The 288358-nt window shown below is 39.5% G+C and overlaps 9 protein-coding genes across 18 annotated transcripts in view; 4 read left to right on the forward strand and 5 right to left on the reverse strand.

Annotated features, from left to right (window-relative positions):
• rb1cc1 (RB1-inducible coiled-coil 1) overlaps window positions 1–14490 on the reverse strand; it is a 20581-nt gene extending 6091 nt beyond the window's left edge. The window contains exons 1-16 of one of the 6 annotated variants that reach the window (XM_058392404.1): window positions 14076–14490; window positions 10764–10821; window positions 10442–10573; window positions 9936–10062; window positions 9325–9495; window positions 8953–9155; window positions 8481–8874; window positions 8063–8233; window positions 7733–7917; window positions 7434–7620; window positions 4946–5027; window positions 4765–4829; window positions 4564–4667; window positions 3288–3414; window positions 1319–3192; window positions 913–1069 (exon numbers count right to left, since the gene is read on the reverse strand). In XM_058392404.1, the coding sequence (XP_058248387.1) occupies window positions 913–1069; window positions 1319–3192; window positions 3288–3414; window positions 4564–4667; window positions 4765–4829; window positions 4946–5027; window positions 7434–7620; window positions 7733–7917; window positions 8063–8233; window positions 8481–8874; window positions 8953–9155; window positions 9325–9495; window positions 9936–10062; window positions 10442–10512 (3918 nt within the window). In that variant the 5' untranslated portion in view covers window positions 10513–10573; window positions 10764–10821; window positions 14076–14490. Of the gene's footprint in view, window positions 1–912; window positions 1070–1318; window positions 3193–3287; window positions 3415–4563; window positions 4668–4764; window positions 4830–4945; window positions 5028–7433; window positions 7621–7732; window positions 7918–8062; window positions 8234–8480; window positions 8875–8952; window positions 9156–9324; window positions 9496–9935; window positions 10063–10441; window positions 10574–10763; window positions 10822–11609; window positions 11913–11963; window positions 12067–14075 lie in introns of those variants that run through there. The other 5 variants (XM_058392432.1, XM_058392385.1, XM_058392421.1 and 2 more) reach the window with 5 other exon arrangements.
• A 10543-nt stretch (window positions 14491–25033) lies between these two features.
• Window positions 25034–161046, forward strand: agap3 (ArfGAP with GTPase domain, ankyrin repeat and PH domain 3). 4 transcript variants are annotated; one of them, XM_058392460.1, is made up of 18 exons: window positions 25034–25873; window positions 86446–86504; window positions 89399–89486; window positions 93076–93161; window positions 95104–95245; window positions 95437–95571; window positions 98296–98423; window positions 99521–99679; window positions 106032–106115; window positions 113496–113600; window positions 115911–116082; window positions 127274–127438; window positions 136222–136383; window positions 142601–142755; window positions 143241–143331; window positions 143493–143715; window positions 155784–156039; window positions 158104–161046. In XM_058392460.1, exons 1-18 carry the CDS (start codon window positions 25504–25506, stop codon window positions 158341–158343), a joined length of 2820 nt encoding a protein of 939 aa, XP_058248443.1. In that variant the 5' UTR covers window positions 25034–25503; the 3' UTR covers window positions 158344–161046. The 4 variants fall into 4 exon arrangements, with proteins under 4 accessions (XP_058248443.1, XP_058248449.1, XP_058248436.1 ...); XM_058392466.1 differs by lacking the exon at window positions 25034–25873 and adding an exon at window positions 73466–73809; XM_058392445.1 differs by lacking the exon at window positions 25034–25873 and adding an exon at window positions 76644–78125.
• A 7023-nt stretch (window positions 161047–168069) lies between these two features.
• gbx1 (gastrulation brain homeobox 1) lies at window positions 168070–171015 on the reverse strand. The gene is made up of 2 exons (XM_058392479.1): window positions 170315–171015; window positions 168070–169752 (listed from the first exon to the last, which is right to left on the reverse strand). The coding sequence occupies exons 1-2, from the start codon at window positions 170757–170759 to the stop codon at window positions 169214–169216; spliced, it is 984 nt and encodes a 327-aa protein (XP_058248462.1). The 5' UTR covers window positions 170760–171015; the 3' UTR covers window positions 168070–169213.
• A 3194-nt stretch (window positions 171016–174209) lies between these two features.
• On the reverse strand, window positions 174210–182169 carry asb10 (ankyrin repeat and SOCS box containing 10). 2 transcript variants are annotated; one of them, XM_058380056.1, is made up of 5 exons: window positions 181619–182169; window positions 179460–179727; window positions 178273–178777; window positions 175857–175970; window positions 174210–175453 (listed from the first exon to the last, which is right to left on the reverse strand). In XM_058380056.1, exons 1-5 carry the CDS (start codon window positions 182166–182168, stop codon window positions 175268–175270), a joined length of 1623 nt encoding a protein of 540 aa, XP_058236039.1. In that variant the 5' UTR covers window position 182169; the 3' UTR covers window positions 174210–175267. The 2 variants fall into 2 exon arrangements, with proteins under 2 accessions (XP_058236039.1, XP_058236117.1); XM_058380134.1 differs by lacking the exon at window positions 181619–182169 and adding an exon at window positions 180344–180940.
• Window positions 182170–190992: 8823 nt separating this feature from the next.
• zgc:92591 (uncharacterized protein LOC436997 homolog) lies at window positions 190993–193087 on the reverse strand. Its single transcript, XM_058395738.1, has 2 exons — window positions 192874–193087; window positions 190993–191269 (listed from the first exon to the last, which is right to left on the reverse strand). Exons 1-2 carry the CDS (start codon window positions 192988–192990, stop codon window positions 191033–191035), a joined length of 354 nt encoding a protein of 117 aa, XP_058251721.1. The 5' UTR covers window positions 192991–193087; the 3' UTR covers window positions 190993–191032.
• Window positions 193088–215674: 22587 nt separating this feature from the next.
• On the forward strand, window positions 215675–243282 carry LOC131359901 (acid-sensing ion channel 1C-like). Its single transcript, XM_058400053.1, has 2 exons — window positions 215675–216966; window positions 242738–243282. Exons 1-2 carry the CDS (start codon window positions 216403–216405, stop codon window positions 242855–242857), a joined length of 684 nt encoding a protein of 227 aa, XP_058256036.1. The 5' UTR covers window positions 215675–216402; the 3' UTR covers window positions 242858–243282.
• Window positions 243283–247007: 3725 nt separating this feature from the next.
• On the forward strand, window positions 247008–283227 carry LOC131359890 (acid-sensing ion channel 1C-like). Its single transcript, XM_058400051.1, has 11 exons — window positions 247008–247614; window positions 264336–264486; window positions 266165–266292; window positions 269276–269426; window positions 269560–269616; window positions 269771–269924; window positions 270917–271008; window positions 271123–271202; window positions 273873–273944; window positions 275413–275465; window positions 280312–283227. Exons 1-11 carry the CDS (start codon window positions 247090–247092, stop codon window positions 280388–280390), a joined length of 1542 nt encoding a protein of 513 aa, XP_058256034.1. The 5' UTR covers window positions 247008–247089; the 3' UTR covers window positions 280391–283227.
• Window positions 261084–264325, forward strand: LOC131359912 (acid-sensing ion channel 1C-like). Its single transcript, XM_058400059.1, has one exon. It carries the CDS (start codon window positions 261878–261880, stop codon window positions 262559–262561), a length of 684 nt encoding a protein of 227 aa, XP_058256042.1. The 5' UTR covers window positions 261084–261877; the 3' UTR covers window positions 262562–264325.
• Window positions 283228–284420: 1193 nt separating the features above from the next.
• Window positions 284421–288358, reverse strand: part of atg9b (autophagy related 9B) — an 11043-nt gene continuing 7105 nt past the window's right edge. The window contains exons 12-15 of the mRNA XM_058392015.1: window positions 288182–288284; window positions 287481–287565; window positions 286706–286845; window positions 284421–286268 (exon numbers count right to left, since the gene is read on the reverse strand). Of these exons, the coding sequence (XP_058247998.1) occupies window positions 286718–286845; window positions 287481–287565; window positions 288182–288284 (316 nt within the window). The 3' untranslated portion in view covers window positions 284421–286268; window positions 286706–286717. The remainder of the gene's footprint in view (window positions 286269–286705; window positions 286846–287480; window positions 287566–288181; window positions 288285–288358) is intronic.

A 288358-nucleotide genomic window follows, 5' to 3' on the forward strand; every position in this document is an offset into this window, starting at 1 on the left:
GGTACAAGATGCCCGTGTTTGGAAAGTGTGTTTCCTGTCGCATTTGGAGTGAAACACACGGCTGAATCAGGTGTGTTAGACCGACTTCTAGCCAGATGTGGACCGTGTGCAATCGATTATTTAATTGGTCTGGAGTCAAACGGAGGCAGAAAGATTGATTTTTCCATTTAAACCAGTAGGCAAACATTTAAGATGGAAGAAGTGTAAATAAAATAAAATAGATTCGTGGAGGCAGTGCTAACATTTTGAAATATTTTAATAGAAGAGACGTTACTCGAATTACAAAGAATAATTAAAGAACTTATCCACTAGCGGGTTGTCAGGCTTACAGGGAAAAACAACAACAACAACAACAACAACAACAACAACAACAACGAAGCAGACAGTAAATGAGTCAGAAAAAAATTCAGGCATTGTGTAAGTCAGTGAAAGTTTTTCTTTTGTTTTAAAGGTGGAATTTTACAAAGGTCTTACTTGTATGAAAACCCATTAACCCATGGCCTCAGCACAAGTGTATAAAAACAGCGGTAATAGTTTGTATTTGGATGGACCTCCTGTCGGTCATTTTATACTCACTCTACATGCTGTCGTAGATCCTGGGGGTGTAGCTTAGTGAACCGGCCGGTTTAAAGGCCTTGGCTCATGGAGTTAAAAAAAATTTTTAAATGTCAAATCCACCTACTGGACCATCAGTGACCTTTAATGAAATGGTACCATGTTCATGGTGGAGATGTGCATGACATCTAACTTGTTCAGTGGACAATCCACGACATTAAACGCACATTCCATCTACTGTATAGTTCCATAAAGCAATAAGTGATTGGGAAAGTCTCTTGTGGACGTACGAGATCTACAGTTAGTGAGCTATGAGTGTATAGATGTATAAAGAAAACGGTCTCCAGTGTCTCCTACCTGCTGCTCAGCAATCAGCGAGGTCTTCAGGTTCTGCAGTTCCTCGTTCTTCTTCTTCTCCAGCAGCTCCAGCTTGCCCAGGAGAGACGCTTTTTCTTCGTCCAACCTCTGCTGCAATGAGATGTCCCCGACTTCGCTTTCTCCAGCCTCAGCTCCTCTGCAACATCACAGTCAGGGTTAGTGGTTTATACATCAGTGTAACGGTAAAGAAACTACGAAACAATATAACACAGGAAAACATCAACAAACTTAAATACTGAACAACAAATAAACTAAAAATAGTTAAAAATTCAATTTCAATAAAAAGGAGGCTGACTGCCTTAAAATCAAATCCACTTTATTCCAAGAAATTCGCTTCTTAAATAATTCTAGTCATGATCAATGAAGAATGTTTTAGCTCACTTACTTGTCAGTGGATTGTCTTTCCTCAAGTTGAGTTTCAAGTAGTTTAATTTTCCCTAATAGCCTTGCTTCCAGCTCCTCCTTCTGCAGTAAGGCGCCCTTCTCCTCCTCCACGGCTCTCAGTGTCTCCTGACGCTCCTGCTCCAGCTGCCCTGACAGGAGGCTGTTCACGGCCTGCAGGTCGCTGATGGCGGTTTGCAAGTCGCGCTCTTTATCCCCGAAAGCCCTCTGCTCCTCCTCTCGTTCCTTGTGTAAGGTTTTGAGCTGGTCCTCCAGCTGGTGCTGGATCTCCTGCAGGCGTTCCTCGCAGTCCTTCTCAGCGTCCTGAGACTTCTGTTTGAGTGCTGAGAACTCCTGACGCAGCAGCGTGCTCTCCTCATCGTGCCGCTCCACCAGCTCGGAGATGCAGTGGTCCTTCTCCAGACGCATCAGAGCACGCAGCTCGGCCAGGCCTTGCTCGTGCTCCTCATTCTTCTTCTGTAGCTGCTTCGTCAGCACCTCGACTTGCTCCTGGAGAGCCTTTGTCCGTGACTTCATCTCAGCCTTTAGTGACTCCTCCTGCTGGTTCTTGGCTTCCTCGTATTGCAAGCGCAGATCATCCATTTCAGTCTCTTTAAGTGCCATTTCCACTTCGAGTTTGCACCGGGCGTCGGCCAGCTCGCTGATGCGTGCCTCGTAGTCCTTAAAGCGGCACTCGTGCTCCTTGCGCTCAGTCAAGTGTGCTTCTGCGAGTTCCTTCAGTCTGGCTTGGTTCTCGAGGTTTAGGGCGTCTAGAGCACTCTGACTGTCGCGTTTAAGGATCTCCATTTGAGCTTGGTGCTCCGTTTTCAAATGAGCTTCCAAGTCTTGCAGACGGTTCTTCTCTGCGCGCTCCATTTCTCTGCGTATCTTCTGCTCGATCTCGACTTGCAGGCATTCCAGTTGGTTGGCAAGAGCGTCTCTGGAATGCAGGGTGTCTTGGAGTGCCTTGCTGTGCTCAGAAAGGTTCCTCTCCAACTCCTGGATGGCCTGCTGGTGGCTGCTGCGTACCTCCTGCAGCAAGCGCTCCCTCTCGCCTTCCATCTGAGCCAGCTCTTTCTCTTTCCTCTCCACAAGCCCTTCGAGCTCGAGCATGGCCCTCTGGACATCCCGGACGATCTTGTGGTTCCCTTCCAGCTCGTCACTGAGCCGGAGGATGTGCTTTTCGTGATCGTCTTTCAGCTTTCGGAGTTCGTTCTCGTGTGCCTCTCTGAGTTCCTCTTCCTGACAGCGTCTAACGTTGTTGATTATGCTGTGGATTTCCACACTCATCTTCTTCAAGGCAAAGGCAAAGTCCCGCTGCTCTTTCATAACAAGTCCCTGGAAATGACAGAGGTCATCCTTAACTTTCCTCATGTTGCTTTGCGACTCCTCGGCAGCTGAACGGTACTTGTCTATGGTCAGCTTGAGGGTCATGATTTTGGAGTTCTCTCTCTCAAGCATGGTCGTGTCCTGGATCCTTTTGCTGTCTATAGCATTGATGACCGAGGAGTAAAGGGACTCGACCATCATCTCGGGACTCGTCGGGTCACTGATGGGATTGGGTGATGTTACGTTCCCTTCGATGACAAACTCATTGACCGCTGACATGAAGTCCGACTCCGGGCTCTCGGCTAAAGAGTCCAGGTCCAGAGAACCCTGCTGGAGCACGGGATCCATGTTGGGATGTCCGATGGTTTCAAAGTCAAACGTATGGGCATCTATACTGTCAGGGGACAGATCTTCTAACGGAGCTGGAAGGGAGAGAGGATGAGTGGGTGGAGACTGTATGCTGAGGGCGAGCAGGGTTTTAGAGGAGGTGGGAATGGTCTCTGTTCTGCTTTCCAAACTGGGTCTCTGTGCACTCTGGCTCCCAGAAACCTTCAAGGACAAAGCAAAAATTGTCATAAGAGGATACATTAAACTAAAAAACTATATTAAACTAAATTAACCTTAAATAAAAAGCTCTGCTGTACCTTCAGTTCACTCAGTAAGTCTGTGATGGTTTGAGACATCTCATCTACACTGCGAGCTGCTTGTACCAGCTGATGAAGAGCTTCTGTGTGGTGGTTTAACGGCTCAAAATCACATAGTGATGGAACCCTGAAAGATAACAGACAGTGTGACTATGGAAAATATATAAAAATTAACGAGGCAAAGATTGTATTGGTGTTTTAGCCCAGGATATTTATCCTATGAAAACCAGAAACCAAGGCTCAGGAACTAAAGATCAGATACTAAACACCAGGAACTAAAGACTAGGAAACAAAGACCAGGAACCAAAGACTAGGAACCAAAGACCAGGAACCAAAGACCAGGAGCCAAAGCCCAAGAACTAAAGACCAGGAACCAAGGCCCAGGAACCAAAGACCAGGAACTACAGCTGTAACTAACGATTATTTCCATAATCGAATAATCTGGCGATTATTGTTTCGATCAATCGATCATCATTCATTTGTCATTCGCTGACCATGATTTTCATTATCAATTTGATCGGTTCGTTGTTTCAGCCCTACCAGGAATGAAGGCTCAGGAACTAAAGACCAGGAACCAAAGACCAGGAACCAAGGCCCAGAAATCAAAGACTAGGAACCAAAGACCAGGAACCAAGGCCCAGAAATCAAAGACTAGGAACCAAAGACCAGGAACCAAGGCCCAGAAATCAAAGACTAGGAACCAAAGACCAGGCATTTAATCCTTAAAGAGGAATAGTCTTCAGCTCAGAGTTTACACATTGCTAACATGATAAGCTGCATTTATTTTATCATCCTTACTTTAACAGAGAATAAAATTAATGGCTGTTGAGACTCTTTATACCTGCTATAACATACGTAACAACAGGACCTAACTTGTTTTGTGGACATTCATTAAATATAGCTATAAATGGAACATATTGTACTGTATGTTGTCCTTAAATACATTAAAAAAAGTAATAAATTGCTGTCATGTAAGAAGATTATAAATATATAACATATGTACTAAAAGCACTATAAATACAAGTGCCACAAAGATAAGAGTAGAATTAAATGTACCAAGATTTCACTGGTACTTTAACCCAGGGAGTGTTTAGCACAGGAAATTAATCCTGGGAAGCCCGCAGGAACTAAAGCCCATAAACTTCAGAACATTGTGTTGTTCTTTAACCCGGTTTTGCTCAGGACCACACTGTACCTCTAACAGCACGTCCTCATCGGTTTTATTCCTCACCAAGCAATCACTTCTCTCACTCCTGCTCATGTGCTTGGATGTTACCTGAGAAAAGGCTGCACTTCAGCAGGACAGCAGCTCTTCAGATACTGCAGGTCGTTCAGGGAAATGTCCGGAAGCTCAAAGTCAAACTTGCGAGGCTTTCTTGTCTGTATGGGGGGGAAAAATGAGCAAGTGAAAGAGTGATCTGAGAAAAAAAGGAAAGAAAGAATTCTAAGCTATACTATGACATGTTCAAACACTTACACAAAATGACGAAGGAGGCCACGAGTCGAGTCCACGGAACAATCGATTTCTGAGGAACGACTTTCCTACAAGGCAAAAAAGATCTACTTCACACTGGCTCCTGGACCTCCGTGCTTTTTATCCATGTTTACATGAAGCTCAGCAGATTTGTGGAGAACACAAACAGTAAGCTCGTACTTACTGAACAGCTTGCCAAAAGTCTCCCTTTTGGCTTTCTCTGCCTCGTAGAGGTTTTTCCCATCTTTCACCAGCGCACTGGCCCACTGGGGGAAACACAAAGCACAGAAAGCATTGCTGCTCAGTGCGAGTGCTACATGTTAGGAATACAGAAGGAATAAACAGATATGGAGGATATGTAGTAAATTCTGTGTGGGTGTGGGCTAGATTGAGCTGGACTACTGTATTAACACTTAATATTGTGTGTTGTTATAGAAGAGAAATAAAATTAGAAGAAGCCTTTATCACCACACGTGTATTACAACTAGAGCTGGGCGACTAATCGTTATTATCGATTAATTCGAATTTATGGTTTATGTTGAAAAACCAAAAATCGATTTTCTGATTTCACTTTGGTTTGGCAGAGTGAGCTTCTGTAGTTCTGCGACGCAAAGAGCTTGTTTCTAAGAGAGGCGCGGTTTCTTCATACGCGCTGAAAGACGGGGAGGAGCCGAAAGTCTGCCGCCGTTTTCATATGAAATTTAAAGGGGACTGAAGCGATCACGAATTTGTGTAGAGTTTATGCAGAATCGCAGAATTCTTAGGGTGGCTGAATAGAAATGTTAAAAATGGCCTAGCGACGGAAACGGCGGCAGACTTCGGCTCCTCCCTGTCTTTCAGCATGGTCTTCAATCCGACTGAAGAAACCGCGGCGTCGCAGAGCGAGGATCAGAGGACAAGTGTGCGTGTGTGTGTGTGTGTGTGTGTGTGTGTGCGTGTGAGATCAGGAAGACTCGTATTTGGCTTGTTCAGTACTCAAATGTTATAAAACACATCTATGCAATACAGTGGAATGCTGCTATACGTTTACCATCCTACCCTGTTAGTCAAACTTTTATTTTATTTATATTTTTTACTATTATCCCCGCATTGGGGGTGGAGTCCCCCTTAAATGAAAATCCTAGGCTCACCCCTGATTGTGCCCGTATACACAGATGTAAAATGCTGTCTGGCACCTGTTTGTTTTTATTTAGCGTGTTAGTTGAATGTTGAACTGATTTACAAAATTGTTTTTCTTCAGGGATTCTTTTCCAGGTGACAATTATTTATTTTATAAAAAGTGATTTAAGTTAAGTCTGCAGTTTGCACTTTACAAATCCCTCATATTTTGTTATATTACTTTATTTTACTAGAATAATTAGAACTTTATTAGTAAGTTTGCATTTTATAAATCCCCAAAAAGGGTTTTTATGTTGTTGTATTGATTATTTGTTTTTCTAAAATAACAAAAAAAAAAAACTTGTTAGCGAAAGTAATTTTGCACTTTTAGTCCAAATTAGCAGTTCATATGTTTGGTTATATTGTTTTTGCTCAGATTTAAAAAAAATGTATTCTATAGTCTCTAGTGTGTTATTAATTTTTTTTTTTTAAAGAAAAATAATCGTTTTAAAATTGAAAATCGAATTTTGTTTTAAAAAAAATCGGAGATTCAATTTTTTGGCCATATCGCCCAGCTCTAATTACACCATAAGGGAATATCTTACTTTGCATTTCCCAGCTGACGAAGCTGGGGTGAAAGCTCAGGGGCAGCTATGATACAGCAGCCCTGGAGCTCAGAGGGTTAAGGAGCTTGCTCAAGAGCCCAACAGTGGATCTTGGCGGTGCTGGGGCTTGAACCCTGATCTTCAGATCAACAACCCTTAACCTCTTGAGCCACCACTGCCCCGTGCTGCTGGGCTGTTGTGATAACGTTAACTCCTTCTTCTAACACCACAGGTATTCACTAATAATAAATATTGCAGTTTTTATCTGTTTACAGTTACATTTAACGGGTGGGAAAAATAAGCTAGCTCTTGCTCTCAATTTCACTTTGCTTTACACAGACCAATGGGCCTGTTAGGATGACTCAGTTGGTTAAGAGCGTGGTGCTAATAATGCCAAGGTCGCGGGTTTGATCCCACTACGGGCCATTCAATGTTTCCTGCAATGGTTATCTACACTGAATGGGCAAGTGGTTAAGGCTCTGGGTTGTTGATCTGAAGATCAGGGTTCAAGCCCCAGCACCGCCAAGCTCCACTGTTGGGCACCTGAGCAAGACCCTTAACCCTCCCTGCTCCAGGGGTGCTGTATCATAACTGCCCCTGGCTCTGACCCCAACTTCCTCAGCTGGGATATGCAAAGAAAAGAATTCCACTGTGCTGTACTAAAAGGCTTCAGACATTCCTTTAAAGTTAATAAGACTAAAGAGCAACACAGTGCCTGGAGACTCCTTACATAATCCCTCCATATCAGCGATTATATACGTTTTATTAAATAACAGCAGTTTTGTTTTAATTTTCATTTTCTATAAATAAGATGCTGCTATAAAAACGATACTGTATTAGAACTTGTGCCAGGGTTTACTGTTACACACATACTGGCCAATCAGAATCATGAATCCATGCGCACTGCCCTACAGTAAAACACAGAGTTAGGAATTAAAGAATAAGTCAGTGGATTATGGATCACCTCACCTCTCTGTAGTGTTTAACGAACATTTTCCGACGCACCACCTCCACCACGGCCAGGCAGTACATCTGCGGGACGGTACTGAGGGCCTCCACCACACGCACTCTCTCCAGCAGCTCAGTCAGGAGGCGCAGCAGTGCTTGTAGCTTCTCGCCGTTCTGATCCGCATGCAGCATCACGTAGCAGCACCATCTATAAGCAAGGCATGACATGTATTCTGACACCACGTCTACCTGAAACGCATTCCTACTACAGTCGCTGCTCGTTAAGCAAAAACGTCGAGCGGTATGGCGAACGTCCTTACTTGAGACGGACTTGCAGGTTGTTGGCCAGTTCCTGTTTGGCAGTCGTACACTTCTGCTTAATGTCCAACAGCTTCCTGTGGTTGGTCAGCATGATCATCAGCTGATTGGCGTGACTCAGACACAGGTCAGGCAGCACTGAGTTATCCTTCAGGTTTTCAGCCCTCATCTGATTGGCTAAAAATCCCTGTGAAAAAGAAAATCATGGCTAATGTAAAAAAAAAAAAACAAACAAACAAAAAAAACCCAGAAAAGTTGTTTGCTCTAAGAAAAAGAATGAGCCGTAATGAGATAATGAAGATGTGCCAAACAAAAAAATAAAAACAGCGTACCTGAGCGAGCTCCTTCTGTTCGTTCACTAGCTTTTTGCAGCTGGCAATCATTTGGTCGAGTGCATACAATCTGTCTTCCAGCCCCTTTATGGCCTTCATGTTTTGATTATCCAGTTTGGTAATAGTGTCCCGGCACTCGAGGAGGAACGGCTGAATAATCCGCGGATCGAGCTACAAAAATAAGAGCACATGCTGGCGTGAGACAACAACAAATGCGAATCATTACAAACGTTATACAAGTAACTTTAGCAGAATAAACGTCGGGTATGACGGTTGATCAGAATCCACGAAATATCCAAAAATGCTGCATATTAGGACATTTTTTATGCTTCATCTTTGACGAACTCACAAATCTGATTGGTTTGGAGGATGAAATCTTAAAAACATGGTGTAAGGAGACGTTTCTCCTTGCGCTTACTCTGTTGATGGAGTCGAAGCACTTCCTCACTACAGCCTCAACATCATTGGGACGGTCCTGTACATTGATCCAGTCCAGCAGCGTGACGTTAAACGATGGAACGTCCGTTTTTTCCGTCTCCTCCTGCTCCTTTTCTTCCTCCAGCGCCTCCTGCAGGCCACTGGCGCTGCTGCTTCCCGCTCTGCCCGGAGATGCGGATTCCCCTGAAGCGGGAGATTTCTGGTCCTGCTGGGCCTCCGCAAGGCCCGAGATGGCCGACTGGGAGGACGCTCCTTCTTCGCCGTCGGGTTTGGGATGTGGGGAGCAGGATTTCTCCAGGCTTTCTCGGTAGCTGTGGCGGGTCAGACACTCCAGCAGAGGGATTTTCGCCATGACCGATACGGCCGTACCGAGCCTGGAGGTGTACAAGCGTTGAAATAAGGTTACAGGTGCGAGGTTTAAAAAGAAAACATTTTACACTGTAGCTACTCACTTTGTCAGCTTCAGTTTGATGTCTTCGAAATCCTGTTGGTAATTAGTGTAGGCGATGTCGAACTTCGAGAGCAGCTTCTGATAGGATGTGGTGCAGTCGTCCAGATTGGCCATGATGGCCGCCCAGCCCTGGTGCTGAAGGTGTTCATCATGGACCAGGCGTTCACAGAAGGAGCACAGCTTCTTGGCGACTTCAAACATTTCCTTGGGGGAAGAAAAAAAATGTTAAAAATGAGCACAACATGAGCAGAAATGAGTGACCAGAATAAATAGATCTTCTTCTGCCCTACAAAATGCTGATAACTCTTCAGTCAGAAAGATTAGCAGGCGTATAAGCCTTGTTATTAAAGTGTGTAAAGCGTGAGGAGAGTACCACGGCGAGCTGCGTCCGCGAGGCCACGGTGTGAAACACGGCCGGCATCATGAGCGACTCCTCCACCTTCATCTCCATCTCATTCTCCACGGTGAAGGTGGTCTTGGGGATCGTCGGCGCACGGTCACACAAGATCATCTCTTTGTTGAACAAGAAGATGGGGTTCGTATCCTTAGATGTGAAAAGAACAAAAAATAAAGAGATAGAACAGGGTTACTTTTAAATGAACTACTCCACAAAACAAACTGCTGCTGTTCAAAACTCAGTGGGTGGGGCATTCACTTTCTCCCCTGTCAATCACAGCAAAATTAGGCATCTGTGAGCTTGTGTACGTGAAAGAGGACAGACAGAGCTTTCATCAGTTGGATTTTTTTTTGGGAAAAAAAAAAAAGATAACTAAAGTAATTCCTAATTGTTTAAGAATGCACTCAACTCGGCTTGTCATAAGAAGGAAAAAGTTATCCAAGTCGTTGTATTGGAACGAAATGATTAGTTTTACCACAAAACGTCCACCTCCCTGGTTTCAAACAGCAGATAAACCCTAAACTAGAAATAAACTACGTGTTTTTGAGGTTTAGATGCCTTATATCTCACACACACACACAACTCACCGTGCCTGCACTGTAGCTACACACTCTCCTCTCGGCCACCATACACTCGCCTCCATTAACCACCAGCACCTGATGCTGAGCAGCGATCTTGTACTTAGCCTGGATTGCATGTTTAAGGTCCAGAACACTACAAGAGAGAGAGAAACATATAGTCCTTACATTATATTGCCAAAAGTATTGGGACACCCTCCAAATCATTGAGTTCAGGTGTTGTTTTTCAGGGGCTGGGCTCGGACCCTTAGTTCCAGTGAAAGGAACTCTTAATGCTTCAGCTTCATACCAAGACAATTTGGACAATTTCATGCTCCCAACTTTGTGGGAACAGTTTGGGGATGACCGCTTCCTGTTCCAACATGACTGTTGGTGCACAAAGCAAGGTCCATAAAGACGTTAGGTAATAATTAGTCACAAATTAGTCTCCATACCACCAGACGTGGTTACGTCATTCGGTATCCACATTACTCATGATATCTATAAACTCTTCCTCGCTTCCAGAGCCGACTTACGTTTGCACCGCTAGCTCGGTGTCGAAGGTCAACATGCTCCCGTTATTGACCTGGAACACGTACAACTTCATATTGAATTCTCCACTCAGCTTCCCCGTGGCCTGGCTGCTTCATCTAGTCTGTGATGCTCACCTGAGGAGGAGAGAGGAAAAGCCTGGGATTGAAATCTTGAAATGACATGCATTTGAGCTCGTTACGAGATGATGAACCAGACCTGTGAGCCAGGAAATTCTGAGATCTTCACTTAATATACGTCTAATCATAAACCGCTTTTATTTACCAAAACTTGCCAAGAACAAAAAAAAAACATTCCTTAACATACCAGTCAGAGATCAAAGCTGTAGGTTTATGTTTTCAGTCTTCAGGATGGCTAAAACACCCTATCACAACACATACATACAATCTAATTATTTTAACAATTATGGAATTAAAAATATAAAATCTATTCTATATGAAAGCGAGGATGTATTTCCAAAGAAAAAATAAAACAGTTTAGTTCTATCCTGTGATCTAATGTACAGAAATACTTCCAGATGTGTACTTTTTACACACACACAATTTCACTAACTGCCTGTCTCTAGAAATCACAAACACAGCAGTCTATCCGCAAAATCAGAAGACGGAGATCAGATCTAGCGGGCGTGTCGCTCTGTGTGGGTCACATGACGACGACACGTCTACAATCTGGGCTTGACAGAAATCAGCCCCAGCATCTAATCTTCGCCTGTTCATTTTTTCCCCCACGCACAAAAATAATCTCATTAAGATGTGGATTATTGTTAAATTGACATATTACACTCTTTACATTTAAGCCGTCGCATCTCAAAACACACCCAGATGATTTTTTTTAAAATTCACGTTTATAATTATGTCTTAAAGTATTAAATTTTACCCTGCATCACTTTCGCAACCTTCGGGGTGTTTTAAAGGCACTTTTAATTTTTTTTATTATTTATTTTTAAGTCAGATCCAGGCGAGGTTGGTCAATGAAGGCATGTTACACTATGACGCCCCCCACGTGACGTAATGAGGAGTGAACCTGAGGTAACAAAAACACAAAAACTACCTTGACATTTCATCTGCAGTTTAATACAGGAGAGAGAGAGAGAGAGAGAGAGAGAGAGAGAGAGAGAGAGAGAGAGAGTAGTGTGTGTGTGTGTTTACTAACCGAGCGCCTACCATGGAGTATTTCAGGCTGAGTCATGTTGTTTCCTCACCATTAAACTGAACCATTAAGGAACAACTGTTTACTTCACGAAATAAACACTTCATGGTGTTAAAGGACGCAGTTTGGGTTAAAATACCAACCTAAAACTGTGTATTTAAACAAACAAACAAAAAAAGTCATCAATAACAGCAAAGTAATCAGCTGAACCTCTACGCTAGCTAGCACGCGCTCTCCTAACTGAACGCTTTCCCTTTCAACGCGGACAATGTTTATATAATATACTGTATCTATAAAGGAATAATGTAAAGAAAATTGAGCCAGAATACGTTTTTAGAGAGGCAAGCTTCTGCTTACATCGTTACGCTTGGTTTTGTAAAGTGTAGAACCTTAAAATGTCCTTTAATCTCCGCGTTACGAGATAATGCCGTTAGCCAAGTTAGCCGTGCTAATATCTGCATCTGTCAGATGGGGTTCGGAGTCGATTCAGAACACGAGTCGATTCCGATTATATGATTCCAGGAATCAAGTATAGAGTCGATTCTCCGATTCTGAGCGGATAAATAAATAAAATGAGAGTCGATTCCGTGTCGATTATTTTTTACTTATCATGTTCATCCATAATGCAATGTAAATATTTTCAATGTCCAATATTACTTATATACCGAGTATAAGAATAATTTAATTGACTAACTGTTTCCTCGAAAGACTAATACAAAAAATACCCTTAATCTACACTCAGTCCATTAAGAAACAGAATCGATTCCAAGTCGGTTGATTGTTCAGCTCAAGTTCATTCACGCTAAAGTGGGATTAGTTCCAAGTTAATATTGCTAATATTATTTACTTTGGGGTTCGGAGTCGATTCCGAACATGAGTCGATTCCAATTATATGATTCCTGGAATCAAGAATAGAGTCGATTCTCCGATTCTGAACGCATAAATAAATAAATAAAGCTAGAGATTCGATTCCGTGTCATTATTTTTACTTTTCATGTTCATCCATAATGCAATGTAAATATATTCAAAGTCTTATATTACTTATATACCGAGTATAATGATAATTTATTTGACCAAGTGTTTCCAAGAAAAACTAATAAAAATACTATTAATCTACAATAAGTCCACTGAAAAATAGAGTCGATTCCGTGTCGGTTGATTGTTCAGCTCAAGTTCATTCACAATTAAGTGTGATTAGTTAAGAGTTCCATGTTAATATTGCAAAAATATATTTACTTTACCAACTGTCTGCTTAATAAACAAGACAACATATACACTTCATCTATAATTAGTCCACTGAAGACCAGAAAGTCGATTCTGTGTCATTTAATTGTTCTCATGTTTGTGTACAATGTAAAGTGTAATTAGTTCTGTATATTTATAACTGGTGTAAGAATAACACACTGCCAATTGTTTTCTCAAAAAAAACCCCACCATTAAGCTAGACACTCCCTGTCCACTTTATTAGGAACACCTTTACATTTATGTAGATATTTAATCAGCCAATCATGCATCAATAATCTGCATAAAAATCATGCAGATACAGGTCAAGAGCCCATACCTTTGTGTGTACCAACAACCATGCCACAGTTAAAATCAGACGTTTTGATGTTGGATGTGATGAATCTCTTCACCTGTACCGTGATGGACTGATGCATAAATGAGCAGGTGTACAGGTGTTTCTATTAAAATGGTGTGTATGTAGTTCGCTAACGAATAGAGTTTTGATTCTATACTATTTTTTATTTAAGTTCATGTTAACTATTACTGCGTTGCTCCGTTTATATTTCAAGACAAAAATAATTTCTCTATTTCACAAGACACTAACATCCAAAAGGGAAGAAAAATGTATGAATAATATTGTTAAAATCAGTTAAATTCGCCACATTCTTTATGATGGACATTGAGAAAGATTCCCCGTTTAAAGGGTGTTTTTTAAGTGCCCTTTGTGATGCAACAGAAACTAAAATAAATCCTTTAACCTGGAAACTGTTTCTGTAAACTTAGAAAAATAAATTTTTAAAAGTCAGACTGGCTCTTTATTATTGTTATTATTATTATTATTATTATTTACAGTCACGTGTCTTCCTTTCCTGGACTCTAAACTCCAAACAATATTATGTGTATTATGTACATTATGTGGAATCGACTCGGAGTCGGATTCGGAGTCGACTCGGACAGCAGTAGGTACCACTGACCCTATCGACGTAAAACGCACCAAAATTTCAGTCTGAAATCATGATCTATACATTTTACATTCTAGAAATGACCGGGTAACCCTCGTGTTTTTCCCCCTACGACCAATCCTAACTTGCTAGCAAGGATAAACGTAAATAAAACCAGCAACAAAACGAGCTCTTGCCTACAATGTCATAAGGTCCAGCCGACATACCTTAATGCTAATAAGCCCAGACAGTACGCTAATGTGCAGATTTTAGAGTTAAATCCATTAAAGTCCCTGTTAAATACCTGTTAATTGTCGATGTCCATCCTTCGCGTTGAGACGAGCAGCAGCAAAAAAGCTCGCGTGCTCCGAGGCTAACACTCCCTGGCTAATGCTAGCTGCACATAGAGAATGTTATGCTAGCTGGATTAGCTGCCGGGCTAACAGGCTATCGATAATACCCGAGCAGTGAATACACACGGGCTTTGCTCTTCATGAAGGCAGAAAGCCGTGCCACTTCAAATCTGACGCGTACTCCTTAAAAACCTATCTCATAAAACATTACTCTAAACACTACTAACAATAACAATGCTTCTTATCCTCCCAAATGTCAATTCTGTGTGTCTCATTAGCGTTATTCTCAGCCCCAAGCTAACTGAACAGGCTAACACCCTTCCACAGTGTTAGTGCTGCTCTCTGTTTTGTTGTTGTCGTCGTCGTCGTCGACCTTGACGTCATTGTGTACCGCAGTGCATTCTGGGATGGAGCACACACTCGGCGGCCAATTCAACAGCACTTTGCAATTAAAGCACATCACACTTTTTTATCCAATTAGAGCTACACCTAATGTCCAGGAGACAAGTTACGTCTTATCACTCACGTTATAGCAGCTATAAAAAAATCTCTGTCTGTCTGTCTGTCTCTTTCTCTCTCTCTCTCTTTCTGTCTGTCTGTCTCTCTCTCTCTCTCTCTCTCTCTCTCTCTCTCTTTCTGTCTGTCTGTCTGTCTGTCTCTCTCTCTCTCTCTCTCTCTCTCTCTCTCTGTCTGTCTGTCTCTCTCCCCCTCTCTCTTTCTCTCTCTCTCTCAAAGATAACACAAAAACACAGCATGTCAGCCTGTTACCTTGAAATTGTGACACAAATGTGCTGGGAGACATGTTGTAGTGCCTTATAGTGTGTCCTCACGGTGAGGAAAATGTAATGAAGTTGACCTTCAAATGTAAAAATGTGATGAAATGCCAGCTTGAGTGGCATAAAACACCCTATAAAGTGACCTTACAGGTGAGAAAACGTGACAAGATGGTTCTATGGATAATGTGTGGTGCAATGCCCTGTAGACTCATTCTGCATGAAAGAAAACACTCCAGGTGGATATAATGTAATTTAAGTAGCGTATTGGCTGCCATTCAAATAGAAAAAGTGATGCCATGCCCCCTAGGGTGCCACTATGTTCCATATTAGGTGCCCCTTTGTGTGAGTCAGGCCCCCATCCAGTGGAGAATACATGATGCAGCAAACTTCTGAATTCTCCTACATGCAAAGAAAATGAGATGACACGCCCTCTAGGGTGCACTTGCAGTATTGAATATGTGATGCGGTGCCCTATAGGTTTCTTCTGCATGCAAGGAAACCTGTGCACTCTAGGTTGCCTTTACAGTCTTGGTAACATACACTAGTGGGAAATAGAAAAACGTGAAGAAATGCCCAGTAGGGTGCCTGTATACATGAGAATACAGGGTGCAGTGCCCCAAAGGGTTAAAAATGAGCTCTTTTTGACACCTTATTTTTATTTTTTCTTAAACATAAAACACCAATACCCCCCTACTGCCATCTATTTTTCCCCTATTGTTTTACAATGGCATCACAGTTCATTTTAATGACTCATTAATAATTTTACAGACTTTAATTATATATCATTGTCCTTGCCAGACTAGGTGACTCTGGAGTGACCTTGCTTTTGAATTCTGGATTCCTCACTTTGTGAATTTCTCAACTGACCCCTAAGATGTCAGTATAGGTGACGTCGAGCGTCAAGAGCGTCCTTCACCGTGTATTATTCCGAACTAGATGATGGCCATCTGATCCTGAGACCAACTGTTCATCTCCCACTGAGGAACGGGGATGGGCAGGGGGGAGTCTTTAATCTAAACAGAGGCTGGACGTCATCGCTCGACCTATAGACCGACTGGACACCTGGACCCCTACTGTGTCTGAGGAGCGTCTTTATTTAGAGGCGAGAAAATCTCCTTCTTGCACGTGCAAGAGACACAGCGCAGTTCGGATGTCATAGCAACTGACTAAATCATATTTTACAGAGGGATGCACTTTTTCAGTTTCCTGAAGAGAAGGAACGACTGTTTAGAGCTAGATTTGGCTGAAGCGGATTTAATGAATAGTAGCCACGCCCACTAATTAGCATATTTGTTTGTGTCTGCCATGTATTTAAAGCAATGCTTGCTACTCTGAAGGAATTCCTCATGCATTATGGGAAGTTTACTGTAACTCGGTGTGTGGTGGCAGTTTTCTGAGCTGAATGATGCTGACACTGTGCTCGGACTGCTGCTTATGGAACCAGTGGTCAGCCTTGTTGCTATGAACCAATCCCCATTTCAGAATAATTACTATTATTAAAATACCACTTTGTGGGTTACACCCATGCAGCCAAAAGAATGTTTATAAATATTTAAATCACCTCCACCCCTCTCACCGGGCACACCCCTCCCCATTGCAGTCCTCATACATAGCTTAAAATTTCATTCAAAAAGCTGATTGGCTGTTATTGTATCTGCCTTAAAGGAATGCAGCAAAACTGCCCTTGTGACCCGTCTGCTCAGTGAGTTCTCCAAAAAGCACTTTATCATAATCTTAGACATAGCTCATCGACATTCCGGCCTCGAATACGAACCGGTCTATTCCTCCAGGAGGGAAATTAATTTTGCGAACGCACCAACTGACAGTTTAACTACCCCACCATGTTGTTCTGCATGTGCATTTACATAAAAAAACGATGTGACTGGACTGCAGAAAACTCTAGCTGTAGACCCAATGACACTGGAGTCTGATTACATTTACATTTATTCACCTGAGTAGCTCAGGGTTAGGACTTTTTGCTTAACCCCAACAGCGAGGGTTCCGATTTTAACTGCTAATGAGATGTTCGGGGTGGGGGGGGGACTTGGCAAAAATAATCAATGACACAGTGGTGTAACAAAGCTGTGACTGACAGCTTGTTTTTATTTCCTGTAGCGTCATCAGTCTTCTGACAATACTCAAGACCACATATGTTGTGGAACATATGCAAAACAAGTTCCTTCATCATGCCTTATGTTAAAGCAGCTGTAAACATCTGTTTTGAACCTGACACAGTAAAAAAATTTAGCCAAGTTTGCCATGTTGTTACTGAGGAGCCGCAATATGTAAAAGTCTTACTTGTGTTGAAAACATAGTTTTACAAAGCACTGACACTGGAGACTCCTGCCTTCGAATGAGCAGCTTAGACATGAGAGATGTGGCAACCTTACCTTACCTTACACGCTCATAAAGGTGTGAAGTGTTAATAATCTATATCAGTACATCATCATGGTAAGATGAATTTAAGAAATCAATCAAGAGCAAGAAGATGCTCAGTTTCTCATGCTGTAATAAAAAGAATTTCTCTGGTAAATGAATAAGTCTCAGTAAATTCAAACAATATACATTTTCATTAATTATCCTTTACAGATCTTATTAACTAAAATGACTCTGAGAAGTCATTAAAACAAAACTGAACCGATATCCGTCTTCTCTCACCACAGCGTTCAATTGTAATTCATATAAAATTGTGTGATTGTGTGATTCTCTCTCTATATATAAGAGAAGCTGCTGAAAGAATAAAAAAAAAACGTTCTTCATATTAGAAGACTTTTTAATAAATACTGATCCTGAGGTGATTTTCTGTTGTGGAGCAGATCCCCTAAAGGGCGATGCAATATTCATGGCAGATTTGTGTGAGCATGGAATCTTCTTTCTCGCTGTGTGATTGTGGTTTTACCAAGAACTACGATGTACAGCTTCAAGTACTTTTTTTCTCTCATTTACTAAAGCACCAGTGTCAATCCTTGAAGTGATTTCTTTTGGGAACTTCTAAAAAAAGAGGATAAAATAGTAGCATATGGCTGCTGACTTCAGTCTTCTCTCTAAAGCCATATGAGCAAAATATGTACATGAGCTGTCATGGATACCAAACAACACATTTGCATAATAAATGATGTCAAATAAGAAGAAATATTCCCTTGAAAGAAGCCTTTCTTTGTCATACATAACAGCAGAATTCTTTCTTTGCATATACCATCTATGGAAGTTGGGGTCAGAGCACAGGGTCAGTCATGATACAGTGACCCTGGAGCAGTGAGAATTAAGGGCCCAACAATGGCAGGTTGACAGTACCGGGGCTTAAATCCCAAGACTCTGAGCAACAACCCAGAGCCTTAACCACTTGAGCCACCACTGCCCTGAATGTGGTAGTGATTGCTGTTTAATAGATCACTCTGAAATAACTGAAGTCCACCATCTTGACCAACCAGTCAGTTCCAATAGTGCTGGCGCTCTGACCATGGAATCTTATCCTAACTTTAATGCATTGTACTCTATTGGTATCATGTTCATGTCCTGCTGTGATGATCACCGACTATATTTCTAGCATCTTCCTTTCTTCACAGCTTCCGCACTTGCCGTAGACTTTAAACACTACTTATCTCACAAACATTTCCTCATGCCAAATGCCATGCGATTATGTAGATTTGGTCCTTTGTTTCGTTTCAGTATCCGTTGCTGGCCGGAGGACGGGTTGCTTTCTTTTTTTTGGGGGGATCTCGGTTCCTGTTCCTTTTTCATCCCGGCTCAAAGAGTTTATTCTTGCCCTAATTACACCATGTCTACTGTAAACACAATGGAGCTGAATTTATTTGCATACTGTTAGAGTTTCTATTTCACCTCTCCTAATCGCCAGGGAGAAAACCTGGGCAATGTATACCAAGAGGAACTCACCTTAGGACTCCCATGTAAGATGCTCAGAGATGACCTCGGATGACAATTTTAACTTTGTCAGAGTAGGAGCTGAGTGTCCAGCCCCTATAGAGTCCATGCTGATGAAGACTACCTCCTCATGAGCCAGTATCTATTGAGACAAGGGAATCCCCCTGTGTCCTTCCTCCGTGGCAGATGAACAGTTGGTCTGATGATCAGATGGCCACTGTCCAGTCCAAATAACTCCATAGGGCGCAAAACAAGAAATGCTCTGCAGGCTTATCGTCACTGAAGGCCGCAAGGTCAACTGAATGATTCATGAAGTTGATGTGATAAGACCTTTGGCACAAATTCCAGATTAAACCACAAGGTGACTCCGGAGATATCTGGCCACTAACACATGCAGGACAAACTTATCTCTAGGGCATGTAACTCTTCAACTCCTTCAGCCGAAGTGATCACTGCAGTCAGCTTGATGTACACATCACTTTTAGCATAGGAAACCGGTAAGACCCTCTCAACTAGGAAACAAGTTGACTAGAACTCCTTGTTTGAACTGTGGGTTCTACATATTCTATCACATCTCTTTCTTTTACTTCTTTTACCAAAAAGACCACTTACCAGGATCCACTAATCTTGTATAATCACCATCCAGTGATCACTGTTTTTGGCTATTAAGTGTTCCATAACAAGCCACAACCTTTTTGTGCTGATAGGGGTTCCCCCGATGCCTGAGGTGTTTCAGGGGTCTGAAAGGGTGTGACATCCCCTGCTCAATGTTTGTGCAAGACAATTATGTCCCTCATGGAAACTAAAACCAGGTTGCAGTGACCAACAGGTGCCAAACATATGGCTATTTTGGCCAAGATCGCTTCTTGATTATGAAACCTAAGTCCTGCTGTCCAGGGATATTTGGCAACAAGCATCGAGAATGATCTTAACATACAAGGCATAGCAGATTTGCACATATAATGTAGAGCTTGTGTTAACCACACTTGAAGACGAGCATAAACCTAGTTAGCGGAGAGTTGCCCCATGTCATGGCCTAGGTGAGTTGTCAATGAGTTCCCTTTCAAAGGGATTAACTTTTGCTGAATTAAAGGACTTCCCCAATGCCACATGCAATACAGAACACAATCATCAACCATCTAGTTGAGAGCCAAGCCTTCTTCATAATTTTGCAACTCTAGTATCTATTAAAAATGTGTCTTGCTTAACAATTTTTTGTCATTTAGAATGGTAAACTCTTCAAGTGTAACTCAATATCCTCATGCATAAGACCTTGAACTGAATTTCTATCTGGTTATTATTGAGTTTCTCGTGTTAACACCAGGAACTACAACATCCAGAACACAATGTGGACTACAACAATGGCCGCCACCAACTACAACACCCAGTAACCACCCAAGTTCATGGTCACGGGTCACTATCGGCTTTCCTAGTTCATGTTGTTCAACACCATTGCTTGTTTCTTGACCATATTTCTGTCTAATGATTTCGATTTTCCTGCAAGCTTTGGAAAACAAAGCCAGTGTATCTGCATGCTACTTACTTACATGCTGTGACTTGATATGCCAATATCCTAACAGACACAGAACTGTCAAATATAAGCCTTTAATTCCACTGTCTCAAGATAAAAATTCTGTCCAGACTACCAGTGTAACATTTTAGCATTTTATCACCATTTTTTTCATTTGTGTTTTTGCAGCTGTCTGTTGTGTTGGGCAATAAATCATGAATAGACACACACACACACAGAATGAACAGAGAGATACACTATGAGCAGCTGGTGAACTAGCTACACTGTGCCAATAGGAAAACCCTGCCGATTGTATATTTCCCCCTCACGCCTGAGGAGCTGTCCATCCTATACCAAGTGCCAAAGGGACCATCTGTTAGGATAAAAAGGGCCATGAAAATAAAGGCTGAGATACACACACACATACACACACTACCGTGTGCACACTCATAAACCACAGACCACAGATAGTTTCTAAAATAATTTACAAATGACATGATGTTTGCGAAGGCACAGTGGTAAGGACACTTGCCTTACACATCCCCTCCAGTGATGGGGGTTCAATTGCTGCCCTTGCTCTGGAGTTTGCATGTTTTCCTCAAGCTTTGGGGGTTTCTTCCAAGTACTCCACTAGTCCAAAAGCATGCGTAGTAGTCGATTTGTGCCTTGTCAAAAGTGTCCCCCTCCTTGTGCCCCTGGGGTAGGCTCCAGGTTCCCCTTGTCCTCGTGTCAAATAAGCAGTACAGAAATTGAATGGAATCATGGATGGAAAACCTTGAGTATTCACCCTAATGCTTTTGAAAACCCTGAGTTAATTTATGTGGCCAAAAGAATGTGGACACCTGACCTTCACACCTATATGTGGTTCTTCCCCAAACTGGCACAAAGTTGGAAGCAGAGAATTTCTTTCTATGCTGTAGAATTACAATTTCCCTTCACTGGATCTAAGAGGCCCAAACCTGTTCAAAAAACAATGTTGGCCAAGGCTAGAATGGAAGAACCCCAGTGACCTGCACTGAGCCCTGACCTCAACCGCACTGATGACCTCAACCCTACTTTTGGGATAAATTGGAATGCTGAATGTGTGTCAGGCTTTCATACCCAACATCAGAGCCTGACCTTGTGGTTAAATGAACATATATCCCCACAGTCATGCTCCAAGATCTAGTGGAAAGCCTTGGTCACACGTCCACAAACCTTTGGCAATACAGTGACACGCTGGTGTAACCACTTTGCATCCTGTCTCTCTCTCTCTCCAAACAAACACACCTAAACAAACAGCATCATGACAACCAAGGATCTCTGAAAACAAGTGCAGGACAAAGCTCTGGAAAACACATCACTGTTCATCACCCTGAGAACACCATCCCCACAGTGAAGCATGGTGGTGGTAGCATCATGTTGTGTGGATACTGTTCATCCAGAGGAACTTGGAAATTGGAACCAAATCCAGGATCATCTCAGAAGAAATCTGCCAGGCTGCCAGATACCCGAGATTGTGGCAGAGCTTTGTTCAAACTAAATCAGAAGTATAGTACCAAATCTACTCCAAAGAGATTCTTGGCCCAGTCCAAGTGAGAATCTGTAGCAAGACTTGCTGTTTACCAATGACCTCCATCCCATTCCGACCAAGCTGGTGCAATTTTACCAGGAATAATGGGCAAAAATATTAGGATCCAGATGTGCAAACCTGATATAGACATACCCCAGAGGACTGGCAGCTAAAATTGCAGCCATATGTGGTGTTGATCTGGGAGGGCAAATACTTATGCTACTCACAAATGTCTGCTGTTTTTGTTCTATCTTTGGGGAACAGAGAAAATATTTTGCATCTTCAAATGTTAGACAGATCCATTTCCATAAATCCATAAACTCATTTCAGTTCCAGGCTAAAACACTGCAATGTCTAAGGGGGTGAATATATATATATATATATATATATATATATATATATATATATATATATATATATATATATATATATATATATATGTGTAGAGAGAGAGAGAGAGAGAGAATACATGCCTTATTGATAGATAGATAGATAGATAGATAGATAGATAGATAGATAGATAGATAGATAGATGGGTACATGGATAGCTCACACCTTATAGATTAGATAGATTGAGAGAGAGAGAGAGAGAGAGAGAAAGAAAGAGAGAATCCATGCTTTATAGATAGATAGATAGATAGATAGATAGATAGATAGATAGATAGATAGATAGATAGATAGATAGATAGATAGATGGATGGATGGATGAATAGAGAGCCCACGCCTTCTGTATTCTTCTACATAACTAATCTGGAAAACAACACATTGCGCCTCTGAGGGCAGATTCATGATTAACAAGCAGCTCACGTTCTCAGAGGATCCAGACTCCGACTGTTCTGTTCTCCGATCCTTCAGCACGAACATGCAGGAGCTTCACCAGCAGAGGGAAACCAAATACTTCACAGGAGCCGCTGAGTGATTCCCTGTCCTGCCGCAGGTGGCGCTGTTTCCCGCTTTATGTGACCTGCTGGGGCTTAGATGCAGAACGAGGATGAAACTGATATGGTAATGGTGTGTGTGTGTGTGTGTGTGTGTGTGTGTGTGTGTGTGGTGTACTGCTTTGGTTGTACTAAATGAAGGTACATTTGAATTTTTTTCAAAAAGAGTTTAATGATGATCTCACACTGTACACTAAAAAAGACGAGCTGTAGTGTCACTGCTTGTGTGTAACACAGCAGGTGTGTGTCGTGAGGTCAGAATGGAGACGTTCAGATGTCTTTGATGAGTTATCATCTTATCACCACGTTTTTTTTTACATTATTAATTTTCACAGGTTTTTTTGTTATTTTTTTACACACGTTTATTTTCACGTGATGTTTCCATTAATTGTTGATTTTTTTTCCATGCAATTTTCACAAATTATTTAATTAAATTCTTTAAATAAATTACATTTATTTTGATTTGATTTACACAAATTGTTTCTTTTTATTTTTTTTATTTTTTAACACAATTTATTTTTTACACCACCTTTTTCCCACCATTTGTGAGGTCATTTGTTTGGATTATTTTATGAGGGTTTTTTGAAATTTATTTTTAGGATGCTTAAAATGACACAGTCTTGTAAAAGTTTCTTAACACTTCATATATATTTATATATATTATAGTGCTGCATCAGCAGCAGCAGTAAGTTAGAGAAGCTGAAAAGGTGAAATTGTACAGTGTGAAAGTAGGCCAGCTCGTTTTTTCCCCCTTTTTTGTCTTATCTCTTAATGAATAAAGTTTAATGAGTTTTTATCCTCACTCTGTAAAAGAGGGCAGATGAAAAGACTGCTTAAGGCACTAGCACAGTTAAAGATGTATAAAGAAATCAGGCAAATAATAATGCAAGCGTTTTTGTAACAGATGATTCAGTGGATTTTTGTCTAAATCATCGGAACGGATCCTCGAACCTTCGGCCGTCCGTGAGCAAACCCTGTGACTGTGCTAGCAAGTCCATAAGCTAGCATGCCTACACACAATTCGAAGGAAGTTAAATTAAGTGTGCTACAACCCTCCTCCTGTCATTCTTCAAGTGGCCACTTCAAGTGTTTAACACAGATTTATCCCTCTCTCAGTTTCAGGAAGTTGTAATCACTGCTTCCTTCCTGCGCACGGGTCAGTGATAAAGTACATAGAGCTGTTAGAGAAAGCGTCCAATTTAGATTGTGATCGAATAAACATGTCACATAAAAAGGGAAAAAAAACACCTATTTGTCTCAAACAGGGAGATGGAGTTGAACCAGTTCCGAAAGACAAGTTCTAAAGGCTACGGATAAAGAATTAGCGCTAGAAATAAATAATATATAACTAGCTGGCAGACTAGCAAAGCATGCTAAGTAGTTACTAGTTACAAATCCTCGCAGGAGGCACCGAAGATCTCTGACACTTCCTTATACACGTAATCATGAAACTAAATGGGAATGAACTGTAGTGAGCGGGGAACTGAAGAAAAGTCGGACCTCGTGCGCCGCCGGATTGGTCCGTGGAATCTGTTTAGATTTAGCTCATTTGTATAAAGCTTTCTTTAGCTTACCCATCTGTGGGAGCTCTAAAGTTCTGAGATATGCTTATGTAATGTACTATGATCTATAGGAGATGGGTATATCAGAGGTTTTTTGTTCATTTTTTTCCCCATCATCTTCAGGACCGTGTTGTTTATAGCTGCTATAACGTATGTTAGAACTGTCTCTGAGGACGATCCACAGCCTTATATGTAACTATAAACAGACATAAAGTATGACATGTTGCTTGTTGATAAACTAATCACTGCAAACGATGACAAATCGATGTGATTAGTGAGGGTTTTATTCCTAATGTAATTATTTTCTATGGTTTGAAATGACATCCTTTAATGCAGAGAAGTGGAAACTGTATAAAGTTGACAACAAAGGCTGGCTCTCAATATGCTGACTAAAGGTTGCTCATTCCTCTGTGTGTGTGTGTGTGTGTGTGTGTTTGGCCTTTGCATGTCAAAAAAATACAACACACGATTGCATAATATGGCCGAGAATCAAACTGATGAGCTTCATCCCTTCACCACAAGGACGTCCAATCGCGTTACACCCTCCCCCATCCATCCTTCCCTCCCACCTTCCCTCCTTCCATCTCTCCATCCGTCCATCCATCCTCGCGCGCAGCAATTACGCGCTCTGTGACGTCACCGCGCGCGGAGGTGGGCACGCTGGGCGGAGCTACTCGGACCCAAAGAAGAAAAAAAAGAGAGAGAACGAGAGGGAGAGAGAAAGAGAGAGAGAGAGAAAGGCTTTATTGGGCTTTATGACTTCTTCAGTGCACAAACGCCGCAGTCCATGGACCCGCGCGCGCTCCGCTGAAACGGACTCATTGTGCGGCTTAAGAAGAGAAACAAAATAATTCATTTTGGTAACACAATTTTTTTAAAGGGAGCGCGGGTAGCGTGACAAAAGGCGTGTCCGGTCGATAAGGCGTCCCAATACTAAAGAAGGACAATACGCGGTAGAATAGAAGGGAAAAAAACGAGCCCCGTGGCCAGGGGAACAATGCTCGCGCATCAAGTTTTGGTAATATGAAGCGCGGATCGTTGCAGGCGGAGACTGAGCGTTGATGCATCAAAACATCGCACCGTAACGCCGATCCAGCCACAAATCCTACCCCCGTTATTTCTCACACCAACCGAGCACGTTAACTTAGTCCTCCTCGCGATGAATTACCAGTCGAGCGTCCCGGTCTCGGGCATCTCGCCGCCGTCACAGCCGGCCATGCCCGCTCCGGGTGCGGTCCCAGCTCCGGTCCCGGTACCCGTACCGCAACCCATGGCGTCTCAGTTCGGTTCCGGATCATCAGGCAGCTCCGGGCCGGGTCAGTTCGGCTCGGGGACGGCGTCGGGGCCCGCGGCTCAGTCCGGGGCTTCGAGCTCGCAGTTCGTTCTGTCCAATTCTGCGGCGATCCGAGCCGAGATCCACCGCTTCGAGTCCGTGCACCCGAACATCTACGCCATCTACGACCTGATCGAGCGCATCGACGACCTGGCGCTGCAGAACCAGATCCGCGAGCACGTCATCTCCATCGAAGGTAAGCCGGTTATCAAGAGAGAGATCCACATCACCGCATCACCTAATGCTGTAGCAGCGCGTGCTAACGGCGCCCTGTTCCCTTCATTTCTTTCTTCCATTTATTTATTTATTTATTTATTTATTTATTTATTTATGCATTGATTGATTTTTTTTAAATTCATGTAGCAAAACACCACCTGAGGTACTAAAAACACTCGGGAGTGTCTCAGATCATCTGATCACCAAAATATTTATCTCAGAGCCTCCCTTTTCAAAACATTTTTAATAATTTAGTCTGTTTTTTTTCAATCTATGATGCACTTCAGAATCGCGATATTTACTCCATGGATGAAAATATCGTTTCTGATCGTCAGAAGAAAAAAAAAGGTAAACAATGCGGTATTTTCCAGCTGCTACCAAAAAACCCAACCATGAAGAAATCCGAGGTGTTCCTGTTCAGCATCAGACACAATCTTGTGGTGTAAACGACAATCCCACACCTTCCCTATGTCATACCAGGCTCGTGCATATGAGCTGTTGATACTCATCACTGACTCAATTCCTACATCCTCCCAGGATTCCTGCATTCACACCACGTACAATTCTTTTCTATATATGTTTTCAGTAAGTTTTAGTCCTCAGTTACTGTTTAATATGCAAAAATAGAAGAGTAATAGTCATAATGTGTATACAACATTTTGCTAAATGTGTCCAGAGACATCACTAAGAAAAATTAAACCTTGGAAGGAAGTACCAGAGAGTGTATATAGCTAATTTTCCAGGGAAGCGAGCACAAATCCTAGCAAAACAAACTTATTTGTTACAATTTAGAAGGTATACTTGTTACTATTGGTACAGAACACTGGATAGGCCACACCCACATTGTTGTTGCTGAACAGTTGCGATCCCTTCACATCGACTAGAAACAAGCTACAAGTGACTCTAGCAGCTAGTGTTTGGCTGCACTGAAAATTCTTAGTAGCTGTATAAAACTAAAGTTCAGACTGGGTTGATCGATTGACTAGAAAGGCTAGTTAACTCTGTTAGCTACATAATTGAGTGGAAGCAATTGTACATATGTTAGAATTAAAGTTGCGATTGAAGAACTGAGGACCTCAAGTGCCATAAGATTGATCCGAGGAATCGTTTAAGCCAAATGTTTGGATTTGTCACATTACATTGAAATGGAAAATCATTTGATGCTAGTACCCATGACACTAACTAGCACCAATATTTGGAGGGGTGATGACGAGCAAGGAGACTCTGTAGAATTTCAGAGTTTGGTTGCCTGCAGTGTACGACATACTTTATAGACAAAAGGGACAGTGTAGTGGCTTGCGTTCATTCTCACGTACTGTACATTACAGGGGGCATGGCTTGGTGGTTAGCATGCTTGGGAGGCAGGGGTTCGATTTCCATCTTTGTCTAGCAATACGTGGAGTTTGAATGTGCTTCGGTGGTCTCCTCTGTGTACTCCAGGTTCATCCCCCAGTCTAAAGACTTGCTCCATAGGCTAATTGTGGTCTGTGAATTGCCCCTAGTGTGTGAGTGTGTGATTGTACCCTGTGATGAACTGGCACCCTATCCAGTTAGTGCCCCTGCCTTGTACCCTGAGTCTCCTGGACTGGCTCCAGGTTCTCTGCCACCTTAAGCAGGATAAGTGGTACAGGAAACGGATGGATGTACATTGAGGCCTTTTACCAGAGCCTGTGCTTGTTTATTGATTAGCGATCTAGGCTGCGTTAGGGAGATTTATGACAGTTGGGTTTGATATTGGCAAGGCAGAGTGAAGCGAATGCCCCGGTTGATGGTTCTTCCTGCGCTCGTCCATCAAGTGCACTCAGAGATACTTTGTAAAGTGGTGAGTTTCTTCAGAGAACAGAACAGAACAGTTGAGATGCAAGTATTTTTCTATCAGTCTTCTGAAGATGATTGTTTTCCAATAACAGCAAATTCCCGCCTGCCTGAAGTGTTAAAGAACGACAAGTACTTTAGTTTTAATCCATTTTTAGATACAATGCATGTTGAAAGTCTGTGAAACATACATTGCAGCAGCTGTAACCAGATGTTCCCTGACCAGCTTGTTTCCTTTCTTGAATCTTAAGGCTCATGCTAACGAGAATCTCCGTAAATAAACCCTCACCATGAATGAGGCGCATCTTCCATATGAGTTGTGTCGTTACTATAGGACAACGTATTGGAAGGAAATGAAGGAAATCAACACCCTCCAACCAATCAGAATTGAGAATCCTCAACAAGAAAGAATATCTCTTTGTATCTCAAGCCAAGATTTCCAAGTGAACTTCTGGTGCACTTGAAGCTCGTTATTATTCCAGAATGAAGGCTCTAATGTTTGTAGAAGGCTTATTATCTTGTAGAATTGTTTAGACCACGCATGACCTTTGTGTGATTTTGGTTCATGATACAACATGCAAGTCTGTAACAGCTCTTCAAGAGCCATTGTATCAAACCCAGCTGCCGTTTAACCCTTAACGAACACTGTAGACTGGCAGCCTTGGTGTCACACTCGCAGGGTAAATAAAAGAATCATTAACGATGAAGTGGAGAGGGTTAATGCTGGAGATACTGTTGCAAATGTTTTATTCTTTAAGACATTATCCCACAGCAGTGTAATGAAGATTACAACAAGTTTTTTGTTTATTTATGAAACAATGACTGCATTTTGTTTATCTGTTTATAGTTATGTGTCATGGTGAGAAGTTTTTCCCAAGGTATCTCCACTTGGCTTTGAGTTGTTGATCAGAAGGTCAGGTTATGCCCCAGCACTGTTGGGCCTCTTAACCCTCCCTACTCCAGGGGCATTGCATTATGGCTGACCCTGTGCCCTGACCCCATCCTCCAAAGCTGGGATATGTGAAGAAAGAATTTCACTGTGCTGTAATGTACATGTGACAAAAATAAAGGCTGCATCTGCTTCTACGTCAGTTGAAAGGAAACGTCACTATTTCATCAATTTCTTGTGTAACATCACAGCTGCTATTGTAGAAAACATATCAACACCTTAATTGACCAATCAGAATCCAGAATTCAACAATACTGTGGATCCATACGAAGGTTTCGCTGAGTCACAAATGAATACACACTCTGCATTTACACTACACACTACGTACTCTAGAAACTAGCGTATGATGTTAGTATGGTCATATCGTCTCTAATGGAACGCTAATATTTTTTTAAACTAAACGGAAGTACTAGCCATTTCCCGGTGGATGGCGAATGACTGATGCATCAGATTGCAGATAAGAAATACATAACACAACATGGGCTTATTTAAAGGACTTTAATAAAACGTCTTGTCCACTGGACAGCTTGTTATTGGCCATCTTGAAAATTAACCCACACCCCTTTTCAGCTAAACAAAGCTGTGAGTGTTGAGTGCATGAAGGTGCTTCATCTGGGTTCTTCATCTTGGAACACACTAGTCACTATTTATCTACAAAATGTAATAGAATAGTACACAAGTACGCGATTTAGGACGCAGCTACAGTATATCCTGATGGTTGAACATAAGGGTCGTTTAGATGCTTTCAACCTATAAGGCTTTGCTTTTTTGTTGTATTTATTTATTTATTAGCCTTGATTGCTGGTATCCTTGTGGGTTCTGTAATAGTGCTGCCCTTTTAAACACTGTTTTTGACCTTCAGGCCACATGACCTGGTAATAATGACTCCTCGGTTGGCTGACTGACTCAGCGAAAGATTTCAAGATAATGATTTATGATAATATTATTGCATTTTATCTGGAAAGAAACATCGTCAGAGGCTGAAAGGATAGCAAAATGTCCAAAAATGCTATCTGATTGAAGGAGGGTGGAACGACTTGATAATTCGTTCGACAATGACTTCGTACTCCATTCTGACTGGTCAGAAGGATTCATTCTCATTTTCAAATTGTTTTTCCAAATAGGTTTTAACGAACGATGCTGTTCTCGTTTCTATAGCAACCGCTGAATTTTCGTAAGCATTTCGGAAATGTTTATGGAAGGAGTCTCCAGTGTCTGCGCTTGAACATTCAGCTTGAAGTTATCCGCACTGAAGGATTCATGGATTCTTGGCAGCGTGACACATTGCCATGGTAACATCACGACCGTTTATACAACTGTTTAAACGAGTCTTTATAGATGCTGTAACTTGTTTCACGGGCGTTTCGTCAACCTCACACGTAGCTGGCAACACTTCAGGACATGCTGATATCGGAAAACGACAATGATGACTTTCCTTATGTAGCATCACAACATGGCGTTACTGTCACCTGTAGACCTCAGAGTGTCACTTAAGCACCAGATCAGACCGATAATTTACTACGATAGGACAGGAGACTTGATTAGTAGCATGATAACGAATGTTCAGTAACCTTGCGCAAAATTCTGTGAAATGAAATAGAAATTTTTTTTACATTTCTGTTAACACAGCCACTCCCCCAAGCCAACTCCCGAGTTGCCCACCCAAAAAAAAAAAAAACAACCCAGAAGTTGACTTCATGACTCATCCATTCATCCACACGTGCTGTTTTTAGCCACACAACAATGTCCATGTCGTTCCAGAAATTTCTAACTGGAGTCGGTTTTCTGACTGCAGCCTCACGTTCATTAGCATGTGAACTCTCGTAGTCCTGAATTGAAATAAAACAAGAAGTTCGAAGGTTGCGTTTCGCGTCAATCATCGACGACCGTCTCTGAAAGCAACAAAAACAAACTCTACTTTTTACATTTTTTTCTCCCCGTCTCATCTTTTTATCCCCCCTAGAAACGAAGACAAAGCAGGACACGATGGCTTGAGCTCTTTTGCATGCGCAGCGTTTCGTCGTTAACGTCTCGGAGCTCTTCACATGTTCGGCTTCTCTAATCGTTTTCTCGTTCCCAGATGTGGTGTTTTTTTCATTCCTCCTGCATAAACAAAGAATATGGCTTTAAAAAAAAATGACGCTCTTGCTGCATTCTTCCTCTCCCGTGGCTCTGAACTGCCATTTAATGCGTCAGGGTGGGAAAAAAAAATGTCCGAAGAGAGAATCTATGCAGCGCTCTTCACTGCAGCAAACCTTGTAGAGCTGTTACAGGGTGAGACAGTGATTGTGTGTGTGTGTGTGTGTGTGTGCACACCCACCCACCTGTACGCCTGGACTGCAGACTTTTGCCGCGGTTCTGCATTAAAAGCACTGCCTGCCTGTTGCTTAGGAACCAGAGGCTCATAGTTTTGCTGAGGATGAGAAGAGAAGAGGAATTTAAAAAAATAAAAAAGAAGGATTAGAGAGCAACTCTGATCTGATTGTACGGCTCGGTCGCACGTACTCTGAATGCTCCAACGTTCAGCCAGTGATTATTTTGCCTCCACCTCGTTTACCCTCTCCGACTTGAACCTAGCAGTCTAAACAATGGTCCAGACGAAGACAAAATGAACTCATTTTGCCCGAGAAATTATTTACTCGTGTGTATCGGGAGAACGGAGTGAGGGCTTAACGTCGATGTACGTATAAGCTGTAGATCAGATTAGCAACCAGCGAATAATTTCGTCTCCTGGAGTTTGCATAAATCCATTTGTTTTGTCGCTTAATGAGAAACTTGTCAGGATTTTACATAATGAATGTTTGTTCCATGGCTTGGTGTGCTCATTCCAAAAAAAAAAAAAAAAACGCCAAATTTAACCAATTAAACGATTGCATCAGCAACATTTTGCGCATTTTGTCTACGAGCTCTGCATTTTAACATCCTGGAACTCGAAAAGATGCAGTCTCGGTCTCCCTAGACAGAATAAAAACAACCTGATGGACATATGAATCAGTTTGAGCAACTAATCTCCTGGAAGCCCCACCCACTACTCCGTGTCTCGCATTATTACTGTCGCAGCCAGTGATCTGGTCTCGACGTGATTAAATGTGTATATCGCTGAGATCGGGTAAATTAGCATGAGTATTATGGGATGGTTTGAATGTGGCCAGGTTTTGGTCAACGATAAAGGGATGGCCTAAAATAATGCAGTGAAATGGTTTGGATATGTGCGTCACAGTTAATCGAAGAACATGATCTCGTATTATGTCGTACAAATGACCCGCCCACATTTCCTTTTTAGGACTCGGACAAAACCGAACAGGAAATTTTAGGACTTGGACAGAACCGTTGCCATTGCTGTTTTGTCCAGGTCCTAAAAAGGAAATTGGGGTGGGTCATTTGTTGCAAGACAAGGTTGCAGCTTTGCTTCATGCTAGTTGAGCTAGGTGTAGAATGTAGCTCTTTTGGCATCTCCTCTACCACCTTTTGATAAAACAATTGATTGCTGCCCAATCCTAACCACAAGCTATTGAAAAGGTGGAGGATATTATAATGATGATGATGATGATGCATTGATTCCATCATCCTGATTGGTCAGGATTCTTCATCATGAAATTTCTTGTTTCTCTGACTGGGGGATGATACCATATACAGCCATGATTTTTTTGTGAGGTAGAAGAAACCCATAGGAACCCGGGTTGAGGATTAATCCCCACAACCTTGGGCTGTGCCTCCGTTCTGCTCGGCTAACCCACTGATGGATTTTGCTCGGGTGTGTATTCAGTGGAGAACTGAGGAGATAAATCGCTGTGGTAAAAGAATTTCAGAGCCGTCGTATCCATCCTAGGATAATTGGGCTAATATGATAAAGTGGGGGCTTTTATTCTTGTAACATGATTCCCTGACTTGCGGTAGTAACAAAACGTATGCAGAGGCCTGCTGTGCAAAAAAAAACACCCCCCAACAACCAAGAATATTGAATTGCCTGACGGAGTCCGCTTGTCATCTGAATTAGCCCTCTTTTTTTTTGGATATTTGACAGCACGTGCCTCTGCCATAAAGGCCCTTTGTCGAGATGTGTTTGTATCCCTCGTCTTCCTGTCAATCACTGCTTCAAAACGCCATTCACAGTTATGCTAATGAGTACAGCTTTGGGAGCTGATCTTTGACCCAAACCTAGTGTCCGGAAAGGGAGGTAAGATTGTGGCGCCAAACGTGAGGCAGTTCTTGCCGTCGCTTGGTGCCACAGCGATGAGATTCTGATGTTATTCCCTGGACAAGGAAGAGAAAGTAGGCCATTGTAATGGCAAAACAAAGGCTCTCTCTCTAAATTTGCCTGACAGGCCCTTTTTTATTTTCTTCTTAAACCTCGTCTTTAGAGAGCACGCGTGTCCTTTCGGCTTTGCTGCTGGGATTGAAGGCTACTGAAGGAAACTAGCACTTTGAAGGTGATATTTGTCTAGCGATTAGCAGCGATGGTTCGACAAATATTACAGTAATGAGAGCTTTTGTGTTGTGATCCAGCAGTTAGAGCTGCTTCCTTTCTAAAAGATAAATAACATTCTGTCCCTTAGTATCATTTATCAAGATTGATACGTCTGTGGAACACGGTATTGATGACTTGAGAGAAAGAAAGATATGTACCTCGCCACTGTTTTGGCCCTCTGTGAGCTTTGCCTTTTATGGAGTTTTGTGGGTGTGGCTAAATCTAACTGTGCTGTGATGGTGCTTGGTAATTTGTGATGGATGTATCAGTGCCGGATTTTGAATGGAGAGGATTCTTTGCTCGGTTCGATCGATGAAAACATTTACGAAGACATTTACTCGTGCTGACCTCTGCCTGATTTCTAAAAATGACATTTTTAATGATGCTGTTAGGTAGAACTTTAGACCTGACATCGAAGACGTTCCAAACACATTGCAGATTTCATGGAAATAAAAAGCATGAGGTTTCATATCAGTACAAACGTATACAGTGATGCCCAGAAAATACACACCTGCTGTAGCAATGGGGTGGAGGCATCTGGAACGTCATGCTGGAAATTTGGCGAAGATAGCCAGATGACGCAAAGTCTCTGGAGCTCAGGGAAGAAGTGCCGGATAGGCATCTGGAGCAGTGTGCTGGAGCTCTTCGTCAGGATCGGCAGGGCTGCTGAGCAACAGATGGCCAATGACATGAGAAGAGGCTTTAGAGAGCTTGGAGCCAAACATGCCTGGAGTCCTGGATCTCCTTGGCACAGAGACTCACTGACATTCTCGCATTTCAGCTCTCTCTCTCTCTTTCTTGCTGTATACAAAGCAGACGTATGGATATTTGGGGACACCAAAATGGAGTAAGATGTTTTTTGTCCAGAGTGACTGTACAGGAACCTAAAAGTTATTGATGCTGGGATTTGACTTCATGACCTTATGAACAATAGTCCAAGAGCTTGACCTCTGAGCACTTACCACTCCAGTATGATTGATGTCTGGAGAACTGGTTAAAAATTGAGGCCTTGCTTCTTGCAGGAAGCCCACAGGACTTGCTGATGGTCTTGTCTTGGAGGAATGTAGCTCAGGATATATGTGTGGGGGGGCTGGATTTAGTGTTAATCCACCAACTAATTGGAGCTCTAGCTATTTAGGGAAACCAAAATGATGATCTCTATTCTGATTAAGGAACAGGGGCATGTCATATATTTTTTTTTAATGTAAGGACGTCCAAGGATATTGAATACACAGCACATGTAAAGAGAAGGCACCTATTTCCTTTAGGGTTTGACTGGACATCTTGCCCTTAAACACTGCTTGTTCTTTCTTTCTTTTTAAACCCGTAATGGCTTTTATAAATAGAGATTAGAGCTCGTCTCCTACGGCATGCGGAGAGGACTGAAATAAGTTTTGTGTACGATTCGTCTAAATGAGCTGCTGACTCATCTGACTCCGAGTGTGCTCTTCTCCTTTTTTTTTAACCAAATATCTCTTCATGGATTTATATTTGTTTTGAACACGTTATCGTTTCCATAGCAACGGGCTAATTAGGGAGGATTTGTGTACGATTTACATAATCTTAGATTAGTCATAATGATACTGATGTATTTTGAAAGATTTGGTAAAATTGACATTTTCTATAAGAAGGGAGGAGTGGAAGGAGTCTCCAGTGTTGGTGTGATTGTTGTGATTGATTCTAGCTGCTGCAGTCACAATAAAAACTCCTGGAGGTTAATGTGAAAGCTCATATGACTAGAAATGGATAAAAAGCACATTGCTGTATTTAATTTAGAGATGTATCTAATCATATAAACACACTGCTGCGGTTTAAGACGAAAAAAACGTGTGGTTCAGCTTCACCCTGCCTTTGTTTACGGTCCCATAACATCGCCTACATGCACTAATCACCAGGAGAGATTACGTCTCTTCATCTGAGAAGCTGTAGTAGTTGAAGACTTATTCCTCTTTGAGCAGGCTGGTGGGCGTCACAACGGCGTATAGTGTTGATTCGGCTCGTTCCAGCATTTCAGCGAATGGCTGTAGGTGTCTGCCCTTGAAGTGCACTTCACCACACAATAGCCCACATCATATTATGACACGGGTGATAACATGATGGAGCGTAACAGCACACAAGATCTCAGTAGGCACCGGATTGTTGTGGTTGCTTTGGAGGAACTTTGAGTCTTGATCTGTGAGGATGAGGTTCTCTTCTGAGCCTGGTTCCTCTCCAGGTTTCTTCCTTGTATCATCTGAGAGTTTTTCCTCGCCAACGTCACCTCAGGCTAGCTCATCAGGGATAAAATAGTAATTTTAAACTTTGAGACCAAAGCGCTATACAAATAAACTGAATTGATTCCCATCACAGCTTTCTCAAGAGGCACCAGAACTTATGCTTCAGCCATAGTATGTATGAGTTTTAACCCTGTAGTGCCTTGTTACTACAGAGATTACTTTCACTTGGGCGGGACTTTCAATGTTTACTATGGCGTCACTTCAACCCCTGATGTTTACCTCACAATGTTTGTTTGAATTGTGATGTTTCTCACTTCTAATGACTAAAACGAAAGACTAAAAAGAAACCGGTTTCTACTGTACATCATGTGCTGAATGGAAAAATCTGGAGTCTAATACGGAACTCCTGAGTGGACGCTTGAGTGGAGCAGGTCAAGCCACGGTTGACGTCCGTCCCTAGCACACGTGCTCAAGATGTAAATCTGAAGAATCCGATCACAGATCAGCGGAAAAAAAGAATGGCTTTTTTCCCGGCGTTGCCCCCGTGACTGAAACGTGATCACGCTGTTTACATCACCACTTCCTGTGTTTCCCAAATGCTTAGCGGAGCAGCATGACCCCATGGCTTAAAGCCACCCCCTCTTCCTTTCCCGCTTTTTTTTTCCCTCTTCCTCTTCATCTGTTCCACACACAGAGAGGACCATGTGGTCTTACTTTGGCTCTGAAAGGCCCAAGTGAGAGAGGAACAGCAGGAACAGCAGGAACAGCAGAGCCACGTGGGGTTTCCATTCACCGGGGTTTTATGTGATTTCTTGTATGACACAGTTGATTTCAAGGACGGCAGAAAAAAATATCTCAAAAAAAAAAGAAAGCATGGATTAAAGGAAAATGTAGATTTTTTTTTTGTGGTGTAGATTGTTCCATGTGATGGTCAGTGTGTTTGGCTGGTTTGTATTAGTCCTTGATGGAAACGTAGCACATTCAGCTGAAATGATTATGGAGTTGAAATCTGCTAACACCCTGGAATTCAGGGTTTGCTAATATTGTGTTTTTGATCCAAAATAAATCCATCAATTTAGACAAATAAGACTAGCCACTAGGCATAAGTAATGGCACCATCTAAAAGGTGGATGAGTTAAAGGCTGGTGGATTTAGGCGCTTTTCTTCACTTTTCCATGTTTCATCATTTAATTATTTTTGGCGCTCTGTGAGGTTTGCCATTTAAGGCATTTCCTGGGCATTACCTAATGTAAATCAGCCTTGCTTAAAATGCTATGGCTGATGACATGCAAGAGTACGAAGAAAAGTAAATTAGCAAACTATTTGTGAACCTGACAGGAGTTTTTCCTCTGTATCCAGAACGAACTGCTCCAAAACCTTTGTTTCTAGCAAAGATATAATAAATACGAAAGATTTTTGTTTGTAACTGAAAAGAATCAACAAGAAAAGGCTTTTGCATAAGCCTATTACACAAGGATCAAGCGAAAGAAGGTCATGTTGTTCGGATGCTGCGTCTCATCCCTCGCATGCAGCTTTCTTTTTTTTGTGGCTTAATATGCAAGACGACACGTTACATAAAAAGACTCGCTGGCAAAAATCTCTCGTGTTCGATTGACCTCGTCACGTGGACATGCATTTTCACGACCCCTCGTTAGTGTTTTAGTCCTGGACAGCGCCACTGCATGTGGAAGGGAAAAGCTGTGGACGACATTCACATTTGTAACGAATGCACACATTTTTCTTTCCCTCTCGAGTTTAAGAGAGCAGTTACTATGGCGACGTTGGAAGAGGAAGGTCATCTGGATGCCGCAGATGAAGTGGGCTGCGTTTTTAAATGACAACACAGAGATCTGCCGTCATCTGTCTCTCTTCCGCCATGTCATTTTGCAGTTTAATCAGTTGAGGCTCGTGTTTTGGCCGATCAAATGAAAAGAATCCATGAGAGATGCTACGTAGATCACTTATGATGGGCACAAGATAAAACTGAGATAATGAGATAAGAGACTGAGGCCACAAGATAATTTGTGGTGGGCACAGATGCATACGTAGAGGCCATGAGTTATTATACTGAGGCTATGAGTTTATATATATATGGAGAAAAGTGAATGAACCGAAGCCACAAAATAATATCTCATGGACACGAGATAATATACGGAGGCCATGAGATAATCTATAGAAGCTGTAAGATAACAGTTTTACATATTAATTTATCAAGTGCACAAGATAATATATAAAAGACATGAGATAACATACATGAAGGACATGAGATTTTAGATTTTTGAGGCAAATTAATATATTAAGACCACAAGATAATTGAGGCCAGGAGATATGATGAGGTCAAAACTTATTTAATATACTAAATAAATCAAATTTTGAGCCTCCAAATTACTCTACTGAATCCACAAGATAATTCCTAAAGTCAAGATAATGCATCAAAACCACACGATTACATATAAGGCCAGAAGATATTATAACAATGCCGTGAGATAACGCGAGGATACAAGATAATAGATTTTCAGCCACAAAATGATGATGAAAACGAGATATTTCTCAGTAAAAAAAATTCATGAGCATGAAATGATGTGAGAGAATTTGTTGACGTTTGTTATTATATATTGAATGAGATATATCAATGATGTAAACTTAGAAATGCATATATATATGATATATGAGCTATGTCAAGGCCACAAGATAATACATGTAATATTATGAGATAATATTTTGATGTGACAAAGCAACATACGATAATGTTACGACTATGAGATGCAGGAGACGAGTCCATGTATCAAAACAACTTATCAACAATATCTCAACATTCCTCAAGTCGCACCATTTTATCATCTAATATCTTTATTAATTCTGTTATTGTGGATGCTGTTACCATAGAAACGGTAAACTATCACTAGTGGGAACTAGTTAGACTTCAGTTATGGTGAACATTGCTGAGTCGGTTGGGATCAGCTAAGGTTTTTCCGTCCACTTATTCGTATTCAGTTTGCATCAGTTCCTTTACAAAAAGAATGATTGTGTTTTTCAGTTAGTCCGACTTTCTCTGCGTCAGCTGCTGACATCCGGATTTCGAACGCAGCGTATTCTCACACAGAATAGAGCAGGACGTGGAAGGATGATACGCTCCGTCACTCTGATGCGGACGGAGATGCCGCTTGTGTCAGCTCTTTTACCCTTATTTATTTTAAACTGTTTGGGATGAGTGCGGAGGCGGAGCGTGGCCCGACTCTACGCCGGGTTTCGGAGAAAAGCCGCTCTGGCATTGTGTGTGGAGCTGGCAGAGAAAGTGCTACGTTCAGCAGTGGGGCTCCGGTTTCGAGACATTCACATGCTTTCCTGCTCGAAAGAACCGAGCGTGAATCAGGGAGCAAGAGTCAGAGCACGGGAATCTTACGCCTTTCTTTGAAGAAAAAAAACATTCATTCAAGAGGTCAAGGACACGAGATAATAGATTTTCGGCCACAAAATGATGATGAAAACGAGATAATATATCTTAATTAAATTTTTGTGAGCATGAGATAATGTGAGATAATTTGTTCGTCGTTTGTTATATTTATATAATATATCAAATGAGATTATCTAGAGAAACTTAGAAATGCATATATATTGAGGTCATGAGATGATGTACTTGGATCATGAGATAAAATGAGATAAAAAAGCACAAGATAGTATTTTTAGGCTTTTGCATGGGCGGCGAGAGTAGGAAATAAATAATGTACATAACACGTGTGTGTTTTGAGCTTTGTTTTGTTTTGTTTTACAGTTACACTGTATTGCCAGAAATTTTGGGACACCCCTCCAAATCATTGAATTCAGGTGTTCAAGTCACTTCCATGGCCACAGGTCTATAAAATCAAGCACCTAGGCATGCAGACTGCTTCTACAAACATTTGTAAAAGAGCAGGTTGCTCTCAGGAGTTCAGTGAATTCAAGCGTGGTACCATGATAGGTTTCCGTCTGTGCAATAAGTCCATTCGTGAAATTTCCTCACTACTAAATATTCCATGCTGAACTGTTAGTGGAATTATAACAAAGTGGAAGCAATTGGGAACAACAGCAACTCAGAGACGAAGTGGTAGTCCACGTAAAATCACAGACCTGGGTCAGTGCATGCTGAGGTGCGCAGAAGTCGCCAACTTTCTGCAGAGTCAATAGCTACTTCCAAACTTCGTGTGGATTTCATATTAGATGGCTAGATTATATGGGAAGGCTTTCCACAAGGTTTAGGAGTGATATAGCTGAGTATAAGAATGGGATGGCGTTAAAGTTCATGTGCGTGTAAAGGCAGACGTCCCAAAACATTTGGCAATATAGTGTACATGTAAGTACACAAGCAACCTTTGTTACCCATGTTCTAGCAGCTTTAGAGACTCCTCACAGTTTCTATTTTTCTCTTGAATTTAACCGAGCAAACAATAAAAAACATTAAAACAAATGTCCGCAAAGTGCATAGAAGTACTAGAGGTACAGCTTTAACTCTGACTTGACTTCAGAGACTAAATAAATAACGTCCTCACAGAAACCTTCACCTACTCTGCGGTGTTTGTGTTTTTTTTTTTGTTTATAAAATCCCTTCACGCATCACGTCCATCACGCAAGTCACCGAGTAACTCGCGTCTTTAATATCCACCGCCTTTCAGCCAGAAATGCTGTCGGAGCAAAACGTAAGAGAGAGAATCTTCTGAAACGCCGTCCGACCAATCAGAACGCGGCTCACGACAGCGCTGTGGCGTAGCACAGGAGCAGCTCAGCGTGAAAGGAAGAGGAGGAGATGGAGAACATGCTCTAAAGGAGGATATAAATAGCGAGAAGCTGGGTTTTTTTTTCAGATTTCAGAAGTTCTTGAGATTGAGGGTGTTTTAATGTCAGTACGTTGGATTGAAAACGTCTCAATTCCTTGTGCCACACGGCTATAAACATCGAAGGCTTTTAATGGTGCGCTTATCCATCCACTATCTGTAGTTCGTCTGATAATGGAATGAAACCTAGCATCCACTTTGATGACTGTTAACGGAGCTCCGACGAGGTCAATTGATTCGGGGAATTGATTCGGGGAAGAGCGGCGTTACTCTTTTCCACTTTTTCCCCCGGATTCCAACTTGAGAAAGATCTTTCGTTGAGATGTGGAAATCAGCCTGCAAACTGTGTGCAAGCGAGAGTGTGTAGGTGGAGTGGGTGGGCGGCAGAGAGAGAGAGAGAGAGAGAGAGAGAGATGGAGGGAGGATCAGGAGTGTGCTACATTGGCGTAGTCTTCCACTTCGCCCCCTGAGAGTTGATGAGGGGGAGCTGAGAGTAATATAGGAAGAAAAGGAACCTGAGAAAGTCTTCAGGTTGAGTTCTTCGCTTCACTGAGTGTTTGATTCACACCGAACACCTGCGACCTGCTCATTAGATACCATACAAACACCAGATGTTTAAACGACGGCAAAATCATAATCAAGCCCTCTTTTTTTGTTGTTGTTTTTTACCCGACTTCCAGCAGAGGAAGAGGCAAAATATCTTAAGCAGATATTGGCATCACTCATGCTGTTCATGTTTCCGTGTGTGTGTGTGTGTGTGTGTGTGTGGGGAGCTTCATTGAGAGATGCAGCATAACCGTGGGTGGGAAGTGGAGTGTTGTGTAACCGAAAGAATGAGGTAACGAAGGCAAAAAAAAAAGGTGCAATATGTCAGCTCTTCAAATCCAAATCCTAAAGCTCTCTCGACTCTGTGCCGCCGAATTGGTCAGAAGGTGTGTGATATTATTGTGAGGGCTCGTTCTAATACGTTACCGTTTCCATAGTAGCGGCTCATTCATTCAAAGGCCCTCGTGCGCCGGACGCTCGCAGCATCCATGCCTAGAAATTATATGCAGTGTTGTCTGAGATGTAGGATTTTTTTTGCTTGCTTGGAGACTCCGGCGTCACACGGATCAGTTTTTTCTTTTGACCAGCTTTGGAGAAAACAAACAGACGGTAATGAGGGAAGGACGTTTATCGCTCCTATAATATCTTGTCTCACAGACCTTCCACAACATTAACGGATAAAAAGTACAAGATATCATTCTTAATAATAGTGTAATTCTTAAAAATAGTGTAATATTTGTGTAAGATTAATAAACGTTTCAGGTCATGCAGTTAGAGGAAAATTCTAGAATACTTCAAGTACTACACTGAGGTAACACTAGCGCCAGGATGCAAACCTTGCTAAGATACACTATGTTGGCAAAACTTTTGGGACACTCCTCCAAATCATTGAGTTCAGGGGTTGGTCTCGACCCCTCAGTTCCAGTGAAAGGAACTCTTAATGCTTCAGCTTCATACCAAGACATTTTGGACAATTTCATGCTCCCAACTTTATGGGAACAGTTTGGGGATGACCCCTTCCTGTTCCAACATGACTGCACAACAGTGACCAAAGTAAGGTCCATAAAGACATGGATGAGTGAGTTTGGTGTGGAGGAACTTCAGAGTCCTGACCTCAACCCCATAGAACCCCTTTAGGATGAATTAGAGCGGAGACTGTGAGCCGGACCTTCTCGTCCAACATCAGTGCCTGACCTCACAAATGCACTTCTAGAGGAATGGTCAATAATTCCCATAAACACACTCCTAAACCTTGTGGAAAGCCTTCCCAGAAGCTGCAAAGGGCGGGACAACTCCATATTACATTCATGTGCATGTAAAGGTAGACGTCCCAAAACCTTTGGCAATATAGTGTACATGAAGTATACATGAAGGACACAGTGACAGTGTTTTATCTGGTTAAGTCGCTGGTCATAATTGACGAAAACCAAGGATCCCTCATGGAATTCCTTAACATTCCTGTTCCTCATGGAAGGGAAATATCGTGTGTATATATAGAGATATTTTCTTCCTTTAGCTTTAGGGCACCTTTTCAGCTAAGCCCAAAACACCATTGACATGCCGCAATTTATTCATTTCCTGACCTGTAAAATGACTTTACCCAGTAATCACATGGCTAACTGATCGCTAGTCACTGTCATCCAGCTAACTTTCTTGTAAATGCTGTGAACTATCTATGTGGCAAACAGAGGTCTAATATTTACCTCAGCATTGAATCAGAATCATCTGTAGAAGCTAACTGAGCTAGCCACAAAAAACAGCAACAGCTAATTTACCCAAACTCCATTAGCAGTAAGTAATCTTTGGGGGGGTAAGAGTTTCAGGAAGCTTGTGGTGAGCAGTGGCTGTTCCGGCTAAGTGCTGGTCAGTCGGTAGCTTAATTGTTAAGTGGAAATGACTCAACGTTCAAGGAAAGAAATTAAAGCTTTACTTCAGAATGATTCTGAGTTTTAGCGTCTGAGGAACTGACTGAGACTTAGCGGCTAATCTGTGTCTCTGTATGTGTCTCAGCTTTTGGAGCTGTTTTGTAAATATTTGGAGTTTTGAAAAGATTTGTAACTCTCTCTCTCTCTCTCTCTCCCCCATGTGGCGTCTGCTTCCTCTGAAATTCTTCCCCGGATTCAAACCCATCCTAGGTGAGTGTTCCTGTTCTCGTATGTTTACTGTATTTGGGTCGAGTTCTTTTCCAGCGTGTAGCGTAGCTGAGACGGATTTCTCCGAATCTGTACGTGTATTCGGGTTGAAACATGTAGGCGTGGCCTAAAGCCAAAAACGTTCTTAAAGTTCCTCAACCTCAGCTACATCGCTCCTGTTTATAACTAGTCATGCCTGGGACATTTATTTTCGTCTGTCCATTTCTCCATCTATATTAACGTACATGGTTTTTGTTTGTTAGATGACCTTTGAACCTTTCTGGAAAAAAACCAAAACAAACAAAAGAACAAAAATGTATATTTGTATCCCTTCCCTTTCCCCTTCCCTTTCCTTTCCTTTTCCCCTTCCCTTTCCCTTTCCCTTTTCTTTCCTTCCCTTCCCCTCCTTTCCCTTTCCGTCTTGATCTGGGTGAAATTTGACCTGTGAATTTGAGTCTCAGTCTTGCGAGCCAATAGAAGGGCAGTGGGCGGGACTGTGGTGTCTTTGTTCTGTAGAGTAAATGTAGGAGGTGCTAAATATTAAGTAGCGCTCACACCTTGGTGTTTTCTTATTGTTGTTTGGCTGAAAAAAAAAATACACAAAAAAACAAGTTATCCATCTGGTGCGCCATTATTTTTCTGTGGTAAAATACTCTCTCTCTCTCTCTCTCTCTCTCTCTCTCTGTGTGTGTGTGTGTGTGTGTGTTAGCGATGTTAGCACCTCTCAAGCTAGGTTTTTGATGGAGAGAATACAGATTGAAATGTTGAATTTGGTGAAGGATCCTCTACAGAAAGTCCCAGATTTCCGAGCTGATCAATGAGCCACTTTATTGTTACTCTTCTGTTAATGAGAACAGGTTCCCTCTGAAACCTGGAGACGTCTGTGATCTTCTTCTGTAATTGTTCGTCTCTTTCTGGCTTTCTGCAGCAGCAGGGTGAGATAAGCGAGCTGGGTGTCTGTGTCCGGTGTGGAATAGGCACAGAGGATTTGTGTAGTAGAGCGTTAGAGATTAAAGAGGTGACTGAGGCACGATGCTACACTGGGCTGATTCACTGCTGATCACCCACTGCAGCTCTCCTTCCCCAGATGTTACTGTCTCTCTGTGTGTCTCTCTCTCTCTCTCTCTGTTACTCTATTTCTCTTATTCTCTATTTCTCTTATTCTCTATTTCATTCCCCCCCTCTCTGTTACTCTATTTCGCTCTCTCTCTCTCTCTCTCTCTCTCTCTCTCTTACTCTATTTCTCTTATTCTCTATTTCGCTTTCTCCCTCTCTCTCTCTCTCTCTCTCTCTCTCTCTCTCTCTCTCTCTCTCTCTCTTACTCTATTTCTCTTATTCTCTATTTCACCCCCCCCCGCTGTTACTCTATTTCGCTTTCTCTCTCTCTCTCTCTCTCTCTCTCTCTCTCTCTCTGTTACTCTATTTCTCTTATTCTCTATTTCATTCCCCCCCCTCTCTGTTACTCTATTTCGCTTTCTCTCTCTCTCTCTCTCTCTCTCTCTGTTACTCTATTTCTCTTATTCTCTATTTCACCCCCCTCTCTGTTACTCTATTTCTCTTATTCTCTATTTCACCCCCCTCTCTGTTACTCTATTTCTCTTATTCTCTATTTCACCCCCCTCTCTGTTACTCTATTTCTCTTATTCTCTATTTCGCTTTCTCTCTCTCTCTCTCTGTTACTCTATTTCTCTTATTCTCTATTTCGCTTTCTCCCTCTCTCTCTCTCTCTTACTCTATTTCTCTTTTTCTCTATTTCACCCCCTCTCTGTTACTCTATTTCTCTTATTCTCTATTTCACCCCCCTCTCTGTTACTCTATTTCTCTTATTCTCTATTTCACTTTCTCCCTCTCTCTCTCTCTCTCTCTCTCTTACTCTATTTCTCTTTTTCTCTATTTCACCCCCTCTCTCTTACTCTATTTCTCTTATTCTCTGTTTCACCCCCCTCTCTGTTACTCTATTTCTCTTATTCTCTATTTCGCTTTCTCCCTCTCTCTCTCTCTCTCTCTCTCTCTCTCTTACTCTATTTCTCTTTTTCTCTATTTCACCCCCTCTCTGTTACTCTATTTCTCTTATTCTCTTTTGCTTTCTCTCTCTCTCTCTCTTACTCTATTTCTCTTATTCTCTATTTCACCCCCCTCTCTGTTACTCTATTTCTCTTATTCTCTATATCACTTTCTCTCTCTCTCTCTCTCTCTCTCTCTCTCTCTCTTACTCTATTTCTCTTATTCTCTATTTCACTTTCTCTCTCTCTCTCTCTCTCTCTCTTACTCTATTTCTCTTATTCTCTATTTCACTTTCTCTCTCTCTCTCTTACTCTATTTCTCTTATTCTCTATTTCACTTTCTCTCTCTCTCTCTCTCTCTCTTACTCTATTTCTCTTATTCTCTATTTCACCCCCCTCTCTGTTACTCTATTTCTCTTATTCTCTATTTCACTTTCTCTCTCTCTCTCTCTCTCTCTCTCTCTCTCTTACTCTATTTCTCTTATTCTCTATTTCACCCCCCTCTCTGTTACTCTATTTCTCTTATTCTCTATTTCACTTTCTCTCTCTCTCTTGCTGTCTCTCTCCTTTCCTTGGGCTGTGTGAGGAGAAATGTCATTAGTTGTGTGTGTGTGTGTGAGAGAGAGACTTGAAGCTGATTAATTTACCGTTCATACACACACACACACACACACACACATACAACTGTGAACATGCGCGCACACACACACACACACACACACACACTGCTATTTAGAACTTACATACACACACTAAACAGACATGAGTGCTGCTGTGCAGATCACTTGTGCGTCTTAGGTTTGTGCGCATATGTTCGTGTGTGTGCCAATGTGTGTGTGCATGTTCACAGTTTTGTCTGTGTGTCTGTGTGTGTGCATGTTCACAGTTTTGTCTGTGTGTGTGCATGTTCACAGTTTTGTCTGTGTCCATTTTCATAGTGTGTGTTTGTGTGCTTGCAGATGAAGACTTTGAAGTGTGTGTGCGTGTGTTAGTGTCCTACCTTCCCTTTGGCTCTTTGTAATGGTGCCAGTTGAAGAGTTTCAAGAAGGTGTGTGTGTGTGTTACCTATCTTGGTTTGAGTAATAGTACAAGATGAAAAATGATGTGTGTGTGTAGTATCTGTCTTGTCCTTTGTAATGGCACCAGATAAGGAGTTTCTTGTGTGTGTGTGTGTGTGTGTGTGTGTGTGTGTGTGTGTGGTATCTACCCTGTTGTTTGTAATTGTACCAGATGAAGATATGCCTGTGTGTGTGTGAGAGAGAGAGAGAGAGAGAGATACCTGGTCCTTTGTAATGGTACCAGATGAAGAAACGTGTGTATGTGAAATGTGTGTGTGTGTCACAGTCTTTGATCTTGGAGTAGAATCCCTGGTCTTTTCATCCTCGGTTCAGCGTGTGACTCCTCGCCTGCTCGTCCATCCTGCTCCTTCAAAGGGCCGATTTTGTCACTAAACCATTATCAGCAACTGGAGCTCCGGCTCCTGGAGGAGGAGTTTCTCCTTTCATCTGTTTTTTTTTTCCTATTATCTAGATTAGGCTAGCTGACGGTCGGCCATTTTGAATTGACGAGCTGCGCCTTTGAGTAGTGGAGTTCCTCAAGGCTGGATCTTAGGTCCACTTTGATTCTCTCTCTCTCTCTCTCTCTCTCTCTCTCTCTCTCTTCAAGAAGTTATTTAGGAAGGTCAATGACTTTTGGAGAACTTTAGTGCTTGGGGTTGCATCTTAAGAGCAAGTTTTCTGCGGTTTCATCACTGCGCCCTCCTACCCTGCTTTAACAGTATGAGATTAGTGATATTATTATGGCTTCATTAGTTCTGCTGTAATGATGCCGTGAACACCGCGGCGCGTTATTGACGCACAATCGAAGCCGACTATCGAGCGCTGCTGTTTCCTCGACTGGGAATCCGTTCACACCGGGATCTCTTTTTGTAAGAAATGAATGTGTCCATAGGGAAGGTTACGGCTTCACGCTGCTTTGTAAAGATAACGGAAAAAAGCTAAGGATTGTGAATATACCGTGACGCCGGTTCTGAAAAATCAGTCATCGAAAAATAACGTATATTCACAACCCTTAACTTTTTCATGTTGATTTGTTCGACTGAAATATCATTGAATCTATTAGGTTGTGATGTCTGACGTGAATCAGTGATTTATCCAGTTTTTTCCATTGATGCCAGTGGTGTAGTTTAAGGTAAGGGGGAGATGAGGAAGGTGGGGGTGCCAATACTTTACACATAGCGATAGATGGTGATAAAAGTTTGCCTTTACATCTAAGTGACGTATATGATAACTTTCCCTTTTTTTTTCTTTATCTGGGTGAAATTTGACCTGTGAATTCGTCAAGATCAGATTTGTGAGCCAATGGAAAACGAGTGGGCGGGGCTATGGTGTTTTTGTTCTGTAAAGTTATTAGTTAATGTGTAACACACTTGCTATTGTGCGGTTATAGGAAAGAAATCAGTGACTATCACTGAAGGAAATTCTTTAGTAAAGAATGGCATATTTATTGTTATCCCTTTATCTCTACATTTCTTGTTTCTCACGCAGCGAGAAACCGTCGTTTCTTCAGCAACCGCTTTTGCTTTTAATATATTTTTTTTAAACCCTCTTTTTTTTCCTGTGATGGAAGAATGACACTTTTTTGATTAAACATTTGGACGATTTCTTTTCTTTTCAAGATGACAGCATGTGACGATGATGATGGTCCCTGTGTAAGCTGTTACTGTAGAAACCATGAATAGAAACCTTCTGTTCTTGCTGTGGTGGATACAAATCGAATGTATACCTTGATGGTTAATATATCTATATAAATATCTGACATGACTGGAACCTGTAGGCTGCAGTGTAATTTAATTTGCTGCCTGTCACGGAGCGAACTGGCTTCGGGAACACAAGCAGGTCTCGGGTTCGGCCGTGACGTGGGTCGCCCCAGGCCGCCGCTTCCTTCCACAGATTTTGGACCGGTTTTAGCCGGATCTCTTCCTCTCATCCAAATCCCTGTCTTCGTTCCCGGCCTGCCATCTGTAGAGGATGCCTGTGCGCCTGTAAAGAGACGCCCAGACCAGGAGCCAAGCCAAGAGCGAGGGGATACACCTGTAGGTCCGAGGCCGCTTTGGCTTGGTCAGAATTACGAGAATTACGAGTCTGTGTGTACGTTGAGACGATTGTCAACTTTAATACTTCTACATCAGAGTAGTATAGCTATGGATGGATGGATGGATGGATAGAAGGATGAATGGATGGATAAAAGGATGAATGGATGGATAAAAGGATGGATAGATGGATGGATGTATGTCTGACTTTCTGACCAATCAGAAGCGAGTATTCTGTGAATAAACCTCCTTCAATAGACGCACTGTTTACTTCCACGCCTCTGATCTGATATAATGTGATTTTGGATACAGCTGCTTTATTTTCACTGAGTAGAAAGTGCACATGAGAGAGACAAACACACACACACACAGCACAAGGGCCTCGTCCACTAAGAAAAGCCCATTTTAGATGCTGATGTGTCGCTGATGGATTTTTTCCTCCCTGTGTAATGCACAGCTGTACTCTTTTGGCATGACTGTGTGTGTGTGTGTGTGTGTGTGTGTGTGTGTAGAGAGACAGCACTGACGGCGTTCTCCATCCATCTAGAACACAGTAGTTTTCCAGCAGATACAATCCTCACGCTTGGATCCAGATCCGTTTTCCGTTTCTTTTCATTGGAGTTGAATTTTTTTAAACAGCTTTCGTGTCTTAATGCCGTCGTGTGGCCTGAAAAGCCTCCAGCACCCACACTGGACTGGAGGTGGATGTGCTACGGGAGGTTTTGACAAGCTGATGAACACACACACACACACACACACACACACACATACTCTTATAAAACCATGTTTTTTTTTTCATAAGTTCTTTGCCTCAAGAATTGTGAGTAAATATTAAAAAAAAAAGTCATGGGCCTCCTCTCTCTCTCTCTCTCTCTTTCTCTCTCTCTCTTTCCCCCTCCCATCAATCACAGCCACACTTAACCGATCATCAACCAATCATGTGTGAGCTCTAGTATGTGGAAGAGGGCAGATATCTCACTCTTTCAAGTGGCCTGTGAAGCTACTTGAGTGTTTGTCTCATAGGACATAATAACTCATATAAGAGTTCAGATATTTTTTCCTTTAATTTGTCACATATCTGTGTTAGAATTATTTAAAGCTCTGAAAAAGTCGCTCACTTCTCCACCTCCATTCTAACCTTTCTTTCAAACCTTTCATACATGAGATTTTTGGGATTTTCACGAGACGTAACATTTCAAGAGTCGACTATAACAGGCATTATAATATAACCCCCCCCCCAATCTTCCGCCCCCCTTGTTATAGTGTGCGTATTTTCGTCTCCTTCTTTCCGCATATTCTCTTCTTTCCTCTCCGTGTGGGCGGGGCGTCAACCATATCTTCTCTTGGACCAGCAGAAAGACGGCAAGGGACACGAGAAGGAGCGCTCAGGATTAGAATTCAAGATGTACAAAAATAATCACTGCTCTTTTTTTTTTTTTTTTTTGGGATGTTCAGATTGTGGCTAGTGGGAGCTACATTGTGTGTGTGTGTGTGTGTGTGTGTGTGGAGTGGTATGTGCTGCACACTTAATTTTTTTTTTTTTTTTTTTTTTTATGTAACCATGGCATGTTTCCCAGTAGAGGCTCGTGACCAGAGATTTCGGTGCTGTAGGATGACATTAATAAGTCGAGAGGGCAGCACACTCGAGGCCAGACAGCCGACAATCAGTCCTTCTGCGTTTTTTTTTGGCCACACCTTGTTCAGAAGGTGTGTTTCCTGTCACGCTAACAATTTACTCTGGTTGCCAGTTTTCGGTGAAATTCCCCAAACATCCACACCTGAAAAGTCACCTGTAAAAAATAAATAAATAAATGAATGAATGAATGAATGAATAAATATGATCGTTAGAAAAGTAATTTTTATTTTTTGTAGTAGAACACCAGACACAGCATCTGTGTTCAAACTAGGGGTAAAAATCAGGACTCTGGCATCTTGGTGGCATGTTTACTGTGGTCCAAATCTGTGATAAAACTCAAATGAACACAGTGAGACTCAATATATATTATATTATGGTCCTGATGCAGTTCATACATTTGACCACTAGGGGCTGTAAGTCTATGGAACTGAACAGCATTTAGAAAGAGGAGTACATTAATGAAACATCAGCTCACATCTGTCCAAAAAAACAAACGTTTTCTTTCAATAGTTGAAAGATTTTGGCGGAATTTAGATATGTATAGAGTGAAAGTTTCGTCTGTAGCTCCAATGCTCTGTATACAGCTATACAGTGTGAACTATACATTTATGAATATTTTTTTTTCCTTTTTATGAATAAATATTTAGATGAATATGAAAAGAAAGGACGGCCGCGGATGTTTCAATCTCGTCACGTTCCCAGGTTAGCTTGGCAGTACGGGCGTTATTTATTTATTTATTTTTTTATCCAGTGGTGTGGAGAATCAAGTGAAAACACGTCCCCTTTCTTTCCTTCTGAAACAAACAAACGAAAAAAAAGGAATAAAATTAAATGGTATAAATAAATAAATAAATAAATAAACAGCAATGTAATTTAAAAAAAAAACATTCAGACATGCAAGAGCACTGTGGGTTGCCAAGGCAACAGGCAGCCTGCTGCAGAGAGAGAGGAAGAAAAAGAGGGAGGTAGTGGGCAGGATGTACGTACACACACACACACACACACACACACACAGATAAAGAAAACTCCAAATAAAATCCAGAAATGTTATCTCTTTCCTTGATATGTTGCATTATAACATGAAGCTTAACACATTTTATTTGTTCATTTATTTATTTATTTATTTACTGATGCTCCATTGGATGGTGCAGAGAAAAATGTTCTTTTGTGATGAAGCTGGTTATTGCACTTCCAGCTAATATGGTGCCGTGCATAAGTTGACACCTCCACCCCTACTGACTAGTTTATTAGGAACACCTTTGTTTATTTTCGTCTGTTTATTGATGTCATGAAATCATGCAGGTGGAGAGCTTCAGCTGGTGTTGATGTCAAATGGCAGAACGAGGATCTCATGGATGTTGGTTTGAACTTGAGTTTCGTAAACCGCTGACATATTGTCAAAAAATAGAGAGCTCTATGTGATGAGAGAAGGTGAGAGGAGATGGGTCAGGCTTGTCTGAGTAGACAAACCCAAGCATCTCCAAACACATGCTACCTTGAAACCTTGAGGCGGATGTGCAGCAACAGCAGAAGACCAGGAGATCAGGTTCCACTCTTGGACCTGAGGCTCACCCACATCAGGCAGATGAAGATCTCAGCTGTCAGGTTGTTCTCAGAGGAACACAGCATCATGAAGGCCGAAGAGTTATCAAAACAAATCCAGGATAAAATTCTAGGATAGTATTTGTAGTACCTTGTGTGTGTGTGTGTGTGTGTGTGTGTGTGTGTAGGTGAGTGGGTGGTACAGGAGCACTCGGTGGATGCTGAGCTTCGGGCTTGTTTTATTTTTCTGAGTGCTTTTCAGCGAGCTTTCAACACTCAGCGGAAAAAAAAAAACCAAACAAACCCCAAAATAAAACACTGTTCCAATATTTTTGGGGTTTTCGCCTCGCTCAAATTTGTCAACACTTTCCAAGCTCTTGCTCCAGTGTGTGTGCACATGTTAAGAATCTTCCAGATCAACCCGCCTCCTTTCTGTTAAACCCCGCCCCCTCTGCCACAGTATCAGTCCCAGATTCTTGAACATCTTGTTTTGTGGAAGGAGTCTCCGTTTTCAGCAAATCTTGCAACAAAGATGGAGTTACGACCGTCGTTTATAGCCACGTCCGTTACACCGACGTGTCATCGATGATTGATTTGACGTCACGGATCGAAGTGTTTTCTTCCTTTACCGAGGATAATATTAGAATCGCTTCTATTATCTATTATATCTCTGTCTCATGCTTCAGTATGGAGGTTTACCTTTTTTTTTTTAGTTATATAACAGCATCATGTCACTCGGTGTTAGAAACCACGCAAACAACTCCGACCTGCCAGAACGTCCTGTCACGGTATGAGATTTGTGTGGAATGATGTGGACGTGCGGTTCGGACAGAGCTGCTAGCTACGTCGAAGTGTCCGTTACTTCTTCGCTACATTAGCGTCAGCGCATTGCTAAAGGCTAAAAGAAATGAATTTTTCAGCTGAAACGTTCCATTAAAGCTAAATTCTCTCTCTCTCGCTCATGGTGTCAGTGACACTGATGCTGTGCCACCGAAAAAACCCTCTCTAATTGTACCACGGCTGCTCCTCTCACTCCTCTGCTTCTGCTGTCACCCTCGATGAAATCTCCAGCTCGGCAGTCTGTACACTGTCAAAATGGTGGACGTCTCTTTCCTCGTACGCATCTTTTACCGCCCGCTTCCAAGATCACGACCCGCGACCACGTCGTTATTAACGGTGTCCATAATATTTCCTTTTTTTTTTTTTTTTTAAATAAGCTCTGAACGTACTTCTGTTTTGTTTTTGTTTTAATAAATACGAATGCGTTGCTATAGTAACAGCTAATCCGAAGAGGTTTCCGTGAGGGATGCTGCATTAGGACTGGGCGATAAGTCGATATATTAATGATACTGTGAGAAATTTCGTCGTGATAGACTTTTCTGAGGTTCGTTTTAGCTTTAAGCAGAAAACAAACAAGCAAATGAACGGTTGTTTATCACGCCAGTGTAACACGATACATATTATAACGTGTATTGTTAGATTTATATACCGTCTACGGAAGGAGCCTCCAGTTTCAGCTGTTAAAACATCGATAGTTGTCCAGTTTCTCGGTCACAAGCTACGTGTGTTTTGTCTCGGAGTAAAAAAAGCAGTGACGTATTTATAGCTGCTGTGATATAAGAGATAAGTCGTGTCACGGGTGTTGTGAAACATTACACGTGACTATAAACGGATAAAAAGGACGTTTTTATGGGACGTCTTTCTGGAAGCGATGCTGAAGATGCTGCAGGGACACAACACTGGACATTACTTCCTTTCAGAAAAGAGGCCCATGGTCTCTACTTGACTCTGCCTTGATTTGAGGCGGAGAGGCTGATCATGATCATCATCATGACCGAACTTTTGCTCATGACTGTGAATGTGGTTATTGATAGAAGATAGTAAAAGGCTTCATCAGAGCAATGTGTAGGGGTCCAAACACCAAAGTGGTGGCGGAAAGTTCATGAATACTAACTAGGTCCAGGGAATATATATTTTAAAAGTTAGTGTCCTCTTTCTACAAAAATGTGTGGGGACTAATGTTCTTGAAAAAGGGGGTGGGGTCTAAAATGTGAGTACAAACCAGTAATTCTGAGTCTGATCCATATTTTGTGAAAGTAAATAAACTGCTGCTTGTTAATATGTACCGTTTGTTACTCAGTGTAAGATTGAAGCATTTTAGGATGCTAAATGTAATCACGGTTATTCAGCGCTACACATCAAGCGGTGTCTGGAAATCACAGCAATCACCAGATGGATATATAAGGCTGTGTATGATTACTGGGTAGTTCAATAAACATCGGAAATTCTGTATACATGGAGTGGCTCGGGTAAAAAAAAAAAAAAAAAAAAAAAAAAAAAAGAGGAAAAACAAAATAAAAATGGTAGCTTTTTTAAAGCATATTAGATGTTGTTGCTCAGGTAGGAAATATTTTATGCAAAAAAAACCCAAAACAGTATTATATATTTAAAACCAAAACAGTATTATATATTATAGTATAAAATGTATGCAAAGAAAAAATTCTTTGTTTGTAGTTGTTCAGGCACAAAATGTTTAAAAACAAAAAAAACCCAAACACATTCTGCTTCAACTACCTTGCAAAAAATATGTATAAAAAATATTTTGTACAAAAAACCCCCCAAATTTTCATTTCATTTCATGAGTTTTTTTTATTGTAGTTGCTCAAATAAAATACAAAAAGGTTGTAGATTCTCAAGTCTGAAATTTTTTTTTTTTAATTTCCTGGGTGCATTTTTGATGGTATTTACTCAGGTATAAAAATATTTTTAAAGATTCTAGCTACTTTCGGATTTGTTTGTAGTTGATCAGGCACAAAATGTTTCCAAACGAAAACGTTTTGCTTGTAGCTTGATTTAAAAACAAATAAACAAAAAGCTAGATGTTGTATTAATCTTGGTACTTAAGCACAAAATATTTTAAAAATATGTACATGAAGCACATAACGTCAAACAAACGTTTGCTAGGTTGAAAGCTGGAGTTACTGTTTGTTTGATTGTTGCCAGACAGAGGCAGTTAAAAGGAAACTAAAACATGGGATCTGAAAGTTCCCTCTTCTTTCTACATCTTCCTCGTAACTTCTTAAGAAGACGACGTGAACGTTCGAAAGCTTAGACTTCACAGCCAGCAAACAGCTTTTTAATGTCCGCTGTATATTTCCATATTTCTGCCCCCGAGCTTCCTGAACGAATCCACGGACATACACGAGCTGCATCTCGGAGCGAGATTTATTTATTTATTTATTTTTTTGAGCAAATGACGCGTTCAGTCATTATCGAAGTGTCCAAGAGGGGAAACGACAAACACTCACAGGTTTTCCGTGGTTTTTAGCTTTGAATTCCGACACGAGATGGTGGCGTACGGAATTCCCTCAAGTGCCTGTATTTACACGTTGAAGCGTTTTGCTGAAGCATGGAACCACTTTCCGGCGATGAATAGCCCTTCAGCTTTCGAGGGCCTGCTTTGCCTCTGATAAATGATATTTTTGGGACGGAAACATAACGATCTGTGCGTGCGAGTGTGTTTATATATTTATATTTATATAAAAAGATTCTGCAGCACTGCTGACACCTCCTGGGGGTCATTCAGACTTACAGCCTCTTCTTCTTTCTCTTCTTTTTATTTATTTATTTATTTATTTATTAATAGACCATCTTACCCTGGACTTTGCGTCTCGGGAGTACGGAGAAAGAAACGAACGCTTCATAAAATCGATACTGAATTGTATTCATGGCAGAACAATTTGCTCTATTTTTGTTTGTGAGCAAAAGTGCTAGCGTTTTTTAAAATTTTTTTATTAAAAAAGGAAGAACATATAATTTTCTCTCACATTGTACTTCACATGAACCGACCCCCTCCAAAGACGATCTAGAAACCAAACATGAATGTTAAAGGTATCTCTGGTGAAACTGGGGACTCCTTAACCCTATTAACATTTTCGCTTTTTTTTAATCTGGTTATTTGGACAAGAATGAAACTGTGTGTGTTGGAATTGTTTGTTACCTCAAACTTTCTGACCAATCAGATTGAAGAACTGTGATAAAGGTAAAATTATTTATTTTATTTTTCCTTGATAAACCCAACCCCAGTCATTATCCTGCTTTGATTTTATGAAGCGAAACACGAAATTTCTAGAAAGTTCTGTGATGAACCGCTTCAATCTGAGAGATAAAGATTAAACAGGAATGTCCCTGTCGACCCCCGAATCCATCCGTCACGAGCGTGTTTCCTTAAACAGACGGAGATGGAGAGAGATCCCCATGCGGCGTGTTTGTACGTGTGTGCAGAAATAGATGCGATGTGTTCTGGCTCGCGTAGCAACTGTTGTGCTGTACGTGGGCAGAGCTTATGTTGGGATTTAGCCCTGCGTTTATTGTGGTGAGGAAAAGCTGGAGCGCAGGGCTAAACTTGGATTAGCTCTTCGCTTACCTTCCCCCAGCCACACCGGCTTTCTTTATTTCGTGTCGCCGTGTTATTGTTTCCTCCTCCCTCGTGTCAGTTTCTTTTTCTCTCGCTCGACAGAGGTGTAACTCGGAACGGCGACGCTTTACGCTTGTCCTACCGCCTCATTCCTAGCGCTAATCTTTTCCTTTCAGGCTCGTCAACGAATTACGAAAAGCAAAAGCTCGTTTTCTGAGAACGTGTGTAAACAAAGTGTTTGTTATTTATTTCTTTTTTTCTCAGGTTTGACCTGACTTTGCCCAGGCTGTCATTGCATCGGGGACTCCTGGTGTGTCACGGTTTATATTTAGCAGGTTCACTGTAGCGGTTGATAATGAGGGTTTGAGTGAGGGTGAGATGAGGGGAAGTAGGTAGTCCCGTAGCCTGCTGATGGAATTAATAAGGTCTGACTTCACCTGTATCTATATTTAGTCCAGGAAAGCATGTGTGTGTGTGTGTGAGAGAGATTGTGGGAGGTGTTGTAGTCGAACACTCACTGTAGCGACACTGCAAGTATCGCTGAAAACGCCACACCTTTCAGTGGTGCTTAAAAAATTAGCAATCTGAGGGGAAAATAAAACGTCGCGACATTAGATTCTGAGCTTGGAAATAAATAAATTGTGCAAATTATGAACAATTTAATTCGTGCAGGTTTGTGAACAAAGCTGCGAAATTCCCCCTTATTAACACACTCGCTCAAATACATTATCGTTTCCATAGTAACAACTTTTTTCTCCAGTTTCAGAATGTAAATTTTATGCCCTGTCTTCAGGACACGCCCCTCATTAGTTTTCTTGTTTATACTCAGTCCAGGGACATTCAAAGCAAAAGTTTAAAGTGAGAGCTGTTGCTAGGCAACTAGGAAGTTTGGACACAAAATACTAACTAGCTAGCTAATGTTGTCTTAGGGCTAAGTACAATTAGTTTGGACTGGTAAGTTACGTGGAATTTTTCTTTCCTGTAAATCCCATAAATCTGGCCCTATTGCAATAAATCTTTTCCTCCTTCAAGCACAAAGTCATTTGAAACTTTAGGGGATGTTTAGTCAGCTCGAGGCTAGCTCTGGGCTGTTTGTGCTAATCCATATTCTCGGTGTCTTACCGCTTTCCACTTGGGATTCTGTAAGAGTTATCACCAAGCCTTCTGCTACACCGAGCACAACCGGTCGGGAATTGGAACGAGGCGAGATGAGGAACATAATTACCACAGCTGAGCGTCATCCAATTTGTGAGGCGCTTCCAGTCCCTGTCCCAGCACGGCCCGCGGTGCTCATATCCCCAACACCTGCGCTGTCCCCAAACAAACTGCTGTTTAACGTATTAGAACTCAAAGTCCTGAAGCAACACAACACTTTTACTGGTGAGAACGAACCCTCTGATCATCTGCTGTGGAAATCTGCAAGCTGAATCGTCGTATGATGTCCGTTTCCTCGTGGTGATGTTACTATTCCATCCAGGAGAGAATCCTGATATTTTTACTCCTGTTTGGCAGAACTGCTTATTACATCACAGAATTCTCAATTCTGATTGGCCGACTTTGGGCTACAATTCAAATCAGGTTTGCATTAACCAGCTAGTTCTAATACGTCATTGCTTCTGCGTCACTAGTATGGTGGGCTATCCAAGATCTCTGTAAGTCTGTATGGAATGAGTCTCCAGTGTCAGAGTTGAAGCTGTAACTATGCAAGTCATTCCAGTTTCTCTGTAACACTGACATCTGACATTTGTTTCTCGAAGCAACTTCAAGAGGCTGTTTAAATATAAGACATTATTGTATGGAAGCAGCATCGTCATCTTACTTTACACGTCTTGACTTTACAGATTCATTCACCTGACACCAAGCAGTCACCTCGCATAAACACAAAGACGCTAATCATCTTTACACGTGAAAATATCTCTACAGCTCGCCAAACAAAATCTTAGCCAAATACTCCTCGCTGATGCAACAGCGCTGTTAAAATTCTCGAATCTGATTGGTCGGAAGGTATTGAGTAATTTTCTACAACGGCAGCCCACAGGTTTGTTGTTGCTGTAGTAAGAATGTAAACATAAAACCTAAAATATGTATAATATTTGGTATTTCTGAGAAGGCATTAGACATTTGTTTAAGATAAAAATAAAGAGTAAGATTTTTGCTTCATGCTTTTATCGAGCAAGTAAACACTATGCTACATAGCCTGAAATCTTGCCTTCTGTTGCTGCATAAATTTGGGATGAAATTTGGAATATAATTTGGCATAAATTTGGGACGCTTGCTTTTTCTCCCCTTCATAGTCTGTACTACAGCATAAAATTATCTAGTGATATTTTGTGTGAATTGATAATCAGTTGAATTTTAAGATTTTTTTTTTTTTTTACAGTGCTCCAAGCTTCAGGCTAAAAATCAAATAGAAACAGATTTAAATTAGAAGCAAGGCCTTGACCCTGCCAATTCAAAATAACACACAAGATCACGTCTTGATTAATTGGCACCAATAATTGCATTCGCTCTGAGAGGAGTAACAAAAATGCAATTAACAACACTTTATTTTGGTGGAGGTTAACTGGATATACTTCACCTTAATAGATCATTTCTACTCATGCTACTCTGGATTAAAAGTTTATCCGTGTCCTTATCACTTTAATTAACCACTTCTCTTTTGATTAAAAGGGAAATTAAGACCATCTTTAGAGAAAACATCCTTATATCAACAATTACACAGGGTTTGTAAATGGATCGACGCCTTCCGACCAGCCGGATTCCAGAGTTCGAGAGCTGCCGCCGAATCTTTTGGGTCTCTGACACCATGCGCCGTCCTCGGCAGTTTGCTTAGCAGCTTAATAACACGCTGCGGTATTGAACTGAGCGGTGGTTAGCTCTGCGGGGTAACAACAGCAAAAGAGGAAGAGCAGAGCTTCCATTTGCTAAATATTCGGCACTTCCCAGGCAGCGTGGAGATAATGGCAGGTCACGGAGCTAAGCTCGTGTCACAGAGCAGACGCTTTTCTCTCCTGGCCCTGTGATTAACAGCAATTAAGAAGCTCAGGGTTAGTGAGCAGAGACCAATTTAGCTTCTCCAACCCTGTATAGTGGTGGCAAAAAGGGACACCGTGAACTAGACCTTTATGTAAAAGTGCAACAAGACCTGGCTTATTGAGTAAAAAAATCGAGTGTTCATTGTAATACACAAATGTCTATTGTTCCTACAAGTCCCAAGTGTTTGTGTATGACATCCTTAATAAATAAAATAACACAATGAGTCCTTACTGTTAACACATTATAGCAAATAATGTCCCTTCTACAGTCATATACAGTCATTTGGAGCTCCTGAGAAACTCAACATCTGTGTTCATTATAGATTCAACACCAACTCCTCCATGCTGGAGCCTTCAAATGCTCAATGAAAGGAGGTACAGCATATATAGAATGTGTTATCCTAACAGGGTTTGCATCTTCTAAATGTCTAGAATGAACTGGCACTAAAAATATGCTGACTTTTATTTCCTCAGGAGCTCTTGGTTGCACAATTCTACATGACTATAACCAGTTGTAGAAAGGACATTGTCCCCTAAATGAGGATGAGGATCCCTTCTGAGCCTGGTTCCTCTTCCTCATATCATCTCAGGGAGTTTTTCCTTGCCACCGTCACCTCAGGCTTCTCATTAGGGAGAAATATTAATTTAATTTTAAAATTTGGAATTTTTATTCTTTGTTTTATTCCAACTTTGATTTTTAGGGGTCCAAGCACAAACCCTTGCTGTTTTTCTTTCTTTCTTTTTTACTGCCTGTGCAGGCACCACTATCAAGTCAAGATGTAACCCTTGGGTGATGCATTCACAGCATTGTGCCCTTGTCCAGAGCAACTTACATTTATCTCATTTATACAAGTGAGAATTCGAGGGTGAAGAGCCTTGTACAAGGGCCCTGGAGTAGCAACTTGGCAGTGGGGGGATTTGAACTTCCCACCTTTCGAACATGCCCCTTCCATGTCAGGTCATACCCTAGTGGGTAGTTTTTCTTTTGCCCGTGTCTTTTGACATGTAAGTCGTACCATGAAATATTGGTTTCTGCCCAACAACACAGACAACAACAAAAAGCCCTTTTTAAGTGTAGATGCGTAGGTTTTGAGCTCATTTGCATAATATGCGAAGCTCATTTTTGTGAGGGTGCTTGGACCCCACAGATCTCTGGAGATATATAGATAGTTTGTGTGTGTGTGTGAGAGAGAGAGAGAGAGAGAGAGAGAGAGAGACAGGTGCATTCAAGCATGTCTTATTTGCTCTCTCCATCACTCTCATTCATTCACCCTCATTCCTCTGGCTACTTTTCCTTGCTTTTCTTTTTCTTCTTGCTTTGGTTATTTCTTCATGCCTCTTACTATCTCTCTCTTTCTTTCGATCTCCTGCTGTTTTTCAATAGCTCTCCCCATCTATTTTTCATTAGCTCTCTCTGTCTCGGCTTTCCCTCTGTTATATCTCTCGATCGATGGCTATTATTCTTTTTCTGTCACCGTAGATTCCTCTTGATCATGTTCTGTCTGTCCTTCTATCTATTTCTTTTTTCCTGTTTTCTTTGGTAGTCTCTTTATTTCTCAGCATTTCTTCCCATCTCTTTCTCTCTCTCTTTCTCCCTCTTTGGCTTTTTGGACGCTGCTCGGCAGCTGTGGAACGTCCCCCTCATTGCCATGCCTGCTTGAGAAGAGCGAAATAAAGCATGAGAATGCAAATCGACATCACGAACCAACGACAAATGCCTGTACGCCAACTGCCCAGAAGACCAGCCCGTTATTAAACCACCACCTGGCTTCCCCGACTACATTAGCCACTCAATTAGAGAGACACACAAATGGAAGGGGAAGAGCTTGTTTCATTTTGCTATTCGTGCACAGCCGTCATGTTCCCTGTAGCCTCTCTGTAGGAGGTACACTCGCGCACACACACACACAGTCATTCTTATGCAAAGAGAGCACTCCAGTGGCATAATTTCTGCTCAGAATATTATTCCATCTTCGCATCCTGCTGCTCTTAAAGTCCCAGCCATCATCACAAGTTGTGCAATTTCTGGATTCGATACACTTCCACGGAGCCAAGAGGGAGCATTTTGTTCACAGCGTTCGCGACGACTGATAAGTTTGGCTGCGATTCCGAAAGATATGGCAACCTCTGGCCCGAGCCGCGCTGTCATTTTGACGTGACTTACAGTGCTGCGAGTAACAGTGTTGAGGATGCTGAAAATGACTCAGATTTACCGAAGAATTAGTCATTTTCAGTGCAGCGCTAGTCAGACTTCAGGTCTTGGAGCTATCAGTCATTCAAATAGCTGCTTCGAACTCCACATTTTTGTGTGTGAGTCACGGCATGCGAGGCGATACACCTGTCTCACACCTGCTAGATATAGACAACAACAGCACTTTGGGATACATCACAAGGTACGAACCTTGTGTCTGCGATCGGCTTTGTAGGAACATTAACTTTTTTTCAGGGGGCGGATTGTTTGTACCGATAGCTGAAACCTTCAGATGACCCTCAAATTTTTGGTAAGGAACAACTTCTCATTTTCAGCACTACCACCACGTTTGAGCAAGGCCCTTAACCCTCAATTGCATTTGTATAAAATGAAATAGGACCTAAGTCTGCCAAATTCCATAAATGTAGAACAGTAGTCCAGACTCTAGTTCTCCTGAAGCATCTCCTCAGGAAGGGAATGGCCTGCAGGAAGCTCCCACACAACAGAGAAAAGAGTCCATTGCTGGAATGGCTGAGCTCCTCACTGTCCTCAGGAGCTCAGTGCAGATGGTACGACCAGCTGATTGCAGCTATAATCATTGTAATTTTTCCATCACATGTTGTGATGCTGGCTGTAAGGATGTTGTGATGCTGGCTGTAAGGATGCACCTAATAGGGTAGGTTAAAGTCCTTTAAGCGTCTGAGATAGTAGAGAAGCTGCTGGTCCTTCTTCACCACGGGATTGATGTGACAGGACCATGAAAGGAACACCTAGACACCGGAAACTGTCCACTCTTTCCTGTTGAGAGGATTTACTTGTAAATCCGTCGGAGCACATGCTCTCCCTACTTCAGTATTACAGGCTGTTTTGTGCATCTCTAAATAATCCCAGAAATGTTCAGGCAGTTCTAGGTTTTAATGCTAGAAAATGTGGAAAAGTTCAAATACGGTACTTGAAAAAGTGAAAAGTACTTTACAATATCCGTCATACGTGTATTAGAAGGAGGGGGGACCTAATAAATGAAAACATATGCTATCGTGATAGATCAACAAGCAATTGTGTACTCAAATAAATGTGAATGTTTCATAACATGACTTACCATTATATTTAGCTAGGTTGAGGTTTTGTTTTTAACATTTTTGGAAGGAGTCTCCAGTTTCAGTCTGAGATACAATCTGTTACTTTCTGTTTTCCGCCATGGAGAAGTCTTCAACAGAGGATTTTGTTTTATGGATATGGATGTTGTTCTTTAACTTTAACCCAAGTGTTAACAAGAGCTTGTTTTGGGGACACAGTGTATAGTTTGTGCATGTGGTTTTTTTTTTGGTGGCTCTCAGGGTTCTAAAACCTAAAGAAATGATAGGTTTACTAGCAACCTCCAACCCATCAGGACAAAGGAGGCGTGGTCATATCCCAGTCAGTCATCTTCGCAACATTTATGTCCATGTTGTAAAAAGAACTGAGCTGAATATAACCTTTAAGTCTTACCTGTTCTCTGCTGCATTCCCTTCTTTGGTTCTCCTTCCCCTTTTTTAAATCCTGTCAAAACTGACAAATCTTTTTGTTGAGGCCCCAGCTTCCCAGGCCAAGGAGATGTTCTCAGATACGGGCTATGTTGCTTTGATCAGTTTCTGCATAGGGGGAAAAGTGTGTGTGTGTGTGTGTGTGTGTGTGTGTGGAGCACGGCTGCATGCGAAACTGACACACGCTACAGTGAACATGAATTGGCATCGCTGCTCCCAGCGAGAGCCGAGCGCACCGGGGCTGTGCGGGATGACACATCAAAAGCGAGGTGTGATGTTGAGCCATCGGCGGCATCAAGTGTGTAACGGCTCTGACATCACAGCAGCCCCGGGGGCCTGTTTTCCCGCCCAGTGAATCCGAGCTGTCTGAATCTGCAGAACTATATAAACATAACATAAGATGGTTAAATCAGAAGCCTTTACATCTGAGGCGGGATTAGTGGATGTAGTGCGACATGTCTTTGTCGTGTTTGGGTGGCTATGTTATGTTATGAAAAAATCTGGCTATGTTATGAAAAACGCCAACGATTTTAACAAGGTTATATGTTCATTAGAATTTGTTCATAAATCATGCAATTTGAAAATTCTACTTTTATTTGATGATGTTCCAGGTTGATTCATGCCAATATTTGCTATCAGTTTTCCCGTTAAAAATCTTTGTACAGTAGATTCGCTACATGCCTTCACTGTAATGGTGAAAAAGATACATAATTCACTGATCTAGGTTCACCATATAGGAAAATATGTATATTTGTATGTTTCTATAAGAAATAAACCACATGGTGTGTGCTGTTGTATGAAATTGAATAAACACGATGGGGTCCTGCTTTATTCCTCTTACACTACAGCATTTATAGCAATTTATTATTATTATTATTATTATTATTATTATCATTATTTTTACCTAAGCTAGTTTCAGGACCTTGTATGACGGATGCTCCAGATGAACTTGTTGATATGGTGATGTTTTCTGTGAGTATAATAAAGAAGAGTAAGATTTATCACAAGAACAGGACAAAACTAGCACCGTGTCTATGGAAGGAGTCTCCAGTGTAAGCGTCTTTCAGGACATAATCAGACACACGTCATGAATCGGACCAGATTTTGACGTCAGCAAAGCGTGTAGCGCCGACTTGATCGAAAGCCGATGGAAATCCTGATCAGAGCCGGCGCCTGAAACGTTTGTGAAACATGTTCTAAGATCTGTTTCGTTTATTTATACGCTTATGAAAACAGTTGCTCATTTTTATCTCCCACTACAGGCAATGCTCCTATGGGGATTTTCTGTTCTTCTAATGAAAGCATGTTACTCCTCTCTCTCTCTCTCTCTCTCTCTCTCTCTCTCTCCCTCTCTCTCTCCCTCCCTCTCTCTCTCTCTCTGTTTTCCTAATAAATCTCTTTCTATACATTTCCATATATAATTCAATACGTTTGTGAGACATTTTTTAATCTCCTTTTTAATCTGCTCTTCGAGATCTTCTCCCATATGATTTTTATATCGAGAAGAAAGAAATGCTAAAAATCTTTTTTCCGATAGCGTGTGGTAAGGATTTTATTGATATTTTCACGTTGAGTTTCAGACACCGAAATAGAATTAGCACCGACTGTCTAACCAGATACGAGCTCTTCCTGTATACGGGGCTATAAATAGCATCCAGAGATCTTATTACTGTCCTATAAAATGTTGCTGTAAGACGTGCAGGATTTCCAGCCAGAACCGAATACCGTGTTTCTGAAGTTTTGGATCGGTTGTCGGCACAGATGACGCGAAAGTTGCGGAGAGGAGAAGGAGTTGTTCCAAAGCTTTCGGATCTCGCTGCACACTTAGAAATCCATATTGTCGTGGAAATGTACGTGATGTGTGTGGGGTGCTATCATGGAAGGCAGATCCTGATGCATCACGAAATACAAATCAAACTGTCAGTATAAATAAAATTAACCCCATACCAGCTTTGTCGGTTTTTTAATTATTACTTTTTCATTAAGTGCACTGCAATATGTCATGACAGTGTATTGAGATATTGATATAATATTGATATACTGGTGCATTATAAATTTAGTCCAACGGGCACTAACAGAGATAAAGGAATATGGCATCAAATCCTTCATTAAACACATAAAACATTGTGTTTTTGTTTGCCGAGCTTCTTCGTTTTCATCAGGCGGGTTGCTAATACTGATTTAGATTGGGGTATAGTGCTAGGATTAGGTGACTCAGTGCTTAATTTAGTCGACTGGTTGTGGTGATCGTTAGTATAAGAGGAGGAAAAAAAAAGAGAATCGTGTAAAAATGAATAATCTGGCAAGATTTTGTGCGTGTGCAGTAGTAGGTAAGAGTATATCCAGCTCCAGATGTTTTTTCCCCCCACATGATTCCCTTGAGATTCAGAGCGTTCAAACCCCTCAAGGTTTTTTTTTGTTGGTGTGTTAAAGAGTGTACGGTATGTTCTGCTTCCGTGAGTGAGATTTCAATGTACAACCGTGTGTTTGTGAGTGTGTTTGTGTGTGTGTGTGCGCGCCAACTGATCGGGCCTAATTGCTGCCCTAAATAGGATAAATGTCTCTGGGAGGCAGCGTGGGGGTTGCGCTGATAATTTACAGCTCGGTGACGCTCACGGTGAAAAGCGGCTCGGCCCATTGGGTCCCCGCACCGGTTCTTTGTACTCAACATGTCAAGTGCCTACAGTAAAACTCTCGCCTCATCATGAAAATGCGAGGTGGGAGGAAAGGAGGGGTGGGGGGAGGCGGAAAACAAAAGACAGAAATTACAGAGAAGGCCACGTGAGAACCGAGCCCTATTTATGGGGTGCTACCAAGAAGACGGAAGAGAACATGAAGAGCCAGTAGGATATGCTAGTTAAGACCAGCTAGCATAACCTTTCTGATACTAGGTTAGCCATACACCACTTCCGTACTGAAATTCTTAGCTAAATCAATACACATGGTGCAATTTTGTGCAAAAACTGTTTTTGTTAAATTACAAAATTCCTACATTTACAGTATTTAGTGTATGAAAGTAAAAAAAAGTTTTGAGGAAAGAAAGCCTCAAAACTCTTTAGTAAGGATTGTGCTTAGCAAAGGTAAATTTGTCAGGATTCAGCCAAGGATTTTGGAGATTAAAAGGCCACCTAATTTGTTACCTTTATTTCCCTTCAGTAATCATAATTCTTCAGCAAAAAGAGTCTAATTTACCTTCATTGATCAAAATCTTCAAGAGTTTGAAGTAACAAGTAGTTCAGCAGGTTTTTGGTGAGAAGTACCACATTTACCTCAAATATCCAAAATGTTTGGCAGAAATCGACAGGTTTAGCTTCAGCAACCAAAATCTGCTTAAACGAAGATACTTTTGGTTCTTTTTCAACAAAGATTTTAATCCTTAAAAGTAAGAGTCAATTTTTTGACTACTGTAGGAAAATGAATGATTTTTGACAAAGAATTTGGTAAACCTGTCTCTTTTGGGTTTTTGGTTAGGATTTTGGTTACTTGAGGCAAAATGCCAAGGATTTTAGTTACTAAAGGTAAATTGGTCACCTTTAGCCAATGTCATTGGTTATTGAAAGTAATTAATCACTACGTTGAAAAGATTGTGAGTAGTATAAATAAATTAGCTGTCTTCACCAAGAGCTTTGGCTACAAAATTGGTTTTCCCCAAAATTTTCCCCAAGTATTTTGATCACTGAAAGTAAATTTTACCAAAAAACTGAAGATAATTCAGCTGGCTCTTAAAGCAAGGGTTCAGGTCAAGGATTTTGATTACTGCAGGTTAAGTAGTTGCCTTTCCCCAAAGGATTTTGGTTTCTGAAAGTAAATTATTCACCAAGCATCTGGCTTTTTTTTTGCCAAGGATTTTGGTTATTGGAGAGTTGTTGCTTTTTTGCCAAGGATTCTGGTTGCAGAAGGCAAGTCAGTCGGCTACTGAAGGTAAATTATTTGCTCTACATCCAGGATTTGGGTTATTAAATTTCCTAAAGGAAAATGATTCAGGGGGAAAACCTGTGAGAGCGTTGCATCATGAATCCATCCGGGACTCGGAGAGGGATTAGTCGAGATTCTGAGGCTTTTGAAATTGAGAGTACAGGTGCGACCAGGCACAAGCTCGTCATGTACCTGTCTTTTTACGGACATGTGCCATATTGTAGAAGCTTGCGATGGGTGTCTTATCTCTCTGCCTCTTTGTGGAGGTTTTTTTGGAGCACTGGGCCCACGGATTGCGGAGGAATGGATCTGTGAACCCACGCTCACATGCTTGAGCTCTTCTCTCTCTCGCCTCCCCCATCCTCTGGCTGAGCTCCCAGCCCCACTCCCTCTCCCTTTCCATCTCTCTCTCTCTCTCTCTCTCTCTCTCTCTCTCTCTCTTGTTCTCTACACTTATTCGTTTTGAACGTGGTAAGCAACCATCCTCCAGAGCTTTTTTTTTTTGTATTTTGACCCTGTATGGAATAAACCTCTTCTCCTGCCCCAGCAGTGGGCATCTCGTGGCCTTACGATCCTGAGTCATGGAATTTCGCTTCTTTACTTCCGTTCCATTGCTGTCAACTTGACACACGCATGCAAAGGACGTGTTTAAGATTTACTACGAATCACACGTTATGAAAGAAGGAGAGAGAGAGAAGCGTCTGGAATTTTTTTTCCTTCTCGCCCTCTCCTCCTCTAACAGCCTCCCACAGACATCCTCAAACCTATCATTTTCTCCGCAGTACAAGAGTTGTGCTGCTGAATTTCAAAGAGCCTCCTACGCCCGACACCACTACAGCAAGCATAATTACCAACGACTCGAAGCCCCATCCTTCTGCACTTTGTGCATGGTGTGGTTCGCCTCGCACACGTACACAGCATCATAATTCCGACGTCCAAGGTATCGAGCGTTCGAGCCCCAGACGTCCCCAGGAAACTGAGTGAATGAGTGTGTTGCAGTAATTGACTGCCTGACTGCTTCAGAGGCAAAAATCAATCACCACATGACATGTTTGTGTTGACGGTGCCACCGTGTCAGCTTTTCAGTTATGTTTCTCAACAAAATATGTGATCTGGATTTATTATTGCCAAAAACGAAGCTCCTGCATTATACTGACATTGAGAGTTGTTTTTTTTTAATATGATAGTGAGATGGTTTCATATTTCACGGATGTCCTCGCAATTCCTGCACACTCACTCTCCGGTCCCTTGGAAACAAGTCGGCCATTTTGATGCATGTTGTCATGGTGATCGCGGCAGTGAGGAATGCTTGCAGCATTAAGAAAAAGGTTCACCTAAGTCTGAAGGTATATGTCTGTGTGTTTGTGCTTTATCCTTAATTGACTGATAGTCATGAGCAGGTATTAATTTTCTGTGATTTTAAGTGTTTAAAATCATATTCGTATGATGAGTGTGTGAAAGTACTTCAAATATGTGGAGCTATGAAGAACTGCCATTGTGAATGGGACAGCCTCTAATGTACACCATATAGTCAAAAGTATGTGGACACCTCACCACACAGACTCCCACCCAACCCCACTGAACACCTTTGGGGTGAACCTTAAAACCGACTGCACCTTCTCAACCAACATCAGGGTCTAGTCTCCCTAATGCTCTTGTGGCTGAGTGAACACAAACCCCACAGCCAAAATCTAGCCTTCCCAGCAGAGAAGAGAAGGGAAAAGCAAATTATAACTATGTATTATAACAGCAAAGGAATAAATATCAATGGGATGTTCAACAAACCACTCCCATCTATATTTTTTATAAACATCTCAGCTGTTTACTTTTTTTTAAATAGTCCACACAGGTGGGAAAATGATAAATCCGTTAGCAAGGAAATAAGCAAGGGAAAGCTCCAGTATGCTGCCCACTCTGATGTCCTGGTTGCCTGGAAACATAATTAGTTGGCAGAAAATGTAGCTAACACATTTTAACCCCAACAAGCTAGTTAAATAATTGAGGGTATACATACAGACCAACAACAGTAACGTATCTTAACATCATAAGACAGTTATTCACATCTTTTTAGCGTATCATGCTTGACAGAGCGGCAGAGTTTGTATAAAGCTGGCTTTGGGTTGTGGTTTTCACTTCATTCCTCTTAGATTCTTTGAGTCTCAATCATTTTTTTGCTCAATTAGCAGAGCACTGTTCTGTATTTAGTTTATAATTGTTTCCACATATAGTGGAAGCTCGGTATAGCAATTTAATTTATTCTTGAGGCGAATATTTTTATTGTGAAACTGCTTACAAAGTAACCTAAGCCAAGCATTCCATGTCAAGGTTCCTCACAGGAAGTTGTGCCACCAATCTTGGGGTTAAAAATAGAACAGACCAACCATGCCACCAATCTGTCAACAAAAAAACGCCCAAAAAATCACCTCGCTTTTGAACGCATGCCAAATGGCAATGTTGGTATGGTGGGTTGACTCTTTCCAAACAGCTTACGCTGACTGAAAAAGAAATTGGTAAACTCGCTTCGCTTGGCTTTCCACTAACGCCAACAAGTTTTGAACGGCTCCCGGATGTATGTGCAACTTAGCCAGCGTTTGGTTTGTTCATATGCCGAAAATGCTACATATTCCAATGCAAATTTCTTGCAAAATTTCAATTCTTAAGGCGAAAGTTCGTTAGGGTATGCCGAGGTTCCATTGTATAGGTTTTTTGCTGATATATTAAAAATAAAAGCAGGTTGAAAATAGTTATAGTTCTGAGCCTATGACCAGGTTGTGTCCTGAGATGAAGTGTGTATTTTAGCAGGCACTAGGGAATTCAGGAACAAGTGGTCAGCAGTAGTAGTGTGTTGCAGTACCAGGAAGCATTGAAACTTGTAAATTCATTAGGTAGCCCACCAGGTAAGTGAAAGCTCTATCGTACATCTCGCATGTTATACGCAGAAGCTCGTTTATAACAGAGGTGAAAAGATGAGCTAATTAAGTGCATTAATACAGATTGTGAAATTAAATATGCTAGTGCTTGAATCTGAGTGGGTAGATGTAGCAAAAGGCCAAAACTGTTGCCTGTGAGCTCTGGTGCTCTACCATCGAATGCCAATACGTTATCCAAATCTGACTAGCATCATTTTTATTATTTTGCTTAGTTTCATCTCTCCATGATTCTGGGACGATATGTTCATCCAGTTTAGCTGATCATCTTCCGTAGTAAAAATAGTACCTAATATTCTAGCAGTGTTTCGCCTTTATATTACTGAGAGAGCACTTTATTAGGAACACCTGTACACCTGTTCATTCATGCAATTATCTAGACCATCATTCATGTGGTAGCAGTGCAGTGCCTAAAAATCCGGCCAGCAGCTTCAGGTAACGTTCACATCAACCATCAGAATAGGGGAAAAATGTGAAATTGACCGTGACATGATTGCCAGATGGTCTGGTTTTAGTATTTCTTATAAATGCTGATCTCCTGGGATTTTCACACACAACAGTCTCTAGAGTTTACGCAGAATGGTGCAATAAAGAAAAAACCTGCAGTGAGCAGCAGTTCTGCTGACAGAAACACACTGTTGATGAGAGAGTTCAATAGAGAATAGCCAGAGCCGGTTGGAGCTGACAGAAAGGCTACAATAACTCAGATAACCATTCTGAAGAATTGTGATGTGCAGAAAAGTGTGTCTGAAAGCAGAAAATGTTGGAACTTTAGGTTACAAAAGCAGAAGACCACGTCGGAAAGAAAGCTGAGACTGTAGTACGCACAGGTTCACCACAAGTGGACAGGTGAAGACTGGAAAAACTTAGCCTGGTTCGATGAATCATCATTTCTACAACCCATGGATCCAACCTGCTATGTGTCCAGGCTGGTGGAGGTGGTGTAATGGTGTGGTGAGAGTTTTCTTGGCACACTTTGAGCTTGTTAATACCAATCATCACTTGAATGCCACAGGCTGTTTGAGTATTGTTGCTGATCTTGTGCATCCCTTCATGGCCGCAATTTTCCACCTTCTAATGGCTGTGTCCAGCATGATAACACACCACATGACAATGCAAAAATCATCTCAAACATCTCTGGTTTCATGAACAGGACAAGGAGTTCAGTGTTCCTCAGTGGCCTTCCTAATCACCTGATCTGAATCCATAGAACACATTTGGGATGTCATAGAGATACATGGGAGATTCTGAGCATGCAGGAATCGTGCAGCAAGCATGCAGTGACGCAATAATGTCGACATGGGGCCAGAATCGCAAAGGAAGGTTTCCAACACATCGTGGAATCACTGCCATGAAGAATCAAGTCTGTTTTGACAGCAAGGGGAGGCCCTTCCCAGTATTTGTATAGTGTTCCTAATAATGTGCTCAGTGAGTGTACGTGAACCAAATGGAGTGTGTTCTGTTTAAACAAACATTTACTTCTTTCCAAAGGTCGCTATGGAGTTTCTCTTGTTATTGGATGAGTGAAAAAAAAAAAAAAAAAAGACTGGTGATTACTGTATCCTGCTACGAATGCTGAATTGTCCACAATAACACACAATAAGTGTCGGACATTGATGCAGCGTATAACCGATTATTGACATAAGTAACAATCAAGGCAGAGAATGAATGACGGGTTAAAGACTGCGATTGTGACGCGATCCAGATTGACTCATGAGAGGAAGTGTTTGAGTGTGTCTGTCTGTGCCCTTGCTGACTCATGTTCCCAAAGCACAAACTGTGTCACTTTAGTCACTTTGACACACAGTCATCAGTTGGTTCAACCAGTCGTCTGACAGTAGTGGTCCTAATTCTGGCCTGGCGTATTCCAGGCCTAAATGTGGAACCCATATGGCACACACCGACACATAACTGGGGAAAGGACATGACCGGAGAATGGTTCCAGTACATGCTTAATAATAGGAGTGTCCATGTCATACGTCATGATGATGCACAAACGGGTGACGTATATCACTTCATGTGTTGCTCAGAAACGAATCTGAGCTCGGGACTCTCCGTGTCCTAGTCGAGTGTGTGGGAAGTAGGATGGTCGAGTTGAACAACTCGAAATTGAAATAAAATGCAATGTACTGCTGTCCCATTTTAGGTGCCTCATGGCCAGTATTCCCCGGACAGGCTCCAGAAATACATCATGGAAATATACGTGACCTCCGACAAGGATATAGCTCGTTTCTGGATTTTACTAGTGGTACGCAAACATGATGGTACTTTAAGGTTATTTTTGCTATTGATGCCACATGAGGTTCAATTGATCCATTGCAAGGCTGTAAAAATGGCAGCTATCAAAACACCAGTCAGATCGGAGAATTCATTAGCCCTGTGGTGCAATTAATAAAAATAGATCCCCTTTAAATAGAAGCGATGTTATAAACACCGCATGTTATGCCGTGTTCTCTGTTTGATCCTTGATGGACGTCCAGACGCATAACACGGTGTGAACCTGTCTGAAAGCCTTCCACAGGAAGTGAATTAAATGAGACTTGTGAATGAATTAATGCTAATAGTGAGTTAATTACTGTTCTCAGTCTGTGCTTATTTAATGATGGTTTATTTGCACTTCCTTCTCTCTCTCTCTCACATATTACATTTCCATGTCATGGTGACATTTGGATATTTTTTACTTATTATGATTGCAGTTATTCCCTATAAATTGTATTTTTTGCACATGTCCGAGGACATTTAAATGATAACTCTGCTAAATCCTCTGCTCAGTGATAGAGGGGGATGATGTTAAACGATTGTACGTAATAATTTAATAATGCATTGAGAAACTGAACATTTGTAGAAATATAAATGGTTTGAATTACATTACAGGGCTGAATGCTCCACACTGCAGATGAATAAATAGGTTTTTTTGGCTGTAATGAAATAGCTGTGCGTGTGTGAGTATAATGAAATGAAAAGTGAAAATAAAAGAAATTCTAAATTGGTAAAACGGGCAAATAATTAAAGCAATGACACAGAAGAAATAATAATATAAAATTTCCTTTGCTCAGTGAAAGTTGTTGGAGAGAAGTTACGTACCAATGCAGGAAGCTACCGAAGCTATGACGTGCTTCTACAAAATCTACATTATTTATTCATTAGCCAAAACACTTTTACCCAAAGCACCGTATACAAAAGCAATCCCTGGAGCTTGTTTGAAAATTCGACCCCTTGTGAGATTTTGATGGTCAGCCCCTGACAGCAAGGATTTCTCTGAGTCATGTCGCTGCCCCCTGGTGGTATTGCACATGTGGCACCCTGTGTGTTCAAAATGCGTCCAAAAGCCGGGGAGCGTTCATCACTTAGAGGATTATGACTTTGTAATCCGTTATCACATCTCGTCTTTCATGTCCTAATGAAATATTACTGCATGCAGCAGCCTCTTCATAAAAGAGAAGAATGAGTGACATTGCCACTGACCTCCATCCGTCTCTTTTTAAAGGAGAAGCTTGAAGGAAAAGCGGCTTTAAATATCTGACCTTAATGAGTTTCTCTACGAAACGATTTTAATTAGATTTGCTGGGCCAATTGCACCGCCGGTTCCTGAAACACAAACACGGTCCCTGAGGAGAGCTGAGGAAGAATGTTGGGGGGTAAAAAAAAAAAAGCCTTTCTGTCAGCCTCTGTAATTAAAACAGGTGGAAAAAAGGGAGTGTTTGTGCGATTTATTTCTCCGGAGGCTAGAACGCGACGACGTTGTTTTGCGTCCGTATGGTGACGGCCGGCCCAGGCGACACCGGTGTTTTAATGAAAAGGCAATGAGGCGGCGGAATCATAATCGTTCTTATTCCCAGCCATTTCAACAAGACAGTAGTAATTAACTCAGTCGCGTTTGGAAGGTTATGCTAAAAGCGATTACGTTTGCAGTGCTGAATGCATTTTAAAACACAGAATGTAATAATAAATGTATATAATCCTAATATGAGTCTGATGAGCGTGAGAGATTAACCTGGAAATTAAGTAAAAATGATTAAACCTTTTATCTTTTGCTATTTATTAGCATTATATCTTTCTTCCTTATTGTTGCTCTGTGTTCCCATAAAAGATCTCCTGTTTTGCAAATTGCCCATATGCTGGTCTGCGCAAAACAATTGTAATAATTTCATGTGTCGTGCGTCAGCAGCATTGCAAGCATGCTTAGACACGTAGAACCAGTTTCTCACTGGTTTCTGCTTGAGTAATCTGCAAATCTGTAAACTGAAGTTTTTTTTCGCTGAAAGTGTGAGACGCTGTTTTCTTTTTTTCTGGCTTGGAGCTGGTAATATGTACAGAGAGATCCTAGAAAGAGGAAACCATTCCTGAGTAGGGAGTCGACTATGAGGAAATAGCTTCATAGAGTTGGCACCTGAGTCATTGTTGTTCCCACTCTTACGCCTGTACTGATAGATGTGCTTGTCTTCATCTCGAAGTCTCTTGGTCTCTGGGGAAATGGGCCACCTGTGGATTTGCTCAGCTGGAAGCTTGGCGTAGGTCCACAAGCTGTTAGGATGCGCTTAGTAGGACTGATGGAGTGTTCGCTCGCACCTGCAGGAGTATAGCGAGGTCATGATGCATTGTTTCGGTGGCCGACGGCAACCCAAGGACACATCATACAGCGAAGAACATCGTCTGATTTCCAATGAAGTCCCATCGTCCAATCTTGGATTCATAGACGCAGGTAATCATCATTTAATGGGCTTGATGCAGTATTATTTAGTGGGTTCAAAAGGGAACTCTTGCTCCTCTTGGTGACACCAGATACTGGGATAATATGGAATTGTACAAGAAACCATACAAGTGCATTGTTTAGCACGAGCAGATTATGAATAAGAGTCTTGGAAAAAGCAAGGGAATCTTTCCAGGTAACAAGTAGGTTGTATTTTTCAAATTACTGAGTATCTCAGCCACTTTGTTGAATATGAAAGGAGTAACATTCTGTGGGGGTGTGTATGTTGACTGTATGTTAAAAACAACAGAACATCCAAGAACACTGGATCTAGAGGCTTGATCTTGACCATAGCTTCGGTCTCGTCCTGAAAGACTAGAATGTGAGCCTTGTGGTTGGAGCCTTTTGGTTGTTTTTGACTTTGTCTCTGACACTGGAGACTTCTCCTTAAAATGCAAAATAAAAACACCTTTTTACAGAAAACCTCAACAATTACTAGGAATGTAAACCTCAGGCTTCCACACAATATAAGTTTTCAATCCTTGGGCAATACTTCAGTGTTTGAGGATAACATTGAATCAACTACAATGAAATTTGATATGATTCGATTTATTAGCATCGATATGGGGTCCAGAATCTTGGGTAGTTGATTTGTGAATGATAACAAATGTGAATACTTTTTTACTCATCGGTTACCTGTGTATTTACTATAAAAATCTATTTATGTTTGATTTAAGATCAACGCCTTTTACATTGATACATCAGTCCAAGTTGTCGAATCACTACACCCCTAACAGCACAATTTGTACCCGTTTATATGGTGTGCCTGCAATACAAGCCTCATACCAGTGCATTCATATAAAATGACGATCTGACCAGAGTTGTTGTTGTAGACGATTAATCATGACCACATGTAGAATCAAAAATTACACCGTTTATTCCGGTGTAGTAAACGCTGCAGAGATCATTTGCATATTTATTCACGTTCAGCAGCCGCTTAAGCTTCGGTTTTTGTGTACATTAAGGCCAACCTGTGCGGACATGTTTGACAAGCACCCCAAGGTAATGGTGTAATGTTAAAGATCTGAAAAACAGCAAGCATTAATGTTGACTGTATGGGCAAGTAGGCCAAAGTCTAATGTTCATGCCTGAACATTAAGGTCCATATAATTCTGGTATGATATTAAGGTAATGTACAGATTGAGATAATTGAGAAGTGAGATAATAAAGGGAAGGTAATGAGCTGAAGGTATGTATTGTGTTCGCCCACTAGTCTCCATATAGGACATAAAGGTAATGAGGAGAATTTGTTGACGATTAAGGTCTGTTTGATGACTAGAGTAGTGTGAAGAGATTTTCTTTTTTACTTTGTTAGAGATTTGTTCCCAGTTCCCAGCTTCACGCTTGTCAGATGGTGGACATTCTGTCATACTGGAGTAAGATGGATTACGCCACAGATTGTGGGGATCTTTGAGCCAGTCTCCACTTCGCTTTTCTTCTGCCAGCTTGTGATGACTTCTGGTTGGCACCATAAAGCATTAGTTTTTGAATGTACTATGTGTCTCAATATCTTTGACTGCACAGTGTCATCATTTGTCTTGCTTGTTTTTGGCTTTTCATTCCAAACAGTTTAAGGTTTGGAAATGGATAGGAACAGTACTCTTGTAAACCACTTGAGGGTGCTGTCCTCAACTGCATTGGAAATTAAGTTGATTCTGGTATATGGAGAAAAGATCGTGGTTTCTGTATGATTGGTTGGATTTGTATAACAAGGTGTTCTGCTGTGAACCCTAGAAATTGGTACATCTGATGTTTAAGGTCTGTAAAATGTAACTGTCTTAGAAGTCTTGTCTAATACAACAGATATTATAGTACATTATTAGTATAAGGACTTTCACCTGCTTACACACAAAGTTGTTCTTCTCACTTTCATTCCCATGCATCAGCATGTGATTCAGTGTGTCAGTGATCCTTCTCTTTCTTGATCCCAAAACAAAGTCGCTCATCCGGCCCACCTGGATTGCACACAGGTGGTCTTGTCATGACAAATCCTTAAAATGACAAATCACCTACATAAGATTGTCCAACCGTTTCGTTTACCTAATGCTATCCTGGGAAAAGAAGTCACTGTTTTATCCCCCCCCCCCTTTAAGGTGGATGAGACATGTAATTGCAAGGGTGGAAAGGAGGTGGAGTTAACCATGGGTCTTAGAAACACTAAGCACTTATCAACGTTACTTTAGTGCATATTCATATATTTCATTCTACACTGTTCGGAAAGGTTTACTATTTGAAACTATATGAGGTAGACCCTATGAATGTTTTCTTCTTTAGATTTGTCATGTGGTAATCAAGAAGCTTCTCGGAGTTCAGCATTGTCTTCTTGCCATGAGCTGGAAAATGAAGGAATGTGCTTTTGCTCCCAGTGCCAGCATTCCTAATAGAAGAAGATGCAGCTTTTTACAATTTACTAATAAACTTTCCACTATAGCAAGTTCCTCATCTGAGACATATTTATACCCCCCCCCCTTCCAATAACTCTTTTTTAAGGGTCTGTAATGAAAACAGAGGGTTTGCTCAACGTATTTACATCGGTAGCTTTTAGTGGGTTGTTGGAGGTGTTAATTTCATGCTGAAGCTTGTTTGAGTGCCCCCCCCATGCCCTTTTTCTCATGTGTCAGATGTGAGGGATTATGGCTCTGTTTGGAATGTGGCCTAGAGGTGAAAGTCTCCGAGCAGCCACGGACAGATTTGTGTTAGAGCAAGAGAAAAAGATATTGCGAGACTGAACTTGTGGAGGTGTGCAATGTTAGTCCCCAAGCAGTCAGCTACAGAGTTGATTTCATGAAAAATCAGAGGTTTCAATCAGGAACAACTATTTACACAGTCTTGGCCTTTTTTGAATGGGACTTTTGGAGGCGGAGAGGAAGGTGGAGAAGTACGATAGGCCAAGCCCAGAGAGGCAAAGCTAGAAGACAGAAAGCAGGAGAAGCAGAAGAGGGAGGAACATAGACACAGCCTGCGGCACAGGAGGAGGACAGCCGAGTTGGGACTCAGTGAGTGGTGTCACCTGAGCGGCACGGGTGGGCTGGGAAAAAGGAGGAGGAGGTTGGAAGAGCCAGGAATGAGGACAGACCGGTTTCCTGCACTTCTGCAGGACTGTGCAAAGCATAGGTTCTCTATATCAGATTTTGATTCAGCTTCAATCAAGAGACCACCATGGATTAAGGACTTCAACACTGCACCTAGCGTGGGTTGCATACCTGAAAAGGAGTACTGTAATGGAGAGGCTGCAGCAGAATGCCCTGTGGTGGTCCTGCGAAGGTCTGCCCTTGGGGTGCGACACGTTGGCAGCAGCAGGAAGACGGTGAGCATGTATGGCTCCCTGGATGAACCTCAGAAACAACAAATTACGACAGTGGGTCATGAACGCAGGTCACAGAGACCTCACAGTGTCTGCATGCTGGCTGCCTCTCAGTCGAGCAGTGTGCTTGTAACTAATTCCTCTTCAGCTAAAACGGGAAACCGTGACCAGCTTCAACAGCGTAGATGTAGGAGAGCAATTGATGGCCTCAAGCAAGACATGCCTCCTTCTTTTCGGTTACCGCTGTACCCTCAACAGGAGGTCCTACCGCGCCGTCCTCTACAGACAACTGGAAGACCTCGGCCTGTTAGCATGACCGTTTTAGAGCTTAAGGATGCTAGTAGATCACAAGATGAACTGGCTAACCGCACTTCCAGCGATGCTGCAAGCCTTCCTCGGTCTGGTTTTCGATGGAGGCTCTTTGGCCGACAGGCCCAGGATAAAGAGGTGACGGCCATACCAGCACCTTCAGACAACAAACCAGATAGGCCAAAGAAAAGGTTTAGCTCTCTGCGAAGGAGCTTAAGCCTTAGGCTCAAGCGGAATTGTAATCAACCAGAGAACAATGCTGTACGAGAAAGAACGTGGACGGCAAGTGCGAGAGAAGAGGTGATGCGGTCCAACCAGCCATTCTCTTATCTCACTGGCAGGACATTATCTCCTGCTTATGAAGCAGACAATAAGGACCAGAGAGGCAAGCGGTTGATCGAGTTCCAAACCAGAGGGAAAGTCTCGGTTGTCGAGGTCCCCTTAGCCCCACCTAAACTCACCAAGCCCCTCAAACCGACATCTTCAGAGCCGAATTTTTGGCAGCTTATCACTAGTCGCTTCAAGAGGAAAGGCAACAAATCTGAAGCCTGTGCTGAAAGCCAACTACCTGGCAGTGATCCCCCAGCCTGGAATAAAAACCCACAGCCAGTTACCATAGAGACACTAAAGGGCATTGATTTCAGCAAAGGTCAAGGTAAGTTGTGTGTGTGTGTGAAAGCTCTGCAGCCATCCAACCCACTCAGTTCCCATCCTTGAAGAGCAGAAACCTTTCTAATACTGAATGAACCTGAAATATTCAGGAGAAATTAAAGTAAGAGATATTGTTTGGCTTGAGGGGTTAGATGTATTATTCACTACTGTAAGTAGACAAGATTTGCCTAAGCGGGTTTGCATTAAGATTTTCCTAAACTGAAATTATGTAAAAATGTAATGAGGATAAAAAATGCATATCTTCATCGCTGATTAAGGAATATCTCATAGTGAATGGATTGACATCAGGATTAGCTGATAAATGGATAGATAAAGGAAGAATGAATAAGTAATAAGAAAAGTGTTTAAGTCTTAAACTTCAATCAGTTTCTTCTTTTCTAAGTTTACTTGGCATTAGTACAGAAATTCTCAAAGCCCTAGTGATGGTCCATCACAATATTTTTATCCACAGTGAGCTGTTAGCTGAACTAAAATATAAAAATCTGGGAAAGTTATGGAAATATTAGAGTGTAGAAGGTTTCGTTATGCCTTTTACATTGCAGAGATGAGATAAGTATCATTTTTAAGCTTTGTTAGCTTTGAGACAATGTTTACACATTATGTATGCACTTGTTTCTATTTTACCTTCATAACCAAGCAGAGATTTGCTATTTATGAGCATGAATGTGAAATTTTAACAGTTTGGATATTATTTATAAATTATTATTTGGATAAAAGCAGGGCTGCATTCCAGGCTAAATTACGTGTTTTTTTTTTTCATCTTTGTGAAAACAGCTAGATTTTCATCCTATGTAGAAGGTGTGTGGTGTGTTCTAGGCAGCAGGCCGTGAAACGTGTGTGTTATCAACATGAGTCACGTTGCTGTGAATACATTCCAAAATACACACGCAGTGGCAGACAAAAACATATTCTGTCTCCTAAAAATACACTACGTTTATATCGACTCTATGTCTCACCTGGAAAAGGCATGTTGAATCAGTGAAGCTATGCTAAGATAAGAGTGTAAACATTACTGAGATCCTTGAGTCTTGTTTAACCGGTTGTGCTTCAAACACCTCAGAAATGACCGTCTTTTTGCAACATTATAATTCCTTTAGCTTGAATCCCATTCGGTCCTAGCACTTATTATACAACACTGTCAAGCCACAATGCCTGCTTTGTGATTTTATTTTGCCTGTCATCACTATAGAGACAGTCCTGACTCTTGAGATTTTGCCCCGGCTTGAGAATGTACCAAGCAGGCAATCATCGCTAAGCTAAGGTGTGTTCACTTTGAAGGCTGAGCCCCATGCGCTTGTCCTGACCTGCCTGCTGATTGACAAGAAGCCTGTTAATGGATTTGGAGAAGTCTCTGGCGAAGTGCAGAGGTCTCAAGTTCTTGTCTGGGGGAAAAAAAAAAAAAAAGAGTTGTTGGGAGGAGTCTACCAAAGACTGAGAGTTTGAACGTCTTCATAATACCTAGTTGTTTCATTCTCGAATTCTGATTGGTTGCAAGGTGCTGAATCATTTTCTTTAAAAACAGCTCTGACAGTAGTTTAATTCACGCATACGCTAATATAATAATATGCTGCTGTTTCTAGAGTACCCAGGGACTTCTTATGGCAGATGCTACGTTAAAAAAAGTTTTCTCTAAGGTGACATTTAGTCTTTATGGAAGACATCTCTGGTGTCAATGCTTTGTAACAGAGTTTTCCAATTAAAGGTGGATAAAAAGTTGTTACTTCAGGTTGGAAACAATAACACCAATCCTCACACCACAAAGTCGTTGATTATTTTCCTGTAGCAACACAGGAATTTCATTCCTTACTTATTCAACAAAGTGGCTGAGGAACGCAGTAGTTTGGAGTGTACGACCTACTTGTTTGCTAGAAAGATGCATGGTTATGTAATAATTTCTTGCAAGACTTCAAGGTTCATCTTTTAAGATAACAGTACAAGGGTTTTGCAGTATTTCATAACTCGTCGACACTAAATGCTGCACTTCCATTACTTGCTTGAAAGTCTTTAATAATGTATGTCTGCTTTATGGCCATTAAATCTTTCACTGATATACTCGAGACCAGAGGTGGGTGGTAATAAAGTACAAAATTAAAGTAGAAAAAAATGTTGCTTGAGTCTTACTACAGTCAAAAAGTCACTGTTTCCTGCTCACTGAATTCTAAAGCTGACTGATTACATCTATAACCTACACGTTTATGGGTTTCATTTAGATTTTTTTTTTTTCATTAGATAGTTTTATGCAGTTGACAATGGGCCAATTTTCTAACAAATCTAGGAAAAATAAAAGAAGATCAGAGCAGCAGATTAAACATTGATTTGTGCTGTTCTACATATCACCCCATGATTATCTGTTTGTAGGCAGATCTTAGATAGAAGAAGATAAGGGCCTGGAGAGGCTCCAGAGTAAAGTAACCTTGAAATGTAGAAGTATTGCTGATGATTCAGCCATTCTCCATTTCTAACCATGTACTGCACAAAAGCCTTTGATTCTTGATTTTAAAATAAAACTGTTAATCACTACAAATATGTCCTACTGAATTCAATTAGCATTGTGACTGCTAGCTAATACCATACAAGTTAATTGGTGGTGTTGAAGATATTACTATGCTACTTGGGGATTCCAAGGGACATACACTATATTGCCAAAAGTTTTGGGACATCAACCTTAACATGCACATGAATGTAATATGGAGTTGCCCCACCCTTTGCAGCTATAACAGCTTTAACTCTTCTGGGAAGGCTTCCCACAAGGTTTAGGAGCGTGTTTATGGAACTTTTTGACCATTCCTCTAGAAGCGCATTTGTCAGGTCAGGCAGTAAAAGCCTGGCTTGCAGTCTCTCCGCTCTAATTTAACCCAGAGGTGTTCTATGGGGTTAAGGTTAGGACTCTGTGCAGGCCAGTAAAGTTCCTCCACACCAAACTCAGTCATCCATGTCTTTATGGACCTTGCTTTGTGCACTGGTGCACAGCAATGTTGGAACTGGAAGGGGGGTCATCCCCAAACTGTTTCAATAAAGTTGGGACCATGAAATTGTCCAAAATGTCTTGGTATGCTGAGGCATTAAGAGTTCCTTTCACTGGAACTAAAGGGCCAAGCCCAACCCCTGATTTCAATGATTTGGAGGGAGTGTCCCAAAACTTTTGGCAATATAGTGTAGCTACCATAAAGTAGCTTTAATTAACTTAGTTTGCGCACATCCTTCAGTTTTGTTGTGTCCACGAAACGATACATGCTTTAAGGACATCTCTTTAGTTTTGAGCCACTTGAGCCACCTTTGGTTCATACTTGTTCAGCCAACAGAAGCTTAAATCCTCTGATTCATTTTTCACAAACCTTAGCGCCCACACTCAAAGCACTTTGAATGATTGACATCCAAATTGTATCATAAGACTGGGTGAGATTGAAGGTGGCGTTCTCTGCGGTTTGTCATGCTCATGACTTTGGTCTTACTTTGGTTATTTTTCTCAGTGGTTGATATTCTTTCAGTTGACCCCTGAACATGAGGCTATTGTTCCATGTTTCCAGTCATCTCAAGATATCAAGTGGTAGGCACCACCCAAAGTAAGAACATTATCGTAGGTGCTCTGCCTTTCCCTTGACAGATGAGGCATGCTTTGTTTACCATTGCTGGTTAGCACGTCACATTCTGGTGAAAAAAAAACAGGAGAAGGCAAGCCTCTTGTTCTTGAGAATAAAAGAACGATGGCACTCTGACAAAGTGCAGTGATTATATATAGTTGCCTTGACCTACGGTTGACTGTGGCATCATGAATAATACTAGCTGAGTCACTTCTACAGAGCTTCTCGGTTTAAAAGAGAGAATATTGGGTGACAGTCGACACATAACCTGAGGCAAGAACACGGGTGACATCTTGGAGATCACACTATTGGAGCAACAACTTCAAGGCTAATACTGTCTCCGCTTTGCAAATGTCTAATACAAAGCATTTTATTTCTTGATTTGATTTAATCCTTTAATAATAAAGCAAGCTTATGTCAAAATGGAGTAACTGAAGTTTGGGGGAAAGACCACATCTGAAGCTTCACCACCTTCTCTTTTCCATTAGTGACGAAGTTTCTGAACCCACCACCACCTCCACACCATATTGAACCAGTCCAACTCTAGTCTTCAGTGGTGGACATCGATATCTAGCACAAAGCTGAAGCTAGTAAGGGGCATGATAAGCAAATGGTGGGTGTGACTGTCTAGTGCAAAGGAGAAGGTAGTGCTGGGCGTGGTTAACCAGAGCAATGCAGAAACCACCTAGAATTCTACTCATCTTCATATTGTTGAGCTGAGTGTGTGTGTCTGCACTTGCAAACCTTTACCATGGGGATTTCCAACGAAAAAAACTCTTTGAACATGTTTTCATTTTGGTATGCTCGATATCTTGTTTTGAACAAGCCCTTAGATCTCATGTGATTATTCTGGTCCGCCCATCTATATATCTTCTACCAGTGTTGCCAGCTTTGGCAAGCTGGAAACGAAAAATTAAGTCAAGACTGGAACGTAGAATTTACCAATGTAAATTCCATCTTTCTTTGCTCATGATCTCATATTCCCTATTTCTGAAGTTCTCTGAAGTTCTTTGTGATTTATTCAAGACTAGAAATCTTGATAACAGTTGAACCAATATATCATTACCTCTCCTCGAATCAGGGTGAAGGCTGGTTGAGCCTAAGTGTGTGTGTGTGTGTGTGTATTTGATAAGTGCTTGTAGAATCATGACATGGCTCTGATTCAGCATGGACTCATTGTTAAATCCGCAGTGATGTAACCACTGAACAAAAGATACCAAGGTGGAGCTAAACTCATGGTGGTGATAGACGCCAGTGACGTTTTATCCACGTTAACACGCTGCTTGTTTTCCTCATTGAGTTCCCATTAAGCACTTTGCTTCAGATTCAGCTTGGGATTAAATATTAACCATGTGTGCTAAAGGTAGACTGGAATTTCTTGGTCTTGCACCAAAGACAAGCTTTTCCTGCATATTTATGTCTAGATGAAGGAAGAATGTCTGGAGATAAAAGAAAATGAAAGGCTGTATCGAGATGAGGCTGGTTAGGGTCAATCTCCTAAAGTTCTGGTTTATTGTATAGTTATTCATCTAAATGCACATTATTTAGTAACCTCTATGAATCTTCAGGTCATCTAGTACAAGAATCTGGATGGTTGAAGATTTTTTTTTTCCTCTTTTTTTCCCCAATTTGTCCGAGTCTAAGCCCACTGTAGGGTCAGATTCCTGTTCTTGGTTGACAGAACTGGAACCTGATGTGGTCTTCTACTGTGATGGTTTGTCTCCTCATCACGGTTGTCCAGCCAACTTAAACCAGTCTGTTTATTCTCCTCTGACTTATCAAGAAGGGGTTTTCTTTTTTATACACCATTCTGTATAAATTGTAGAGATAGTTATTCATGAAAATCCCCATAGATAAGAGGTTTCTGAAAATCTCAACATCTATACCAAGGACATCAGCTGAAGTTTTCAGCCTGTATTTGCACGTTTCTTTTTCTATATATAGCTCTCTTTCCTGCCATGTGATTGGCTGATTGGTTAAGTGAATGAATTACACAGTGGTGCAGGTGTCCTGGCTATATACACTATATGTCTGCCGTTAAATGCACATAAATGTTATATGGAGTTGGCTCGCCTTTGCAGTTATAACAGCTTCAACTCTTCTGGTAAGGCTTTCCACAAGGTTTGGGAGTGTGTTTTTTGAGCATTTCTCTGAGAAGCGCATTTGTGAGGTCAGGCACTGATGTTGGACGAGAAGGTCTGGCTTGCAGTCTCCACTCTAATTCATCCCAAAGGTGTTCTATGGGGTTGAGGTGCAGTTCCTTCACACCAAACTGTCTTTATGGACCTTGCTTTGTGCACTGGTGTGCAGTCATGTTGGAACACCAAGGGGTCATCCCCAAACTGTTCCCACAAAGTTCAGAGCATGAAATTGCCCAAAATGTCTTGGTATGAAGCTGAAGCATCAAAAGTTCCTTTCACTGGAACTAAGGGGCCGAGTCCAACCCCTGCTTTGGAGGGGTGTCCCAAAACTTTTGGCAATCTAGTGTATTTTGACGACATTTTCAAGAGTCTTTTTTTTTTTAATGGTTGTGTGATGCGTGTTGAGTCATCTTCACTTGGTGCTTACCTCAGATAACCTGGAGCTCAGTGTTTTCCCTTAAATGCGTTTGGAATGTGCTAATCACCTAGCTCATGATATGACAGCCCCGGGTTGCTTACGGTTACGATTTAATAAAGTTTTGGAGAAAAATTTACCAATGGTATGTTTCATAGCAGAACAAAGTTTAGAACTAAAATGAAAGAAAAAAAAAAAAGATTCAGTACATCCATTCAGGCTGTAATTATTATTAAAACCTTTTTTTTTTTTTTAAAGGTGTCAGGATAACCTGTGGTGTCTTAGACAAGTGGTGTTATTGTGATGATGCTTAGCCTCGCTTCTAAGAACTGTAATTGAGACAGTGTTTAGCACTTACGTGAGGTTAACAATGCTAGCTAAGAGGCTATCAACCTCTTAGGCTGTACTTTTGTGAAGCATTATGTGGTGAAAATAAAGAGGGCAGATTAAATATGAATCACTGTTTTTGTTGTCCTCTTTTGTGAGTTGAAGCAATATAAAGTAGAAAGTCTTTTGCTGCCAGTATTTCTAGAATGGATGCAATGTGAGGCTAGCATGAGCAGCGCTAACATGACAAAAACAATATCTTCTCATTTGATTTATTAGCTTTGACCTAATCATGGGTTGGTGCAATATTTTTGGATTGGGTTACACTAAATTTCCACATCACCCACATCTACTTATGTGTTTTTTTTTTTTTTTTAAACAGTGTATTTATCCATTTAGCATGAAGCACCTCTCTTCAGCAGCATGGGTAGGCTGCAATCAGAGCGACAGTCGTGGCTGATTCAGCCTCTTGTCACATCACTAGAGGAGCCATAATGGAAATAACATTACAGAGAAGATTAGGAAAAACAAACCGGTGGCAATTACCACGAGTGCTATGAAGCGCTGTGTGTAGGCTGCTGTTGTAGAAAAGCTCCTGTATATATGTGTGTGTGTGTGTGTGTGTGTGTGTGTATGTGTGTGTGTGTGGGCCATGTGGCTTTCCCACCTGCTCCATGGAGACACACTGTCTGAACCCTCTACCGGAACAGTGATGTTTTCTCTAAACATTTTATCTCTTTCTCTTTTTTTTTGAGGGATCAGTTTACAGAAGCATTTGCACATAGTTTAGAGTAGCTGTGATGCTGCATAGAGACTATAGGAAAGTCAGGGTGAGGGCTGGACATGTTTGGACTCATCGCTCTACTGCTTTTCGTTTTTATTTCTTAAAATTTCTGTCCTTAAACCTTGTGTTCTGCCTCTTAACCTATTGCAGATGTCTCAGACGAGGAGAGTTGTGAGAGGAATTTACGATAAAAACACTGGCTAGCTATTTTGTTACTTACTTTTTAACAACTTTGCTGTTGGATAGGATCGAGTCTCTCATCTATATTCTGTGTCATGCTCCGTTTTCTGTCTCCCAAGTGTGATCGTTGAATGCGCCATAATTGAAAAGAATCTTTGAAGGAAACCTAGTGGGAAAGCTCAGTTTGATTTGTGTTTAATCGTCCAATCGTCTCATCTTCTCATACAGCTGAAGATGTTCATAAGGGATATGAGCTCCTTAAAAACACTGAGTGCATTTTTTATTTATTTTTTTTAGGTAGAAAAAGACAGATGCAAAACATTTTTGTCTAAAACGCAGTGTGATGAAGAACAAATACCTTCTTACGTTTTTTAAAAAATGATTTACTAATAATTTATTAATAACTCAACAATAATGGAAACAATACTATGGCATCAATGGAAAAAAAAAATATATATATATATATATAAATAAGTATTTTGTTCATGACACTGTTTAAAACAAACACCTATTTATTTATTTAATATTTATTTATTGAGTTTATTTAATATTTTTTATTTATTTATGTATAGCTGCTGTAGAATTTATTTGATTTTTTAATTTTTTTAAATATTTATTTGTTTTGTTTGTATCAAATTTTTTTTCCATATGTAGCAGTGTGATACTGTGCTGCAAAAAAAAAAAAAAATACTGTGCTGTTAGATGATATGTACTTTTGCTTTTCATTGTTATCGTCGTTATTATATTATTTATCTTGTAAATGTATTCATTTGTCTTCATGCAGCATTTGACACACGCTAGTCGAAGTATTAAAGATTTGTAAAGTTTGTATATTGAGAAATAACTCTGATTTCTTTTTTTTTTGTTTTCCACAGACTCCTTTGTGAACAGTCAGGAGTGGACATTGAGTAGATCAGTTCCAGAGCTGAAAGTGGTGAGTTTATGCACAAGTGCGATTTTAAGTACGATGATTTAAGTGTTTTAAACAGATCATAAATTCATCAATGAGACACATCTGGTTGCTGTTGGGGGAAAAAAAATCGATTCTGAAATCTGAAGTAATGAATGTTAAAAGTCAAGCTCTGGAGAATCTTTCCGTTCCTTTGAGGGTGTGATGAGTTGATTCTCCGTAGGTTAGTATTAGGATGTGGGATGAACAAGAGGATTTGTAGATGAAATTACTTTCAGCTTCGACGCTGACGCTCGTAGCGCACGGCTGGTGCTGAGGCGCAGCAGGGCAGATGTGCCGCTGACGCTGAGTGGCACTTTCAGGTTTCACAGTTGACAGTCTCTGAAAGCCATTCGTCTGCGTCAGTCATTAGAGCGCTTCAAGATTTTCTCTCGCACGTGAAATTGTCAGGGTTCAAATTTAGCAGGTTGTGAAAAAAAATTTGAATCAGAACGCCGTAGGGTGTTAATGTTTCTCTTCAGCAGAAGGTGCCAATATTTATGGTTTAGTAGAAGAACCATTGACTTCTTAAGCAATGCATGTGATACATGAAGCATCTCTCCTGAGACAAAACGACAGATTTTTGGCGTTGTTAACCAAAACGGCCAAAACTTGAACAAAGAAATGCTAATTCACTGAAGGGGAAAGGAGCCAATAGGAATGAAGGCGGGGCTGTGGGCTGGAGGGAGGCGGTGCTTATTATTCAGTAGATCCTGACTATTTGTTCCTTGCTGTTTTATTGCTAGAAATAAAAAAAAAAAAAAGGTTACTTTCTAGAATTTACTTCAAGGCATCAATCATATCCTATATACCCGTCTCCTTTCTCAGAGCAGCCTTGCACTAAGATGAAATGCTCTTAAAAAAAAAAGAAGCCATGCTGAGAAAACATTTAAATCAATCAGCTCTGAAGCAATCTTCTTTAGCATTCGACGCCTTGAGGTTCGGCTCACCCAATCAGGAGGGCGTTTGTGCTGCGATCGCTGTGAAGGATCGCAGCTCCTTAAGCCTCGTTAAGACCTGAGCGGCGTTCTCATCCTCATAATTAAGCTCGAACTCGGATTAATCACCCACTTGCGGCCCGGAGAGAAGATGGGATGTGTTCTCTTTGTTCTTTCAAGACGTCCTCCGCTTTATTCTTAAAAGGATCCCGAGGCGGATCGTGTTTAGGCTTTTTACAAGCAGCCATGTATAGAGATACACACTCAGTCCTAAGATTGAGCTCCCACTCTGACTTGATGTCAGTTTTTCCAAGAACCATACCTCGTGAAAACGATGAATAAAAGCACCAGTAAATGAGCAGATTTTTAGCATGTTAGCAAAACCGGTCACTCCATGTTTGTGTGTCTATACATGAACACAGTTCCATACAAGGTAACAAAGAATTCTCTTCATCTCCTCATTAAGAAAAAATTGCCGGTTGTCGAATTTCAAGCTTTCTGAGAAGACAAATCATGTCCTGTTCACACAGAGAGACTGTTCAAAAGAACGTACCCAAAGCTCCATCCGGTGACAAGTTCACCTGAAGTTCAGCCTTCATGAGGATTAGTACTGTCTTCATTAGGCACTGCAGAATAATAAGGAACTGTGGAGCTCTCTCTATACGACAAGCATCTTACTTTTCCTTCAGCTAGCCAGCTCATTTTTTACACCTGTCTTAGCGACACTGATTTATCGTGTTTGGAGATTAATGTCATGAGTGACTTTAGCGCCTTATCACGCTAGAGATGTACTCTCCTTTCTGCAATGACAAGCCACGGAGCTTTAAAGGGACGTTAATGAGTGTGTATATACATATTCTTTTCCTCAGCCACATAGTAAATTTGTTTATCTTTTTTTTTTTTTTTTTTTTATCATTTTCTGTATGTAAAAATTAATAAATTCATCTTTTAAAAAAGAGATTTGGACAGAATTATTATTCAAAATGAATCAAGATTAGGTTTTGTCTGGCCATGTTATTTCGGTATAACTGAGAAAAGTTTGGTGTACTGCATAAAGACAGAATAATTTACCTCAGTAGTTGGTCAGTACATACAGTGTGTAGCGCTAATGTTGCTCCAGAGGAAGCCCAGGTCACTTTTTTTTGCCATCTGTGGTCCTCTTTCAGAGCTAAAAACAACAAATTCACAATTCTATAACAGGTGTGAAATATCATAGCTATATATTCTAATTTAAAGTCTAATCACTTTACACAAGCAGGCTCTAGCATGTAAGCTAGCTGACAGGGTTAGCATTTTAGCTAGGCTGCTGCTTTTTTTCCACTCACATTTCTCACTCAGCTGCTTCAAAACATGACGGACAAAACACTAAAATAGACATATTTTCTTTTTATTCTCATTTATGTCAATGTTTATCTTTCATTATCAGCTCTCATGAGTCTTTAAGCTATAATCTCTCTCCACTGTCTGCTACTTAACATCGTTAGCATACAGCTCTGTGAAGGTGGTTTACAAACCAAAAAACAATGCCTTACCTGGATAGTCTTAAGTGTCCACTTGACATGGTCATTAAAACTGTTCACTAATTCACTTCTCCAACGATAAATGAATCCGTTATACATTTTTACATCAAGGTTTTTCCTCCACTGTCTTTTTCTTTCTGAGGAGATTAAGCTGAGGAGGGAGTGAAGAGGCACTGGGGTGTGTTTGTAAAGAAAATAAACACAAACAAGCACTGGGAGACATTATACAGAGATTTTTTTTTTTTAAACAGTTTCTCAGAGGCTGAGGGTTTAACCGTCATTATTTATGCCGTTCTATATATTTTCCAATGTTCTTACTGAAAATTGTTCTTTGTTTTCAATGAGCTGTTATTGTTCCATTTGAATGCACTGCTCTTCTTTTCCCCCCTTGAGTCATGACATATTGTGTATTGTGTCGCAGGGCATTGTGGGTAACCTGTCCAGCGGGAAGTCGGCCCTGGTGCACCGGTACCTGACAGGAACATATGTCCAGGAGGAGTCTCCGGAGGGTGAGTGGACATGACTGGAGCAGTGAACTGCTGTATGTGATTTGTTTTTGGGGTCAGTGCAACCCGCTGTGCGACCCTGCTGCTTTGTGTGTGTGTGTTTGTGTGTGTTTGTGTGTGAGTGATTATTATGGGCTGTTTTTTTTTTCCCTGAGAGAACGCTGACTGTGGAAAAGAGGTGTAGTTAAATCTCCCATGGGGTTTGAGATGACGTCCACACAGTGATTCATTTTAGACATTTTCTTGCCTCGACCTGAAACGTCTTCCTGATTCCATCACCGGAAAATAGTTTAACTGACAGAATTAAACTTATCTCATGAACGTAGCTGTGATGGGTTTTTTTGTTTGTTTTACCAAATAAAACACTGGTGAATTGCTTTGATTTAAGAGGAATAAAACATGACAGCAATGCTGCTTCATTACATCACTTGGAGCGTTGACTGGAGTCATTGCTATAGAACTATAGAACTATAAACTTACTATAGAAACTAATGTATTAACACAAGTGTTCAAGGTGGTGCACTTCTAGAAAATCAGTCAATCCCTCCTGAACCATCAGAACTGAAAGGTTGATGAAGGAGCCACTGTAAGGAACGTGAAACTTTTTCACAGACATTTTTCTGACATAACATGTAGCCCAAAAACATTAAAAGAGTGTCATTAAAAAAGTACGAATCATTTACATCAATCATTTGTTTTACAAAATAAAATGTAAACAAAATGTCACGTATACGCCACCTCATTCTTTGAGAGCTCTGAGACTAGAGACTCATTCCATAAATGTAGAAAAAAGCTATCATTCATTTGTCTTTATTAAATAACAATTTTTCAATTAATTTGTTGAGTATTAAATTTATATAGTTTAAATCGTTTAACTGTGACTGGTTGCTACAGAAACAAAAACGTATTAAGGTGATTTTTCCCAGATGATGTGTCATAGGTGATGGTATTTAAAATGAATTAGTACTTTCTGACCAATCAGAATTGAGAGAAACTAAATAAGAAAAAGAAAATGTGTACGTGAAAACTTCACGGATATAGCTGTAAGCTGTAAAAATGTGAAGAGGTTTTTTACTGAATAAAAAATTGGTAAATATCTACGAAATAAGAGGAATAAAACATCACTTCATTATACCATCTCATATTAGATTTATTTATTCATTCATTTATTTATTTAATTATTTGTATTTTATTTTATTTTTTATATACACACACACACACACATATATATATATATATATATATATATATATATATATATATATATATATATATATATATATATATATATAATATGTATAAAATGTTTATTCATTTCTTTTATTTATTTATTTATTTTTCAATAAAAGCACACCCCCAACCTTACATTCTTTATTACATACTTGTTTCACTTAAGGCAATGCCTCTAAAGATTTTTATTTTTTTTATTTTTTGATTGTGTGTGTGTGTGTGTGTGTGTGTGTGTGTGCGCGCGTGTGTGTGTGCGCGTGTGTACGTACACCCAGATGATTTATGATTCAGGACTGACTCATGGAAATGTTTAGCGGTGCTTCATGTATTTTCAGTTTTGGGTCGCTTCAGGATGTAACAGCTTATAATATTAATAATCACATAAAGATTTTTTTCTTCCTCAAATTCGAGGACTCAGAACTCCTCCATCTTCCTGACGACTTCTATTGCATGAAACGGGTCGAATCGACCGAGCGGCTGTAGCGTAGCGTGTTGCTGTCGTTCTGACGTTCCTGTGGATTTGCTGCTGCGGTGTTACGATTTGCCGGCTGCGGTGTTGCTATAGCAACAGAGGGTCAGGAGAGGAGATTGTGGGCTGCTGTTTTGCTGTGTCAAGGTCTGAACTGCGTTTTTTATGAGTGAAAGGTGGATTTTTTTTAAGCAAACAAAAAAGTCTAGCTTGATCCGTTTTATTAATTATCATATCGCTTACATTTACATGTAGAATTTGTAGAACCTCTACTTTTTTCTTTTTTTTTTTAATAAGGCAGGGCTGAGTGAATGAGAACAGACTTGCCTTTTTTCTGACATGTCAGGATTCGCCCTCTCAGCTACATGATAATTATGTGCCGGTGTTATTAAGACTCTCTGTGCATTGCGACCGCAATTACAAGACAAAAGAGAAGTGTTTTTGGAAATCATCGTTCATCAGATCGTTTCGATGATGATTTCCGCCGTGATGCTTTTCTGTTTAGCGCAGTTGTAAAAGAGTCATTAAAACACATTGATGGTTGATGAAACCTGCAGCTTAGCTTGTGTGAGAATTTCAGTGCGTTTCAATGACTCACTAAACAGAATAGCATCTCGACGTGTTGAACTCTGAGGTGATTTCACGTAAATAAACATCGTCTTGACCCTATATTTCGCCGCAACTTCTAGAAATTCCATTTTTCCATCAGATTGTATTTGTTCTATTTGGATCTGAGCTCGGACACGAGGGAAAGAACCTGATTACAGAAACACGAATGTAATTTAAAAGCTCGCTGTTCTCTCGCAGCGCTTCCTGATGGAGGCTCTCACCCCAATTTTCATTTTCATGTCCATGTAGAATAGCAGTAATCTGCTTATTTGGCTTTTCTTTCCCTTCCATGCCTTCAGGTGCGGTGGAAAAATAGCAAATTGTTAACCGGAATAAAGGGATGAAGGCTGATGAAAGCGCTCCTGAATAAATGATCACGTCGAGTTTGCCATCTGCTTGCCTTCTTGTGGAAAAAATTGCCGAGCAACAGTTGATGAAATTATTTCATTCTATACCATAAGCGTGTTTTTTGTGGCTCTAGTCTTTCAGTACACCATGTGATACAATTACAAATGTAGCCCCGCCCATCATAACCCTGCCTGTCATAACCCTGCTCATCGTAACCCCACCCAATCGTTCTATCACAAATGGTTGCCTGGTCAGGTTGCTCAGGACAAACAAATGAAGTAGAAGTAGAACTCAACATGAAGTAGATTTGACAAAACATTCTTTCACAAAATAAATGTTTATTCGATATGTAGCTACACACAATAAACCATCATGCATTCCTAATCCCACCCCCTGCTGCTGTAATACACACATTAACCAGCTATTTTTATTTGTTTACTATTATTTTCGATTATTTGTTATTTTTCTTTGTCACTATAGTTTATTTTTTGTTACTATAGAAACAATACTAGTAACCTGAGGTGGTGTTATAAGAAAACTTATGAAAACCTTCTGACCAATCAGAATCAAGAGAAAGTAAAGAAAGGAGGCTTTACCGCCACAAAACCATCATCAACCATTCTTGCTAGCTCAATAGTTGCCTGCTAGTCATCTAAAGTATCGAGAGAAGATAAAGATGCTAGCTACATCGGATGTGAAGATGGAGTGCCGCAGTTTATGGCAATAATTGTTTTTGTTTGTTTCTTAGCTATCATTTTGTAGCATTGTCAATTAGATACCCAGACTTTTCCTTCTTGCCGTTCTGCATGGTTTCACGAACTCAACACTTACCTTGCTAGCTTTCTCATCAAGCTTTTATATGTTTTTGGTTTTGTTTTATTGTATGACATGACCAAAACACTCCTGACTGGACAAATTGCTAACTCTTTGTCACAGGAGGAAGGTTTAAAAAGGAGATCGTGGTGGACGGACAGAGTTATCTGCTGCTAATCCGAGACGAAGGAGGACCCCCTGAGCTTCAGGTATGATTACGATACAACCACGTTATAATTCTCGTACTTAATCTTTATAATGAATATTTGATATTCATTGGCGTTTGCTGCATTACCCACATTGCCGTTCAGCTACCTTTTAGAGTTGTCCTTTAAACATCAGTGTTTCTCTCGGTGAAATGTCTCAGCAGCTGGTAAATTTTGTGTAAAAAAAAAAAAAAAAAGGACCCATTTATGAGCCCCTTGATGGAGCGTTCATTATAAGGAACGCCATTATCAGCCTTCTAATGCAGTCGGTCGCTAATTGCTTTCGGCACTAAATGCACACGAATGATTGAAAGATGTGCAGTGAAAGTGTAGAGAATTAAAATGACCTCTGGGAGATTACGGGGAAGTGCGCTTACCCGGGCCTCATTTGGATTCGGCAGCAGCTCTGAGAACGAGGCGAGAGAGTTGCCCTCCAAAAGGAATGATGGATATGTTATGCGCTCACCCCTGCCGTCTTTTGGGGCATGTATCGGTCTGGTCCCTGTTTTCCTGTTTCAAAATGATACACAGCCTGCGACGGCTCGTCTTAATTACACGCGCTGGAGGCTCGCAGCGGAACAGCGGGAGAGGAGACGCTGATGGAAACTCTTCCTGGGAGCGAGCTTCCTGCTGGAATAGTGGGAGTGCTTCAGCTTCTGTTACCTCCATTAGCTGTTGCTCAAATAGGATAGCATTATGGTAATGAATAATTAGCTGTTCTTCTGGCATGCTCGAGTTATGGTAATAAATGTACAGTGATACCTGTCCTTTCTTTGGCTTATAATCGATTAACTGCTGTTCTAGGTAGTAAGGAACAATTAGCTGTTTTTCCATTGTGTTAATGAGTGAATAATTGTTCTTCATTTACATTAATGACCCTTTAGCTGTTCTTTCATGATACCAATGAATAATGAGCTGTTCTTCCATTACAGTAATGACTGGTTAGCTGTTCTTTCATTACAGTAATGAATGATGAGCTCTGCTATTATTTTAAATTAACGTTTAGCTGTTCTTCCTTTCTGGTAATGAACGATGAGCTGTTCTTCCATTACAGTAATGAATGATGAGCTGTTCCTACATTAGAGTAATGAATGATGAGCTGTTCTTCCATTATAGTAATGAACGATGAGCTGTTTCTCCATTACAGTAATGAATGATGAGCTGTTCCTCCATTATAGTGATGAACAGTTAGCTGTTCCTCCATTACAGTAATGAATGATGAGCTGTTCCTCCTTTAGAGTAATGAATGATGATCTCTTTTTCCATTATAGTAATGAACGATGAGCTGTTCCTCCATTAGAGTAATGAATGATGAGCTGTTCCTCCATTACAGTAATGAGTGATGAGCCGTGCTATTACTGCAATGAACATTTAGCTGTTCTTTCTTTATGTTAATAAATGATAAACTGCTCCTCCATTACAATAATGAATGATAAGCTGTTCTTCTATTACAATAATGAATAATTGGTTTTTCCACCATTATGAGCTGTTCTTTCATTGTAGTAATGAACTGCCCGTCTTTTATTATAATGGAAAATTAGCTGTAATTCTTTTATGATAAAGAAAAATTAGCTGTTCCTTCTTCATAGCAATGAACGATGAGCTGTTTTTTTCTTTTTCTTTTTTTAGAGTAGTGAATGTTTAAATGGCGCAAGCTTTACTGTAATTAATGATTAGCAAATAAATGATTCACTGCTTTTCTACTATACGAGGATTATAATAATCAACAGTTAGCTGTTTTTAATATGCACACATTATGATAACCAATGTTCTTCCATTATGATGATTCATGATGATCTGTTCTTCCATTATATTAATGAACAAATATATGTTCTTTGATTATCCTAATGAATAATTAGCTGTTCTTTCATCATGGTCACGAATGTTTGTAGATAATGTAGAATGTAGATAAATCTTGCGTTTGCTCGCTCTTGCGTGTGCTCAGTTTGCCGCCTGGGTGGATGCCGTGGTGTTCGTCTTCAGCTTGGAGGATGAGATCAGTTTTCAGACGGTCTATAACTACTTCCTGCGCCTGTCCAGCTACAGGAACACGGCTGAGGTTCCCATGGTGCTGGTGGGAACGCAGGGTGAGTCACGACCCACCTGTTCACCGTTGTTCATTATTAAACACCTCTCTCATACAAATTTAAACACCTCCAGCTCTCTATTGTCCTCTGTACAAAAATCCCACCACTAGTAATGATCTCGCAGTGAAAACCTGATTACCAAAAAGCACACTGAATATGATCTCACATTCTCTTCTCTCCCCTCTGTCAAGATGCCATCAGTGCCACCAACCCGCGAGTAATCGACGACGCCCGAGCTCGGAAGCTCTCCAACGACTTGAAACGTTCCACCTACTACGAGACCTGCTCCACCTATGGCCTCAATGTGGAGAGAGTCTTCCAGGATGGTGAGACACCCAAATATAAAAGTGTTGAGAGCAGTGAAGCTCAGATCCTTCACTGAAGAAATCCTTGTAATGTGTTAAGAACAGTGATTTCCATAAGTATTCACCCCCCTCAACCTCTTTGACCAACATGGAACTTCACTATCATGAATCTACACAGATTATCGCAGTGGTTTGGACAAATCAATAGGTTGCACAGTTATGTGAAGCATGGTGTTGGAAGTTCTAACAAGCTAGAGCACTAAGAAGATGAGGATTTAACTCTGTGCAGACAGCTATGGATTTCTTTTCACTGGTGCAGCCTCTCCACCGCCTCTCACCATCGCTAGCTTTTTCACTGCAACTTCAAAATAGCACTTAGGAGCAAAAACACCAGCTATAAATCATAAATAATAATAGTCTTCACATAGGAATTATAGTCTGTCCACCAGAGTAAGAACACTAATCCTGGTTCCTTTCTAGTTTTTTTTTTTTTTTTGCTAATATGATTTAATGGCTAGGAAGTTGCTGATCCCAGATAAGCGCTCTTATTCCAGAGATGATGATAATAATACCTACGCGCCCAGGTTTATATTAACAACGCCGATCGACGCTTTGTTCTAATTGCTTAAATTTACAGGAGTGCTATTCAATCTCACCGAGCCTCTGTGTTATTTTTATTTATTTATTTTTTTAATGGCTGAGACGGCGATGGCTCGCGTTTCTTCCCTGTGCTTAATCGAGTCCTTAGGCTGCGCTTGAAATAATTAAAAGAAGGTATTTGATGTACACTCCAGTGCATTCAGACCGACGGCAGACTCTAATCGCTTACTTATTTCTCCGTTTCCTGCTCTTCGTACTCGCTCGTTTTCGGCAATCTTCTGCTGTGCCATAACAGTAGAACGCTTACTCTGCAACCTATCCCTTCATTCTCAGTGCTATTACTGCACCATTCCCAATTTGAAAAACGATGTCATTTAATCGGCATGATAAATGAGCTTCCAGTAAAGAACACAATATTTAATACTAACGTAAAAAAAGACGAGAAATCTGTCCATGTCTCTGCAAATCAAGGACATTTCTTACAGTTATAATAAATAATTGTTCATAAAGCATATACTGCGTGTTATGATGGAAGAGCAGCGTCTCCTGGAGGTCCATGGGGCTTTGTGTCGATCTGCCGCAGTGTACGGGTGGGATATGATGATGTGTAGGGTTAGTGCACCCTCTAGTGGCAGGATGCATCATTGGCTCAGTAAAGATCCTACGTTCATTTCCTTTTAAAATGAACGCTACTGATGTTTTTGATATGAGCTCGGGATTCAGTGCAACCCTGACCAGGATAAGGTGCTTACTAAAGAGGAAGGAAGTAATAAACAGAAGGAAAGAAAGAATAAATGAATAATAAAAAAAAAAAACATGCCAAAAAGACATCAAGACATAAGACGCATCTATTCAATAGTTGCTAATTAGCATTTCCAGGATTTACCTCAGTAAAGTGATAACATAACTGGGTTCACTTTATTTTCTCCCTCTTTTTTATTCCAGCATTTCTTTCATAATTCTGTTAGCCAGGCTTCAAAAATATATATATAGAACTGGAAACTATTAAATTATTGCTCACGGCTACCAGCTAACATGAGGTAACATGACAGAATTTACACCAGCTACATTCCTAAACGTTCCTAATCTCCACTGCTAATTGCCATGTGCTAACCTGACAGAAAATCTGTGAGGATTTTAAGCTTTACTAAAATATTCCCAGTACTAGTCAGATCGCTATCATGCGCTAACCTAACAGAGACCCTGTGTGGATCTATTATATTTATTTCTATATACTCTATCACAAGCTTTGTCACAAATAACAACCTGTAACATGATGTGGAGACTCATTAAACAGCACGTTTGCTTAAATGTCGGAGGTAGAGAACTCCTAGCTTTGCTTTACGTTAGCATTCTCTTCCCTTGGGGCTAAACACACACACACGCACACAGTGCTGTGTTCAGGGGGAGGGAGAGCGCCATTTATCTAACAGGCTAATCTGATAGAATATCTGAAAGGATTTAAATTAAATATTCATAATCTTCACTAGTAAATTGATGGCTAGCAAGAATACGCTAACCTGAAAGAATATATGAGAGGATTTCAAGTCACATTCATAAATATGGATCATGGTTACTGGTCAGCTAGCTAACATGAGCTAACCTGACAGAATGTGTTGTAAAATTCAGTGCTATTATCTCACTATCTTATATTTGTTAACCTGACAGCTTATCTGAAAGGATTTAATTTAAATAAATATTCATAATCTTCAAATGTTGCCAGCTAGCTAGTATGTGCTAACCTGACATATGTCATATTTGTAAATATTCTTGATGTTTATAGTTAACACTAGCCAGCTAATTAAAATCTGCTAATTTGTGTCTGATAATGTTTAACATGTTATATTTCTAAATAACAAAGAGTATCTGAGAGAATCTTCACTAGTACCTCTATCCAGCTAACTAGCATTCGTTAACCTGACAGAATATCTGAGAGGATTATTTATTAATGACCACATCTTTCACTTCTGACACTAAAGTACTTCCTTTTTACTTCATTTACCTCACGTGTACCATAACAAACACCAGTAAATAAGCAAAGGAACAGATTTGTCCTGAACTTTCCACTTTCAGTGAGCTCTAGCCAGTGTGTAAGGTGCATTAGCTGCACTGTGATGACGTGTTCATGCGTGTATGTGTCCGCAGTCGCTCAGAAGGTGGTGGCACTGAGGAAGAAGCAGCAGTTGGCCATCGGGCCGTGCAAATCTCTGCCAAACTCGCCTAGCCACACGTCCGTCCCCGCCGCCGCCATTCCCTCCGTACACCTCAACCAGGTAAGCCCGTCCTCCACCCGAGCAGGGATCCGGGAAAAACATTTCACGGCAGAAATGCTTATAGATCGGCTTGAAGCGTTCCATCCGGTGTCATATTGTGGTGGGAATGTGAAGCATGGGGGTTACTGTGTGTGGAATCTATAGAAGGTTCCGGAGAGACTGTGGTGATAGTGTGTAGAATAACATGCACTTTAATCTAGTTACAAGGTGAAATCCATCTTGCAGTCAACTCTTATCTTATCAGTCAACTCTTAAAAATTATCGCCACCTATTTATAGTAATGTGTGTAAAAAAAACAAAAAACAACAACAAAAAAACCCTTTGTGTTCCGTTCCAAAAGTATTGGCACCCTCAATAAAAACAAATGGTTATACATGGGAAGGATGCATCTTTTTTTATTGATTTTAATCTTCCACACTGTTGTTGCTTTTTGCTCCATATTTTGTGACGAAGGGAAGAATACAGTAGATCAGAAAGAATTCACACAGAAGCTAATGAATATTAAAGACAGAAGCGGTTTTTATGTGAAGGAAATTTTTTCAAGGAAAATGTTAACACGTGGCTGTGGAAGGATTTCTCAAGATAATAACCCCAGCATAGATCTAAATCAAGCTAAAATAGTTTGCAGAAATATGGCTCAAGTTAAGAATTGGATTGAATTGAATGTTTCTTCAACTTTATTTTCTTTAAAACGTTATAGTTACAGGCTCAGAGCTCTTATTCTCTCCATAGAACAAAATAATCAGCAATCATTTTTTTAAACCGTTTTAATCTCTCCTTTCTCCTTGTGTCTCTCAATCTCTCTCATTCTCATTCGTTCACCTTGTTTCCCCTGTTTCTCTTCCTTCTCTCTATTTGTGTCTCTCTACCTCATGTTTCTTGGTGTCTTCATTCCTGCTGTCTTTCCATCTCACGTTATCTGTCTCTCCTTTTCTGTCTGTTTTTTTCTTCCATCTATCCATCTCTTCTTCTTCTCTCTCTTTCTCCCATCTCTGTCTCTCTTATTCTTTCTTTTTTCCTCTCTGTCTATTTCTCTTTCTGCCTCTCTCTCTCTTTCTGCCTCTCTCTCTCTCTCTCTTTCTCTCTGTCTCTATCAGGCTGCTAACGGAGGGGGTGCACCGTTCAGTGACTACTCCTCCTCAGTGCCCTCCACCCCCAGCATGGGGCAGCGGGAGATGCGCATCGAGACCATCGCTGCCTCAAACACGCCCACGCCCATCCGCAAGCAGTCCAAACGCCGCTCCAACATCTTCACAGTAAGTATGAGGCAGCTGATGCAGAGCACCACACACTCGCATTACTGAGAGAGGGAGGTAGAGAGAGATAGAAAGAGAGAAAGAAAGATAGCGAGAGCTAGCCTCTTAACTGCAGGCCTCCAAACAGCTCCATCGCTCCACATCAATCCAGTCGCTGTTCGCTCTTATGTTCTGTTTCAGGTCAAAGTGTGGCGTGAAACAAGTCTCTGGAACTGTATCTTTAATTTTAAATTTAATTAAAAGAAATAGATTTAAGTTAATTTTACTTCAGTATTTTCTTGTAGAGAACAATGATTATAGATTATTGATACACATTTATTTTATTTGATCTTATTTTCTCCAGAAGTGATTACTGTGATCTTTCTGACAGTATATGCCAAGAAAATGCAGAACAGGGTAAAGATTTTAATTAAATGCAGTTTAATCTGGATCATTTACAGTGTAAACGCAATTTTACCTAATTTTTAAAATCCTTTTCGACTCCTTTGACAGATTGACTCCATGTTTGGCAAATTGAACGTAATCCTCTATCCCTTCTTCGCATTCTCTTCTCCTTCGACTGATGTTTGCAAAGCAAATTTTCCCCTTTATGTGAATCTACTGTGAAGCTTATTCCTCTGAATAATAGTAAAGAACCGAGATAAAGATAAATGATGTCGATTTGAGCGAAGCTACACGTTTGTTCCGTCAAATCCTGAAACACAACATAAGGGTTGATAAAGCAGCGATGCCGGTGGAGCTGTTTTGGAGATCTGCATTTCGAGGTACTTTTTTTATGCGAACACCAGAGGGAGCTGCTGAGCTCAGTCTTACCAAAGCCCTCCTCGAAGCACATGCGAGAGCAAGCTTTCCAAAGCAAAAATATAAATCCCTTACCAAGCAGCAACAAATCATAGCGACTGGACTTGTCTCATCTCGAAGACGTTCCTGAATTTGTGTAATTCCCAACGTTTACAGGTCAGTCCAACTTAACTTAAATGGAAGAAAAACGAGAGGCTGAGTGAGGAAGGGAGTGTTTATAGCTGCTACAACGTAAGTAACAATTTAGTGGATCGTAGACATAAACGGCTAAAACGTACGATGTGTCGCTTTTTAATAAATACATAATTGAAATTGTCGTGGAATAAAACACTTTCATGGTGGGAACGGTAACAGACGTCCACCCTGCCACTGATCATTTTCCGTTAACAACCCACAAACAAGTTCTGGCCCAAACTGGAACCATTGGAGCTTTTAGAACCACCGTACTACGTCATCATGACATGTCTTTGAACGAAATGTCTGGATGTGAGATTAGCTGTTTGCTGAAGCAGGTTTTTTAAGATAAAGAGCAAAATTAGGACAAAATTTAAAAATATGTGTAAAGATATGTGACGAAACGTTGTGAGAACATTATAAACACAATGTGTTTGTCAACACATCAGTTTGAGGTACTAAGAACAGGAGATGAAAACTAGCAAAAGCTAAATAGTATTTCTGCTTCTTTGCGCTTTTTGTGCATGTATGATTTTAAACAAAAAATATTCAACGTTTATGCAAAATGAGAAATACAAAGCACAATGTTGGTTTTGATTGCACAAACCAGACTGTTTTGACTTTTTTCCCCCTTCCCCCTTCCCTTTCGTTTGTCTGTATATTGTGTCGCAGTAGCGACCAACCCTACCCAACCCTGAGTACCATTAGGTCTCGTTGCCGCCAATGTTGAGAAGCTACAAAACCATACAGCTTGAATACACTAGTACTGGGCTGGTGGTCCAATGGAAAAGCTTTTTTTTATGCAAAAAAAGTACTTTGTGGAATGGAAATAAAAGGCCCAAAGACGATGTCCCAAGTCCAGTTGCTCTGAATTACGACTGCTAGAAATCTTCAGCCGTTTGAATAATTACGGAAAGGCTAGAACTGATGATATGACATGAGGAAAAAGGGCGAATTGTTTTGCTTCACAGCCGCTTTGTTTTCCTTTTCTTTCTCGATACTCTGGAGCCCTTTTTATCTTTCGACGTTAAACTGTTAATGTTTTATACAAAAGGGAAAAGTTTCCTAGACACATTGCATGTTGCAAAGTTTTCTCTTTAAGAAAGCGTCTTTCACTTTGCCCCGCCCCTCCCCCTCCTGCCACAGCGTCAAATCAACCAATCAACGCCAAGCCCCTCCCCCCACCCTTTTCTTCTCACTTTTAACAGACGTTCGCCTAGCGGGCTTTCTGCTGGAGGAAAAGACAGGGACACACTTTTGCTAGCACCCTGTTCATCCCCCAGTCTAACCAATCAAGACCAGCCCCAGTCCATTCAGGCCCAACCCCTCTCCCACCTGTCCTCCAATCAGAAGGCCCCTGGAGGATGATTGGCGGCTCTCGTGCTAGCTCCCCTGTCCTGTTTTCTCCCTCCCTCCCTTGATAGGTAGTGTCAAACCCTGTGCCCGCGGAGCCGAAGCACGCCACCTACCCCGTCTGGGTGCCCGAGTGGCCGAGCGAACGCAAGTTCCAACTCATGACCTTCTGAGGAGCAGCGACATGGAGGGAGGGAGGGAAAAAGGGAGGTAGGGAGCAGAAAGGAACGGAAAAAAAAAACAGGGGGGATGCACGGTCTCCGACTTCCGGCGACAAAAGATTCCAGCGCACCTGGAGGAGAGAAGCTCGTACCACGCAAGAATCACCTCCGCATCGCTGCTGATTCAGTGGTGGTCACCAATTGGGAGTTTCCGCCTACAGGGATGAGCCACCATCCTGTCAAACTACCTATCCATCTATCTATCTATCCGTCCATCCATCCATCCTTTTTTTTTTGGTACTTTTATTGATTTTATGTTACAAATTTAATTACAATTCTTTCACAGCTGCACTTAAAAGAGTGGCCTTATTAAGATCTCATACACTTTTTTTTTCGTATTTACGACTAAAATAAAAGACGAGATGTCGAAATCTATGCTCTTTTCTTTTAGAAAGAAAAATCTTTGAGGCTCCAGATAGGTCCTGTTTCACACTCCAGGGGAAAAAAAAAAGTTCAGGGTGCACATGCCCTCGACATGTGCCCTCATTTTTACCTTTATTATATCGAATATCCATTTGAATTGGCAAATACGCTGGAAGGAACGGTACATAATTATTACTGCAGAAATGTACTGTAATTAGTTCAGATTGTACTGTAATTTATTTACGATGCGTAACTAATTGCTGCATTTAATCTAATTCTTTTTATTGGTCCATAATTAATTATGGTATGTCACGTGACACGTAAATGATGTTATATATAGATAATTACAGTGAATAAGGACGTAAATAATATGTACTATAACGTGGCAGCATCGAGGGTGTACAAGACATGCGTGTGTGTGCGTGTGCTTTTCAGAACTCAAAAGTATCAATCCCGCTGCCACGACCACATAATTAATGATGGTATTTAAAGAATTGATCTGCTGAGCCAATTAATTTATGGTCCATAATTAATTACAGTACTTAAAAAATGTGCGGTACATCATTCAGTGATGAGTTTACAGTATTCGTCTTCATTAACGATTTAAGATAAACCAAATTTTATTTTTATCCACGAATCAGACCTAAAAGCTGAGGGACGGTTTTGAATTCGATTATTTTACCCCCCCCCCCATTAAGAGCATCCTATATGTTCCATCCCTCCATCACCTTGTGTGCGAGTGGGTGCAATGTGAGTTTTGTGCCACTAGATGTCAGCAAAGGACACCAATAGTCACTCAGTGCTTCCATAGTACTTAAGGAACCGCCACCAATACGTTCCTCATCGGTACGACGTCATTTCTGTGTGAAAGTACAGAGGTGGAAAGGGGAAAGGGGTTCTCATCCTTTTTTATTTTAAATATAATTATTTCTCATCTGTCATTTCACTCCTTGAGCCAGTTCTCTCTTCTCATCAGTTCATTATTATTCATCTTTTGATCCTTCACATTTTCCCCCCTTTCAGGCCTTAAAAAAACAAAGAAAACAAACAAACAAAAATGCAGGAGAGTTCTAGAAGAACGGGATGTGATCTGTCCCGTGATTATTTGCAGTCTCTTTCCCATTCTCCCTCAATGAAAAGGGCTCCTTTTGCAGAACCCTATGAAGGGCCCTTGTGTGTCGGTGTAACGACTACATTTTCTTCAGCACCACACATACACACACACACACACACACACACACAGACACACACACACACACACACACAGACACACACAAGCATGCTGCTTTACCCTTGGTGTCCTTCTCCCTGTCTCCTGCTCCCAATGCACTGTGGGTAATGCATCATGGCTTTCTTGGACATGTCCCATGCCAGCCACTCGTAAAGACTCTTACACTTTAAACGTACGAACTTCATTCAATCGCATCGAACTGATTCGGCTTGAGGCCCCTCCCCTTTCCGCGTATCCGACCGCTTTCTCATTTCTTCTCGGACGCTTTTTAACCCCCAACAAGGACTGAACTCATGACATCACGATGCCTTTTTTTGCCGCAAGCAAGGACTCTAAAAAAGAAAAAAAAAAAAAAGACGTGCCAAGATACTATCTGTTTGTTTTGCGTTTTCTCTTCTTCTTTTTTCTTTCTTTTTTTTTCCCTGCTTTCTCTATTCTTTTCCTTTTGGATCGGTTTCACCTTGTCTCGTTTGCAAAGTAGATGACGTGGGGTAATGCAATATAATTGAGAACGGACAGGGGGAATTTTTTCACACTCCTCTTTCGAATGCTGGTGACAAAGTCGTCTGGAAAATGAGCGCAAACATAATGGGATTTTTTTTTAAACTATCTATCTATCTATCTATATATATATATATATATATATATATATATATATATATATAGTAGGCATGAAGTTGTGCGTCCGAACTCAAATCCAGCCAAAATGTAATGCCAACTGTGATCAATGAGGCATTGCAACATTTTTTATTCTTTTGTTTTGTTTCGTTTTCCTTTTTCCTACAGACTTTGTTCACATGCTCTTAAGCTGGAGTGTGAAAAAAAAAATCTTATGAAGGCCTTCATAAAGCAGCATAGGGATTAAAAATTGAGAAATAAAATGGTGTGGATTGCACTGATTTGTATGAATGTAGTGTCTAATCTAGTATTTTTTTTTTCTTTATTTATTTTGTTCTTTTTTTTTTATTTATTAACTGTTTGCTCAGAAAGCTGTGGAAGGATAAACTGTTACAGTCATTTCTATGACCATGATAATAACAGATGAAAAAAAAAAAGACTGCCGTATATCTTGTATGGAAAATTTATTTACCAATGGTATTCAATAGAAAGTATATTCTATAGATATATGAGTATATCTATTAAAGGAAAAAAACAAAACAAAAAAAAAAACAGCGCCTCTGTCGTCCTCGTCGGAACTGCACCGTGTGGTTCGGCCTGCCGATTCTTTCCAAGTGAACCTGTGACTTGATTTGTATGGTGTCTGTACATAAATATATATATAAATATATATATAAAACCAAAAAAAAGCGAAATAAAATTTTAAAAATTAACATGATTGTGTTGCGTGTGCTTGGACTCTTGTTTCTCTTTTGAAATTTCCAGTCTCCATTTTGCGAATGAGCGTCTTTCATCTCGTTTGTCTGGTGTGTGTGAAGACTCATAATGTGTGTACACTATTATAAGTTTTCTCTTTTTTTTTTTTTTTCTTTTTTTTCTGGGGAGGTTGTGTATTCATGGAATGTTTTGGTATAAACTTAAATTAACCAGCTTTGTAACATTTCCCCCCTTTTCCAGGGATGTCTCCAGGATCTGGAACTGAAAATATTTAATTTTTTTCCTAATCTTGATGCTCAAATTTTTTATTTTTTTTTAAAAAGAAGTGCTTTTTTTGTTGTCCTAACCCTAACCTTGTTACTTCATTGATTGTTTTTGAAAGTTTCCAGCAGAGTTTCAGGGCTGTTTGCAGGAAGACACCTTTAAAGATGATGTGGAGTAAATTTTTATTGTGAATTGAATTTATTTATGATTGTGTTTCTCTGGTTTGTTATATGAACATGGTGATTTATCTAATAGGTGCCAAAACTTTTGAAAAGTAACGTTTTATATGTTTGTGTGTATATAATTGTTGTGTGTGTGTCCTGTCTGTGTGTAGTTTGTGTATTTCTATACTGCACGCTCAGTGTGCTGCTGTCTGTTGCGCTGTTTGGCTTGTGCGCTCTTTTTATTTATTTATTTATTTATTTATTTATTTATTTATTTATTTTTAAAAAAAAATTCTTTTCTTTCTTTTGCAATATTTTTTGCCCCCTCTTTCATCCACACACCCCACCACACACCCCATCACACACATTACACCTGCCACTTTCACGTCCACGTCTTGTGGTGGGTTTTTGTGTCGCGCTGATCGACTCGTTTTGTTTCTTTGCAGTCACGGAAAGCCAGTGAGCAGGCAAAGAGCGCTGAGTGTAAAACAGACAGCATAGGCAGTGGGAGGGCCATTCCCATCAAACAGGTGAGTGCACTTTACCTCACGCACATCGTACCGCATGCTGGTGAGTAACGCACTCAACACACACAACATCGAAATGTATTTATTTATTTGTCTATTTGTTCAAACGATCTGCAGGGTCCAAGCACCCAGGTCACAAATATCAGGTATCAGGTATTCAAGATCAGTATCAAATTCTATAAAATGATACTTCAGTGTCTGTGATGTAGAAAGGAGTTTTAATTTAATGGCCTTTCTCTTCATGACCACTGGAGGGTAGTGCAGTGTCAGATTACAAGGAGCCAGGAGTTCCTCTGTGGCCGAAGGATGATAGAGCAATGTCACTTTACATGGAGTCACAAATTCCTCTGTGGCCACTGGATGGTAGTACGGTGTCAGACTATAAGGAGAGAAGAGTTCTTCCTTGGATAATGGATGGTAGTGTTGTCAGTTGACAAGGAGTCATGTGTTCCTCAATAGCCATTGTATGGTAGTACAGGATCAGATTATAAGGAGTCATGAGTTCCTCCATAGCCACTGGATGGTAGTACAGTGTCAGATTGTAAGGAGTCATGAGTTCCTCAGTAGCCACTGGATGGTAGTACAGTGTCAGATTGTAAGGAGTCATGAGTTCCTCAGTAGCCACTGGATGGTAGTACAGTGTCAGATTGTAAGGAGTCATGAGTTCCTCAGTAGCCACTGGATGGTAGTACAGTGTCAGATTGTAAGGAGTCATGAGTTCCTCAGTAGCCACTGGATGGTAGTACAGTGTCAGATTGTAAGGAGTCATGAGTTCCTCAGTAGCCACTGGATGGTAGTACAGTGTCAGATTGTAAGGAGTCATGAGTTCCTCAGTAGCCACTGGATGGTCGTATGGGGACAGATTGCAAGGAGAGAGGAGTTCCTCAGTGGATAATGAATGGTAATACAGTGTCAGATAACCAGGAGTAATGAGTTCCTCTATAGCCACTGGATGGTAGTACGATGTCAGATTACAAAGAGTCAGGAGTACTTCTGTGGCCAAAGGAGGGTAGTGCAGTGTCATTTTACATAGAGTCACAAGTACCTTGGTGGCCATTGGATGGTAGTATCTGGTCACATTGCAGGGAAAGAGGAGTTCCTTATTGGATAAGGGATGGTAGTCTAGTGTCAGATGATGAGGAGCCATTGGATGGTAGTACAAGTCAGATGTAGCAAGGAGTTCTTGGCTGGTTCCTTGATGAATGGTAGTGCAGTGTCACTTTACCTGGAGTCACAAGTTTCTCTGTGGCCACTGGATGGTAGTGCAGGGTCAGACTGCAAAGAGAAAAGAGATCCTCGGTGGTTAATGGATGGTAGGGTAGTGTCAGATGATGAAGAGTTATGAGTTTATCTCTGTAGCCATTGGATGGTAGTACAGGGGTCAGATTGTGAGGAGTTTCTTGGTGTCCATTGGATGGTAGTATAGAGTCAGATGATGTGGAGTCACAGGTTTCTTCTTGTCCATTGGATGATAGTACAGTGTCCGATTGCAAGGAGAGAGGAGTTCCTTGGTGGGTAATGGATGGTAGAGTAGTGTCAGATCATTTGGAGTCACAGGTTTCTTGGTGTCCACTTGGTGGTAGTACAGTGTCAGTTTGCAAGGAGTCATGAGTTCCTCTATAGCCATTGGATAGTAGTATGGGGTCAGATTACAAAGATTCAGGGGTTCCTTGCTGGCCACTGAATGGTAGTAAGGGTCAGATTACAAGGATTGAGGAGTTCATTGATGTCCAATGGGTGGTAGTATGGGAACCAATCACATGGAGTTGCAAGTTTCTTGGTGTCCACTGGATGGTAGTGCAGTGTCACATTGCAGGAGTCCAGATTTCCTTGCTTGACACTGGATGGTACACAGATTACAAGGAGTCAGGAGTTCCTCAATAGCCACTGGATGGTAGTACAGGCTAATATTAAAATAATTTAGGAGTTCTTTGTTGGCCACTGGATGGTAGAACACTGTCATATTTCAAGGATTCAGGAGTTCCTCAGTAGCCACTGGATACTAGTATGGGCCAGATTGCAATGAGTCAGGACTTCCTCACTGGTCACTGGAGGGTAGTGTGGGCTCAGATTGAAAGAAGTCTGGAGTTTCTTACTGGCCACTGAATGGTTGTACAGTGCCTGATTACAAGGGGTCAGGGGTTCCTCTATACAGAACAAAGTAGTCAGGAGTTCCCTGGATGGTAGTACAGTGTCTCAGTACAAGAACTTAGGAGTTCCTCAGTGGCCACTGGATAGTAGTGCTTTCTCAGGTTACAAGAAGTAACAAGTTAATTGGTAATTATGAGGAGTCTTGGTGGCCACTGGATGGTGGTACAGTGTCAGATTCAGAGGTTCCTGATACTGCTGCACAGCTGTTTCAAGGCGAGTGCTGAGCTTGTCAACAGGGAACGAGGTAAACATGTGGCACTGAAACACCTGGCAGGTGCAGCACATCCTGATTGCGACTTTAAAGGGGCTCAGAGTTAAAAAAAAACAAAAAAAACAACAAACATTCACATATCTGAAAAAAATCACACAGATCACACACAACATGGACTTTTATTTACCTCTGGCTACACAACCGGGAAAAAGCTGCAGCTGTACTTCTAGATTTACCATTCAAACCAAGTCAAATCTTTTACTGTCTGTACATGGACAGTAAACCAAAGATGACAGATAAATATTTATTGCCTTTACCTGTGAGTGTATAGCTGCTTTAAAAAAAAGTTGTTACCATTAGCGCTAGCATTTGCAAAGTATCTCCCATGTAATTTGTTGGAATTGCCAATAAAGTGGTTATATCTTCCTCAGACCATTAATTCACCATCGGGATATTAATTTTGATGGGTTTTTGTTTTGTTTTTTTCAACGATAATTTTCAGAATCACACTTGAGTTACTTGTGGTGTTGTCATGGCAACAAAATTCCATTGCCACCAAGCTCGTGACATCACCATGTATTGATTTTAGACCAGCATCGACTGATGGATCTGCCCCAGATTTGGTCTTTTGTGGTGGATAATGGTTTGAGAACCAGAACCATATCAGTGGAAAATTGATATCTATCTATCTATCTATCTATCTATCTATCTATCTATCTATCTATCTATCTATCTATCTATCTATCTATCTATCTATCTATCTATCTATCTATCTATCTATCTATCTATAACTTTCTGTCATTCCTAACCCCACACATACTTGCCCTTGCATGAGTACTATAATTATCTGTTTCCTTTCTAGGGCCTCATTTCTTTTGACCTGAGCATAATTAGCCAAAGTCGCCCTATTGTCCCAGGTTTCTGTTCTGATTTGAAAGCAGTACAAATGTAGACACACAATACAAACAGCATTAAAGGAAACCTTCTCTGTCTTTTGTCATGATGAGTTCCTTTTACCACCCTGAAGCTGATTATTTTCCAATAAAAGCACTCCCTAAAGTGTTTTTATTCCATTTATCCCTCAGCAGCTTGCTAATACTTTCAGATTTCTTTAAATGAAGTATTTTTTTTTTTATCCATTAGCTAGTTCCTGTTATCACTTATGCTGTACTATATATCAGTTTTGTCCAAAAAAACACAACTTGTAACCTGCTCTGTCCTGAAGATGACTGACAACTGATAATTGATCAATGTGACAAAGATCTTCACCATATCAGCGAACACGTTTTCTTTGTTAAATAACAACGCTTTCTTGAAAGGGTCATTATTAGTCTTGGATTTCGTGGCACGTATGCAATTAACGTTGCTGCAAACGTTTGGTTGCTATAGAAACCATAACCTAATTGTGGAAGCAAACCTAATACTGGAAGGAATTTTTTTTTTTTTTAAGGGAAATGTTTTGTAGTGCAGTAGTAGTAGGTATTAGTTGCAATCATCACATGACATTAATCATCAGTACACTGATGTAAAAACATTACACCACTGAAACAGTTGACAAGGAGGTCAGAAGTTCTTCCCAGCACTTACCCCAGGCCTTTTCCCTGCCACTGTATATCAATTACACTCATCCTTTCAAGATAATCCCTCTTAAGAAGTGTCATTGTACGCGGCGGGACTGCATTGAGCCGCCGGAGAAAGAGAGATGAGAGAGAGAAAAAGAGAAGGTGGTCATGGTGGGACACCTTTCAATGGGCCTGATTGCTCGGCCAGTCAAATGCACAATCGGGAAGATCAAAGTGCCAATGGGACTATAATTGCCTCCCACTGGGCAAATTACACACTTTGGGCTAAATCTCAACCACCCCACCTCCCCCTCCCCCGAACTCACCACACACACCCATCTGTAAAAATGGTAAATAAGGCCAACAAAGCTCAGGGGCGACACGGAAAAGCTGTCAACACTGAGCTTTTGTGCTTATCACCAGTAAGAGCCCAGCTCTCCTCCCCTCTCCTTCCCTCTCTCCTCCTCTCTCCTTCCCTCTCTCCTCCTCTCTCTTTTCCTCTCTCTCTCTCTCTCTCTCTCTCTCTGTGTGTCTCCTGGCAGGATGCAGACACTTTTTATTTGGGCCATAAGAGAAGAAAAGTGCACTGTCTGGATTGTTTACTATGTGTACAAGGAACAATACAGGCCTAGAGCAAAGCTTAAACAAATATGGAAATATTTGCAGGTTTACTTAAATTTATTTATTTATTTATTTATTTATTTTGCTTAAAAGCTAATTAACATGGACATTTCATATGACAAAAAATATTTTTTAAAAATGACCAATAAAAGCTGATACATAATCTGCATTTTGTCAGGCAAAAAGTAAGTTTGTTTAATTCCTTGAGGATTTGTTGTTTTGTTTTTTAAAGTGTTGTTTAGGTTTGTGTGTATTTTTTTTGTTTGTTTAATTTTTTTAAAAATTATTTTCATTTTTTGTTTGGGTTTGTTTTGGGAAGATTTTATATATATTTTTTTATGTATTGCTTTTATTTTATTTCTCTGGACTGTAATATCAACTATCTTTATCAAATAATGTTTGTTTGATGGACATATCTGTCAAGAACTGACCTGCCCGACTTTTCCACAACAAAAACACAACAGACAGAATCTACACACGGTCATTAACGTCATTAACATTCATCTGATTGAGAAGCTTTATCCGAAATACAGCAGCAGTGTAGAAATAGTTTTATAAAATATAAAGCATTTTATCACTTTATCTTCTAACATGATTTTCAGAACAGATGTTACTTTTCACAAATCCGTAAACGATTTCTGATTAAAGAATTCGAGAGAAAAACACGTTTGGTTAGTTTGGTAATATTTTTTTCCTGAATAATTCTGTATTTTTTATTTTGGATAATATACCAGAACTTTTAGGGATTTTTTTTTTTTAAAAAAGGGACACATTTTTAACGCTTCATAGTAAAAGGGGCGGGGCTAAAACTGTGGCATAACAAGTGACGTGCTATACTGTGGTTGTCCAAAATAACTTGTGATATTTGAATACATTTCTATGACACACAATATCTCATTATCACATGACATATCATGTATTTATATAGTAAGCTTGGTACCAGCTCAGGTGAGGGATTAAAGCACCTTATCTTTAGAGAAGGAAGTAAACATGTGGCACTGAAACATCTGGCAGGTGCAACACGCCCTGATGACACTGACACTGTTCTCTCTGACGTCGAGAATATTCATAATCTATTCAATCAGATAAACGTATTTTTTAACAAAAATAAATTTGATTGAAAAGGGATGGGGGAGGGGGATAACCTGCAAGAACATACTATAGTCATATAGTCGTATTGCCAAGCATGAAATAAAATTCCTTTAATTCAGTCTACATATTATTTCCCTTATCGTTTACATCATTTTACTTCACTACTCTCAGAAAAAAAAAAAAACAATTATTAAATGTTAATCCCTTCCCAATGTTAGCAGACTTGTAGTTTAAATGCTCTGGAGAGAAAGCCGATGTAGCCGTGATGGCTATATTATACGGATTGTGTGTTATTTAGCATTAAATGTGTCGGGAGGTCAGGAGAAGAATGGAGAGATCAGTGTGTGATGTGAGGATTAGGTGTGATTGTGTGATAAACACCCTAATGCCCAGTTGACCCCGGGTCGACTCCTAATGAGCAGTTCCTGTGAGTCGACCCCCTTCCTGGTCTGTTAAAACAGCTAAGCTGCACACACACACACTCACACACAGAGTCACTTGAAGTGTTAAACAGCACATGAAATCTGCCCTAATCCCCCTGATTAGCCCTTAGACCCCCCTCACGCTCGCGTTTGGCCCCCTCAGGCTCGCGGCCTTGCTTTGTTTGTCCTGGTGAGCCGAGAAGGAGATAAGGGAACAATCCAGTGGCTTTGAAGAAGCTCGGATCACACAGGCTAATCCCGAGCTCGCAAAAAGGTCTGCCCGAGTTCAGCGCCACCACCGCAGGCTCATGCATACAGAGGCAGAGTCGACACAAATAGGATTTAGGATTTAGCCTTCCATTTGGATTGAGCTCGGGGGATTGATATGTGCATAAGTAAGAGAAGCAGGCGAGGTGGAGGGCATGGTGCAGCTACCAATAATAAAAATAATGATAATAATAATACTAAAAAAGAAATCATAAAAATAGTTTAAAGCACAAAAATTAAAGAAATCATAATTGGATTATGAAGAAAAAATAATAATAATTCATTAAAATAAGTTTGAAAAGAAGCAAAACAAAAAAAGGTTTGGAAAAAACTCTCAAATAATGAAATTAAATTTTAAAAAATATACAGATGAAATTATTTAAGAGAATTTTGGGAGAAAAAAAATAAAACAAGAAATTATGAAATTAGAGTGTAAAAAGGTATGATTAAAATCGAGTATGTAGAACAATAAGGCAGATATATATCAGTGCAATAAGGCAAAAATAAATAAGTAAATAACTAAAGTGCAGTTTGAAATAAAGTGATTTAAAGAAAATAAATGATAAAAAAAAAACACACAATGTCCTTGCTTGCTTTAGAAAATCATATAGTGTCAAGTGTCATGTTCTTAAACAAATAAACTTCCTGAAGTGTTCAAATAACCATCTTTTTATCCTTAAACTTAACAGAAATATTATTATTAATAATTAATTTCCTCAGCAACAATGCTGAATCTCATGTATATATTTTTTTCTTTTAAAGACAAATATATTAACTATTACGGAATGTGTACGTTGTCAATTTTTGTGGAAATTATTTGTGGAAGATTTGTGAACACCACCAGCAAACAAAATCTTGGGGGTGCCAATAATTAATAATTCTGAATCCACTCTTTATACACTCAAGTTCACACTTATCATTTGTTGTATGTAGGATTTATCAGATATATCAATGTTTTTTTCCTCAAAAATGTTCACAAAAACACAACAAACCCTTTGTGTGTTTTTTGTACCGCGTTAAAAGTTTTCTTTTCTGCTCGTTTCTTTGCATCTCGCAGGGCATTCTGCTCAAGAGGAGCGGCAAGTCGCTAAATAAAGAGTGGAAAAAGAAGTACGTCACGTTGTGCGACAACGGCGTCCTCACCTATCATCCCAGCTTACACGTGAGTGACAAGCACTTCCTGTCTAGGCCTTTACGTATTACTTTGGACATAAAACCAATTGTAAATGGCCAAAACAAAACATCTGCTTATTACATGTTTTTATTTTCGTGAGTACAAACTTTTTTTTCTAAAATTTGATCCTATTTAGTTTTACTGAATTGTGGGAAATCTCGTTGTAAATGCAAGCTAAGCTGCATAATTTAATCAACAACAAAAAAGTAAAGCTAACTTTTTTCCCCCTAAATTAATAATAATAATAATAATAATATAGTACATATGCTATGCTTAAACAAAGGTAACTTCAGTATTCTAGCTTTATCAGGAAATCCTGAGGTGTTTTATACTGTTTTATTCTGTTTTATTATCTAATTTTATTACCCTTTTTGAATTGTTTATGAACGTCATGTTGGTTCAGCACTTTAGTTCTGGTTATCGCTTGTTAGATTTCTTACATCACTGACCTCTGATGAAGTTTTTATGACCAAAACATTATCAATGAACCCCAAAAGTGTAAAGATTTGTAAAACATACTAGAACTGGAGACTCCTTCCATAAACTATAGTCTCTTTGCAGAGACTTTTTTCTCCCCAGAGTAAAACCAGGAAGTTCAAATGTTGCGTCAGTTTTTACATTTTACATTCATGTATTCAGACTCTCTTTATTTTGCATGCTAAACTGGTACGTTTTGAAGTTTCTGGGATGTTACAACGGACTAAATGTAGTTCACACCGTCAATGTTTGCCAGGTTTCTGGTATGTGAAGCTCCCAGGATTGGAAGTTTCCTTTCTATCAGGGGATAGAAAATACTGACTAGAACCAAAACTTTATTGCATTTGACAGTGTAGTAATCATAATAATAATAATAATAATAATATATTTACAAATTGATAATACAAAATTTTTTTTTAAAAATAACATTTTTAAAAAATTATCATATGTAGAATATAACAGACCATACTTTGATACATAAAAGCAGATCTACAATAAAAAAAAATGTATATAATGTAATGTTAAAAATATGAAATTATAAGGAAACAAATTTCCTGTAAACAATTAATACTTCTATTTTAATGCTAAAAATTAGTATAATAAATTACAAAATTGATCAGCACTCGATGCTGCACAAATATTTATTTATTTATTTTTATTTTTTTCTTAACCATAAAACTAGACTAGAGTGCAGTAGAAATTTTAGTGCTTGTAAGAGACAGGACTGGAAAAGATGTTTGGGTGGAAGTGTGGTAAAACGAACACACAGGGTTCAGTGTTAAAATCTCATTACTAACGAATCGACTGCTACGTCTGAGTCATGAAATCATCATTTTCGGTTTTAGAGCAAAAAATAAATAAATATGGAAAAAAAAAATCGGCGGAGAAGTACTGTACGCGACAGGCGGCTTTCGGCTCGAGCATCGTTACTTCGTGTGGAAGCTATTAGCATCTGGACACCTGTGGCTCGTTCTTCCACGCAAGTTCTATGAGTTACTCACACCATTTAACTGCAGTGTGAGTGCAGAGACAGAGACACAGAGAGAGAGAGAGAGAGAGAGAGAGAAACTGTTTAATTTTGCATTGCAGCCAACAGAGTCGTCCCACAATCCCCTTCTGTTAATTCTGTCTGCTACATCAATTAAATTGTTTGCAGAAACTAATTGAATATGGCTTAATCACACATCTTAATAGCTTTCTGCGCCTCGAACTGGCTGTTAATTCCTGCAATAAAGTGAAATGAGAGCGCTCACTGGGTAATTAGCAGCGAGGCTTTTGAAGAAATTAGTGCTTTATGGTGCGCAGTAAAAACGCAACCGAGTTGGCGGGAGGCTTTTCAGGGGCCGGCATCTTTGCACGTTTTGTTTTGCAGTTGTTGTTGTCGTGGGTTTTTTTTTTTCTCTCTCTCTCTTCCATCCTTCCTTTTTTCTGCTGATCAGGGTGATTTTCACCTTGGCTTACCCCATTTGAGTTGGTACAAACACCCCATCCAAATGAAATGGCCAGATTTAAATGGGAATGAGCCTATTTGCGATCATTAGCGCTAATTCTGCTAATCTGCCGAAGCAGAGATGCAGGTGAAGTTAATTGTGTGATGGGCTTTGGTTTTGTGTGTTTTTTTTTTTTGTTGTTGTTGTGTTTTGTTTTTGGCGGAAGTGGGATATTTAAAAAGCAATCGCGACTGCTACTTGCGTGTGACCTTAACTGCTCAATTTCTGTGTAAATTGCTGGCAAAGTTTTGCAACTCCCTAACCCAATTTGTAAGCTCTTCAAACAGATTGCTTTGTTTTTTTTTGTTTGTTTGTTTTTTTTTATTATAAGGATTACATGCAGAACGTTCACGGGAAAGAGATCGATTTGCTCCGGACGACGGTCAAAGTCCCGGGGAAAAGGCCGCCTCGAGCGGTGGCTACGGTAGCGCCGACTGCTAGTCCCAAAAGCAACGGATTAACCAAGGACAGGAGCACGCTGCAGCTGGGCATCGGAGCCACAGGTGAGTCTATACAGATATCAAAGAAACTATTTCTCTCTGTCTAGACTTCTGAACAGAGAGGAAAAGAAAAAATCTTGTGTTTTTCCATTCCATGCCCAATTTCCCAAGGCACGATGAAGTTAATATCATTTTAAGCTCTAATAAACCTCTAATGACCTTTGTACTGGGAGAAACTTTCCAGAACTTTCCAGAACGATTAAGCCGTTGCTAATAAGTTAATTAAAGAAGTTCCTAATGTATTAATTTAAGTCAAAGGAGTGCTTTAAAGTGTTACTTGAACTCGGAAAGCTAATTGCGTATATCACATGTCCATTGTTATTATTCCAACGACCTGAAATATGTTCCAACGTTATCCATGAAAAATATCTACCAGATCCTTCAAACCGCTAGATAACTGGATAATTTAGCTGGCTGGTGTCTAGATTAATCAGTCACATCTAGTCAAAGCAGAGGTGCCTATATTTACGACACGTTTTGAGCACTTTTCCGAAAACAACGTGCCTTTTTATTTTCAGCTAAAACAGACACAAACCGGAAAAAACAGGTTCGTTCACCGAAGGGGAGAGGATGCGGAGGATTACATTTGACCTGTGATTTGATTTATAGTCCTCAGTCTTGTGAGCCAATAGAAATCAAGGTGGCGGGACTTTCATCTTTATGTTGGGGGGGTGTATTCTTTTTTCCAGCCATGACTCCAGGTCATGTTTTAGGTAAATGAATTCAAAAAGACTAATCTGAGGCATTTGATTGGTTGAGATTGTGAAGCTTCTGGAAGGAGTCTCCAGTTCCACCACCTTTACCTCATCACACCATTTTAATTATTTTTTTTTTTTTCATTGAATAATATACCACAAAATGTTTTATTTTTTTTAATACACTTTTTTAAATCCTGCTTGAATTCATCCTGATTCTTATGTCGTGTGGAAATCAAACCTAGCAGTTCAAACCTTTTCTAAAAATCCGCGCCCTCTTCGTTTCATTAGCCGAGCGGAAATAAAGACGTTAGCTACGTATTCCCTGGTGGTGTTCCCCCCCGAGACGAGGCGAGGGAAAGGTGTAATTGGATTTAGGGGGTTTTACATTAAGAGTAATTAATAAAAATTAGACGGTCTGATCTGTTGGGGGATCTGGAATTTCATCAGTCTGGATGGAGGCCAGAAAAATTCAGATCTGTGATTTAATTAGTCTGAAGACAGCAGGGTGAAAGAGAGACATTTTTAGACGACAGGGTAAAAGAAAGGCGCAGGATTTTACGGTAGAATATTCTAGATATTCTAATATCACAGATAATTGAGCTTTTTATCCTGCAGGAGAAATTTTTATTATTAACATTTAGAGCCTTAAAGTGGCTTCCTGGTCACTATGTAGGTTCACTGCATTGAGTTTAATGGAGCTGATTAAATTAAATTTGACCCGAGGAGCAAATACTGTTGAACACACACACACACACACACACACACACACACACACTTATTCGTAATTTTTTTTTCCTGCGTTCATACATGTACATACTCATACGGAGCCCCAGACACCCCTCGACTCTGTTACCTTCCTGTTGCTTTGTATACTTGTGATAAAAGTGCAAACAATCAAAACATCAGCTTTTGAAGCGTATCGGTGGACACAGATTTCTACACTTAGAGGTAAAGGTCTATTCTAGAGTCCGGGATTTGACATCCCAAAAGCAGCTAGAAACTTTGTTTAAACCTGACGAAGTGAGCGGGAGAAGTTTCTGTGGTATAACAGGAATAAAGATTTCATAGTTCATATGCTGGAGCTTTTTTCCCTCACTTCTTTTTTTTGCCCCCACTATCTGTCTGAGCCGGTGTTAATTTCCACTCGAGAGAAGGGGAGAGAAGGCTGCGGCTCTCCGTGGCTCTCCGCCCGAGTCCGGGCCCTACACTTGATTATGCAATCTGATTTTGATTTCATTAGGCATGCAATTGATGCGAGCGAACAAAGGGGTAATTTTTCATTCATGGCACTCTAGCTGAGCGCTGTCGTTCCCTTTCGCCTGTAATTCATCCCCCCCTTTTCTCACATACACACACACACATACTCACAGAACTGCTGAAGACCATTAGGGATGCTTTAGGAGGGAGGTGTAAGGGAGCCGTTTGAAAGATAGGGAAGGAACACGACGGGAGGCTAAATGAATGAACGCATGTGTCCACGGAGTAAAAAGGAGTCTGTCTACACGAGGCCCGTCCTAATCTTTCTGCTAAGTACTCACCGGAACCGTTTTTAAATACGACGCCTCGCTCTTGTCGCCGCAGACAGATACGTGATAGCAGAGCCATAATAGTCCTGCCATTCAGCCGTAATCGATGACGTCTGACTGAACCGCCGAGTCTGGAAACGCATTCGTTTGTGCGATAGCGTCATCTCAGGGCTCGCCATATTACACGCTGCTTATGAGGAAACGTCGCTCCGATAGACATCTGACACGTGACTTGACGTTTTCTTGTTACAGAAACGGAGAAAAAAACAAGCGCAGCATCGACGTCTGTTATTTCGCATGTTTAGGATTTAATTGTTGTTAGCAAACGTTTCATTGAAATGAGTTTAACGTCAAATAAAATGTTTAACTTTATTTATGAATTTAAAACATTTTGCTTTTTTTTATCCTTCCTACAGATTTCCCAAATTTTCCCAATTTTTACTCGTTTTTGTATAACAGTTCATGTTAATTAGTCGTATTAATTATTTGTAAAACATGGGCTGAAAAAAACATAGGAAAAAAAGTGTTTTGTCATGTTCCAGAGAAACCAGAAAGCGCAAAATTAGAAACGTATGGAGATTCCTTCCATAAATTTAACAGAAATCTTAACCATGTCGACGTTTTTAAAACAATTTCCATTCGAATTTCCAAACCAAACAAGTCCCTGAATCTCATCTACTTTCCGATCGGACATTTTGTTACGATTACAACCGCTAAGTGTTAGCGACGTTGTTTAACATCGTCACGCATCATTCCGGCCTTGCGCTCGCGTGATACGCTACAGAGCCAGACAATCCGACCTGGTTTTCCCCTCCGTCTCTTCTCCACCCTTCCCCTTTCCCCTGCATTAGCATGGACGCCTCATTATCCTCCGCACTTGTACATAATGGCAGCAGTCGCTCTCAGGGGTCAGGGCTCCGCGGCCCCGTGACCACACGCCTCATCAGCCGTCTGAAAAGACACAGAAACCAGGAGGAACGAGGAAAAATGGCCGCCCCCTCCTGCTAATCTGCCCTCTTCACTAATCGCATCTAAATTCTTGCCCCTGCAAGAAGATTGCTTTGTTCTTGTGCCAAAACAATCATGCATTTGCTTCTTTAATTTGGACCCTGAAGTTGATTATTTTCTCGTAACGTCACCTCACGAAGGGGTTTATTTCTTTTCTGCTACAGCAGTTTATTAACAAATAATTAAAGAAAGTATTCATATGTATATGGTTATAATATATCTCAAGTACTTACATTACATCAATTTGCTAAAGATTCAATTTTTTGCTCTCAGTTTATTGATTACAGTGCCCATTTGAGTTGAAGAGTTTTAAATTCTGTCTCAGACTAACGTGATTTTCAACCTCCGTATGTATTCAAACCAGAAAGTTGGCAGTAAACTGTGTTTCCCTTCATGTTTCTTCTGTTAAACAATCTAGCCGGCTGATTTATGGCCAAAACAGCAAGTGTTCAACTCAATTCAGTGTAATTCATGTAGCGCTTTTATCAAGGACATCATCACAATGCAGTGTTATTTATGTAGAGACATAAATTCAAGATGTAAATTTGAAATTTAAACTTATCCCTAATGAGCAAGCCAGAGGGGATGGTCGTGAGGAAAAAACTCCCTGAGACGATTTAAGAAACCTTAAGAGGTTTCTTATATCGTCTGTTACCAATGGTACCAGGATAGGTTTCTTATATTTGGGAGTCTGGTACCATTTGGCACCATCAATCATTGTCAGGCATGTTCTCAGTGAGATCCCAGTGATCCTGATCCCCGGGACCTTCCATGATCCGTTCAAGGATGAAGCCAAATGGAGTCCATTGCCAGACTATATCTTCTGGCAATGGAACCAGTCTCCCAAAGGGAACCTGACCTCATCTGGGTGGAACCCATCAGTTCGATTATGAATCATTTTACATGGTCAAAGAGTGTAACTGCATAACTAGGAGCTTCATTCTATTTCTAACATGAAGTCCGTCTGAAGTTGGAGACAAAACTGTACCTGCCCACAGCAGTCTGAACCAACCCCCATGGTTTCTAAGTGGAACCTTTATTTTTCTTAAAATACACCAGGGTGAAATTCTTTATTTGCATATCCCAGCTTTGGAGGTTGGGGTCGGAGCCACGATGAAGTGCTCCTGGAGTAGGGAGGGTTAAGGCCCTTGCTCAAGGGCCAAAGAGTGGCAGCTTGGCAGTACTGGGGCATGAATCCCACATGAAACCTTCCAATTAACAATCCTTAACCACTTGTGCTACCACCACCCTTATAGATCTCCATGAGTCTCCATTCTTGGACGGATCAGGCGACATCACTTGCTGAACTTGGGGTTGTCGAGACGGTCTGAGAGGTGTTGGTGGCGCTGGATTACTGATCAGAAGGTCATGAGTTTGAATCCCACATTCCCCCTGAGCAAGGCCTTTAACCCTCAATTACTCAGATGTATAAAACAAGATTGTAAGTCGCTCTGGATAAGGACGTCTGCCAAATGCTAACAATGTAAATAAGTTGCCGAGTAGGATTTCTGAGTTCTTGTTAAAGATTGGAAACCTTTTAGCATTCTTTTGTAATTCTTCTAGGAAAAAGTCTGGTGCATGAGTTAATGCATAATACATGAAGCCAATGTTTTGGTGGTTTTCGGTCTTGATTTTGATCTTGCGTTCATTTTGTGTCAGTCTTGACCCCCCTTAAGACTCGGCCTTGACTCTCGGTTAGTCTTCAACTTGGACAATGTTGGCCTTGACTACACAACTACAAATCCTTCAGCAACAAACTAACAGCAGGGTCACGGAATACAAACACATCCTTCAGATTGAACAGATAAACAAATATGAAAAATCCCAATAGATTGTCCTGTGCATAAATCCTTTGGACATTTGCAATACTTTTTGAGTCTTTTTTGTTCGTGTTTTGACTAGGAATATTTCGATTTTTTTTCAAAGTGGCCTAAGGAATCATCACATTACAGAATCTACCAAATATTTTCAAATTCATATGATGTTACTTAAAAAGAAAAATAAGATAAGATAAGCTGTGAGTTAATTCCTCCAACGCTTCCCCGACCTGGGCTACAATCACAGCAACTCTCTTATGCAAGAATTCAAGAGCAATGCAGATCGTTTGTAAGCTACCACACATACTAAATTAATAATCCTTCTAACATGTAATCGTTTCTATGGCAACCAGGACTTAATCGATGCAGATAATCGATGCCTTATAACGAACTAGCTTAACTATAAACGTTGTTGCGGTAACTGAGTTGTGCTACGTTCACATATCTAGTGTTTTTAATCTTTGTTAGTCGCTGTATTATGAACATCCTCCAACTGGTTGCCATAGTAATGCCATGATAGTTTATCATTGGGTGGCTATTCAGCTAGCATTCCAAATAAGATTTTTTTTGCTAAAACGCAGCATCCTTGAGGAAGGTTTTTTTTTTTTTCGTGTACAAATTTCAGTAGTGTATATCTTCAAGATGAAGGTGAATCAGTGTGTGTGGTCTTCACCACGCATCACTCTCATTGGTACACTGAGTCACTCCGTATTTGCATAAAGTTCACATTTGTTCACGCCCACTTCTAGTCACTAATGGTCGCTGTTGCTTGTGTTTTACAGTTTATACATGAAACCTTGTGTAACTTTGGCAATAAAACAGCTGGTAAACTGAGCGGGTGAATTCTAGAGTAGTGGTCATGATCTGTGTGTGTGTGTGTGCGTTGGCCTCAGCCGTGTGTCCGGGGTTACGGCGTGTCAGTCTGCTATCTCTGGAGTTCTAATAACCCTGGCGACGTGTGTCTGAAGTGGCGACGCGGGAGCGAGTACAGTGCTCTACCCCGTATTTTCCTCTGATTATTCTCTCCTTGTAATTACATTATCTCCCCTTTTATGCAGAATTGTTCGCCAGGGACTAATTGATAGAGACATGTTTAATTCATCAATCATTAGCATCAAATTTGACAATTAGAGATGATTGTTGAATTCCTGATGGAGATGAGGCGAGGTTAGTCAATTATTTGTTCTCTCTCCCTCTCTTTTTTTTTTTTTTTTTAAAGTTAAAGTAGTGCATATATTATTTCACGACATAAAAAAAAGTCATTTTCGTTTATTCGCGGTCGTAAATAAACACCAATTTTTGCTTAATTGTGAAAGTTTGGCTTGTAAAGTGGCATCTTTTAAAGCACCAGACGCAAAAGTGCTGATACATTCTCACCATTGTTTGTTTTGATTTGTACTGAGGGCTAGAAATTCATTAGTTTTTTACTTGTTGAGTTCCCAGAAGATGTTGATGATGAAGTGAAATTTTCTTTTCTCCGGTGTTAAAGTCGCAGTCTTCAGCTTTCCTGCATGGGAGAGTCATCAGCACAGTGCAGATTTTCATTGCTTGACAAACTGAGAGAAAAAAAACAAGCTGTGTTAAACATGACTGCAAACCTTTAAATTGAAAGTACTTTTAATAAATAAAAGTTTCGACTCATCTGCAAATTGCTCGGCTTTAAGAGGAATAAATCCATGACAGGAAGTGAATCAACTTCAGGGGAATATCAGTAACAGTCTACTTCATCACACCACCCAGTTGTTGATTATTTTCCTAATTTACATTTTATTTTCTAGCATGTAGGATATTGTGTTTGAATTTTAAAATTACATCACATATAAATTATTAAATTATTTGTTACAAATTGTGGAAGCAGCTTATGCAATGTCTTCTATTTTAATAAAATATTAACTTCTTTTTTTTTTTATTCTTCGGCACAATAAAAATAAAAAAAACATTTTTAAAAAATGTTTATTATTCTTTTTTTAAATATTTTAAACAACACCACGTATGTTTTGCTCTCAGTTTGTTAGCGGGCTTTAAAATATTGTGATGCATATAGCGTGTTGTAGAATCGACTCCGAGTACGCTGCTATGATTCGTGTGTCACATCACCCACCCCCTTAGTAATCACTAATCATCTAATCGTGTAATTGTCTAATTGTAGGTGATTAGTGCAAGTATATGGAGCGTTCCTTCCACACACAATCAAGAAGTCTTTAGTTTGCTTTCTGCCCATTCAAGCTGACATGAAATGCTTGTATATATGTTTTTTTTTTTATATTATATACAATTTTAGCTATTTTCTTTTTATTTAAAAAAAAGTTATTCAAATGAGAATTTCGGTGGAAAAAACAGGTTATTTTTTTGTTGTTGTTGGATGACTATTTTTAGCTCCTTTGTTGGTGGTGTTTTGCTTTTTGTTTTTACTAGACTATTTATTACTAGACTTTTTTTATATTTTTGAGGTTCTTCTTTTTTATTATATTATTTTATTATTTGTTTGTTTTTTACCTAAACTTTTTTTTTTTCATTAAAAAAAGGTTTTTAAGGTGTAACAATTTTCTGTTGATGTTTATGTATGTTTTTTAACCTTTTTTTTAAATAGCCTATATCTTTCAAAGTTATACGACTGAGTTTGAGGTTCAAAAGTTTTTCTGTAAACCAAAAAAAATTTCCCCCAAAAAGCCACATTTTCCTTCACAACTTCCAAACGTGTTTTTGTGACCGTTTTCCATCAGTATGACGTTTGCTAGCATGCTGTCACGTGTCTCGTCTTTCTCCGAATCCGTTTCTCTTGAGCGGAGCTCGGAGTAAAAACAATGCGTAGTAATTACCGGCGGCATCCAGCAGCAGAGGCGTCTATCCGAGTGATAATCGCAGCGCGGCTTTATTTAATTTCGTCCCTTCTCACTTAAACACGTGGCGAGAGACGCGCAAAGAAGCAGTCAGGGGCAATATTATGACAGAAGTAATAAAACGTTCCCGTCAACAATGCAGTATGTGATTACACGTCTGCGAAAGTGACAGGCGTAAGAATACCCTCTATTCTTTCAATTACTAACGAATTGCTCCTGATTGTGCCGAGGCGTCTCCTCGCTCGGCGCTAGCGCTAAGCAAACCTCAGCTAGCACAGGCTCTTGTTAGCCTAATGCGTCGTAGCCATTAGCGGGAGTAATAAGTGTATCAAATTCGCATAATCATGTCTAATTAGTGTCGGTAATTATCTTGTTGGGCGCAGGAATATTAATCTTGCCGTGCCCGTAGGGGAAGGGCGTCTCTCGGAGGGAGGGAGCGGCAGAGAGCTCCTGTCTCACGCTGAGGAGCGTGCTCGCTAAATTAGAGCGATGGAGGGAGGCAACAGGAAGAGAGAGCGGCAGAGAAAGGAAACAAAAGACAAAACAGAGAAGTTAACTGCGAAGTGCGTCAAGACAGATGGCCGAGAACGTGCTTTTTTTTTTTTTTTTTTTTTTAAGGGGAAAAAAAAGTTCTTAAGGATTATTTTTGTGGACCATCTGCATAGCTGTTCTCGAATTCTTGAATAAGCTTAGACGCTGTGATCTGGGCACGGGGGAGGGGCAGCTGAATTATCTCGCGGCTTATCTTATCTTGTCATGTTAAAGCGCCTGATATATCCGCCTCCAATGTCAACAAATGGAAGGTTTAATGAGGTCCTACATGGAATCAGGGAGTTGATTTAGACGATAAAGCTGATGTAAGAGACATGAGCTTCTCACTGACCGCCGAAGGCTGCGGTAACGTCAGGATCCTCTCTTATCTCACTCTTCTGTTGATTTCTTTTATTTATTTACCCAATTAGGGGCATTTATGGCAATTCTATAGTCTTTTTTTACATTTTGAACAGTGGAATAAACTTTTAAAGTATTGTCAACTTTTAACAGTGGCATTAAAAATGCCCTAAAAAATAACCTTTAAAAAAATCTGTTCGAAAAGAAAAACATTTTCTGACCTGCCCCTAAAAGATAATAATTCCATTAAGAAATGCTTTAACAATACTGTCTCCAAAGAAAGTCTCCTGACAAAATAGCTTCAAAATACAAATGATTCCCTCTTCAAAAAATTAAATCTGCCCAAAAAGGAACCTAAAAAACATTTCCCTTAAAAATCCCTTAAAATTATTTAACTCCAAAAATGGCTCCTAAAATGTCTACAAATATCTTCTAATAGACCTCTCCAAAAAAAATGCCCCTGAAAATGATTCTTCACAAAAAACCTTCCACAAACTTGTCCCCAAAACACCATAAAAAAAAAATAAAATTGGGGGGGAATTTAATAATAAAGTTTTTTTTTTTCTTCTTTTCCTTTTTTTTAATTGACTCATTTTGACCTGAATCAAATCACCAAACGATTCTTTCGAGCACATTTCACTCTCCGTTGTCAGTAGTGTTTTTTTTTGTTTTGTTTTTTTTCCCCCGCCACCTTCAGTAACCTTCAGGTCATAGCGAGCCTTTATAGTGTAAGACAAATACTGTAACGCAAACGAGGCTCGTGTCGTGGAAAACAATTAAAAACAGGTCATTTTGACTCGAACCAAAGGGAAAAATCATTAAAGAGTCGTCGCTGAAATGTTTGAGAGGGCCAGCGTGTGTTTTTTGGGAGCAGCGGGAGCGGAGGGAGAGGACGCCATGCGGTGCCCGCCCCGGCCTCGGCGCTAATGACGGGCGCCTCTGATTGGAGGCAGGCGGGAATGCCGCTGGGGTAGATGGATGTGGCTGGCAGCGAGTGGGGGGGAGAGCTAATTACTGTTCCGAGTGTATCTTGTTAATTAAGGGCTAATTAGTGGCAGAAACCGAGAGGGGGAATGAGAGAGAGAGGGAGTGAGGGAGAGAGCGGAGGAGGAGGCGACTGCTCATGTAGCGCAGAGAGATGAACACGGAGAAGTGGCAGACCCCATCACGGAGAGAACGAGCAGCCGAGAGACAAATGGAGAGGACGTGTAGCGCATCTGTAGGGGAGGAAAGTGTACAATCATTAATCACAGTGCATGATGACTACAGCCAGCTTGTTTATTATTGATGTATATTTAACAGCACACACTTCAGGCAGATAGGGTCGAATGGAAAAAAAAAACAGCCCACCACCAAGAAAAGTGCCCCCGAAAATGCTCCAAAAAACACAAACTATACAACTGATGCACAGAAACTACCCCAATATCAAATGCCCCTATAAATAAATGGCTGTTGCTTCCTCAGAAAACCTGTAATAAATGCCCCATGTATCCTAATAAAGAAATCTTATTGCTGCCACCAGAAACAACCCCCCCCCCCCCAAATAAATGCCCAGAACGCCTCAATACATGTTGCTACTATATCCGCTCCAACTGCCACCAAAAAACACTCCTAAAAAATACCCCTTAAAATAACTATCAATTATTTAGGAGTAAAACCCCCTAAAATACCCTTTTAATTATTGTTAAATGTAAATAAATAATTTTAAATTATTATTAATTGTTTATTAACCCTAAAATACTTATGAAAAGTTATAAATTATTTATTAGGTTAAAATTTCTAAGGAAGAAAAAACCCATAATAATGGCACCAAAAACCCTTCTGTCATATGAATATACCCCCAACCCACCCTCAAAAAAAGTGTTCCTTGGAAAAACACAGTCCCCAAATGTGGTTCTCAAAAATTAAAAAAAGAAAAAAGGGACCCCTGCAAAAAAATTCTTCCCCCCAAAAAAATTACAATAAAAAAAAAATCCACCCCTAAATATTCGGATACAGATATTGACCTGAAAGTACTGAAATAAAATACGTGATTTAATTCCATTTAGACTCAGAGTCATATATCAGTGTGAAACATTCGGACTGGACACGATTCAGCCGTGTGCGAAAGTTTACGCGCCCCCGGGACTCAATGAAGACGCTGTGATTTGATCAAACGATTAGATTTTGTTGAAGTTCTGTGTGTTATATTTGAGATGATTAATCTTGTGTAATGTGCAGTCGTGTTTTCTGTTTTAAAAAACTCTTGATTTTACTAAAAGTCAGATAAAATGAAGACTTTTTTTTATTTGAGTAAACTTTTTTTTTATGTAGTCTTTACCAGGGTGCCAATAATTATGGAGCTGTTTGTGTGTTGTATTTGTCTGAAATGTAGTAAATTACTCTCTCTCTCTCTCTCTCTCTCTCTCTCTCAGGTGCTTCTCACTCGAACAGCAGTACCTCTCTGCAATCTGGAGGCGTGGCCTCTGGACTGGGCATGACCTCTGTGGGTGGGGCTAAAGAGGGAATGCACCAACGCTCTTTCTCTGTGTCCAGTGCTGAGCAGTGGAATGAAGCAGTTAACACAAGCTGTGCTTCAGGTGTGACACACACACACACACACACACACACACACACAGGATGTCCACTGCTTCCAAAAACACAAAATCAGAAACTTTTTTTAGAAGCTGAGTATAAATGAAGAATAGAGTTTATGATGATTAACTTTACTGGGTTTTTAATGGCCACATGTCGAGTCACAACCTGTATTTTTCTCTTCTTTTTTATTTTCTTAATCTCTACAAGTTAAGCTTAAAGCCTTATTTAAAGATTTTTATCATGTTAAATAAATTAACATATTTGTTTATTTGTTTGTTTATTTCTATTTATCTGTTTATACTTCAATTTATTTATAAATTATTATTATTTTTTTAAATTATTTTTATTATTATTATCATTATTATTATAAGTAGTAACGGAATGATTTAGTTTTTTTTTTTTATTATTGTTGTTAGTATGCATTTATTTATTTAAAAAAAGAACATTATTGTTAGTATTTGTTAAGCATTATATTTATTACTATTCTTATTAGTTGTAGTATTTGTTTGTTTGTCATTAGTTTGTATCTATTATTATTGTTTGTTAAATTTATTTATTTTGTTAGTGTTATTGTTGTTAGTAGTAACAGTTCAACTGGTTGTATTATTATTATTATTTTCATTATTATTATTATTATTATTATTACTACTGCACAGCTGTTGCTATGGTTACGTCTCGCCGGTCATTAGCTCACTTTGCTCTTCTTGTTTATCTTGTAAATGATTTCTTTCTGTGTAATTAAGCTCGTTGGGTTTAATTGTGCCGGCATAGCTATGGATCTGCAGGACGTTTCCGATATATAATTAAACGAGACGACGTGTTGAAGCCAAGCTAGCCGATCGCCGAGCAGCGGGGGGGGGTGTCGGGGTTTCTGCGACGTGCCACTCGGGCATCGTGAACTGATTCGTTACAAAGTTTTATTGTGAAGAAGTTGTCACATGTGGAATTAGAATCTGTAATCATCCTAATTCAGTAATTACAGCTTTGTTCTCAGAACAGGATATTTCTCTCTCTCTCTTTCTCATATACACACACAACTCTTTCTCAGTGTCTGTCTCTCCCTCTCTCTATCTCTCTCTCTTCTCTCTCTCTCTCTCTCTCTCTCTCTCTCTCTCTGCCTTTCCTCTGTCCTGTCAGTGCACTTGACTGAAATCAAATAATATATTTGCCAGGCGTAACAATGCTGCACTTCTCTCTCTCTCTCTTTCTCTCTCTCTTTTTCCTCCCCCGTCCTTCCTTTCCCTTCTTCCTTTTTCCCTCCTGTGTGGGGAAAATGAATGTTTTACGGGGGCAACATTCATCACTGGTTATTTCCATCTCTTTGTCGGCTGGCAGTAAAAAAGCACTTAAATGCACATCAACAGAATAACAGTCATTTCCATGCATGTTTGCACACTCGTCGTTCTCATTAGTGGCTGCTCCATCGCTCTCTCTCTCTCTCTCTCTCTCTCTCTCTCTCTTTCTCTTGCTCTCTCTCGCACTCGCTCTCTGACACTCATACACACACTTTACTCTTTTTCTCTTTCATGTCTCATCCTTTCTCTCTCTCTCACTTTCTCACATACACTCACACGAATCCACTCTCTCTCTCTCTCTCTCTCTCTCTCTCCCGCTAGTTTAAAGAGCGCTCTTTACGAGCACACACACTGTGGCCCCGTGGTGCTGCAGACTGAACACATCACACGCTCACCCTTCTCTCTTCTCTCTCCGTCTCTCCGCCTGTCGAACAATCAATTTCAGCCGCCATCGGCCCCCCGCCTGCGCCCATCAGCTCCACACCCCAAAGCAGAATTACTCGCAGGGCCGCTGCCCTCCCAATGAGCACTGTCGCTCCCTGCATGTTTGTTTGTGTGTGTGTGTGTGTGTGTGTGTTCCCATCAGAGCTTTTATTCCCATCACAAAAGCATTAAGGTGGACATTTATGCGAAAACGATTTATAAATATATTACGTGGACATGTAGTTTTTATCCATTTATTCTCTCTCTCTCTCTCTCTCTCTCTCTCTCTCTCTCTCTAATATCTATATAAATCTATATAAGCTTGTTTTTACACCACAGCAATTTGCTGTACAATTATTATTTTTTATTAATGGAAGTCATACCTTTTGAAATACTTTTTATCCATTTCTAGTAACCTCTCTATCAGACTTTTGTTCCTCCTACATCAAAGCTAATTGCCAGTGACGACATTTTTTTTAATTAACAAAAAAATGAAACTACTTTTTATCCATTTATAGTAATGTTGAACTCTAACCGCTCTTCCTTTTACACCAGAGCAAAATTGCAACAATGAACCATTTTGGGTTATTAAAGCACACGCTGTTTTTATCTGTTTTGTAGTTACATTTAACTGTGTTCACTACAGCAGAGTCATTAAAGAACAATATGTCTGTTTTTTATCCCTTTATAGTTACACGTTGTCCACAAAGCAAGTTGTCTTTCCTTCAACAAACAGAATCGATTTAAGATTGCAAGGAACTACACGAAGATCAGATCTCATGTGTTGATGATTAAAGTGTTATAATATCTGTCTGATCTAATCTCCAGTTATGGGAGAGTTTAAAATTCTCCAGCTTGTTGATTGTAGACTTTTTGAAGCCAGGCACTGCTATTTTGAAAATATATTCAGACTACTAGTATATAAAAAGTTTTTTTTTATTATTATTATTTCTGGAAATTTCCTCTTTTTTTCTTCTTCTTTTTTTTTGTTCGATGGGTTTTTTTTCCAGTTTGGACTTTTTTTAAAATCTGTTTTTTCCAAATTTACACATTTTTTTAATTTTCATTAATGAAATTTATTTTGATGTAATTTTTTTGTTTGCTTTTCTTTTTTGTTTTTTTGTAATAGGTATTTCTACTTGTTTTGTTAAGTTACTACAACTTTGATAAATCTCTTTAAACATTCAAAAATGATCAAAACCATCTTTTTATCAGTGACAAATTCAGATTTTTCTTCACTGTAACAAAATACAAAATAATCAACAATGTACCGACCCCCTGGGGTTCTCCGAGTCCCATTTAGAGAACCCTGACTCTAGATTATTAAACACTTCCTTTCTCTCAAATCTAATTTGGCATCGTAGCTAAAATTAGGAGGTTAAAAACATCACAACGGAGTCATTTGGACAAGTCGTTTTCTTCTGAGTGTTTGTTTGGTGCAGGAGGAAGAGCTTTGGTGATTGATAGGTCATACATGGAATTCTAACAAGAACGACTTGTTATACAGAGTCGATACATAATTCATCAAATCGAGCTCTGCTTTATTTCTATTTAGCCGTTTTAGATACACTCGAGTCGCACGGCAGTCGTTAACTTGTCGTCATCCTCCTCTGGCTGGTTGAAGGTCAGCAGATGGAATGATGGAGGAAGATGACGAGCGCTCAGAGATTGATGGAGCCTCAAAAACATAAGATGTGTGTAAGCGAGGAGGCTTCTCCATTTTATTTAAAGAGCGACACCATTCATGAAATGAGGCCCGGGTGATTGTGGGAAACAGTCAGTGACAGGGTACAGCGACGAAGCGGCGGCTCTCAGAAGTTGATTATTTTTGACTTTAATGCTGCAGAAATCATATTCATGGATGTACTTTTTGTCCTTTTATAGCTACATTTTTTTCCAGATTATCAGTGAGATAGGTTTACTTCCTGTTGAAGTTAATTCAACCAAAATAACATTGATTGCTGTGGCACCGAGAAATGGTTTCCCATGGGTACAAAGTGCTGATACTGGAGACTCCTTCCAATGCCCATGTTTCGTAAGAACTGAACTGAGTTGTCAGAGTTTCTGTTACAGAAAATGAACCAATCAGATTGAAGAATTCAGCAGTGCTATGATCTAAAAAGCAGCAAACGCAGCAGCTTTGAGTGTCCGGACCTTGTTATCTACAGTAATCGTATCTTCTTACTACTACCGCTACCATTAGCTCATGGCTCTTCTCATGTGCTTAAACAAACGCGTTTGAAAATGATTGCCATTCGTTCTGGATTTGCAGATAGAGGGCTGGAGGGAGGGAAAGAGGGAGGGAGGGATGGAGGGTGAAGCTTGTGACGCTTCCCCGCGGCGGGTGAAGAGGCTGCGAGCGCGGCCGTAATGAAGTTTGACATTTCGTTTGCCGAGAGCAGCCGCCTGCACCTTGATTAGCGCGTTCTAATTGACTATAATAAGAAGGAGGTGGTGATTGTGTTCAGGGTTTTTTTTTCCTGTCTTTTTGATTTTTTTTCCCCCCATTTCCATTAATTGCTGCTATTGCCTTTGATTACGGATGGGAGGGGTGATGCAGAGGGGTGGAGGGGTTTCATCACAAAAAAAAAAAAAAAATAGCGCTTTGCACCCTGTGCGCTCTCGAATTACCGGAGGAAGTCCGTCCACACTTGCGCTCCGACAAAGAAATGAGTTTCCACCTTTCGCCCTCATCACCAGAACACGGCACTTTTTTAAGTTCCAGTTCCCACCGGGATGGTAATGGGCTGTAATTGCAGGTTAGCTCGCCACCTCTTTCCTCCGCCTCCTGCTCGGGGGAAGGTGGAAAAAAAGAAAAAACCTTCGTTTCGGACTCGAATGGCTGCAGATTCCTCCCGTGCTTCATTATAGCTCCTCGACGGTGCCTCTAATGCCAAACTGATCTCACCGCACTTCCTGCCGAGCTGGCTGGTCTGCCACTTTGGCTCTTAATCTTGAAGCGGTCTACATCAGAACATATGAGTAGTAATTAAGCAGGTCAGCGCTGCGATTTGAATAGGGGACAAATTGCAGGTTATTGATGGTTAACTAGGTGGCGAGTGGCTCTGCGGACCTCTTAATCCCTTTTCTCCGAGGATGCATTACATAAAAAAAGTCTAGAATATAGCTATCATATTACAGGTTAACTCTTTACAGACTGGTGGAAATAGTGATCATGTTTTGCTCTTGCCCTTGTGTCTCACCTGGGCACTTTAGGTCCAAGGTCTCTTATTCCAAAGCTAGTCCTAGTCAACATCCTTCCGAAAATTCGTTCTCCTCTTATTTACTGTAATGACTTATCGTTAACTATCAGAGCCTTCCTTTTCCAGTGTATAGATGATGACAGCGCTAGATGATGATGATGCTTCTAATGGAAGTTGCGCGCTCTCCAAAACTCTTCCTGAATGATAATTGACGAGGGGTTTAAAAAAGTCTCCAATTTGAAGCCGTTACCCTTCGCAGGCCTTTTGAGCGCCGGTCGTCCGTTGACTGACTTTGATTGTGTGAATCAAACCATATGAATGAATTACAGGTCTTGTGTGAGAGACAAGGGCAAGCTTCCACTTTAACCTCACGCTACAAACACAATACACCCTCTGGCACCGAACAGGTTGGGTTTTCTCCCCCTCTGCGCCATACGGTGTGTGTGTGTGTGTGTATGCGAGTGTGTGTGAACGGTGTTCTCAGGAGCCCTTCTGCCCCCAGCTGTCTGCTCTGGCTAATGATTGGTCCCGGGGGGGCTGTTGGGGAAGAGGAGTGTGGAAATTGAAACAGACGTTCGCGACGCCGAACACAACGTGTGTGGCAGCTGTGCGCCGCGCTTCTCCATTCAGAACGAGCGAGCGCGAACGGCACCTAATAGTCATGAATATCAATGATGGGAGCAGCGTCGAGAGACGAAAAGCGTCAGCTCCTGCCACGTTCTTATCGCCGTAGTAATTACAGTCTGCTTGCTTGCGGCTTCAGTCACTGTAATAATAATTGTAATAGCAAAAAAGGACTGTAACTGGGAGGATAAAGCAAAACAACGATGCCTGTACAACTATTGTTCTTGGATCTATTTATGAATCTAGTTTGAAGTATTTCTCGTTATACCATTCTCCATTCTGATTGGTCAGGTGCACTCTATCTAATTCACCATCAGTTCGACTCGTTTATTTAATAAGATGGAGTCTCCAGGTTTGGGAGGCTTAATAGTCTGTAGTTTTTCCATAGAGGAGTTTTACTAGTGAGGGTATGTTGAGGGTAATGTTTATAGCTGGTATAATGTAAGTAGGAACAGGAACTACCTTGTTTCATGGAGGATGTGCCATGTTAAATCACATAGGGCAGGAGGCAGGATGGTTATACAGTCTTGCCCCTGATAGTCACTTCAACACTGCCTCTGAGTTCATGTATGGATAAGGGCTTCTGCCAAATGCCATACATGTAAATGCATAAATGGTATGAAGTTATTCTTGAATAAAAATTGTATAAGATGGAAAGTTGCTAAGATCTAAGAGGAATAAGATAATCAGAGATGAGAATTTATTGGAAAATTGTCCATTTTGGGGATGTAACAGTTTGAATACAGGTGCTATCACTATGAAACAACCACCTCCTTATATTAACACATTGACATCTTGGGATGATCAGTTATGAAGATAGTAAACAAAATGGCCATCCTCGATGAAGAGAATTACAGTTAAACTCCTCATTCAACTCAAATCCCGTTGTGTTCTGTATTCCCTTCACTTCATTATTTATTCATTATAAAGCTGTTCTAATTGGGCTTCCTCCTTTGAATGGTGGCTCCTCTCATTAGCAATCATTGGCTTCGCCTTTTACCAGTGCAGCACTCGACTGGTTTTTGTCTGATTATCCACTCTGAGTTTGGAGTTGGTGATAAATTTATCCCTTTTTGTTTCGTGGCCATGCTGCTGATTTGTTTCAGGGAACTAGTAAAACTTGTAAAGTGATATCTCTTGTTTCAGCCACCGGTTTAAGAGCTATATATTTATGTTATCAGATGTAATGTTTCCTAATTAAAGGCACAGGAGGTTTTGACCAGCTGCATTTGAGAAGGTCCGGTACCAAAGTCAAGTCCTTTAGATTTTCCACCATCGACTTAGACAGTGATTCAACCAAACTTCGAGATGATGATGTTAACAGTGTGGCTCCCATTCATTTGGGTGTAATTACAGATAAAATGGGTCTTCCCCAGGCAGGAGGCAAGAAAGGGAAACCCAGCCATGCACTCTGGGGAGGATGGTCATACACTCTTGCCCCTGATAGTCATAGCAACACTGGCTATCTTTGAGTTCCTGTATGCGTAAGAGGGTAGAGTGTTTTTTCTGAGTGTGTTATACTACCGCATAATGCAGCGTGAGCAGCAGACCAAAAAAGATTTGGTTGAATTTGTCTCAGAGGAAACACTTTCAACAGGTCTTGATGGTAGCTGTCATGAAGATAGGTCAGAGTTACCTAGGAGGTGGAAACAGGCAAGACCAAATTGGGAAGAAAATCGGAGGGGTCAGAGTGTTCCCAAATTGTTGTTCATGGCAACATATCAAATGTCAACCTTTCTTTAGCCACTGATGTCACTTGTACTTGGTAGCAGACCAGCAAGACCCTGGCCATGAATTGGCAATGGGACAAGGTTATGATAGTGTGGCAGCAATGACATCATGCACAAGGGTACAGTGGATTGTTAATGGTTCTAGTTTGATGAAGAGTTGTTAACTGGAGCCTTCATATCTCCCATACACTATCAAAAAGATTCCAGTTAGTGCCTTTCAAAGTCAACTGGGCTCTTCTCCCCTCTGTGGAATTCTTAAAGGTTTGACATATAATCTTGCCACAAAAGATTTTCTTATCAGAATATGCTCAAAATTGATGTTTTGGAGACAGAACCTTTAATCATGAACTTATTTTAAGGTTAAGGAGTGGTGTAGAAGCTATGACTAGGCAAATGATAAGTGATGATGACTATTTTTTTCTTTTTTTTTTTTTTTTTACTATGCCAAGCTTGAAAACAATTACAAATAAACTAATGTCACATGTATTCCATACAAAAAGAACTCCTGATATTATGACCTTGATGTGTTTTTAATTAAATAACATGTTAACATTGTGCACCATGTTGAAAGGTTAGGTAGTTATCTAAATATGTGATGCGAAAATTGTAAACCAGCACGCGCCTAGCTCTGTGCTAAACCATGTGAAGCCCAAGGCAGATGTGGAGGCTGTAGCTGAGGCTCTTCTACCCCCCACATGGGTGCCATCTTCTTCTCTTCTCTTAAAGACGGTGCTAAGCCTGCACTCCCCGAAGGGATCTTCCAAATTAGGTCTAATGTTCCGCGCCGGCTAATGGTCGTCACCGCCATTAGAATATGCAGCGTTTGGCACCACGGGTTTTCAGATGTTCCCAGACCATTGTCCACACACACAAACACACATACACACGCACGCACACACACACACACACATCCACCCCAGGCCTGTGGAGATGAATAGAGTGTGTACCACCACAATGAGCTTTTGATGCCAAGACAATAGAGGGGCTGCCAGTATCTGACACACAGTGCGAATGTGTGTGAGGGTGTAGCAATATGAGGTCCGCTTTGCCAAGGCCCTTCTGCCCCAGGACTTGTGGATAATGGTGTCCTAGAGGGATGGAAAAGTGATGTCCAAGTGTCAAGAGGCTTAGAAATATGACCACTCTTTACCTATTGTCCCTATTGACACCCTCCACACACATACAGACACACCATCATAGTTACACACCCCACTCAAGCCATTACAGAGTGGCAGTTTAACATGGATCACTTTATACCACGGTGCTGCTGAATTCTGGATTCTGACTAATGTTTTTTGGGATTTTTTTTATTCATACTGAGGCATAAAAACAGAAATGATTATATTGGTTTACAAAATAAGTGTAACAAGATTATGATCTCCAACCAAAGATCAAGTTCTTCGGAAGACCTGTTGTCTGTTGGATGAACGTAAATCCTAGTATGGTCTGTCAGACTTGTGTAATGTGCCTTCCTCCTTGCTAACCCTTAGTTTTGTTTTTTTCTCTCCAGCCAATGGGACGTTGGATTCTCTCAGTGCCGCTTCTGGCCTGGGCGGACCCACAAGTCCCAAACTGGAGCCACCTCCTTCGCCGCATGCCAACCGCAAAAAGCACAGGAGGAAAAAGAGTACCGGCATCACCAAACCAGATGGGCTATCTGCAGGGAATGAAGGTAAAACATGTACTCACTGATTATGCTTAAAGGTTCTCAAGGGATCTGTGGATTGCTAATGGTTCTAGCTTCTTAATGGGGTTTTCTTTGGAACTGTTTATATACTATTAGAAAACAAACTCCATCCTGTCTTAGTTTAATCCCTGGAGGAACATATAAAGGTTCTATGGTGAACAGAAGGTTTCCCTTTCCCCTTCCTCACCCTGTGGAAAGCTAGAACCCCCAAGGAACCTGTTTTCAAAGAGTACGTAAATAGCTTGCCATCCAAACCATGATGTCCCCAATATACCCGGTTGATCATATACCTCTTTGAAAGCATGACTGGCCCTCTTTCTGTAGCTTTGATTCATGCCATTGTTCCCGGTGACGGAGATAATATGTCACTAACTCATCACCTGCGTGCCATCGCTACGGCCTGTGTGACGAATGAAGACCCATAATTGGGTGGCATTGAGAAAACAAAAGCGCTTCTCTCAGGCTATTCGCACTCAAGGGGGCCAATCAATCACGCTGATGTGTGCTGTCCTTCAGGAATTGTCACCAGTGTGTCATGACGGTAATGATTTTGCTCATCGCCGTTATTGTTGCGTCAGCTTATAGCCAAATCTGATGCGGTTCCCGGTCTTGGGTAGCTACAGCTAAGCTGTAAAGGTGTAAGAGGAGACTACATGGCGCGATGCAGCCCAGTGGGAGTCCGCTGACTGATTGAAGGGTGTTAAAGGGGTTTTAATGGCCTAGTAGTGAGTGATGTCTGACATTAAGGGCCCAAGGGGGATTACAGGCATGGAGGGTTCTCATTGTTCTCCTGTATCAGGGAACAGTTTAGAAGACGCCGACTTTACATGTGGAATACTGTCAAATCCATGAGGCCTGAATGTGAGGCGACAGTCATGGCATTTTTAAAAAACAAGAAAAGAAAAAAACTTTTGCTTTCTATCAAGAGCCATCTCTTCCTCCTTGCTTCTTCCCTGAAACGTTCTATTAGCGTACGCATGTCTGTTCTGGTGAGCGCATGCAGAATACAGACATATTGCTTAAGTACGGGAGGCATTCGTGTGGAGACACAGTGTGTGTGTGAGGGAGGGAGAGAGAGAGAGAGAGTGAGACAGGTGGGTTGGATCCTTGAATAAATTGCTATCAGTTTATCTCATTTATGAGGCAATCACAAGCACTGAATGCAGAAATTGAATTTTAGTTGTTTTGAAGCATCATAAATCAAATGTGCGGTAGCTTTTGAAAAAAGGTTAAAGAAGGTTTTTTTCCCCCCTTTCCCTTACTCTGGAAAGAATCTGTTTGAGTGGATATTTAATCTACTAATAGTTACATCTTGTCACCTTTACATTATGCCTCAGTGTGTTTTTTTTAATGACCACAGGTTACACAAACCAGGACTATGGGTTTGCAAAGTGGTTAGTCCCTATTATTAAGTGGGGTTAAGAACCATTTAGTGGCTTTTGTGTCTAATGATATTAAAGTAAGGAATAAAATATAACTGGGTGGTGTGATGCCATTACAGCTCCACCCTGAAGTCGATAGTTTTCCGGTAACAGCTCTTGTTGTATTCCTTTCACAACACATGTGGAATGCCCAGAAGTTGGTTCCTGTCATGATCTAAGTTAGCAGCTATAAACAGCCCACCAGGATCTCTCACTTTTTTTTATTATTAATCTTAAGGTTCTCTCCACCTTAAGACAAATAATAAGACAAAAATATACACTCATGCTACAAAGAAACCAGAAATCGGAATCTACCAATCAGATCTAAGAATTACGTCACACTGATAAATTCCATCTATTTGGTATAAGGTCACAACTGTTGAACAGATTTGTTTGTACTTTTAGAAACCTCACAGTATATCGAGCTGCCCCAGAAAGCAAGAATCGTCTCTGATGGCTTTTATTTATTTTTGGCAGCTTTACAGCATCAGTTCTCTTCCTCCACAGTGGTACTTTTTATTCTATCGCAGCCGTGTTGGTTGGAGTGGATAAAGGGTTAACTCTTCCCTCGCTGGGAGTCCAAGCGGCCGGTAGCAAATGAAGCTTTAACTGCCTGGCCTAATGGAGGGTGTTTATCTCAATACTTTTGTTTTGTCATTCTCCAACCCGCTCTCGTTTCCCCGAGTGCTCCCTCGAGCCCCTGCCTCTCTAATGGAGCTGCTGTGGAGGGCCGCACTTCGGAGGCAGAAATAACAAGATTATTGTTCGCATGCCACGCTACACAGTCACATACACACACGCCCAGACAAACACAGGCTCGGACTTGGAGAGTACTGGTGTTAGGTATATGCGCGCCTGTGCGCGGCAAGGACAGCCATGCTTATCCAATTGTCCGTATATCTCATTACACGAATATTGTTTGTGTATGTGTGTAGGCATGAGGTTGTTTCCTGCGACTGTTGTGTGTTGCAGGGAGATAGAGAGCGCATTGTCGTCTCCTCTCCTCCTCTCTGTTTGGCCTGTGTCCCCCCAGGCTTGTCTTGGTAATGGCCCTGTGCTGATTGCTCTAATACAGGTTAGGAATATTGCCTTTAATGATGTGTAAAATGAGCAAGCGCCAGCGCTGACATTTACAGATGGCACCAGCGGACTCGGTTCCTCCCAACTGCCTGTTAATTCACAGCAAATGACTAGCACCTTGCACCTTTTATCAGCCACTTTTATCTCTTTTTTTTTTTTTTTTTTTTGCCTTGAAGTATGTTTGATCCAGTCGTGGATTCGGAATGTATAAGAATACCGTATGGTATCAAAAGGGTGGGGGGTAAAAGAACCCTTACGGCTTTGCCATACAGATGACTTGATGAATCACGGCACCGGACTCTGACAGAATAGCAATCGGGACACGCTGCCTAGTCCAGCTGTGGTCAGTGCGAGAAGATCCCACAAGCCCGGGGGTCTGGAATCAAAGCATCTGCTCCCAGACTCCAATCAGAATCGGAAGATTCACTTGAATGAATCACTCACCAACCAACCATAACCCACCACCACCACACACACTCTCCTTATCTTTTTCCATAACATTTGAGCTAGCAGATTGTCCACCATATGTCTCCCGTAGAGCACCGTGTCCCAACACGTCACAATATTTGCACAATGGCGAAGTGCTGATGAGCTTCTGTAAGGTTAACGACTCCAATTACATTCGATTAAAGCTGCTAATGGGAGCCATCGTTTGCAGTTACCACGTGAGCAAGACCAAAAAGCTGTCCGTTGAATTTCTGATGCATGGGAATCTGGAAGGGAGCCAGGAGAGAGGAAATACCACACTTTCACTTCCCCTAGTCATTATCTTGAACTCCTTTTTAATTGTGTTAATTAGGGTACATCACTCTACCCTCGCTCACTGCACCCAGATTGAATTGTGGAGCTGCTTCTCTTTTATATCTCTGTTGTTTTTTTAAATACTTGTTGCTGACGCAAAGCTACAGCTTGGCCATCCATAAAGTAGTATTGATTGGATTTATTCAAGATTGTAGTAAAAAGTAAAGTACATATTACACATGCCACTTAAACCAGCTTTGCCAGAATATTAATACAGTTCAGGTGTTTCTCCAAAACGTTATTTTGCAAATCTCTCAAAATCAGGTTTCCCTTAAGACCCAGAACCATTAGGATGTGACTTCACCGGGCTTAGTTTGGCACTTATTTGCTTGTTTCAAACCACTGGCAATTGAAGCTTGATATTTTAGATTTCCATATGGAAATTACCTGTTTGTAATGGCAATTTTTTCAGATGACCAGCCAACAAGGTAATTGGCTGTGTTCAGATTCATAGGTGTGTAATCATAGGACCCGCTGGAATTCCAGATAATTATGTCGGTGTACGTATTAGCATTATCAAAGTACTTTACACACTACAGCGGGAAGGACATATAATTGAAGAAAACCATGGAGAAAACAAATGCGTGTAGAACATTATGCTAGTTTTTATAACCGCTACAAAATGACCTTAAGTCTGGGACCCTACTCGGAGGACAGAGTGCTCAGCAGCATGTAATTAAACTAGCTAGCTATGTAATTACATCGCAGAAATACAGCTTTTATTTTATAATTAGCTGTATGCAGTGCTCGTATATAGGAGAAAATGGACGTGGGCAAGATCCCGGAGTGTGTCGTTCTTAAATTTTTTACTTTCCCAGATAGATGCATTCAGGACAGCTGTACGGCGATCAGTGTCATAGAAACAAAATTATTTTAAAGGTACAGTTTCTTGCAGAAGTGCTCACCCGAAATTCCAGTGGACTATTGGTGTGTCATGAACGTACACTTTGACACTTTGAATGCCACTTTGATTGTGAAACCTGTATCGATCAGGGTTTGGGCTTGATCTTTCTTTACAATCCGTGCAAGAACATGGTACAGTCCTGATCTAGAGAAGGCCATCCACCAAAAGTCAATGATGAGTTAAGAAGTCAAAGAACCAACCAAGAGGCCAAGGATAGCTCTGAATATGATGCTCCCACCACCATGCTTCATGGTGTTCTGGGCACGATAAACAGTATTAGATTTAAAGCAGTGCAATCTCCGTAAATTTTTTTTGCTTACACCTGCTTCACCAAACACCCTTTGTTTCCTTTCTCGGGGTTCATATTAGAACGAGCGTCTTAAAAACAAACCTGTCATTTGCAACACAGCCAGAAGTACGGTCCGAGCCACAGTTAAGGAAAATTAATCAACAATTAGGAGATATGTAATCATAATTAGTCGGCGCACACGGCCTGAAAAGTAAACAGAGAATTACTACTGGCCGGGCACTGCTCCCTCACCCTTTAGTCCTTGATTTAGATACACACCTCCTGGCTTTTCATCGATCTTGTGCCTGGAGTCGAGTCCCGTGAATGAAATCAGATAATTGAAGATGGTGTAGAGCTAATTGGATTATTGTTTTCAGCTCGAGGCTGTGTAGCTGTGCCGAAGAATAAGACGTGTTCTGTATAATCGTACATCTGTTCTCTGGCACGCTGGTTCCTCGTACTAGATTGTAATTCTGATAGGAAAGCAATTAATGTGGGATTTCTGTAAGAAGAAATATTTATCTAGCTGGGACATTAATCAGTGTATGAAGTGCTAAATGTCTTACTGGTAAATTCTCCAAAAATGTTTTTTTTTTCCATCAATCATTATGCAATGTAATTATTTTTAATTTTTTTTGGCTCTGATTTAAGACTAATACTCAAAATATTCCGATGACCCGAGCAGCTAAATACTCCCAAATATTCCCGATGCTCATCTGATCATTATGAACGTGTTAAAGTCATCATGGCTGTAAAATGATCATCAAGCAAATTATCGCTGAGCTGATGGTTTATTTCTCACCTCTCGCCTCTTGTTGCGTCGGCCGATGCGCGCCCCTTTGTCTCGCCTCGTGTTTGTGATGTGGAAATTAGCACGACCCGAATGATTAACCCACATTAGATTCTAGTTAGGCGCTTGCTCTGTAATGCGATTGGATGATAATGAGATAAAAGCTCTAATGGATATGTTTACCTTGTAAATGAGTCGATTTTTATTATGCTGATGTACCACGGCTACTGGAATTGATGACAGGAACTCATGTTTGCCTTCTATTGCTGTCTTTTTAGCTTCAGAGCTAAAATATGTGTTTTGCTGTCTCTGTGGATTATGATGTCTGGAGAGAGGCAGAAGCAAAGACAGCGATGGTTGCTTACCTTTTGTGAATTGTGTCCAGACAGTGGAATCTCGGAATACGAATGCCCGGTCTTATTAATTTTCTCCTTAAGAATTGAAATTTTGCAAGAAATTTGCAACGCTGGCTGTTCTAAACTTGTTTCCAACGGTGGAAAGCCAAGCGAAGCCAACCAAGGTTTACAAATTTTACAAAAAAAAAATTTCAGCCATGGAAAGCTGTTTTGAAAGAGTAAACCCACGATAGCAACGTTGCCTTCGGCATGGGTTAAAAAGCTAGGTGATTTTTCAGGTGTTTTTTTGTTGACAAAAAAAGGTGTTTGTGTTTGGTGGCTTGGGCGGTCTGTTCTATTTTTAGCTCAAGCTTGATGGCATGACTTCCTGTGTGGACCCTTGACATGGAATGCTTGGCTTGGGTCAGTTCTTTCTTAAGCAACCATACAGTTTACATACGCTTCGTATTGGTCATATTGGTCATATATATGGGTGACTGGAACTGATTTGCATTTACTTCATTTCTTATGGGAAAATAAAATATAAAATAAAGGCTAAAATAAATGTCTTCTTGTTTTCAGAGCAAGAAGAGTCGTTCGAGTTCATCATCGTGTCACTGACTGGACAGATGTGGCATTTCGAGGCATCTACCTATGAGGAGAGAGAGCTTTGGGTCCAAGCCATCGAGAGTCAGATATTTGCCAGCTTACAGTCATGTGAAAGTAGCAAGAATAAGGTAAAAAAAAAAAAATTCAATATATATTTTTACGTGTCATAATCGGATTTGCTTTACATCGTATTTTATGTGCTAATATATTAAAATGGTGTTCCTCAGGGGCCTAATGTGGGACCAACATCGTTTAGGAATTATATCAAAGCAGGACTTCCACATCAAAAGAATCAACTTCAACACTAGTTCAGAGCTTAATCTGATGATTTTGCTTGATAAAAGTGTATAAAAAGGATATTTGGATCATAATATATCGTATATGAAACAGTTTATTCTTAAACGCATGTATTTCTTCTCTCAGCTTTCAGTTCTTGCAGTGTGCGTGTAAGTACAGATGGTGCATTGTGGGTAATCTGTTATTAAGGCTGACAGGTCTCATTTTCATCTTAATACTGAACGTCTCATCTTCTCTCTCTATCCCATTCTCACACACACACACACACACACTCTTTTATTCTTGTGATCTCTAACTTAATCTTCCTCCACTCAAGTCACGATTAGGGAGCCAGAGCGACGCCATGACCATCCAGTCCATCAGGAACGTGAGAGGAAACAGTTTCTGTGTGGACTGCGACTCCCCCAGTGAGTGTGTGTGTGTGTGTGTGTGTGTGTGTGCTTTCAATTTGATGCAACAGATATCAGTTTTTTTTTTAATTTATTTATTTTTTCCGTATGGTGTCTGTAGTAGACGATGTGTTGCAGTGTAAACAGATTTGTTAAATTTTTTTCTATTTCTTGTCTAGACCCAGACTGGGCGAGTCTGAACCTCGGTGCTTTGATCTGTATCGAGTGCTCAGGGATCCACCGCCACCTGGGCACTCACCTGTCACGTGTGCGCTCGCTGGACCTGGACGACTGGCCCGTGGAGCTGAGCATGGTGATGACGGCTATCGGAAACGCGATGGCTAACAGTGTGTGGGAGGGAGCACTGGAGGGATATACCAAACCTGGAGCTGATAGCAGCAGGTACAATCCTACACCTCTACCTAAACCTACACTTATAAATACACACCTACACCTATACCTACATTTATATATTGACACCTATACCTCCACCTACACCTATAACTATACCTACACTTATATATACACCTAGATCTACAACTACCCTCGTAGGTATACCTACACCAACACCTACACTTAGATATATAGATATATATATATATATATACACCTATACCTACATCTACACCTAAACCTACACTTACACCTCCACCTATACCGATACATACACCCACACTTATATATATACCTACATACACCTGCACTTACACCTACCCTTGTACCTACACCCATAATTGTACCTTACCTACACCTACCCTCATACCAAAACCAACCTACACCCAAAATTGTACCTATGCATACACTTACACCTACCCTCGTACCTACACCCACGATTGTACCTACACCTACTCTTGTACCTACACCCAAAATTGTACCTACACTTATACACCTACACCCACCCTCGTACCTACACCCACAATTGTATCTACATTTACACCTACCCTCGTACCGACACTTGTACCTAGACCTATACTTAAACCTACACCTACCTACATTTGTTTATACACCTACCTACACCTACCCTCGTACCTACACTTATACTTACATCTGCACTTATACACTATATTGCCAAAAGTATTCGCTCACCCATCCAAATAATCAGAATCAGGTGTTCCAATCACTTCCATGGCCACAGGTGTATAAAATCAAGCACCTAGGCATGCAGACTGTTTTTACAAACATTTGTGAAAGAATGGGTCGCTCTCAGGAGCTCAGTGAATTCCAGTGTGGAACTGTGATAGGATGCCACCTGTGCAACAAATCCAGTCGTGAAATTTCCTCGCTCCTAAATATTCCACAGTCAACTGTCAGCTGTATTATAAGAACGTGGAAGTGTTTGGGAACGACAGCAACTCAGCCACGAAGTGGTAGGCCACGTAAACTGACGGAGCGGGGTCAGCGGATGCTGAGGCGCATAGTGTGAAGAGGTCGCCAACTTTCTGCAGAGTCAGTCACTACAGACCTCCAAACTTCATGTGGCCTTCAGATTAGCTCAAGAACAGTGCGCAGAGAGCTTCATGGAATGGGTTTCCATGGCCGAGCAACTGCATCCAAGCCATACATCACCAAGTGCAATGCAAAGCGTCGGATGCAGTGTTGTAAAGCACGTCGCCACTGGACTCTAGAGCAGTGGAGACGCGTTCTCTGGAGTGACGAATCGCGCTTCTCCATCTGGCAATCTGATGGACGAGTCTGGGTTTGGCGGTTGCCAGGAGAACGGTACTTGTCTGACTGCATTGTGCCAAGTGTAAAGTTTGGTGGAGGGGGGATTATGGTGTGGGGTTGTTTTTCAGGAGCTGGGCTTGGCCCCTTAGTTCCAGTGAAAGGAACTCTGAATGCTTCAGCATACCAAGACATTTTGGACAATTCCATGCTCCCAACTTTGTGGGAACAGTTTGGAGCTGGCCCCTTCCTCTTCCAACATGACTGTGCACCAGTGCACAAAGCAAGGTCCATAAAGACATGGAAGACAGAGTCTGGTGTGGAGGAACTTGACTGGCCTGCACAGAGTCCTGACCTCAACCCGATAGAACACCTTTGGGATGAATTAGAGCGGAGACTGAGAGCCAGGCCTTCTCGTCCAACATCAGTGCCTGACCTCACAAATGCGCTTCTGGAAGAATGGTCAAAAATTCCCATAAACACACTCCTAAACCTTGTGGACAGCCTTCCCAGAAGAGTTGAAGCTGTTATAGCTGCAAAGGGTGAACTGACGTCATATTGAACCCTATGGATTAGGAATGGGATGTCACTTAAGTTCATATGCGAGTCAAGGCAGGTGAGCGAATACTTTTGGCAATATAGTGTATTTCCTAATATAATATGATATAATAATCTAATTCTGATCCCAAATATCTACATTTGTATCTGTTTTGTGTGTGTGTGTGTATAAAGTGATGTTATGGAAAGAGGTCAGCTCTTTCCACATGTCTCGGTCAGAGTAGCCGTGTCTCAGTCATCTGTGGAATAGATCCCGGATGGCAGCCGAGCGCTCGCTTGACTCCTGACTTGATGAAGGATTATTGATGCTGATATCCCGCTCTCACACTCCAGTCGGCAGCACTCGCTGGCGGCCGGGCGGCGGGAATGTTTTTCACTGTCAGGGAGCTCACACACACACACACACACACACACACTCGGTCAGAAATGAAAGTCTGATTAACGTCGTAACTGATTTTCCTGAGCCACGGCAGCGTTGGTGCTACATGGTGTGTAATCAATGCGTTTTCCTCTCTGGGGTTGTAAACAGTCATGTTAGTGGGGGAGTATGTATATGGAATGTGGGAAACACATGATTCCCTCAAGTGTGGCTTATCTACATCACATCAGTGACATTCAGAGAGAGCGAGAGAGAGAGAGTCATGTGAGACAGAGAGAGAGGGAGAAAGACAGACAGAGCACGAGACAGGAAGGGAGAGACAGACAGAGAAAGAGAGAGACAGACAGACAGACAGAGAGCAAGACAGAGAGAGAGACAGAGATGGAGCGAGACAGACAGACAGAGAGCATAACAGAGAGAGAGATACAGAGAGAGAGAGAGACATAGAGTGAGACAGACAGACAGGGAGAGAGAGAGAGCGCGAGAGAGAGAGACAGAGAGCAAGACAGGGAGAGAGAGATTGAGAGAGACAGAGAGTGAGACAGACAGACAGAGTGAGGCAGAGAGATTGACATTGAGATATATATATATCTCAGAGAGAGAGAGAGAGATTGCTTGTCCTGAAACAGTAATTTGACACCAGTTGTTACATTTTTTTCTTTACTAAAGAAACACACATCATACTTTTTATCTGTATCTAGTTACACCTCATGCCACAGACTATTAAATGTAAATGCAGCTTGTTGAGTTATTGAGACACTTAAATGGAAACAAAATCTGTCCTGGAGACTGTCAGAAAGCCCTGACACTGGAGACTCCTTCCCTAATTAGAGGTTTAATGAACCTTTCTGTCTCTGTGAATGTTTCTAGCTGCTTTACATTAACTCACTCTGTAGATGTTTCACAACATTTAATGTAACACTAAATGGATAAAAATAAACACTGTTCTTCAATAAAAACAGTGTAATCACTGTCAAATTGCTGCAGTGTAAAAGAAATAAGTTATTAATCAGTTAATACTCAGAGAGAGGAGAGAGTACTAGAGCTGAGTCGCCATGGCGCCGGGGCCTAATGTAATTAATTAGAACGATTATTTTGATGAATAGAACCAATCAATCCAGCAGATCTTCAACTAGTCCTTTAACCGGATTGATGGATTTATGATTTACTCAGTGTGTGTCATGAATTAGGCTGCGCTCATAAATCTTGCATGGGCGGCAGAGATACAGTGTGTGTGTGTGTGTGAGAGAGAGAGAGAGAGAGAGAGAGAGAAAGCGTGTGTGAGAGAGAGAGAGAGAGAGAGAGAGAGAAAGTGTGTGTGAAAGAGAGAGTGTGTGTGTGTCTATGTGTGTGTGAGAGCAGGAGAGAGAGTATTGAGTTTTAATAGAACGTGTGTTAAATTAGCACTTGGCAGATGTGTGTTCTTGAGGCAGGTCTAATTGCCTTGCACCTGTGTGTGGAAATGCTGCGAGGGGTCGGTGCAACAGATTCTGTCTCTCTCTCTCTCTCTCTCTCTCTCCCCTCTCTCTCTCTCTCTCTCTCTCTCTCTCTCTTTCTCTCTCTCTCTCTCTCTCTCTCTCTCGTTCACTCACTTTTCCAAAATGGCTGCGTCCTACAATCAATTTCCTTTCATATCTCTTTAGATTTTTTTTTCTTTAGCGCACTCCCATTAAGACACTTCGGGAAGCACCTTTGTCTCCATCACTCCATCTCCTCCACCCCCCTCCTCTGTGTCCCGGAGGTCCAGGCATTCATGGAGAGCTATCGCTCATCAGTGCGCACTTCACTGTCACACATACACACATACACACACACACACACACGCACACCTTGACGCCCTTTGGCCAGTACAGGCAATAGTTCTGATAAGGAGAGCACTTTGTTTCTGAAATAATTTGCCCGCATGTCGCCCCCACAGGGCAGCGGGGGTAATAAAAATGAATCACAGCGCTAAGTTTACCCCACCTCGTATCCTACACCATCTCACCCCCTTTCACTGTACACCTGCTGGGCTTCCAGACCTCCACGTTACCCCCCTGCTTTCTGCTTTTAAGTGCTTTTAGATCACTACTTAGGATCCTTCCAGAGTGCACTTCTTTATCTTTAATCCTTCAGTCACTCTGTATGAGTCACACAATTACAGCACCATCATCGTGGTTTACTATTAATTACTGTTAATTGATCAATTATTAATTATTTCTTTGTTGTCTATCAACAATAATATGTTTAAGTTTATTAATGATGTCACGCTTTCCATTTTTAGTTACATTTATTGTCATAGCAGATTTATTTTATGGTTTTTAATTTGAATTATTTTTTTCAAAATGTTATGTTAATATTTTCTTCTTTCTGACAGTTTTATTATTATTAAAAACAATAATAATAATATTTATAATATTAAATTTTAATAATATTAATAATCAATATTTAAATAAATATTGATTATTAATATTATTATAAATAATAATGTAAATAAATATTTAAATATTTATTATTATTAATAGTAATAATAATAATAGTAATAATAATAATATCCCTAATAAAAATTATAATAATTATTATTATTAGTAGTAGTAGTAGTAGTAGCAGCAGTAGTAGTAGGAGTATTACATTTTATTTTATTTAAATAGTCATTTTTAAACTTTTTGTGAATTTTAATTTCATAAATGTCAGCAATAATGTATACCTTTTTCAAAATGTTTGTTTATTTTTGATTATTTATTTTGTTGTATTTTATTATTTATTTATTTATTTATTTATTTATTTATTTATTTATTTATTTATTTATTTATTTATTCATTAATTAATTTATTTTTATTTTACTATATTATTTTGTTTATTAATTTGTTTATTACATGATTGATTCTTTTTTTTTTTAATTCAATACTTTTAGATTTTTAAAGAAATCTGTACTTGAATAAGTCTATGGAATTGATCTTACAGTTAAAAAAAAAAAGGTACAAAAGGTTTGTGCACCCCTCCTTTAAACCGACTGACCCACGACCAGTTTAATAAACACTCACGTTCCGGGGTGATGGAAGAACTTTTTGGTGCCTCAATTCAACCCAAAAGAGTCATCAAATGAATGAATCAGCATGTTGGGGCTAGGATTAGACTCAGCTGTATAAAGGTCCTGGAAGCTGAGAGATTAGACACGAGCTCTGAGCAGCAGACTTCAGCCAGGAAAAGAGGCGTTTGTTTGTACTTTGGGAAGCTGAGACGGAGTCAGCGGGGGGTTTGGCATAGCTAGCTTTGCCTGGAGCCTTCGCCACGCATAGCCTAATTACTTCGATTAACGTTTGATTAATTAATACGGAGAAACAAGGTGTAGCAAAATACTGCGAAAAATCTCACAGAGCAGCTTAAAAGTGCTGGAAACTTGACTGACTATTAATTATGAGTGTGAGAGAGAGGAATGATGAAAAAACAACAATTAACTTTTAATTTGAATTGATTTTTCATAGCATCATGTTATGGTAACACACTCGCTTGGACACGTTAACGTTTCAATGCGGTAACTTTCTGCAGAACAAACACATCACTTATTTATTTATTTATTTATTTATTTATTTATTTAAAAAGTGAGCAGTAAGAGGAACTAGCATGTCGTAGGAATGTTACCGTGTTACCAAAGTAACTTCAACAAGTTATTAATACGCTTTTTAAGTTTTTTTTTTTCCCCTCGTTTGTTTGTTGTTTAATGACAAACTCAGGAAATACACAGCTCAATTTATCATGATTTGTTTATTTGCTAGCATAACACAATCATCACCTTTTTTTTTTTTTTAAATTTCATTTCCCCGTGTGCCTTTTCTTTTTATGGAACGTTTCCGTTTGCGAATTTTCGGACGTCCCCTCGCTCGGCTGTGAAGGCACAACCCTGCCTCTCCAGGCCACTTGGCACCTCTGAACCTTGCTGAATAGTACACACACATCCTTCTCCCCGAGTGTGCTCTTCATGGTGAGCGAGGGCAGCGTGAGGAGGAGGAGGTGGAGGAGGAGTAGGGAAATGGCAGAGGGTTTGTGTTTGTGTGCCGCTGAGTAATTATCCTTGTTTGTCCTGCTGTATTGAGGTGCGCTCATGTGTCACTGACTCGCCGGCCAAATCATTCCACTTGATGAGGTCGCAGGGCTTTCTGGGACTTCCTTACAAGAGCCAAGTCTTCACCCAATCACCCCTCCTCCCTCATCCTCCTCTTCTTCTTTTTTTTAATTTATTACTTCTTTTTTATTTCTGCATAATTTAGTTGAAATATGGGGTCATTAAGTAATTTATTATGCTAAAGATTCGAGGCGGGGGTAAAAAAAAAAAAAACCTTTTCTGAGTTTTATCTCACTGTTTAGATTATTAAGGATTGTAGTTTTTTTTCCCGCTGCCTGGGCTGTAATCCATGACGCAGGCCGTAATGCGCAAAGTTCCTGTTCTGATGAAAGTGATGAATACATTTTCCCCCTTTTGAAACACTTTCTCTGTCCCCCAAGCAACCCAATGTTTCAGAGCAAGCATGTGTGCCAGGCTGTGTGTATCTGTGTGTGTGTGTGTGTATGTGTTTCTGAAGGGGGTAGCCATGGGCCTGGTTTCCTGAATATAACCCCCCCCAAAACCCCATGGAGAGTGTCCTCTCAGTCTCATCACTCTTTCTTTTTCTCTCCAACCCTCCCTCCTTCCCTCCCTCTTCTCCCTCCTCTCTCTTTTCTCGCTCCCTCCGACTCTCTTTTGACATGCTAAAGCCGCTCGTTTTTATTTTTCCTTCCTCCTGCCGAGAGGAAGTGTCCTTTTCAAGGCTTCTCGGCTTTCTCCCACAGCCCCTCGCGCCGCCCGGGTACTTGTTTGCTTTCGCGGCGCCGTTTCAAACGGGAGGCAGAGGCAGGATTCGCCGCTCGTTCCCTTCTTCCTCTTCGTCCTGCTTACTTCCTTGCACGGCAAGCAAAAACAGACCATCTTAATGACCTCTCCTTTAATAGCAACACCTGTACTCTTCTTACATGAATCCAGGTCAATATGTTGATGCTTTTCAGCTCACCGTAGCTGTAGAGTGGTCATTTGTGTTACCGTAGTTACCACATTCGCCTCTGATCTCTCTTGTCAACAAGGTCCTCAGAACCGACGGTTTTTCGAAACATTCCATGTCTACTTAGGAAAGCATTGAAAGTGCCTAAAAACCATGTTCCATGTGTTAAAATTGGCAGCGAGTTACAATAAAAACTAAAAACAAACGAAAAATTCATGACTCATCCTGTTTTCATCCAATTGTGTGCTTTTGAGAATGCATTAGCCCCGCCCCTGTATTTTCCAGCATGGTTATTCTGTGTGTGTGTGTGTGTGTGTGTGCGCACTCGTTCCTTCTCCAGAATAATACAGACATGTACGAGCTTTGCGCATAATCAATCCAGTCCCCGTCTCACCCGCTCCCTGACTTCCTGTTTCAACTAAACGTGACGTCCGCTGACTCTTAACTTCATTTCATCCAGCACTTTGATCTGAAAATTCGATCACACAGCTCTATTCGGACGACAGCGTGGAGCAAGACCACTTTTTTTTTTCTTTTTTTTTGCGGTTCCACCTGGGTGCACATGTGTGGACCCCTTCATCTTCGTCCCAAACCACAGAACGTCAGAATGTCCGGGGCCTCTCTCTCTCTCTCTCTCACCCCCCTTTTCTCTCTCTCTCACTCTGTGTCGCTTCTTCTCTTTTACAGTCTTGAGCCTTTTCACTGCCGCCGTATGTTTTCTGTGTGCGAGCGAAAGAAGAGAAAGATAACAATGGGGTGGGTCTCTCTCAGCACCTCTTCAAAAGAAAAACAAGCTTTGAAAGACTGACTGCTGAAGAGAGGTGGTGGTGGGGGGGGGTTCACACACACACACACACACACACACACCACCATTGAAGAGCAATTCACTGTGGCTGAAGTCTATTCACAGGCTTTGTGCCTTGTTCTGGGTAAAGAGCGACCGGGGACTTTAAGGGAAACGCAGTTAAAGCCGTGGCCTTTTTAATTAGCTCACCCCTTTGTTGTTCTACTGACTTTCACAGAGTGCTTGGATACAGGAAATTGCGTACAGTGTGGCAACAAAAACATGTTTGCATACTTTAAAAAAAAACGTTCCTTTGTTGTTGTTGTTCTTTTTCCTCAAACGACTCCTTTAATATTTAAGTTGTTGAAGGAAACCTGTTTGAAGTGCTATAGAAAGCTGTAGATGCTAAAAACCTTGTGATATTTTTCAGTTGGAGCGTTGTGAAGTGTTGGACATGTGTTGCTTTAGTTTATAAAAGGAGGAGGTTGCGATTTCTCAGCTACATACAGCTAACAGCTGTGGTTCTTTATTAGCAGGAGTTTTAAAAAAGTATCCGGAGTTTGCAGATTCAATTTTGTCAATTTAAGTTGTTTTCTGCAAACGTAATGTTTTTAAAAAGCATTTTTGGCGCAACAATCACAAAAAATCTCCTGATTTTGTTTTACACGATTAATATTGCAAACAAGTAATGATTTGTATGTCGTTGTGGCTTGAATAGTAACAAAGCTTGATGGAAAATAATCGAGATAGAGCAGTGTAAACTAGAGTGGATTATTTCCCTGTGGAAGCGTTTTATTTCTCTAACGTAACATCAAGTTTGGTTTCTTAGTTAAAAAAAGACACTTTCCTGTGGTGGAAAGTTACAGCTTCCTCTGACACTGGAGACTCCTTCCATCACAATTATAAAAACAGGTTTCTTATATAAACCTGTGCTTTACCTCACCACCAGGTGCAGTTGTAGTTCTGGGTTGTTGATCAGAAGGTTGGGGTTCAAACCCCAGCTCCTTCAAGTTGGGTCCTCAAGCAAGGCCCTCATCTTTCTGACCCTAACTTCCTACACTGGGATATGCGAAAAAAACAATGGTTTCTTCTCTTCCGACAAACATCTTACCTTAACTCTAACCAGGTTTGAGAGCCACACTGTAATGTAATAAAATTGAATATGCAGATTAAACTGGTCTATTATGGTACGTTAGCATTAGCGGATTGTTTGCTTTACACCAAGCCTTCTAACCCGAAAGAAAAGATGAGTATAAAGAGTCCTGGGATGAGCATAAGACAGTCTTTATGATTACAGATTTATTGTTTTGCTACGTAGTTACACATATTCTATATATTTGCTTTTTAGATTTCCTGTGGATTTTACTTGCTTTACCAGTCCATCTCTCATGTCTCTATGCTATCGTTTTTTTCTTTTTTTCTCCCCACTCCCCCCCCCATCCCTCCCTCTGGTCTGGTCTAGCTCTGGCAGCTGACATATCAGCCTGTTCCCCAGTGCTTGCTGATTTGGAGTCTCCTCTTATCTTATTGTCCAGGAGATAATAAGGGGGCGTGTTCCCATTAGACACCATTGTGCCTCCAATCAGCGCTGCTGTAATTAACATGTGACGTGCCGGCTCACCATTTGGCTCGTCGCTGGCACTTCGGAAAGAGGTGGCGCCGTATTCCTAACACCTAATTAGTCGTAGAATTAGCAAGCGATAGAGGAAGAAGTGGTCTGGGTTTCCCGTATTCTGCCCCGGGAAAGACGGGTAATACGATTAAATACAAATGTTCCGATCCTGTCTGAGGTTCTCGGAGGCGAAAAAATCTCATCTCTACACTGTTTGTTGTTTATCAGACATTTGGACGTGAGGTAATATTCAATGGAAAAAAGAGACTCGTGGGACTCACAAATCTCACCCCTCTCCTCTCTGTCATTCACTCATCCAAGTCAAACAGCGAGCCCTTTCTAGTCGTCTTATCGCCCAGCGCATGAGGTTGAGGGGTCATTTTTGCACTGAGCATGCTCAGAAATAGCTGCCTATCGATTTGGATTTTCATGAATGGAGGTGTTAGATGAAGAGCGCTAGATAGAAGTGTGAAGCTCGAGGACCGTCTTGAGCTCCATTCTACCGTCAGTGTCTCCCTTCTCTCTCTTTTCTTCGGCCCTTCAATCTGGCTGGCTTCGATCCCCCTGAGCCTTGAAGGTCCGGTGTAGATTGGGGAGTCCTTTGTGGGGATGTGCCGAGCAAGAGTGACAGCGGTGACAGCAGTGATAAAAACATGCCCCCCCCCTCCTTCCTGTATTGTCCAGCACAGACATGCTGTTCACAATGTGTAACCTTTCGATAGGCGACCAGGCTTTAACCCTTAAAAAGCAAGTCGAGATCAGCACAGGCTCACTGGTGTGCGAGGTGGACACCATAGAGCCAGGGTCCAGAAGCTTCACTGCATTATCGAGATGGAATTGTAAGTAAAAATTTGTCAAATTAAGGTCACTGATGCCGAGTGCACACCATAGGACTTTGACCCTTTCACAGTTACATCACTCGTGATCAGTTATTGGTGGACGGAGCCCTGTGAGGACCACAACAGGCACATCTCCAAATCACATCTTCTCACTAAAAACATACAGAAAACAAGCGTTAAATAACATGAATGAATGTATAGTTGGACTGAAAACATAAGCACTTTGGCTTTTCTGTTCTGCAAAGAGATCCAGAGGTACCATGAATCCTTGAACTCTGCATCAAGACAAATTGTTTGTTTTTAGTTTTGCTACTGCTAACAAGCATTTTGGTAAAAAAAAAAAATACACATTTATTTTGGTAATGTTTTGCCCTCGAGGTCTAACACCAATAAATGAATGATAAACCAGATTCAGGGATCTGCTGCGCGTGACAGCAGATGAATTCCTCTTAGATGCTCAGCACTGATCTTGCAGCTAGTCACAAAGGGGTTCACATGATATGATTAACCCCCGAGAATGTTGAACATGTTAAAAATTATTGCCACCTGCTAGCAAAGAGGTTTCAAACCAGTATGTTCAGGACCATAGGTATGTCTCTGATTATTTAAAACTCTAACACTGGAGACTCCTTCCAGTTGGTTTTGCACCAACTTTTGGTCTTGTCTTTCCACTGTTTGCACCTAGTTGCACACTTTGCACTTTATGTGGCTAGGACAAAAACTTCTGTCCTAGCTCTGTGTTGTTTTTTTTTGTATTTGATCTTTATGTTGTATGTTTATGTAGCACCAGGTCCTGGAGAAACGTTGTTTCATTTCACTATGTACTGTGTCAGCTATATGTGGTTGAAATGACAATAAAGCCTCTTGAATCTTGAATCTAATGCTAAAAAGATTGCCTTCTAAAAACAAACTGAAATGAAATTCTTTAGCTTGGGTATGTTTCTTTATTTTGCAGCAGTATGTGGGTTCCAGTTACTTGCAGGATGTCTATTGAACAAGCTTATATACCTGCAGAAATGGGCCACAACTTTCTATGATGGAAAGAAAATTGCAAAATTCGGAAAGAAGCTATAGAAAGCATTGTGTTGTGGTCCAAAAGGTGTTTGATTTAGCCTTAAGCCTAGTGCAAAACTTTGTGGCCATAGGGAGCAGTGTTTAAAACCATATACATGCCTTTGTGCTGTAATTCCCTGGCAAGCTGTCGGGTGATTAAAACCAATGCGCTTGTCATCTTTTTTAGCGTAGGCTTATTAACACAGATTCGATGCACTCGTGCCAAATGAAATATGTTCCTGCTTACTGTGTGCGCTGTGCAGCAGTAACAGCTACCCTCGGTCAAAACGCTCAAAATCTGCAGATGATACAAACTGCTCGTAGGTTCATTTGCTGTAAATGATGAAAACATGAGCAGAAAGAAAATGGAGCATGACACAAAACTGTACATCTCTCTCTCTCTCTCTCAGCTTGGACACAAATGAAACATCTTGCAGAATGTCCTCGTAAATCCGGTTCACTAATGCTGTGTGTTTGCTAGACATGTAGTTGAATCTCCATGTAAACAAAAACTGAATTATAACTGATACTGAAGATTCCTCTTCTTTTTTTTCTTTTTTTTTCTTGTCAGGGAGGAGAAGGAACGCTGGATCAGGGCAAAGTATGAGCAAAAGCTCTTCCTGTTGGGCCTGCCCCAGTCGGATGTGCCCTTGGGGCAGCAGCTCCTGCGAGCCGTGGTGGAGGACGACTTGAGGATGGTGGTGCTGCTACTGGCTCACGGCACTAAGGATGAGGTGAACGAGACATATGGTGATGGGGATGGACGCACGGCCCTGCACCTCTCCTGCGCCATGGCCAACGTGGTCATTACACAGCTGCTAATCTGGGTAAGGGCAAAAATCCACCCATCCACACTTCCATACCCCCATTCAAAAAAAAAAAAGCAATAAGCAACTAGTTTGTTTTGCCATGGCTAAAAGTTTAGGCAACCCAAAGTTAGAATTTCCAGCCACCCCTAGATTTTTTCCAGATAGTTTATACTAGATACTTATCGAATTCTAGCTACATTCAACGTTCCAGTTGGTTCCTGTTACCACAGCTATAAACATCCACTCCCTCACCATCCTCACTTCTTTCTCTCTTGTAGCTAATGAGACAGAAAAATGCTCCTTGTCATGTTACCATGAAACCACAAAATGTAAACTTTTCTGTCCTGAAGACCTTCCTGTAGAAGGAAACTTCCTGACTGTTACCAAAGCGCTGATGCTGGAGTCTGCTTCCAGTAATGCAAAAGAAATGTGTCCTCACAGAACACCATTACACACGTTATCAAATCTCTGTGTAGCTATAGAGGTGTTAAAACGAGCCCATTAGGTGTTAACCCGCGATTATCCAGGCTGCCAGAACTATTATAGAAAATTAATCGGCACCTTTCGAGCTGTCAGAATCCAGAATTCAAGAGCGCTGAAGTGAAATAATACTTCAACTAAGATGTTAGTCTGAGCCAAATCACAGGCTTCGAAGTCAAGCTATTTTATTACACGTGTCTCCTACTGTTTCCGAAGCAACATGTTCCATTTCTTCTTTTTAGACATGTTAAGAAAAGCAACCAAGTGTAACTTTTTTACACCCTGGTGAAAATGGACTTATGGGACATTCTCAATCAGTGTAAACAAACGAATGGTTTTCTGGCTGTAAGTCTGATATAAAACGAGTTGGCTTTGTTTCAGACGTGTTTTTCCCTTTGTTGGGTAACCTTACACAGAACTGTAGTGATGAGGATAACACCAAGCCCTTGGGGCATCTCAGAGAGCAGGAATGGGTTTGATCTCACCATATACAGTGGAACACAGGCAAACTAATTGAATTCGTTCTGGAGATGAGTTCTTAAGTCGAAAATTAGTATTGCGAAACAAATTGTCCCATAAGAAATAATGTAAATGCAGACAATTCGTTCCAGCCGCCCAAAAATATGACCAATACGAAGTGTATGTAAGCTGTATGGCTGCTTACAAAGAACTGACCCAAGCCAAGCATTCCATCAAGGGTCCTCACAGGAAGTCATGCCACCAATCTGTCAACAAAAAAAAAAATCACCTAGCTTTTGAACGCATGCCAAAGGCAACGTTGGTATCGTGGGTTGACTTTTTTGAAACAGCTTTCACTGACTGGAAAAAAAATCATAAAGCTCGAAGTTTTGAATGGCTCCTGGATGTACGCTCAACTTAGCCAGCATTCAGTTTGGTTCGTTCATATGCTGAAAATGCTTTGTATGAGAATGCAAATTTCAGTTCTTAAAGATAAAATTCGTAAGCGAGGGCATTCTTATGCAGAGGTTCCACTGTACTTTGTAGATGTTCCACTGTACTTTGCAGAAAAATTTGCCTGAAAAAACTAACTATTTTTGTTTTTCTATGAATATATTGCGTCTAGCAGGCTAGGGAAAAACAGAAATAAAGGAAATTCTTAAAACCCAGATTGTCTACTTTCATTTTGAGCTTCTTATTAACCACCACTTTGGAGATGGACATGAAAAAGAAGACATTCAATACGGTCACCATGTGTGTTTTAATCTCCTAAATGTAACCCTATAGTGATGCTTTTTTAGGCAGAAACTCAATCCTGTGTAACTCTCAGCTGATTTAAATAAAAAATAAAAAAACAGAAATAACATTTGAGCTTTACAACCTAATAATTAAATGTAGACCAGGAGGCACTTGAGATCCCAAAGCATAGAGCGAGGTTGTTAACGTTAAGGTTAATTAAGGTCCACGGCTCTTTTATTATCCAATTAAGCAACTAAAAGCTACGTGCGGATATTTAACACACTGCTGTATCAGGTAGACTAACACACACTGATTGTACAGAATGTTTTTTTTCTAATAAAGCAGGGGGGGTTTGATTGGTTGATTGTTTTCCTTGTGTAAAATCCTGTGATTTCCTGTGTACAGTACGGTGTGGACGTGAAGAGTCGTGACGCCCGCAGTCAAACGCCGCTGTTCTTTGCCCGGCGAGCAGGAAGTCAGGAATGCGTCGATATCCTCATCCAGCATGGCTGCCCTTCGGATTCCGGCGGCACATCGACGCCGACCGGAACGTGGCACAACACCAATGCCAACACCAACGCCAACCCCAACGCCAACAACAACAACGGACAGTGCGAGATGAACCGCAGCATAAGCATCATGTAGATCCCAAAACACGCCGTGCTGTAAGCCTTCAGTGTCCCAGTGCCATGATACTGTGACTTCCTTTCCCCTGCCTTTTAGCCTTTTCCGCAGGAAACTCAACTGTATGTCGTGTCGCCGTTCAACGTTAGCATCGTAAAATCTTCCTGTCGATCCATTGTGTCGGGTCAGTGTGTAAATCTGAATGTGCCAGGTTTAACCCAATATCCAAAAAAAAAAAACTCTTGATATATAATGTGGACGCTCTGCACTATAACACTGTTAAACGTAGGAGAAACGCATAAAACCGATAAAGGGTTAGGACTAGGATAAGGTTTGTTTTTTTTTTGTTTTTTTTTTCACTTCAGATTTCAACATTTCACTTTTGCCAGAATGTTTTTTTGGATTAGATTGTAAAGACAGAAGAAGAAAAAAAAGGAAAGCAGTCTGTATACTGATTACCAGAAGACATGAACCTGTTGTATTATAGAATTTAATAAGGTGCAGGTCATCGGACGTAATTTTCGGTCTTAAGCATCCAAGCTCGTCGGAGAATTTTCTCGGCGTTTCATCAAAGCAGATAGCCGCCTAAGAATACCTCTTCAGTCGAGGCTGAAGGACATGATTACCCCGAGCTGAGAATAATACGTTCGTTATCAGGGCTTTGTGAGAGCGATTCGAGGACGATGCTGAAGTGGTCTTCTGACTCTTTGACACCAGGGTCTACATACACGTTTTATTTATATATATATATATATATATATATATATATATATATATATATATATATATATAATATCAAATGAAAAATCTGTTAAGTGACCTACGTTTTGCTGTGAACTTGTGTGCGTGCTTAGATGCTCATTTACCTCCTCCGTACTTGATTATGCATTGACGAGGACATTTGCCATTTTGTACTGATGTAGGATAACAGGATTCGGGACGGATCGACAGATTACGTACAGAATTGTGTATATAGTAGCTTATATTTCCCTCTGACTGCCTCATCCAACCATTTAGGTGCTAAATGACTAGCAAAAAAAATAAATAATAATAATAATAAAAAAAAAAAAAAAAAAAAAGCTTGACCAACGTTGTTGCCTCTCTAGTGACTCTTAACAGGATGTAAGCTATCGCTGGTAAGGATACTAGCATGGCTTTCGAGTTCCTGATTAGCCATGCTAGCTTTTTTTTTTTTTTTTTTTTAACCTTATAAAACACCACTTTGATTCATCTCATGTCATGCTAATGAGCTACGAGGGAAGGAACTAGCAAATCAGAGAATAAATCATGATGAAATTTTATTTTTATTTATTTTTCTTTCTTTTTTTTTACCGTGCAGTATTTTATGTTCGTTTCTTAGCTGCTCCGCTCATACGTGAACATTCGGTTTTGAAAGAGAATAACGCATTCCGTAAATCGTTGAATATGACTGATGCAGAAACAGAAACCATGTTTTTAACCATTTTTTAATAATTAGGCAGGTTGATTCGTTTGAAGTTGTACGTCTGCAGAGGTGCCAACATTTATAGTTTCTGACCCCTTGCTAGCAGGATTCAGTAACAATTTCCAGCCTAAATAGATCTCAAAACACCACAGTGGCCTAAAACCAACCACTGGATCTTCTTCTCACTTCACCGTAGTGCGCTTGCATTCCTTTGCAGAACCTGCAATTCATTTTTTTATCAGACTACTTGCCTTTTGAGATACCTCATAAGTGCTGGCTTGACCCTTGTCTTGTTCGCGAAAGCCAAAGATATTGTTGAAAGTGATCTTTGCGGCTGAAAAAGCCCTGCGGATTTGCTTTTTTCCACCTGCAGTTTTGTTCCCAAAACTAGCCCAATTTGACGTAGAGAAAAAAAAAAATCATATAACCAATGCCAAAAATGCTGGTGGAAAAGGCAATTCACCGAAGGATATTTAATGCACATCTAACTTTGATGTGTGTTAATTCACAATCCTCTGCTTTGTGAGCTCATAGAAAGTGGGTGGGACTATGAGCTCTTTGATTAAATAAATAAATAGAAGAGCTGCTTGTAAGTATTGTCAGACCGCAATTTTGCCTTATTTTTATCGAGAAAATTTTTTTTCCTATCCTTCAACATGCGCCAGGGGTTTACACTTTTTTTCCCTTCTTCTTCTTGTTGCCTGCTAGCATTTTCTTCCTAGCAATGTTGGCACCTTTGCATCTGAACTTCATCCTTATATTTTATCACCAGTCGAAGATTGAAATTATTACGACGAGGGGAAAAAAAAACGCAGCTTGTCTTCAGTCTTCTGTGTGTTTGATGCTGATTGGCTCGAGAGCTGCTGCGCCAACTAAAAGGCTCTGAACGCGCTAAACTTGCAGAAGTACCTGCGCTCTTCTCTTTCCCCCCCCAATTTTTATTTTCCTTCAGTACCATGCATTGGTCTCGATGTGCCTGCTGTCACATTGCCTGACCGTCAAAGGTACGTTTTGTGTATAATGATGTACATTTGACATATTTATAAAAAAATAAAAATAATTAAAAAAAAAAAAAGACGCCGGATGTAAATATTGTTTTTTTTTTTTTTTTCTTTTGTCGCTTTTATTAAGCGGTTTGTCCTTTTTATTATTATTTTTTTGGTTCCCTTTTCAAGTTTTCCATTGTTTTTACATAATGAAGTGACTTCATGAGTGTGTGCTCGGATGCTTGGCTGACTATTGACATAATAAACACTCGAATAAAAATGATTTATACCGTAGCATGTCTGAGTATTGTTCTTTCATTAATCAGTTTGTTCATTATGGTAAAAAAAAAGAAAAAAAAGATGGGTAATGGTTAATCACAAAGGGATGAGCACGTGGTGTGTACAAACGAGTCCCCTCCTTCTTTTCCTGCATATCCACTTATCTGATTTTATCTGCTAGATCCGTCTGGTGTGTGTTCCTGCGTCGTCGTTCAGGGTTCTGGATTCGCCAAGAATCCTTAGTGATGATGTACGAACGAATAGACAAATCTTTTCTACCATTCCATTCATGTTTTGTTTCTCCGCCTCATCCTCGCCATCCTTCTCATTTAATTGTAGCCGGCTCGTTTCTTTTCCCTCGTCAGAGATCTCAGTGTGAGCGTCTCACCTTCTCCCTGCTGTTTGCCTTCACCTATCTTTCTTTCAGTCTCTTCTCACAATCTCTGCCTGCTGTGCTCTCTGCAGCCCTCTTCTCTCTTTCCCTCTCGCTTTCTCCTCCGCCACCCCCCCTTGCGTTAATTTGCTTGAGAATGCATTAGCCGTAATGAGAGCCGAAGGCCGAGGGAATCCTCCAGGGTTCCATTAATCATTGCTCCTCAGACAGCCAACCTTGATTACAAGTGGCAAGAAATTCATTAGAGCCGCGCCTCTGACAACTTTTATCTCCGCCACTGGATCTGACTCATTAGGCAGCCAAATTAAGGCTATGATGGCCCTGATGAAATTCATCGCTTGTTTATCTTGTGCGATTCGATGCATCTGCCCATATTTTCAGGCTCGTGGGCGTCCTCCGCACGCACACCCACCACCACCACCACCACCACCACATCCCACCCCAGACACTCCTCGTGGATTCAGGCCTCCTTTGATGACTGATCCTACTGCCTGGGAGAACCTGCTTCTGCGTCTGCTCTGAGAAATACCTTGGTGTCAGGGACTTGTTGGGTAATGGTACGATGGTGGAAACACAGCAATGATGCAATTCATTCTAAAAACAGTATGGCGCTGCCTCACAGCTCAAATCCTCAACTTGTGGAGTTATGGGTTTCCTCTAGGTTCTCCAGGTTCCCTCCACCTTGGCAGGTGGATAGTAAATTTCCCCAAAAGTGTGTGAACAAGTGTGTGTGGTGCCTGGGAATGGACCAAGATCCAATCTACTCTATTCCCACCTCAAACCCAGTGTTTGTGATAGCCTCCAGATCCACCATTGCCAATTAATTATGCTTAGAGATAGGATACTATTACCCAAACACACAGAGGTTTCTTCTCAGGTTTCTTCCATCCAGCTGGTATTCCCGGGATACACTCCGGATTCACATCTCGATGTAGCTTTTCAATTTTCTGATGAATCTGTTCGTTGTTCAGTTCAGTTGATCCAAAGCTACACATTTGGAAAAGCAAAGCTCTGGAGAACCCTCTGTGTTTTGCTAACAGCATTCTATCACTAACAATGACAGAACGCCAATTATACAATCAACCTAGTTGTCCTAATTAGCATGCCGACTTGAAATTAAAAGAGATGATCCCAAAGGGAGGTTTTCCTTCATTTTTCGACAGTTTTATGTAAATGCTCTTACCTGTGAACTCTGATTATACTGTATGCTGTTGAAAAAAGTGGCCACAGTTGTAGTAAAATGAGTCTAATTTCAATCAGTTTTGTTGGGAATTCTTTTTGCTATCTACTCAAATGTTTTATTGCACTAATTTAGGAGACAAAGTAGTGATTGCTCTTCACTGAATCAGTACATATATATATAATTGTTTTCCAACATATGGGTGTCATATGGCACTTGTCAGGACCGAAAAGAGTAAATTATTGGCACAAAGTTGCATAGCTAAAAAGCTTTCTTTATGTTTCTTATATTGTCGTCTCTGTATCCACTAAACTACAGAAGACTTTTTTCCAAAACATGATTTTTTTTGTTTTCATTTAGCCTTTTCATTGTTAAAAATGTAATTTTATGATTATTTTTGTTAACATTTTTGAACATATGAATATATGACATCACAAGGACATTAAGGACGTTGTGAAGATTTCTTGGAACCTGTCAGTCAATATCTGAAAATAAAAGAAAAGTGAATGAAATGGTGATGTTTTCTTCTCCCCATGTTCTTCATGGAATCCAGACCATGCATCTTTCTGCTGAACTTCATGACTCGGAGATTGTTGTGTTTAGGTAACAGGGTTGAATGAATGTTTACTATGAATTGCGTTTTTTAATGTAATATCTTATTACGAAAAAGGGTGCTTCAAGCATGAGATTCACAGAATAATGCAAAGAATTTTACTTTTTACGTTTTACGTTTTATTTAAGGGTGGATTGTAGGTCTGCTGGTACAGGCAGCAAAAAAAAACGTTTTCTAAGTTGTGTAGATGTAGGTTTTTATTAATGTTGCACACAGGTTGTTGTGAAGTACACTTACCTGTGTTTAAAATGTCTTTTACCTTTGCTTTACACACATTTGTAAATATTATAGCACCCTAATAGTAGGATCACTCATATAGCATTAATAATATCTAGTTAGCTAACCTGAAGGAGGCAAAATTAAGACCACTGTTTATGTTCAAATGGGGTTAATTGAGGTTTAGAGTGGATTAAAATGCTTTGTTTTGGTTAAAGTTTCAGCCATATCCTGATAATTTACCTCAGTTTGTAAAGTTTGATGTCCGAACACTGCAGTGTTTGTATGCAGATGTCTGGAGTGTTTATTTAAGACACATGGGGTGTGCTTTCACGTCTTGGTGTAAAATTTTGTCCTCGCCATTAGCACTTATGTTAAAGCTTCTTCACGAACACGGCTAACTGCTAACGGCTGAGTAGAGGCGCGTCTGAAAAGGCGATAATTAGCCTTCACATTTTGTATACAAAGTGAAGAAGGTTCACAAAATATTTTTTGGGGGAAAGGGTCTCGTTAAAAACAGTAATGTTCTGAGTAAAAGGTCAACATTTTCGGTCGACGAAGCCGATGAGGTAGGGGAGAATGGGGTCAGTTGTAAGCTGTGTATTCAGAGGAAAGTAGCTAAAGCCTGCTAATGTCTAGAAGTAACCAGATAGAATAATTTCCATATCAAAAAATGATCTCATGGTCTTTGGCATGATTTATCCCTCTTATTTATATCTCAGTAATTTGCCAACGATTACACTTTTCACTTTATTAATGAACATGTTGTGCTTATAGCAACATTAACATTACAAGATGAACTAGTTCCTGATATCATATCTATTATAATCGCTATAAACTATAATCTTCCTCTCTCAGCCCATTGTCCTGCAGAGAAACAGGTAACGATGAAGATGTCCAAAAGCTGACACTGGAGACTCCTTCCATAGATGCTAAGATTCTCAACAGAGAAAAAACCATCATATGAATTACTTTTTATAGACTACAATTTCTGCTAATTTCCATCAAGCAGTGGTAATGAGTTGGTACATAGACATGAAGGAAACAATTACAAATTGAAACACTTGCTTTTATTGATTTTGTAACTATCTCCAAGAACAAAGTTTTAAAATAAAGAAGAAAGAAATACACAGGTGGGAGAAACTATTGTGATGACTGATTAGTATGATTGGGACATTAGCTCAAGCGCAGCTGAGTCAGGTTGTGGGTCAGAATTCTGGTGGTGAGTTGAGTGAATCTCTCAATAAAGCTCAAATACAGGAGTGTAGTATGTGTACTCAAAATTTTCTAGATTTATCAGTAAGCAGTTTTGGTGATGCCATAATAAACCTGTCTAAGTTGCCAATACCGGTTGTAACACTCTGCACATGCTCAGTAGAGTCTCCTGTTTGGCAGCAAAACAAGACAGCAGTGAAAAATGTACCAGGCCAATTTTGAAGTATGTAATTTCATCATCTGGAGAATATTTGTTCATTTTGTATGCAAATTAAAGCATAACAGGCTAGTTTACATCTCTGTCTAATACACTTGCAGTTAGCATGACTGATAGTCAACAAGTCTATTAATCAGGTTACCTAGCATATCAGATTTCATGGTTGACAGTGTCAGGTCAATTGTAACGATATGTGTCCAATGACAGTGTTTACGATATTTAACTCAAATGCAAAAAAAGATTTCACTTACTTGAAAATGATTTGCTTTCTGCAGTACATTTTTGTACAAGGATGAAGCTCAAAGTTTGTGTGATTGACTTTATACGGTCCAAACATTTATGCAGCCACTTAAGAATACTTTCTGCAAAGAAAATTCTTCTATATTTTATATGATTTAATATGATCTATAGCCTTTTACACGACCCATGACGAATACCATATGAATAATATAGTACTTATTATGAACAGTTAAGAGGCTAAAAGTACTTATCATGTCTTAAAAATAAACGGAGCTTTATGACGCGTTACAACCGACCCCAGTCTCCCCAGAACGTCTAGAATAAGTAGTGTTCATGATTTCATACACTAGACCACGAGTTCATATTTAATACACTAGACCACGAGTTCATATTTCGAGGCCCAGAACTAAGCATCTCATGATCTGGTCACGAGATACTAAAGTTGTTCCCTAATTTGTGTAACTTGAAACCACGACTTAATACATTGTAGAACGTAATTCTTTAAATTCTAATTATCCTAATTATGTAGCGGCAACAGCAAAAGAGGTACATGAGGTGACACGTCGTAATTTCTAAACGACATAATCCACTAGTTATGTTTCTGCATATCTCCATGTGGTCGCTAAATACAAATACATCTCGCACAAAAAGCAACAGGAGGTCGTGTATTACATATGATGTTGCACGATACATTAAGTCGTGGGCTCGATTTACACGAATGGCCACGAGATGTTGACCAATAAACACCATATCACCTCAGCGACGGAGTATAAATCATTTCCTGTGTCCAGAATGGTTCGCTTTAATATCTTTCTCAATCATGTAAAAGCAAAGCCCCGGTCACGAATTAAGTCGTGATCAGTAAACCTTAATATGTTAGCATAAACATAAAAAATAACCACCATGTCACCTCTGAGCCTCTTTACCAAATAATTTACATTACGCATGACGTTCTTTCAACATATAAAGTCGTGGTCAGAACGAAATATGTCGTGGACTTGAGACATATATGTCTGTATTTTTTATTTATTTTTATTTTTTTTAAATTAAATTGTCATCTCAGTGTCTTCGTATGAATGATCTCCCATGATTAGGTCATCTTTACTCATGTCGCGAGTTAAGTCGTTGACCACTCGAGAAACCTGACTTTGTGGTCACGAAAACTACAACTCGTGGCTTCGGTATGTTATTTCGTGGCCACGACTCCGTAGCAGTGACGACGTATTTTTTCTACGACGCTCTCGCAACAAATTAAGGTTGGCCACGAGATATGTCACCTCTAGAGAACGACAGAGAGAGAGAGAGAGAGAGAGAGAGAGAGGGGTAAGTATTTAGTGACTGCAATGTAACTCGTGACACTCTCAGAAATAAAGGCTAATAAACTGGACCATTCCTTGTCGCTGGGGTTGTTACCCTTAAAGGGTAAACATTTTGTTTCTTGATTGTGTTTCTTTTAAAGATGCAATGTACCTATAAGTCGTACCGTATTACAAAATAGCGAGAGGGAGAAGTACACTTTAGTACCTTTTTTTTTCCAAAAGTGTATTTTAAAAAACGTCACAATGCCACCTCTGCAAAAAAAAAAAAGTCTATTGCAGTATATTTTAGTTTTTTTTTAGTAGAGAATTTACCATGCGTCTAAAAAACCTTATTTACACAATTTATATAACCTTATTTACACAAAATAACACATTTCACCGTGGTAGGAAGTACCCTATGGGGAGTAGGGCACTATTTCAGACCTGCCCACTCTTAATACATTTAGTGGATGCATTTGACTTGGATTTAGAAGTCTATTCAGTGCCATAGAATTTAAACGATAAATTGTACAGGTGAGAAAAAGTCCTCAAAAGGCAACAGTTTGTTGATATGTGGGTCATTTTTGTTTAATTGACCACCTACACATCTAATATTAAAAATATGTATTGTATTAGTATGCAAGATGTCAACAAAACAAAAAAAATCACTTGAACTTGTCCTGTCAATCAGGGTGTCCACCGGGTTTATTTATTTGTTGTTTTGTTTTATTTATTAATTTTTTAATTTGCAGAATAAGATTTCCCCACGAGAGAGCGAGAGCGAGAGCGAGAGAGAGAGAGAGAGAGAGAGAGAGATGGATGTTGAAGATCATTACTGTTAGGTGAATATGACCAGTGTAGAAATCCATCACTCTTTTCTCTGACAACATGGCCTCCTAAAGAGAGACAAATGAGTCTCATACTCATTAACAAAACCCTGTTCTTTCTCTCTCTCTCTCTCTCTCTCTCTCTCTCTCTCTCTCTCTGTCTGTCTGTTTATTCACGTGCCAAAATCATCATGGTGCAAAGATTATTAATTTTTTTTTCAAACGTTAAATTCACATATAATTTCTTTAAAACGTCAAGTTCGGATATTAAAAAAGAACTCTCTTGTCACGTCTACTAAACAAAAATAAGCCAGCGTTAAATCTGAAGTTAAATCAATTAAAGTGAGCGAACAAACATGCAAAAAACATCATTTATATCTATCACTAGAGTTTTTTTTAATGTATGTAGTTTGCGGTAAGAAAAATTACGATGAAATACGCATAAATAAATGAGAGATGAACTGTCAGTAAATTTGTATTCATTTGTGTTATAGGGAGCAAAAAGCAAAAGATGTTCATATATATATATTAATATAGCAGAAGTGCTACCTAGCTCATTAATTTATTTTTGAATTTTGATATTAAATTGTAAAATTTAAAGATAAACTCTCTTTAAACGTAATTTTGTTTCTTTGAAATTCGGAGTGAAATTATTATTTTAATTATTTTAACAAGCACTAAAAGCACTGCTTATTATAAAAAATGACCAACATTCAGACTTGAACTTGACTAACAACAACAACAACAAAAAAACCTTTAAACTTTTTTTTTATCCGAGCACAAAAATTTCTTTAATTAACGCAAAAAAAGAGAAACAACTAAATAAACATTTCTGTAATGAATCATGAATGTTTGGGGTCAAAACATTTCTGAAAATGTAAGAAAAGTACTGAGAATACCTGGGGATTAAAAAAAATAAATCTAGTAATAAATAAATAAATAAATATCTTATGCATTTCAAACAGAATGACAGCGTTTTCCGGTTTCCGGTTTATTTATGTTAAATAATATTATATCCCAGATGTTTTATGCTTGCAATCCTGGAAATGAACCATATCTGCTGAACAGCAGGTTGTATAATAATAATAATAATAATAATAATAATAATAATAATAATAATAATAATAATATACAACAGGTCATCTTGTTCTTCTTTGCTGTTGATATTGTAAAAGGGAAATAAATCCTTGTTCTCCTCCAAACTAACCCCGCCATGCATGTTAACAACATATCAATTAATCTATTGGTTAATTACATGCTACGTCATCCTGCCTAATTTAAGACTTGATGGACCCATTATTCATAATTAGGCCAATAACGTGTCGCGATTACAATTAGGCTTTTTTTTGCATTATGTCATAGTTTAGAAATTATGTTTTTTTCTCTCTCACACCATTCAGTCTAGAAGTAGAAGTGTAGCACCGGATTTTCATGAACTCTTGATTTATTTCAACCAACCACAGCTTTCTTAAGGTTTTTTTTTCACAAATAAGTGGTCTCTAAAGACCACCATGATGATGATCATGATAATGACGGTGATGATGATGATGATGATGATGGAGGAACACATGCGAGATGTGAGAACAACATAAAAAACGGCCTTTTTAAAGCCATACAATGGGAACCATATAAACATGCAGATAAACCAACTAGACTGCAACTGATAAATACTTTTTTTTGTTTGTTTAAAAATGTCCTTTTTAACAATTTTCTTTCATAGTGCACATGGGTGTGTCGTTTAGACACATTTTTTTCTATTTACACATTATGTACAAAGCAATAAATTAAAGACATGGCCACGTTATAAGAAAAAAAAACTAGTGTTTAAAAAAATACATCTAGGTCGAATAATAATCCGTCTAGATGCTCGAGTTTTAATTGCGCGAGTTTAATTCCCTCGTTTTTTGTGCTTCATGCATTGATTTCTATGCATTTCAGGAACGAGTTTTGGAGCTCGCGCGAGGGCGGCTGCATGTCGCAGTTCACGGCCTCGCGCCCTGCTCGATCTGCTGGTGCTGACTCCTGACGGCGAAGCGGTTCACATGCACCGGGATGGGCACGACGATCTTTGGGTTGCGCACGGGCTCACCGGAGCGGCTGTTCACGTTCCCCGCCTTGATGCGCTTCCACTTTGCGCGCCGGTTCTGGAACCAGATCTTTACCTGCACCTCGCTGAGTTTGAGCGCGTGAGCGATCTGCGAGCGCTCGGTCAGCGACAGGTACTTCTTGCAGTGGAACTCCTTCTCCAGCTCGAGCAGCTGCTCGCTCGTGAACGCTGTCCGTCGTCGCCGGCTCTTGCCCGCCGAAGACGCGCCCGCCGCCGCCGACGCTGCCGCCGTAGACGTGGAGCTCAGAGGCTCGTGTGAGCCCGCTTTCAGTTTGCTCTTGGAGCCGCAGCTGTGGCCGTCCGAAAAGCTTTCGTTCTCGCTGTCCCCCGAGCTGTCCTCGCGCTCGCTGCACGCCGCCTCGGCAGACTTCAGGTCCAGCTTCTCATCGTCCGAGCTGTACAGTTTAGTCTCACCTGACACACAGAGACATAAGAGAGGGAAATATGCGCGTTATTCCTAACCATCTCTTCATCTACAAGCCGAAAAAATATGATTTATGTGTTAAGACTTCTAGCAGGATTCCCTGACTGGTTTCTAAATTAACTACAAATGTAATAAGAAAAGTAACATTTTCTGCGCGTGACCTTTATTTATTTGTATTCCTTTGGAGGTTATAACTTTTTGACCACTTTGTCAATGCACAGATCTGAAACATGAAAGCTTTTATTTTTATATTTGCCTTTTTTAAAATGATTTTATTATCTTGCATCGATAATGTCTTTAACTTGTAATGCATGTAACTTGACAGAGTTGAAATGTGTGAAATCACTTTATTCTAAAGCATTAACTGTTTATTTAACTGTCCTACAAACTTATTCGCGTGCACTTATTTAATCTACATTTATCTGAAATGTCATCATTTCAACCGAACAGATTGATTCGTTTTCTTAACAAGCTCTTTTTATATTCTTAAATAAGTAATCAATTTTGATGTCTAAGAGAGAGTTTTGAAGCTTGTTGCGTTCTTGCTCTCACCTGCCACGGTCTGAAAAGTTTCCGAGAAGTTGAGGAGCTCGGCTGCCTTGTCGCGTGCGTGCAGCTCTTCGTGCGGACTCTCCTGGCGTCCGATCGCCGCGTCTGCGTTTAACCGTGGCCCGGTGATCTCCTGAGGCGAGTAGAAACCGTCCGCGGGCTCCGAGAATCCCGGTAGCGTGGTGGTGAGGGCCACCATGGAAGGCATGCCCTGTCCCAGGCTCGCGCAGAACGTGTTGGTTAAACGGCCGGCGAAGGACGCTAGAGGCGCGAGCGGAGGAATGGCCGACGGTAAAGGCGAATGAGACAGGGCTTGTGGGATCACGAGCGGCCGATACGGCATGAACATCGGGTAGCCCGTGTAGAGCAAATGGCCCGGCCGCGGCTGCGGAGTGCCGATTAACGAGTCTATGGAAAACGCCGTGCCTGGACCGCTCGGCCTCTGCATGCTGAAGTTTCCGTGTTCCGTCGCCGTATAAATCCTGAATGGTCTCTCTTTTTCTTGCCAGAAAATCAAAACTTATTCCTGTCGATTATATTCGCTGACTGAAAACTTCTTGACGCTTCTTCTTCTCCTTCACCTTTTTTGTTTCTTTCCCCTTCTTTTCAGGTCTTGAGCTCAGTCCTTCTCTCCCACTATTTGTCACATAGTGAGACATAAACTCACACACACGCACCTCTTTCACTGCTTCCCACCCCTTCTCTCTCTCTCTCTCTCTCTCTCTCTCTCTCTCTCTCTCTCACTGTCTCTCTCACACACACTCTCACTGTGAGTGCGCGAGCGCTCATCATCAACACAAGAGGATAGAAGGGGGCGTCGCCCTGGAGACTCATCCATCTTCCTCAAATTACGCTTCATTTCCTCATTCAGGGCCTTTTTTGGCGCCGCTTTCCCAGTGGATACCAAACAGACGGGTCAAGTCACCCCCCTCTCTCTCATATCCCCCTCTCCCCCCGCCCCTTCTCAGCTCCTACAATGGCCCGGTCCACATTGAGTGAGATGCGCGAGACACAGCTCCAGCCCTGTAATCGCTGACCACACCGACTCGATCAGCTATTATTAATTTTGATTGATGACAAGCAATTACTCTGTATTCAAGAGGAGACGCGCAACAAACGGAGCTCCTTTTTTTGTTGTTGTCCAAAATCAGGGGCCGATGGCACCGCAGATGTTTTGGCCCTGTTGTATGTGTGTGTGTGTGTGTCTGTGTTTGTGTGTGTGTGAGAGAGAGAGAGAGAGAGAGAGAGAGAGAGAGAGAGAGAGAGTGAGTGTGTGTGTGTGTGTGAGTGTGAGCGCGGGGGTCTTTTTATTCTGTGGGGGCTAAATGGTGAAATTGTGGCCTCCAAGTGCACGGCGACAATAAGCCCCTGGAGAGAAAGTTCTGGATGAAATTACATTTTGGATGTAAGGTTACAAGGGTTGGTGACATTTCTGGACCCGAGGCTTTGAAGTGAGGACTTGAGAACAAGACTTAAGCTGACAACCTATTATTATTATTATTATTATTATTATTATTATTATTATTATTATTATTATTATTAGCAACAACAATAATAAAAATAAAAAGATTTTTATTATTATTACTATTATTATTATTATTATTATTATTATTATTATTATTATTATTATTATTGTTGTTGTTGTTTTTGTTGTTGTTATTGTAATTTTATGGCTCAAAGGCAGGACTGTCAGAGAGCAAAGTAGCCTAATTTGGATCGAAAACTTTTTCTCCATCTCCTTTTTTAAGTGGCCTATTCATTTAATCGGAGATCATTTTGCGGGTTTAAATGCCAGTTCGCTCGCGCTACTGATTGGGCGCAGTGAAGTGGTGGTGGTGGTGGCGCGCGCTCTCACCGACCGGCCGTCTGATTAACCATCACCTCCGACTCTGATTGGACCCCACATGCTAATTATTCTGAAAAAAATGCAAATAACCCCATTGAGTAGCCGCGCTCTTTGATCTATTCAAACCAGGCACTTAGGCCCCCTCCCTAACTGCCCCACTTGCCCCACTACACCCCCCACCCCACCCCCCACCCCACACTCATACTGTCTATCAAGAAGATGACACTTTTCTCAGACCTTTCAGCATATCATAATTTATTAGATGTCATTTTCTAAATCGCAAATAAACATTTGAATATTTATTAAAGTCTTTTATTGTATCATAACTGCAGGATATAATAATAATAATAATAATAATAATAATAATAATAATAATAATAATAATAATAATAAGGAGAAGAAGAAGAAGAAGAAGAAGAGGAAGAAGAAGGAGAAGAAGAAGGAGAAGAAGAAGGAGAAGAAGAAGAAGAGGAAGAAGAAGGAGAAGAAGAAGAAGCACAGTAACAATATATATATATTTTTTTTAAATACACATTTCTTCACTTATATCTACAAAATAAATACATGAAGTATAAACTTTTTCTTTTTTTCTTTTTCTTTCTTTGTTTTTTTTTTACTTTTTTCCCTCCTCCTTTTTTCTCTGCAGCTCTTACTCTAACTTCTAACTGAATTCTTTCAAGTGAAATCAATGTTAAAGTAAAAAAAAACAACAACAACAACAACAGCATCTATATACAATATGTATATGTATAGGTGTGTATGTCTCTGAATGGAGGACAAGAAGAGGTGAAAAAGCTCTGATGAGGATGGTGTGATGATGAGGAGGGTGTAACCGGGGATAGAGGTCAAAGTGCTGCTGTCACACTCAACATGAATGGATGGCTGCACTTTCCTGCATGGTGAGGCCGGAAGAGTAGCTTCAATCACATCATCATCATCATCATCATTGCACTTTCGTATTCAGGACAGCATTATTAATTAATTATTATATTATTTTTTCATGGTGTAAAAGAACACAGAGTTTGTCAGATTTGCTTGAATCAAACCACTGATAACATAAAATTAAAAAAAAAAACATGAGATTTTAGATTTTATATACAGATTATTTGTTCTTCACACTTCTAATTAAATGGGTATTATGAGAAAAATAATTTTAAAAAATGATCACTGTCCAGTCATGAGGCATTTATAGAAAAAACTAAACAATTTGACTAAAACAATTTATATTTTAACGTGTCTAAATTTATAGAAAACTTACTGGGGTGTTGTATATATTTGTACACAAAACTTTATTTTTTGAGAAATTTTGTCTGGTTTCAAATGAACAGGATAGAGACACTTCCTGTACTGGAACACTTAACATTTTGACTTGTTTATATACTCAAGCTTTTACATATGGAACACAGGCTTTCTATAGGGCTCTTACTGCAAAACACTGATGTATTCATTTATATTAAAAAAATTCTTTTATTTATTTATTCATTCATTCATTCATTCATTCATTTATTTTCATTTAGCCATTTCTGTGTTTATGTGGAAACTGATATATAGCTACGTCGGAACTTCCTGGCAGATGCAACCAGCCCCAAATCATCATGGATCCACCTTGAGGTATCAGGTGTTATCAATTCTCATTTGCAGTGTTTAATTCTTGATTTAGGTTTTATTTAGATATCCTTCACTGTTTTCCTCCTAACGTGTACATTTTATTATATTATAAAGGTGCTTAAAGGTATTACTTTACCAGATCTGTGCATCTCAACCATTTGTGTTTGAATTTTGTAGTATTGTTTTTTTTTCCAGTGGTAGGTGAAAGGGATTTTTTAGTATCAGTTTTTCAAAGATATAGATATTTAATATGTCTGGATTTATTTAAAAATATTCCTTTTATTATTCCTCAAAACAATTACATTATTTTACCTTTTCCTTTTCTGTTGTTAGAACAAAGATCAATTTTTGTTTTTGTGTTGAATTTATAGACATTTTCCAGAAGGGTTTTCTGTAATAAGCACTCTAAAAAAAAACCCCCACACACAATTCGAAACACTTTTATTAATATGTCAATAATTACATGCAAATAAATGTTCAGGCTATACATTCATGTTTTTAAATACTTCCTAATGCCTTTCTAAATAGAGATGTGATAGTTCTAGATGCAGCGCGCCCCCTCGTGGTCTACAAAATAACCGCAATCAATAATAAGCTCATCACCGACAATTCATCAATCAGAAATGTAAAAGCTTTTAAGATGATAAAGAAATCTACTTTGTCATACAATGATCCTTCAATCATACAGTAAAACACCTTATTTTAAATCAATGTTATTTTCTTTCAATAAAACAGCAAATGCAAAAGGGAATGCATGTTAGTGTCTACAAAAGCTATTCCCCATCATCATCATCATCATCATCATCATCATCATCATCAACATCATCATCATCAGTCTTTTAAACACTGAAAATTAAAAAAAAAAACACTTCTCAAACGTTGTTTGCTCCACGGTTAGACAAATTCATTTAGTCTACTCTTTCAAAGACACATGTCATGAAAATTTATGCACAGCGCTGAATGATATTTGTGTCTCATTTAAGGCAATTTACATTTATCCATTTAGCAGATGCTTTTATTCCGACTGGGATTTGATCTCACAACCTGCCCAAATTACTGGTCAGGGCATCTGTATAGTCGAGATGATGCTATGTAAACTTGCTAGCAAGCAAATCCTAGCAGGTAAAGAGAAAAAAAAAAACAGAGTATGAAAACCCTTGTGTTTTTATATCTGTAGACAAGATGACAAATGTTTTGATTTTATTGAACAAAGAGACCAAAGTCTTGTCTTTTTTTTGGTTCGCAAACCCTTTCCCCTTCAGTGAATCTGAAATTTTGTGTTTGTATGGATTTCAGCTGTAGAGAGCCAGCGATCAAATGGTTAACAAAGTGTAATTAGTGGCACCTCTGCCAGTATCTGTGCTAACACAAAGTTAAAAAACGACATGCCTTTTTTTCTAATATAGAGTATGTACAATTGAACCATCAGCATCACTGAACAGTTTTTGAACAACATCCATGTCCTTTCAAGCTTGATAGAACACTTTTGGTTCAGTGAACATTTAGTGAACATAGCCTCGAAACTCCAGCATCAAGTAGTCCTTCAGAAACGTGGGCAGGCCTAATTTGGGCACCACTTTGTGCACACGGCCTTCTAGATAGGTGCGTAACGTGTGGCGCGCCAGATGCTGCAGGGAGCGAGGAGTATTGGCCAGGGCAAACACAGACTCGTAAAAGTCCTGATGTTTCTGTAGAGAGAAGCCAGAGAAAATGTCCGGACTGAAGTAGAAGGGCAATAACTTGATTTTTTACTAAACAAATACTTTACAGAAATATAAACTCCTCTGTCCTGATGACTCTCCCATGCAGGACTGTTACCCTGGAGACATTCATTGAAGGTAAGTAATAACTTCTTAAATAACTATTCAACAGCGCAAAAGGCTGACTACCAGGAGCTTTCATTCCAAATCTGTCAAATGTTAGCATACAACTCTAACTCCAGTGTATGACTACCAACAGAACGCTAATAGCAAGCAAAAGATACGTAAAAAAAAAAACAGACTTAAGTGTACTGAACTGCCGACCTCTTGCATTTGTAGATAAATAATCTCAAACGTAGAACATAACTGCAGTTCACAAATATCTTCCTACCTGAAACACCTCTAGTGGAACAGCTTCCACCCAGTGATCATTGACTTTGAGATGGCTATATGCATTCAGCAGCACTTCTATTGTACGTGGTGACATACAGCAGTACTTCAGGACCTAGAATTAACACAAATCAGATTAGACACTTATTCATAACCACCATCCAGATCAAACAACAGCGGGGTTGCTGTTACAGGAAATTAAACAATGACAGGGTGGTGTGTGATACAGCCCCAAGTGAAGTAGAGTTACTTTTACTACCAGAAACAGTGTCCAGTTATGCCATGTTGCCCAATGCATTTGTTCAAACTTGTATTTTAATTCTAGCCTTCTGACCAATTAGAGTTGAGAGTCAAACAGCCCCATTGGACAACAGCGATTAAAAACGATTAGGTCACTGTATACACTCTTAAGATGTAAGACATGAATCGTGTGTGTCGTGAATGATCAGTTAGGACAGTCTAGTCATTTCTTGAAAGAGCTAAGACCGAATTGGGAAAACTGAATCTGCTCCTCAATCAAGGTAACAATGACAGTTTCCACCTGGAGCGAGATCCCCACCTGCTCGGAAAAAGGCCAGAGGTCGGCGGTGGTAGTTGTGAGGGAGTGCAGTGCAGAATAATTAAGCACTTGGCTTGATGAACAGATTGGGCCCCTCTCTGGGGGATTGTCGAGAACTTCTGCAATTAGTGCTAATTAATCTCCTATTAACATTTGCCTCATTAAGAATCAGGCAATTTATCCGGCACAAGTGGGATTCACTGGATGTACAGTACTAAACGCTTTCTACTATGGGCACAGCGTTTAAAAAGAGAACTAACAATTCCAATGGAACTTGATATAATATTCAGTGTCTTGTGTTGGATTTATATGTTTAGTCCTTACACACGTCTAGTGAGAGCATCATATTCCTTCATACTTGGCATAAATTTAAAAAAAAAAAAACCTCCGTAAATGATGGCATGGGTTTAATCAAAACTGTAAGGCAAGTGTGGTTGAGACACTGGAGCAAATATTTGCAGAGTTTCCTATGTATTAGCCTGAAAGTTGAAGCTTTGGAAGCCAATCTGTTTGAGCACATTGTACAGATGAACAGGTAACCCCACCCACTTTCTTGCTCCCAATTCTCATTCGTAATCTCTGGATATGATTTTGAAATATGTGGCCTCACTTTCTGCCAAGGTAAATGGAGTATGTTTGAAGTAGCTAACATTAGATGAGTATACAGTTTAATAAGCTATGTTTATTTTACCACCAAAAACCTTAAAAATCATTTTAATGCCAATGATCATTAGGAACTGATTAAAGGAACAATACTTGCTCTTTTGCACCTGTTGCTACCTGTGCAGACTCCTTCAAAGAGTGAAGAAGAACCTGAAGTGCTGATACACCGTATCCACCAAGCAAGCAGCAGTTCACTACCCCCACAACCTTCAGGTGTTTACTGAATAACCCCGTATATACATGAAATACAGTTTCTACAATGTGCAAGTGATTTCAGAAAGGACTTTATTGAGCTATAACTTTGCCTCAAATCCCTCAAAACACCACCCACCCCAAGCTGTTTCAATGCAACAGTCTGATCTCAGGAGGTACCCACAAGATGCTGGTCATTATAGGCTCTATCTAAATGATTTCAGAAAGAACTATAGCAAACTATATCTTTGCCCCACCATAGCCCCAATCACCCACCCCCAAGCTGTATGAAAGCAACAGTGTAATCTCAGGAGGTACCCACAAGATCCTAGTCAGTGAAGGTTCTAACTAGCACTGGACAAGTGATTTCAACAAAGAACTATATCAAACTATATTTTTTCCCCCACCTATCCCCCAGCAGCCACATCCAAGGTGTTTCAAAGCTAGAGTTTGATCTCAGGAGGTACCCACAAGATCCTGGTCAGTTAACGTTCTAACTAGGGTTAAGCAAGTGATTTAAGAAAGGACTATAGTGAACTGTATCTTTGCCCCCACCCTTAAGCTGTTTCAAGTCTATAGTTTGATCTCAGGAGGTACCCATAAGAGCCTGGTCAGTGAAAGTTCTAACTAGCATTGAACAAGTGATTTCAGAAAGGACTATAGCAAACTATATTTTTGTCCCAATACAGCCCTGATCACCCACCCCCAAGCTGTTTCAAAGCTACAGTTTGATCTCAGGATGTACCCACAAGATCCTGGTCAGTGACGGTTTTAACTAGGATTGAGTCCTGTGGGGTCCAGGAATAGCCCTCTGGATTGGTGAAACCAAAATCGACCTTTGCTAGAGTGTGTGAATGAGGAATGTGTAACGATTTACAGAATAAAAAAGTACAGTCCATGATCACTTAGGTATTAGGTCAGCTGTTAAGATTGCAACCGGAATAGACCAAAAAGAAAATGGCTTTGGGGTTAAAAACACGAGATTCTGAGATCCCACACTGACCTTTGGCAGAGCTCCTGGCCACACTCTGATTGATCCATAGTTGAGCAGTTCCTGAACAATCCGCTCAGGTTCATGCTCCAACTTATAAGCCACCATTTTTAGGATATTATGCATGGGTGCCTCGCCTCCGTAGTTCATGATATTGACGGAGGCACCGTTCCGTAGAAGTAGCACCACTATCCCGAGGTTGGCGTTCTTGCATGCCATGTGCAGAGGAGTGTGTTTGTCGGTGTCACCCGTGCCCACGTTTGCCCCGGCCTCCACCAGCCGCTGGCACACTTGGGCATAGCGCTCAAGAGCAGTGTGCTCATGCGGATGTGAACATGCAGTGTTCAGTGGCGTTTGTCCTTCGTCATTCTGCCAGTCCACTGCTGCACCGTGACGCAGGTACAGATCCACGTGGCCCAGAAGACCGTGACGTGCAGCTACATGCAACGGCGTGTCGTTTTCTTCCAAGCTGCGGCCGTTTATGGCTGCACCGTACTCGAGGACATACTTGGCACACCTGAGAAAAGTAAAGTATGTCAAAGAAGGCTAAGAGATCTTTCTTTCTTTCTTTCTTTCTTTCTTTCTTTCTTTCTTTCTTTTTTTCTTGTTTGTTCTGTATTAATTGTTTCATTTCTCGATCCCTTTTCTTTTTTTATTTCTTTTTATTGATTCTTTCTTTCCATTCATTTTTTTTCTTTTGTTAATCTATCCACCTTCCTTTCTTTCTTTCTTTCTTTCTTTCTTTCTTTCTTTCTTTCTTTCTTTCTTTCTTTCTTTCATTTTAATTTGTTATTGTAATTTGTTTTAAATTTCTTGCTATAATACCTCCATGTACTGTTTACTTGTCTGTTCACTTGTCTCTTTTTGCTTTCTTTATTTGTTTGTACTTAATTCCAGTATTTATTTTCTTTCTTTCTTTCTTTCTTTCCAAAAAATTCTCCTATAAACCTTCCATCTACTGTTTTCATGTCTGTTCAGTCGTCTTTTTTTGCTTCTTTCTTTCTTTTTTTCTATTCTTTCTTTTCTTAAACACATTCAGATCATTAAAGAAAATATCTTCCTTTGCTAATGACAGAAACCATCTTATCAGTCATACTACATTACCTTTGGTATGACCAGTATTGACCTTCCTATGGTTCCTAAGATAATGTAACTAATTGTGTAGGATTTAAAAATAATGGCGACGTATTATCACTCACTCCAGTGACTCCAGCTCAGTGCAGAGGTGCAGGGGCATCAGGCCGTCCTCAGTGACGGCGTTGGCGTTGGCACCGTACTGCAGCAGCACTTTAACACACTCCGCCTGGCACTCCTGGCATGCCTCGTGCAGTGCAGTGGTGCCCCCAGGGGCAAAATCTACACTGGCCCCTCTGAGGAGGAGATGCCTCAGGCACTCGGTGAAGCCTCGGCCCGCAGTGATGTGCAAAGGCGTGGTCAGCTCCTGCTCGTAGGTCAGAGACCACAGTCCTGAGGAAGAAAAGGCCAACACCAGACCTTTCATCATTCACCAGAATGTTTGTGGAGTTATTTTAGAAAAATGTGTCTCCCAATAAGCCAGGAAATGAATTTAGTAGAACGTGAGAAAGAAAACACTGCATGTTGTGCTGTTACAGGAAAATAATCAACCCCCTGCTGCTGCTGTGACATGTCCCAAAGGGTTCGATTCCTCTGAGACCACAGCAGTGTCCCAGTAATTACAGATTTATTGAATAAACAATGACGTTTACTTTTTATTTAATTTAATGTTTGGTAACATCCCTAAAACAAGTTTGTTATTATTTTTAAATCTATTTTTTGTTTGTTTGTTTGTTTCCCTTTCTTTCAATTTAAAATTTCTTTCTTTCTCAACATCATGTATATTTGTTTTCCTTTCTTTCTTTCTTTCTTTCTTTCTTTCTTTCTTTCTTTCTTAATCTAATAAATCTGAATAGATGAATCAGTAAATGGAAAAGGATACGTTTCTTCTACACGTGTTGAACAGCAGCATGTTTGTAATTTGTAAACTACTCAGTAACGATCACGTATTTAAAAGCGCAGTTTGCTGACCAATCAGAACGGATAATTCATCAGCACCGTGACATACTCAACCCTCTGTAGTTAAACCTGAAGTTCTTCCACTCCTCAATGTCGCTGGTGTCATAAATGGCGTCCATCAGGTGAGCGTACTCGGGGTCATCGATGATACTGACCACAATGACCTCATCGCCAACCAGAAGAGCGTTCCAGAACTGGAGAACCCATCCTGTAGCATGCGCAGTCGCGATCACGTCGTTGCGGTATTTCTTCTGCTTCCTGAACTTAATCTTCGGCCCCATGATTTAAAGCGAAGCAGCTCGTCGACTGGACGGAATCCAGCACCGTGTTGTTGTGTTGTTGTTGTTGTGTTGTTGTTGTTGTTGTGTTGTTGTTGTGACCCGGTTGTTGTTGTGACCCGGTTGTTGTTTATTCCTCAGTGATCTCTGCACAGCTCTGAGCTCTGTTTGCACGACAGCTCTATTTTAAGGCTTGGTGGATGTTATACAACCAGATGGACATGTTAGAAGCTGTGAGGCAGTTGTGGCATTTGCACCACATGAGATTTGTGCCCTCTTACACCGGGCTGGGGCACTTATTAACGTCCATTAATGATGAGTCACGTCCTACTGCCTCACTAAACTCAACTCACCCCACTGTCTCCTCCACCATCCTCTAATTCTTTATTTTATTAGTTTGCTTTGATTCTTTACTTTTCCTATTTTGACCAATTTTTCTTTCCATCTATCTTTCTTTCTTTCATTTTGTCTCTCATTCTTTCTTTGAGTACTTTGTGTTTTCTTTTTCTTCTTCCAGATTTTTTCATTTATTTTTCCCCTTTCGTCCAGTATGCATGTACTATGCCAGTATTTATTTTCTTTCTTTCTTTCTTTCTTTCTTTCTTTCTTTCTTTCTTTCTTTCTTTCTTTCTTTTTCTTTCTTTCTTTCTTTCTTTCTTTCTTTGAGTACTTTTTGTTTCCTTTTTTTCCTTTCAATTTTTTCTTCATTTATTTTATAATGTTTTATCTGTTTTTTCTCTGTTTTATTTTTCTTTCTTTATTTATTTTTCTTTAATTCATTCATTTTTCTTTTGCCCTTTTCTTTATCTCATGGATTCTGCCAGTACATATTCAGTTGTTTTGATCTTTCTTTCTTTCTTTCTTTCTTTCTTTCCTTCTTTACCTTCTTTAATTCCTTCAACATATTTCCATTTATTCTTCTCTATGTCCATCCTCTTTTCTATCTCTTCTCCGTCATTAATCCATCTGTTTGCTGGTTCTTTCAACCAATGTGTTCACTCACTCTAAAACACACACACACACACACACACACACACATCCAGTACCTCTCACTCTCCCGTCAGCGACCCAGCGCATGGCCCCTCCCTCAGGCTTGATGACCAGCTTCTCGGGAGAGCCTTTGGGAAAGAGCCTCTTCACGGCCTCTACATCTCCTGTGTACAGCGCATTCTGTACCACCAAATCACGGCACACCAGCGGCGCTGACGCTACCTCCGGGTTCCTCCTGGACACCACAGCCTTTTCCCGAGCCTCCTTTCTCAGCAGGTAGCCGCTGACGGTGGGCTCAATGAGCTTTCTCTGATACCTCCGTCTCTCCACGAGGTCTCGTTCCTGTTCTAAGGAGCGCAGAGCTGTTGGAGTGAAAGCAAAGCTCCGCTGAGACATGATGAGAAGAACAAGAAGAAGAAGAAGAAGAAGAAGAGGACAATGATGTTTAGCTCTTTTAATAATAGCGTTTTGCTCCTTGCCGTAAGCAACCACGTTCTCTGTCCTGCCCTGGCTTACTGGGGTTGTTTTGATATTTAATCTCAGACGGGCCTCGCTGCCTATGAGCAGGAGTCTATTTTTAACCCCGGGGTCACATGGGCAGCGCATGCCGGGTTTAGTTGTTCAGCTGAAAGTGTGACAAGGACATTTTTAGTCCACTTTAGATGACAATAAGCTTATCCTCAATGTCTCTTTCTATAGAAATAGTGGAGCAGGGAGGGGGTGTGGCTTAACTTCAACTTCTTTTGTCTCTTAGTATTTTTCTTTCTTGAATTCTTTTTTTCTTGTTTTTCCCTCATTCTTCTCCCTTTTTCCATGTTTTGATTCCCCTTTTTCCTGTTTTCCTTTTCTTTCTTTTCTGCCTGTATTTATTCATTTATTTAAATCATTTTCTTTCTTTCTTTCTTTCTTTCTCTTTTTTCTTTCTTATCATTTTTACTTTTACCCTTCAAATGTCCTTTTTTAATCCTGTCTTCTATTTTTTTTTCCTTTCTGGGGTTAATGTCTCTAATTTATCCTTGTTTAATTTTTTTCTCTTATTTTCTCTTGCTTCTTTAATCCTTCCACCAGTTCTTAAACCACTTGTCGAATCTTTCTTTCTTTCTTTCTTTCTTTCTTTCTTTCTTTCTTTCTTTCTTTCTTTCTTTCTTTCTTTCTTTCTTTCTTTCCTCCATTTGTTCTTTATTTATTCTTTATTTACTTATCTATTCTTTCTTTCTTTTAATTTACTCTTTCACTATCATCTTTTCCATTCTGTTGTTTATTCTCCCCTACCTTTCTTTTTTTCCTTTTTATTTTTATTCTACTCTTTCCTTTTGCTCCTTGGGTTCTTAGTTTTGTTTTTTTCTTTCCCTCTCATTCTTTATTTTTTCCACCTGCTCTTTTCTGCCTGTCTAATTTCCTTTCTTTCATTCATTTGTCCATCTGCTGCTTTCTTTCTCATTTCTATCAAAATGTAAAAATAGTGCTGGATGAAACCCGAGTCAGTGACATGATCACGCTGTCCCCCACATGCTCTTTAACCAAGACAAATATGTACTAGAAATTATTAGCTCTTTGTACAGAAACCCTTTATTGGTGTCGCAACAAGGGGCGTGGCTTAGCATGACTCTGGGTTGTTGAGGGAGGGGCTTAATGTGGAACACCTGAAACTTATTCTAACTGAACAAGTTCTAAACTGAAATATACGCTAGTCAACTCTGGCACTAGCAATCATGCTAGCTTATTTAAATGTAGCTATTTGTTGTTTATTATAATAACATGTTAAAATAGAGGTCATCTTATACTCACGCTCCCCAGTGGATTATTATCAGTGAACGCTGCAGTGTAGCATTCGAAGGTCATGTGACTATTTCATACTTTGAGAATTTAAATAAAAACACAAGGAGCAAATTGGACACAAATGAACTCAATTAGTATAAATAGGTAAGTATATTAACAAAAAACAGGTACTAACATTTTTCCCAGCCCTGACTTTAATCTGTGAAATTTTTCTACGAAATATTAGAAAATATTATTTTCAACTATTTTATGTTATCTAGTCAGCTATATATCTATTTTTTTTATATTTATATAATATACCACTGATTGTGTTCTGCAGTGTGCCGTAATGGCTGTCACATTGACTGAAGGAATCAAAGACTTCCGACTTTGCAAACACACATTACCGGGCGAGAGAGAGAGAGAGAGAGAGAGAGAGAGAGAGGGAGGCGAGATTGTTTTTTTGCTGCTGGAGTACATCCTTTTAAATGATACGCATAATGAGTTTATAATATGCATCTGGGCTACCTCCTCTCTACTTTGATGTCTTCCAAATGGCCCGGGTGTCATCAGCAAAACATGTAGGCACTTTCCCGGCCCATTGCCTCCCAAATGTATTTTAAATATCATTCCTCGTAACGCAATTATTTAAAACGTTGAACTAAACACTTACTAATGGGGGAAAAGAGACAGCGACTTCCACAAATTCATTTCTCAAATGGTGGACATTCGATTTTTATTTATTTATTTATTTATTTATTTATTATTTATTTCTAAATGGAGACAGGGACTTTCTCAAGCAGGAAAAGAAGATTGGGGGGTGTTGGGTTGGGGGGTGTTGGGTGGGTGTGTTGGTGCTGGGTAGGATCAGGTTTTTAGAGGAAATGGGAAAAAAAAAGAATCAGCACCCTTTCAGTCATTCGTCTTACTCCCTGCAGACACACACACACACACTCACACACACACACACACACACACACACACACTTGCGTTACTCCCTGCAGATCACAGAACCACACCAAGCAGCTCACACACACAAGACGATTTCTGCGGAAGCAATAAGATAAACATGGATCCGGCCATCTGTGGTGCTCTCTGGTCACTGGACTCACAAAACAGCCTAATGATCGCCGGCCTCATCAATACAATTAGGCAATTAGTTCCTGCTGATTATCTCCCACTCATTTCCAACTTGACTGCTGTGCCTCCCATTAAAATTAAAGCACAAAAAAAAAACCAGAGGAATATACACGGAGGCTCGTCTAGTTGGCATGCGAAGACAGCGGTAATAACACATGGGCTAATTAATGGCATGTCGGTAGGAGGGGAGGACTTTGAAAATGCAGACTAATTGCTTGAGACTAATTTACAGAGTAACTAACACACTTATTGTAGTATTTTGAAAAGTATATCCTAAACACCCACAATTCCATTCCATTGACTTTTAAGGTTCGTAAGTAACTCGAGATTTATTTTGACTTCGATCTCGACAGAGCGATGCAGCGGCGCTTTAGCATGTCCGACTTTATGCATTACTCTCACTTGTACATAGATATATGTTAGATCGCTAAATATCTGAAATAAAGAAATTAAACATCAGGAAATGATGTCTTTCTGATATAAGGTCCAGATTTGGTGCCAGTTGTAGCTCTGGATTCCTATTCTAGGCCATCAGGAGCCTCAAAGTTTGATATATTGTGCATTTAGAGATGCTTTTCAGCCTGCTCGATTATGTGTAGAGTGATTGTTTGAGCATTTTAAGCCTTTTAAGGCCCTTCTCCTCGAGGGTTTGCCTTGGCTTTTGAAAATCCCAGGTGAAGGACCAAGTGTACAGGAGTGCAGGAGTGTGAGTCTATACGCTCAGAGCCGTATGCAGACGATATAATGGTATAGAGAGCTGGATGTGCGCAATGGAAATAAAGTAGCACGTTGTACGTAGATATATTTTAGATCGCTAAATATCTGAAATAAAGAAGTTAAACATCAGGAAGATGATGTCTTTCTGATACAAGGTCCAGATTTGGTGCCAGTTGTAGCCCCGGAGGCCATCAGGAGCCTCAAAGTGTGACATATTGTGCATTTGGAGCTGCTTTTCAGCTCAACTCGGTTGTAAAGAGTGATTGTTTAAGCCTTTTAAAGCTTTTCTCCTCGTGGTTTTGCCTTGCCTTTTGAAAACTGCGAAGGACCAAGTGTACAGGAGTCCCGGAGTGTGAGTCTATACGCTCAAAGCCATATGCAGATGATATAACAGCATAGAGCGCTAGATGTATGCAATGGAAATAAAGTAGCAAGTTCCTGAAGAAAAACACGAAGCTGCATAACCGAGTCAGTCATCGAGCGTAATAGGAAACACTTTTCCCCAGCTCAAACACTCGGGGCCAAATGGGATCGGCGTAGTATTAAATGCAAATGTCCAATGTGTGACAGAGAGATGAGGTTGGCATGCTAATGCGCATGATTTGTACCAAGTCGCCGGCTAAAGCTTGGCTGCGTATTTCCTCGCTGCTTTCTTTGGCTTGCGAAAAAGAAAGGAAATGTGAAAGAATTCTGATGGCGTGAAGGATGAGGGAAAAAAATAAATAAAATAAATAAAAGACCCTTCCAGCGTTTAAGCCGGTACCTGGGAAGTTTAGCGCGCTATACGTTGTAGTGTTGATCCCCGCACAAATGGAGGCCCACTTCATTATGACAATTGAGAGGTTCATATTTCAATCTAATAGCTCTCGATAAATTTAACAATCGATCACAACCTCATTTCATCGCGAGCGCCCCTAATACGCGCTTCCCCGCCAAGTGGAACATTTTCTAATGATGCACTTGCACACCAAAACAATGCGGGGCCCAGTGACTACATTAGTCACTAATGTCCCAATCCATAATGTGCTTATAACGCTCTCCCAAAAGAGAGAGAGCGAGAGAGGGAAGTAGAAAAAGAGAGAGAGAGAGAGAAATGACTCCAGAGAGAGAGAGAGAGGGAGAGAGAGAGAAAGGGGGGATCAGCGAGGAACCGGGAGATCAGAGGGAAAATGGTCATGATGATGATAGTGCTTAAGACACTGTCATTAATGACCCTATCACACGCGCCGTAATACGTCCGCAGACATGCTCTCATTAGCATACATCAGACCATCAAGGCACATTGCAGGAGCAAGAGAGCAAGCAGGGGAGGGAGACGGAACGCAATACACCACATTAACATCCGGCATTGCTCAGGCTGCGTTGCTGTAGCTCTGATTAATGCAAAACAAAAAGCACCATTTATTTTCAAACCAAGGTGTCTGCTGCTTTGCCTCTGCTCGTTCGCTCTGAAACAACCCCCCCCCCAAACCCCCTGAAACCCTCTTCCCAACCCTCTCACCATCTCCAGTTCACCAGGCTAATACAAGGCAGCATGCTAATGCGCATAAACTGTTGACCAAAGTCTTCAGGCAACCTTCAGGCTAATTAGATGACGCTTTTAAGAACTTCCTTAAGACTTATCAGACTTCTCCTTATCTTTCAGGATAAAAGTTGTACAGAGAGAACCAGCCAAAATATAATATATTAATACCTGGAGTTTGTAGTTCAGTCTAATAACCCAAACTGAATTTCTAGTGGATGTAAATTAGTAGGAATGCTGATTATTGTTTACCCTGAAAATTGTATGTGAACTCATTTAAACATTTACAGCATGCGAGAAATCACAAGCTTGAAGAAATTTCACAGGAAAATAATTGATTTATGTATAAAAATGTAAAACTGAATTAATTGCGTAAGAAAATCATGCGGAAATTAATAAATCAAATATTAAAAATAATACGATGTGGGAAAGAATCATGAAAAAAGAATCTCGTTTGAAAATGAAGTGAAAGGCAAATTACATGTGAAAATAAACTGATCAGCAGATTCTAAATGAAATGTGGAAAAACGTGTAAAATAAATTAGTCGCATTAAAATGAATTAATTGGGTGAAAAAAATGAATCGTTTTGTGTAAAAATGATTTGCATGTTACAATATATTAATTGTATTTTTGCGAAAATGTGATGATTGAGTCATCATAAAAAAAGTCACATGTTTAAAAAATTTCATGAAAATGTTTTAAAAAATGTACTATTGTCTATAAAAAAATGATCTTGTATGAAAATGACATGCAAGTAAATAAATCATTAAAAATCTTAAGTTAAAACAAAAAAAGACTTTGTGGAAAAAACACACAATTGTTTAAAAAACACGTCATAAATTTCATGTTTTGTTTTTTGTAAATTAAGCTGTAAATCTTTTATCAGGCTGATTATAGGTCTAGAATATTTTACAATTGGGAAACATTTTCAATTAATTCTCAAATATTTTCATTTAGAATTATAAGCAATAAAATGAAATGATTAAATGATACAGTATTTATTTTGATATGTCTGTTTTTTGGGGGTTTTTAAAGAATCTTTAACGTTATATATTAGGACATATTCCTAATATGTTTCCAAAACTCTACTGAGGAGGCTGAGACACATTTAAACCAATCAGCCATTTGAGTAAATGATCATTAGCATGGCTAAATCCACAAGCTACAAATTAAAATGTTCTAAACCTCACGCCCAGATCTGCTCTGTTAACTCAGCTTGTTACGTTAAATTAAGTCAATTCAATTAAGCCATAACTTTTTTTTTTTTTTTTAAAGCTATCACGCTAGATATGTAGGTAGTAGCGGCTCACGTTATATAAAGAAAGACATATTTCTACCTCAAGAAATTTTCGGAAAGTAGTTCCGGCTGTAATTCAAATCACAGGTTGATGCTTTTAATATGATGAGCTCCTTCTGACACGCTATTGCTATAGTAACAACTTGTTACAAGGATTTTGATTAAGGATGCTCCACCAAATAGATCCAAAACACTTTCAATTAACAAAAAATTGGGCTTTATTTTCTCCTTACAGAGTTTAAGGCTGATGAAACCCATGTCTGTGAACCACTGATAGAGACTTTTGGATGGCGCTCTGGATAAAGGCATCTACCAAACACCGTAAATGTAAACGTTTTGCTGTAAGGAGTTGTATGTTCTTCTCCTAAGGACATTTATGAAAGGAGTCTCCAGGTTCAGTGATTAAGATGTCAGCTAGAGGTAAAGCTGTAAGTTTAATAGGCGTGTTCAACACACTGCCATCGGAGTATTCAGTCCAGAACAAGCAGACTGGAGAACAGTCCAGAATCCTTAACGAGCTCTAATGCAGATTTACTGCAGATCACAGCTGCATCTGTTAACTACTATCTATATGCACCTTACTTGTACACGCTGCACATGTACTGTAACATATACAGTAAGCTCCTTGTACATTCGCACTCAGCATCTGCATGTTGAAGAACATACCTCAGTATGGTACTATATAAACCTACACATATATTTCTACATATACACTATTCTATATTTCCTCATCACTATTATGTCTTTATTATTTTTACCTTGGCTCTTTTTGTTGCTGTAGTTATGACCACCTGCCTAATATTGTGTTGGTCCCCCTTTTGCTGCCAAAACAGCCCTGACCCGTCCTGCACTGTGTATTCGGACCCCTTTCTATCAGAACCAGCATTAACTTCTTCAGCAGTTTGAGCAACAGTAGCTCGTCTGTTGGATCGGATCACATGGTCCAGCCTTCACTCCCCACGTGCATCAATGAGCCTTGACCGCCCATGACCCTGTCTCCGGTTCACGACTGTTCCTTCCTTGGACCACTTTTGATAGATACTGACCACTGAAGACCAGGAACACCCCACAAGAGCTGCAGTTTTGGAGATGCTCTGATTCAGTCATCTAGACATCACAATTTGGCTCTTCGTCAAACTCAAAGCTCAAATCCTTACACTTGTCCATTTTTCCTGCTTCTAACATCAACTTTGAGGACAAAATGTTGACTTGCTGCCTAATATATCCCACCCACTAACAGGTGCCATGATGAGGAGATCATCAGTCTTATTCACTTCACCTCTCAGTGGCCATAATGTTATGGCTGATCAGTGTATGACAACTAAATCTGAAACCTGACACAATAAGAAAAAGGAAATGATGTAAGAGAAAAAGTATGGGGTTCATTAATAAATAAAATTACTGCTGTTGTATAAGAGAAATAAATCAATTGTGCTCTTGAACTTCTTGTTGTTGCTCATTTTGCTATAAAAGCAGAACATTTTGTTTTAATGTTTATTGAAGGACTGTTGGTGTGTCAGATAAGGTCATCGCAGGTCATGTCAGATAACTACAAGGTCAAAGGTAGATGTTTGTTCATTTCCTTATATTTTTCATTTGCATAATTAGGATAAAAAAAACATTTTTTGTTTGTTTTTGGTATTTCTCACACATTGGCTTTTGACTAAAAGCTTTTAATTTCTGGTTTGTTTCTAGCTCATGCACAATAATATAAATTTTAGGTTTAGATTTAGGACTTTATTAAGGAGCAGAGTTAAATTTTATTTACACTAAGTTCATACATGATCATTTATGTAAACAATGGTTTTAATTAACCTCCAGAAACCTGAAGATCTTCTTCTGGGAAAAAATATATACACTATTCTACACCTTAGAAACAGCGGCTTAAATGTGTTTCAGCTAGAGCTGTAGCTGTATATATATATATATATATATATATATATATATATATATATATATATATATATAGCCGTTTCTCCTTGAAAGCGCTTTTTCATTTCATTTGATCGCATTTTCTGCTGTTGATCTTGACCACTGAAGTTTGCTGATGGAGACCTTCATCTTAAAAGTTCTCAAATGCTTCCATCTAGTGGTGATTATGTGTTACTACACAACATGAGCGCCAACTCTCCTTTATACTTTATGTTTTCCCACAAACTTAATTTTTATTTTTGAGTTTTCTCCCCTTTATATAATATTTAGTTTCTCTCTTCTGAACTGTGTTCTTGTTGCTTTCAGGTCACTCTTGTCTTTTAATTTGTTTTTTCTACTATAAACCAAGTCTTTTTTACTTATTCCGTTTTACATATTTTTTGTTGCATGCACTAATTATTTTTATCATCTCATTTTTATTCTTATTTTTCTTTTATATAAACTCGACTTGTTTATCTACCCTCTTATTTTTTAATTTCAAAACAATATATTTGGTCTCTTTTGCTTTTGATCTCATTCTTGGTTTGATGATTGCTTCTTGTTCGTTTCCTCTTGAGTTTGTGTTTTCTTTCATTTGTATTTTTTGAGCAATTTATAATTATGGTTTTCTCATTTCTAGCTTTTATTCACCATCATATTTGACTTTCTCTTGTGGATTATGTTTTTCTGAAGTACTCTGGTCTGATTATTTGCTTTTTTTTGTTTTGTTTACAAATAATAAATTTTATTCCTGTGATGTGGATATGATCACAGAACTTAATTAGATCTGAGTCCATTTTATAATTCCTGTAAATATTATTTCCTCCATGGCTACATGGACTATTTCATTGTTTCAGGCCTTTCTTATCCAGTGATTTTATTCCCGTTTCATATCTAAAAAAATCTCAGAATAAAATTTACGAACCATCCTAAAGTTTAGTTCTGTTTTGGAGAATTCAATTTGCAATTCTATTCAGAACTTGGTCATAATCTTTAAAATAATATCTGTAATAAACGTTTTTTTTTTTTTTATTCTGTCTAACCGCATCAACGCGAGACAACACCACTTTTATCATTTGTGCAATTTTATTTCCAAAAACGAAATAATCCAACTCAGACTTGGCTCACTTGGAGCTAGTGTACTTGGTGACAGCTTTGGTGCCCTCGGACACGGCGTGCTTGGCCAGTTCCCCCGGAAGCAGCAGGCGCACGGCGGTCTGCACCTCGCGGCTCGTGATGGTCGAGCGCTTGTTGTACTGCGTCAGTCTGGACGCCTCGGTGGCGATGCGCTCGAACACGTCGTTCACAAACGAGTTCATGATGCTCATAGCTCTGCTCGAGATGCCCGTGTCCGGATGCACCTGCAAAAGGAAGATTTGCACACAGTTATTCGGTGCGGCCACTTTAATAGGAACACCTAGACAGTCAGCCAACCTCAGTGGCATGGATCTTGGTGCCAGAATTCGAGTATTTCTGAACTGTTCACATACAACTCAAGTCTTTAGAGTTTATGCAGAATAATGAACAGGTCTTTGGGTGTAAATGCCTTGTTGATCAGAGTGCGTGAGACTGGTTCAAGCTGTCAGGAAGGCTACAACAACTCGAATAATCACTCACCACTGCTGTAAAGATCAGAAAAGCATCTCAAAACATATCAAACCATTGGGAGGTATAGGGTACAACAGCATGAGAGCACATCCTTTCAGCCATCATCAGGAGTCTCAGGCTACACTGGGGATAGGCTCAGACCCAGACTGGAGCACTGAAGTTTGAAAAATCCGACATTTTTATTTATTTATTTTTGGTCAAATCGTCCAGAGATCACCAATGCTCACTATGCTCCTTTACTGGAAATGGAGTCATTTTTTCTATAAAGCTTTAAAAAAAAAACAAGGCGAATAAATGGACCTCTCAGCCACATTTGTCTACAAATGCAAGTAGTTGGTTATTGTACCGAAACGCGGTAGCAAATTATTGATGTATTTGCTCTATATACAGTTTGAGTCAGAACTTTAATGACTTACAAAAATCCACTATCTACCCTACCATAACAATTTATGTAGTACCACAAGATAATTTATCATCATTTCATTTAACAACGTAAAAAATTGTCACAAATGTTTTAAAATGCAAGGTTGAAATCATGTGTTCCAATGTGCAGCGAGCCAGGGTCTTCACCAGAGCTCCATCACTTGTACACAATATACCGATTTATGACCGAGGGAGCGAGAGAGCCGATTGAGACACACCCAGAGGAAAAGTTTCTGCAACTAAAAACAAGAAAACAGCGATCGGAAAAAATCAACACATTTTAGTTTTGATTAAATCAAATCACATGGACTAGAGGATTATAAGAGTACTTTAAGGGTTTCTAAAGATTTTAGTTTCTAAAACAGCTCTAATTACTTACCTTGAAACGAGAACGTGTAGATAAATGTAATCAATGTAAGGATTTAGAACGTTTTTGTAAGTGATGGTGCGTATTTGTGTTTACGACACGAACATGAGAAACTTCTTGAATATTTATTCTTTCAATATCTTTTAAGCTAGATTGGCACGTGCAAGATGAAATGTATAGCTCATTTTATCTACAAATAAAATGCATTTAAATGACTGATCATTTTCTGGAAAAACAAATTTGTAGAATTACATAATTTGTCCGGTTTTGATGATAATTCTCTATGTGCACTGGTTTGCCATTAATACATTTTCACTATTTGGTGGAAAACGTGTACATTTCCTTGTCCCTAAGAAAAAAGTCAAGGTGTATGTTCAGTTTAAATTAATCTTCTTATCTGTCTCGTTTTATTTAATACTGTAGAAAGAAAACAGAGAACGGAATGAACTCTGAGCACGTGTTCATTTGCAGTACAACACCACCGGCATCCATTTAACACTGTGGCCCAATTCAGAGTTTTCAAGATGTCTTCATTAAAAAGAAAGAGGAAAAAAAAAACAAACCAACCTGCTTCAACACTTTATAGATATACACAGCATATGTCTCCCTCCTCTTTCCTTTTCTTTTCGAGGACTTTTTGTCACCTGGTGCTTTCCCTTTCTTTTTAATCCCATCGTTTGACATGGTGCAAAATATTTGGGTTTTGTTTGGTTTTTCCCCCAATTCTAGTGAAAAAATCCACAACTTCAGGCCGAACTCGAGTTCTTCAGCAGAGCTCAGCTGCAGCTCATCATCAATTTATCACTCCGTCGCAAATACATGCCGACTCTAATTAAACCCAGGGAGTTTCCTCCTCTCTACACTTCCTTTGAAACTGCTGTTATCTCTTAATCCTGCACTTCACTCCCGGCTTTGAAATCATTCAGCGTTCATTAAAAAGGTCCCACGTGTTTTTAATACTGAATTTTATACAACTCAACACCCTCACCCAGGATGTATATATGTATAGCTGCAAAATTCTAGCTCACAAAATGTACTCTATTTATTATTATTATTATTATTATTATTATTATTATTATTATTATTATGTTTTTTTAAATGCAATGACCTTGACAGTTCCTAAAGGTCAACTGTAAAAATGCTGACACCTTTTTTTATCCCTTACATGTGTTTATGGCTTGTTTGTTTCTCCACATCTGTTTTTCAGACAATATTTATTCTAATGGAGAAACCATTAAAATTAAATTTAATAAAATGTTTTTTAAAACATGCATACCGTGTAATTTCTGACATTATATAACCAAAGAGGAAACAGACTGTGTGTGTGTGTGGTTCAAAGTTATGTTTGAATTAAATAACCCCAAAAATAACCAAAATATTTAATTTTAAACAAAAATATAGAATTTTACAAAATAGAGTTTTGTGTATACAGTACAATTTTTGTAGGATTCATCTTTAAAAAAAAAAAAAAACACACAAAAAGGCTAAAAACTATGGTGTTTGAAGGAGTTCTGACAAAAAAAAAACAAACATTTTTTTCATTGAATTTGGTATTTGGTGTAGAAAGTCTATCAAGATATATAAATGATCTAGAAATAACAGATGAACAGAAAAAAAAATAATGGCAGTAATGTTGTGAAATGATTTACGTCTCGTCTTCTACTTAAAACCTGCTGTGAATCGAGTGGCCCCAGTGTATGAGCGGTTTTTCCACCACATGTGATTTCTTCACTCGATTAATTTGTTTTCATGTTACTTTTCCACACGCTAGAACTAGCAACGATATGTATGATCACAGTGTTTGGTCTGGATGTTCAAACTTGTTCCACATTACTACTGAGTATCAGTGCTACCATGGCTCCACTGTTATTGTATATATCATCAATATAAATGAATTCATTTATATGTAAATGTGTATATTTAAGTCGAGGTTTAAGCATATGGGCTAGTACAGGAAAATTGGTGGAAATGTAGCATTTGTGAGCAACCCTCCAGATCATCCTGCTTTCTCAACAGAGGTGGACAGTAACAAAGTACATGTACTTGAGTACTGTACTTAAGTACACTTTTTGAGTATCTGTACATTACTTGAGTGTTATTTTTTCTGGAAACTTGTTACTTTAACTTCACAAGAAATATTATACTGTTTACTCCACTACATTTCTGTCAAGGTCATTGAGTAGAAAGTAGTTACGTTAATCAGAGGATGATTTTTTTTTTCACTCTTGTAGCTTCACGTGTCGTGAAGTTCAGTGGTTTTCCGTCATTTTTTGAACTCTGACCAATTGATGACAAAATGGATGAAGACAGATCATCAGCGCAGTGTGTGCATCCATGGCCATACTTAGACAGTATGTTCCAGTTTTTAGAAAAGAGTAAAGATTCTTTTTGTTTTAAATGTTTGCTTTGTTTACCGAAAACAAACCACATCGCAGCCTACAAAAACTCTCCATCCAACCTGCAGAAGCATATTGAGGTATATATACTTTTCATTTCTGCTAAAAGTTTGAAATGGATATTGCCTGTGACATGAAGTATTTATGGTAACTTACTCCTCATACATTTCAAATGGAGAGGATTTCTTCTCTAATATCAAGCATGTGCACACACAGGAGACCTCCAAACAACTGGATGCAAACCTAACATGTACAGCTGAAGGTATGACTATGCTGACATCTTATCCAGCCTTAGCCAACCTGTCACTTAAGCTGGACACAGCCCTCCCTGCCTCAGCGGCCTGTGAGAGGCTTATTAGTGCAGCTGGATTGATCTTCAGCCAAAGAAGGGGAGTAATTATTTGGCATAACTTTGAGAACCAGCTTCTACTTAAGATGAACAAGGACGTTTTTAAGACTGACTTATTTGACCATAGTATGATTTCTCTCTACTACTGATGAGTGAGCCATAGTACCATTGTCACAACTAATGGTTTGGAATTTTTGTTTTGATGGAAAGTAAGTCTTTCTCTTTTGCTCTTTGTTAAAGCAGTGTTGCTGTTGGGCAGTTCTACAGCTACAGTTCTACAGCTAGAGTTCTACAGATAGAGTTATACAGATAGAGTTCTAGAGATAGAGTTCTACAGATACAGTTTTACAGATAGAGTTATACAGATACAGTTCTACAGATAGAGTTCTACAGATACAGTTTTACAGATAGAGTTATACAGATACAGTTCTACAGATAGAGATCTACAGATACAGTTCTACAGATAGAGTTATACAGATACAGTTCTACAGATAGAGTTATACAGATACAGTTCTACAGCTACAGTTCTACAGCTACAGTTCTACAGATACAGTTCTACAGATACAGTTCTACAGATAGAGTTCTACAGATAGAGTTATACAGCTACAGTTCTACAGCTAGAGTTCTACAGATAGAGTTATACAGATACAGTTCTACAGATACAGTTCTACAGATACAGTTTTACAGATAGAGTTCTACAGATACAGTTCTACAGATAGAGTTATACAGATACAGTTCTACAGATAGAGTTCTACAGCTACAGTTCTACAGATACAGTTCTACAGATAGAGTTCTACAGATACAGTTCTACAGATAGAGTTCTACAGATAGAGTTATACAGATACAGTTCTACAGATAGAGTTATACAGATACAGTTCTACAGATACAGTTCTACAGATAGAGTTCTACAGCTACAGTTCTACAGCTACAGTTCTACAGATAGAGTTCTACAGATAGAGTTCTACAGATACAGTTCTACAGCTACAGTTCTACAGATAGAGTTCTACAGATAGAGTTCTACAGATACAGTTCTACAGATACAGTTCTACAGATAGAGTTCTACAGATACAGTTATACAGATACAGTTCTACAACTAGAGTTCTACAGATAGAGTTATACAGATACAGTTCTACAGATAGAGTTATACAGATACAGTTATACAGATAGAGTTATACAGATACAGTTCTACAGATAGAGTTATACAGATATAGTTTTACAGATAGAGTTATACAGATACAGTTCTACAGATAGAGTTCTACAGATACAGTTCTACAGATAGAGTTCTACAGATAGAGTTCTACAGATACAGTTCTACAGATAGAGTTATACAGATACAGTTCTACAGATAGAGTTATACAGATACAGTTCTACAGATAGAGTTATACAGATACAGTTCTACAGATACAGTTCTACAGATAGAGTTATACAGCTACAGTTCTACAGATACAGTTCTACAGACACAGTTCTACAGCTACAGTTCTACAGCTACAGTTCTACAGATAGAGTTCTACAGATAGAGTTATACAGATACAGTTATACAGATACAGTTCTACAACTAGAGTTCTACAGATAGAGTTATACAGATACAGTTCTACAGATAGAGTTATACAGATACAGTTATACAGATAGAGTTATACAGATACAGTTCTACAGATAGAGTTATACAGATACAGTTCTACAGATACAGTTCTACAACTAGAGTTCTACAGATAGAGTTCTACAGATACAGTTCTACAGATACAGTTCTACAGATAGAGTTCTACAGCTACAGTTCTACAGATAGAGTTATACGGACACAGTTCTACAGATACAGTTATACACCTACAGTTCTACAGCTACAGTTCTACAGATAGAGTTATACGGACACAGTTCTACAGATACAGTTATACAGCTACAGTTATATAGATACAGTTATATATCTAGTTATACTGATACAGTTATACAGATACAGTTCTACAGATACAGTTATACAGCTACATTTATATAGATACATTTATATAGATACAGTTATATAGCTACAGTTATACTGCTACAGTTATATAGATACAGTTATACTGATACAGTTATACATCTAGATATACTGATACAGTTATACAGCTACATTTATATAGATACAGTTATATAGATACAGTTATACAGCTACAGTTATACAGCTACAGTTATACAGCTACAGTTATACATCTAGTTATACTGATACAGTTATACAGCTACAGTTATACAGCTACAGTTATACAGATACAGTTATACATCTAGTTATACTGATACAGTTATACAGCTACATTTATATAGATACAGTTATATAGATACAGTTATATAGATACAGTTATACAGCTACAGTTATATAGATACAGTTATACAGCTACATTTATATAGATACAGTTATATAGATACAGTTATACTGATACAGTTATACAACTACAGTTATACAGATACAGTTATACATCTAGTTATACAGATACAGTTATACAGATACAGTTATACATCTAGTTATACTGATACAGTTATACAGCTACATTTATATAGATACAGTTATATAGATACAGTTATACAGCTACAGTTATACAGCTACAGTTATATAGATACAGTTATACAGCTACATTTATATAGATACAGTTATATAGATACAGTTATACAGCTACAGTTATACAGCTACAGTTATATAGATACAGTTATACAGCTACATTTATATAGATACAGTTATATAGACACAGTTATACAGCTACAGTTATACAGCTACAGTTATATAGATACAGTTATATAGATACAGTTATACAGCTACATTTATATAGATACAGTTATACAGCTACAGTTATACTGCTACAGTTATATAGATACAGTTGTAGAGATACAGTTATACAGCTACATTTATACAGCTACAGTTATACTGATACAGTTATAGAGCTACAGTTATACAGCTACAGGTATATAGATACAGTTATACAGATACAGTTATACAGATACAGTTATACATCTAGTTAAACTGATACAGTTATACAGCTACCTTTATATAGATACAGTTATATAGATACAGTTATACAGCTACAGTTATACAGCTACAGTTATACTGATACAGTTATACAGCTACAGTTATATAGATACAGTTATACAGTTACAGTTATACAGCTACAGTTATAGAGCTACAGTTATATAGATACAGTTATACAGCTACAGTTATATAGATACAGTTATACAGTTACAGTTATACAGATACAGTTATAGAGCTACATTTATATAGATACAGTTATACAGCTACAGTTATACTGCTACAGTTATATAGATACAGTTATATAGATACAGTTATACAGCTACATTTATACAGCTACAGTTATACTGATACAGTTATACAGCTACAGTTATACAGCTACAGGTATATAGATACAGTTATACAGATACAGTTATACAGATACAGTTATACATCTAGTTAAACTGATACAGTTATACAGCTACCTTTATATAGATACAGTTATATAGATACAGTTATACAGCTACAGTTATACAGCTACAGTTATACTGATACAGTTATACAGCTACAGTTATATAGATACAGTTATACAGTTACAGTTATACAGCTACAGTTATAGAGCTACAGTTATATAGATACAGTTATACAGCTACAGTTATATAGATACAGTTATACAGTTACAGTTATACAGATACAGTTATAGAGCTACAGTTATATAGATACAGTTATACAGTTACAGTTATACAGATACAGTTATACTGATACAGTTATACAGTTACAGTTATACAGATACAGTTATACTGATACAGTTATACAGTTACAGTTATACAAATACAGTTATACATCTACAGTTATACAGATACAGTTATACTGATACAGTTATACAGATACAGTCATACTGATACAGTTATACTGATACAATTATACAGCTACAGTTATACTGATACAGTTATACAGATACAGCCATACTGATACAGTTATACAGTTACAGTTATACAGATACAGTTATACTGATACAGTTATACAAATACAGTTATACATCTACAGTTATACATCTACAGTTATACTGATACAGTTATACATCTACAGTTATACAGATACAGTTATACAGATACAGTTATACTGATACAGCTATACTGATACAGTTATACAAATACAGTTATACTGATACAGTTATACATCTACAGTTATACATCTACAGTTATACAGATACAGTTATACTGATACAGTTATACAGATACAGTCATACTGATACAGTTATACTGATACAATTATACAGCTACAGTTACACAGATACAGTTATACAGATACAGTTATACTGATACAGCTATACTGATACAGTTATACATCTACAGTTATACTGATACAGTTATACAACTACAGTTATACTGAAACAGTTATACTGATACAATTATACAGCTACAGTTACACAGATACAGTTATACAGATACAGTTATACAGCTACAGTTACACAGATACAGTTATACAGATACAGTTATACTGATACAGTTATACTGATACAGTTTTACATCTACAGTTATACAGATACAGTTATACTGAAACAGTTATACTGATAAAATTATACAGCTACAGTTATACAAATACAGTTATACAGCTACAGTTATACAGATACAGTTATACTGAAACAGTTATACTGATAAAATTATACAGCTACAGTTATACAGATACAGTTATACAGATACAGTTATACTGATACAATTATACAGCTACAGTTATACAGATACAGTTATACAGATACAGTTATACTGATACAGTTATACAGTTACAGTTATACAGATACAGTTATACTGATACAGTTATACAAATACAGTTATACATCTACAGTTATACTGATACAGTTATACTGATACAGCTATACTGATACAGTTATACAAATACAGTTATACTGATACAGTTATACATCTACAGTTATACAGATACAGTTATACTGATACAGTTATACATCTACAGTTATACAGATACAGTTATACTGATACAGTTATACAGATACAGTCATACTGATACAGTTATACTGATACAATTATACAGCTACAGTTACACAGATACAGTTATACAGATACAGTTATACTGATACAGCTATACTGATACAGTTATACATCTACAGTTATACAGATACAGTTATACTGATACAGTTATACAACTACAGTTATACTGAAACAGTTATACTGATAAAATTATACAGCTACAGTTATACAGCTACAGTTATACAGATACAGTTATACTGATACAGTTATACAGATACAGTCATACTGATACAGTTATACTGATAAAATTATACAGCTACAGTTATACAGATACAGTTATACAGCTACAGTTATACTGATACAGTTATACTGATACAGTTATACAGATACAGTTATACTGATAAAATTATACAGCTACAGTTATACAGATACAGTTATACAGCTACAGTTATACTGATACAGTTATACAGCTACAGTTATACTGATACAGTTATACATCTACAGTTATACATCTACAGTTATACAGATACAGTTATACTGATACAGTTATACAGATACAGTTATACAGATACAGTCATACTGATACAGTTATACTGATACAATTATACAGCTACAGTTATAAAGATACAGTTATACAGATACAGTCATACTGATACAGTTATACTGATACAATTATACAGCTACAGTTATACACCAACAGCTATACTGATACAGTTATACATCTACAGTTATACAGATACAGTTATACAAATACAATTATACAGCTACAGTTAAACAGATACAGTTATACTGATACAGTTATACAACTACAGTTATACTGATACAGTTATACTGATAAATTTATACAGCTACAGTTATACTGATACAGTTATACAGATACAGTCATACTGATACAGTTATACTGATAAAATTATACAGCTACAGTTATACAGATACAGTTATACAGGTACAGTTATACTGATACAGTTATACTGATACAGTTATACAGATACAGTTATACTGATAAAATTATACAGCTACAGTTATACAGATACAGTTATACAGCTACAGTTATATAGATACAGTTATACAGATACAGTTATACTGATACAGTTATACATCTACAGTTATACATCTACAGTTATACAGATACAGTTATACTGATACAGTTATACAGATACAGTCATACTGATACAGTTATACTGATACAATTATACAGCTACAGTTATACTGATACAGTTATACAGATACAGTTATACAGATACAGTCATACTGATACAGTTATACTGATACAATTATACAGCTACAGTTATACACCTACAGTTATACTGATACAGTTATACAGCTACAGTTATACAGCTACAGTAATATAGATACAGTTTAACAGTTTTAAAGTTATACAGCTACAGTAATACATATACAGTTATACAGCTACAATTATATAGATACAGTTATACAGCTAGAGTTATACAGCTACAGTTATATAGATACAGTTATACAGCTACAGTTATACTGATACAGTTATACAACTACAGTTATATAGATACAGTTATACAGATACAGTTATACATCTACTTATACTGATACAGTTATACAGCTACATTTATATAGATACAGTTATATAGATACAGTTATACAGCTACAGTTATACAGCTACAGTTATATTGATACAGTTATACAGCTACATTTATATAGATACAGTTATATAGATACAGTTATACAGCTACAGTTATACAGCTACAGTTATACTGATACAGTTATATAGATACAGTTATACAGCTACAGTTATATAGATACAGTTATACAGATACAGTTATACATCTAGTTATACTGATACAGTTATACAGCTACATTTATATAGATACAGTTTTATAGATACAGTTATACAGCTACAGGTATACTGATATAGTTATACAGCTACAGTTATATAGATACAGTTATACAGTTACAGTTATACAGATACAGTTATAGAGCTACAGTTATACAGATACAGTTATACAGTTACAGTTATACATCTACAGTTATACAGCTACAGTTATACTGATACAATTATACAGCTACAGTTATACAGATACAGTTATACAGATACAGCTATACTTATACAGTTATACATCTACAGTTATACAGATACAGTTATACAGATACAGTTATACTGATACAGTTAAACAGATACAGTCATACTGATACAGTTATACTGATACAATTATACAGCTACAGTTATACAGCTACAGTTATACAGATACAGTTATACTGATACAGTTATACAGATACAGTTATACAGATACAGTCATACTGATACAGTTATACTGATACAATTATACAGCTACAGTTATACAGATACAGTTATACAGATACAGTTATACAGATACAGTCATACTGATACAGTTATACAGATACAGTCATACTGATACAGTTATACTGATACAATTATACAGCTACAGTTATACAGATACAGTTATACAGATACAGTTATACTGATACAGATTATACAGCTACAGTTATACTGATACAGTTATACTGATAAAATTATACAGCTACAGTTATACAGATACAGTTATACAGCTACAGTTATACTGATACAGTTATACAGCTACAGTTATACAACTACAGTTATACAGCTACAGTTATACAGCCACAGTTATACTGATACAGTTCTACAAATACAGTTATACAGCTACAGTTATACAAATACAGTTATACAGCTACAGTTCTACAAATACAGTTATACAGCTACAGTTATACAGCTACAGATACTAATACAGTTCTACAAATATAGTTATACAGCTACAGTTTTACAGATACAGTTATACAGCTACAGTTATACAAATACAGTTATACAGCTACAGTTCTACAAATACAGTTATACAGCTACAGTTATACAGCTACAGTTATACAGATATAGTTATACAGCTACAGTTATACTGATACAGTTCTACAGCTACAGTTATACAGCTACAGTTATACAGCTACAGTTATACAGATATAGTTATACAGCTACAGTTATACTGATACAGTTCTACAAATACAGTTATACAGCTACAGTTATACAGATACAGTTATACAGCTACAGTTATACTGATACAGTTCTACAGCTACAGTTATACAGCTACAGTTATACAGATACAGTTATACAGCTACAGTTATACTGATACAGTTATACTGATACAGTTATACAAATACAGTTATACAGCTACAGTTATAAAGATACAGTTATACAGCTACAGTTATACTGATACAGTTCTACAGCTACAGTTATACAGCTACAGTTATACAGACACAGTTATACAGCTACAGTTATACTGATACAGTTCTACAAATACAGTTATACAGCTACATTTATACAGATACAGTTATACAGCTACAGTTATACAGATATAGTTATACAGCTACAGTTATACTGATACAGTTCTACAAATACAGTTATACAGCTACAGTTATACAGCTACAGTTCTACAAATACAGTTATACAGCTACAGTTTTACAGATACAGTTATACAGCTACAGTTATACAGACACAGTTATACAGCTACAGTTATACTGATACAGTTATACAGCTACATTTATACAGATACAGTTATACAGCTACAGTTATACAGATACAGTTATACAGCTACAGTTCTACAAATACAGTTATACAACTACAGTTATACAGCTACAGTTATAAGGCTACAGTTATACAAATACAGTTATACAGCTACAGTTATACAGATACAGTTATACTGATACAGTTCTACAAATACAGTTATACAGCTACAGTTCTACAAATACAGTTATACAGCTACAGTTATACAGATACAGTTATACTGATACAGTTCTACAAATACAGTTATACAGCTACAGTTATACTGCTACAGTTATACAGCTACAGTTATACTGATACAGTTATACAGATACAGTTATACTGCTACAGTTATACAGCTACAGTTATACTGATACAGTTATACAAATACAGTTATACAGCTACAGGTATACAGATACAGTTATACAGCTACAGTTATACTGATACAGTTCTACAAATACAGTTATACTGATACAGTTCTACAAATACAGTTATACAGCTACAGTTATACAGCTACAGTTATACAGATATAGTTATACAGCTACAGTTATACTGATACAGTTCTACAAATACAGTTATACAGCTACAGTTATACAGATACAGTTATACAGCTACAGTTATACTGATACAGTTCTACAGCTACAGTTATACAGCTACAGTTATACAGCTACAGTTATACTGATACAGTTATACTGATACAGTTATACAAATACAGTTATACAGCTACAGTTATACAGATACAGTTATACAGCTACAGTTATACTGATACAGTTCTACAAATACAGTTATACAGCTACATTTATACAGATACAGTTATACAGCTACAGTTATACAGATACAGTTATACAGCTACAGTTCTACAAATACAGTTATACAACTACAGTTATACAGCTACAGTTATAAGGCTACAGTTATACAAATACAGTTATACAGCTACAGTTATACAGATACAGTTATACTGATACAGTTCTACAAATACAGTTATACAGCTACAGTTATACAGATACAGTTATACTGATACAGTTCTACAAATACAGTTATACAGCTACAGTTATACTGCTACAGTTATACAGCTACAGTTATACTGATACAGTTATACTGATACAGTTATACAGATACAGTTATACTGATAAAATTATACAGCTACAGTTATACAACTACAGTTATACAGATACAGTTATACAGATACAGTTATATTGATACAGTTATACAACTACAGTTATACAGATACAGTTATACAGCTACAGTTATACTGATACAGTTCTACAAATACAGTTATACAGCTACAGTTATACTGATACAGTTCTACAGCTACAGTTCTACAGCTACAGTTATACAGCTACAGTTATACAGATATAGTTATACAGCTACAGTTATACTGATACAGTTCTACAAATACAGTTATACAGCTACAGTTATACAGATATAGTTATACAGCTACAGTTATACTGATACAGTTCTACAGCTACAGTTATACAGCTACAGTTATACAGCTACAGTTATACAGATATAGTTATACAGCTACAGTTATACTGATACAGTTCTACAAATACAGTTATACAGCTACAGTTATACAGATATAGTTATACAGCTACAGTTATACTGATACAGTTATACAGCTACAGTTATACTGATACAGTTATACTGATACAGTTATACAAATACAGTTATACAGCTACAGGTATACAGATACAGTTATACAGCTACAGTTATACAGATACAGTTATACTGATATAGTTCTACAAATACAGTTATACAGCTACAGTTATACAGCTACAGTTATACAGCTACAGTTATACTGATACAGTTATACAACTACAATTATACAGATACAGTTATACAGATACAGTTATACTGATACAGTTATACAACTACAGTTATATAGATACAGTTATACAGATACAGTTATACTGATACAGTTATTCAACTACAGTTTTACAGCTACAGTTATACTGATACCATTATACAACTACAGTTATACAGATACAGTTATACAGCTACAGTTATACTGATACAGTTCTACAAATACAGTTATACAGCTACAGTTATACTGATACAGTTCTACAGCTACAGTTCTACAGCTACAGTTATACAGCTACAGTTATACAGATATAGTTATACAGCTACAGTTATACTGATACAGTTCTACAAATACAGTTATACAGCTACAGTTATACAGATATAGTTATACAGCTACAGTTATACTGATACAGTTCTACAGCTACAGTTATACAGCTACAGTTATACAGATATAGTTATACAGCTACAGTTATACTGATACAGTTCTACAAATACAGTTATACAGCTACAGTTATACAGATATAGTTATACAGCTACAGTTATACTGATACAGTTATACAGCTACAGTTATACTGATACAGTTATACTGATACAGTTCTACAAATACAGTTATACAGCTACAGTTATACAGCTACAGTTATACAGATACAGTTATACTGATACAGTTCTACAAATACAGTTATACAGCTACAGTTATACAGCTACAGTTATACAGCTACAGTTATACTGATACAGTTATACAACTACAATTATACAGATACAGTTATACAGATACAGTTATACTGATACAGTTATACAACTACAGTTATATAGATACAGTTATACAGATACAGTTATACTGATACAGTTATTCAACTACAGTTTTACAGCTACAGTTATACTGATACAGTTATACAACTACAGTTATACAGATACAGTTATACAGATACAGTTATACTGATACAGTTATTCAACTACAGTTATACAACTACAGTTATACAGATACAGTTATACAGCTACAGTTATACTGATACAGTCCTACAAATACAGTTATACTGATACAGTTATACAACTACAGTTATACTGATACAGTTCTACAAATACAGTTATACTGATACAGTTCTACAACTACAGTTATACTGATACAGTTCTACAAATACAGTTATCCTGATACAGTTATACAGATACAGTTCTACAAATACAGTTATACTGATACAGTTCTACAAATACAGTTATACAACTACCGTTATACTGATACAGTTATACAGATACAATTATACAGCTACAGTTATACAGATACAGTTATACAGATACAATTATACAGCTACAGTTATACAGATACAGTTATACAGATACAATTATACAGCTACAGTTATACAGATACAGTTATACAGCTACAGTTATACTGATACAGTTATACAGATACAGTTATACAGATACAATTATACAGCTACAGTTATACAGATACAGTTATACAGCTACAGTTATACTGATACAGTTATACAGATACAGTTATACAACTACAGTTATACTGATACAGTTATACAACTACAGTTATACAGATACAGTTATACAGCTACAGTTATATAGATACAGTTATACAACTCCAGTTATACAGATACAGTTATACAGATACAGTTATACTGATACAATTATACAGCTACAGTTATCCTGATACAATTATACAGATACAGTTATACAGCTACAGTTATACTGATACAGTTATACAGATACAGTTATACAACTACAGTTATACTGATACAGTTATACAACTACAGTTATACAGATACAGTTATACAGCTACAGTTATATAGATACAGTTATACAACTCCAGTTATACAGATACAGTTATACAGATACAGTTATACTGATACAATTATACAGCTACAGTTATCCTGATACAATTATACAGATACAGTTATACTGATACAGTTATACCGCTACAGTTATACAGCTACAGTTATACAGCTACAGTTATACAGCTACAGTTATCCTGATACAATTATACAGATACATTTATACAGATACAGTTATACAGCTACAGTTATCCTGATACAGTTATACAGATACAGTTATACAGATACAGTTATACAGCTAAAGTTAAACAGATACAGTTAAACAGATACAGTTGTGTAGCTGGGTTTTAAAGCAGGTTGGATTTTTTTTTTCTGATCACTCTGTATTCACAGACCACTTGATTCAAATGTGCATGAATGGATACACATAGATGTGTACTTCTTTGCTGGGGGTGGTAGGAGTGTTAAATAAAAAATGAAAATGATATACCTGTCTTTTTTTTCAGTTTAGTTGTTTCATTTCTATAGGTTTTGTAACATTCTAAAAGCTCTTAATTCCACAGAGACTACAAACTGGTCAATATATTCACTAGGTTGCTACAAAAGGTACTGTAAGTATTGCATATAACTGTAACAATAATAAAACAATGCGATACTAAAGTACTTTTAAAGACAAGACAATTTTATTTCCTTAAATTAGTAATGTTTGACCAGTAGTATCTGTACTTTCACTCAAGTAAGGAAGTTGTGTACTTTGTCTACCTCTGTTTCTCAATAGAATTTAGTTTCAATCATTTGTAGTTTGATGCCTTTCTACTGTATTTTGTGAATTTTGAATGTACATTACTGTAAATCTTTGCCTGCTAATGCTTTCATGTATGTTTTTGTGAAAGAAACTAATTGCCATTACTATGCTCTGTGTGTGTGTGTTTGTGTGTGTGTGTGAGTGTGTGTGTGTGTGAGTGTGTGTGTGTGTGTGTGTGAGTGTGTGTGTGTGTGAGTGTGTGTGTATGTGTGTGTGTGGGCATAAGCTTCAAAGGGAAACTAGCTGAGGCACATCACTGTACACCACTAATGAGAAGAGGTTAGAACTTTAACGTTTGATTTTTCCCACTGTGCTGCAGACAAAAAGGCAAAACAGGCTTATAGACTTTAATAATTTTTTCTAAGATGATCAGAGAGATCACCTGATGATCATCTCAAACATATGAAGAAAACAATCATGTGGGTACCTACAGAAGTGTGTGTAGTGTATACGCTGTTATCGTTTAGTTCTGATGTGAATAGATGGCTGGTAAAGCAGCAGCTGAATTGAATTGCCGTCATGAACGAAGATGGATGGCGCAGAGGAATCCTCAGTAATCCCGGCTGATATCAAAACAGAGAGGCAGTGGTGTGCCTTTTGGTCTAGAGCAAGGAACTAGAACAGGACAGCTTTTTTTTGGTTTGTTCCTGAGGCAACATATTCACTGCTAGTCATTTTCCCAAATGTAATGTTTTCTTGGGACAACACATGGTGCAGAAGGTAGCATTGCCCTGAAGGTGTGTGTGTGTGTGTGTGTGTGTGTGTGTGTGTGTGTGTGTGTGTGTGTGTGTGCGTGCGTGCGTGCGTGCGTGTGTGTGTGTGGCATCCCATCCAGGGTGTATTCCCACCTCATAACCAATGATCCCAGACACACCATGACTAGCTAGATTTTTCTTCAAATAAACCAAGGTCTTTATAAAAACTTGCTCTGTCCACATGTATCACAATGCCACTTTAGAGGGTATGCAGCATGCTATACTGTGTTTCTTTCAGAAACTCATTTGAGATTCAGCTACAGAAACAAACAACAGCAAAAAACATTTAGAAAATGTGTTTTTTCCCCTTCTGAGTTGGCCTTGCAAAAAAAAACCACCCTCAATGGTGGAGAAAATATTAAAACTCCATTTTCAAGGATATCTGTTTTTTTATTTGTCGCCATCTGCTGGGTCGGCATTCTAATACCAGCGTTTTCAAATCATTTCCTGGTGCTTTTATGTGGACAGAGATATTGTTATGGTTATGGACAGAAATATTTTTTAAATTGCAATTTTAAGTAATTTCAAGCCAATTCAGACCCACAGTTCACTGAGGACAGACTAGTCCTTTAGTACTAATGAATCATTTCAGTATGCACAACGTAGTCGTTCCAGGGAAGCAGCTTCAAATGCGCATTAAGAGACGGGAGTCTGGGTCGTAATAACCGAGCTCTGGTTAAGCACCATTAGTCAGAAAAAGAAGTAACTGTTGTAGAGAAATTCCGCAGTATGATTCAGCAAGCCAAGCAAGTTTGAACTTGACTTGTTGAGTCATATCTATGCACAAAAGCTGCTGCTGTACATTCTTCCTGGTGGTATCCTTTTTCAGACAGGTTCATAACATAAGCCTGATTCTGCACATCTTCCAGGATGATCGACTGGGTCTTTTTTTTTGCAAGGCAGATGAAGTGTATGCCTCTACGAAAGCGGAACCGAATGGAGATGATGGGCGTTTGTCAGAGTGCATTGATACGCTGTGGCAGTCGTCATCATCATACTAATTAGATTTTTCCAGTCTACTAGAATTGCTTTATGAGGCTCCCAGAGTTCTGAACACATTTTAGTTCTTCTCCTAGTGGGCCACACAAGCTTGGATGGACTTGATGGAGCCAGGAGGTAGGAACCCCTGAGATGACAGATGATTGAGGAGGTACATGGTCATTTATGCCTGTATTTAAGCACACAGTCCAATCAAAGTAGAAATGACATTTAAGTGTTGTGTGTTTTTGTAAGAACTGTTGATCACTTTAAAATTCAAGGTTTCTTGTAAAGATTTGGCTAGTCAGATGCCAAAATAGTTTATAATAGATTTTAATTCATAAGCTTTCCTTTGTACTTGGCTGTGTTTTTTCCCAAGATCTGTCTGAGTATGGTTGAGCAGCAGGCGTATGATATTTTGGGTCCGTTTCCATGGTAGGTTTCTGGTTTGTTGTTTGCTTCTCACAAGCCTGTATGTGAGCTAATTTCTCTCACGGCCCTATCTCACAAACTCAAGTTTTAGGTTTAGAAACAGCCTCTAATGAATGTGTGGGTTGCACACATGCTCAAAAAGCCATGGAGTCTTGAAACATGTTTTGTTGCATCCTTTACAGGTGGTGAAAGTGGTTCTGTTGCTTAAAGCCACTTTTCCCAGGCAGCGGAGCAGCAGAAAAACCGTTCCCTCGCCTCCAGTCTACCACTGCCTTTGGTACTTAAGGACAGGCAGGACATTTTGATTCACACTGAGAATGGAATGATGCTTGCTAGAATAAGGTAATGATACCTTATCACAGGGGTTTCAAATCTTATCCATGAAGGACCGGTGTGGGTGCAGGTTTTTATTCCAACTGAGCAGAAGCCTGAGGTGGAATCAAGTGTGGCTCCTGCTTGATTGGAATGAAAACCCGCACCCACATGGGTCCTTTGCGGATAAGATTTGACACTCCTTGCTTTATCACCATTTAAGCTGCACTTTGCTTTGTTGCAAGAACAGTTACAAGAACAGTTCCCTTTGTTTTATTTAAATGTGAGATAGAAATGTTGGTATCTATGAATTCTGGTTCTGACAGTTCCTCAACCTCGACTACATCACTCCAGATATCAAACCTGATGTGTGACTCACGCTTATAGACATACTCTAACAAATGTAGTTGTTCCTTTTTATTTCCCAGACTTATTTTAAACTCACAGCCTTGTTCATTCAGGTTACTTTGTCCTGCAAACTTCATGCTGGTCAGATAAAAGCCTCCTGACTATTTACTCACGTAGTGCAGGATCTCAGTCATTAGTCTCATCCAGATGCCTTCTGAATCTTTTCTTTGAATAGTGCCCTTCTTATTTATGTCATATTTGTATCTGTCTGGAACATGAATGCATTCAGTTACATCTCTAATGTAGACACGATAAACATATATTTATTATTCGCTTTCAAAACTTTATTAGGCCCTGAGTATGATCAGGATTTTCACCTAACTTGTTTAACCCAGTTGTTGGGTCCTAGATACCTGTATTAGCCTTTTTCTTCATCTTTTATATTGGTCTATGAGCAGCTTACTAGTATTATTTGTTTTTATTTGGTTTTATACATGCAAATAGCAGGTATTGATGATTTGTAACTCCTTGGCATCAAAGCATAGCAAGCTTGTTCGAGTGCCTTGACTGGCAGCTTGTAATCTCCTGTGTGAATGGAAGCAGCCTGTAACTGAGATTTGGCTTCTACAGTTTTTTGGCAAAACCAAGCAACAGCTGTTTACGGTTCTCTGAAAGGCGGTACAGCAAGCAATAACGAGTGCCTCTCAGTATGTTGTGAATCTTTGGCCAAGTATGATTACACACACTAAATTTTCAAATTTTCCAGTATTTTCACTTCTGGTTTAATGAAGAAGCTTTGCCAGTTGAGTCTGCCAAACAGACTGTACATAGCTTGTGTATAAGAATAGCAGTACTTAATCATGAACACCAAATTTCTTCAAGTGGCACAGGGAAAACGTGATGACAATTCCAAAACCTTTAACAGTTTATCTGTTGCTCCTGCTTGTATTGCATTAAGTTACCTTTTGTAGTTTAATGAAATTTTATGCTAACATTCCCAGGTCAGAATGGTGCGATTCAGTGAAGAAACAATTATAGTGCTGTAATACCCTGGCAGGTGGAGGGGAATTGAAACTGGAGGTGCATGTCAGAATGGGCAGTGTGTTGTTTATTTTATTTTCTCAAAAAAAGAAATGAAAACACAGAAAATTACATAGCATGCACTTACACCCACTGGCTCAGCAGGATGCTGTCTGTAAAATCCCTGGTATCTCAGTTCTGCACCAGCTCTGCACCTGCCTCTCAGCCCAAGAGTGCAAAACAAACAGCATATAAATAGTTCAGACATAGTCGAATACAGGTGACAGCGTTCATTCATTCCATTGCTTGTCATCCAACCTGAATCCTCCCCCAGCGAGAGAAGCTGCCACAGCCTTGCCCGCAGACTACAAATTACTGCTTAAATAGCTGACGGTCCCAGGTACCACTGGGTGATTTCCGCATTGGTGTCCTGGAGCCTCTGGAATGCAGCCTGGTCTGAGGTCCATCCCAACACGTACTATCAGAGTGTGAGGTCTGCTTATTTGATGGCCAGATACACCTTCTCTACAGAGAGCTTGCAGCTGATGTATGGCTCTCTCCCCTATCAACCACAGAGGCCTAATACTGTTCACTGCACACACCAGGTGGTATATCGGGGGGGTGTTAGGTGCAGTATCCCAATTCAGAAAAGATTCTGGCAAGCTAGAAAAGAATATACCTTTCATTGGGTTATCACCTTGTATTGATGGAAAGGTTTCCATATTCCAGTGACCCAACAGACATCCTGGTGCTTTCTTGGCACAAAGGTGTTTCTGTCCATACTTTCTCCATTTAACATTGAGATGAGGCTGAGGTTGTGAAGTTAATCTGTGAAGTCAATCATTCATGTTAGGCACAATCATTGCACAGATATTGCTTTCATGTGAACGTTCTCTGGTGATAGGGTAGAGTGATCAAGGAAAGTCAGGGATGACTCACAAATCAGAGGAAAAATAATGGCAGTATTGTTGCCTTGAACGAGTGACTAACAGAGATCCTCTTAGTCTAGGAGATGTAAATGGGTTTGGCACTCAAAACCAAACTCCCCGCTGTATGACCAAACCCTCCTATACTATCCAACTACTGTATGCCCCTGCAGCAGATCCTACTTTTTGACAATGTCTATTGTTAGAAGTACTATACAAACACAATTTAATTTGACATTTAAGAGAATGCTGGAATGGCGTCTACTACATACACTGCAAAACACATGTGTAGCATGTCTCGCCAATGGCTGCTGTCATTGTAAAGAAAGCAGTCATCTATTTTCTCTGTCTCGGTTTCAAATCAGGTTGTATATATACAACGTCTCTGCAAATGTAACTGCATAGGACTGGTCTATGGCTCCATTCACACATGGCCTTAACGTGCATTGTGGGTAATCTGATGGTCAGCTAAGATGTGAATAAGGTTAAATGATCCAATCACTCAAACCATGTTCTGAGGTTGTCTGGGACAAATATGGTCACATCATATTTGTAGTGTGAACATGAATGTGCCTCGGTGCATCCCAGACAGCAACAGAAGACAATCTATTTCACTGCATCATTGCTCTGAACAAAAAAAAAGAAATAATTGGCACTCATGTCTAGTGCACTTCCTCCAGTGAAAATCTAAAAGCAAAATGGTCAGCGTGGACAGATATTAAGACCAGGTGTGAACAGACCCTAAGGAATGACTGCTTAAGGCAGGGTTGTCCAATCTTATTCGGAATGGGCCAGTGTGGGTGCAGGTTTTCACTCAAGTCAAGCTGAAGCCACACCTGAGTCTATTAAAAGCCAAGATCACCTGATAAAATGTGGAATCAGGTGTAGATCCTGCTTGATTGGTGTTAAAACATGCACCCACACCGGCCCTTTGCAGATAAGATTGAAAGCCCCTGCCTTAAGGGCTTTGTTTGACACGCTGTTTCGTAGTTGACAGTACATTAACAGAACATATACCTTGCAGAAGGAATCTAGTCCAAGTAACAATAAGGTGTTAATTTGGTGGGGCATGTCCTGGACTATGTCAGCAAATCTTTGTGATATGTTGATCCCCACAGTATGACACACATGTCTATCTGATCCACAATTTAGCCGGAGGCAACTGTCTTTACACGCATAGCTGCAGTGACACGCTATTGATTTGGCTGCATTACTATAGTTTCAAATTCCTACTTGAACCAGTATGTGTGTGGTTTGTTCTTGAATTAGGCTGATCAAACGGCAAATGTTTGAATCAGCTTCCCGTTGGATAGACACATTGACCAAGGCTCCACATACCGTCAAGACTCCACCTCAGTCCAACTATACCAGTCTTCAGGAGTGAGGTTTGTCTTTTAGAGGTCCATGAGCTCAGAGCAGATGATGAAGAGGTTAGTTTGGTTAGTTTGTGATGGTTTTTTGATGACACCATTTAGGCAGTAGTTTGACCAGCTGGTTCAGTGAATGTGAGCCATACCCACTAACGACAAGTGAGTTCCGTTTGAAGTTCACCCCACAGTCCAGGAATAATTTGTTCTCTAGACTTAATTGCTTTCTGTGGCTCCTTCTTTTGCTTAACCTGGGGCAGTAGAAATACTAAAATGATCCTGATATATACTGTATAATAAACAATGCAAGAGAAAATTCAATCCTTTATCTTCAGCTTTATGATACAAGTCTTCACTCTTGATCCGACTATGATGGGCAAACTGGTGTTTGAAGAACAGCTCCTGGTGTTGCTTAAGGATTATAGGTAATGTCTTGACAGCAAACAGGGCAAGAACTGTATGGGCACTTGCATGTATTATTTACAGTGAACAGGAACAAGCCACTAGAAATCATGTGAGATCATGTAAAACATATCCTGCTTTTTTTCATTATTATAGATCCCATAGATCTTGCCATAACCTTGGCTGTTTACTCACTAATTTGCTTTGACCAGCATTGGGTTTGCAATTTCACAGCACTTGAGAGCGTAATGAAACTGACATGCAGACTATATTTCCTGGAAGGACAATAGACCCGAAGTTACTGGTCATGTGTAAATTGATATATCAGGTCTTAGATGTAAAGTCTATATATTGAATCTCATATTCTAATGAAGTGAAACCACATGCTCTACATGAAGGGATTTAAAAACAAAATGTGTGAGGATACATTTATTCAACCTTTAGAGTCCATAGTGTTTCTGCTAGTTGAAGGTGAAGATATCACTAAGTATTTGTTCTCGGGTTTGTGTTAAATTGAAAAGCTAATAGACTAAGTAATAATGGAAGCCAACTTGCTTCATGGGCAATCCAAAGGTTATTTTCCTATAACAGCATTGCTGAGATTGTTCTGTTCCATACATAAATAATTATATAAAACTGCAGTTTGCAGAGTGAAGTTGATTAGGCATTTAGGTTGATCCTTGAACCACAGGAAATGTGTTGCTTCTTTTGCTTTCCTTTATGCTACATAACCATAAATGGATAAAAAGTACAGTGAAAAAAATTGTAATCGTTGGCAAATTGCTGCGGGAAAAAAATGCTTCGGGTGTCAGCAATTTGATGGATTTTTCCTTCCATATTCTCTCTGTACATGCATAAATGTCACTAATTGACTATTAGAGACCATCCTACGTAAATGCATCTCTTTCTCTCTCGCTCAAAAAAAAAAAAAGGTTTAAAAAAAGGGCAGGCCAGCGGATTTCTGCAGGGAAGTGGAACGAATCGCGCTCTGGAGATTTGACAAGGATGAAATCTCAGTGCACAAATGCCAATAGGCGACTACCTGTGGCTGTGCAGGCAGATTGTAGATTGCAGGCTGTGATTCTCTGTTGTGAAACCTGGAGACAACGTATTGAGTCTAAGCCCCCTCTGCCCTCCCCCCACACTCGCTATCGCTCGTTCTCTCTCCGTCTCTCTCTCTCTCTCTCTCTCTCCCTTTCTCTCTCTCTCACACACACACACACATACACACACACTGGTGAAGCAGGAGCTCAGCAGTGGGATGGATTCTGACTACTAAAGAGACGGAGTGAGAGGGAGGGGGAAAGAGTCAGCGAGCGCCGAGCTTGCACAAGAGAGGGAAAGGATTGAGGCACTGGTGTGCAAATCCACATGAGCAGATCTGGAGGAAAACGCTGGCTGCTTTGGGCGAGACCTTGAGCGTGGCTTTTCTCAGCGTGAAGAGGTAGCCCTCGGTGCTCGTCGTACATCCCGGAGGAACGAGGCAACAAAGACTTGACTGACAAGCGCAAGAGATTGACTAGGGGGAGGTCTATGTCACTTCATTTGCATCTGTGGAGAGGAGGAGTGTGAGGAAGATCCAGGGAAGAAAAATGAATATTGGACAACAGCTGTTTTTTGAATGATTTTTTTTTTCTCCCCCATTCATAAATCCAACACGGCGATGTAGAGCCAGTCCTCCTAGCTGGATGTTGCATGGTCTAGTCAGCTGCTGAATGTTTCAGTTGTGGCTCCTTATTTCTTTTCTGTTTGCACTTTTCAGTGTGCAACGTGAACATTTCGCAGGTTTGGGTTCTTTTTGACTAGACTGCACATTTCAAGGAGGAACAGAAGAGCAGCTTGCGATCCAAGACGGGAGTTTGGATCATGTGCAGTATTTTTTGATACTCTTGACTTTGCAAATTATTTCTAATTTCCTTTCCAACTTCTGATTAGACTTGCTGACCATGACAGCCATGAAGGGAGATTCGGAGGACAGCATCGAGAGCATCAGGCCTTCAAATCTGCAAGCCTTCGCCAACTCGTCCACGCTGCACGGCATGAGCCACATTTTTGCCTACGGACACATGACATTCCGTCGCTTCTTGTGGACTCTGTCGTTCCTGGGCTCTCTCGGGCTGTTGCTTCTGGTATGCATGGACCGCGTGTCGTACTACCTTGAGTTTCCTCATGTCACCAAACTGGACGAGGTGGCAGCACCAAACCTCACCTTTCCCGCTGTGACTTTTTGCAATCTGAACGAGTTCCGCTTTTCCAAAATCACCAAAAACGACCTCTATCACGTCGGGGAACTGCTGGCGCTGCTCAACGAAAACTACCAGATTGCGAACCCACATCTTGCAGAGCCAGAAATCCTTGCTGCTCTAAAGGAAAAGGCCAATTTTGTCAACTTCAAGCCCAAGCAGTTCAACATGACTGATTTCTATAACCGAACGGGCCACGACATCAGTGACATGCTTCTGCAGTGCACTTTCCGAGGCGACGATTGCTTCCCTTTCAACTTCACCACAGTGAGTTGTCAGAGATCTCAGCTTGTTCTCCCCCCATTTACAGTGTGTCAAATGCAAATCCTTTCACTGTCGTAAAAAAAAATTCTGTATCAGTTTTTATTTAGATCATAGTAAGCTGATGACTGCTTCACTGACCAATGTATAATTAGTGTTATAGTTCTAACATTAACATGCCTAAATTTAAGGTATGTGTAGTATGTCCAAGGGAAACTCCAACATGTATGTTTTAAATACATTTCAGTAGACAACACATTTCAAATAATTCAAAAAGTCTTGTGGTATGACTTAGTGGTAGTATAAAAAGTTCTGTAAGTAGTAACAATTCAGTGGAGAATCGTTCAATCTGAGGCAAACCCTTTCACCAAACCCGCTAGTTATTTAATGCTTTTAATATTTTATATGTACTTTTTTAATAATGCATGGTGTTTGGTAAAAAATCAACAAAAACCTGTGCTACATTTATAGCCAGAAACATCGCTACATTTATAGCTAACTAAAGTTGAATGATGTTTTTTTAATTGAAACATTCACTCATGGCTTTACTTAAGCAAGTATGTTTTTTTGTTGTTGTTGGTTTTTTTTGCCTATTTTTGGCTATGATCCTACCAAACATGTTCGGTTACCGATCATTTTAGTAGATTTTTGTTAACATTAACATCGTTGAATTCTCATATCTGATTGGTCAAAAGATGTTGATTGAAATGTGAAGGATCATGCGTTTCATTGTTGATAGTGGTGAAGTTCCCTATTGAAGATTTATTTTTTATTGCGTATTCATATGGAAGGAGTCTCCAGAGTTTTGTGTTTTTTGATTGCTTGGTAACTAGATAAGCTGAAGTTAGTGAAAAGAAAAAACGTGTTCCGTGTGTTATGTGGACGTTGTACCAGACTGTCATGGTTGAAGAGCTCAGAGGGTAAACTAGCAATTCACCGGTCAATCTACACAACAGACCTCACCTATAGTTACAAGCTTTGGGCCGAAAGAATGGCTTTGTGGATACGAAGCTTAGAAATCCATCACACAGATGTTCATGAGGAGCTCAAAGTAGTGTATCTGCATCAGAAGGATCCAGGTGAGGTGGTTCAGACACCTGGTTAGGATGCTGCCTGGATGCCTCCCTGGGTAGATGTTTCAGAAATGTCTAACAGGGAGAAGATCCCCAGGAAGACAGGAGCGAGAGGAGGTGGCTGAGATGAGGGAGGTCTAGGTGTCTCTGCTTGGACTGCTGAAAGTGGAAGAAGATGGATGGATTGGAATAAAAAGTATAAAATGTGTGTAAAGCTTTTTAAACACAAGATTAATGCATAAAGTTCTTCATGGATTCGGGTTAATTCTTGCAGTGGAGAATATAAAAAAGTACAGAATCTCAGTGTTTGCTTTTGCATATCCTATGTATTATGAGTTTAATGAATGGAGGTAGTATATATATATATATATATATATATATATATATATATATATATATATATATACACACAGAGAGAGAGAGAGAGAGAGAGAGAGAGATGATTCATTATATTGAGACACATTTCACTGCAAGAGCAGGTAACGTATATAGTAGTCGCAGGGCATTACTGAAATTATGGGTCATTATGAACCCAGAGCTATTAGGTGCCATGTGAGACTCTGCAGGCTTTAATCGGAGGTAATTGCCACGACAGTGATGCTGAGGATAGCGCACTGCTTAAAAATAAATAAATAATGATTTATTTTCTGGTACCGATGATGTAGTGCATTTCTCTAGAGAAGGATGATCGACAAGAAAATCCTCTCAGGTGATCTGAATTATTAGTACTGTAAGTCAAACAGGTTTGAGTTATTTTTTCTTTTTTTTTAATATCTAAAATTTGCAAACACATTATTAATTCTCTGTCTATAATTTGGGGTTGCAGCAGGATTGTAGATTCCTTAGTAGTGTACTAGAGAGAACATAGAACAAAGAACACAGAACACAACAAAGAACATAGAACAAAAAGAACATACTTTTCCTTTCCTTTTCTTGAAAGTCCAAAAACTTAAACCCCCTCAAATTCCATGTGGAAGAAATCTCCAAATGAATGACGTCTAAGGAATTTGGAATTTTGGATGGAATATGATCGGATAAAAGGCTGAAGGGAAGGAATGTTGTGGAATTTTATGTGCTATGTGTTTGCAAATGGATAAAAATCAAGTTTCTTTTGTTTTAGTTCTTCTCTTTTTTTCCCCAAAAGATTCTGCCTCTTGTCTCAATTCAGCATTGGTAAATTACTTCTGAATGGTTCTGACTAATACATTCGCATGTCGAATACATGGAAAAGGTGGAATCACGTCCAAACAAAAGAAAGTCTTTGTCTAATTCTCTTTGCTTTAAAGGAACGTTTCTCGCTTCATATGAATTAACAATTTAAACAAAAATATGCTCCTCTAGTAGTTTTTCTTTTAAATCTCTGAGAATTTTTCTTGGAAGGCATGGATTTGAGCATAGTGGCCTGATCAAAACTTCTATTATTATACATCTGATTATACTTCTATAGATGCAGTTTGATCCATTGATGGACACAAGCTTCCATGCTGCATGCTCTCGGGTTCAGAATTTCCGCTGAGCTGCTAAATTGTGCAGAAGATCGAGTTTTAAGAAGTTTTGCCTAGCCTAAAGAGCATTGATGCTGAAAATAAAGCTAGTAATAATAATAATAAGAAGAAGAAGAAGAAGAATGTGTTGATTGTTTTTAGTTTTTATTTTTGGTTTTAATTTATTTTCATTTTATTCAGAATTATTAGTTCTCAGCTTTTGGGTATATGTGTGATAAAGTTTACTTCAGTATGTAATACAGCGGTTACATAATGACAGCTTACTGATTTCCATTTCATATCGCTGTCAGTTCAAAAACTATTCCTGCTTGAAATCCCCTCCTTTTGAAAGGAATGCTGAAAGCAGCAGAAGCTGGTTTACCCTTCTGAGCGATGGTTTGATATATAAACGCATTGCTAAATTTAAAGCCGTCTCTGTCACTGGAGTAACTGTCCCTGCACTTTTTTTTTAGTTAGAGATGGAGCTTTCTTCATTTACATGAGTGTTGCCTGGCAACAAGGCTTTGCTTTGCCAAAGCAAATCATTCATGGGTAATTGCTTTTGTTGTGCATAATGACAAACACTTGCCAGGTCACTGAGATGACACAACAGCAGTTTTTGGGGGTTTTTTTTTTTGTTTTTGTTTTTTGGGTGGGGGGGCATTTGCGCATGCTTAAAACTGCTGGATGCATGCGTGCATGCATTTGTGCCTAATTATTTTTTCTCTGTGTGTGTGTGTGTGCTTTATGCCTCTAATATCCAACAAATTAGCGTTGACAATGCACCACTGTGCTGAGGGCTGTGTCAAGGTGTCATGGTGCATTCCGATGCATTAGTGCCGCATTATGCATTCCTGTGAAGCACTTGACTCGTTGGAGATCGGTTCTGTGTCTGTGATCCGTACGGAATCAGCAGAGCGCTTGATTCTACAAGTGACACCAACCGACCACTTAATAAGCACTTGTGTGTCTTTGTTGTTGTTGAGGGAACGGTGAGCAAACAACCAAAGGAGAATCAGAAACCACATTTTTCAGGTGTCTCCATTTACGAAATCTGCCACTAAATTACAAGGTTACACGATTAGTGATGAAAAGCCACTGGAATGAACCCGTTCTGTTGCACATTTATTGCTTTAATAGACCTTCATTGAGGCTGATTTTCAACCTGAGATCACTGAAGGACTGTAGATATTAAAGAATAAGAATATTTTTACTCAAAATAAGAATATTAAAAAGTTAAACCGAACAAAAATGTTAGCTGAAATCTCCTAGCTGAAAATATTGACATTATGTTTAAGTCGTATGAACAAGCAGCTTGATGAGATGTGTTGGGAGGAGTGTTGGGAGGTTTCCAGTATAAATAAGAAGAAATTTGAACATTTTTCAGAAAAAATGTGGAAAAGCTAATTCACCGAACGGGAAAGGACAGGAGGCTTATGCTATCTGGTAATAGCTGCTTTCGCTGATTGATCTGTGATGAATTTTGATGTTTGAATTCATGAGCTAATGGAATGCAAGTGGTCAGGGCTTAGGGGTCTTTTTAGGGGGTTGGTAAGATAAAAAAATAGGAAGCGATATCCATTGTTAAAATTGTGATACACATGAATAACAAATTTTTAGAGTAAGTCACTACACAATGACTACACTACAGAATCACTACATTTAAGGTAACAATTTGAGGTTTTGCACAATTTTGATTTGATATTTGGTACAACCAAAGAGTTTGCTAGGATTTAATTATTTTGTATCTGAAAGCAACAATTCGATATCTACTGAATTCATAAAACGATAAGATTTAGCTTCCAAAGGCAACGATTTGATATTTGTTTATCACAGAATCAATACATAACTAACATTGTTCAGAATATATGCTAGCTCTAATGTTGACTGGTGACTAACGATGGCTGTGTCACAAACGAGCCTCTGGTTCAGCCCCCAGTTCGTCGATATGATCAGAGAGTTGGCCATTTATTTAGGAGAATAGTTCTTTCTCTTTCAGTTGCAAAATCCTTCCTTAAGAAACATAGGCTCTCTAAAAAAATAAAGAATGGAAAAAAAAATCCCTCTGCAAAACCCAGGGAGCACCCATACTGACTCACTATGTTCCCTTACTGGAAATGACAATCATATTTTCTGAAGCCTCTCAGTTTGAAAAAAGTGTCAATCCAACCCGAACTCTTGATCAACTTCATTCATAAACGTAAGTAGCTTGTTAGCGTTGTTGTAATTGTTCTTACACTCTCAATTTTTAACTTTATTTGACGTTCTACATGTACAGACTTTTGAGTGTTTTGAAAAATCCACTATCTACACTGACTGATGAGGAAATTGCAGGAGGTTGAGTCAGCAGGTTCTCCATGTTAATTGAGCCAACAAACTTTCCTACTAGCTCACATACTCCATATGCTGACTCACTACCTAGGGAGCTAGGGAGCGGATTGAGACGCAATTGAGTAAGCAATTTTAATTAACTTGGCAACTCACCTATTTTTAGTTTATAATCAACTTAGGATTATTTCCAATAACAATCGATTTCTGCTTGATTCCTCGATCCTTGCCTTGTCAACTTTTCCTACAAAATTGTCTAAAGTTGACTAATATCCCAGCTATCCAGTGTCCACCTCTTAATTCTGTATGTTTTGACCTGTGGTAATGTTATCAGTGAAATTTAATACCATTTCATTCTCGGCTTCCTCTAACCCCAGTGGTGTTTCTCTATTGATTTCTTGGTTTAAAACAAATCAGTCCATTCATGACCCCAAAAACCTATCTTGAGAAACATAACTTGGCATGTTAATTTGTGGGCATATGCTCTTAAAGAAAATAATGACTAGATCGTCTCAGACTCTGTGAATTTAAAGAGAAGCCTCATTAGCTTGAGTAAAGCGGCGTGTGTTAGCATTCTGAATTTTTTTTCTGTTTTTTTAATAAGTGCTGCGTTAATGGAATAAAGGTGTCACCTTGTGCAAAAGAGCTGTTAGTCATTCAGATGGAGTAAATGGAAATATTCACTCTCTCTTCGTATTTCTTTCTGTTTCAATTAGCAGTTTGGTGGGAAGGAGGCGGATGTACTGTAGATGCATGGAAATGGAATTGTTCCTGTTCTTTACCCTTGAGACTTGGCATGTTGATTCTGTTGTGGTGTTGTTGTATTCGTCAAATGGCTTTAAAGTATCCCTTTAACAGATTAGTCTAACTGACTAACGAGTTGATGCACTTGTCTGTTGGAAAAGTTTGAAAAAGACTGATTGAAATGACAAACAGTTACGAAAAAAAAAAAAAGAATGGCTTTTTAAAAGCAAAGTTTCTTGGCAACGCATGGCGAGATAAATATTGCAGCTAAAAACAGGAAACGAAAGCTTTTAAACTCTAAATGCATTATTTCATGTGAAGGTGATGCAAATGTTTTGCTCGATATATCCGGAATGGTTTTTTTTTCTCTCTCTCTCTCTCGCAGCATGTTGTCACTTTGTCTCGTGAATTATTACACGTATCGCGTCGTAAGCCGCTAGTCATGATGTTTCGAAATGACGATCATTCACTGACCTTATAACACTTTTATTGTTGTGTAAGACGCCACAGCCATTAAACTGTCCTTTATACCGTATATCATCATTCAAAACAAAGGGGACATCAGAAATTGTCCATTAGACTGATGCCTTAGGAGATTCCATGTGAACCTTTTCATTCTTTATCCTTACGGAGGATTCGGATCCTGTCCTGTCACTGTGCTTAACTCTTTTTGTCCTTGACTTGTTCCATTTTCAGAATGAAATAATCCTTTTTTTTAGTGTATATATTTTAAATCAAAAAGATAAGCACAGGCTATTCTCCCCTTCATTTTTTCCTCTCAAGTGCCTGGTGCTTATGGTAAATCCTTGTATTAACACACACTCCATGAACACAATGATCGAGCCTTATGAAGATTTGCTCACACACTGTTATCTTGTTCCCCTGTGCTACGAAATCATAGTCGCTAGTTATCTCGTTTCTCACGCCGTAATAACTCATGGCCAAGCGTTAGGACTCTGTTCCCACACGTTAATAAGTCATTAATGTGGCTGTGTGTCTTTATCAAATCGTGCAGTGAAACGTTCGTTCATTCATCTTCAGTCATGGTTTTATCCTGGTCAAGCAGGCGCTGGATCTGGAACTCATCCCAGGAACAGCAGGTATAGCAAGGAAATACACCTGGACTGGTTATTTATTTATTTATTTACTCTATTTATTTATTTATTTATTTGTTTGTTTGTTTTTTGTTTGTTTTTTTTAATTCATGAAATTCAAATCCCAGAAACTCTTCTGGTTCTATCATCCATGGCTTTTTTTTTTAAATGGGTCCTGAAATCAGAAATAAGGTCCTGTAAGTTACCAAAACCGTATTTTGTTCTATAACATAAAATACTTCAGTCATAACCCACTCGATTTTTTTTAGTTATTTTTTTTTTACTTTTTCTTGTCTTCAAAAAGGCGGTTAGTTTTTCAACTCATGCTTTTGCACACTATTCCAACTTTTTCATTTATTCAGACACTAAAAGAGCAACAGTGGACCCTTATCGGGGAATATGTTTCTTTTTTTCCTTTTTTTTTTAAATAAAAAATTAAAGCTTCATGGTGTGACCCTTGAAGCCATGTGACCATGCTGTAGTTAATTTCAAACCTTTATAACTTGATCGTTTTACTTCTGCTGATTTTTAGGATTCACTATTTAAAGTTGTTCATTTGTGAATTGTTTCTGGATGAAAAAAACTTTTGTTGCTCACACGGCTTTGGTATTTTCCACAGTTTGTTGATGGACCAAAAAGGTGATGCTAGCAAAACTGTGTCCTCCTGGCATCACTCAATAATGCTGATGAGCACTCGTTGTGCCAACTCATCAGCAAGACACCTATAGAGCAAGTGTGGGGCAGCGTGAGTCCGTTCCCAGTGGGCGTCTGGTGCGATACCAATTGTTGACCACTAGGTGCAGTAATAACGCTAAATAGGTCAACAATTGCACAACTGATTAAGCAAATGTAATTTTTTAAAAAATGATTTGCCTCTCAAAGTCATTTTTCATTTCATTGTCTGTAGCGCTTATCCGATCGATACTCGGGCCACGGGGAGCCTGTGCCTATCTCAGGCGTCATTGGGCATCAAGGCAGGATACACCCTGGACGGAGTGCCAACCCATCGCAGGGCACACACACACACACACACACACTCATTCATTCCTCTCAAATTACTTTTATTAAAACAAACGTAGTTGTGAATATCGTTCAATGGTTATTTATACATGGTGGTGCTCCGCCCCCCCACCTGCCAGTCTTTCTACTCTTTCTTGACTACTTCTCTTTCTGCCTTCTGCTTTGATCAGAACATTCTGGGAAAAAAAGATGTGCAAACGTCGGATCAAGCTCACGTAGGCGCTCCGGTAACGGTTTTCTCACAGTCTTTAGTATTCAGATAGAGCCACTTTTCTTAAAGCAAGTCCATCTTTAAGATTATGGCTTTCATCTCCTTCTCTCCAAGATGGCGGGTGTCAGGATGTTGAGTCTCTTCTTTCTTGCTGAAGCCAGATTTCTTTTGAGAATTCCTTCCTTCTGATTGATCAGAAAAAGTCATCTAATTTTAACACACTTTGTAATGTGGTATTGTTTCTATAGTAACAACTTCTACAGTGGACGATACGTGAAATTGAAGCTCCTAGTGTTATAGGAGGGTGCTGGATAAGCCATGACGTGGTGCCCTTGGGGTAGTTAGGGATGCTCAAGGTCCTAACAGTGGCACTTTGGTGGTGTTGGGGATTCAAACAATTTACCACAGAGCCACCAGTACAGAGAGAGGCTGGTATGGAAAAGACTATTTATATCTGATATAAATTAATGATAACAGTAGAGTGTTTTCCAACAATAATGTAACTATAAAAAGATAAATATTATAAGGTTTTTGCTTGGTTATTAGTTCATTTGACATAGTAACAGTAACTCTGCAGGTTTATTCCTCTATACAGAGATTATAACGATATTCTCTGCAAAAATACCCACTTCTGTGGCGATATTTTGTGGCGAAGTTTTGGCTGTTTCATGTGATGTGAGGACACGGGTTCATATCCTCCAGTCAGAGGCATAATGAGCATCATGGGAAAACATGTGCATCTCATTCCAATCACAATGAGCAGGCTAAGAAGTTCAGTACAGCATCTGTCACCACGTTGCGACATGATCCATCACATCTGCAATCATCAAACACGCCACCTCTCAGCAAGGGGGCGGGGTTTGTATCAGTCCTAACTGAGAGAATGTTCAAAAATTTTCCTGGTACTAATCCCAACTTCTGTGTACCGTGCGTATGAAGTAAGGAACTGTTATTGATGACTGACTACTGTCCAATGACCAATCAGTGTTAAGTATTAACTAAGGTTGTGATGTAAGAACTGCACAGGTTTGAGAAATTAAAAAAAAAAAATAAAAAAAGTAAAAAGGACTGTCATTTGATTTACACAAAACATTGTCAGTGTCAGTATCATCGGCAAGTTTCACCACAATATTAAAGAAGTGTTTGACATTTCATTTGTAAAAAGCTATAATTAACATGGATGATGTGTGAAAAATGGGGAATGTTTGAATGGAGAAGGAAAGATAGCAGACGGCGCAGCAAGACCCCCAGAGCAATTCCGATTAATTGGACGAGGAAGGTTTCTGCTGGCAGGGAGCTCCAGGCGGGGGAAAAAAAAGCTTGTAAAGCTTTATTATGTCGGGATATAAAGGCTTGGATTAACGCTATGCACGGTGCTTATCGTGTCCGTTAAAATCGTGGCCTAAATCACATTTGCTTCCCGTAGTCTTTAACAGGAGTCATTTGTTCTGTAAGCAAAGGAGATCCGAATGGAAATTTCCTTCCGTTTAAACCTACACGGCTGCTTTAAGAAGGAAAGCCTGTATCCTTTCTATCGATTTGTGCCGTTATCCAATCAGCCAATCATGTAGCAGATAATAGCATACAGTTTCAGACATAAAAACATCACCTTATGGCTTTTGACTGTCGGTTTTTCAGTGCGTTTCAGAAATCTCCTGGGACCAAATGGTCCAAAAAAATATCCATAGTTCTGTGGTTAGACACTGATAAAGTTGTGGTTCACTCAGATTCAGAGAAGAAGTCCGAGTCTCGCCCTGAGAGTGGCAAAACTGAGACAGACAGGGAAGCTTTATACGAGACAAAGGTGTAGTATCGGACGTCCATAAAGACGAAAGCGTCAGCAGATAACAGACTTGGTGGTTGACATGTTTACTGGCAGGTTGACGAGTTTATTACGAAGAGGATTATCTAGACTATGGGAGAGACAGCAGTAACTGTTACGGAGTGTCTGTGTTTATCAGAAAAGGACAGAAAGAATTTCTAAGACGTCATGAGGTCACAACCGAGCTTCCAACATGAGAAGTGATGGGAAGAATGACCAGACAGGAAGGCTAGATTAACTCCAATCATCATCATAGTGAGCCGAACAACACAAACTCTAATGCACCTTCAACTAGGTCAGAATTTGGCCTCAGCAACATGAACCCACCATGTTGGAGGCATCCTGGTCTAGGGGGATGTCTGGATTTCTTAATACCAAAGTAAGCCTTGTAGCAATGGCATAATTCTGTATTATTATAAAATGACTGGTGAGAGTATGTAGAGATTTCACACCTATGGAACTAGACAAGTCACATGACCATCAATGGCGTCTCGAGGTGCGAATCAGAGTCCGAAGGTGCGAATTGGTGTGAAACAACATTGACAGCGTTGTAAAGAGCTGATAAGCTCTTGTCACTGACTTTCCTGCCTCCTTATCCGACGAACCAGCTGTGTTCCTTCTCCAGATGTCGGTTTGTTAGTACAGTATTATATTACCGGCAGTAATTAAGGGGTCCAAGCACTTTTTTGCCCTCGCCCTTTTACAGGAAAAGAAAGCTGCTTGTTCCCAGTGAGATGTAATAAAGTTGAAGGCATAACTATACTTCAAACAAAAACTTCAAGCTGTTGCTGTGATATTGCCTCACTTCCTGTTTTCAGTATCCTTACATTTAACATCACACATCACTCACATGTGAGACCATCCGTATGTGACGTCCAGCATGAGTTTTGAACACTATGTACTGTGAAATATTTTCTATAATTGTTTCCTTTGGGTATATCTGATGATAAAAGACCTCATTCATGTTTGCTGATACAAGTCTACAGGCTTTTTTTTTGTAAACCTATGCGGAAACAGGAAGAACATACGAAATTCAACACAGACAGTAACCAGAGCTCAGAATCGAACCTAGGACTCTGGAGCTTTGTGTCGAACGGCACTTCTCCGCCCAAACTGAAGGCGAGATTCCGTGAAAGAGACAAAGACACCATCCTACACGATCATTAGCTATGTTTACATGACTTTCAGGAATAAAAAATAAACAACACTTGAAGACATCTTTGCATTCAGCTTAAAAACACACTTAATAGGATTACAACAAGGCAAGGTTTCATCAAACCGTATTCTAAGCAATCCTAGAGACAGATATCTGTCATTTTTATACAGATGGAAAGAGTGTATTAGTCTTAACAGCTTTTAGATATATTTCACAATAATAAAGTGATTTGGACAAGAGGACAAGATCTACCTTGAGGCTTTTAGCTGTTTTTTTTTTTTTTTTAATCAACTGCCTAAGCTGTCTTCCTTCATGAGGATGCAGGCGAAATTAATTTGAGGTTATTTGACCTAAACGGCTTTAATGGCAGTAGCTTGTGTTTCGTGCAGCCAGAAAAGGAGTTCTGCTACACACACACACACACACACACACACACACACACAATTAATATACTGAGAGCACGTGCCAGAGCTGTAAAAGAATTTTAAACACACAATTCTAGCATAAAAATTTGGGAGAGCTACGACTTTTTGTTGTAACTTGATTATTTCTTTAATTAAAGAACGATATGTTGTAATATTTATCCTTTCCTCAGTCCCTCCAGGATTTTGTAATTGCAGAAATTTACGCAAACTCTTCGATAATTGGTGGAGCTAGCTAATTTTCAAAACTGCAGAAGATTTGGGTCATGTGACATCATCGCAACACGCATTCAGCCAAAACCCTCATCCATTCACGTTCTTTCGTGGAAATTCATTACATGTGTGTCTAGATGTCCTAAATATTTTTTTAACCAAAAAAACTCACTGAAATCCTAAATGGAACTGTTTTATAGCTACATTTATTGTTAATGAAAACTTTTTGTTTGTTTGTTTGTTTGTTTGTTTCCTCACCTGGCTCTCTCTTAAAATTTTTTGTCCCTATCAAAAAAGAAAAAGTGCAAACTTCTCAAAGACTTTTACATGTCGGAGCTTAAAGTTACAGCTTTACTTGACATTTGAGACGTTTCTACAGACGTTTACTAAACGTCTCCTGACAGAAGAAAAAACATGCTTCACAATCACACACACACCTGTTGTTTTTCATCCTTCAGAGGTTTATAAGCTTCTTTCCTACAGACAATTTTACAAACGACTTTGTGTGGCGGCGTTTTTCAGAGACAAAAAACGAAATCTTCAAAGGGAGAACTGCTGTAATGTAGTCACAATTGTGCTGGTTTTTTCATGACATCAAATGCAGCTATGAACGGATTTAAATGTACGACGTGTAGTTTAGTACATTTAAAAAAAATATATAACAGTTGTTGTTTAAGAAATGCGAGAAGTCTTCACTTCTGGGCTGTTTATTGGCTGGCGTATCTGTAAAATCACTCGTGTGAATATTTCTCATGTTTTGAACACAGAAATTTTCCATATTGTATAAAGAGCTCTTTAAACACAGCAGCTCCGAGGTGGTATTTTTCCATTTTTTTATTTATTTTTGAAACATGCTTGTTTTATTTGTGTACAATGGTGACATTTACAGCTGTTTATTGCCTCCCATGCTGAGGTGAAGGCCACACATTAAACAGCTTGCATCCCGATGTTGCCATGAGAACAGCAAAACCTGGGGAAGTGTAGCGAGTCTCGCAGTAATCCAGAGCTCAAGCACACGTTTGTTGCGGATCCACAGATCTGCAATTACTATTACACAGATGAGAATATGTGACCGAGGCCTATAGAGAAAACAGATCCAGATTAGTCATCTCGCTTTATACGGGATTCGGCTGTCTGTCCTGCGCTTCCAATTTGTTCCAGCCTTTTACTGTATGTTGTGCTGCTTTGGTGCGCAGGAACTTTTCGTTTTGCATAAGCCATTCATGACTTTTATCCTCAGCTACTTCTCAGGTAGAAAGAAGCAAGCTTGACATTCTCAAATCTGATTGGTCAGAATGTGTTTTTCATTTTCTGGAGCACATATGTGAAAGACAGGAAGTGCAGCCCAAATCTGCACCATTATGTAGTTGAAATAGTGGGAGTGGTGCTCAAATTCCAGCAAGAATTCATACACTCAACACTCACAGCTTTGCTTACATAGTTGAAAAGCTGACGCTTGAAACATTTTCAAAATGGCCGACGTCACGCTGATGAGACAAGACCTCTTACAAATGTCCGCCGTCCAAAGTCCATTTGAGACGATACACAGCTTCGAAAATTCGTACACTAGACCATGTAGTAGTACACAGTGTGTAGTGTGTAGCATGTTATTTTGGACTTAGTATGGGTTTATATTAAAGAGATCCTTCGAAACACGTTATCGTTTCTATAGTAACCAAGTGGCCAGTGGAATAAAAACGTGCGGTCACTGATGTTTTCTCGTAGGATATGACGGGGTTTTTTTTTTGGTCATTTAAAGATCCGCTTAAGATTTCCAACAAAGGAGTTCACGCTTCATGGTTTCTCAGTAATGGGATAAGTTGCATGGTTTTTTTTTGTTTTTTTTAAATGACAAGAAAATAAGAGCAGGAAGCTGGTGAGGGAAATAAATAAGTAAGTTAATAAATAAATATGTAAGTAAATAAATAAATAAATAAATAAATAAATAAACAAATAAAGTGGCATTTTTATATATTTTTTAAATAGTAATTTTTAAAAAAATGTATTTAATATTATAATATATATTTAATATACAAACGTATATATAATCCATAAATTGTACAATATAAATTTTTTAAAAACATTTTAAAATTAAAAACATTTTATTCTTCTTCTTCACCTTCTTTCACACGTGATCCGTATCTTTTCTCACACCGATGAATCGTTTCTGCAAATGACACATGATTCATTTATTCCGTTTTTTTTTTTTTTAAAGACGAATCATTTCATTCCACAGCTTTTTTTTTCTTCTACAGGATTCATTTATTTTCACACAGTCAGTTTATTGACAGGTGAAATGGATGTGATATTTTTTTTCCCCCCACAAGGATGGAAATATCAGTAAGCACAGTTATACTGCAAGCAGTCGGGTGTATCGACGTGCAGCCGACAGATTCAATCCATCAGGTCCAGATTGTAGCAAATCTGAAGCAAAATCAAACCCGGACCAGGGGACGTGTCGGATACCGTGACCTCAATGACCCGTCACGCATGTGTGTGTGTAAAAGCTTCTGATGAGCAAAAAGGTGCTTTTCATTTCTCAACACGCTTCCACACTTGACGTACTCTAAAGCTGGAATGATTTGTAGCGTGCGGTCGCAGCCGAGCCGGGCCGAGCGACCGGCTGGAGACGTTCGGATCGATATCCACAGCGATGATCTCTCATACTGCACGCTAGTAGAGTCCAGTCCAGTCGAGCTCTGCTTCCTCTGTGCAAGTCAATGGCGTTTATATCGCTGACTCGGACCTTTCCCTTTGCTAGGCCTAAAGGGAGACGATGATTTTCAGTCAGAGTGTAAATTAGATATGGACTTTAACGCTTCGTATTCTGTGGCAGTGAGATATATTAAGAAAAATTTACACACATTAGTTCATTTGTTCTACGAGACTGAACCGTATAACCGCTTCACAGCTTCATCACTGGTGCTTAAATCAACACTTCCTGACCGTATCACCTATTACACGTTTGCTTTTTATTTATCCACCGCTCAAGTACCTGTGAACGAGCTGTTACTATAGAAACGGTAACATATCAGACCCGAGTGCATTGCTACAGCATGAACCTGTGCTTTGAATCGCAGCTGAACTCATCTTCTCGAGCCGCCGTTCCTTCCGTATGAGCTCCGTGAGTCGACGTGATAAATTCATTTATTTCTCTATGCCGTGTCAGAAGCGGAGCCCCGTCTGCCCTGAACCCCAGCCGTTAACGAGAGGGTAATGTTTTGAACCCTCGGGCCGGCCTACGCTCCGGTAATATGCATGTGTTTATCAGGCGCACAGAGGCCTGTTCGAGCGCAGACTTGTTTGGGCTCTGCAAATGTTAGAGCCGTTTAAATATCACACATCATTTGTATTCGGTGTCTGCGAGCTCCCCGAGAGACGGCTGGGGAAAGCAGGAAGCGGCGCTGCTGGAAATCAGACGTGCTGCTGTGGTCCCTGATGCTTATCAAATCGATGAGACAAACATACAGCTCTGGATGCCAGCGTTCCCATTTTTAAAAGACTTGTGGGGTTTTGTTTTGTTTTTTGTTCAAACACATCCCAATCTAAACAAACCAGCACTCCAGCCTCTGAGATTCGTCTAATAAAAGCTTGCAATTACTTTTACATGAAGAAAATTGCCGTTGCTGATGAATGGAATCTGTTTTTCCCTTGCATAAAGCATGCCGTGATTTCACTAACTGCACAAGTGCCTGAATTCCTGTTCTCTCTAATGACGAGCACACATTAAGCATGTAAATAGATTTCACGCAGCTCTCCTGGTATCGTTTGAGCTTCATAACAACACGCTGCGAGAGCCTCGTTCCACGTCTCAGCCTTCCCGTGCTCACAACAACCGTCAGAGGCTTTGTTCGCTGGAGAACAAGAGCGGGGAACAAATACAAAGAGGACAGCAAAAGAGCTTCTGTCTGCCTCATCAGCTCTTTTCTTTTCTTTTTTTTTTAAAAAAAAAAAAAGAAGAAGAAAAAAACAGTGTCTGCTGGTTTGTGGAAATCAGACTGTCATATATCTAGCTTCAAATCCATTGTGGCAAGCAAATTGCTCCGTCAGTGCTGGAGCATAAAACCCGAGAATCAATTTTGGAAAATTGTTTTTTTTTTTTTGCGACATGTTTTCTAGATGAAGCTTTGCTCTGAACATCCAAATGATCAGGTTTGTTCATGAGGCTGAAGTTAAAATGCAAAACCAAATCATTTTGCACATTTGTCATGTGCCATAAATTTAACCTTAAAAAAAGATTTTACCAGGGTTTTATTACTGGGCTGTTTATTATTTTTTTAAAAATACCCCAAAATGTAGCACGACAGGTTTCATGTTTCATCAGGAATCCTGGGCATCTTCTTCTTGAGTGGAAAACAGAGGCGTGTCTCAGTTACATGTGATTCCAACAATGGATTTATTATTATTATCTATTTTTTTGCACTGTATTGACTGGAGCGAGGAGCAAGCCGCTGTCTGACAGAATGATGTAATGACAATGTGTCACGCTCAGATTTATGTCTTGGCTGTAGATACGCGAAAAACTATGACCTGCAATTGAAGTCTAATAATAAATGCATAAATACGACACTATTAATTCAATAAAGTACACAGTCATTATTTAGGACACGGATCACGTGAATACGGCGGCCGAGAGGTGTGGAACAAAATAGCAAAAACAAAACAAAGCTAAAAAAAAAAACCAAAATAACAAATCAGAAAAAAAAAAAAACAAATCCAGAAACAAAATATCAAATCTTAAAAACAAAATAAATGAAAAAAAAAATTAACAAATCTGAAAACAAAATAAATGCAAAAACAAAATAATAACTCTGAAAACAAAATAAATAAATAAATAAATAAACAAATCTGAAAACAAAATATATACAAAAACAAAATAACAACTCTGAAAACAAAATAACATGTATATTATTAGTGACAGATGTCTCGTCCAATCAGTGGTAAGAATTCCATTCCTACCTGTTCCAGTAAGGCTGAATTGTTGTTGTCTTTATTTTGTTTTCAGATTTGTTATTTTGTTTTCTGATTTATTTTGTTTTTGGATTTGTATTTGTTTTGTACTTCTCAGTCAACATACATGAGGGTTTGTTTTGTTTGGTTATAATTCGAAGCTACGCTTAAAGTGAGCTGTTTGGTCAGCTTCTTCTTCAAAACATGAGCACTTTATTAATTAGACAAATAATAAATAGAGAAAATAAAAGCAGGATTGAAAATGGCCTAAATCCTGCTGTCACTTTACCACCACAATGACACATGGCCTCAGTTTATTGCCTCATGGCTTTATTAATGCTGCAAGAAAAAAAGAAACCTGCTGGATCAAGTGCTATTCTGTCAGCTGCTGAATAATGAGGGTGGAAGCCAGATTTCTACTTAGTGTTCATTTCATCTCATTTTTTTGCAGTGTTTCTATTGAAAAAGCAACATTTTAGACGTTTGTACTGAAGGAAGATCTGGCAACCTCAGTGTCATGAACTTATACGTTATTCTAGAGTACAGAACCCGACTCTGAATACGAGAAACTTTCCCACAAAAAATGGGAAAGTGGGGAATTGAAATGGGGATTTATCTTTATTTAAAAAATCTTTTTTTTCTTTTATTCCTTTGTTTATTTCTTTCCACACCACCTTTCCTTTTTCCTTTCTCTCTCTCATTCGATTAATGACTCTCTTCTTTCTTTCTTTTTTAATTATTTAATTGTTCCCTTATCTATAGTTTTTTTCTCCTTTTTCTTTAATTTTTCTGAACAGCTTTCACCTGGTGTACAAATATAAAGTTAGACATTATGTAAAAATCACACGCTGTCGTGGAAACGAACCGAAAGATAAGAGAAAAGCGGGAGATGGTTGTTGACGTGCAACTTTGGGCGAGCTGCAGGCAATATTATTTTGAGCTATTTAACGTTCTTTATAGTTTATTTTCAATGCATTTGAGATCGTTTCTCATCCAGAAGTCTTCACTTCATGTGTGATAGATGGAGCTGACTGGTGTTTCCCTGCACAGGCAGTTTTACTCCCGCTTATTTCCACACATTATGTTAGCCCAGGGTAATTATTTGCTGTCACAAACTCGGGCCGCAGCTCAGAGCTGCCTGATATCATCGCTTGCATGGACTTAAGCCTTTAAAATGGCTGTAAATTTCCTTTTGCATTTGTCAGTAATGTGGCAGCAGATTAAGAATAGTCTCTTTGGACAGTGCGGCGAAATCTACAACCTTCCACGGCGCTGTTTAAGGAAGAGCAATTCGAGGCTGTTTGCTGACAGGAGAAACGCCGTTCCGCCGCCGCTGCCTCGGGCCACGCTTGAAAACCTTCAGCTCTAGTGAAGAGGTCTTTCCTGAGGAGGTCTTGATGAATGAGGCCCAGCACACAGTGTAGGCTTGATAATCAGTGGAGTGTGAAGTCAATTTATCTCGCACGCCTGGACCGTGTACAAAAAGCTCTGAAGACGACGGTATTTCAATCAGCTTGGCTTCCTGTGCGCAGCGATCCTTCCTATGACTTTATCGATGGTAAAATACACCTTTTTTTGAGAAAAAAAAAAAAACAGAGACAAGACCAGATCATGGTATAAAAAAGGACAAATTTTGGGCTGCATTTTAATCATCAAAACTTGTAATATGTTGCACTGGATCAAGTGCTATTTTCCAGGACCTGGGAGCGATACTTTGTGATCGTTACAACAAGAACCATTTATACAGCATTGAACTTCTCTTAGATTTATTTAGTGTTGATGTTTCCATCATCTCAGTCACCCATCATCACATAAGTCTGTATTTCATTTAAAAATGGTTTTTAATCTACCTAGGTCCGTATTTTCTATCCCTGATCATTTTTTTTAATAAATGACCTTTAAATTTTGGGCTGTGAAACAAAAATATGTTAATAAAAAAACTAACTTGACTCCAAACACTATCCCTTTTTGCTCACTAATAGAATTTGCTGGATCAAGTGCAATTTTCCAGGACGTGGAAGCGATCCTTTGTGATTGCAGCAATATATACAAAATATATACCAGACTTATAGAGCAGCTTTATTTAGAGGATCATCACATTAGTCTTCATTTCAAATGACTTAAATTGACTGGGTTTTTTTGTTTCTTGTTTAAAAATAAATACATCTTCTTCGGTCAGTATTTTCTATCCTCGATTTTTTAAATTAAAAAATCATAAAATAACCTTTGTCTTTTAATCAAAAATAGGTGTTTTCAGAGACTTCTTACCCGACTCTGAACAAATTCCGTTTCCCCCAAAGGGCGTGGAAGCGATACTGTGCGATCATTAAAACTATAGAACCAATATATTATATTAGCATTTGACTTCTGTAACATTTACTCCGATTCATGTTCCCTTTTATGTTTCACATTAGTCTTTATTTCAGCTTTGAATTGTCTTATTTTTGTGTTAAAAAACACACAATCTGCTTCTCCGGTCTATATTTTCTATCCCGGATTTTTTGTTAAAAATGTGTTTATTTTTGGCTTTTGGGCAAAAATATGTCTAGAAAAGTATATTGATGGATAGAAAATCCTCTTCAGACTCATCTATCATGACTCTGAGCTCTGAGCGGTGCAGAGCCTTATGAATATTTTTTTAAATACATTTATTCCTGCAGTTTTCTGTCTTATTCAACTCCATTATAGGATGAATGATTCTCACCGCTGCTAACGTGGCCACTGTTCGCACCACAGGACGCGTCTCATTCTGTAAAATGGTTTCATTTATGTTCTTGGCCATGATATGATCCTGAGGAGGAATTGTTGCATTTAAAGACTTCCAGGAGATACCATTATGGATTGGGGACAAAAAAAAAGCACCATTACAAGTTGGTTGTGTTTTGCGATGTCTTGACAAGACGATTCCTATTCGCTCTCAAACCTCAGCTGCTTTAATATTCGTCTTTACACCACAAAGACGCTGTTGAATTCTTAAATATTACGAAATTTTTGAAAATGCCGTTCCAAGGCAAATTTCCATCGAAATTAAATCACTTGCTCTTTAGCATCAGCTTGATTGCAGGAAGTTTTTTCTTCGTTAAAAAAAGATGTCATTTTTATGGAACCAGACTGGGTCATTTATTTGTCATTTATTTATTTGTTTTTTTTTTTTTTTTACAACTTCAAGCAAAAATGTTTTGTTTAAGATGACCGTGAAACTAGGCCAAGATGAGCTCCGCAAAAACCTCAAGTCTTGACGTGGCCGGAAAACTGCATAGATACAGTTTCCAGACGTTAAAGCTTGTAATTCGTCGTTCCACAAAATTTAATTCCAGGCCTATCTTCATGAAATTTGGCACGGAGGAGCTGCTTGACTGTGTTCCATGTGAGAGGAGAAGATAAGGACACTTTAATTTAGGTGACTCATGCAGGGAGCAGGACTGCGACTTTACACTGACTTTAAGATAACATGGAAGTAAATCGTGTACATAGTGACCCGTGAAACTGTAATATTTTGGGGGTAAAAATAATAAGAATTCATCGTGACCGACCGAAATCTTCAAATCGTGAATGGTCATATAATTCTTTTTGCAGATTTTTGCATCTCCGTCCCTTTATGGTGTACAGTATGGTTTGTGGTTAAATGATGACACTGCAGAAACATAATTACGTTACATTCTTTAGACTGACAAGTGACGAGCTTGCTCCCTCTCTTCCAGTTTCAGAACCTGTGATTAGCTCCGAATGTCCCAAATTATCCGTCACACAGTTTGTCCACCATGTTTTTTTTTAGATTGTCAAACAAGAACACAAACCTGTGATTAAAACAGGCCTTGGATTTGTCATTGTTCAGATGAGCTGAACTAACAGCTGTGTTGAGGGTGATGTCGCGTTCATTAGGCTTGATTAGCTTCGTTGTGTCTGTTAGCGAAGCAGTTTTTCCGAGACATGGTGTGAAAGAAACATAAGAAAATGCTTCATGCTTTTTCTATAGAGGTTTAACAACATTAATGTCAAACTAGCCTTTCTCAGACTCTAGTTTCTGTGTCATGGTTTTTTGAATCCTGAAGAACAAAATATTACAAATCATAAAAAAATCATGCTTCGTTTACTTGAGAAGTAACGTTAGTATGGCTATATGATCAGATCGGTGTGTTTACACCTCAATACACTGAAAGCCATTTGTTTTAAATGTAAAAAAAAAAAAAGCCAACACATAAATAAATTCTTAGTAGGGCAAATATGACACTTGAAATTTAAAAAATACAAAAATAACGCCATGTCAAACAGTACAAATGCACCAAATGTGTTTCTCCATTTTCTGCTTGGAAAGTTCTGTATAATCTGTTTTATTAATGCAGTGTGAACATAAAGGTCAGGAACTATTCATGAGTAACTATATTATTGTTAAACTCCACACCCCCGGGGGATGTTTTTACTGAAATGCCCAGGCTTTTATGAAAAAACCTTCTAGCGCTACAGCCGCTCGGTCTTTCGTGGTCAAACGACTAGAGTGAATCATAAACGTCTACGAAACGAATTAACGGCATTAGATGCAGATATACACCCCGTGCTGGATACCAGTCTTTAAAACGAACACCGCCGGCGCATAATGCGAATCCTACGCGTTATGTCGACTAGCTTGCGTGATGCAATCGGAGCTTCGCCTTCGCATCTCTCTCCTGAAGTGCTCGAGGAAAAAGGATCTGTTTTGATGGCCCTGGAAAACTCACAGGTCATGTGGAATGAGTGTGTGGGTTGTGTGCTTGTTTGCTTGGCCCCTTGCAGACAGTGAGAGCTGGTAGAATATGTTCACTCCCACCTGCCTTTCCGCTTAATAAGCTCTCGTCTCTCTTTCTCTCTCTTTTTTTCCTCTCTCTTGCTCTCTTTTGCGCTTTCTCCTTGCCATCTAGCCATCTGCACCATTAGCACTATTCTCCAGATCTGCTAAAATCCGTACAAGAAACAAACAAAGCTAAGCAACGACGTGAAAAACCATGAGGAAGGAAAAAAACTGTTGTGATGCTAGTTAATAATTAGCCACTCCTCCACTTTACCAACCAAACACTCTACGTTTTGTTGTCTTTTGGGAGACAAATAAAACGTGGCTTGTGAAATCTTAAAGGTGTTTTTTGCAGCATCTGTAATACTGCTAGCTACTGTGTAAGTCCAGAATTAGCATCATTGCTAACTAGAAAATCGGAAATTACCACAAAACTAGCATAACATGTTTGCCGAGCTACAAGAAAGTAAACACTGAGGTAAAAGTTTAGCACCTCCTCCATTTTTATTATTGTTTTCTACTTTCAATTACACCGCCACTCATTGCCACGGTCCCAAGCCCGAATTAAAAGGGAGGGTTGCATCAGGAAGGGCGTCCGGTGTATAACCTGTGCCAAATCGAAAACAAGCGGACCAAATGATCCGCTGTGGCGACCCCCAAATAGGAGCAGCCGAAAGAACAACAACAACTTTCAATTACACCGCCCACTTGTTTTCTGAACGTTGTGACACTTTCAGCCCAAAAGAGCAAAAATCTTTTGAAATGTTTCTTGTATCCCTTTTACGAGAAATCGAACCATCGCAAACACTACAGCTTTTTGGCATACTCGAAAAATCTGAAGTACAATGCTGCACGGTTTGCCATATTTTAGACGTAGCATTTACGATTGTTTGACTTCTGGCTGAAACAGTATTTTGTTTTGCAGGTATTTTGTGAACAAACAAAATTCACAGGTCAGAAAGCTCAAGTGGATCATTTTGCTTTCCAACTTGCGACGTAATCCGCTACAGTCTTGTGATCCACTAGACAGTGAGTGGGTGGGGCTGTGATCTGATTGGTTCGGAGGCACTGCTGAGACGTTTTTGTGGTAAAAATTAGTTTCTTCTTTCTGCTTGGCAGGATTGTTTTCACAGAATAATTCAATATATTTTGTTCTTTGATGCTTTTCCCCCATTGTCGGATGTACGACAGTAAATAAATAAATAAATAAAGATTTTTACTGCAATATTTTCTATCATGAGAATAATCTTGGTCTTTAATCGCCGCTTGTACCTCTGCCCCCGAACCGCTTCACAGTAACAGCAGGAGCGCACAAAGCCTCCTTGAATTGCGCTCTTTTATTTTTAAATTAGTTCGAAATTAGTTCCTTCTCAAATCTACAAATCTCATCAGGATGAAAAGTCACCTCCTTTCTATTCAAGCACTGCTTAATTAGTTTCGCTGCACCGTAGCGCTGTGTTTATGCGCAAGGCCGTTCGGTGAAGCTCCGGTGATCCGAGTTTGTATTCTGAGCGGTGGCACGTGCTGTGCTTTCCAAATCAGATCCCCGGTGTTTAACAATCAGTAGGTAAAGCAGGACTGTCCACGAGACACAAATCGCTGTACTGAACTGCTTATTTCTACATTCTGCTTAAACTGTGAACTTTTTTCAGTTTTCCCATGTGAGTTGATTTTTTTCATGATTCATTTCCACATTTGGTTTCTTATGTCTTTCTATAAAGTGATCTTTAATGTTAACAATTAACAATTAACAATTCATGATCTCTACTTGATTCATTCATTTTCATGTGAAATTCTGCACACGATTCATTCATTTTCAAAAGATTTATTCATTTTTACATTCAACATTATACAACTTTCTTGTCAAAATTCATTTTTTAACATCCGATCTTAACGATTCATTTATTTTTTACATGAAATTCTGCACATGATTCATTTGTCACACGATTCATTTTTCACACGAATCATTTGTCACACAAATCATTTGTCACACGATTCATTTTTCACACGAATCATTTGTCACACGATTCATTTGTCACACAATTCATTTTTCACATGATTCATTTGTCACACGATTCATTTTTCACATGAATCATTTGTCACAATTCATTTTTCACATGAATCATTTGTCACACAATTCATTTTTCAAACGATTCATTTTTCACACAAATCATTTGTCACATGATTCATTTTTCACACGAATCATTTGTCATACGATTCATTTTTCACACGAATCATTTGTCACACAATTCATTTGTCACACAATTCATTTTTCACACGAATCATTTGTCACACGATTCATTTTTCACACAAATCATTTTTCACATGATTCATTTGTCACATGATTCATTTTTCACACGATTCATTTTTCACATGATTCATTTTTCATACGATTCATCTACCTTTATAAGTGGTCTTTAGACGATTCATTCATTTTTTCATTCAACATTATTCAATTTTTTGTTGTTTTGTTTTTTTCCCCTACACATGATTCATTTTTCACGATTCATTTATTTTTTCACGTGATCTTAATGATTCATTTACTTTTTACATAAAATTCTGCACATGATTCATTTTTCACATGATTCATTTATTTTCACAATTCAATTAGTTTTACAAGAGATCTTGATATGATTCTTTCCTTTTCGCCATTTGTTTATTTTTACATCTTCACGATTCATTTATTTTTTGACATGAAATTCTGCACATGATTCATTTGTCACATGATTCATTTTCCACGATTCATTTTTCATACGATTCATCTACCTTTACAAGTTGTCTATAAACGATTCAATTTTCAAATGTTTTTTTCCTACACATGATCCATTTTTCACGATTCATTTATTTTTTCATGTGATCTTTACATCCATCATAAATTCTGCTTGATTTATTTATTTTTTACAAGTGAACGATTCATTTACTTTTTACGTAAAATTCTGTACATGATTCATTCTTCACATGATTCATTTATTTTCACAATTCTTTTAGTTTTACAAGAGATGTTGATATGATTCTTTCCTTTTCACCATTTGTTTATTTTTACATGTGATCTTCATGATTCGTTTATTTTTTGACATGAAATTCTGCACATGATTCATCTTTCACATGATTCATCAACTTTTACAAGTGATTTTTTCGTGTTTCATTCATTTTTTACATGATTCATTTATTTTTGCCCAAAATTCTGCACGATTCATATCTTTTTTTTTTCTTTTTTTTTACAAGTGATCTATATGATTCATTCATTTTCACATTCAAAATTATTCAATTTTCCAATGTCTTTTTTTCCACATGAATCATTTTGTACATGATTCATTTATTTTTATGTAAGATTTTGCACAGTTCATCTACTTTTATTTTCATATTTACACGATTCATTCATTTTCACCCGATTCATTCATTTTTACATGCCATCTTCACGATTCATTCATTTCTTTTATATGAAATTCTGCACACGATTCATTTTTCACATGACTCATCTCATTTTTTTTCACATGATTCATATGTTGGCAGCACGGTGGTTAACACTGTTGCCTCACAGCAAGAAGGTCCTGGGTTTCTGGTCCTGGGTTCGAACAGGCAGGGGTCTTTCTGTGTGGAGTTTGCATGTTCTCCCCGTGCCTGCGTGGGTTTCCTCGGGGTACTCCGGTTTCCTCCCACAGTCCAAAAACATGTACATTAGGTTGACTGATAATTCTAAATTGCCCATAGGAGTGAGTGTGAGTGTGTGTGGTTGTCTGTCTATATGTGTGACCCTGTGATGGACTGGTGACCTGTCCAGGGTGTACCCCTGCCTTTCACCCAATGTACGGTGGGATAGGCTCCAGCAGATCCCCGTGACCCTAATTAGGAATAAAGCCGGGTATAGAAGATGGATGGATTCGTATTTTCATTTCATGTTATCTTTATATAATTCAGTTTGTACATGATTCATGCGTTTTCAAGCATGATCTTTGCATGATTCATTGATTTTAAACATTGGTTTTTCATGAGTTGTTTTTCACACGATTTTTACACAATATTTTTATTTTCACGATTTTTACATTTTCATATTCCAGAATTTTTTTTTGTTTTGTTTAGTTTTTTTGTATCAGATTTTTTCCCCACTTATTTGCACACACACACACACACACACACACACACATGGTGGAATAAGCGTTTTTACTGGACCCCAGTAGTCCCATGTTACTCACATGATCATATGTGATATCTTTTGTCATTTTTTTTTCCATTAAGGATTGGAAGAGGCAGGAATTGATCGTGCGCCGCGGTGGCCAGCAGACGGCAGTATTGATTCGCTGGCACCGATTTCACCCGGCATGTGCTGATGTACTAGAAAAGCCATTACATTAACAAGCAGGCTATAATACACTGCATTAATTTGCTGCGGTTGTTGACTGATATTGATGGCTGATGCCAAAGTGTTAGCATAGTAACTCAATTAAACTGATTAGAGATTGTCCTCTAACGATATTCTGCTTTTATTTCCAACCAGCACGCACATTGCGCAATAATTCCTGACTTGTTAGCGCTGGAGCCGATCTCGGATCTGTGTGGATACTTTCGGGGCCCGACGTTGACATTTCCCACACCATCACTGATCAGGATGGTGTGATGCTGGTGTGAAGCCCCTGTAGAGATCAGCAGTCTGAACACGTGTGAATGCAGCGGGTTTCTTTCGCATTACACAGAAGAGGAAAAGCATATTTAGGTCCGAAAATGCTGATGTTAGATAAAACGCTTTAGTGCCTGTGGTATGAGCGAGTTTTCTGTGCTTCAGTGATCGACTCAGATCATACGCTGAAAATGCCTTTTGGGTGAAGAGAGCGCTCGATGCTCCGGCGCGACCCTGACGTGACTCATGTCTGAAATACGAATCTTCAAGATATGTTTCTCATAATCTTCACAGTAGTCAATATGTTTTTATCACACAATTTCTTTATGTCATTTATTCACTTTCACATGTTGATTTGTGTTTGATTTTTTTTTTTTTTTTCAAAAAACGTTTCACATTTTCTTTGCAATTTTCACACGAAATGTTTACACATGATTTCCTTTATTTTTACTTTACTTTAATTACATCATTCATTTTTGTTTGCTGTGATTTTTACTCATGGATCATTATTAAAGTGTGATTTTTACAAGTTTTATTTTTCATCTGACTTTTTTTTTTTTTACACATGATTCATTTTACATTAAATTTTTTCTTTAATTCTTTTATTTTTAAATATGATTTTTTAAATTACACATGATTCATTTTTGTTATCCTGTGGTTTTTACACATGATTAATTTTTCATGTGTGTTTTTATTTATTGATTTTTCTGGGGGTCTTTTTTTGAAAAGTGATTTTAACCCAAAATTCTTTTTTATTTCACATGATTTTTACACTTGATTTATTTTACATGTAATTTTTTTTTTCTTGATTGATTTCTTTTCCAAACAATTTCACATGCGATTTCGTTTTAATCATGATTCATTTTTTCAACGTGCAGTTCGTTCATTCATTCACTTTTCACATACATTTAGACGTGTACTGATTTTTTTCCCTATACGTGATTGTTTTTTTTTTGCTATTTGTTTCTTGTGATTTATTTCTGCATGCGATCTTTTTCACATATTCAAACTGTAAATTATTCAGGTGCAATGTAAGTCAATTTTCAGTAATGAGAGTAAGATGCTCAGCAAATAAGAGCTCATTAATAAACCTTTTAATATCCATGAGATATAAACCATTTGCCTTAAGGGAATTTCATTAAATCCACTCGGGTGTTGAGTTAAAGCCGTGTATTGCGTATAGCAGGATGGAAAGCTGTCCGACTTCAAGATTTTCACTTTACATTAAATGCTTTGTCCTTGATCGAGCTCTCGTCCTTCCTTAATGGATGACTCTCTTTACGTGATCATGTTTCCAGACGGCCCTTATCGCTGTTGATTTTTGTAATTAGATCCTAGAAAATATGTTTCCGGAGAATCTGGTGTCTCTCTGATATCATATTATATCCTGATACTACACTTACAAATCTGTATGTAATGTAATGAGGGGGAAATATTCAAGTCTGGTGAAATTCAACCTGCCTGCACATTTCAGAGAAATTAAAATGTTCCAAGGCATTTCCTCCTGTTATAGTGAGCTATATTTACTCTTTACTTCGTCATATAATTGTAACGTCGTACAAATCCTGAGCTTAAAAGCATCCTTGTCCACAAAAATTGTATTTTCTGTTCATTCACTCAAACATTTTACCTGAACACATTCACCACCATGGAAAACTTGGAAATATTTCCTATTCCAGAGTCACAGGTTCGACAGGAAGTAGCATCATTCCCGAAGTTATTTTCCTGAAGATCACTGGAATCAGTGATTTTATGGTAATAACTGAGGAGTTCAAACCTTTTTACCCAAATTATAGATTGAAGGTAAATCATTAATTTTTTTTTATTTTTTTTAATGAGTAGACATTTTTGACTGCTTAAATGTATGGTTTTTTTTAGATTCAATAAATCAACTTTAATTCAATTAAATTTTATTTGTATAGCACTTTTAACAATGAACATTGTGTCAAGGCAGCTTCACAGAACATAAGAAACAAAAAAACATGCAAAAGTCCTAGATGTTAGTCAAAATAATCCCTAGTGAGCGAGCCTGAGGCGACTGTGGCGAGGAAAAAACTCTCTTACATGGTATGAGGAAGAAACCTTGAGAGGAACCAGACTCAAAAGGGATTCCACCCTCATTTGGGTGACACCAGAGAGTGTGATTATAAATGATTATAAACACTGGGGAGTGTGATTATGATCAATGTCCTTTCTGCAGTCATGTACAGTCAGTTGTGTGATGCAGATACAGCATATGTAGAATGTTAGTGTGTGTATAAGGAGGTTGTTGTCATCCTCGAAGTCCACATAGGCTTGGCAGCGTTGCGTTGATATACCCACATCCTCACGAAGCAGAATCCAGAGCTGGTCCATCTCTGGATGCCTCAGGGACCCTCGCAGGGTTCACCTCTGTCTACTGGAGCTGGCACAATCTCCAGATGCCTCGAGATGGGTAAAAAAAAGAAACGGTCAAGTACAGTGGAACCTCGGTATATGAATTTAATTCGTCCTGGAGGCGAGTTCTTAATGTGAAGATTTGTATTGTGAAACTAATTTTCCCATAAGAAATAATGTAAATGCAGGTAATCTGTTCCAGCTTCCCAAAACATTACCAATATTCCCAATATGAAGCGTATGGAAACTGTATGGCTGCTTACAAAGAACTGACCCAAGCCAAGCATTCCATGTCAAAGGTCCTCACAGGAAGTCGTGCCACCAAGCTTGGGCTAAAAATAGAACAGACCGCCCACGCCCCCAACGTGTCAACCAAAAAGCGCCCGAAAAAATCACCTAGCCTTTGAAAAAATGTTGAAGGCAACGTTGAAGACGTTACTTAAAATAAATAAATAATGCATATTTCTTGTACCAAAATGGCGCTGGGAAACAAAACTGCTGATGCAATCATAAAGACTGTCCTGTACGCATCCCAGGACTTATACTGACAATCTTCTGAGCATCATGTTAACCTTCTATGTTAATCTGTATACTGTAATGATTCAGAATCTCAGTATCCAGGCGGTCACCCAGAAGAAGACTGAAGTTCTCTTCGAGTCTGGTTTCATGCTCATGTCGGGTGAGGAATGTCGTCTTTTTTTATTTTTTATTTTTTTTACCTCGCCTATGCTCATTAGGGATCTAAAGCTATATCCAGAACAGGCTAAAAAGTGACACAGTCCATTCGCAGCCTCTTTCTAAGAAGTAAGAGCAGAACCCTTCCCATCATGTCCTCGTGACATTAAAGAAAATTGGCCGTGAAAAAAAATGAAATGGCCGTGTCCTTTTTTCTTGCATAGAAAGATAGTTAAAAAAAAAAAAAAAGATGATGAGGCATCACTGGGAATATTGGACGAGCTACACGAATGCAAAAATCTCTGGTTTCAGACAGCACTTGCTTAGTCTGTGGCTCAAACAGAGACACTAAGGTTCTGAAACTGGTGATGCACAACCTCTTTTATTCATCCAGAATAATTCCACATGGACCTCATTAAGGACAAGGAGTATTTCAGGTCTCTGGACTTGAAACGGTTTCTGTGCAAGTACATGTCATTATGTATTTACTTTTTATTTTAGTGCTGAATCACTCCATCCTACGATCTTCACACAGGTCTATCTTTGTTGATCCCAACAAACATTTTTTTAAATAACATACTGTTATTTCTGCAGCCAACTCTGAAGCTTTTGTTGAGCATGTTATAGATCAATCCCACAAAAGCACAATGGCATTTGTCTTCAACAATGTGGTGTAAAAATCTCTTCTGGAAACTGCAAGAGATGATGATGATGATGATGGATTTCATGCGAGTTTGTTTGTACAGTACATAATGGTGTACAGTATCCGGTTGACACTAGAAGCATTTGGGCAGTCAATAAAGTCGCTGTCATTTTTGCATGAGAGCAAACATTTTCCTCGGTTCATTTCATTAAAATCCATTAAACTGGAAACATGTGGAAATGAATTATAATCGATGTCCAGAATGCTTCAGAATCACCATTAGATTTATTTAGAGCCTGTATTGATTTCGTGTATGATTTCCAATTGGCCTGTGCGCTTATCCTCTATTCGAGCCACTAGGGGACCGCGCGTTGTCCCTGAAGAAACTCAACCCCAGCTTTGCTCATGCCCTTCAAAAATGCACAAGGGTGGGCATCTAGTGTTTCCGACAACCCTTGTTCATTCCGTGCGACAAGTTGCAGCAGCAAGAACCTTCTGGTAGGATTGTAGGATCTGTCCTGTTTCTCCGGTTGAAACCATGGGCAATCCTGAAGAGGACGAACAGCCTCGGCCATCAGACATCACTGTTTTCGGGGCCAACTGCACCCTTCATGGACTCAGCCACATATTCCTGCCCGGTGGAGTCACCTTCCGGCGTTTGCTCTGGGCATCTGCATTCATCAGCTCGCTCTCCATCTTCCTCTATCAGGTAGCTGGAGCAGTCATGGAGTATTACCGCTATCCTCATGTCACCATCCTGGACGAGATGGACAGCCCAGTCATGTATTTCCCAGCCATCACCCTTTGCAACTACAACAGTTTCCGGCGCTCCAAGATGCAGCGGAATGACCTTTTCTGGATGGCTGGGCTTCTCGGTGTGGAACAGAGCGACTTTGATGACTTCATGGCTGCCCTGGGGCAACCGGTGGATGAGGGCAAGTTTTTTCCCAGCAAGACGTTTAACATGCTGGAGTTTGTGCAGAGGACAAGCCACAATATCGACGAGATGCTCCTGGACTGCAAGTACCGGGGCAAAGACTGTGGACCAGAGAACTTCACTACAGTAAGTAAAGACTTGGACACCTTCTCAACTGAAGGAAAAGATTTATTTTTTCTTTTCCTGTGCTTTTCTTTTTCCTTAACCACTGATTGGTTTAAAAAAGGCAAGGTAGGTACTTGGATTTATTTTCTATGGTATTGCTAAGATGATGGGCAACTGACCCCAAATCTCTGATTACTACTATTAATATTAACAAACTGGAATTATTTCAATATTAATTATTCTTTTTCACCTACTAGCAAGTTTTTTTGCAATGGTCAAACATTCAAAAATTCAGTAACCCAACCGCAAGGTCAAACTGGTGACAAACTGGTAATCCTAGGTTGTGCCTTGATACTTTAATGTTAGTATGTTTGTTAATTTAACTTGGCATATTGTTTTTAATGACATTATTTAATAACTCATTATTTCAAGGTAATGATTTACTATCTTGAAGTAGCGCATTATGCCGTTATGTCAACTTAATGCTTTGCCATTATTTATTACAACTCAACAATTATAAGTAGTGTGTGTTGAATGATAATTGTTACTACATGATCTACAAATGTTAGAATATATCATCATCTTCAATCAGAACACTCCAAGTCTACAAGCATTAATCCCCAGCAAGTAATTACGACTCAGTCAAGATTCACACTCAACCTTCTAAGAGTCAAAGATATATAAAGCTCAGCATTGACCCCAATATCTTTTTTACCACAGTAACAATAAATTCCAATCATAAATGTCTCATATTGCATCTAAAAGTGATTGAACGCACTCCCTGACTGAAAAGTTCTCACCTCCAGCACTGTGTGTGGTGGAAAGTTTGCAATTCAATAAAATGCGCCAGTGATTTGAGTAATGAAAGTGGGGATTTTGTCACTCTTGGTGAAAGTCTTGCTCTTGTCACTGATCTCAGGCAAGCATTCAGATCTTGATGCTGCCATTAATATTAACCTTTTTTTTTTTAAGCATAGACTATAAATACATTCACAGCTTCCTTTGGTCTTGTAAAAAGTGGAATACTATAACAAACCTGGAAGCATTCACATTTCTTTTTGGAAGTATACAGTATTTAATCAACATATCTATCTTTTTTTTTTTGTGGGTGTGTCTGATCGAGGTGTAACACAATGACTGTTATTCAGATTTAATCCAAATTTGATGTGGCAGAAATATTCTTCCTTTCTGTTTTTTGTTTGGTGTTTATGCCACTATGCCTGGGGAAAAGCTATCAGCATGTTGATGAGTTCTGGCTCTGACATTTCCTCAACCATAGCCAGCTCTATAATTTTCATAAATAACGGGTTTATTGCATGAACACTTATGCATTCTTTCAGTATTGCCCTTGTGTTCTTTCACTACACTTACAATTAGTGTCTGTATAGGATCCCGCGGATATGTTAACATACTTGCAAGGCTCCTTCTAGCAAGCTATAGAAAGGCTTCAGACTGTGTACTTCATCATATGTGCCCTGCTACGAAGGTAAGAAAATAGCTATTTTAAATAGAACTTGTATATAACACATCAAATATTTCAGGCATAGCTGGTTTACTATAGTAGCGCTGGTTAAAGTAGTAAATGGCCAATAGCAGCCTCAGTGCAGCCTTACCTGCCATAGATCACAATATAAAATCCTGCAAATCTGTACAAATAGAACCTTAAAAATATCAGTGATAGTTGACAAAAACACCTTTAGGACAAATTTCTATCCCACTTTAATGACATATGTAAACAATGCTGCAAAAAGTAGTCCAATGTCATCAACGTAATTCTGCTTTCTGTGATATTTCTAAACGAATTCTGTTGGTTAGTTTTCCCCAAATATAAATACTACTAGCTAGTCGCCTACTTTGAACCACTGTGACCCAGACCAAGTAGAATCTTTGAGAAACTTGTGTAGCTGCTCATTATTAAGTTGACATTCCACAACAGTCTTTTCTTGCTGTTGCTAAGAAAAACAAGGGGAAAAATATACCTGACTAATTCATTCATTAAGTTTAATGGGTATATGGTTAAGGTTTAGAGAGTTATATCAATGGTAAGATCAAATGTTTTATTACCTTTAGGGGTCAAATTTGTCCCAATTGCAACCACTACTACTGTGTCATTTCAGTTTTTCAGCTAGAAAACATGCATTCACCTCCCTGTTCTGTTCCTTGTACTGCCTGGCACATGGTCTTATCATTGTTGAGTTCTGGCAGCCTGACTGGGATGAGGTCATTGCTGTCACTGCAGATATAGTAGTGTATTGGGCTGTTAATAAATTCCTATCGGGCATTTACCTTTAAACTTAAAGCATTTTATAAACCCCAGCCTGTAAGATTGTATATTCCACCTTACTCACTAAACATCCTTCATAAATAGAAAGTGCGTCTTTTTTATGTGGGTCGTAAAATCTGTCATGCCCTTGCAGTGACCAGGCTTTGGGTTACAGCTGAGTATCAGGAATCGGAGCCTCTGTTTCTGCTTCAAAAAAAAAGGAAAAATTAAAAATGTATGAGTCTTTATGTACCACGTGCAAACGTTGCCATGAGGGGTGGGGAAGTGGGGGGTCGAGTCGCTTTCAGGAAGTGGACCGTTACATGAAACCACTGTTCAGGAGGGTAGAAGAGACGTCTGCAGGTGATGTTCATCATAGTGTCTTATTTCAGTTCCAGATGTTGTTCTCGTTTCTGCCAGCGCCATCTAAGTATCTCTTTACGTTAATGCTGTGCTTCTTTTAATTAGAAGGAAATGCATTTGTCTTTGGTGCACTCTAGCCTTCACCCCAGGGGTAATTGCATTCTTGGCATGAAAACATGTGCACATTATAGGAAGCGTTCAATAGTGACTAACAGTCAGAGAGTGGATATTGTCTTTCACCATTACAGTAAATAATAGTCTATAATACGAAGGTTTATAGCGAAGCCACACAGTGGAACACATGCTAAATTAATAAGTAACAGTCGCCCAGTGACATACTGGGAGAAAGCCTTTCCACAGGATGCTGCATGCTACAAGCATGAAGCTTTGAATAAAAATGTCCTTGTTGCATTCATTGACTAATGGAGTATTTCCATACAGTATGCTATCTTATTTCAAGTTATCTCATCAATTATATCTAACATTGCGACTATTACTAACTGTTAATATATTATGTTAGCTACTATTTATAAAGTTAATTAGATTTCCAGGCAGCCAAAACATGGGACTGGGCAGCATATTGGAGCTTTTCCAGATTTGTTCGTCTCTATTAAAGTAATAAATGTTGTAGTGCTACAAGTAGTTTATTAAACATACGGGGGAAAGAAACATTAAGAAAATGTGAAACAAGCCCAATTTTATTTGAATAAATTGTAAAGTTGCTCATGAAATTTTTTTACCAGCTCAAAATAGAGAGGGCAGGCTGCTTCCTTTTGTCCAGACTTCCACAATCGGTAGAGTTGGTGTGTGATGAGCCATTTGAGTAATGATTCATTTAATGGTCATGGGTTTTGTTAGAAATATTCTTATCTATGCAGCCTACACTGCTTAGTCACATTATTCCGCCTGTGATGTAGCTGATTTTTCCCGTCATTGTCATATTGTCTTTCCATTTCCTGCACATATTATAAATACAGATATTCATATTTATGCCTGTAGGCACCATGACGCATCACTCCAGGGTCCCTGGTTCAGCCCTGTGCTCGGGTTACTGTTACTTTTAACAATAGCCTTTTTCACGAAAGAGCTGGATGTAGATTTTAAGTGACGGTGACAAGAAAAAACCTTGAGAGAGGAACCAGAATCAAAACACTCGATAGTGGAATTATAAATGATTACAGTATGTGGGTGTGAATGAAGAGCCTAGGAGAGTCTTTATGATTACAGCAGTTCTTCTTGTACAGATTTAAAGATTATCCACTGAAGCAAGGGTGAGCCATAGGCATCAACATTTTTTTGAGAAGTACAAATCTTAAGTGTATCCACGTGGGACCATCCAAAGTAGCAGATTCTTCAAGCAAAATTAGAGAATAACGACGAGTCAGGTCCAGAGAATGAGAAACATCAGAGCAGTAGAATGGATGGTCTCAGAATCAGGCTACGGCATCACATACAACTAAATTGAGGACAAACTATTAGGGACAATCTTATCCTATGATGGTTTAAAAGGGTGTACGTTGTGATAAGAGTGCAAACAGAACCTTGTGGAACATAAAGTCATCACTAGCATTTCCAAACTGATAGTGGTCAGTCAGATAAGACCTGAGCCAGGACAGAGTTCTGTTCCCTTACCTCCGAGCAACTTTTCTGATTTGTCTAGAAGAATGTTGTGACCTGAAGTCTCAGTATCTGTGCTGAGATTAAGTAAAACAAACAAGGAGACCTGATCTGAAGTCAGTAGTAGGTTATTTACTACTTTAACAAGAGCTAAGTAAATATCTCATGTATATGAATCCAGTTCAGGTAGGGGCTCGGACATCCTTAAAGCTGACTTTCTCAGATCCTTTTATTTGTCATAAATGTTAACTTCAATTAATGTAAAACTTTAATGTATGGTTTTTTCATTGTTATAGTTGTTGTAAAGAGGTATCCTTAAGTACGGGGGGTAGCAGTGGCTCCAGAAGTCAGCACTGGGGGACATTCACAACATAACTAATTGTGGTTAGTCAGCAAAAAACTGAGCTAGGAAAATAGTAAAAGATTCTTTCCCTTAACTCCAGCAAAGCTTTCTAGTCTCTTTAGACAGACTAAGAGTATTGATGATACACTGAGGCCGTTGATGACATTGGACTATTTTTTGCAGAGTTGTTTACATTTGTCATTACAATGGGATAGAAACTTGCCCTCCTAGTTTTTCAAACTATAACTCCAATATTTTTAAGGTTCTATCTGTACAATATTGTGTTTTATGGCACGTAAGGCTGCACTGAAGCCACCTTTAGGTCATATACTACTTTACTACTATACTACTACTACATATACCACGCTATTATAGTAATGTCAAGAGGCCTAAACCATGCCTGAATGGGATGGGAGCAGTGGCCTCAGAAGTCAGGCCTCAGGGGGATGTGGAAGCTTAATGGTTAAGGTATTGGTCACTCATTGGAAGGTTGTGAGCTCAAATCCCAGGTCCACCAAGCTTCCACTGCTGGGGTCCTGAGCAAGGTCCTTAACTCTCAATTGCTCAGTTTTATATAAAAAAAAAAAGTCACTCTGAATAAGGTTGACCGCTAAAGGACAGAAATGTAAATGTGATATAAGTCAGCACTGGGGGACACTAAAATGTACTTTTGTATGCATGGTCATTCACAGCCTAATTGTGGTTAGTCAGCAAAAAACTGAGCCTGTAAAATAGTAAAAGACTCTTTCCTTTAAATCCAGCAAATTTACTAGTCTCTTTCGCCTCAGTCTCGTGAGTGTCGTGTAGAACCTTGTGACCTCTGGTATGTAAAGCTGCACTGAGGCCACCTTTAGGTCATTTACAACTTCAACCCACACTATTATAGTAATGTCAAGAGGCCGAAACCCTGCTTGAAACATTGAAAGTGTAATGTTTGTGGTGTATTTAGTTATTGTTAGTCTTTATAATACATGTATTTTCACTGTTATAGTTGTAAAGAGGTAAACATAAGTAGCATATACATATGCGGGGAGGGGCAGTGGCCCTAGAAGACAGCATTAGGGGATACTAAAATGTATGTGTATGTATAGTCATTCACAGACTAATTGTGATTAGACAGCAAAGCTGAGCTAGTAGAATAGTCAAAGTAGTCTCTTTAGACAGACTAAGAGTAATTTAAAGAGCATCATGCAGAACCCTGTGACCTCTGGTATGTAAACCTGATGCCCTGAGGCCAGCTTTAGGTCATTTACTACTTTAGCCCACACTCCTATAGTAATGTCCGCTCTTTCATGTGTATTTAGTTATTGTTGTCTTTATAATGCATGTTATGTGTGTTATTGTTCATTGTAAAGAATATCAGTAGTGTATTTAAAAATAAGGCATTAAATATCTTGTGCCATGATGAAAACCACACAATATCTAAATAATTATTACACTCTACTCGGTTCTCGTGAGCCTTTTTTTCTTATTCTTGTGCTGTGATGCATTGTCATGTCCCTTTTATCTAGTTCAATTCCTCAAATAAGTATTTCTTCAGATGCAATTCGCCTTCGTCCTTAAACACAGCCGAATGTGAGTAATAAAACGATCTTTTCCTAGTTAATTAACTTTCTTCGAGTGACTGCCGTGACATCGGAGTACTCAACACATTGTACTGAAGTTTTTATTTGCCACTATTTGATTAATCTAGCTATGTGCTTTCACCGGCTGATCTCTGCCTCAACCTTAAAATTGAATCTCAGCCACAGTGTATTGTGATTGGGCTGAGATTAAGTTAAAGGATTACTTCAGAGAGCGAACCTGGACCTTTATCTGCCTGAGATTTATTGATCTGAGACTTGGGGATTAACCACGTTCAGTGTCTGAATTTATCTGACAGACGTGCTTCACACTTTGAGATATTGGACTTGAGAGAGGTGTCTACCATGCCTCCCGGCCCCCCCACCCCAAACCAAACCATAATTGCTCTTAATAGCCTGCGCCGTTTTAATTAAAATGAGGGTAATGTGTTTCACACTTGTCTAAAAGCCACTCTAGAGTTCATGATTACACCCTGTGTTAGGCTGTTAATTTGATTTTGTGCCAAAACATCAATCAGATTGTTCCAATCCATCCATCGTTAATCTGTCTCCTCTTGGCTGGTTATAATGAGCTTTGTTAAATTGACAACAAAAATTAATTCCCTATCCAAAGCTCATCAGTCATAACAGATTCAAACGATGATGCTAAGTACAGTGGAAATAAAAAAGTCTGCACATTCTAATTGAATGAGGAAGGTTTTACAATGTAAAATTTATCACGATAAATCTTGTTTTCCAGCTTTAACGTGTCCCTGAAAGAGGCATCATTCTAAAACCAGTAGATCATTTTTTTTTACCGAAAACACTTCTAGAGTCGGGGAGTGTATCTAACCCTAGTAGCATATAGCACCTACTAGTTAAAGTAGTCCTGATTAATTCCAAATAAAATTCAGTTCTTAATATCAGTTAATGGTTTAAACTGTACATAAAAAGTAAAAATGTTTAGTAATAAAATACGTTTCATGTCTGATGAATTTTCATCATAACGATCACCCTTGCTCATTAAGGCAATTATAATGTAATCAGCCAATCAGGTGGCAGCAGCACAATGCAGAAATGTGATGTCAGAAGATGTTACTTCAGCTATAGCGTGGCTGTTGGTCCCAGACCGGCTGGTATCTCAGTATTTCAGAGCTGCTGGGATTCATACACACAATAGGCTAATGATGCAAAAAACTTCCCGTTTTGCAGACACAGTGAGGTCAGAGGAGAATGGTGAAACTGGTTCAAGCTGAAAAGATCACTACAATTACCTGACTAACCATGCTTTGCAGCAATGATGAACAGAAAAGCATCGCATCAAATCTTGAAGCAGACACTATACCGTGGGCATGGATTCCCCTGATCTGGGTAGTTAAAGATTAGAAAAAGAGTATGTGAACTGTCCAGCTTTTATGATGTTTCTAATAAAGTGACACTATATCTGCCGTACAGAATTTGGAGTTTATTACATACAGAATAAACGTAGCACCATTTTTTTCCCAACGTTTGCTTGAATAACAAATGTCTGACTGACTGGATCAGAGTGACCTTGTGTCTAGCATTACTTTTGTCAGCACCATTCTCATACTGATCTATATCTGGCCCTGGACAATAGTGGAAGGGGGGGTGGGATTGTATGTGTTGGGGTTGTTTCTCCAGCACTGCACCAGAACCTCTGGGTAAACTGAGCTGTCATAGCAAAAAATCATGCAAAGATGTTTTGCTGTATTTCTCATAAATAGAAATTTGTTGATTGTATGTTTTACAGCTTTATGGTTTAATATAATGCATGTGGGTCAAAGACAAGACTCTCTTGTGCTTAAAAGCTGCTTTACAAGAAGTTTTTACTTCACTTCCTGTGTTAGCATAACTTGTCGTTCTGAATAACGATCCAAATTAAGTTTGACGTAAATTAAGCTTAATATTAGTGCGCTCATTTGAATGTCGTTTCCATAGTAACCGCTTCACGTAAGCACATTTTAGTGGTACGCGTCGTCGTTGATGTGGAAGGAGTGTCCAGTGTGAGCGTAAGTGATAACATGCGAACCAACTTGTGTTGTTAGCATTAAATGTAACGATAAATGGATAAAAGTTACCATGCGTTCTTTTATTGAACGGGTGTCAGTGTTGGTAAAACTGCTGTGGTATCAGAGGAAAAAACATGGTGGTAATGGAGTCCATTTCTTTACTGTTTTATTCCTTAATCTTTATAGGAACTGATTTAACCTCGGGCAAAGTCTTTTCTTTAATAAAGCGAAAAGCTTTCAGATCGCCATTAGGGGAGGAGACGGTAAACGTCTGGGCTCAGCTGTGGGCCGTTTGATTCGTTGGACGAAGGCGTGATTTGATCAATAACCGCTTCTCACATTTGGTCACGTATCAAGTTTTCCAGTGATGTCTTGTTTCGAGTTGTCTTATTCGGTGTGCGTCTTGGAAATTTCCTGCGAGACCGAGCCGTTTCATCTGAGGCTTGATTCTGGCACCTGCTACGAAAGATGTGCTGCACTAATTAACTGCTCTCTTAACAACTCTAATTTAAATGTCTCTTTCCTTCGCTTTCGCACACAATCATAAGATCCAGATTGTGTGAAGCGGTGGCCCTGACAGCAGGGGGAGGAGGGGTTTGAAGTGTCGAGTCTAAAAGCCGTCTCCGGCAGTGTGTGTCTGCAGGCGACGTGCCACCTCACCGAGCGACAGCAACGTTCTGTTTTCCTCTGATAGGTTTCACACGGCTCCTGTGCTCTCGCTCGGGGAGAGCACAACAAGGGCTTTTGCGGCGGGGGAGAAGCAGCAGCTGTTGTTCACTGATACAGATGGAATGTTCTCTCCGCAGAGACGGCATCATGGGGGATTGGCACGAGCTTCCCAAAACTAGCAGTCGTTTCAGCTGAAGGCATAGCTCAAATTAAACATCTGTCTTAAAGATCTCTCATTAACCTAACGTAAAAGAAACAGCCAGTAGACATCTGGACACTGAATGTGGAAGCATCGTGCCAGTAGTCCTAGTGTGATTTTTCCATTTATTAGCGAAAGAGAGAGAGAGAGAGAGAGAGAATGCTCATGGTTTCCTCTGCATTTATACATAAACTCAACCACCAGAGGGCACTATTACCATGACGAAGAAAAAAGTCTTGAGCGTGACACCCTATGAAGGTGTAGAGACACATGATCCCGTTTAAAATGATATAGTGCCTTAATTGAATTGCTTTATTTACATTTTTTGTGCTAACCATAACCAGGCTTATTGTCTTATTCCCTAAATATCCCCACCTCCTACATGTTGTAGTGTTACCACCCAGAATTGAAATCAGGATTTTGTGTCATAGATCTATGTAAATGAATCCTATATGTGATGAAGCAGCCCTGCGGTGAAGCATGGTGGTGGGAGCGTCGTGTTTAATTGGTTGTTTTTGCATTAGGTGACTAATGCCTACTTCAGACTGGTTTTTAGTGGACGGTCATTCTGTAAAGAGTAATTATGTATTTAGTATTTGTGTATTTTACCGCTCAGATACTCGTTTGCGGTGCCGTTATTTGGAAATAAAAAGCTTTGCCGTGTTTAAATTCAGGTTTTTTAGTATTCCACTGTTAGAAGTACACTCTCGTACAAATTAGATCAAGACTTTTCCATTCTGATGCTTGTTTAGTTTTTGTGCTAGACCTCGGAGGTCGATGTCACTTTCGGTCACATCTCTTACGTAATAGTCGACCTTGCTGAGTTTTAGCACACGCTTCATTTTTCTCAACAGCAAAACTAAAAGCTATATATTGTGATTTAAATGTAAATCATATCAAGGTCTAATAATGGTTTTCTACCACGACACTGGAGACTCCTTCCAGAAAGGTCAATGATAACACTCATTTCTAGTCCATTTATGAAAGTATTAAATGAAAGAATAAATGTGTTCTTTAATTGCTATATCAAAAACCCAGTCTTAATAAATAAATTGATGAACAAATTAAATCTCATGTTTCATTCTTGACTTAATGCAGTTTGGGTGCACTACTCGAATCCATCCTTCATCTAAACTGCATTAAGGAATCATAATATATCAGTAAACATTTCTAGCAAAAACTTAAAACAGGTTTTGGCAAATTTGTGCAAACGCTGTCAATTATATGAGGTTTACCCATATATATATATATATATATATATATATGGGTCATATATGTATTAACCAAGCACTGTTTTTCACTCCGATCCTGCAAAGATAAGAATCAATTACAGACAGACTGGTTAGTCAGCATTAAAAGCTGTTCTCCTAGTCTTGTGAACAGGCTTGTGGTGCGAGCAGTTGCTTAATTAGCTTGGTGGATAAGGCTAATGGTCAAGCACTCGCTCTGTGCCTTTGGCCAAGTCGCAGTAATAACATCATTTATATGCGGCTTCATGATTGATCCAAGCAGTAGTTAATTGGATTTAAGGCTGGGGACCTTTGGGCTTTATGACTTGAGAGTTTTGAAATGTCTCTTAGTGGCAGTAAACGCTTTCACATAGAGACTTCACTGCTTGTTTCCAAATCATCTACATCTAAGATACTCAGCGACCCAAAACCCAAAATTAGGCATTGACCTGATATATAAGGTCAATTTTGAGTCACGGTGATTCTCCTGACTCCATCCGTCAGTGGAAAAGAACCACTATAAAAAGTCTTGCATGTGGTGTTGCGTTTAAACATTATGCACTAATTTTTCAATCTTATTAGTTCATGCACAGTGTGAGTCAATCTTCATCCTGCTCTTCATTAAGATCTGGGTTTTATCTCTGCACTCCAGCAGTCCAGAAGACTAAGACTACTAAAGTGCTTGTAGTTAAATGCAACATTTTGTAGAATATTTACAAGAATATGTGAGTTTCCGTCTATTTTTAGTTGGGGTGTGCCATTAGTTTTGTGACATCACACTCCACGGTAGCGGTTCATACCTCCTAAAGAAGTAGACACTTTTTCAGGGATTTAAATGTTCCAGTTTTTCCATAAGTACGGTATTTCTTATTTTGCCAAAAAGTCACAATACTCTACATACAGAAACCCAACATTGTCCTGACGTGTCTAATAACAGACCTGCAATAATTCGTTTATGCTTATTAAAAATATCCAATAAGTCATTTTCTACGACTGGCAGTGTACTGTGATTACGTTTACACTCACGCCGGGATGGACTCTACAAGTTTGTGTAAAACATGACGATTCATGAAAGATCAACACTAGGTTCTGCTTGTTTGTTGAAGGTTGGGTGCCATTACTGAATCCACAATAGTGGTTCATGAGTCAATTAAAAGTTTATAAGCATTAATAATTGTTCCTTCATAAATATTATTTATTTCACAGTCACAATACTCTATATACAGAAACTTGTGGCGATATTATAATTGGAATATTCTGACTTTTGTCATGTACCATGGTGGTACATATGTCACAATTTTGCTTCTGTTCAAACAGCAGCTACCAAACAGCACAGAATCTTGAATATAAATCTGTTTAATTCCAGTTAAAAATGATAAAACAACAATAACACAAATATTTAATACACACAGCGTGGAATGTCGATAAGTGGCACATTCGCAGATGAGTATGAAAATTACTGTCGATCCAGTGAGCTGAAGATTCAGTTCTGGAATGTTCCTTGCCCATTAACAGGCTGGTTGAAGTCGGCTGTTGGCAGACTGGATACCATGTCGTCGCTTTCTATTTCGATCCAGGGCGTCTTGCAGGTCCCAGAGGGTCAGCTGAGAACCACCAGATTTTGGATTTGTCATTTCTCTCCCTAAACCCTGGCACAAATCCTTCCTGCCTGCAGCAATGCCAACAGCACTCGCTTTTGCTTGCTTGGCATTATGTGGAGAGGGGGAAAAAAACGGCCAAGTTTTACTTGCAGTATGCTGTTTTATAGCATTCGCGGCGCTCTGTTCTGATTGGCGGGTGGTGCTGATGAATTTTCAGCTTCCTGTTCACTTATCTTATAGCAGCTAGAAACATCATTCCTGAATCAAAATCCTTTTATTGTCCGTCAAAATACTGACACTGGTGACTCCTTCCATAAATGTTAAGTAAACTTCTCCAGAAAGAAAGTTTTCCATGTCAATCATTGTAGATTTCGCTTTGTTAAATAACAAGACATTATTTATAGAATACCTTCGGACCACTGTTTTGGTATAGCAGGGTTCTTTGTTTTTTAAAATATATACTCCAGCAGATTTGATTTATTGGTAGAGGGATTGTGTGTGTGTGTGTGTGTTAACGGAGGGGGGCTGATGGGGAAAGTAGAATTTACCATTTTTCACCACCACACATTGCGCTTTTCTGGGAGAAGTGTGTATATATGGCTCGATAGAACAATCAGTTACACGGAAACCAGTTACATAAAATTTTCTGACCGACACTGACAACAGAAATAGTTTTTCAGCGCTAAGCCTGGTGCAGATCAATTTTTCATGAAGCAAAAAAAGTCTAGCGCATTTACCCCGTGGTAACAGAGCTGACTGAATTAAGGATGTAATTCCAGCCACGCGGTAGTGCGGCTTCGACGCAGACCAGGCCCTGGCGCTGTTTCTCATTCGATTTTAATTCGTCTCCATCACGTGAGACATCATTCAGTTATATTCAGCTTATAATAGGAATCAGTCGAAGCGGAACAAATCAGCAGCACGGAGGCAGTGCACTTCCGACTGTGTTTTCTGGAATTAACAGCCATTTTACTGCTCTTGTTTATTGGGAACTTGCTTTCGGAATGATGTCATAAACACTTTTATTATTTAATTATATGGATTTTACAAGATGATAGCAGTGGATATAAAAAGAAAAGCAGACACAATGATGTGACGTGAATCTTTTCACAAAAACAATTCTGAATTTGAGACGACTGTTTAATTTAACATTTAGTCAATAATATAAACATAAAACTTCCAGGAAAAAAACATTTATTGAATATTTTTCCTTATACTCCAGAAATCTTTTTTTTTTTAATTTATTACTATAGTTTTATATTGTTGATACGCACTGAAGGCTTTCCCACACTGAATGATTATAAAAATAATTATAATAATTTAATAATAATACGATAATTAAAGTGGTAAAAAATTGAAAGGTTAAAAAGGGAAAAAAAATAAAGCAGAAAATCAAATAAATAAATAAATAAATAAAATTAGACTATAAATCCCCCTTCAATGCCACATTTAAAAAAGGAGATTTTATTTGTAATAAATAATTTTATTTTTTAGGTTATGATGCTCCATTTTTCACTTCAGTTAAAGGTTTCCTGCATGACTCACAATGCCTTACGTCTCCCTGCTGATGGTGGAGGAGTGATGGAGTGATGCAGCGGTGCTTTAGTCTTTGACTCTATCCAGCTCTCTCACCTCCAGCTTCCGAATCTTTAACTGTCTTGCTTTTACACCAACGTCTCCTCGAATTCTGTCGCCGTGTGACATCAGCATTGCACACAACCCCAACAAAAACCCAGCACCAGGCAACAAATCAGAACCAGAATCACTAAAAATACCACAAATATTTATATATCTAATAGACTTTTCCATTAAGCCTTTATATACCAGTTGGAATTCCTTCCACTTTTAATGTCCTGTGATAGATTAAGCCATATTAAGGCAATTTATGAACTTGGTGTCACAAAAAGGAAGCTGAAAAATGAGGCTCGGTTCCCCAGCTGCAAGTCCATCGAATAGAAAAATCTGGGAGGGAGCGAGGGGTTGGGCTCCATCTCACAAAAGGAAAGCGACGGGAATCTGCAGCCACACACTGGCTTTCTCTGAGAGCAAGCAGGTGGAGGAGAAAGCAAAGTGAGAAATGTCATATTCAAAGCAAGAAATGTTGGATATCTGAAGCACAGATGGTAACTGGAACCTCGGGGCTGCTAGAAATACAACATCTAATGGATTGTTACGCATCTGTTCTAGGAGGGTTGTAGGAATTTTTACGCTTGGTAACGTACATACTGATTTTCCTTTCTATTGTTGGAGAGCACATCTTAATTAAAGCTTAATGAGGTCTTGGCATCTTTTAGTGCAGTCGACTTTGCTCATGCCGGTTGGCAGGTTGGTTGTTCGATGACTTGAATTCGAGTTAGAAATCCCTCTCAAAGCTTGATTCTGTGTAGAACTTATGAACCTGTCAAACTATGGTGACGCTCACAGCAACCCAAGAGCCCATAAATCCCCGGTTAAAATCTCCGAAGGGATATTTTCCAAGAAAATCCAGCATCATGAAGATCACACTTGCGTTCGTGTTCAGGACCAAGGTCCACGGGTTGAGGTACGTTTTTGCTCCGGACAAATCCAAACCTCAGCGCTTCCTCTGGCTCCTGGCCGTCTGCGTCTGCTTGTCGCTTTTATTCGTCTGGTCCTGGAACCGCTTGCTGTATCTTCTGTCCTTCCCCGCCGTCACGAAGATCTACATGGTGTGGGCAAACAACATGACTTTTCCCGCTGTCACGCTATGCAACCAGAACCTCTTTCGTGTGTCTAGCCTCACCAAAGCGGACCTTTACCACAGCGGCTACTGGATGGACATTATGTACGCGAATCACTCGGTGAACAGGCAGAGCGTGGCCATGCTGAAGCACAGCCGCCACAGAGAGAAGATGATGCGGTTGCTGGACTTCTCCGACTATGTCCCACCGCCTCGTTTCCACCTCAACACCACTGAGATGATTGGTAGACTCAGCCACCAGTTAGAGGACATGCTTTTGGAATGCAAGTTCAGGGGAGAAAGCTGCACGCATAAAAACTTTACTACAGTATGTATATTATCACATAGTTCCCCTTTTTTCTGTCTTTCTATTTTGTCTATGTATGAAATTTAGGAAAATAATCAACAGGCTGGTGGGATGATGCAGACTCCTAGGTTACCAGCACAAAGTTGATTTATTTCCCAAGTCCAGCTTGTTTTTGGTACAAAACAACAAAGTGTTACATCTTCACTTCTGACACGGGAGACTCCTTCTGTAAACATCACCTGAATGACTCCCGGACTGGAATTCTACAGCATGTTACTTAGATAACCAAGTTGAAAGCAAAGATAATATCGTAACGTACCACAATGTTAACCTGATGATTCTGACCAATCAGAATCGAGAGGTCAGCTATAAGAATTTCTGAAAATATTTGAAATGATGTTTTTATATATAAAAAAAAAAATTCTGGAATCTTTCTTGCTGGTGGCTCAGAAAACTACAAATAATTAAAAAACAAAGAGGGTTAGAAATTGTATGTTTTATGAAATTTCTTTTTATCCGTTTATTGTTACCTTGTATGTTAGTTCCTGTTCTCACTTACATTACAGCTGCGATAAACACAGCTTGTCGTCTTGCAGAGTAACTAGAAAGTATCAGAAAAGCTTTTTTAAGCATTAATAATGTTATATAATATTTTTTTAAAAATCGACACCTTCTGACCAATCAGAATTGAGAATTCAGCAGGGCAGCTGTTTGAAAGAACTTTAAGGAATTAAGGAGTTTTTATAAACTTTGTAGCCTTAGCCTCAGATAACAAAAAAAACAATAATAAATAATGGATTTGTGGTTGAAAAAGATTTTGGCTCTTGTGGCAAGAATCCTAGTTTTAAAGCACTGTGATTTGGGACTAGTGCTATTTTCTGGCACTAGTACAATTTCTAGAAATTTCCACCATCTGTATAATACAAATAGTCAGACTCCAGGAGCGGTGTACACTCGATGCCCTTTATTGTCTTTGTAATAGCTTGATATCAGATGTGAGATTTGTGTGCTCTGGTTATCACACTGTTCCATCACTCGAGATCTTGCAATTACAGTTTTTTTTTCCTTTTCTAAAAAGAAAGAGTTATTGCTTTTTTTTTTCTTTTTTCTTTTTTCTTTCTCCTAACAGCGGCAGCCTGCGCTGAAAGAGCACCCTGACAAATTTCCTTGGGTGGAAAAGACATGAATAATTAAACATCTCTCCATTCTTCTAGCTCAAATGAGATCAAAATCTCAAGCATACCTCTAGGACACCATTTTTTTTAAATTATTATTTTATTTGCATTCTGTCATAGTGTTCAGATCCCTTCCAGCACTTTGTTATATTTAGACTACAACAAGTCTGCTGTCTATTTATTGAAAATTTTGCAGGTTTATTAAAAAATATTTATATATATATTTTTTATATGAAAACGACAACCTGCTGAATCCACCACCACATCTTTTATCAGTGCTGTTTTAATTGTAATGCACCGCAGCAAAGCAGAGTGGGGGGAGAATATCCAAGCTGCTCTGAAATGGTTGTTAAAGTCTGGACAGGTCTTGTTAAAGCCAAGGTAAAGGTAGAGCGCTGTTCATTAGAGGCTCAGGAAGGCATGACGCTCACCTCAGCTGTCTCAGCCTGCTGGGTTCACTTCAGTTTTTCTAGGAATTATTATAATTCTTCTTTGTGAACGTCTGGAACGTTGTGAGCGATTTTTCTTTTACTAAGCAGCAGGTGTCTTCTTGATCTAGTTCTTATTTATCTGAATTCCATTATTTTAAGACATATTCTACCCCATTGACCTGGATATGACAAGTTCACCTCACCATCATGGTGCACATGTACACACATTTCATGTTTTTTTGTATGCTTCCTCAGATTTATACAAGATATGGCAAGTGTTACACCTTCAACTCGGGCCTGGATGGGAACCCCTTGCTGACGACGTTAAAAGGCGGCACAGGAAACGGGCTCGAGATAATGCTGGATATTCAGCAAGACGAATACCTGCCAGTGTGGGGGGACACAGGTAAATATCCATCTCTTTAAACAGCAGCTATTTTATATTCAGCGCCACTTTGGGTCAAATAAACTTCCTTAGCACCACAGCGCTGTTGAATTCTCTAATCTGATTTGCAGGTTTAGATCGATGCAGGTCAGCGGTTTCCTGCCATGGGAAAGGTGGAGTTTGGAGATGTGTAGAATTCTTGATGTGTTTTTTTTCTAAGGAGATTTTTCTCCAGTGTCCAGTGAGTGGTTTACAATACAAAATGTTAATTAGTCAGCATCCTTCCAGTGAGGCTTCATCATATACAACAAGACTTTATGTGCTCTTAATAGATACAGGGTGAATTCTGACCAATCAGAATTGAGAATTCAGCAGCATCAATGGTGAGGTAATTGGTAAGCATCGCCTTTTGTCTCTGATTTGAGGAAACCCTCTTAAAAAATGAAAGCCCGTGTTCTTATCATCGCTGGTCCATTTCGAATCCATTGCTACTCTCTATTTTCAATCCTTCGATATGATTGTGCCAAAAATAACCACGTTAATAAAAAGCCCTGGATGTCCACTTTCACCCAGACAGTAATATAGCATTTCACTGGCATTAAACAGAAGGTTTGGAGGTAACAACTTAAGTAATTAGATGAGCGAGATGCCAGCCCCTCCAAACCCCTTTCCAAATTCGCCGTTAATGTCGGTTGTACTGCTTTTTGATGAATGTGCTCGAGAGCATAATGATTACTGCACATTAATCATTCATGAAGCACCGTTTATTCTCAGCATTTCTCAGTATTTGCTTTGCATTGGTCTAATGGTGCAGAAAAAAGTTACGTTCTATAGAAACTTTACAGGGAAAACAAAATAACGCAAGCCAACTGATTTTTGACAAGTATTGATGGATGGCTCAGAGACTCTGAAATCCTCTTATGGTCCTAAATTTAACGTTAGCCAGGTGCTTTTCATTTCCTGATGGAATAACCACAAGAAATGCTTTATTCATGGATTTTTCAGTGAAAGAATCTTGGTCTAATATATCTCCATGTTTCTTTTATACTTATAGCTTATTGTTAGGTGTGATTATTGGACTGGAGATTTAGTCCAAGCTTCGTTTGTTGGCATCCAGTATGATCAGGTATTATGCCTGATGTTTGTGTGGAATGAAGAAGCATTAAGCAAGGCTGGGGCTGATTTCTTTTTAGCCCAGACTGTAGATTCGTCTTTCTTACAACACAGTGTCACAATCTAGGTGTGATGTGAAAATTTTATTTTATTTCTATCTATCTATCTATCTATCTATCTATCTATCTATCTATCTATCTATCTATCTATCTATCTATCTATCTATCTATCTATCTATCTATCTATCTATCTATCCAACACACACCAATCAGCCATAACATTCAAATCACCTGCTTAATGTTGTATAGGTGCCAAAATATTTGTCCTTCCTTGGACCACTGCTGGTAGTGCATATTGGAAATGCACTAACCCGGTCGTCCAGCCATCACGCATTATCGTTTGTCCAAAGTCTCTTATTTAAATTTGCCCATTTTTTCTGCTTTCAACACACCAGCTTCGAGAACTGACTCCTGCAGTGACACAATCTTCTTCACTGCACTTGTCAGTGGTTCTAACGTTACAGTGTATATTTGATAATTGTTTGTCTTCTTTAACACCCTGCCCTCTATCATTGTTCCTTACACAGACGAAACATCGTATGAAGCAGGCATCAAAGTCCAGATCCACAGCCAGAATGAACCGCCCTTCATAGACCAGCTGGGATTTGGTGTGGCCCCTGGTTTTCAAACTTTTGTGTCTTGTCAGCAGCAACTGGTACCTAATGCTATGCCTATTGCACACAACCCTCCATTTTCACGCTGTCTGTCTGTCTGTCTGTCTGTCTGTCTGTCTGTGCTCACCTGCCTGATTCGTGCTCATTCCTATAAACTCATTCATTTAGTCCTGAAGAAAAACAAAAAAAAAAAAACATACCTTCAGTTCTGGTAATTTGGGAATTTTGCTGGAATCAATTTCACTAATATGATCCATGATATCAGCTCGAGTGGGGAATTCCATTATGTCTGAATTTCCCATTTTGGCTTAAAAATGTATTCAAAATAACTTGGCAAAACCACTTGAGGCCAACATTTAACACATAAATATGACTTAATTAATAGTCTTTTTTAGTAGCACACCTTCAAAGTCCATGAAAGGAGGACTGAAATTTGATTTTGTGTAAATACAGATCAGTGTTTGGTCAGCTTATCCTTCATGTTTGTTACAGGAGAGCATATTCAATGCAAATGAAAATATATATAGTTTATTAAAAACATGCATTTTATTAAAAACATCCAAATAGATGTATAAGGCCCAAACATTTCCTAGCGTGAATATGCATGGAATTTCTGGAACTCATTTTGGCTTTTAACCAATGAATTTATCATTTTTCATTTTCTTTAAACGTCATATAGCAAGATTCCCGTATGCGAATAAATGGACAGTTTATTTTAATCTATTCAAATACTAGTAATTATATTTATTTGCATTATATCAAATTCTGATAAGGTCACCAAGGCAGGTAGTTGGTATTGGGATTTTTGTTCCCAGTTGTGCTGTTGCAGGTTAAAATCACACTTTGTTTGGTGATGACTTTGGTCATGAACACATGATGTACCAAAGACAACCAATGACAGTTCTAGGAGAAAGTGAAGTTCTAGTAGAAAATTTTGATTAAAAACTCCAGATACGGCTACGAATGGGGTAATTGCGATGATGAAATGAAACAAAAATATCCTTTAAATCACTCAATAACTGAAGAGACCATTTTGAGGAGTGACTAAAATAGCTAGCTGGCTGAAAAGGATCAAAATCAACCCCCTGAAAAACCGTCCATAAACAATGTCAAGATCTAGTCAGGTATATTGAACCCTAGGAAAACCTTCCAGTCTTCTAAACCCAAGGAAAAGGATAATGGATGACGCCCTATTCCATTGAGATTAGACTCAGTTTTAAACAAGCATTGTATCAACACAAGATGTCCAAAAAAGGCGCTTACGGTACCATGTGATAAAGGATGGCCTTTATGCTACGATGCTCTTGTAAAAATTTGGAACTTCTCTCTGACACCAGCTGCATTTTCATTATGCACCATCGAGGAAATGAGCCCTTTGGATGTTGCAGCCCATTGGTTTCTTATTTCCGTGGTCATCAGCCTGAGGCACTTTGTGGCAGCTAAAATGAAATCAATACCTGTGATTACCATCAGTCATCAATTGTCATCGATACATGTTCGGTTTTCTCACTGGGAACAAAAACTATCATTTTAGAGATGCAGGCAGAATTGGTTTTACATTTGGGTAGCTGGTGTAATTCACACCTTTTACACGCATTATATTTTCTTTCTCCACTACTGGAAAAATTCCATTTCTACTGCTCTATTTGGTGCCTGTCCTATAGCCATCCCTGCGATTTTACAGCAGATTCTAAATTACAGGCATGTCTTGTGTTTATTTGACCATAGCAACATTTTTGCATATCATATCTAGAATATTTATAGATCTCTTTAAGTAAGTGTCTCAGAAAGTTGGCTTGTGTCACATGGTCTTCATACTCTAACCCATTATAAGCGGAGGGGTTCAAAAAAATCAATGAAATCCTTCATCCTAATTAAACGAGTTGTTACAATAAAAGCTGCAGCCAGTTTGTTTTTAAATTGGGGTCTGTCACAATATCATAAGCATCATTTCTATAAATAAATTACCGATCACGGGGATATGACCAGACATCTGATGAGATTCCTTCATATATTAAGACAGATTTTAGTCTGAGAAATTCTGCGAGTAAAGAAAACTTCGCATTATATAACTGTCTTCGGTGACTGCTGATCTGTTGCTCAGCACTCCGTAAATGTTTGTTTGAGATTCCTTTGAAGGGTCCATATGTAGATCCTTAGCACTTTAATGAACAGCGTCATCATGGAGTTTGCTTACATCTAATGAGGCGCGCCAGGCTTCCAAATGGTGCATCTGGCTAAGAACGTGCATCCGATTATCAGCGACGCAACATTCCAGGATTCCAAGTATAGAGCTGTGCATGATTTCATGGAATAGGAAGGAAGATTTAATCCAAGCATATTGAGTTGTTCAAATATTGTTAATGCTTTTTATGTTTGTGTTTTTTTGTTTTGTGTGCACCTGTTTAGTGTTCATCCTTTAATTAGTAGCTCTATTTACTACTTGTACCCTGCTATTTCATGTCTCACTGCAGAGTCTTATCAACTGTATTCATTTTCATTACCGAGCCTTGAGTTTTCCGTTTTCCAGCCTTCATCCATGTTGCCGTAAACGATCATGGATTACCTTCGTTTGTTGCTGCCTGTTTGCACTCTAACTCCTGCTTTCGCTTCTGTCACTTTCACTCGTACTTATAAAGCTCAGTGGTTTTAACAGAATGAGGAGACTAATCAAGGATATAAATAAAACTCTGCAAAGTCCTTCATAAAAGCAATGTAGATCTAGTTTGTCTTATTTATGTACACCATAAATTTTAGGTTTTAAAATGCTAAATTGGCTATTTTCACAGCCTCCTGACTTGGAGCTATAATCTTAGCTTAAACTTTCTCCAGTTTTCTCCACATTCTGTTTAACACTGGATGCAAAATGGCTACATTTGGCTCCACTGATCTTTCTGTGAAAACTGTGATGTCTCCTTTCACCAAATGTCTTTTTTTTTTTTTTTGCTTGGCTGCTCATGACTGATTTGTTATTGAACAGCACATTCACACCTTTAATGAATAAAACCGTGTGGTGTATCACAGCTTCAGTATCTTCCACCGCCCTGGGGCGACTGCAAATCCACTCCCATGGAATCAGAGTTCTTCTCCACCTACAGCATAACAGCGTGTCGTATCGACTGCGAAACCCGGTATCTGCTGGAGAACTGTAACTGCAGGATGGTACACATGCCAGGTACAGGCACACACTTTATTGAAGCATAAAATCTTGTGTTATATTGATCTGGAGTTATTTTTAGAATCATCAAATGAGGATCAATTTCATCTCCTGCTTGTTTTCACTGCTATTATTTGAACCTTTTTTATAGGCACCTCCACTGTATGCACCCCAGAACAGTATAAGGACTGTGCAGACCCTGCCTTGGGTAAGTGGACATAGTAATAGTAGTAAGTTCAGGTAGAACCTGAACCTGAACATTTAAAGACTCTCTCAAGCCATTCAATGAAAATGAAAAATTCACCTTTTATCTATTCTATATGAATTTGTTTAAACTGATCTGCACCGTTCTGTGTTCACAGATTTTCTTGTTGAAAAAGACAATGACTACTGTGTGTGCCAGACACCTTGCAACATGACTCGGTATGGCAAGGAGCTTTCCATGGTGAAAATACCCAGCAAAGCGTCTGCCAAATACCTGGCCAAGAAGTTCAACAAATCCGAGCAGTACATTGGGTATGAGATAAGCCAGTTTAACATAGAATATCCAAAATGGACTAGGAAATGAACTTCATTTCAGTTACTGCATATCTTTTTAATTTCAATTTAAAAAAGGGCCCTTTTTAAAGAAATACTATGATTGATGCTATTATGGGGCATTGGTGGCTCAGTGTTTCTCGCCTACCATGCGGAAGGCCCGGGTTCGATTCCCAGCCAATGCCCAAATCCCAGCCACTGGATGCAGTGCCGGTCCCAAGCCCAGTTAAAATGGGAGGGTTGCATCAGGAAGGGCATCCGGCATAAAACCTGTGCCAAGTTGCTGTGCTGACCAGCTGGTCACCTGTGGCGTCCCCTCACACACAGGGAGCAGCCGAAAGATCAACAACAACATACAGTTAAGGACCTTGCTCAAGGGCCCAGCAGTGGCAGTGTGGTGGACCTGGGATTCGAACTCACACCCTTCCAATCAGTAGTCCAATGCCTTAATCACTAATCTACCACAATACAAAATTCTGATCATCTGGGATTTAACCCCTTAGGGGTTCACACAGAACGGTAGCAAAAAAAATAAAAGTACGTCCAGTGAGAGACAGAGGCTGATCAAACAGCTAACAGACAGGTCAGAGGAAAATAGCCAGTTTGCTTGGAGCTGGCAGGGAAGCAACGGGAACACAAATAAACACTCTGTCAGAATGTACACATCATTCTTAATGAGCTACAACAGTACATCAGGTTCAACTTGGAATCTGAGGCTACAGTGAGCACAGACTCACCAATCCTGGACTGTCGAAGATTGGACATTGTTCTTCAGCTGTCCATTTTGAGTGGACACAATTGGGCTGATTTTGATGATTGGTGTTCTTATTAAAGTGGCCAGTTAAAATTAGTGCTGATTTAAATTCAGTAAAAGTTTGTGTGTGTCTAAAAATGTCCTGACTATAACACTGATCTTAGTTTTTTTAAATATACTTAATTGATTCTGTCATTTCTTGTGTATTTCTTTACAGAGAAAACATATTAGTCCTGGATATCTTTTTTGAGGCCCTGAATTATGAAAAGATTGAGCAGAAGAAGGCATATGAAGTGGCTGGTCTACTTGGTGAGACATTTTACGAATGAAAAAACACACACGTAACTGATTGAAATCTCCACATAATACATTAATTATTATTAACATATATTTATTACCTCTTGCACAACCTTCCTCTTTCAGGTGACATTGGTGGGCAGATGGGGCTGTTTATAGGAGCTAGCGTCCTGACAATACTGGAAATATTTGATTATTTGTATGAGGTAAATTGCATTTCTGTCCTTTTTTTTTAAAATGGAATATGACCAATGCATACATGTCCAGACCCTTTCATTCTGGCAAACCTTAATTAAGTTCTAAGTTAATTATACCTTCATGATGAAGACAGAGAGTTCAGTGGCCTCTGTCTTTTCTGTCTAAAAGGTTCATTGGTTAAATATTAGAAAAAAGAGCAACAAATATGCAAAACCAGACCGAACGGAAAGTATATAAAAGTCAAAAGAGCAGTATGCAAAATAAATAAATAAATAAATAAAACGGATGAAAGTGCCCGAAATCCCTGTCTGTACTCTGGAGCTCTTAATTAAGAAAGAGAAGAATCATGACCCAAACCATCCCCTTAACCTGAACTGCCAGACTAAGAAGAACTGAAAAACTTTCAAAGAAATGTGCATCAGCTACAAATTTCCTAAAAGTTGTTACCTATCGAAGGAAGCCAAGCATCTTAAAAGCAGGAAACCAATGCCCAAAGGAACACAGTAAAACACAACATCTCTGACCTAACACCATCCCTCCAGGATGGTGAATTGGGGTGGAGAAAGCTTGTTTCACAATTACAAGAAAGCTCATTCCTGTCTGCTGAAGCCTTTGGGGAAATCAATTTTATATAGGACAGTGACTTCAGAGGCAAGGTTAAAGTTACCTTGAACTAGCTTCACAATTTAAGTGGTCCTGTGCGGCCAGTCAAAGCCATGATCTGAATCCCACTGAGACTGTATGAATGGCAAGTGTTACAACTTGAGGCAGGACACATTTGCAAGCTTGAGCAAGTCACTAAGCTATACTGGATACATATGCAAAACTTATTGTTATTTCCATATGTGACAAAGATATTTCATTACGTGAAATAACTTGAAAAACAAATTAAAGCATTTATTTAAATAGTTCTGCTTTCAGAGCCCCCAGACCACAAGCTTTTCCAATACTTCCTTTTAGAACTGGTGGAGTTTTCCCTAGTGCTCTTTTCTTTGCTGAGTAACTGTCATTGCCTTGTGACCTTGTGTCCCCACCACATTAGGTTCAACCTCAAGTAGCAGAAACAGCTGAGGAAACAAAGTAAGCTCTTTTGCAGCATTAACGTAGCCGAACGCGAAAGGCTGGATTAGAGGAGCGGGCAGGAGTTTAATGCTGCTTGCTAGCATATAACTTGAGGGAGTAGGGAGTACTGATTGCTTGCCTCAGAGCATTCGGGTGATCACAGGATAATGCGCTGGAGGAAAGAGTAGATTAAAGCCACAATGGGGCATGCAAAAGGCAAAGAGATCCTATAGGCAGCATTTGGAAATCTGGGTGTCCTAGTAAATGGGTGTGATAAATCAAGGGTCTGCAAATGGGAAGGCTGGGATGGTGGGTTCAGAAGCCACTGCTAGAACTTGGTAAAAAAAAATCCATGTCACTAGTACCTGAGCAGTACTCAGAGTTACTTGACCCAGAGGTACCCTGGATTGCAGCCTCCTTCAGTCTGACCCTGGAAAAGATCCAAAAGACAATTAGTATTATTGATTGTTTTGGTCATTCTGGCAGAACAGGGCAAGGTTCTGCAGCTTGTTGATGCCCACCACCCATCAGACCAGGCCTGCTGTCTCTGATACTACAAGGGTCACTATGGTACAGCAGACCACATGTTATGAAATCATGAGTTTAGCTCCTAGGAGGAATTCCAGCATCCTACTATGTTTGCTACTTAGAGTCACTCACTGTATTTTCTATTTTCATTCACATCTTCTGTAGCAAATTAGGAAAGCCCTGTATCCAGTGAGTACTCTCAAGCTCTATGTGGGAGTGGCGGCCAGCTGGTGGGTCACTGACCAACTGTTTGTGTGCTTTGGGAGCACCATAAAGGGGATCTCATTTAATCCAATTCATCATTTCGGGCAGCCATTCTACCCAATGCATGTAACAGGAAGCATGGCTTAGAGAAATTTCTGAAGCAAAGACCTTTATTTTCGACAGATTATACAGCTGTCATGTTTTTTTTTTTCATAACATTCCATGTGCTCTGTAGTCAGCCTGAGTGATTCTCACCTTCAGAAAAGATCTGTAATGCTTCTTATTCGTCAATAGCACAGTTTCTGGAATGGGGGCAAGTCTTTTTCTCAGTAAAGAATAAAATCAGCACCTTGAGCAAATCTGTTGTGCACTAAAAGGACCTGTTACAAACCCTCATAATGACAATGGTATGTGGCCTCAATTAATTCTGAAAGAAAACTGCCGAGATGATTTGGAATATACGGATATAAAAGAGCGTTATGCATGTAACCATGGTTTGATGGCTAAATGGAGGGTATGTCGGGTAGCCAGAGGATAAGCATGGTGTAGCGGGGACCTATTTTTGGATTCGATTTCATTAAGGTTTGACGACTTTGTTATTGATGCTCAGCAATGAAATGAGCGCATGGCAATAGTCTACTAGTTCTGAAGGACAGCAGCTTGCCATCCCTCAAATTGCACCCTTCCTTTGGAATGTATGTATTGATTTGACGCTGAATAAATCCCAACATAAAAAACATGTGAAGATAATTCAGTTTCATATTTCGAAAAAAACCAAGTTCTTTGACAGATTTTTTGACTTTGCTTGGTTAGCGTTGGATTTTTGGTACTCTACTGGAATGTTTTTATTTTATAACTCATCGGCATAACCTTGTTTTTCTCAGGTATTCAAGGATAAAGTATTGGGCTACTTTCTACGTAAAGGACGGCCACGTCGGAGTGCAAGTGATAATCTGGTAACTGAGCTCGTTCTATACCACCTGCATGTGCATGCTTTAGGTGGAGCTGAGATAACATGACCGAAACAAAAGCAAAAGGTTAGTTTTGGCGTTTAGAAATGTGCGTCTGAATGCATAGCTGTGTTTACTGCTGCATGTCGCTGCTATTTATTTTGTCTTCGGCTCAAATTCTGATATGGGGGAAACGCAGATTTTTGTAATTAAAACATGCTCAAAAGAAATTGCGCATATATATGCAAGTACGGGGAAGCAATAATATGAGAAAAACTAATTAAAAATTGGTGTTTTTTTTTTGTAAATGATTAAGCAGAGATGTCTATTCCCTTTATCGTATATATTTCATTACAAATGGATGCGGTTTCACTGATGTCTGTACAAACCTATTTTACTTGTGCCATGAATGATTATCAACTTGAATAATTTCTGTAGTGATTTTTACCATATGTTCTCTGAACTGAAAAAGGCTTTGGGTGACGCATTAATTGGTTTGTGTCAAAGCTTCTGTAATCGATTAAAGTATCTCTGCGTCCGGATCATTGATTTAAATATCACTAAAATTGATTCTCTGTGGATAAAAGGAGGCATTCCGGTCTGTCTCCGTTTTTTTTTCTTTCATATATGGTTTGTCTATAAATGAACAGGATGTTAGTGCAGTCACTGATATAGCTTAGAGAAGCAACGGCAAAAGGGCTGACCAAATGAATCCAAAAAAACAATTGTACCGAAACTCTTTCATGAGATTGAATGGTTTCATTAGTCTTGGTAGGTTCTTGTGTAATTTATCATCATCCTAAATCAAGACCATTATAAGGTTTAGGAACATCTGTTGGTGTTTAGTGTTCCAGGCACCAACGTGGATGGAGATTTTTCGATCCAACAAAACAGTTCCACATCTTGCAAAGTTTTCATTTACCATCCGTGACAGGAATACCTGAACATAGAACATATGGTTGCTGGTGTGTGATTAAATCTTTGGAGTTTCATGCCAAGATTCATTATCCACATTATGCTAATCCACTACATGTCACTTATACAAACATATTTTGGGGTTTTTTCAAATATGATATCTACTGACATTGATTTCAGATTTACTAACTAATTCAAATTTGCAGTCTGAAATTACAATAAGATGCTGAAGTAAAAGTTACCATTGTTTCCCTCATCCTTTCTACTCTCCAGTGGATGCCAGGTCATTAAGACTTGTTCATGCATTTTTAATGTTAATGGTATTATTCATAAAACTTCACAGTAGTCAACATTGTTTTTTAAAACAGACAAATGGATCATTACTTACTCCGCATTGTATAATTGTATACGGTTGGGGTCAGTTCAGATTCAATTCAGCAAATTTAGGATTTGGAAGGAGACCTGATGCAGGATCCAATTTGATATTGAACCTGAAACTGAACTGAACCCATACCTGGTGTGGTCATCCTCATCTCTCTCCCCGTCATGTGTCTTCCAGGACTACTCTGAGAACCCCACCAGCCCTGGTGTCACGCCTAATCATACCCCCAGGTAGCTGGCCATTGATAATACTGCAGATTCTGTACATCCTCTTGACCTGTCTAACTATAACCCATTCTCATCAGCATTTCATTTTTCAACCCTTTAAAATATCCTTCTTTTCTGAGGTTCCCCTTTTGTATGTTTCCTGTAATCATAAATTAGTGCAGGAAAGTGCCATTTCCAAGCATGCTAAGGAAGGTCTTTCAAATCTTGTAGCTTTCAAGACGGAGATGATGTATTGCACAAGTTCAGGTAAAGCAAAGCCGTGCTATGAATGGATTAGTCTTGCCTAATATTTTGTGCTATTTTTATGTAGCAGTCCTCTTTCCCAAAAACTTTGACCCATGGATGCTTGCAAAAGCATTTAGTATATTGACATTTTTACAAATTTGTACTAATTGTACAAATTTGAAATATATGGTCATTCCATACCAGGCTTTTGGGAAACAGAATTTCTGTGACGTATATGCAACTAATAGTGTTTTTGTTTCTTTGTTTCTTTGTTTGCATACTTTGCACAGCCTTCAAATAGTATATGTGCTATTTAATCTTGGATATAACACTGGGTAATGAGTTCACAATGATAAATAACTAGTTTTGCACACCAAGATCCAAAGTCATGTAGTGATGTGTGACACTGTTTTTGTAAATACTGCCATCATACGGTCCTCTTGCCAACCGGACACAGCTGGTCACCACACGCAGGCAGGGTCCGGGTGTCCACCATTACCCCATCATTGGGTCAGTTGCTGCCTATGCAGGAGAACTTATCTTCAAATCAAATAAAAATTCTGGGGATTGAATGGCTGCCACTAGGTCTAAATAACACCAGAGGGCACATACCAAGTACAGGAAAGAATGCTCTGTAGGAAGTTGTGGTAAAGAGCAGAATTACTTTTACTGGTCAGGAAAAAGTTGGTTACATACTCTGTGCAACGACAGTTTGATGAATTCTGGATGACAAGTTTGTCAAGCCATAAACAATGCATTCCTGTTGCCACATGCATCAAGAATCTTAACAGTCATCGTAGCCTTTCCTTGAAATGTCGGATAACAAAAGGTTGCAACCCTCAGAACTCTTCTCGTACTTATGAGTCTCACAAGGTGCTGATCTCTAATGGTCATCTGGATCCCATCCATGGTTCCAACACTTTTATTTTGTCCCTCATACCATTACTGGCCACTCCATCATGATGGATTTGGTCTTTGTGGCATGTGCTTATGCAGTCAATGTGTGCTTGACCAAATATTCTCTGGATAGATATACCATTCCAGGTGAAATCTGTGCTTTGCTCAGATGGTTCTAGCAATTAGTCAGAGCTCACTCTGATGGTTTTATGTAGTGGCTGACAAAAAGTATTTTGTCAAGGGTCTTGTGTCCTCTTCCCAAAGTATACTAGAAAAATAGCATCTAAGCCTGAGGACACTGATATGCTTCTTCTACAATAGGCTGTTGGTATTTGGGAATGGAGAGTAGAACCTCTTTTATTGCTCATTGAACCTTTAATATTGCATGAACTTGCATAGGGTTTGTTTCTGTGATTTGTTGCAGGCTCACTGTGTAATGGAAAGTCTCAGACTTTACCTTTATGTGTCAGGGCTGTCCTCCTTGCATATCCTTTCCAGTGCAAACCTGTCAAGGGGTGATTCTGGGTGTCTATGATCTACTGCTTGGACAGCTCACTAAAGATTGTGCCATCAACAGGAAGTAGGTCCTATTTGTTTTGTTGGTCATGGGCCAGTGGTGGCTCAAGTGGTTAAGGTTAAGGTTGTTGATCGGAAGGTTCAAGCCCCAGCACTGCTAAGCTGCCACTGTTGGGCAGTTGATCAAGGCCCTTAACCCTCTCTGCTCCAGTGGCACTATATCATAGCTGCCCCTGCAATCTGACCCCAACTTCATCAGTTGGGATATGTGAAGAAAAGAATTCCATTGTGCTATATGTGTGGTGCTAATAAAGGCCAGTGGGGACTGCATCAACCAAATTGAGTCCTGTCATATATACAGCATATATACAGACCTGACATATATACAGCAAATTCTTGACACATGTGGCTACAGTAAAGTATTGACAACCTGAATGACCAAAGAAATAGCAATCAAAACTAGTTTTCTTTTCTTTTCTTTTTTTTAAGTAAACTGTGGAATCCTAGGAGAATTTTTACCGGTTGGTTTACTACAAATTCCTTTGGACATCTACATTGATAAATTGCCACCTTTTCAAATAGGTGACCGTTTAGGCATAAACAGGGAAATGGTGGTTCAGTGGTTAAGGCTTTGGCTTCATTACGTCTTCAAATCCCAGCAATGGTTGGGTCCTTGAGCAAAAGCCTTATATCAAATGTTCAGTTTTATCCTGTCGCTTCGCAAAAGAAGATTAGTCCAATGAAAATGAATATATAGATATATGCATATATTAGTAAGAGGAATTATTGACATCCAAGATTTGTGCATGTGATACCGTCAACTGGAACTTTCTGTTTTTATGACACCCAATACACTCACACAACCTTTTTATGTAAGATGTCATTAGGTTTATCTGTCCCAAAGAAGAGCTGGATGTTTTTGCCTGCACCAAATATGTACGTATAATAAAACTAGTAATATCTTTTCTTCTTCTTTTTTTTTTTTAATCTTCTGATGTCTCTGCTTGAGTTATGCTAGTCATTAGAGGCCTGCATGAAAATGATCCCGTTTGAAACTGATTATAGCCTTCTTTGGTGGAAATCATTAGTTTAGTCCAAAAGCACTCTGCTAATGCAACAAATAGCTGTAGACTCTTATTGTGCATATTAACATGTACACTCAATGGCCACTTTGTTAGAAACACCTATGTTGTAGCTAATCTCACTGGCCCTTTGCTTAAGTATACGCCCCCTTGAACCTTTACACAATTTCATGTCTTGGTATAAGATGGAACTGAAAGAGATTTATTGGGGATTATGAATAAGGATATGAATAAACTCAAATTAGTATGTAGTATTGAAGGGGGGTGTGATATAGTTTGCAAATTTATTTACAGAACATTGTGATAGCATAGGTATTTGTCCCCCTTTGTAAAAGCCCTAAATTAGTTCTAGTGCAACAAGTTGCCATCAAAAGTGTGCAACCTGTGTGCAGTTAATGAGGGCACACCTGTTTCTAGAAGGTCCCAGATTCTATCAGAGAGCATGTCTAGCATACCGAGGGTTCCAACCAAACATAAAGCGCTCAGAATGATGCTACCACCACCATGCTTCTCCGTGGAAATAGCGATCTTAGATTGCTTTTTTGGCTATGGCCAAATATTTTAGTTTTTGTCTTTCACATGTTTGCTGAATCTGCAACATGCATTTTGGCAAATTACAAACTAGGATTTCATATATCCTTACCATATCTTCCACTTCAGTATTATAGACTATAATGTGTAGATTTATGACATATATTTATGGAGGGGTGAATACTTATGCAAGGCATTTTACATCTGTCATAGCTGCATTTGTAGGTGTTGCTAAGCACCTTTCTTGCCAGCCTCTTCTACCTCAAGCATCAAAGGAAAGGGACCACCATAGGACAGCACCAGATACACACTGGGTTTGTGAACAATCTCAGTGAAGCAGTGACTCTAATGTGGAGATGATGGTATGAGTGTATCAGACGTTTTATTCTTATTTAGTAAATATACACTATATTGCCAAAGGTTTTGGGACACTCCTCCCAACTTTGTGGGAACAGTTTGGGGATGACCCCTTCCTGTTCCAACATGACTGTACACCAGTGCGCAAAGCAAGGTCCATAAAGGCATGGATGAGAGAGTTTGGTGTGGAGGAACTTGACTGGCCTGCACAGAGTCCTGACCTCAATCTGATAGAATGATGAATTAGAGCGGAGACTGCGAGCCAGGCCTTCTCTTCCAACATCAGTGCCTGACCTCACAAATGTGCTTCTAGAGACAAACGGTCAAAGATTCCCATAAACACACTCCTAAACCTTGTGCTGTTATAGCCGCAAATGACAGGTCAACTCCATATTACGTTCATGTGCATGTAAAGGCAGATGTCCCAAAACTTTTGGCAATATAGTGTATGTGCTAGCTGTCCTCCATTAAATAGCTACTGAGGACAGGTGTACCTAATAAAGTGACATTTGCACCATAGGTGTTGGATTTAGTTGTGAAACTGGAACTGGGGAGGTGGGGGGGGGGTCATTCCATGGATCAAAATTTGAGCCTGAAAGGCTACAAGGGCACGATTCGACAAGTGTCAAACAGAATGTCTCTTCTTGCACAGCTTTCTTGATTTGAAAATAAAAAAATAATAAAAAATTGATTGTCATCTTGGGCATTTCATCGTTGTGCACTTCACAAATCATGCCCTTAAAACCAGGCACAAGTGCCAAAGCTCTTACTGGCCGACCCTCTTCGTTTTCTTTGTGCGAGGCATTGTGATGGAACCTGTGTCTTATAACATCACTAGATGCATCCCTTTGTGGTGTCATCACAGGTCTACACGCAATGAGTTTGAAACCAGGAGTAAGGAAAATAAAGTCCTCAAGTTTTGGGAAGTTATTAAATCTTCTGAGCACATATGTTTCTATCGAAAAAATCCTACATCCAGGATTAAGTAAGAATGTCTTCTCCCCCTCTTCCCTTTTCACTCATCCCTGTCTCATACGTTACATAATTTTACTTCCATTTATATTTCTGTTCCCATGCTCCATCTATGGATGTTTTTTCGATTTGCATCTTTCCGTTCCATTACCCCCTCCCTTTTGTTCCTCCCTCCTCTGTCTTTTTTTCCGGCGCCGCCATCGATTCATTGTGCATCTGAACATCTCTCCCCTCCTTCCCCGTCCCCCTCCCTCTCTTCTCTCTTCCAGAGCACATGCGACACGCTCCGGAGTCACTCGGACAGCCTCGGATTCGCGCCGAACGTGCTACCTAGTCACCCGTCTCTAGGCAACTTCGAGGAGTTCGCTTGTTGACGACGCAGGCGGGTTCGAGGACAATTAGCGGTCTGACAGCAAACTGTGATTCTGACTTGTATACATGTACATATCTATCACACACAGTACGAAACAGTACAGTACAGTGTGACGACTAGTTCAAATTGGTCAACGAATAAATCAATTCCTGAATAGAATCCGATATCACCGTAAAAAGTACAAGTAGGCAACACGTCCCCAAACAATACTCAGGTTTATATTAGTATAACGCAGTATCAACAGCACCTACTGTTTGTTCCATGTTGTGAAAATGATAGCGCTATGTCAGAGACACTGAATGATTGTGAACTGTGCATTGGGTTATTAAGGCTGCTAGGGAAAGTGTATTAATCAAGGCACACCACTGCACAAAATGAGCGTGAACAGACAGTCATTTCTTTTTGTTAAACACTAGGCTTGTGCTGATATAATACAATATACAGATATTCAACTCAGTGGACCCAATCGTCCTTGCTAGCTAGCATATGTTTGCATTCTTCAGTCGTGGCATCTTTCGATCCTTCTTACTGTTTCCAGGTCCAAGCTTCTACCGTGTCAGCTGATTCTCTCGTATCTCGTCCCTTGAGCGTGATTTTCCGGTATCACTGCTGCAAACTGTAAGCGAATTTTAGCAGAATTTGATGAACATCGTCTTCATCTAAAACACACGATCTAAACCACATAGTCATTCGTACCAAGCAACAGTATCAGCATCAGTTGCAAATGAATAATAATAATAACCTTGTCTTGTCTATGGGGTCATACAGTCAGAACTCAGACACCCTCCAGGCTGCAGTTTTGTCCATTTTTGTGTCCAGTAAAGCTGATAAATATGACGCAACTTGTCTTTGCACACTCACAGGTGCTGTACCTTACTGACTGACCCTTAACTCACACCAATATTGGAAACAACTGAACTCTTACCCTAACATTTCTAAAAGGCATTGCCAAAGAAGCTAGCCGGATATCTAAATTAGCCTAACTTCAGTATTCTTCCCCAATCTGGTTGGTACATACTGTTTTACATCCAAAGTTATAGAAGTGCTTTAGGTTTTTGTTTGTTTGTTTGTTTGCTTTTAAATACCTCAGCAAGAACATTTTGGAAGTCAGTGTTTGGGATCTGAAGGAGGGACTGGACTCGGAAACAGGTGACAAGCAGATAGAAAACTCACAGGTGAACTTGTATGGAGGACACTCTGTGTAAACTTTACCAAAATAAAGAAGAGCAAACGTTTAATTGTTGATAAAATGATGTACACTATATTGCCAAAAGTTTTGGGACACCCCTCCAAACCATTGAGTTCAGGTGTTGAGCTCGGCCCCTTAGTTCCAGTGAAAGGAACCCTTAATGCTTCAGCTTCATACCAAGGCATTTTGGGCAATTTCATGCTCCCAACTTTGTGGGAACAGTTTGGCAATGACCGCTTCCTGTTCCAACATGACTTCACACCAGTGACCAAAGCAAGGTCCATAAAGACATGGATGAGTGAGTTTGGTGAAGCATTAAGAGTTCCTTTCACTGAAACTAAGGGGCCAAGCCCAACCCCTGAATTCAATGATTTGGAGGGGTGTCCCAAAACTTTTGCCAATATAGAGTATGTTTCTGGAAGGAGTCTAGAGTATAACATTCAAAGGTAACATAACGTTTAAACATTTGGCGGATTTACACCAGTTGCTGATGCATCAGCTAAAGAGAATAAGTTTGTAAAAACTATACTACTGGATATTTCTTAAGTGATGTTCTTAATATTTGGTGTCCCAGTTCGTGGAATGTGGATTTGAACCAAAAATCATTTACGAAGCTTACGTTCTTTTTAGTTTAGACTCACATCTTTCAAAATGGTGGACGCAGTAACGTTAAAGCTAGCAAAGGTAACTAAAAAGGAACATGGTTTTTTTTGTTTGTTTGATACATGCAACACTGTGTTCTATCAGCTTATCTTAAAATATCAACACAAGCCTAGTCAACGTGAAACGAGTCAACGATGTATGTGTAGTCAAACTTATTTCTCTGAATGCAGTTGAACAATGTTTGTCTGTTTACATTACATGTATATATATATAAGTGCAATAATCTGCATCACGTGTTATAGAATAACCAATGTAATACCCTCAAGGCTTAACTGTTAGTCTAAAGGAAAGATTAGAGATTCAGGTTCTGTGTTGAAGTCTCCGAGGAGCATTTTACTTTTGATATGCATCGTATTTCTAATCGTTTCTATTGTATAATTCTGGAATTCTACGGAAGGAAACGTGGGAAGGATTCAGGTTTCAGCACATCCCATTCTCGCCAAACGAGTCAAATCAAGTTCATCAGGTGGCCTGGTTTGTGTGAGGAAACGAGAGGCGTACACAACCTAGATGAAGAGGAAGCTCATATCTTTATAAATAATGCGGAATTCCTTCAGGACAGCTTTAACCCTACTCATAACCCCCTTGGAGTCTCTCACCGAACGCTGCTCGTACATCAAGCCTCAACTGTCCACGAGCATATACAGTACCTTGTGGTTTAAAAAAAAAAAAAAACTAGATTTCCCAAAGGCGTCTTCCTTTCTTTCTTTGCTTGCATGCACATATTTCCCGCGTATGAAAGATTTATCCGATGATGTGTCATATTCTGCGAGCGAAGACCGAGGGATATTATCACAGTGAAAAACACACACACGCCATCTTTTTCTTTAAACTTCGCTTCTGCATCCAGCTAATAGTGCCGTTTTATAGAACAGGATTTCTAGCACATATATCCACATTTTAAGTCAATTGTGAAGTGTAAATGAATCTATATAATAAACATATTTAACCTTCTCTTAATGAGTACTTTTCTTCACATTTCTGTCTGTCTTACTTTGTATTACAACCTAAAACTTTGGTGTCTAGCTGCTTAACAATCTGCAGCTCGTTTATGGTTTTTTTACCCATTAAACAAACCCCGCCCACTTGTTTTCTATTGGCCGAGATTCAGGACAAAATAGAAATTTCTTTCATGTCCTGCATCCTGTCACCTTAGATGAAATTTTCTGCAAGGAACATTTTATTTAGATTTAGTAAATCAAGACTATTGGCATGTTTATGGAGAACCAAGAGGAATCATACCGTAGCCCAAGCTGAGGAACAAACCAGGAACCCTGGCATTGCAACATGAAGATTTTAACCCATTATCAGGTATTTTGAGTGGATTTTACATTTTTTTTTAGATTATTATGAAATGACATTTAAGCCATAATGGTATTTAATAATTTCAGTACACATGATTGAATCTTACTTTTCTGAGCTCCACCAGTGGAAGATACATTAGAGGTTACCGTGCTGTTCCCTCTCTAACGGCTTTGTCTGATCAAACAAAGAGGTCAGGATCAAACCAGACACTGGTTGTGCCACTCTAATAAAGAAAATTACTCTCATGTTATTAATACACTGCATTACAATCATGTAATCACCGCATTATGACTTATTCTGTGTAATAACCATGTTATTACCATGTAATTACTTTTTTTTTATTAAATATATATACACACAAATTTACAGAGTATAAAATGGGTTAAAGGACCCATAAAAGATGAAGTACAGACACTTTTTCATTTTTTTTGGTTTGGTTTATTTTTTAAATAAGTGTTGCTTTGATCAGAAAAAAAAAAAAACAAAAACAGAAAACTAATATTAAGATAAATATTAAAAGCAACCAAAACATATAGCACCTTGTACAGTCAGAATGTAGACTGCTCATAGTGGTCATGATATAACAATCATGTAAAAATCACCAATCAATTTATTTATTTTTTTATAGTCAGTTGTGTAAACGTGTTTGTGTATCAGGTGACTCACACACTCCCGTTTCCACCCCCGGAGCGACACATTATATACGCACCAAAAATAAATACTGTACATTACCTAGCTGTAAATGTGCAGAGGTATTTCAGGCTGTGTTAAATAGTAATGCATTTGCCCTGATGTAAAACAAACGAACAAACAAATAAACGTAGTCAGCGTGTCATAAAGCCATGTGCTTGTTTTGTTTTTTTTCCTCTTCCTTAAAAGCAATACTTATATTTCAGACACGATAAATGCGGTCGGTGAAACTGTTTCATCTATCAGCTGTGAGAGAGGATTAACGGTTTATGGAAGCGGCGCTAGCCATCTGGTCTTCCTAACGGCCCCTAGACCATACATTATTTATCCGAGCGCGGTATGAAACTTTAAGAAAATCCATCTTTCCTTGTCAAGATAACAAAAGCCCTAAGGCTTGATGGATTAAAGGCTAATTCATCAGTTAGCTAATGAGGCGTTAATATTGAGAAAAAAAACGCATGTCGCTTCCTTGTCCTTTGTCATTTATGCACCATCAATGTGTTTTATAGTCAGGTTGAATTCTCCATTCTGATTGGTCAGATCATTTTTTTTACACCATTTTTATTTTTCCGCATTATTTCCTAAGGAGTCTCCATTTCACCAAGACATTTTGGACAATTTCATGCTCCCAACTTTGTAGGAACAGTTTGGGGATGACCCCTTCCTGTTCCAACATGACTGCACACCAGTGACCAAAGCAAGGTCCATAAAGACATGGATGAGGGAGTTTGGTGTGGAGGAACTTGACTGGCCTGCACAGAGTCCTGACCTCAACCCCATAGAACACCTTTGGGATGAATTAGAGCGGAGACTGTGAGCCAGGCCAAAACTGGGACGTCTGCCTTTACCTCCACATGAATGTAATATGGAGTTGTCTCCCGCCCTTTACAGCTATAACAGCTTCAACTCTTCTGGGAAGGCTTTCCACAAGGTTTAGGAGTGTGTTTATGGGAATTTTTGACCGTTCCTCTAGAAGCGCATTTGTGAGGTCAGGCACTGATGTTGGACGAGAAGGTCTGGCTCACAGTCTCCGCTCTAATTCATCACAAAGGCCAGTCAAGTTCCTCCACACCAAACTCACTCATCCATGTCTTTATGGACTAGTGCATGAAATTGTCCCAAATGTCTTGGTATGAAGCTGAAGCATTAAGAGTTCCTTTCACTGGAACTAAGGGGCCGAGCCCAACCCCTGAACTAAATGATCTGGAGGGGTGTCCCAAAACTTTTGGCAATCTAGTGTAGCTGTTATAAATGAATTTAAATGCTAGCTATAAACAGATAAAAATCACCAGGTCATTTTCTGACTGATTAAATTGTACTTGCTGTGGCATAAGGGAAAAAAACACTTCAGGACATGTTGTTATTGGGAAACGGATAAAACTCTGCTTCAACTCCATCTTTGATAATTTTCCTATAACAGTGCACCCAAGTGTGTTCTTCCTTATTTACATGATTTGCCAAAAAAAAAAAAAAGTTTAGTGTCACTGTGACAATGAAAAAGCAGCAGACATAAAACTGTGTGTACGTTTCAGCACCTCTGTAGAAAGTACTCAGGACACTTCATAAAGATTCTAAAATGACTGAGAAAAAATCTGGTAGGTTTACAAACCTTTCGTAGATCTTAGCGCAGCACATGCAAAATAATACACAACAAAACCCTTTAGGGAAAAAAAAAAAACCCTAACAAACCTTTTTTTCCTGCCACTCACGAGCGAGTTCACATTCTTCTGAAGCCGAGCTCCTGCTCCTACTGAACAGCACACAACCTTGATCTGAGAATGAAAACTCACCCACACGTCAACAGAAAAAAAAAGAAAAAAGTCCTTCTAATGAAACATCTAAGCGAGAGGAGAAGATGGTCGGTGCCATCTGCAGGTCCAGAACACCATGACTCCTCGAGGTGGGAAGACCGGTGAAGCGAAGGCTCCGTGATACGACTGGTACGATCAAGAAGCTTCGAGTTAAACTAAGGCCACGACGTTCTTCCAGAAAACGAATGCGAAAGGCTGTGAAAGAGAGAAGAGGAAGTGAATCATAGGAACAAGCAGTAAGAAATAAAAATCTTTTTACCACAGAGCTGTCGGACCATCAAGTCCCGAGGTGTTGATTAGTTTTCTATAACAGCAGCTTTGGCAGCTAGAAATCAGACACTCGTAATACGTTATTGGCTTCTGCAGTGATAACCGACACAGCGAGCCGACTTTAAAATGTTTTTTTATCTTTAGTTAGACTTTATGGAAGTGTCAGAGATCTGTAACAGTCGGGGGAGGAGTTTGTGCTGGTTTCTCTGTAACAAGCTGTGTTGTTATCATAACTTCAAGAATACTTGCTATGAACGTATCTGTTTACAGGAACTTGTCTTGTGAGAAACGTTAACGCGGGACAGAGGAGATCGTATGGACAGACGGAGATAGCGTGTGAAACAGAACATGTGGTGGTTAACCTTTAAGGCACTTCAGCTGCTCGTCCCGCTCGTGTGACTGGTGCGATGTGGGGCGGAGCTGCTGTTGATCTCTTCTTCCTCCTCCTCTTCCTCCAGCCATCCTCCCAGCCGGAGAGGGGAGGGCACCTGAGGCGTGGAAACTATCATAAAGAGATGCGCGATTGTTATTTAGTTAAAATATACTGAGAAGATAACAATATACTAAATCACATAACATATACACATATATAAATTATTGTCAAAAGTTTTGGAACACCCCTCCAAATCAGAGACTGTGAGCCAGACCTTCTTGTCCAACATCAGTGCCTGACCTCACAAATGTGTTTCTAGAGGGACGGTCAAACATTCCCATAAACACACTCCTAAACCTTGTGGAAAGCCTTCCCAGAAGAGTTGAAGCTGTTATAGCTGTAAAGGGGCGGGAGACAACTCCATATTACATTCATGTGGAGGTAAAGGCAGACGTCCCAGTTTTGGCCTGGCTCACAGTCTCCACTCTAATTCATCCCAAAGGTGTTCTATCGGCTGTTCCCACAAAGTTGGGAGCATGAAATTGTCCAAAATGTTTCGGTACGCTGAGGCATTAAGAGTTCCTTTCACTGGAACTAAGGGGCCGAGCCCAACACCTGAATTCAATGATTTAGAGTGGTGTCCCAAAACTTTTGCCAATATAGTGTATATATGATTATATGGCAAATTCCCCCAGATTTCTAATCCACTTAATAATTATGACTGGTGTTACAAATGTACAGCATTTTTCAAAGCAAACACTCACCAACACTTGCACCGAAGTCCCTTGATGACACGTGCGGATGTGACTGACCGGGTCCACGCTGACACGGGAACTTCTGCTGATGCACCTATCAGAAGTAACGACCTTTATCTTAATTCGTGGTTATAATATATAACATACACCGGGCATCAGCCATAACATTATGACCACTGACAGGTGAAGTGAATAAGACTGATGATCCCCTCATCATGGCACCTGTTAGTGGGTGGGATATATTAGGCAGCAGGTGAACATTTTATCCTCAAAGTTGATGCGTTAGAAGCAGGAAAAATGGACAAGCGTAAGGATTTGAGCTTCGAGTTTAACGAAGGGCCAAATTGTGATGGCCAGACCAGACCTGGATCAGAGCATCTCCAAAACTGCAGATTAAAACTGTGGGATGTTCCTGGTCTGCAGTGGTCAGTATCTTAAAGGATCTGCTGCTAACATCACGGTGCCAGATAACACAGCACACCATCAGGGATCTAGTGTCAGAACTGTTTAAGCAGCAAAAGGGGGACCAACACAATATTAAGCAGGTGGTCATAATGTTATGACTGATTGGTATGTATATATACACACACACACACCACATACAGGCAGGTGACGAATTCAAGGAAAACCAATCCACTTGGAGTATTAGAATTCTCCTGTAGGTGTGTGATCTGTAAGATATACGTTATTTTCCCCGAGGCAGCACTTACCTCATGCATGTAGATGGCATGAAGGCTCATCTCGGCTGATGCGAACTCGGAGAGGAGGGCTGAACTGGACTGGCCGTACATCCTCGACTCGCTGGTGCACATGCTGGATAGTAATGAGAATGTCCACTCAGAATTGTTTAATTATTTTAACTTTGTCAAAATGAATGAAAGAATTAG

This window comes from Hemibagrus wyckioides, linkage group LG01 (assembly GCF_019097595.1).
Source record: "Hemibagrus wyckioides isolate EC202008001 linkage group LG01, SWU_Hwy_1.0, whole genome shotgun sequence".
Classification (NCBI taxonomy): domain Eukaryota; kingdom Metazoa; phylum Chordata; class Actinopteri; order Siluriformes; family Bagridae; genus Hemibagrus; species Hemibagrus wyckioides.

Excerpts from the sequence above, each read along its gene's own strand:
- agap3 (XM_058392445.1), top strand. The coding sequence starts at position 76,922 with ATGAGGACAGACCGGTTTCCTGCACTTCTGCAGGACTGTGCAAAGCAT. Across the intron at positions 93,162-95,103 it reads GAGGACCCCCTGAGCTTCAG|TTTGCCGCCTGGGTGGATGC; the intron begins GTATGATTACGA and ends GCGTGTGCTCAG. Across the intron at positions 143,716-155,783 it reads CCTGGAGCTGATAGCAGCAG|GGAGGAGAAGGAACGCTGGA; the intron begins GTACAATCCTAC and ends TTTTCTTGTCAG.
- gbx1 (XM_058392479.1), bottom strand. The coding sequence starts at position 170,759 with ATGCAGAGGCCGAGCGGTCCAGGCACGGCGTTTTCCATAGACTCGTTA. Across the intron at positions 169,753-170,314 it reads AACTTTTCAGACCGTGGCAG|GTGAGACTAAACTGTACAGC; the intron begins GTGAGAGCAAGA and ends TCTGTGTGTCAG.
- asb10 (XM_058380056.1), bottom strand. The coding sequence starts at position 182,168 with ATGCGCTGCCCATGTGACCCCGGGGTTAAAAATAGACTCCTGCTCATA. Across the intron at positions 178,778-179,459 it reads ACTGAGCTGGAGTCACTGGA|GTGTGCCAAGTATGTCCTCG; the intron begins GTGAGTGATAAT and ends TACTTTTCTCAG. Across the intron at positions 175,454-175,856 it reads TTCCACTAGAGGTGTTTCAG|AAACATCAGGACTTTTACGA; the intron begins GTAGGAAGATAT and ends TTCTCTCTACAG.
- zgc:92591 (XM_058395738.1), bottom strand. The coding sequence starts at position 192,990 with ATGTCAAACGATGGGATTAAAAAGAAAGGGAAAGCACCAGGTGACAAA. Across the intron at positions 191,270-192,873 it reads TCTATAAAGTGTTGAAGCAG|GTGCATCCGGACACGGGCAT; the intron begins GTTGGTTTGTTT and ends TTCCTTTTGCAG.
- LOC131359901 (XM_058400053.1), top strand. The coding sequence starts at position 216,403 with ATGACAGCCATGAAGGGAGATTCGGAGGACAGCATCGAGAGCATCAGG. Across the intron at positions 216,967-242,737 it reads TCCCTTTCAACTTCACCACA|CACGCACATTGCGCAATAAT; the intron begins GTGAGTTGTCAG and ends ATTTCCAACCAG.
- LOC131359890 (XM_058400051.1), top strand. The coding sequence starts at position 247,090 with ATGGGCAATCCTGAAGAGGACGAACAGCCTCGGCCATCAGACATCACT. Across the intron at positions 269,427-269,559 it reads CAGGATGGTACACATGCCAG|GCACCTCCACTGTATGCACC; the intron begins GTACAGGCACAC and ends CCTTTTTTATAG. Across the intron at positions 271,009-271,122 it reads TGAAGTGGCTGGTCTACTTG|GTGACATTGGTGGGCAGATG; the intron begins GTGAGACATTTT and ends TTCCTCTTTCAG.
- LOC131359912 (XM_058400059.1), top strand. The coding sequence starts at position 261,878 with ATGGTGACGCTCACAGCAACCCAAGAGCCCATAAATCCCCGGTTAAAA.